Source organism: Drosophila miranda (genome assembly GCF_003369915.1).
Source record: "Drosophila miranda strain MSH22 chromosome Y unlocalized genomic scaffold, D.miranda_PacBio2.1 Contig_Y2_pilon, whole genome shotgun sequence".
In the NCBI taxonomy this organism is placed as follows: domain Eukaryota; kingdom Metazoa; phylum Arthropoda; class Insecta; order Diptera; family Drosophilidae; genus Drosophila; species Drosophila miranda.
The window spans coordinates 16,047,221-16,323,709 of NW_022881614.1; the positions used below are offsets into that span (position 1 = coordinate 16,047,221).

At 44.8% G+C, this 276,489-nt stretch overlaps 13 protein-coding genes, 1 long non-coding RNA gene and 1 pseudogene across 18 annotated transcripts; 9 read left to right on the plus strand and 6 right to left on the minus strand.

Moving 5' to 3' along the window:
* Window positions 1-4,238: 4,238 nt before the first annotated feature.
* On the plus strand, window positions 4,239-15,697 carry LOC117193109 (putative cyclin-dependent serine/threonine-protein kinase DDB_G0272797/DDB_G0274007; the record flags this gene model as incomplete). The annotated part of the gene is made up of 3 exons (XM_033397832.1): window positions 4,239-4,393; window positions 7,045-7,362; window positions 15,655-15,697. Coding segments are annotated over 3 exons (516 nt in total), but the record flags the coding sequence as incomplete, so codon positions are not given.
* On the plus strand, window positions 15,674-16,667 carry LOC117194131. Of its 2 annotated transcripts, none has more exons than XM_033398779.1 (4): window positions 15,674-15,822; window positions 15,914-16,056; window positions 16,137-16,219; window positions 16,301-16,667. In XM_033398779.1, exons 2-4 carry the CDS (start codon window positions 16,048-16,050, stop codon window positions 16,386-16,388), a joined length of 180 nt encoding a protein of 59 aa, XP_033254670.1. In that variant the 5' UTR covers window positions 15,674-15,822; window positions 15,914-16,047; the 3' UTR covers window positions 16,389-16,667. The 2 variants fall into 2 exon arrangements, with proteins under 2 accessions (XP_033254670.1, XP_033254669.1); XM_033398778.1 differs by having other exon boundaries at window positions 15,676-15,822; window positions 15,904-16,056.
* A 205-nt stretch (window positions 16,668-16,872) lies between these two features.
* LOC117194126 (peptidyl-alpha-hydroxyglycine alpha-amidating lyase 2-like) lies at window positions 16,873-19,213 on the plus strand. The gene is made up of 7 exons (XM_033398773.1): window positions 16,873-17,220; window positions 17,288-17,502; window positions 17,599-17,797; window positions 17,857-17,970; window positions 18,030-18,117; window positions 18,172-18,271; window positions 18,334-19,213. The coding sequence occupies exons 1-7, from the start codon at window positions 17,056-17,058 to the stop codon at window positions 18,635-18,637; spliced, it is 1,185 nt and encodes a 394-aa protein (XP_033254664.1). The 5' UTR covers window positions 16,873-17,055; the 3' UTR covers window positions 18,638-19,213.
* An 80-nt stretch (window positions 19,214-19,293) lies between these two features.
* Window positions 19,294-25,181, minus strand: LOC117194124. Its single transcript, XM_033398770.1, has 5 exons — window positions 24,795-25,181; window positions 21,527-22,384; window positions 21,256-21,465; window positions 20,231-21,088; window positions 19,294-20,175 (listed from the first exon to the last, which is right to left on the minus strand). Exons 1-5 carry the CDS (start codon window positions 25,101-25,103, stop codon window positions 19,552-19,554), a joined length of 2,859 nt encoding a protein of 952 aa, XP_033254661.1. The 5' UTR covers window positions 25,104-25,181; the 3' UTR covers window positions 19,294-19,551.
* Window positions 23,593-24,712, plus strand: LOC117194127 (annotated as a pseudogene).
* Window positions 25,122-27,361, minus strand: LOC117194125. Its single transcript, XM_033398771.1, has 3 exons — window positions 27,276-27,361; window positions 26,006-27,215; window positions 25,122-25,797 (listed from the first exon to the last, which is right to left on the minus strand). Exons 1-3 carry the CDS (start codon window positions 27,282-27,284, stop codon window positions 25,145-25,147), a joined length of 1,872 nt encoding a protein of 623 aa, XP_033254662.1. The 5' UTR covers window positions 27,285-27,361; the 3' UTR covers window positions 25,122-25,144.
* Window positions 25,431-29,712, plus strand: LOC117193110 (39S ribosomal protein L43, mitochondrial-like). Its single transcript, XM_033397833.1, is given in 4 exon segments — window positions 25,431-25,568; window positions 28,929-29,068; window positions 29,130-29,235; window positions 29,238-29,712. Coding segments are annotated over 4 exon segments (735 nt in total). The 3' UTR covers window positions 29,589-29,712.
* A 581-nt stretch (window positions 29,713-30,293) lies between these two features.
* LOC108158684 (tumor necrosis factor alpha-induced protein 8-like protein) lies at window positions 30,294-34,072 on the minus strand. 2 transcript variants are annotated; one of them, XM_017291217.2, is made up of 3 exons: window positions 33,826-34,072; window positions 31,094-31,386; window positions 30,294-31,027 (listed from the first exon to the last, which is right to left on the minus strand). In XM_017291217.2, the coding sequence occupies exons 2-3, from the start codon at window positions 31,382-31,384 to the stop codon at window positions 30,752-30,754; spliced, it is 567 nt and encodes a 188-aa protein (XP_017146706.2). In that variant the 5' UTR covers window positions 31,385-31,386; window positions 33,826-34,072; the 3' UTR covers window positions 30,294-30,751. The 2 variants fall into 2 exon arrangements, with proteins under 2 accessions (XP_017146706.2, XP_017146705.2); XM_017291216.2 differs by lacking the exon at window positions 33,826-34,072 and adding an exon at window positions 31,556-31,634.
* Window positions 34,073-35,587: 1,515 nt separating this feature from the next.
* Window positions 35,588-38,525, plus strand: LOC117193035 (protein lethal(2)denticleless-like). The gene is made up of 2 exons (XM_033397769.1): window positions 35,588-35,787; window positions 36,048-38,525. Exons 1-2 carry the CDS (start codon window positions 35,745-35,747, stop codon window positions 38,324-38,326), a joined length of 2,322 nt encoding a protein of 773 aa, XP_033253660.1. The 5' UTR covers window positions 35,588-35,744; the 3' UTR covers window positions 38,327-38,525.
* LOC117193037 (lethal(2)neighbour of tid protein 2-like) lies at window positions 38,514-41,762 on the minus strand. Its single transcript, XM_033397774.1, has 2 exons — window positions 41,411-41,762; window positions 38,514-39,113 (listed from the first exon to the last, which is right to left on the minus strand). The coding sequence occupies exons 1-2, from the start codon at window positions 41,694-41,696 to the stop codon at window positions 39,052-39,054; spliced, it is 348 nt and encodes a 115-aa protein (XP_033253665.1). The 5' UTR covers window positions 41,697-41,762; the 3' UTR covers window positions 38,514-39,051.
* LOC117193036 (protein tumorous imaginal discs, mitochondrial-like) lies at window positions 39,293-41,287 on the plus strand. Of its 3 annotated transcripts, none has more exons than XM_033397770.1 (2): window positions 39,293-40,767; window positions 40,942-41,287. In XM_033397770.1, exons 1-2 carry the CDS (start codon window positions 39,377-39,379, stop codon window positions 41,126-41,128), a joined length of 1,578 nt encoding a protein of 525 aa, XP_033253661.1. In that variant the 5' UTR covers window positions 39,293-39,376; the 3' UTR covers window positions 41,129-41,287. The 3 variants fall into 3 exon arrangements, with proteins under 3 accessions (XP_033253661.1, XP_033253662.1, XP_033253663.1); XM_033397771.1 differs by having other exon boundaries at window positions 39,294-40,754; XM_033397772.1 differs by having other exon boundaries at window positions 39,295-40,767; window positions 40,947-41,013.
* A 5,499-nt stretch (window positions 41,763-47,261) lies between the features above and the next one.
* Window positions 47,262-201,202, plus strand: LOC117193662 (sestrin homolog). The gene is given in 9 exon segments (XM_033398401.1): window positions 47,262-47,490; window positions 55,462-56,261; window positions 195,175-195,354; window positions 199,717-199,899; window positions 199,985-200,084; window positions 200,087-200,531; window positions 200,592-200,775; window positions 200,842-200,952; window positions 201,017-201,202. Coding segments are annotated over 8 exon segments (1,341 nt in total). The 5' UTR covers window positions 47,262-47,490; window positions 55,462-56,210; the 3' UTR covers window positions 201,104-201,202.
* On the minus strand, window positions 53,588-54,694 carry LOC108160231 (purine nucleoside phosphorylase 1). Its single transcript, XM_017294085.2, has one exon. The coding sequence runs from the start codon at window positions 54,612-54,614 to the stop codon at window positions 53,622-53,624; it is 993 nt and encodes a 330-aa protein (XP_017149574.2). The 5' UTR covers window positions 54,615-54,694; the 3' UTR covers window positions 53,588-53,621.
* On the plus strand, window positions 186,848-187,523 carry LOC117193663. Its single transcript, XR_004474650.1, has 2 exons — window positions 186,848-187,117; window positions 187,182-187,523. It is a non-coding gene; the product is annotated as an uncharacterized LOC117193663 (long non-coding RNA).
* Window positions 201,203-242,227: 41,025 nt separating the features above from the next.
* LOC117192819 lies at window positions 242,228-260,078 on the minus strand. The gene is made up of 8 exons (XM_033397584.1): window positions 259,885-260,078; window positions 253,721-254,032; window positions 245,989-246,234; window positions 243,983-245,918; window positions 243,817-243,915; window positions 243,505-243,754; window positions 243,346-243,434; window positions 242,228-243,274 (listed from the first exon to the last, which is right to left on the minus strand). Exons 2-8 carry the CDS (start codon window positions 253,884-253,886, stop codon window positions 243,061-243,063), a joined length of 3,000 nt encoding a protein of 999 aa, XP_033253475.1. The 5' UTR covers window positions 253,887-254,032; window positions 259,885-260,078; the 3' UTR covers window positions 242,228-243,060.
* Window positions 260,079-276,489: the final 16,411 nt, after the last annotated feature.

Consider the following 276,489-nt stretch of genomic DNA (forward strand, 5'->3'; position numbering starts at 1 on the left):
TGGTATCGGAGGTTCGTGCCCGACTCCGCCACCCTCGAGCAGCCCCTGACCGGGCTCCTCAAGAAGAAGACGGAATGGGTCTGGACACAAGAACGGCAAGAAGCGTTCGAGGAGGTGAAAAGACGACTAGTGGCGGACCCCGTGCTGGCGTGCCCCGACTTCTCGAAGAAGTTCATTCTGCAGACAGACGCCAGTGATTACGGGCTGGGTGCGATTCTCACGCAGGAGACGGAAAGGGGCGAACGGGTAATATCATATGCTAGCAGGACGCTAAATGGACCCGAAAGGAACTATTCGGCGACCGAGAAAGAATGTCTGGCCATTGTATGGGCCATCCGCCGGTTGAGGCCATACTTGGAAGGATATCGCTTCAAGGTGGTCACGGACCACATGGCTCTGAAATGGCTAAATAGCATAGAAAGTCCGTCGGGAAGAGTGGCGAGATGGGCATTAGAGCTACAGCAGTACGACTTTGAAGTCGCGTACAGGAAAGGACAGCTCAACGTGGTAGCCGACGCACTCTCCCGACAACCGGTGGAGGAGCGAGGCCGTCGGATAAGAAATGAGGAGGGAACACAACCATTAGGCGAGCCGCCCTGCAAGTGGTTAGAGGGCATGGTAGAAAAGATCAGAAAAGAATCCCGAAGTACCCCGACTATGTGGAGAAGGGGGGAAACTTGTACCGGCACATTCCTCACCGGGCAGGGAGCGAAGAATTCGCCTCGTGGAAGTTATGGGTGCCGAAATATGCCCGAGAAAGGGTTTCAAAGGAAAGCCACTATAGCCCGGAAGCAGGCCACGCCGGCGGAAGGAGAACCGCGGCACGGGTGGCGGCAAGATATTACTGGCCAGGCATGTATAGGGACGTGAGGGCCTACGTGCGGAAGTGCGAACTATGTCTTCGTTTTAAGCCAAGTCAGCTACAAGCGGCAGGAGAAATGTTGACACAGGTGCCGGAAGAACCATGGGCAACGGTATGAGCGGACTTTGTGGGTCCTCTGCCGAGGTCGAAACAAGGGAACTCGATGCTGTTGGTGCTGGTGGATCGATTCTCCAAGTGGACCGAGTTGGTGCCGCTGAGGAAGGCCACAGCAGAGGCACTAATAAAGGCCTGTCGAGAGCGCATAATAGCCCGTTTTGGGGCGCCCAATGTCTTCATTACGGACAATGGGGTTGCAATTTGCCAGCAGGGCATTTACAAGATTCCTGGAGCAGCTAGGAGTTCGCCACCAGTTTACGGCGCCATACACGCCGCAAGAGAATCCGACAGAGCGAACGAACAGAACGGTAAAGATCATGATAGCTCAGTTCACCGAGGGTGATCAAAGGTGTTGGGATGAAAAATGGCCAGAGCTAATGCTGGCCATGAGTTCGGGAGTGTCGGATACAACGGGATATTCACCGGCGTTCGTGGTGCAAGGAAGGGAACCCCGGCTGCCAAAGGCCCTATATGACGAGGAGACGGTAGGCACGGGACAAGGCACAGAGACGCCGGATGAAAAGAGAAGAAGACCGTGGAGACCCAAAGTGGGAGAGGTCGTGTGGGCCAAACAGCACCACCTTTCCAATGCAGCGGAGGGATTCGCCGCGAAGCTGGCACCAAGGTACGATGGGCCATACCAGATAGAGGACTTTATATCCCCGGTTATCTGCAACCTAAGAAAGGAGGGCGACAGGAAGAAGAGAACGGCACACATACGAGATCTGAAACCCCAACCCGAGGAGCGAGAGACACAGGGGTGAAGGAGAATGGCTGTAATAGGTCGCCCTAAAGGGTCACGCAGGACCAGGAACGGAAGAGAGCCACGCAGGACACTGGGGAAGGGTGCCGCGCAGGACACGCACGAGACTCGTCAGCACGCAGGGTGATGGACTTGTGCACTTAGATTTAAAAAAACGAGGGGGAACGTTGTGAGTTGCTGCGGACACCGCAACTCTACAGTTATACCCGATACTAAGTAGGTATGGCTCCCCTCCGGCAGACGCCGCTAATATTACACGACACGACAAAGAGTGCGTGCGAGAGAGACAGAAAATCAGTCTGAGCGTGACGTCGGGGGCTGCGCGGCCACTGCAAATTGATTTCTTGCTTTTGGCTACAAAAATGATCCGCTCTGATCCAGATTCAGCAATCTGATAGATTGGTCATTATCTATGATTCTGCGTTTTTAGTTTTCTCGAATGTGCAATATTGTGGATGCAACAGATTTTCGTCCTTTGTGGGGGCGGAAGGGGGTGGGGCGAAATTTTGAGATATACGTTTTATAGTGAGATCTAACAGGAGTGCGGATACTAAATTTGGTTACTCTACCGTTAATAGTCTGAGATTTGTGAATATCCCCAGATTTTCGTCCTTCACGGGGCGGAAGGGGGTGTGGCGAAATTTTGAAACAAACTCGTCTCGGTCCGATATATTAGGAGTGTGGATACCAAATTTGGTTGCTCTAGCTTTTGTAGTCTCTGAGATCTAGGCGCTAATGTTTTACTCTAAGCAAAGCCGCCTATGCTACGTGTGTGTTAGAGAGAGACAGGGAGAGAAAAAATGAAATTGTTTTCTTGATGCTGGCTATAATAATAACACGATCCAATTCAGATTCTGCAATCTAAGATATGGTCATTCTCTACGATTCTGCGTTTTTGGTTTTCTCATATCTTTAAAATTGTGGATGCCACAGATTTTCGTCCTTTGTGGGGGCGGAAGTGGGCGGGGCGAAGTTTTGAAATATTTTTGTAGCAGTGACATATCACAGAAGTCTGGATCCAAAACATCGTTGCTCTAGCTCTTATAGTCTTTGAGCACTAGGCGATGAAGGGGACGGACAGAAGGACAGACGGACAGACGGACGGACGGACAGACAGACAGGGCTCAATCGACTCGGCTATTGATGCTGATCAAGAATATATATACTTTATGGGTCGGAAACGATTCCTTCTGGACGTTACACACATCCACTTTTACCACAAATCTAATATACTCCTCCGGATAACTAAGGGCCATATTGGCCTATGCGTGGCCCCGCTGAGGGCCGTCCGGGTTAACCTAACCTAACCTAATATACCCCCGAAATCGGATAGAGAGCGGAGAGCGCGACGGCACTCACACAACCAGGGGAAAGATGCCGTTAGAGAGCGCGGCCGGCAGAGAGACGAGGCTGAGGGCCATGAGTACAAACGCAACAACCGTTAGAACCAGGCAAGAGAGACCGAAACACGGAGCACCGGCACCGGTAGAGGGAACGATTGGCAATGCAACGCGTGTATATAGGCGGGTGGAAAACGGAACAGCGAACACTTGAAGGTAATTATCACCAGAAAGAACGCAAGAAAAAATAGCAAGAATAAAAGATGGAGATGAAACGCGGGCTCAACCACGAGGATGGCAGGAAGAAGATGGAGGATATTATGGCCTTCCTGGAGGAGCAACAGGCGATCGTGGGAGAAGGGGGCTATCGCGCCGGTACTTCTCGTCAGCGACGGGCGTCTTTGCTCTCGCGTAGCGACGAGGAGGATGGGTGCGATGGCTCCCAGTTCCTTCAACTGCTGGCCTCGCCGTTGGTGTCACCGGCGCCGTCGGGGCACGACTCGGTGTCGCCGACGGTGTCATCGGATTAGGGCGCCGAGGAGGGCGACGACGAGGTCCTATGCACCGGCGGCCCGCGCGCGCCAACCGCTCAATAGAAGGCCAGGTGGAGACGGCAGCAAGGGGCGGAGCCGGAGACGAGGAATGGAAGGCCGCTGACCCTGCGCGACAAAATCGAGGCGGTGAGGCGGAGGTTTCAGGAGGCGACGCCGGAGGAGAAGTGCCGGATGCACCGAGTGCTGGAGAGGGCGCGGGCGATCAGGCGGCGGAGGGACGAGCGGAAGGAGGCGCGGCGGCGACAGGCGGAAAGAGCCGCCAGTACGGAGGAGCACGGCCAAGAGAGCGACGAGGCGCCGCCACCCCCACCCTGGTGCTGCCGCCGATGCAGCCCCGGACCGACGAGGCGGAGACCGAGGGGGCGCAGCCCCAGGCCACGGGCAAGCAGGCTACGAACCCCGAGGCCGAGTGGCAGCGGCGGCTGCAGCAGGCCGAGGAGGAGGAGGGCGAGCTGTGGCAGCCTACGCCACCGGCCGAGGATGACGAGGGCCCCGAGAGGCGGCAGCCGCAGGCCGAGGAGGAGGAGGGCGAGCTGTGGCAGCCTACGCCACCGGCCGAGGATGACGAGGGCCCCGAGAGGCGGCAGCCGCAGGCCGAGGAGGAGCAGCAGCAGCAGCAGCACCAGCACCAGCAGCACCAGCACCAGCAGCAGCACCAGCAGCAGCAGCACCAGCAGCACCAGCAGCAGCAGCACCAGCAGCACCAGCATCCGCATCACCAGCAGCAGGGGCAGGAGCAGTGGCAGCAGCAACCACAGTGGAGCGGACCGGAGGCGGCCGTAATGGGACCGTACGTATCGCAGGAGGTGCGGACCGCCGTGCGCCAGGGGATGGTGTGGCACCACCAGACCCTGCACATCACGTGGGCCTCGGGGCCCGCCCCGAGCGAAGCCCAGCCAGAGGCCGGCGCCCGGGTGTGGGAGGAGATTCCACGCGGCAGCAACAACAGGGACCCGCGGAGGAGGGACCCCGGACCCGCCCCCACGACCTCAGCGGCAGCAATGGCGACGGCGGAGGCAGCGACGCGGACTGCAGAAGCGGCGAAGGTGACAGCAGAGACGCAGGCCGCGGAAATGGCGACGGCGGCCCAGACGGCGACGGCGGTCCAGACGGCGACGGCCGAGGCAGCGGCAGACACGGCGACGGCGGAGGCGGCGACGCGAACGGCAGAGGCGGCGACGACGGCAGCCGGGACGCAGACCGCGGAAACGTCGACGGCGGTCCAGACAGCGACGGCCGAGGCAGCGGCAGAGGCGGCGACGGCGGCAGCAGGGACGCAGACCGCGGAAACGGCGACGGCGGCCCAGACGGCGACGGCCGAGGCAGCGGCAGAAGCAGAGACGCGGACCGCGGAAACGGCGACGGCGGCCTCGAATGTGCAATATTGTGGATGCAACAGATTTTCGTCCTTTGTGGGGGCGGAAGGGGGTGGGGCGAAATTTTGAGATATACGTTTTATAGTGAGATCTAACAGGGGTGCGGATACTAAATTTGGTTACTCTAGCGTTAATAGTCTGAGATTTGTGAATATCCCCAGATTTTCGTCCTTTACGGGGGCGGAAGGGGGTGTGGCGAAATTTTGAAACAAACTCGTCTCGGTCCGATATATTAGGAGTGTGGATACCAAATTTGGTTGCTCTAGCTTTTGTAGTCTCTGAGATCTAGGCGCTAATGTTTTACTCTAAGCAAAGCCGCCTATGCTACGTGAGTGTTAGAGAGAGACAGGGCGAGAAAAAATGAAATTGTTTTCTTGATGCTGGCTATAATAATAACACGATCCAATTCAGATTCTGCAATCTAAGATATGGTCATTCTCTACGATTCTGCGTTTTTGGTTTTCTCATATCTTTAAAATTGTGGATGCCACAGATTTTCGTCCTTTGTGGGGGCGGAAGTGGGCGGGGCGAAGTTTTGAAATATTTTTGTAGCAGTGACATATCACAGAAGTCTGGATCCAAAACATCGTTGCTCTAGCTCTTATAGTCTTTGAGCACTAGGCGATGAAGGGGACGGACAGAAGGACAGACGGACAGACGGACGGACGGACAGACAGACAGGGCTCAATCGACTCGGCTATTGATGCTGATCAAGAATATATATACTTTATGGGTCGGAAACGATTCCTTCTGGACGTTACACACATCCACTTTTACCACAAATCTAATATACTCCTCCGGATAACTAAGGGCCATATTGGCCTATGCGTGGCCCCGCTGAGGGCCGTCCGGGTTAACCTAACCTAACCTAATATACCCCCGAAATCGGATAGAGAGCGGAGAGCGCGACGGCACTCACACAACCATGGGAAAGATGCCGTTAGAGAGTGCGGCCGGCAAAGAGACGAGGCTGAGGGCCATGAGTACAAACGCAACAACCGTTAGAACCAGGCAAGAGACCGAAACACGGAGCACCGGCACCGGTAGAGGGAACGCTTGGCAAAGCAACGCGTGTATATAGGCGGGTGGAAAACGGAACAGCGAACACTTGAAGGTAATTATCACCAGAAAGAACGCAAGAAAAAGTAGCAAGAATAAAAGATGGAGATGAAACGCGGGCTCAACCACGAGGATGGCAGGAAGAAGATGGAGGATATTATGGCCTTCCTGGAGGAGCAACAGGCGATCGTGGGAGAAGGGGGCTATCGCGCCGGTACTTCTCGTCAGCAACGGGCGTCTTTGCTCTCGCGTAGCGACGAGGAGGATGGGTGCGACGGCTCCCAGTTCCTTCAACTGCTGGCCTCGCCGTTGGTGTCACCGGCGCCGTCGGGGCACGACTCGGTGTCGCCGACGGTGTCATCGGATTAGGGCGCCGAGGAGGGCGACGACGAGGTCCTATGCACCGACGGCCCGCGCGCGCCAACCGCTCAATAGAAGGCCAGGTGGAGACGGCAGCAAGGGGCGGAGCCGGAGACGAGGAATGGAAGTCCGCTGACCCTGCGCGACAAAATCGAGGCGGTGAGGCGGAGGTTTCAGGAGGCGACGCCGGAGGAGAAGCGCCGGATGCACCGAGTGCTGGAGAGGGCGTGGTCGATCAGGCGGCGGAGGGACGAGCGGAAGGAGGCGCGGCGGCGACAGGCGGAAAGAGCCGCCAGTACGGAGGAGCACGGCCAAGAGAGCGACGAGGCGCCGCCACCCCCACCCTGGTGCTGCCGCCGATGCAGCCCCGGACCGACGAGGCGGAGACCGAGGGGGCGCAGCCCCAGGCCACGGGCAAGCAGGCTACGAACCCCGAGGCCGAGTGGCAGCGGCGGCTGCAGCAGGCCGAGGAGGAGGAGGGCGAGCTGTGGCAGCCTACGCCACCGGCCGAGGATGACGAGGGCCCCGAGAGGCGGCAGCCGCAGGCCGAGGAGGAGGAGGGCGAGCTGTGGCAGCCTACGCCACCGGCCGAGGATGACGAGGGCCCCGAGAGGCGGCAGCCGCAGGCCGAGGAGGAGCAGCAGCAGCAGCAGCACCAGCACCAGCAGCACCAGCACCAGCAGCAGCACCAGCAGCAGCAGCACCAGCAGCACCAGCAGCAGCAGCACCAGCAGCACCAGCATCCGCATCACCAGCAGCAGGGGCAGGAGCAGTGGCAGCAGCAACCACAGTGGAGGGGACCGGAGGCGGCCGTAATGGGACCGTACGTATCGCAGGAGGTGCGGACCGCCGTGCGCCAGGGGATGGTGTGGCACCACCAGACCCTGCACATCACGTGGGCCTCGGGGCCCGCCCCGAGCGAAGCCCAGCCAGAGGCCGGCGCCCGGGTGTGGGAGGAGATTCCACGCGGCAGCAACAACAGGGACCCGCGGAGGAGGGACCCCGGACCCGCCCCCACGACCTCAGCGGCAGCAATGGCGACGGCGGAGGCAGCGACGCGGACTGCAGAAGCGGCGAAGGTGACAGCAGAGACGCAGGCCGCGGAAATGGCGACGGCGGCCCAGACGGCGACGGCGGTCCAGACGGCGACGGCCGAGGCAGCGGCAGAGGCGGCGACGGCGGCAGCAGGGACGCAGACCGCGGAAACGTCGACGGCGGTCCAGACAGCGACGGCCGAGGCAGCGGCAGAGGCGGCGACGGCGGCAGCAGGGACGCAGACCGCGGAAACGGCGACGGCGGCCCAGACGGCGACGGCCGAGGCAGCGGCAGAAGCAGAGACGCGGACCGCGGAAACGGCGACGGCGGCCCAGACAGCAACGGCCGAGGCAGCAGCGACGGCGACGACAGCCCCGACGGAGGTGGAACTCGAGGCGTGGGAGCGCGGATCGTGGGTGTGGCCCGCACCGGAGAGGTCGACGGCGGCCGAGCGCCCGGCTCTGAAGCGGCAGGCCTCCTGCCCGGAGCCCTGTGCAGGACCGAAGCGACCGGCCCTGCAACGGCAGAGCTCGGCACCGGCAGCCACGGTCCACTGGACGGCGATCCCGCGGGAGGAGTGGCCGGCGGCGGTGGTCCGCGCGCAGACCCAGATTCGCCTCGTGGGTAGGAGGGTGAAGAAGCTGGTGAGCGAGCGGGGTACCCGGTACCGCATTGCGATGTCGGCCACACGCACGGAGGTGTTCCGCGAACAAAAGTAGGGGGAAAAAAAAGGAAAAGGAAAAAAAGAGCAAAAGGGGTCGAAAAAAAGGGGTGAAAAAACAAGGGCGAAACACGCGGGAAGAAAATGAATAAAGAGAAGACGAAAAAGAGAAAAGTGGAATACTTACTGGGGAGAAATATCGAGTGGATCGCCTAAACGCCCCTACACCTTATCGATAGGCGGGGAGACGACCCAGCCAGAAAATTGCAAGGGCTGGCAGCGCCGCCCGAGCAAAGGCGCCAGGGCGCCCGTGATCCCAGATGTAGTAAGGAGTGCGCGTAAAATGGGGCCGTTTGAATGGGGAAAGCACACTCCGTCGCAAGGTCGCGGAAAACGGGAGTATTCCGCTGCGGGAAGAAAGAGGGGGGTGTGAGGAACCGCGGTTCCCACAGGCCGAATTCGACCAAAGCATAGCCGGATAAAGGCGGTGGGACGGTCGGATAAAGGCTGATGGCTGGCTGGATAAGGCGAAGGTCAGCCCAGATACCCACGGATATCCGGATGCGGCGAAGAGGCCAAGGGCCCCGAGAGGAGAAGTATCCCGCTCTCGGAGCGAGAGAAACGCGAGAGGCAGAGGAGACGGCGGGATCGGGCCGGCAGAGATACGACGCATGACCAAATATGGGCATGGGATCACGCCACCGGCCAGGCCCCGTTACGAAGGCCGTGGAAACCAGGAGACGGCGATGGAAAACTACCAACGCCGAGCCGGGGCCCGTCAAGGGGCTATAAAAGGAGGCTGCGGCGACGAAGCGGGTCTCGTTTTCCGTGGAGAAGGGATCGCGCGCGCACGTTGAAACCCCGCCGAAACGTAAGAGTGATACCCGGTACGGTTCGAAGAAGTGCAGTGAAGTGAATAGCAACAGGAAGACAGGCCCCGCCTGCCCCAGAGTGAGTCTAAGTTAAGAGGTGATCCACAGTTGCCGGCGGAAGCTAAGAGGGGAGTGCGAGACGTGGAGTGCGGATTTGCGTGGCGGGCCAAAGCAATAGCGGATGTCAAACTGGCCCAATCATTAGCCTCAACGCTGCCACACCCGACGAGAGCCCACGCGTGGTGGAGATCCATAGATAAGTTGAATTGTAGCATCTAGCCCTAAGTCCTAATATAATTACGAATAAAGAGAAATTCGATTAAAGAAAAGGAAGGTCTTATCATTTGTCGTTGGGGGCAACAATAACGAGGGGGAACGTTGTGAGTTGCTGCGGACACCGCAACTCTACAGTTATCCCCGATACTAAGTCAGTATGGCTCTCCTCCGGCAGACGCCGCTAATATTGAACCACACGACAAAGAGTGCGTGCGAGAGAGACAGAAAATCAGTCTGAGCGTGACGTCGGGCGCTGCGTAGCCACTGAAAATTGATTTCTTGCTTTTGGCTACAAAAATTATCCGATCTGATCCAGATTTAGCAATCTGATAGATATGGTCATTATCTATGATTCTGCGCTTTTAGTTTTCTCGAATGTGCAATATTGTGGATGCAACAGATTTTCGTCTTTTGTGGGGGCGGAAGGGGGTGGGGCGAAGTTCTGAGATATACGTTTTATAGTGAGATCTAACAGAAGTGCGGATACCAAATTTGGTTACTCTAGCCTTTATAGTCTCTGAGATTTGTGGATGCCACAGATTTTCGTCCTTTGCGGGGGCGGAAGGGGGTGTGGCGAAATTTGGACACAAAACGGTCAAGGTCCGATATCACAGGAGTGTGGATACCAAATTTGGTTGCTCTGGCTCTTATAGGTTCTGAGATCCTTGAACTCATATTTTGCAATTGACAAAACCGACCATGAAACCTGTGTGTTAGAGAGAGACAGAGCGAGAAAGAATGAAATTGTTTTCTTGATTCTGGCTATAATCATTTTACGATCTGGTTCAGATTTTGCACTGTAGAAGATATGGTCATCCTCGCCGATTCTGCGTTTTTGGTTTTATCGTATCTTTAAAAATGTGGATGCCACAGATTTTCGTCCTTTGTGGGGGCGGAAGTGGGCGGGGCGAAGTTTTGAAATATTTTTGTAGCAGTGACATATCACAGAAGTCTGGATCCAAAACATCGTTGCTCTAGCTCTTATAGTCTTTGAGCACTAGGCGCTGAAGGGGACGGACGGACGGACGGACGGACGGACGGACGGACAGACAGGGCTCAATCGACTCGGCTATTGATGCTGATCAAGAATATATATACTTTATGGGTCGGAAACGATTCCTTCTGGACGTTACACACATCCACTTTTACCACAAATCTAATATACTCCTCCGGATAACTAAGGGCCATATTGGCCTATGCGTGGCCCCGCTGAGGGCCGTCCGGGTTAACCTAACCTAACCTAATATACCCCCGAAATCGGATAGAGAGCGGAGAGCGCGACGGCACTCACACAACCAGGGGAAAGATGCCGTTAGAGAGCGCGGCCGGCAGAGAGACGAGGCTGAGGGCCATGAGTACAAACGCAACAACCGTTAGAACCAGGCAAGAGAGACCGAAACACGGAGCACCGGCACCGGTAGAGGGAACGATTGGCAATGCAACGCGTGTATATAGGCGGGTGGAAAACGGAACAGCGAACACTTGAAGGTAATTATCACCAGAAAGAACGCAAGAAAAAGTAGCAAGAATAAAAGATGGAGATGAAACGCGGGCTCAACCACGAGGATGTCAGGAAGAAGATGGAGGATATTATGGCCTTCCTGGAGGAGCAACAGGCGATCGTGGGAGAAGGGGGCTATCGCGCCGGTACTTCTCGTCAGCGACGGGCGTCTTTGCTCTCGCGTAGCGACGAGGAGGATGGGTGCGATGGCTCCCAGTTCCTTCAACTGCTGGCCTCGCCGTTGGTGTCACCGGCGCCGTCGGGGCACGACTCGGTGTCGCCGACGGTGTCATCGGATTAGGGCACCGAGGAGGGCGACGACGAGGTCCTATGCACCGGCGGCCCGCGCGCGCCAACCGCTCAATAGAAGGCCAGGTGGAGACGGCAGCAAGGGGCGGAGCCGGAGACGAGGAATGGAAGGCCGCTGACCCTGCGCGACAAAATCGAGGCGGTGAGGTGGAGGTTTCAGGAGGCGACGCCGGAGGAGAAGCGCCGGATGCACCGAGTGCTGGAGAGGGCGCGGGCGATCAGGCGGCGGAGGGACGAGCGGAAGGAGGCGCGGCGGCGACAGGCGGAAAGAGCCGCCAGTACGGAGGAGCACGGCCAAGAGAGCGACGAGGCGCCGCCACCCCCACCCTGGTGCTGCCGCCGATGCAGCCCCGGACCGACGAGGCGGAGACCGAGGGGGCGCAGCCCCAGGCCACGGGCAAGCAGGCTACGAACCCCGAGGCCGAGTGGCAGCGGCGGCTGCAGCAGGCCGAGGAGGAGGAGGGCGAGCTGTGGCAGCCTACGCCACCGGCCGAGGATGACGAGGGCCCCGAGAGGCGGCAGCCGCAGGCCGAGGAGGAGCAGCAGCAGCAGCAGCACCAGCAGCACCAGCACCAGCAGCAGCACCAGCAGCAGCAGCACCAGCAGCACCAGCAGCAGCAGCACCAGCAGCACCAGCATCCGCATCACCAGCAGCAGGGGCAGGAGCAGTGGCAGCAGCAACCACAGTGGAGGGGACCGGAGGCGGCCGTAATGGGACCGTACGTATCGCAGGAGGTGCGGACCGCCGTGCGCCAGGGGATGGTGTGGCACCACCAGACCCTGCACATCACGTGGGCCTCGGGGCCCGCCCCGAGCGAAGCCCAGCCAGAGGCCGGCGCCCGGGTGTGGGAGGAGATTCCACGCGGCAGCAACAACAGGGACCCGCGGAGGAGGGACCCCGGACCCGCCCCCACGACCTCAGCGGCAGCAATGGCGACGGCGGAGGCAGCGACGCGGACTGCAGAAGCGGCGAAGGTGACAGCAGAGACGCAGGCCGCGGAAATGGCGACGGCGGCCCAGACGGCGACGGCGGCAGCAGGGACGCAGACCGCGGAAACGGCGACGGCGGCCCAGACGGCGGAGGCGGCGACGCGAACGGCAGAGGCGGCGACGACGGCAGCCGGGACGCAGACCGCGGAAACGTCGACGGCGGTCCAGACAGCGACGGCCGAGGCAGCGGCAGAGGCGGCGACGGTGGCAGCAGGGACGCAGACCGCGGAAACGGCGACGGCGGCGCAGACGGCGACGGCCGAGGCAGCGGCAGAAGCAGAGACGCGGACCGCGGAAACGGCGACGGCGGCCCAGACAGCAACGGCCGAGGCAGCAGCGACGGCGGCGACAGCACCGACGGAGGTGGAACTCGAGGCGTGGGAGCGCGGACCGTGGGTGTGGCCCGCACCGGAGAGGTCGACGGCGGCCGAGCGCCCGGCTCTGAAGCGGCAGGCTTCCTGCCCGGAGCCCTGTGCAGGACCGAAGCGACCGGCCCTGCAACGGCAGAGCTCGGCACCGGCAGCCACGGTCCACTGGACGGCGATCCCGCGGGAGGAGTGGCCGGCGGCGGTGGTCCGCGCGCAGACCCAGATTCGCCTCGTGGGTAGGAGGGTGAAGAAGCTGGTGAGCGAGCGGGGTACCCGGTACCGCATTGCGATGTCGGCCACACGCACGGAGGTGTTCCGCGAACAAAAGTAGGGGGAAAAAAAAGAAAAAGGAAAAAAAGAGCAAAAGGGGTCGAAAAAAAGGGGGGAAAAAACAAGGGCGAAACACGCGGGAAGAAAATGAATAAAGCAAAGACGAAAAAGAGAAAAGTGGAATACTTACTGGGGAGAAATATCGAGTGGATCGCCTAAACGCCCCTACACCTTATCGATAGGCGGGGAGTCGACCCAGCCAGAAAATTGCAAGGGCTGGCAGCGCCGCCCGAGCAAAGGCGCCAGGGCGCCCGTGATCCCAGATGTAGTAAGGAGTGCGCGTAAAATGGGGCCGTTTGAATGGGGAAAGCACACTCCGTCGCAAGGTCGCGGAAAACGGGAGTAGTCCGCTGCGGGAAGAAAGAGGGGGGTGTGAGGAACCGCGGTTCCCACAGGCCGAATTCGACCAAAGCATAGCCGGATAAAGGCGGTGGGACGGTCGGATAAAGGCTGATGGCTGGCTGGATAAGGCGAAGGTCAGCCCAGATACCCACGGATATCCGGATGCGGCGAAGAGGCCAAGGGCCCCGAGAGGAGAAGTATCCCGCTCTCGGAGCGAGAGAAACGCGAGAGGCAGAGGAGACGGCGGGATCGGGCCGGCAGCGATACGACGCATGACCAAATATGGGCATGGGATCACGCCACCGGCCAGGCCCCGTTACGAAGGCCGTGGAAACCAGGAGACGGCGATGGAAAACTACCAACGCCGAGCCGGGGCCCGTCAAGGGGCTATAAAAGGAGGCTGCGGCGACGAAGCGGGTCTCGTTTTCCGTGGAGAAGGGGTCGCGCGCGCACGTTGAAACCCCGCCGAAACGTAAGAGTGATACCCGGTACGGTTCGAAGAAGTGCAGTGAAGTGAATAGCAACAGGAAGACAGGCCCCGCCTGCCCCCAGAGTGAGTCTAAGTTAAGAGGTGATCCACAGTTGCCGGCGGAAGCTAAGAGGGGAGTGCGAGACGTGGAGTGCGGATTTGCGTGGCGGGCCAAAGCAATAGCGGATGTCAAACTGCCCCAATCATTAGCCTCAACGCTGCCACACCCGACGAGAGCCCACGCGTGGTGGAGATCCATAGATAAATTGAATTGTAGCATCTAGCCCTAAGTCCTAATATAATTACGAATAAAGAGAAATTCGATTAAAGAAAAGGAAGGTCTTATCATTTGTCGTTGGGGGCAACAATAACGAGGGGAACGTTGTGAGTTGCTGCGGACACCGCAACTCTACAGTTATACCCGATACTAAGTCAGTATGGCTCTCCTCCGGCAGACGCCGCTAATATTGAACCACACGACAAAGAGTGCGTGCGAGAGAGACAGAAAATCAGTCTGAGCGTGACGTCGGGCGCTGCGTAGCCACTGAAAATTGATTTCTTGCTTTTGGCTACAAAAATGATCCGATCTGATCCAGATTCAGCAATCTGATAGATATGGTCATTATCTATGATTCTGCGTTTTTAGTTTTCTCGAATGTGCAATATTGTGGATGCGTCAGATTTTCGTCTTTTGTGGGGGCGGAAGGGGGTGGGGCGAAATTCTGAGATATACGTTTTATAGTGAGATCTAACAGAAGTGCGGATACCAAATTTGGTTACTCTAGCCTTTATAGTCTCTGAGATTTGTGGATGCCACAGATTTTCGGCCTTTGCGGGGGCGGAAGGGGGTGTGGCGAAATTTGGACACGAAACGGTCAAGGTCCGATATCACAGGAGTGTGGATACCAAATTTGGTTGCTCTGGCTCTTATAGGTTCTGAGATCCTTGAACTCATATTTTGCAATTGACAAAACCGACCATGAAACCTGTGTGTTAGAGAGAGACAGAGCGAGAAAGAATGAAATTGTTTTCTTGATTCTGGCTATAATCATTATACGATCTGGTTCAGATTTTGCACTGTAGAAGATATGGTCATCCTCGCCGATTCTGCGTTTTTGGTTTTATCGTATCTTTAAAAATGTGGATGCCACAGATTTTCGTCCTTTGTGGGGGCGGAAGTGGGCGGGGCGAAGTTTTGAAATATTTTTGTAGCAGTGACATATCACAGAAGTCTGGATCCAAAACATCGTTGCTCTAGCTCTTATAGTCTTTGAGCACTAGGCGCTGAAGGGGACGGACGGACGGACGGACGGACGGACGGACGGACGGACGGACGGACGGACAGACGGACAGACAGACAGGGCTCAATCGACTCGGCTATTGATGCTGATCAAGAATATATATACTTTATGGGGTCGGAAACGATTCCTTCTGGACGTTACACACATCCACTTTTACCACAAATCTAATATACCCCAATACTCATTTTGAGTATCGGGTATAAAAATACGTTGCGACGAATCGGCCGACCGCTGAGCGAGCCCAGCAAACTCAAGCGAACCAAGAAGCAGGTTCGTTACAATACATATATATATGTACATGTATATAAAGAGATTTTCATAATTTTCTACCTGTTGAGATGGCTGATTTGACGTGGCCAATATGAAAATACTTTTGGCAGCTGAATGAGCTTTCAAACTATTTAAAGCATCTCTGCCTCGGCGCGTATGCTGAGTCATGTCTCGTGCGAGATGACGTCGGGGAAATGCCGACAAACAAAACAAAAGAATTTGATCAAGAAATGTATTGTGTCAAGATTTCATCAAAGATGCATGCCTATAGGGTGCACACATCCCCATTCCCCATTCATGAATATAAACCGATGGTAATATAATTGCATGTGGCCCCCATGCAGACGAACAGTGGGACAAGAACCCTCCACACACACACGCACACACAGAGGGACTTCTGCATGTGCAAGAGTACATAAATTAGAGTGTACACGTGTGTGCGTGTCTAGAGAAAGCGAAAAGCCGACGACTGGGGTCCCGATTCCATTTCCCGTTGTAGTTGCTTTGCCGAACGCCCAGCCCCAGCAGTTGTTGCCACGTGACACTCGCCACAGGACATGCATGTACCACGTGAGGATGTACAGTGAAAGTTATGAAGAAAAGCCCCCTCTTTAAGTGAAACGTAAAACCAATAACGAAAAATACAAAAACCGAAACGATGCGAAAGGTCAGACCATAATGGAAAAAGGAAAATAATTTGAAAAATATAAAAATATAATTTGATTATTTTATTGCTAATTGTGTTAAGGTGATCACAGGGCTGCCCTTGGCATCGCGGTGGTTGCTTCTGGGCTGCTGCCTGCGACTGTCCCTGCTCCTGGTGCCCGCACCGGCCGATGCACAGGCGCATCTAACGAAGCGCAGCTACTCGGACCAGAGCGTTCACGGCTATATGACAGAGGTCTGTGGTGTGCGGGTGAGTGGAGCTGGAGATTGGCCCAATTAACCCCTCTCCCCTTGGATTGTTTGATCATATTGCAGCGCACCTGCTGGTGGAACGAGGTGTGCAAGGAGGAGTTCCAGAGCCTGTTTCGGTGCAAATGTCCACAGTACTCCTACTGCCGGTGAGTGAGTTACGTGACCATCTTCTCGACGGCGAGTCCGCTGATGCACAGGGGATGCTTGTCTCATTTCACTGTTTACAGCTCCCCGGGACGCTTTTACAATGCTTACTGCTCCATGACGGACACTGGCTATATTTGGACTCAGTCCAACTGGGATTGGGGGTCGTAGAGCACACGTATAGCCCACGTAGAGCCCACGGATTACGGCCCTGCTCCACCCACTGCCCAACACCCGCTGTGACGTCAAAGACACTGACTGCTGATTGTATGCTTCCATCTCCAAAGTGGCCTCCAAACTCCAAATCGATTCTCTGTTCATTGCACCATTAATTGTAAACTTAATCGAGCACGTTGACATCAAAATCGTATCGAATTTCGCCATCGAACTGTTATCGATGGCGTTTGCACCATATAATCGAATCGAATAAAGCCTTACTTTTCGCCGTCACTGTTCTGTCGTATTGGAAAATCAATAAACGCTTTCCAATCTCCAACAGCTTGCGGCAGGGCCACAGTGGGGCAATCAGACGCACATCTGAAAATACCCAGGAATTTCAAACCATTTACCGAGCGGATGGGCTAGGGCCCAGTGTGCTGGGGATCAGCAGGCGCAGGCGCCAAAAATGAAAGCGAAAATCGAAAAGCGTGGGACTATCAGCGTCAGTGCGTGTGGGGGAGTGGAGTGAAGTTCGTGGTCCAAAGGCAGTTAGTCTATTGCCAGCGCAACATATGTACATATAGACACCGCCAACAGATGTTAGCAGAGCAGAAAATCGCGCAAGCAGAGCACAAGTAAACTTCTGCCACTAGAAAAACGCAAGTCAGAGGAGTTCCAAATGTCGTGCATTCATCTTGTGGCGCTGCTGGCGCTGCTGGCGCTCTGCCTGGGAGCAGTGGCCGCGAACAGCAAACACCTGCCAGGGGGGGTGAACCTCAACGAACGGTTCTTCAACCAGGTGAGGGCGCTCATCAAGCGCCGCATGCAGCAGAAGGACCTTCAGGTGAGCTAGTCTCCACCAAAAAACTGTGTCGTTCATATCGTCAGGGGTTGTCCACTGTCCGTTGCAGCCGCCGCAGCTGCCACTGGTGGACGATGAGGTGGCCCTGCAGAACCAGCGCAGCTACGACAATGTACCCATTCCGGCGGCCAGTGTGCCCACTCCTGTGCTCGTGGAGAACTGGCCCACCGAGCAGCACAGCTTCGGCCAGGTCACCGCCGTCTCCGTGGACCCACAGGGCAATCCAGTCATTTTTCATCGCGCTGACCGCTACTGGGACGTAAAGTGGGTCAACAGCTTTCGCAGTTGCATAGTAACAAGTGTCTACTCTCACGTGGGACACGTATACATATCTGATTTGTGTGTCCAATCTGCTTGCAGCACCTTCAACGAAAGCAATATCTACTACCTCATCGAGTACGGGCCGATTAAGGAGAAGACGATCTATGTCCTAGACTCGAAGACGGGTGCGATTAAATCTGGCTGGGGCTCAAATATGTTCTACATGCCCCATGGCATGACCATCGATATTCATGGCAACTACTGGATTACGGACGTGGCTATGCACCAGGCATTCAAGGTACATAGTTTTTATACAGAGTCCTTTATCTAGTCCTATACTATATAGTCCTGGTTTAGTTTAAGCCCTTCGGCAGCAAGCCTCTTCTTACGATTGGCAAACGCTTCCGCCCTGGATCCTCCGTCAAACATCTGTGCAAGCCGACTTCCATAGCTGTGGCCACCACGGGAGAGGTAAGACTCTCAGACCCTTTGACTAGGAAGAATGTTTTCATATATGTATGTATTCACAGTTCTTTATCGCCGATGGCTACTGTAACAGTCGCATCCTGAAGTTCAATGCCGCTGGCAAGCTGCTTCGTACGATTCCACAGCCACCAGGTACGTATATTTAGTGTTTGAGTGTTCATCATAACATTCCAAAATCCCTTCCAGAGTTTCTGTCACTTCAGGTGCCACATGCCATCACCCTGTTGGAGCACTTGGATCTACTGTGTATCGCTGACCGCGAGAATATGCGCGTCGTCTGTCCCAAGTGAGTGGAGTAGCAAAGCAATCCTAAAACGATTCCCAAATTGCAAAATGAAACTCTTGCAGAGCCGGCTTGAAGTCTTCCCATGGCGAGGGTGAGCCTGCAGCCACCATACAGGAGCCAGATCTGGGTCGCGTCTTTGGCGTCGCCAGTTACGGCGATATAGTGTTCGCCGTGAACGGACCCACCTCGATGTTGCCCGTGTGCGGCTTCACCATCGATCCGCGGTCGGAGGCCATTATCGGGCACTGGGGCGACTTCAAAAATCCGCATTCGATGGCCGTCAGTGTTAACGGGTCGGCCCTGTATGTCACTGAGATCGGAACCAATCATCAGACAAATCGCGTCTGGAAGTACGTTCTGGCCTAAGCCCTAAAGATCGCAGAGCCAATACAGACCCCGAACCCCAAATAACTACCGTTATAGACGCTCTCCAGCATGTCCACTTATAACTCGTACAGAAATAGAAATATATGTATACAAAAAATAGATCAGAATCAGATAGTTATCAACAGGATCAGGATCAATACAGATACAGGATACGGGATACAGATACAGAGACTAGTAGGAGAAGACACCAACTATTTAATTGTAATAGTAATTGTTAGAGTAACGTCGTACAATATACTCGTAAGTATGTAAATTTCTTGACACATACCACAACAAACATAACCTCAGACTTTATGTTTTTGCACTGTAATGAGCAAACGCGGACTCAGAACCCGTATTACAAAGCAGCTTATTTGTAATAGTTCATATACTATATTTAGTATAGTATGGGTACTATTCATTAACATAAACTAGGCACACGAGTGCGGGGGCTTTAGAATACCATAATCCACAGAATATCCAAAAGGCACACGGAGCGCATAAAAAAACACATACACTAATGTACCATACTATATAGTAATATATATCCAGTTGACAAAACTTTACATATGCATATATATATATACAATATACCTTAACGAACTATTATAACCGATGTAAATTATGTATGTAATAAACTGTTGTTGTTGTAACGTACACTACCGCCCCATAAACAGGCGATTTAAAGATAGAGACTACGAGTATATTCCCCAGAAAAGGCAGCGATGGCGGAATGTTACCGGAATGGTAAGTCGGTGGATGGGGAGCAAACTCTCCTTTGACCAGCATAAGTAGAACAAATGTTCTCAACATATTTTATCCTATCCCAGAAGGTAGTTTACAATTTAAGACTGCAAAATATAAATAGAAAACATAAACACACACTTAAATTATAGATTAAAATAGTGTATCCCTCAAGGTGCGACCAGCCAACGCTTGGCGAAAGACAGTGATTCGTTCAGATGCAATAGCCATTCGTCTAGCTCCGGCTGAGTGTCGGCTGCAAAAAAGAATCCCAAGGCTGCTTCCTTCTCCCGTAAGAGAAAACACCGGGCACGAGCACACAGCTCTAGCGGCGCCACAGCTATCGAGGCTTGCGGGCATCCCTGCAGCTGCAGTGAGAAAAGGGGCGGCTGCTCACTGAGATCGTCTTCGTGCTGCCACACGGACAGCTGTACACAGTCGAGGGTGCACCAGCGTCGATTCCAGTGGTGCTTCCTCTGCGGATCCTCCACATTCAAGTAGCCAGAGTAATGTGACTTGGGCAAACGAACCTCCACACGCCCCGTCACGGATATTTCGGGCGCCAGATTGGTCGATTTTGTGTGGGTAGTCAATGGTAGCTGCCAGGATCGTGAGCTTCGCAAGCAAATCCGATCACTGGCCTGCGTCTCGCTGGCCAACAGCTCGAATGGAGCCAAATCAATGGCACGCAAACAGAAGGAGGCATGTAGGCGAAACCGGGATACTATTCGCTCACCCGCGGAGCTGCCGGAGCAACTGGATGTGGACGAACACAGATTGCTGGTACCGCGTTTCTGTAAGCGGAGACAATTTTAGCGAGGTCGTGCAAGTCGGACTAGAGCCACTTACCACTGTCTTGGCTGACTCCAGCGACAGCGTGGAGATCTTGCGCAGCCGAAACATAAATATTTGACAGCGCAACTCCATCGCCTCCACCGGGCCGGCGCTGTAGAACTCCAGTCCGCAGTCACGGAACAGGGCAACGCCATTCTGGCACTCCACCGATTGAGTGGAGCAAATGCGTCCCTCGAACTCGTACGTGCAAATGTAATGGTAATTGAAGAACATGTCCTGACTGGCATCTGATCTCACTGGCAGCTTCATGGCATCGATTAGGACGCACTGCGCCTGACGCCTGGCAGCCAGAACGGCATCGCTGGCCTGGCAAGGATCAGCGGGAGAGCTTTGTCGCAGGGTTGAGAATAGCAAAAGGCGCTCTGCCTCCACCATTTCGTTGGAGATCTCCAGCTCGGGCATTTTCCGACAAATGCTGACAGCCTGCGCCAGCTGCTCGCTGGTGGTTAGCGACTCATTGAGCAGGCAGTCGAGATTGAAGCTGGCGTAGTAGGTGCTGCTGTCCAGCTCCCCGTCGGTCTGGTTGGACTGATCGCGGGACATATTAAGGCTGTGGGTCAGTCGATGCTTCTCCGCCAGAAAGAAGTCCTTGCCTTTCCGGTAAGAGCGCCGCAGGGCATCCTTTAGGAGGCGATAGCGGGCCAGAGCGCTCACCGACATCAGCTGGCTGTCAGTGGGGCTGGGTAGCGATTGGGCCACCTCCCCCAGACTGCTGCTGTTGGGGGCCAGCTGGGCGGATGGTTTAGCCGGCTGTTGTAGAGTCGTCGGGCAGCTGTGGCTGAGATTGTGGCCAAATGGACGCGCTTGCGACTGTGTGGCATCGTTGATGTCGATGCTGAGATTGCTCGGTGGCTGGAAAATCAATTATTACGCGTGTTTAGGTAACCAAAGGAAGCAGCTTACATATATTTCGAATGCTTCAGAAGCGCGAGCTGTGTACAGTGTAGTTATGGAACATGGCAATGGCAAGTGAAAGCAGAAAGCCTTAGGCGCTAATAGGAGTCAACAAAAATCTCTACCTTAGTTGTATATCGTTGGCTTTTCTTTTTTGGTGTGCTCTGGTTCTCTGACGGAGGCGGCGGCGGCTCAATCTGGCACGATCCGTAATCGTTGGTGGCAAAGGAACTGCCGGCGCTGGCATCCTCAATGGCGTAATCATCGTACAGTCCCTCGGGCATGTCGTAGGAGACAGCATCCTCATTGCGGGGGCTACTGGCTCTGAGGCAGGTCTGCAAGTAGTTGGACAAGGATAAGTATGCGTTTGGGGTAGTATTTGGTGCGTTTAATCACATTTGGAATATTTTCAAGGCGAGTGTTGACCTGCTCCTCCTGATCGAGTACAAGCTCGCTGCGGCAGAGATTGTCCAGGAAGATCTGGCTGCGCTGCAGGGAGAGCTCGGACCTCGACAGGTTTCGGTTTTTCTTTGGTGGCGAGTTCCTTTCGTTTATATTGTTTAGCGACTGGTGCATGGGTGGGGATGTCGGTTTTGGCTTGCGAATCACCGACGAATCTGTGGTTTGGCTTGTGGACTCAGAGCGGGAACATTCGCTACTAGGCTCATCAGGCAGTGGCATGAACTTAAAGAAGCTGCCACTCTTCAGGGACTCTTGCAGACACTGCCCCAATGCCACCGGCTGGGCACTCAGATTTACTGGAGGCAGACTCGGCTGAGGCTTCTTCTGTGGCTTCTGCACCCTTGCATAGAGTATTGTCAGATCAGCAGGCACACTCAAGTCAGAGACAGCCGCTGTCGACTCACTCCCAGTCGCCGTGGAGCTTGAAGTTTGGGCATCGCTGGGATGCCGTTCCACTGCAGTCCTGACCTCGTACTGCGGACTGCCCCTTATACGCAAGCAATCCTCTTCGATCTCTGAATAAATGGGTTCGCAATCGAGATCACGCTGATGCCGAGTAGGTACTACAAATGTCGTGTCATGTTTGGATTGAGTAGATCTCACAAATGTCGTGTCCCGTGGATATTGCGAGGTTGCTGCAGATGCCGTATCACGTGGACATTGAGTGGTTGCCGCATATGTCGTATCACGTTTATATTGAGTTGTGGCCGATGTTGCGCTCAAGCTATGTGGCCCGTCAATGCAATCGAAGCTCTCCTTTTGACGCTCGATTGCCTCAACGCGTGAAGAATCCTGAGAAGACGAACACAAATATACAGTAATTAATTAATTCAAATCCTGCATCTGCAATTGAAAACCACCGCAAATATTTAAATTTCGATTAGAAACCACCATTATCGATTTCGATTACGCGCGTAAACCCATTCCTGCGAAGAACAGACGAAAGCAACAAGCAAACAGCTGACGAGAGCATAGTTTTTATACCCGATACTCAAAATGAGTATTGGGGTATATTAGATTTGTGGTAAAAGTGTGTGTAACGTCCAGAAGGAATCGTTTCCGACCCCATAAAGTATATATATTCTTGATCAGCATCAATAGCCGAGTCGATTGAGCCATGTCTGTCTGTCCGTCTGTCCCTCCCCTTCAGCGCCTAGTGCTCAAAGACTATAAGAGCTATAGCAACGATGTTTTGGATCCAGACTTCTGTGATATGTCACTGCTACAAGAATATTTCAAAACTTTGCCCCGCCCACTTCCGCCCCCACAAAGAGCGAAAATCTGTGGCATCCACAATTTCGACGATACGAGAAAACTAAAAACGCAGAATCGTAGAAGATGACTATATCTTCTAGAGTGCAAAATCTGAACTAAATCGTATAATTATTATAGCCAGAATCAAGAAAACAATTTCACTCTTTCTCGCTCTGTCTCTCTCTAACACACAGGTTTCATGGTCGGTTTTGCCAATTGCAAAATATGAGTTCAAGGATCTCAGAACCCATAAAATCTAGAGCGGGGCATCCACAAATCTCAGAGACTATTAACGCTAGAGTAACCAAATTTAGTATCCGCACTTCTGTTAGATCTCACTATAAAACGTATATCTCAAAATTTCGCCCCTCCCCCTTCCGCCCACACAAAGGACGAAAATCTGTTGCATCCACAATATTGCAGATTCGAGAAAACTAAAAACGCAGAATCATAGATAACGACCATATCTATCAGATTGCTGAATCTGGATCAGATCAGATCATTTTTATAGCCAAAAGGAACAAATCAATTTGCAGTGGCTACGCAGCGCCCGACGTCACGCTCAGACTGATTTTCTGTCTCTCTCGCACGCACTCTTTGTCGTGTCGTTTAATATTAGCGGCGTCTGCCGGAGGAGAGCCATACTGACTTAGTATCGGGTATAAATGTAGAGTTGCGGGGTCCGCAGCAACTCACAACGTTCCCGCTCGTTTATTCTACCTTTTTGGCTTTTGGCCCATTCGAAATCTGTTGCACTCGATGGGGACGCGCATCGAGTGATATGTACAAATTCCTGCTCCGAACCCTGCCAGGCCAAGCTTCATTCATTCGCACACTCGGGGTCAGCACAGCCAAGCACAGAAGCAGCAGGAGGAACGAGAGTAGTGACCAAATAGACGACGCCATGGATAGATACGACAGAAACCGGCAATGGAGGCGCACAAAAGACGGACATGGACACGGTCACGTAAGCAAGGACTCCAGCTTTAAAGTAGTTTCGTACAACATACTCGCCCAGGACCTGCTGGTAGAACATTTCTATCTATATGGGGAACTCAGAACCGACTGCCTGACCTGGCGACGTCGCCTGCAGAACATCCAGCGTGAAATACTGACACTAGACCCGAACATTCTCCGTCTCCAGGAGATGCAGTACGACCACATATTTGATCTAATGCAGGGACTCCGCATGGGCAATGGCAAGACACTGGAGTACGACTACAAGAAAAAGACTGGCGAGCGCACTGACGGCTGTGCCATCATCTACGACGCATGCAAGTTCCAGTTGCTGGACCAGCGGCCAATCGAGTTTTACGATCAGAATGTGAAGCTGCTGAATCGCGAGAATGTGGCTCTATTCGCCAAAACTCGGAGTGAAAGGTCAGACGGAGAAGGAGTTCATAGTGGCCACCACCCACCTGCTATACAATCCCAAACGCGATGATGTGCGCTGTGCCCAGGTGACCAGGCTGCTTGAAGAGCTAGAGACATTTTCATGCGACCCAAAGAGTGGCCAAGTTACGCCCATAGTATTAACTGGAGACTTCAACAGCGTCCCCAGTTCTCCGCCTTTCGAGATTATCACCGCAGACAGCCCACCCGCAAAGTTGCTCAATTTTAAGGCTGTGGAGATGGGACCGCCAGGACCGCATTGCATCCACACGGCAAGACAATTGGATCACCGTGGACTACATTCTGCGCTCCCTAAGCGATAAAAGCCGGCACCAGCTGCAGGTGACTAGCATTTATGGTCTGCCGACGGACAACGTCTGCTACCGCGTCGGACCCATACCCAATCACTATTTGGGATCTGATCACTACGCTCTGGGCGTTGTATTTAACCTTATCTAGACTATACGCCATAAGCCATGAGCCATAGGCCTAAGGATATTTTGACTCGTCAATAAAGATACGAAATTTGTTTATGAAAGACTCGACCTAGACTCACCCGAAAGGTTCGCACGGCGCGCTCGTCACTCGCCTCCCGCTTGGCCCGAATATTGCTCAACAGGTAGCCCATTTTGGTGATGGTTATATCCTGGTCGAGATCCTTGTGGAAGGAGCGATAGGTGGTGGGTGCTTCGGCCTCAGTATGGAAGTTCAGTTTGCGAGCACGGTTAGTGGCACGTGGCATCTTCTTGGGCGGGTTCGGTGCTTCGATCTTCCGTTCGAAATCAAAGTACGGCTGGTCGCCGCTGCTCTCCTTGTCCGGCTGCTGCCTGGTGGATGTCGTTGTGGCCGATGGCGTCGACAGCATGGGGGAATGATAGCTGCCCGGTGGGGATTGCGACTGCAGATCTAACTGCGATGTGGATGTCTGAGCACCCACAGTGCAGAGTCTAGGAGTAGGAGTGGGCCGTCGTGACGGGTTCTCCGGGTGATTTGTCTTTTGGGCGAGACAAAGCGCAGTATCTTGTTCTTTGAGTTGTTAAGAAAGTTTTTGGACTTGGTTTTGAGTGTAGGCTGCTTGTTGGCTGCCTTCAGCGGCGAAAAGTTGCGCAACTGCTCGCCCCAAATGAACTTATGGCTGCCCTGTCCGCCAGCAGACTTGATGCCTCGTGGATATTTGATGGGAGTGTGCTTGATGTCTATGTTGGAGGCCAGATTCTCGCACATACTGCCGTCGACGGTGTCCAAGGAGGTCTTAGGCACTACAGGCTGTGGTAGCTGCCAGCCAATGGCCACTTGGGGCTCTGCCATAGGAGCCCGGGTCTTGAAATGGGTACGCCGCTTGTTCTCGTAGTTCAACATGTCGTTGATCTTTGGCTCTGTCCAGCCTATCAGGATCTCCTTCATGGGTTTGTCGGCTACGGCATTCTTCCCCTTGCTACTGGCCTGCTGTATATTTCGGGCGTAGTTCGAGCCACGCTTGGACTCCACAACTCGCTCAATGTCGCTCAGCGAGGGACACGTAGGCAGCTGTCTGTTGCGCCGGGGCTTCTCCACTTCGGCTGCAATTTGAAGGGAGTTAAGAGGCGAAATAGAAAAGCAATGGGACCTGGGACCAGGAAATGAAACCGTAACTCAATTGGTAAACAAAATATCTTTTTATTTTGACAACAAATTGAAGTTTTATTTGATTTGGTTTAGCTAAAAGGGATATTGTTTCCAATTTGGTTTGGGTTTCAGTTTCATTCTTTGGCTTCGGCTACCACTTACCCATCGGATAGGACCTGCGCTTGCTGATTTTATCCTTTCGAGGCGAGTTATTATTGCTACTGGGTACCGGGACGCCTCTCTGGCGCAGGAACTCATCCAAAACACGCTCAGCCTCCCGCACTGAAGGCGTTGTCGAGGCCAACGACGACAGTGAGAATTTCCCATCGAGACTCTGGCAGCTACGGCGCGGCGGCTTCGGTGGTGGCTCTTGGAAATCGCGGGTCTTGAAATTCACCAGACCCTGTGACAAACGCTTCTGGAGGAGACGGCCACCTGCACCAGAGCTGCGTCGCGACCGGGAGCTTTGGCGAGCGGACTGCAGACTAGTCGGCAGTTCTGTTTGAGCCATTTGCGGCTCCTCTTCCAGGGCAGAATCCTGCTCGCTGATGTTTGACAAGGCAGTGGGATTGTATGTAATCGGATCGTATGCCTTCACTTTGCAGGTCTTAACAGGCGAAGACCTTGGCTGGCAGCCTGATCCTTGCAGCTTCTGTCGGTTCACGCGCACCTCCGACACAACACAATTGTCGCGCAGCTCCTGAATAATCTGTATGAGCGGAGCATCATCGCCGACGGCACAAATACTGCTTATGGCAGTCAACGGAATATTTGAGGTCTGTTTCACGTTGGGCGGTTCACTGTGACGACGTCCCGCCTGCTGCCTCTGGCTGTCCAAATGGTTCTGGACCAGCGGCTTGGACGCACTAACCGCCTGGACAAGCACACGTATCATGTGGATTGTCTGAAAGGGTTTTAGTACTCGTACCTTAGTGCTTTCGGAACGCCTGCTGCGTCTGGGCTGGCGCACGTGCGACTCTCGTGTCGGTGCCGTGGAGGCACAATCGCCACTGTCGCTGGTGAAGCAATAGCAAAAACCATTCTTGCATGTATTGCCCTTGCGCTCCTGGGCCTTGTTACAGCGATTCTGGTTAATTAAGTCCGCATCGGCGGATGTGCCTCGTACGCGCACGGGCTGGTCCTCACCTGGCATGTTGTGGTTGTTGTCACAGTCGCGGCTTTGGGTGGAGACGCGTCTAATGCGGCGGGCCCGAAACTCGTTTATGCACTCCTGAAGACTGAACGAAGTTGTCGAGCCCGATTCGGCAGAGTCTTCTTCTTCATCGTCGTCATCCTCCTCTTCTTCCTCCTCCTTCTCGACTACATCAGGCACTACGTGCTTTGGGAACTTTGACTTTGACGCCCCAAATACCTATGCAAAAATGCTGTTTACCAAGCTGCAAGTTGCAATAAAAATCATTTGCTTGCTTACTGTGGCCATTTCATGTTTTGAAAATTCACTGATAAGCCACGCGTCGAGGGCAGCTCTCTGTGTGCTCCACTCAACACCACGTTGCACGCTTTTTATACCCGATACTCTAAATGAGTATTGGGGTATATTAGATTTGTGGTAAAAGTGGATGTGTGTAACGTCCAGAAGGAATCGTTTCCGACCCCATAAAGTATATATATTCTTGATCAGCATCAATAGCCGAGTCGATTGAGCCATGTCTGTCTGTCCGTCTGTCCGTCCGTCCGTCTGTCCGTCTGTCCGTCCCTTCAGCGCCTAGTGCTCAAAGACTATAAGAGCTAGAGCAACGATGTTTTGGATCCAGACTTCTGTGATATGTCACTGATCACAAAAATATTTCAAAACTTCGCCCCGCCCACTTCCGCCCCCACAAAGGACGAAAATCTGTGGCATCCACATTTTTAAAGATACGATAAAACCAAAAACGCAGAGTCGTAGAGGATGACTATATGTTCTAGCGTGTAAAATCTCAACCAGATCGTATAATTATTATAGCCAGAATCAAGAAAACAATTTCATTCTTTCTCGCTCTGTCTCTCTCTAACACACAGGTTTCATGGTCGGCTTTGCCAATTGCAAAATATGAGTTCAAGGATCTCAGAACCTATAAGAGCCAGAGCAACCAAATTTGGTATCCACACTCCTGTGATATCGGACCTTGACCGTTTCGTGTCCAAATTTCGCCACCCCCCCTTCCGCCCCCGCAAAGGACGAAAATCTGGGGCATCCACAAATCTCAGAGACTATTAAGGCTAGAGTAACCAAATTTGGTATCCGCACTTCTGTTAGATCTCACTATAAAACGTATATCTCAGAATTTCGCCCAACCCTCTTCCGCCCCCACAAAGGACGAAAATCTGTTGCATCCACAATATTGCAGATTCGAGAAAACTAAAAACGCAGAATCATAGATAATGACCATATCTATCAGACTGCTGAATCTGGATCAGATCGGATCATTTTTATACCCAAAAGGAACAAATCAATTTGCACTGGCTACGCAGCGCCCGACGTCACTCTCAGACTGATTTTCTGTCTCTCTCGCACGCACTCTTTGTCGTGTCGTTTAATATTTGCGGCGTCTGCCGGAGGAGAGCCATACTGACTAAGTATCGGGTATAACTGTAGAGTTGCGGTGTCCGCAGCAACTCACAACGTTCCCCCTCGTTATTTCTATGTCGGGGTATTTTCCAATCAAAAGAAAAACGACGCGACATGCATTTTTGTTGTCTCTTTTGTGCCGCTTCTTCGCCGTTATCAACTGGCGGCGCATATAACAACCCTGAATAGAATCAGAGGTGACAGCTTGGCTCGGAAATTGCTGCCGCTAAGGTTAGCTCAAATCAAGCCAAAATATAGTAGATATATACAAAACCAGAGGAACTCAATCTTTTACAAATTCAAAAAATAGCACAATAAAGTAATAGAATAATTATTCTATATATATATAGGAAGAATGTATGATGTAAGGTTGCTAGGTAGTTTAATCTAACTAATTCTGTCTACTTATGTTTAGAGCTAGATTGGCATCACTGTCTACAGCAGAAACAGCTGGCCGGTTACGTCGATTTTGGATACGAAAATTGAAATAAATTCTGACCAAAGCGGGTTTGAATAGTGTCCAACAGTCATTTGTTTTTAAAGTCTGGCTTCCCAAGGGCCCCCATGCAGAATGGTTTGGGACGCTATGTGTGCCAACTGCAGCGAATCACGCTAAAATTCTGCAAGAACAATGGCTCCAGCAAAGGCATGCGGTAAGAATTGTGTTAAAGTTAAATTAAAATGCCATCCAACCATGTGCAATCCAATCGGTAGGGATTTCATCGAGAACCACCTGGTGGACTTTGCAAAGGAGAACCCCGGAATTGTGGTCTACGTGAAGCCGCGTCGCCACCGCACACCGGTTCTGGTTGGCGAGTATTGTAAGTGGAGTACTAATTTCTCGCAGTGAACGGTGATCGCGAGTGGCTGAGCTGCCGCAACAGCACCCAGGAGGATATAACCAAGTGGGTCGATCTGTTAAGGACACAAAACGGCAGCTCCAGCTCGCTGCGTCTGCGGAAAATGTGGCACACCGATGTACCATCCATCCAGGGGCCCTGGAAGCCTTTCCTGCTACGCTCCCCCGAAACCCATGGTCAGGAATATTCCAGCGTTGAGGCATCTAAGCCCCTGGATGCTCCACAAACTGCCACCGAGAAGCTCATTGAACTGTTCCGGCAGCAGAAACAACTGGGGGATGAGGATGTGTTAAGCCAAAAACGTGCAGAGTGAGCAGAGGACTAGGGAAAGTGTATGATTTAAGAATAAAATATAGTTAACTTTTTGGTATTTGTTGCTTTTATTTTCCTACTCAACATAATTCTGTTGGTAAAACAATAAATATTTAAAATCTAAACAACTAAAATTGTGCTCTCTCAAAATGTACCTAATATCGAACATTGGTTTGTAACTAACAATATTCTGGACAAAGTCATACAAAAATCAATCAACTTATTGTCCGACGTTTCGATATGCCTTGGGTATGGATACATGGAATATCATTGTGTGAACAACCGAAGTGGAATATCATAAATAATGCTTTAGGGTGAGTGACCGACCCATGCCTTTGGCTCTGGGACGGGGGCTTGGAATACATACATAAGATACAAAATACAAATCGATGCGTGACAAAAGGCTCGCAGACAGGTGTGGTGAAGAGGGATAAGCAGGTTCTAGCGTCAGCTTAGCATTAAGAACTAAATATAGACAAGCATTCACAACAAGTAAAATATGTGATTTCTGTGTTTTGTGTGGTGCTGGTCTCTGAAGGGAAAGCAAAGCTTGTTGGTGGAGATCAACAACGATTAATTAATTAAGTACTGTAAGACTGATAGAAGAGAGGACACAGCGAGTATTAAGAGTAACAAAACGGAGTATCCTTCACATACAGATACACATTTCTAAATATATACCATAAATAATTGCTTTTCTGCAGAAATTTTCCACATTTACATAGACACGACTTGCACGCTTTAAGGTACAAAGATACATTCATTCAAACACACAGATACAGATACTAGCATTTTGCTAGAGTTTACAATTTCCGTTTGGTTAATTCCTTTGGCAAAATGCATAAAGTAGTAGTTCTTAATCGTTACAAAATGTTAACATTGTCGTTAAATAAATCAATACAATACGGACGTTTTGTTCACTTTTGATATTTGTTGCTGTCAATGATATATCACTATCCAAAATTGAACTAAACTCTGGCCTAAACATATGTCTTTTCTGTCTGTACTATCCTTAGTTTTGTGTGTTTTGTGTTTTGGTGTTGGTGGGTGGAGCTTACAAGCCAAGCATTTCCAATTTGCAGCTAGTTCTTAGTGTCTCATGCTGTTTTGTGTTGTTTTGGTTTCTTTCGACAAGCAGCCTTTCAGTGAACGCAATGAGAGCCCTCAGATGTCGCCCGTCTCCATGGAGGAGTTGATGTCGGCCACAATCTTGCCCATAACCTCGCGGTAGGGCGAGTCCGGCTTGAAGGCTGTCTCCAAAAGCACGGCATCGCCAAAGAAATCAAACACCTCATCGATGCGACCTAATGACTTGTCCGTCAGATGCGGTTGCACAATCGACTTGAGTGCCACCTGCGATTCCGCTATCGACTTTTGCAGATAGGCCAGGTCGAAGGTGTAGTCTACCTCGTAGAATGATATGATGGACAGTTGGGTGTTCTGCAAGGGAAATCGATTAGAAATGAACGAAGCCGTCAAGCAGAGTGTTTTATGTTTGTAGATTACCTGAAACTTGCGTTTAAAGTTCTCGGCTCTTTGCAGCTCCTCGTCGCTGAACTGGTTATTCCGATGCAGAACTCCAATCTTGATGACTATTTTGATGATATTCTTGATCAGCTTCTCCGCCTTGGCCTTGTTGCCGGTATGCATCTTGCACAGCCTGTATAGGTTATCCAGCAGCGAGGCCGTTGTCCCATCGATGAATGTCTTTGCAATATTTTTCGTTGCCATGCGTGAGAGGATTCTCTTTTGAGCGCGTAGCCCGATATCTTGCGACTTGAACACATTGTCAGCCATGACTAATGGGAGTATGAGAGATATTATTATTATTGTTGCATATTCATCGCGAATCGCGCACTGCATATGTATTGTTAAACAACAGGAATAACGCAAAACAACTGAACGAACAACTGAAAACCAATGGAGAGAAAAGATATGCACAATACCAATTCGAATCCACACTTTTACCTTCCAAGTTCCAGTAGTCTACGCTCCATAGGAGCAGGCACTGTCGTAGACCTGCCACCGACATGTTTGGCTACACACACGTCGATCCAGTTGCAAGCATGATAATTGATAAGGAAAGCACAGAAACAGAGACAGAGACATATGGGTGGGTACATGCACGATTAGGCAATGTTAATAGTCGTCGCATCTTTTGAAAAAGAAACCTACTGCTTCTTCAACTGCGCTGCGGTTTATTATACCAGATACTCAAAATGAGTATTGGGGTATATTAGATTTGTGGTAAAAGTGGATGTGTGTAACGTCCAGAAGGAATCGTTTCCGACCCCATAAAGTATATATATTCTTGATCAGCATCAATAGCCGAGTCGATTGAGCCATGTCTGTCTGTCCGTCTGTCCGTCCCCTTCAGCGCCTAGTGCTCAAAGACTATAAGAGCTAGAGCAACGATGTTTTGGATCCAGACTTCTGTGATATGTCACTGCTACAAAAATATTTCAAAACTTCGCCCCGCCCACTTCCGCCCCCACAAAGGACGAAAATCTGTGGCATCCACAATTTTAAAGATATGAGAAAACCAAAAACGTAGAATTGTAGAGAATGTCCATATCTTTAAGACTGCGGAATCTGAATTGGATCGTATTATTATTATAGCCAGCATCAAGAAAACAATTTCATTTTTTCTCGCCCTGTCTCTCTCTAACACACACGTAGCATAGGCGGCTTTGCTTAGAGTAAAACATTAACGCCTAGATCTCAGAGACTACAAAAGCTAGAGCAACCAAATTTGGTATCCACACTCCTAATATATCGGACCGAGACGAGTTTGTTTCAAAATTTCGCCACACCCCCTTCCGCCCCCGCAAAGGACGAAAATCTGGGGATATTCAAAAATCTCAGAGACTATTAAGGCTAGAGTAACCAAATTTGGTATCCGCACTCCTGTTAGATCTTACTATAAAACGTGTATCTCAAAATTTGGCCCCACCCCCTTCCGCCCACACAAAAGACGAAAATCTGTTGCATCCACAATATTGCACATTCGAGAAAACTAAAAACGCAGAATCATAGATAATGACCATATCTATCAGATTGCTGAATCTGGATCAGATCAGATCATTTTTATAGCCAATAGGAACAAATCAATTTGCAGTGGCTACGCAGCGCCCGACGTCACGCTTAGACTGATTTTCTGTCTCTCTCGCACGCACTCTTTGTCGTGTCGTTTAATATTAGCGGCGTCTGCCGGAGGAGAGCCATACTGACTTAGTATCGGGTATAGCCGTAGAGTTGCGGTGTCCGCAGCAACTCACAACGTTCCCCCTCGTTTTCTTTCTGTCTTTGTGTTTCAATCAAAGAAAGAATAATGGTAGGCCCGTGGCTGTGTGTGTGACTCCATAGGCATGTGTCGACAAGTCAGCGCAAACCAGAATCCACATGGGTTATTCATAAGGCTGTTCTAACGGGTTCGCTGCGACGCGGCACGCGCTATTTGTACGTGTCTATGCCGCAAATGGCTCGTGTGGCAAGTTTTCCCAACTGTCCAAAAAAGGAGCCTTGCCTTGCCTTGCCGCACCTCAACCGTTAGTCAAGACCAGGGTTGGCAGACTCCTCTGGGGAAATTGTAGGGTCAACTTGGGTCATAACGTGTGAATAGATAAACCTCTTCCGTTCCTCCAATTCCCGGAGACTTACCAAGCCAGTGGTCGTCGTTGTTGTCCACCTCTAGCCTTTCATTTAACTAAGTAAATTCTATCTTCTTTCCAGTTCTAGTTCTGAATCTATTTCTAGCTAGCAAACCGTACCATGACGCGGACCGCTCCAAATGGTTAAGGTCACGCGAAATGCAATAATACGGTCCGAAAAACGGACATGGGGAGAGACAGAGCAGAGTTTGTGTTGGTGGAACCCAAGGACAAATGGGCAATGAGCCGCCAAATGACCAACGCGGAAGTGCGCTACTCCTCGAATCTAGAGGAATTTTCTTTCGTTTTGCATTCAACCCACAATCACTGAAGAGTCCACAAAAAGTCTTAGCGAGCGGAATTTCTGGGCCAACTTATCGTCGTTTCCGACGCTGTCGTGTTCATGCATTTGCGTGTTTGATATCATTATTGTTGTTGTTGTTGTTGTTGCTCTTGGGTGTATTGACGATTGTGGATTTGTGCCTTTCCGAGTATTATTGATTGCAACAGGCTCGCCCACCCACACTCGTCCAGGCCGGGAGGGGGGGGGGGGAAGAAGGTCGAGTTTGGCGCTCAGGCAAGGCTCACCTGTGTTTTTGTTGCTGTAGTCCTGTGGCCGAGTATCCTTGAAATTCCGTTTGAGTTCCTTTTGTATGAAGTGGCTCCTGCTAATCTACTGCTGCGTTACATACATAAATTCCGAATAAAAACAGCATTTACATAAATAATAAATAGAGCGATTCTTGGCTGAGTTCATGCGTAGTTCCAATTGTTTAAAAAAAAATCAGCAGCGAGCCACAAAACAAAATATGAATGAGCGCAACAGTTGTGTGACCGCGGACTGAAAATACTGTCTGACCCTCAGAAATATACCGAAATATACCGTCTTATCACTAACCATACAGTATATAGATGTGCCAGTTCATACAACGAAAGCGTCACACACTGGCTAGCGCGTTCAGTACCCCAGAGTGACGTCATCATGAGCGAGAGAGCGCAGAGAGAACATCTTTGCATGTGTTAGTACACACGCAATATGTTTCGACAAAAATATGTGATCAATACAAACTGATTGAGCAGATGATTTCGGTGTACAAAGCACGGATCGGAAAATTTAAACCAGTCTGCATATTTATCAATTTTTGACGTTAAAATTATACATTTTTGGACTATGCTTCTTTTTAAATTGAATTTGTGAGACTTTGTCTCGAAATGCTGATTAAATATATCAAAATAAAATATACGAATGTAATAAACTTTAATATTTATATTAAATATTTATTTTATGCTTTGTACACCGAACAGAGCCAATTTGAGCGGCGACTTTAAGTACATATGTATGTATGTATGTATGTATTTACGTATATATATGTAGTTACATATATGAACATTCTTAAGGCATATCCTCTATTTATAGAAAGAAATATACATATATATTTATGCAAATTTATTTAAGTATATACATATATATTTTTTCTTATATTGTATATTTAGAAACATCATTGCTTTAGTTATAATAAACAAAAAAGTCGAGAACCGACGGCGTTTGCATAATTTTTATAATTTATAATAAACCTGTTTAAAATAAGGAAATAAATGTGTAATTTTATTATTGTAATATTTTATATTTTGTGGTATAAATCAAACAAATAACAGCTTTTATTTCATTTCCCGCGCCCTAGTGTACCATACCCCCACCCCCTGCCCATTCTTCATTTATTTTGTGGCGGTAGGTCAGTCCATCAAAAGACCCAAAACAAGAACCAAACTCAAATTTCAGTTCTAGCGGCCAGCAATACTAAACACCCCCACGCAAAGTACGCGAGAATGCATGTGCACCCATACACTAAAACATGCTGGTGGCAAAACAGAACCAGACCTGAGAGAGTTCAAAAAAATCTGAAAAAGCATACAATCACATATTTTTGTCGAAACATATTGCGTGTGTACTAACACATGCAAAGATGTTCTCTCTGCGCTCTCTCGCTCATGATGACGTCACTCTGGGGTACTGAACGCGCTAGCCAGTGTGTGACGCTTTCGTTGTATGAACTGGCACATCTATATACTGTATGGTTAGTGGTCTTATCTTCCAAACATACCGAAAATATACCGATAAAAACAGAACTTAGCCCACTTAGGCCCCCTTTATTTAAACAAGATAACAACTCGATTTAAGCCGGGGAATATAATACAAATAATAATATTTACTCTTGTTGGTCCATCCTATCCTTCATCTTTGCATAAAAAAGCCCACGATGAAGCATACATCTCAAATTCGCTAACATTTTTCAAGATTCATAATTTTTGTGGCCGACAATGGGCTAACTGTTCTCGATAGCAGCTGCATCGATAACCTTCGCGCCGCCCCATTTTCATCTCTACGGTCCAGCTGCGTCGTTGAAAATATGCTAGCATCGTTTTCTATTGTTTTATTTTGAATAAAATAACAATTAGACTAGTATAATTCGCTCCAAAGGAGCCCTATTCGTATAGCTGGTGTCAAAATGAACATAGACAACAAATTGCGCAGCAGGGAGCACGGGTTCTGTGAGTATTTCGAATGGCGAGAGAATTTCACTTTTGGCGGTCGAATTTCTAGTGGCAATAAGCTAAGCCTGGGCTCAGTCTGTGATCCGTCGCTGTCTCATCCAGGGAAGGGTTCTCCAGATCTCCGGGTCTCTAGCCGAAATTGCAGCGCAAGCGAAAACGTATTGAAAAACTAGACTGCAACATAGACAAAGACGCAGACCATGATGGAGACAATCTGAGAGCTGCACTAATTTCTGGCTTTTTCACTCTCATTGCAGCCAACGAGCGGACCTACGATTTCGGCCTGCGTCGCCTGTGCGTGGCCAAGGAGGACAGTTGGCGGGGAATCGCTCCGGCCAACTACTGCCCGGACTTCAACCCAGAGCCGCCCATATTCTCGGCCAAGTTTGCCAATTGCAACGGCTATAGGCACATTCTGGCCATAGCCAATGAGGATGGCAAGATCACACTGCAGGACAGCACACAGCGCAACCACGAGCCGGAGGAGCAGTCCCTGCCGGGGCCGCAGTGCCATTACAATGCAGTCTTCGACCTGGAGTGGGCCCCGGGGCAGATGCGGTTCGTTTCCGCCTCGGGGGACCACACAGCACGGCTCTGGGAGGTGGCTGGCTCGGGCATTAGGGGACTCAACTCGTATATTGGCCACACACGATCCGTTAAGTCGGCCGCCTTCAAGCGAACAGACCCAGCCGTGTTTGCCACTGGCGGGCGAGACGGAGCCATTTTCATCTGGGACATACGGGCCAATCTCAACATGGATCTGACCTCTCGCGTGGACAACTGCATCTACAGCGGGCACACGGGGGGACCGGGCACGGCCGTCTCGCAGCGAAAGCAGCGCTCACGCACGCCCAAGATGTCGTACAGCGCCACCTCGAGCAGCATCACGGGATTGGCCTTCCAGGACGACAACACCCTGATATCCTGTGGCGCTGGCGACGGCGTGATCAAGGTATGGGATCTGCGACGCAACTATACGGCCTACAGGAAGGAGCCGCTGCCCAGGCACAAGCTGCCGTATGCCGGACACTCCACCTTCCGGGGATTTACCAATCTCATTGTGGATGCGGCAGGGACGCGGCTCTTTGCCAACTGCATGGACAACACGATCTACTGCTACAATCTGGTATCGTACTCCCCCAAGCCGCTGGCCTGCTACAAGGGTCTGCTGAATTCCACCTTCTACATCAAGTCCTGTCTAAGTCCGGATGGAAAGTACCTGTTGAGCGGCAGCAGTGACGAGCGGGCGTACATCTGGAACATAGAACATGCAAAGGAGCCGCTGGTGGCTCTGTCTGGCCACACGGTCGAGGTGACCTGCGTCGCCTGGGGCTCCTCCCACGACTGTCCCATTGTCACCTGCAGTGACGATGCGCGGCATAAGATCTGGCGCATGGGACCCGACCTGGAGGGTCTTAGCGAGGCCGAGAGGGCGGACAAGTATCGCGGCCATGCAAGCTATGTGCGCCAATTCAGCAAAAAGTCCACGGCTCCGGCCACCGGCAACCACAAGTACAACCTGAGGGATCTGGAGTCAACGCCACGCTCGCTGAAGCGCCTGATGGACCAGAACGAACGCCCGCCTGGCTCCGTCGAAAAGGCTCCGTCCATGAAGCGTTCATTTCTGGACATGCTGGGCGTGGTCAGCAGCGAGGCTGATGCCGAGCAAACGCAGAAACGAACCAAGCCCCTGGAATCCCGCGGAAGGCGACTCTTCGGGCCCTCCAGCCAAGAGCCCACTTGCACGCACATTCAGCTGCCGCCGATTGGCGAGGAAGAAGCATCGCCCAGCAAAAAGCAAAAGAAGAACGCAGCCGCCGATAATATTTCCCCGGGGACCAAGCTGCTAAGCCTCAACTCCTCGCCGGTCCACTCGCCGCTCAGCGAGAATGTCAACCACATATACGCCTCACCACCCACTACATCCACAGCTGCAGCTGCAGCAGCGGCGGCGGCAACGGCTGCCTCCGAGGGAGCTGGCCAGCAGCCCCTCTCCTCTGTGATCTACTCGCCCACATCGAACCTGCCCAACTACGTGCTGGACGGGGAGGCACCGCATCTGGCCATAATGTCGCCCAAGCGCAAGGCCAAGGAAAAGGTCGACTGGCTGACGAACATACGCAAGCAGAAGCTGATGAACGGCAGAGCGCACGTCTCGCTCAGCGACAAAATCAACGAGGAGCAGCAGCAGGCCATCTCTGTGGATGTTTTGGCCTCGCCGCGTCTCCAGTGCCTGCGTCAGTCGGAGTACAGTCCCCGCTTAAAGGACACTCCCCGGCGGCGCATCTCGCACACTGATGCTGGAGGTGGTGCGGGCGGATCAAGCGGATCCATACCACAACCGCAGCCACGCACACCCACCTCCAGTCGCCGGAACAGTGAGACGACACTGCTCCGCTTCTTCAGCGTTCAGCGCAACAGCAGTGTGGCACCCGACGAGACGGCGACAGCGTCGGGGCCAAGCGAGATGTCGCCACCTCCATCGGTCACGCCGCTGACTCTGCGAACGCCCTCGACAGCGGTGGGAAGCGATTAAAATGTCGCCTAACAAATGGGAAGAATCGTATCCCCTCGTCGTATTATTGTACCCGTAGTTTTAAGCGGACATTGTTGTAAGCTATTTTATGTAGATCCTAGCTTGAATCTTATTTTCGTTGGGCGAGTTGGTAACCAATTCCCCCGGCACTTTGTACAGCGCCACTACAAAAGACTAAATAAAAGTACATCCATAAATATTTTAAGCTTCATTAAATTTGGTTACAAGTACAGTTTGGATCACTACTGTATGACTAGTTATTGCACTTTCTTCTGCTGTTGCTGCTGCTGCTTGGTCGCCGCATTCAGCCGCATGGTCTGGAAGATCTGACGGGCCACACCAAAAAGCAATACGAGGTGACAGAGATGCATGGCCGAGCTGGACAGATAAGTGCTGGGATAGCTGTTCCAGCTGTACTCGATGATGCCCAGGATGAGATAGCGCACGCCCAGGGTATAGGACGTGGACCAGACCAGATACGGAAGCGAGTGAAAGTACCAAACGTAAAATTGATAGTGCAGCGAGCGGGAGCAGGCCCGCCGATGAAGTTGCACAGGAAGAAGGGCAGCAGGGCCAGTTGCGTGCACCGATCAAAGTGGATGCCATAGCGCTCGGACTCCACCCGAGCGGGAGCGGGAGCTGGTGGAGCCGCTGCCTTGCCGCCCGATGACTTTTGTAGTGTCTTTTCGAAGGCATTCAGAAAGGATTGCTGTTCGGCGCTTAGCTTAGTAGAGAGCCGAGTAAATGTACACAAAAGCCGCCGGATACACCAGGGGACCAGTATCACCTGCAATGTAGACAAAAGAAATAGTTTAATTCACATTTCCCTTGTCTGTGCTTGTCTTGTTCCGTTCCGTTACAGTTCGAATTCTGTTTCGAAGCAGCTGTGTTTTTGGGCGCTCACTGCGAATGGCAAACTCAAAGAAGAGCAACGTCGTCGGGCGACTGTCAAAATGTCAGATGTCACTGTCAGAAAGAGAAGGAAAATTTTTGTTCGAGAAGCATGTTACGGCATGTTTTTAGCTGAGAACTACAACTTTTAATGTAAATATGATTTCGTGTCAAAATTTGTTTGTACTCCGCGGCCAACTGCCGGCGATCCGCGGCTGGCGCCGGTACCAACAGCACTTACGGACAACTCTGAAACACAGCTCCAGCTTCTTGCCTTGGGGCTCCACGGCACCGCCGAGTATATCGCACGCGTCCGCGTCCAAATTGTCATTGCTGGGGCTTAGGACACGCGATGATGGACGACACACAGTACGCAGTTTTCACACCTCTAGCCGCATGCTGGCCAAAGACTACTACACGACACTGGGGGTGGCCAAGAACGCCAATGGGAAGGATATCAAGAAGGCCTACTATCAGCTGGCCAAGAAGTACCATCCGGACACCAACAAGGAGGACCCGGATGCCGGTCGCAAATTCCAGGAGGTCTCCGAGGCCTACGAGGTGCTCAGCGATGATCAGAAGCGGCGTGACTACGACACCTACGGACAGACGGCGGAGAACATGAGTCGTCAGGGTGGCGGATTCGGTGGCGGCGGCGGCGGGGCAGGACCCTTCGGACCCGAGGGCTTCTCACAGAGCTGGCAGTTCCGCTCGACCATCGATCCCGAGGAGCTGTTCCGCAAGATTTTCGGCGAGGGAAACTTCCGCACCAACAGTTTCGACGGCTTCGCCGACTCCAAGTTCGGTTTCGGACAGGCTCAGGAGATAGTCATGGACTTGACCTTCGCCCAGGCAGCTCGCGGCGTCAATAAGGATGTGAATGTCAATGTGGTGGACAAGTGCCCCAAGTGCGCCGGCTCCAAGTGCGAGCCGGGCACAAAGCCGGGCCGCTGCCAGTACTGTAACGGCACAGGTTTCGAGACCATCTCGACGGGACCCTTCGTCATGCGTTCCACGTGCCGCTACTGCCAGGGCACGCGCCAGTACATCAAGTATCCGTGCAGCGAGTGCGAGGGCAAGGGAAAGACTGTGCAGCGCCGCAAGGTGACAGTACCGGTGCCGGCGGGCATCGAGAACGGACAAACGGTGCGCATGCAGGTGGGCAGCAAGGAACTGTTTGTGACCTTCCGAGTGGAACGGAGCGACTACTTCCACCGTGACGGGGCCGACGTACACACAGACGTGGTCATCTCGGTGTCACAGTCCGTCCTGGGCGGCACTGTACGCGTCCAGGGAGTCTACGAGGACCAGTGGATTAACATTGAACCGGGCACCTCCTCCCACCACAAGCACACGTTGCGAGGCAAGGGCCTGAAGCGGGTAAACGCTCACGGCCATGGCGATCACTATGTACACATCAAAATTGATGTCCCGCGGAAGCTGAGCAAGGAGCAGCGCGCACTCATCGAGGCCTTCGCCGAGCTGGAGCTGGACACGCCAGGCAAGATCCACGGCATCACCCAGACAAAAAATGGCAGTAAGAAAGCAACGTAAATACACCCTAGCAGATAGAAACGCAATTTCGAAGTCAATTCTCAATCTCATTGCCCAATGCAGCATCTAATGTAATTGGAGCTTCAATTCGTAGTTCAAATATATGTGGGTTAACAGTCTAAACGAGACTTAATCGTCAATCCCTGTCTTTTGCACTTCTATAATTGCAGCACAGGTGCGAGTGAACAATCCGGAGCTGTTGGAGGCAGAGCAGCCAAAGCAACCAGCAAAGAAAGCACAAGCGAAACCAAGGAACAGCAGGACCAAAAAGAGTCCAAGCCCAGTGGGGGCTCAGGGCAAAGCGAAGGCGGAGGCGGGGGAGGCTTCTTAAACAAGATCAAATCGATGTTCAACTGAAATACAATTGTTTTACGTTAATATTTAAGCAAAAACAATGTTAATGTTGCTCCTAAGATGACGTTTTGTTTTAAGCCTAAGTCTAGGGGTACGAGCAGCAGGACCTATTCCAAGTGGAAGAGACGAATAAACGATGTTCACAGTCACAGTCCAAGCAAAGGACTTCCCATTGCTTCCAGAGGGATGGAGCAGAAACTTTAGATATAGAAGCATTGGAATGGGGGCACATGGCAGCCGCCGCTGGTGTCCAAAAATAAACTCGAGAAAACCTTGAGCACTCACCGCGCAGCAGGGCATAATTGGTGGTACCGTTCAGGAAGCCCTCACACTCCTGCATGTAGGCCACCCAATCGATCTCCGTATATGGCACGCGGCGAATCACAAACACATTGATAGCCGCTTCCGCCAAAACAATCAGAACACTAATTATTGGCAAGGCGGCCGGCTCAAGCACCAGGTACTTGAGAAAGCCCATATTCAGGTATTTGTCCAGCAGTGTCTGCAACAGGTTGCTGGACTTTTTGCGACGTCCAGTCGGACGGTTGTTGTTGGCTTTCGGTGGGGCCATTTATGTGATAATATTCAGAAAATCAACTAAATTAAATGAAAAGAATCCACACAAGACCAGGGCTGCAAAAGCACAAGCACTGACTATTCACTATTCGTTCATACAACGAACGTGTTGCGAGCGAGCTTTCTGCGTACGTTCCCAGGGTCTTCGGCTCTAGCGTTCGGTTCGTCTCGTGCCGGTTGTGGCCACCGTACTTTTTTACACGTGCATCAGTCATATCAGTCATATTTTATGTCAGTGAAGGAACTAAATGTATTCCTTCAAGAAGAATTTACTGAAGAGAGAATTTTTGAAATTTGATGTGGGCATTCTTGAATGCCCATTACATTTAAAAATATGCAAGGAAACCACCACAATAATGAGAAAATTCAAGTTTATTTCTTTTAACACAGCTGTCAATCGATGAGAATTTTTGATTTGGAAGCTTAATACTTTCCAGACGGTAATCTTAAGCTACAAAGTGCTTGGGTCCGATTTATAACTGCATTTATTAGCTTTTCATAATTGCAAAGTTTAATACAACTAGATGTAAGATACTTAAGTTATTTGGAAAAAAGCCCTACCTCTGAAAACACAAAAGAAAAACAAAAAAAATTGTTAAAAAAAATTTGGGTAAATAACCACACATAGAAAAAAAAAATGTATTTAATAACTTGAAAGCCCCAAATCGAAATGTGTAGAAAACACCCGAACGACAGACAATTAATTAAAATGTTGTAGTCCATTTAATGACCAGCGCAATTCGGCTACTCCTTGCTATATTCTGGCCTTATGGGTATTGGAAATTACCTTTCTCGGCATACTCTACCCATAATTGAATGAAGATAATTTAAAGGGAGTTTTACGGAGTTTGTCTTTAGGGCAAATTCAAAAACATGACATAAAAACAGTAAATGAACTAATTATCTTTCATTTATTTGAAATTGGTGAGTGGATGGGGATATGCAAAACTACAGGCAGTGCATGCAACAGACCCAAGTGCAGACGGGGGCAGGGATATGTATAGGGCTGGCAGTGAGTAGGAGAGCAAGTGTTTGGATGGGATGCGCGCAACTGAAAATAAATGATTAATGGTCATCGTTCGTCTCATAGATGGATGGATGCGTGGTGTAAACCTGGAAACAACCGTCCCAGCAGAGGCCACTTCCTCCCCTTCCTGCACATAGCGTGAAAATTGCCCTTAAGCCAAAGGGACATGGGATGGATAATGGTTCTGGTGGTTTAACGCATCATTGAGATCTATTGACGAAGGGGAAATTTTGAAACACGGTCCGGTAAACGGTCGAATGCTCATGCATACATATCTACATATATGGACATGTTGCACATTTACAAAAAACGGACAACTGTTAAAGCTTCTCCCATTCCTCTTCATTCCGCTGATATGCGGCACATGTCATCCTTTGCATGGATGGTCCTTCACTGTCGATTTCTGGGCAATTAATTGCCAACCGGGACATGGTATGCGTTTGATTCAGCCTCAGTCTTCTCTTTACAAGAGAACTTTTCTCGTACCCTTGCAGGGGGTATTACGATTTTAGCATATTAACTCCCTGTATCCTGTATCTGGCTAGGAATATTGATGAAGTCCTTACTCATCCAAGCCTACAGCAACCCGACTTGATTGATTTTTCTGTTACAGATTCGTGTGGAACACTTAAAGGATATATCATCGTTTTTGAATGGAATCTGCCAGGGTATCCAAAATTTCGGTCCTCGAAGATAGGGTTTCCTTATTGTTTGTTGATGCTGTTGCTTGCTACACATTAATTGTGTGCACTGCACCATGTAAATATATTCATTCGTACGCCTCTCAAAAGCGATGAAAAATCCGCCTCCTCGCTCAGAGTGTCAACAGGACTGCAAGGACTGCAATAACGACGGGTAAAAAAACAACTGTGGATGCAAAAAATGGCCATGCTATAACATTTCAAAGGTATCCCACGCTCACGGTGAAACGGGGATTCATTAAAAACAGTTTCAGGTATTTTTGTAACTTGTTGCGTACAGAATTTTATATCGCACGGATTTTTACTAAAATTTTCGACATTTATTTGATTGAGATTCAGGGCCATTCAATCAGAATAATGAAACCTTCCACTCAAATAAAAAAATTCTGTTTAAGTGAGTATTATTTTATTAAATATTGATTCACAGATGTTTATATAGTACGAAAGTACTTGTTGCATTGCAATTTTGGTTAAGGAAGAGCTTTCCCCGCTTCCCCATTCTCCATTCAAAGAAATATTCATAGATATTTCAGGCACAATCATTTGATGTTTGTCGTCTCCACCTTGTGGGTCAATTGTGTCTAATGCTAGCTATCACTTTATGAACTATATAACTAAATCGGTCATTGCTTATCAGTAGCGTCGCCATTGTGTATGTTCCACAGTTCCATATATGTATGTCTGTATGTATAGGCAACGAAGAAGCCTAAGGCTGAGAGCTCTTTACGAGTATTCGTGGTACGAGTGAGAAAATTGTTTATTAATCAATAATAATCTATATAGAAACATATGTACATATGTATGTACATTCATACATATCCGTGCTATTATCATGCTGGTTGGTCTACTCTACTGATAAGAGCAAGCTGTTAAATGCAAATCTCCCAACTTCGCCCTATACTAGTTCCCAACAGAACTTTGCACTCATAATGGGGTTTGTGCTTATTCACTCCTTTGGGATTAATTTTTTTGTGTCACGATTTAGCAGCTATTTATTCTAGAAACGAGGGGGAACGTTGTGAGTTGCTGCGGACACCGCAACTCTTTATTTATACCCGATACTTAGTCAGTATGGCTCTCCTACGGCAGACGCCGCTAATATTAAACGACACGACAAAGAGTGCGTGCGAGAGAGACAGAAAATCAGTCTGAGCGTGACGTCGGGCGCTGCGTAGCCACTGCAAATTGATTTCTTGCTTTTGGCTACACAAATTATGCGATCTGATCCAGACTCAGCAACCGGATAGATATGGTCATTCTCTATGATTCTGCGTTTTTAGTTTTCTCGAATCTGCAATATTGTGGATGCAACAGATTTTCGTCCTTTGTGTGGGCGGAAGGGGGTGGGGCGAAATTCTGAGATATAAGTTTTATAGTGAGATCTAACAGAAGTGCGGATACCAAATTTGGTTACTCTAGCCTTAATAGTCTCTGAGATTTGTGGATGCCCCAGATTTTCGTCCTTTACGCGGGCGGAAGGGGGTGTGGCGAAATTTTGACACAAAACGGTCAAGGTCCGATATCACAGGAGTGTGGATACCAATTTTGGTTGCTCTGGCTCTTATACGTTCTGAGATCATTGAACTCATATTTTGCAATTCGCAAAACCGACCATGAAACCTGTGTGTTAGAGAGAGACAGAGCGAGATAGAATGAAATTGTTTTATTGATTCTGGCTATGATAATTATACGATCTGGTTCAGATTTTACACTTTAGTATATATAGTCATCCTCTACGATTCTGCGATTTTCAGTTTTCTCGTATCTTTGAATTTGTGGATGCCACAGATTTTCGCCCTTTGTGGGGGCGGAAGTGGGCGGGGCGAAGTTTTGAAATATTTTTGTATCAGTGACATATCACAGAAGTCTGGATCCAAAACATCGTTGCTCTAGCTCTTATAGTCTTTGAGCACTAGGCGCTGAAGGGGACGGACAGACGGACGGTCTGACAGACGGACAGACGGACGGACGGACAGACAGACAGGGCTCAATCGACTCGGCTATTGATGCTGATCAAGAATATATATACTTTATGGGGTCGGAAACGATTCCTTCTGGACGTTACACACATCCACTTTTACCACAAATCTAATATACCCCAATACTCACTTTGAGTATCGGGTATAATAATGACGGGACGGATTAATAACCATTTATTGCAAGAAGCGTCTGTTGATACTATAACGTGCTTCAATTGCCATTGCCGTTGCCATTTCCTAGATTGTTTGGTTAGCTCTGAATGGACTTTTTTTGAGCTCTGTGCCTTATGCATCAGTTGTTTTGATAGTCGAGATTGCACCTTGCTGTGACGCCTCTTTTCATATGATGGCTCCAGCCCTGAACGCAAAACAACACTCTCCCACACACACACACGCACATCATTTATGAGCCTTTCTGTTTGTGTTCGCTGGACCAGATGAGAGGCGGGTGCCAAGGGGGCTTCGGCCGTTTAAGAGTTCAATCATATAAAGCGTTGTCGTTGTCACTCATATATACACACACATACATACATACATATGTATGTGTCTGAAAAAAAAACGTACAAAAAAAGAAAAACAACTGTTAACAAAAAAGGAGAAGCATATGAGCGCAGACAAATGCTTATTTGCATGTGCTTGCTGAGCGTCAACAGACAGCCTACCTAGTCACTCCGCTAAGTGTAGGGTACAACAGAACGCATGCAACAGCTGGTCGGAGCAAAGGTGTATTTATATGAGGTGGCGCATAGAAAAAGTGTTTATCAAAAGCCTCATTCTTGATGATTATTAAAACTAGTATTCACAAATTAATTTTAGGTGTACTCCGTACATATGTATGTATATGTATATTACCTCTGACAAAACTGCTGTCGCTTGAGCGCTTATAATTATGCGTCACCTTATAAATGTACTCCCTGGGCGAAGCGTACGATTTTTCATGTGCTGATTGGCCTGGCCCCCTCTCCACTCCTCTGATACTCGTTGCACCAACACTAACAGCTCTGCCTGCCTGCCTGTTGCTACTCCACTCTCACTTCCCCTCCAACGTTTCCACCTAGTTCCTCTATCTTCCCGCTGCCCGCTCGCGTAAGAAGCTTATTGCATGCGAGTGTGTGTGTGTGTGTTGGCATGCTCTTCGTGCTTCGCATGGAATAACTATATCGGGTAGTTTCCTACTCAGAGGGACATACTTCCAGGCATATCTAGTGCCTATGTCGCTCAGACAACGAGATGGATGGCCTTACCTTTGTTTAGTCATACCCTGGTACTAAGAGATAGCTGGTTCATGATGCAATTATACAAGGTGGTCTCGTCGGGAGCCGAAGTTCGTTCGTGTTGTCCCTTATCGTCTGTGCATGCTTGCTTGTTGATGATGAAGGTTGTTCACGGACGAATTTTTTGATATATTCTTAACCCTTATGTCCCGACAACAACAAAATTATAAAAAGCATATAAAAAAATACCACAGAATTAGAAGTAATCTTTATATATTATGTAAAAGAACATTTTAATATAACTGAAAATGTTGAAGAAAAATTATTAATGGCTGCATAAAATTTAAATATTAATATATCAGTAAAATCATTTTATTTTAAAATTTTAAGACCCACGGGCCTGCTAAGGGCTAATCAACATCAACATATACCGTCTCACTAAACCTCACTATACTATGTGCCCTTCACTCGCACTTATTGCTAGCATACGTTAAGGGACTAACTTTTGCCGACGAGACCACCTTGTATAATTGCATCATGAGCTGGTTGGTTCAGCTTTTGGCCGAGTGAAAACGAAACGAGCCGACGGAACGAAGCCGAATGAGCACTCTGTATTTGTTTGTTTGCCTTTTCATCGCGAGATTTCCCCATTTCTGTTTTCGACTTGCCGCGTAACGGTTGTCATTGCTCCCGAGTGCACACAGCGAGGCTCGCACGCAACAACAGCAGCAGCAGCCCGCACCCTCTCTTCACCTCTTTCTGGAAGAGTCAAGTCTAGACTAAGCTTAGTTTACAAGAGAGTGTTCCGAAGAACGGGCAGACGTTTTTCCTTTTTTAGTTTGTTTGATTTGTTCGTTTTGTTAATCTGGTAATTTCCCCAAACTATCCTTACTCTATGTTTAAGTGTGTGTGTGCCTTCGGTGCTGAAATTGGCGTTCTTCGTTCCAGAACTAGTCAAATTTTAAAAGAAACAAGAAAAGTGCGCGCGCTGAAGATAATATGCCGAAAAAAGCAGAGAATCATTGTTATGGCATGGAAAATTACTACAGAAATCAACAACAAGCCAAACCGAAAACACAAATAGAGAATAAAAAAAAAGAGCAGAAAGAGAAACAACAATAACACAGACGAAAGCATAAATAAGGCTGTGAGCCCCATAGACGACGAACCGCATAAACAAATTAAGTGATGCTCCCTGCCTTCCTCCGTGCTCCGCGCCCTCTCCCTGCTACTCACGCCATTTCTTGAATTTAAATTTAAATTTAAACTATTATTGTTATCGGTGGCAGCCTGCTCTTGATTTCTATTTTTTCGCGCCAAGTGCAATCGGCTCTTACATAATTAATATGGTCAAAACCAAAAAAAAAGTTCCAAAATGTATAATTTAAACAACTTGGGCCAAACGAACGCATGTCAAGTCACACCCGCGCAACTTTGCGCCGTTTTCTAGTTCTTGTTGCTTCCATTTCGAAACTGTTTCCGAGATCTCCAAATTATATGTGAACATATATGTATGTACATACATATGTATGTGTATGTATAGATTTCTGATTAACGCATTATATTTATTTATTCCACAGTATTTCTTCCCTCGTTCGTACTGTGTTTCGCGGCTGTGAAAGACATACTGCAATTAGTTACTGTTACTCTCCACCACACCCATCGCGCCCAGAAACTTACTGTATTCGAGTGTGTCTGTTATCACCGAAAAAAGACATACGCTTCACGTACATACACATTTAACTCGTAACGAAATCGACGTGTGTGTGTGTGTGTCGCTTTATCGGAGAAGCCAAAGGCAAGTAAGCGAGACAAAGCAAAAGAGACTCGCGTCCGACAGACCCGATAAAGCAGAATCAACAAGCACCAAACTAACGGCGGTCACGTCACTCTCTTCAACTGCACTTCTCTGCACCAGCAACAATTAACCTGCATTGAGAGTGCCAGAGAGCTGATCACCACACTCGCTTCCCTGCACCGTGGTTCAATTGCGCTCTGCTCTCTCTGTCCATCCACGCTCTCTCAGCAAGGCAAGCAAATGAAGCAAATTAGTTGTTTTGCCGACGCTCTATATGGGTAAGTTTCCTAAGATGAAAATTTAAGTTCAAATTAAACTCGTCCCCGCCTCTACTGAAAACTAGTTTTTCCGAAAAAAAAAAAAAAACTGCAAATGGTCTGCCGTATCGATAGCCGTATCTCACATACATACATATTTCCTCGGTACTCTCGCCAGGGGCACCATTAACAGACACAGACAGATACACAGCAATAGGCTTCCAATGCAGCGCCCTCTTGGCAGGCCCGGCACATGTACATCACTAGAAACCCAACCAGCTTCGGTATTTTGATACCCTATTAGAGAGTAGAGTATGATGATTTACACCAGATGTTTGCAACGAACGCAGAGCCCCAACTTTTATGCATGCAGTTTCTTCCCCGAAGTTGGTTTTTAATATCGAGGGTGTACTTTTGGTTTGTATGTTTGTGTGCCAGACGCATTTCCACAGTCTCGACCCCCATTCTAGGAAATGTGATGAGGTTGTAATGTGCCAGCTTCGAATGAAACCGATAATTTTCTTGCGTTGACCAGGGCCAGTACCTGCAACAGAAATAAAACGAGGGGGAACGTTGTGAGTTGCTGCGGACACCGCAACTCTACAGTTATACCCGATACTAAGTCAGTATGGCTCTCCTCCGGCAGACGCTGCTAATATTAAACGACACGACAAAGAGTGCGTGCGAGAGAGACAGAAAATCAGTCTGAGCGTGACGTCGGGCGCTGCGTAGCCAGTGCAAATTGATTTGTTCCTTTTGGCTATAAAAATCTGATCTGGTCCAGATTCAGCAATCTGATAGATATGGTCGTTATCTATGATTCTGCGTTTTTAGTTTTCTCAAATGTGCAATATTGTGGATGCAACAGATTTTCGTCCTTTGTGTGGGCGGAAGGGGGTGGGGCGAAATTCTGAGATATACGTTTTATAGTGAGATCTAACAGAAGTGCGGATACCAAATTTGGTTACTCTAGCCTTAATAGTCGCTGAGATTTGTGGATGCCCCAGATTTTCGTCCTTTGCGGCGACGGAAGGGGGTGTGGCGAAATTTGAACACGAAACGGTCAAGGTCCGATATCACAGGAGTGTGGATACCAAATTTGGTTGCTCTGGCTCTTATAGGTTCTGAGATCCTTGAACTCATATTTTGCAATTGGCAAAACCGACCATGAAACCTGTGTGTTAAAGAGAGACAGAGCGAGATAGAATGAAATTGTTTTCTTGATTCTGGCTATAATAATTATACGATCTGGTTGAGATTTTACATTCTAAAACATATAGTCATCCTCTACGATTCTGCGTTTTTGGTTTTATCGTATCTTTAAAAATGTGGATGCCACAGATTTCCGTCCTTTGTGGGGGCGGAAGTGGGCGGGGCGAAGTTTTGAAATATTTTTGTAGCAGTGACATATCACAGAAGTCTGGATCCAAAACATCGTTGCTCTAGCTCTTATAGTCTTTGAGCACTAGGCGCTGAAGGGGACGGACAGACGGACGGACGGACAGACGGACAGACAGACATGGCTCAATCGACTCGGCTATTGATGCTGATCAACAATATATATACTTTATGGGGTCGGAAACGATTCCTTCTGGACGTTACCCACATCCACTTTTACCACAAATCTAATATACCCCAATACTCATTTTGAGTATCGGGTATAAAAATTCCACCTTTGAGGGAACCTACTTTTTGAGGCTACAATTCCCAAAAACTAGATCAGGACCCTGTGACCCAGTCCCAATCAAAAGGTCTGTTGATTTGCGGTTTAGCAATTGGAATGACTGGCTGAAGGGAAGCATAATCAGTTTTTAGCCGGAAGGAAAAGGCTGTCGTCGGCCAGAAGGAGAATGTTCTTGTCTCGAATGTGGTCCCATACGAAGCACACAATTCTGAGCTAAGGAAATTGGCACATGACCTGACCTACCGCTTGAAAATCTAAACTAGGCACGTTTTGCGCTCACTCTCCCCCTGTATCGTGTATCTGTCCCTCTCACTCTCACGCTGCTGTTTGTTTTATGTCGTTTTGTTCGAAACATTTCTTAACTTTGTTTGTGTCTGCACGCCATCATTCCATTGATTTGTTCTTCGTTGTGCTCACAACATTTGCATTGTAATTATTCTACTCGATTCTTTCCGTCCTTATGCCAGAAACTGTTTGCAGTCGAAGGAATACCCAAGAATTTCGAGTTATTTGTGGCTATTAAGCCAGCACTAAAATTCTGTTGAATCTTGAAACACTCGCTCACTTATTGCTTCACACACTAATACCTTCAATGCGCTGCACTCTTCAAGCGAACAACTGTTGCTTGCGAGTGTTGCTGTTGCTGTTGTGGTTTGATTCCATTTGTCGCTGTTGCCAGGCGCATTATAGCGGTTATTTCGGTTATGCGAGTGTATGGGAAATCACTCGAACTCTGCTTGAGGTTCGAGTGATTGAGATGTGTGTATTCTCTCTCGTTAAATGTTCCAATAAATTGTAAGCGGCTTTTATGTGGGATCTCCATTTGTCAGAACAGGGGCGCTCCGCAAAGGGTCAGGGTGGGGGTCGGTCTCTGTCTGGAATTTTAGGTCCGAGTCTGAGCTTTCTGGGAGTTTTCGCTTCATTGAATAATGATATCTGCAAACATACATATGTACATACATACGTGTGTATATATCGCACCCACGTCTCCCCGTCACATTCCATTCAATTCCCTTAACGAAATGTAATTGTCATTGAGTATACGACCTGGCGACCAGAGTCGTATGATTTATTCAAAACGGGCCGTTTTCAGCCGTCGTTTGTCGTCGCTTGTGCAATGTATTAGTTAAGCAATTAGCAACAATTGCCAATGTCTGCTACAGAACAACAACAACAACAATAGCAGCAATTACAGTCGTCACTTCTATGGCCGCAAAACGAGGGGTGACTGAACTTCCAACAAAAAAAACTGTAACTGCAACTGCAAGTGCAGCTGCAACTATTAACTTAAAACTATTAAAATATATAGCGGGTATCTGTCGGAAGGGTGCATCGTTTTGGGATATATGTACATATAATCTAAGAAATGCCACATCCATTAATAAGGGGTGGTCTCTTACGCGGTCTCCTTTGACTTTTCAATGGATTTTACTTGTTTACTTTGCCTGAAAGTCTTCCTAATTGAGTAGTGGGGTAGTGGGAAACTGAGAAGGGAAGAAGATTAAGTTCGGCAAGGAAACTTTTAAAATGGGCTCTTAATTGTACAACATTCCAACTGCACACTGTTTTCGTTTATGGCTCTGAACTGTTCTTTGCTGTCTGGAACCCTTGCAGCATGTCCAAGGAGCGAGCGAATCCCAAAACGTGATTCACTTAGCTCCAGATGAAAGCAGATGCCACTGAAAGTGTTTTGTGTGTTTGGTAACCTAATTGTGGACTAATAAAGATTGATTGGCCTGGCTTAAACTCTCTCCTCTCGCTCTCCCCTTTGATGACAAAATCTAATCTAATGATTTCTGGTTTATGGTCCCAAGTGATAAGGCGATCAGATGCAGGGGAGGAGGGTCACGGGCCTAGCAACAGGCTGGTCTAGGAATATACTGTAGTATTGTGTAATATTCTAGAATAAATGTTTTTTTTTTTTTTTTTTTTTTTGGGATTTTTTATTAAGCGTTGAATCCGTACATTGCATATAACGTATCTTAACATCACTGGTAAATAATAATAAATGTTGCACATTTTTACGCTGAATCATTTCGTATACTTTGTTTTGTGTATTGCGTTGGCTGGCATTTGGCATTTGTGGTTGAATGCTTTTATTTGCTTATCAGAAAGCGTAATGAAACGTCGCGACGTCAAAAGACATTCGAATATACTAGCTTGCACATGTAATAATAGACCTTTTATTGATTGCATACATTTTGCTCCTCCTTAAATATTTGCTTGAGATCAAACCACAGATGAACAGAGTTGTCCCCCTTTTCTTTTGGCTGTAGATACAAAAAGTATCTCTTAGATAATTTTGCAAATATGTATTCAGCAGCAGCAACAGAAAACACTATCTGACAATTTGATTACGGCTTACGGCTTACGGAAAAGTATTAAATATTTTAGTTATTTAGTGGCAAATAGTTGATATAGATCCTGTTAGATCTTACTATAAAACGTATATCTCAAAATTTCGCCCCACCCCCTTCCGCCCCCACAAAGGACGAAAATCTGTTGCATCCACAATATTGAGGATATGAGAAAACTAAAAACGCAGAATCATAGATAATGATAGATGTGATCAGATTGCTGAATCTGGATCAGATCAGATCATTTTTAAAGCCAAAAGGAACAAATCAATTTGCAGTGGCTACGCAGCGCCCGACGTCACGCTCAGACTGATTTTCTGTCTCTCTCGCACGCACTCTTTGTCGTGTCGTTCAATATTAGCGGCGTCTGCCGGAGAGAGCCATACTGACTTAGTATCGGGTATAACTGTAGAGTTGCGGTGTCCGCTGCAACTCACAACGTTCCCCCTCGTTTCTGATTGCATATGGTTCTTTTGTAGGTAATTACCATTAAGTGTACGTATATTTATTGTATGTGGATGTAGGGATGCCCACGAGGGAGTAGGGATGCAGCGTATTACGTATACGCCGAGTGGTGGAGGTGGTGGTGTTGGTGGGAGGGGGGCCGTACTCCCAATACAGTTGACAGTTTTATCGCTGTCCATTTGGGCCATTAGACAGCTTGACACCGGGCACACTTGCACCTACCGCTGCCTCCACTCTGCCCCCTTTCCGCTTGCCCCTTTTTGTGTGTTGGTGGGGTGGTGGGGTAGCCAGCAACAGCAGCACCTGTCGCTGCTTCCGCGTTGAGAGCTTTCTTGGCAAAAGAAAGCATTAAAAGCAAAAACAGCAACAAAAACATAAACAGAAACAACGCAATCGAGTGGCTGGCGGTAAGGTAAAGAAATCTATTTTTGGGATATCTCACAGATTGTTGTGGATGCAGTAGATGAGGCGGGAGATCAGATCGGTGCAAGCCTGCAGGCGTTGCATGGGCATCTCCATCTCCTGCGTCTCCTGCGCCTCCGCCACCTCATGCTTCTCGTCGTCCTTGCTGGCGGCCAGCGTAATGATGCCCAGAGAGAAGATCTTCAGGCCGCAGTGGTGGGACACAATCACCTCGTGGACGAGGGACATGCCCACAGCATCGACGCCCATCACACGCAGCATCTCCCCCTCGGCGTTAGTCTCGCAGGTGGGGCCGCACAGGCAACCGAAGATACCCACTTGGAGGCAGTCGTCGAAGCCCAGTTCTCTGCCGATCTGCAGGCTCTTTTCGAGCAGGTGTCTGTCGTAGGCGCGGGTCATTGCCAGCTTGCGAACGCCGAAGCGCGGATCGTGGGCGCCCGTCAGCGGCGTCCTGTCGAACATGCCCAGCATGTTGATGTGGTCCTTGATCAGCATAATGTCGCCCACGGCGTACTGGGGATTCACTGCCGCCGCGGCGCACGTCAGCAGGATGTGCTGGACGCCGCACAGCTTCATGACGCGCACGGGCAGGACGCTGCTGGCCAGCTGGTAGCCCTCGTAGGTGTGGAAGCGGTCCTGCATGGCCATCACGGTGGCCCCCATCACGGTGCCCACCACCAGGTGGTTGCAGGCGCCCTCCAGCGTGGAGCACACCGGGAACTGCGGTATGTCCTCGAAAGGTATGATCACGGGCTCCTCGATAATGTCGACCAGCTGGCGCAGGAAGTGGCCGCATATCAGCCCGATCCTGGGCCGCATTTGGCAGACCTTCATGATGTGCTCGGCCATCGCCTCGATCTCCCCGTACGCGTACAGCTCGCTCTCCGGCGTGCAAATGACGGGCTTGGGCCTTCTCAGGGCCTCTTCCTCCTCCATTCGCTGTTGCCTGATCGACTGCAGCCTCCGGGCAATGGGCGACTTGCCCGAGCAGCAAGTGCGGCTGCACATGGCGCCAGGACAGAGAGCGGCACTCTGCTACTAAATCAACTTTAATTTATCACAAATAAAAACACTTGATTAGTGGGACATGGGTATACCTATGGACCCTTGAATGGATTTGACAAGCCGAGCGTCAAAGGAATTCATTCTTTTGTGACCCGATGTCCGCACAGCAAGACGCCATCCACCGACTGAAGAGGGGAGGGGGTGTGCGGTGCACGCACGGTTTTTGTGCAATTTTTCGATTGTTCCAAACGTCCTTTGCCGGCCACGAAAGCCCCACGTCAATCCGCAAAACAAAAGGCAACAACCGTCGGGGGCTGTTAATTTAATCTGGAATACGCGTGGGAGTCAAAAGAACATTCGTGATGAAAACTATATTGATTTTTGTCGTACTTTCGATCTCGAAAATGTTTCGCTTTTCTAGGAAAAACCAATGGCTATTTGATCAGTTTTCCCCCAAAAGTTAGCAACCAAAATTCGACTGGAACTGACTCGATTCGAAGGAAAGCGTATCTATATCTTCGCTCACCGATGAAATAATCTTTGAATTGGTGTTTTTGGGGATTGTTTTTGGATGTTTGTTTTTTAAAGCAAAAAACCAAAACGAAATGTTGAATATATTGACTGGCATTTGAATGCTAATTGAAGTTGGATATACGATCCTATACGATCATATATGGTATGTACCTCCATGCTGTTGCTGCGGGAAGTTTTTTTTTGGATAAGCGGGCATTTCCGGGGGAAAAGAGGCAAAAGTCAATGATATTATTATTTTCCAAATTAATTGAAAGTTAATCACCAATTGACACATGATTTTATGAGCTTTGATACGAAAAATCTTCCTATATTTTAGTTGCTGATTAAAGCCTCGCCAAGGACTCCCAACGCGAATAAAGGATAAGTGGATGAGTGGGAAAGTGGGAAAACGATTCCTCTTCAAAAGTCGACAAATGAAAACCAACAAAAACAACAGTCAGATCCATCGCTTATGCAACAACCTTTTGAGCCCAGAAGCCGCAAGTGTCGACCAGAGTAGCAATCAGGACAGGAACCGGGGCAATCAGAGCATCTTGCGGATACAAAGCAGCTACACTTACAAGTGTCTCAACCACAATCCGCGACTAGAGGTACTGACCTGACTCCCAGCACCCAGCTCCCAGCTCTCAGCAACGACTCCTCGTGACCTGCTAAGAGAGCCGCATACTGACGAAAGACTTGAATTTGAAGTTGCAGTTGCAGTTGGCGGTGGCTGTGGCATCAGAGAGAGAGAGAGAGAGAGAGAGAGAGAGAGAGAGAGACCCTGAAACTGAATCTGAAATTCGACGATACGCCACGAGCGATCCACAGACGAGCCTCCTTCCAGTGTTTTGGTTGCTGTGCTCCACATTCAGTGGCTCTGGCTCTTGCTCTGGCTCCATCTTTGGCTGTGTCTCTGACTCTGTTTACTGGCACTGGCACTGGCCACTGGCCACTGGATCTGCCCCGATAAAGGCAATAAACAAAAGACGAGAGAGCTGTAGCTGTGGCTGAACCGCAAACTGGTTCTGGTATCTGTTTTATTGTGTGATCTGCAGGCTGCAGCTTGAAGTTGTAGTTGGACTCATGTCTTACGCTGTTGATTATTTCGCGGATATGGGACAGATCTCACAAGATGTAAGTTCACAAAACCCCACTTTCATATACCCACATACTCGTATGTACACGTACATAGCCGTACGGCTAGTCATAATTATAATATTTTTGCCTGTCAGATACACTCAACCTCAACCAATTTTCACTAGATTTAAAGATACTTGTTTGCCGATTCAGTGGGGAAGTTCAGTTGTATTGGAGCCAGACCCTGGCTGCTTTTATTGGTGCATCGACTTATGTATGGTTGCATAGTTTTTAGTTAATTGAGGACATGGGGCACTGGTATTGATTTCCATCAAGGCATCACAAAAATCGTATCGAATATTTAGGGAATTCCATAATTTGTTTGTTTCGGCTGCAGGAAGTCCCAACGATGCCAAAGTTGAAGGATATTCGGCCTCCTTGTTGGTGCATCCTTGCATTGTTGGCAGGCCAACAAAATCCTTGAACACAAAAGGCCAAAAGCACCACAATTTTCCATGCAACTCAATCAGATATTTATTCCCCAGAATTGCAGCAGAGCAGTAAATCATTAGCACTGCGAATAGAGTATTTTCCAGGATATCGTATTACAGGACACAGAATTTTGGAAAATTGTTGAAGCAAACGGCCAGCCACAGCACAGATGTCATGCAACAGAGTAGGCGACGTTGCAAATGAATATTAAATCAAATTAAAGCGAAATCTATTAAAATAAATTATGCAAAGGTCCCTGCCACAGTGGAGCCACACCACTCCACACCACACCGCCCCACACCACACCACACATGTGCAAACAACACATAATTGGGTGCAGTCCGGTGTCCGGAGTCCGGAGTCCTGAGTCCGAAGAAGCATGTTTATTTGTTTCAACAGCCGAGCAGAAATTAAGCAAAATTCAGGAGGTGGAAACCTGTGGAAAAAGCGAGTAAAAGCAGCGAACGCGTATAACTTTTTTGACGAATGTGGAATGCTGTCTGCATTTCACGGAGTTTCCCGTTGTTTCCCCGAGTTGCACAGAGTCGTACTCCCGGTGCTTGTGGGATTGTGGGAGTGTGGGATTGTGTTTATTTAATTAGCAGCATGGCAACTACGAAAATAATAACAAAACTATTACCGTAAAGTCGGGTGCCCCAGGTGCTCTGTGGCTGGGTGTCGCTGGGGCTCTACCCCGATAAGCAACAGCACCCCCACCCCCACCCCCACCCCTTTTGTTGGTTTCCTTCACATTTTGATAAGCAGTCCCTCGTGGAATAGTTTTTGGCACTTCTTTTTCAGGCCAAAGATAACGCAGAAACCTCAGCGATTTTGCATGTGTTTTTATACCCGATACTCAAAATGAGTTTTGGGGTATATTAGATTTGTGGTACAAGTGGATGTGTGTAACGTCCAGAAGGAATCGTTTCCGACCCCATAAAGTATATATATTCTTGATCAGCATCAATAGCCGAGTCGATTGAGCCATGTCTGTCTGTCCGTCTGTCCGTCCCCTTCAGCGCCTAGTGCTCAAAGACTATAAGAGCGAGAGCAACGATGTTTTGGATCCAGACTTCTGTGATATGTCACTGCTACAAGAATATTTCAAAACTTTGCCCCGCCCACTTCCGCCCCCACAAAGAGCGAAAATCTGTGGCATCCACAATTTCGACGATACGAGAAAACTAAAAACGCAGAATCGTAGAAGATGACTATATCTTCTAGAGTGCGAAATCTGAACCAGATCGTATAATGATTATAGCCAGAATCAAGAAAACAATTTCATTCTTTCTCGCTCTGTCTCTCTTTAACACACAGGTTTCATGGTCGGTTTTGCCAATTGCAAAATATGAGTTCAAGGATCTCAGAACCTATAAGAGCCAGAGCAACCAAATTTGGTATCCACACTCCTGTGATATCAGACCTTGACCATTTCTCTAGAACCGTCAATATGGCCTGAGCATACAATTGTGCATGAGTTCCTTCTCAAAAGATTCGAACTCGAATCCAAGAATTATCGAACATGCTCCAAAAAACTGATGTACTATTTTCCCATGCACTATCAGAACGTTCGCAGTTTGCTGGGAATATTACGTCAAATTCATACTAATAGCGCGTCCTTTGATTTCGATGCCATCGCGTTTACCGAAACCTGGCTTAACTCCTCTGTCAATGATCATGAAATTTTCATTGATAGTTACACTATTTATAGAATGGACCGCCCATCTTTTGCAGGTGGCGTTCTGATTGCAGTTAAATCTGTTTTCTCATCTGAGTTATTCCCATTCAATAACATTCATGGAATTGAATTTGCTGCAGTCAAAGTTCGTGTTGGCTCCGCATTTTTCTATTTAACCTGCTCTTACATTCCTCCCAGGTCTGATGCTGAGCGTTACTTACACCACCTCTCAGCAATTAAAACTGTTGTTTCAGCATTAGGGTGCAATGATCGAATTATTGTCATGGGGGACTTTAACCTCCCATTTCTTTCTTGGCTGCCTTGTGAAGACGCTAACCTGTTGTTTCCCAATTGCCATAATGACTTTATCAATGGGCTAACGGATATTTCCCTTGTCCAAATTAATGCCGTTAAAAACATTAGGGACAGACTTCTTGACCTCGTTTATGTTAACGATGGTTCTCTTGCTACGGTATCTAGAGCAAGCCCAATATCTCTCCCTGAAGATCCTTACCATCCAACTTTGTTGATATCACTGGAGTGTACACAATCTGGAGGTGCTGACAGTTCCATGGCTCCTTGTCACATAAAGTGTTTTCGCAAAACAAACTTTATTGATTTAGATCTACATCTCTCGCGTGTTGATTGGTCGTTTCTTTATTCATTACCGAACATAGATGCAACTGTTAACTCGTTTTATAGTTCTATTTACTCCGCCCTTAATACGTTTGTTCCAGATATCACTGTACCTGTATCGTCCAAGCCTCCCTGGTTCTGCAAATATTTGTCATACTTAAAAAATAATAAATCCCGGCTCTATAAAAAGTACCAGAAGTCGGGCCCCACGTTGGCCTTAGCTCTATACTCCTCCGCTCGCTCTCTGTACCTTGCCGTCAATAGTCAGTGTTATAATCATTACCTTTCACAATGTAATAGTAACTTTCGTAGTGATCCTAAAAAATTCTATTCGTTCGTTAACTCTAAGCGCAAGTCAAACGTTTTTCCTCCGTCCCTTCATTACCAGAACAAAACAGAAGCTTCTGCTGTTGGTATTGCAAATTTATTCGCTAACTTTTTCCAAACAACGTACTCGTCTCATATTTACAACGCATCCACTCCGTATCCGTACCAGCTACCTCAAGCTAACAGCATTTTTCTGCCCTTTTTCGAGGAAAGCGTTGTTCTGGAAGGTTTGTCATCTATGGATGGTATCGTTTTCTGCGGGTCCAGACAAGGTACCAAATTGCATCTTAAAACACTGTGCCCAGTCCCTTTGCAAACCCTTGACCTTTCTCTTCAACCTCTCCTTGGAACAGTCTTGTCTCCCAGTAATTTGGAATGAGTCCTACATCATTCCGCTTCACAAAAAAGGTTCAAGATCAAACATTGAAAACTATCGTGGTATCGCAAAGCTTTCCGCCATCCCGAAGCTTCTTGAGTTCCTGGTCACCCGGCAACTGCAACATCTTTGTTGCAGCTTGATATCTCCGTCGCAACACGGTTTTTTCAGACATCGACTAACCTTCTTGAGTTTTCTAACCTAATCCACCGTGGTTTTCAAATTGGTTTGCAGACGGATGTAGTTTTTACGGACTTCAGCAAGGCATTCGATTCTGTGAACCATGCGTGAGTTGGAAGAGCGGCTGGGAGCCGGCACCGGCGCTGGTCACACCCGGTTGCGGATAGGCGGCATACACCATACCCTGGGGCACCGCATAGATGTTGCCGTCGGGCCCCTGCTGATATGTGGTGGCGCAGTAAGGAGTCGCCCCGTTCGGGGTGGTTGTGGTGTGAAAGACCGTGGATCCATCTGGCGCCTGGTAGCTCTGCGTGTACGTCCAGGTGGTCTTTGGCTCCTCGACGGCCACGCCCTGGCTGATGCACTGCAAATGACTGACGGTCTTAGCCTCGCACTGGCTGTAGGGCGTCGAGCTGGGCGACACAGACTGGACATCGCAGTTCATCTGCGCGGCAACGACGACTGGCAACGGTGTCTGACTGCTGCTGGGCGGCATCTCGGCAGTGCCCGAGGACGATGCAGAGGTGGATGGTGCCGGCAGCGGCTCATCCGGCTCCTCCTCCTCGATGGCGGCTGCCTCCATTTCCTTCTCGACGGCGGCACAGCAGGCTGGTATATTCGGACTGGTGGCCTGCTGTTGTGGCAGTTGCTGTGGGATCGTCGGCTGCTGCTGCTGTGGCTGCTGCTGTGCGAGCACCGGCTGTTGTGGCACCAGCGGCTGCTGTGGGATTTGCTGTTGCTGCTGTGGAAGCGACTGCTGTTGCGGCTGCACTGGGAGCTGTTGCTGTTGCTGTGGCAGCGGCTGCTGTTCGCTGACCATGTAACCAGATTCGTAACCCTCGGAGCATTCCATACCCGGCGACTGAACCTCCTCGGCGTAGCTCTCTGTGGAGCTGCAGGAAAGCTCATTTGTGGCATACACCTGCTGCTGCTGCTGTGGAGGTGGCTGTTGCTGCTGCAACTGTTGCTGTGGCGGCTGCTGGTGATGATGCTGCTGCTGCTGTTGGGGTGGCTGAGGCTGGTGTGGCGACGACCTGCGATAGTTGGAGTAGTTGCCGGAGTTGTTGACCGACTGGTACTGGTTGCCCGCATGTTGGAGCGCCTGATTGGGCGGCAAATTGGACGGGTCGTAGTGGTAGATGGAACCACTGCGTGTTTTGTTTTCTAAAGTGTTGTCAAATACTGTTAATGTTACTTAAGGTGTGCCACAGGGAAGTCATCTGGGCCCGCTTCTGTTTATTTTATTTGTGAATGACCTTCCTCAAGTTATAACATACTCTACTACACTAATGTATGCTGATGATGTTAAAATCTGTCTTTCTTACTCTGATTGGTATTTGCACACACGCCTTCAACTTGATCTAAGTGAAGTTCAACTAATCTTCTTTTTCTGAACCTTTCCAAATGCAAACTTATGACATTTTACCGTCGCGCTCCTCATTTTGTCCCATATGTTCTAGGAAATCATGTCCTTGAGCGAATTTCGAGTTCAAATGACCTCGGAGTCCTTTTTGATCATAAGATGTGTTTTAACACCCATATAGCTGCAACTGTAAATAAAGCTAAGGGTGTTTTAGCGTTCATCAAGCGTTGGTCCAAGGAGTTTGACGACCCGTACGTTACGAAACAACTGTACATCTCGTTAGTACGTCCTATATTGGAGTATTGTTCTTGTGTGTGGAGCCCGCAGTATAAAGAGCAGCAGGCTGTTATTGAATCCGTGCAAAAGCAATTTTTAATTTTTGCCCTTCGGAACTTTAACTGGGACTCGGGTAGAATCTTGCCACCCTACCGGTCTAGGCTAAATCTTATTGACCTGCCGTCGTTGCACCATCGCAGAATATGCAATGGCGTAATGTTCGTGCACAAGCTCCTTCTTGGGACTGTTGACTCCCAAACTCTCTTGGGTCAGATTGACTTGGCCGTTCCATCTAGACCTACCCGTACTTTTAGTCCTATCCGTCTACCCATATGTAGGTCTAATTATGCTGATCATGAACCTTTTAGGGTTTTGTCGTGTCGTTTAATATTAGCGGCGTCTGCCGGAGGAGAGCCATACTGACTTAGTATCGGGTATACCTGTAGAGTTGCGGTCTCCGCAGCAACTCACAACGTTCCCCCTCGTTTCATAATAAAATATAATATAAATGCTGCAAGTATCTGGGTCACCTAATCAGCCAAAATGTAGGCAAATTGCGACTTGAATTTAATTAAAATCGAGAGCAGCAGAAACAGAAACAGAAACATAGGCGAAGCATCAGAGCCAACAGGAAATCATGTCCTTGAGCGAATTTCGAGTTCAAATGACCTCGGAGTCCTTTTTGATCATAAGATGTGTTTTAACACCCATATAGCTGCAACTGTAAATAAAGCTAAGGGTGTTTTAGCGTTCATCAAGCGTTGGTCCAAGGAGTTTGACGACCCGTACGTTACGAAACAACTGTACATCTCGTTAGTACGTCCTATATTGGAGTATTGTTCTTGTGTGTGGAGCCCGCAGTATAAAGAGCAGCAGGCTGTTATTGAATCCGTGCAAAAGCAATTTTTAATTTTTGCCCTTCGGAACTTTAACTGGGACTCGGGTAGAATCTTGCCACCCTACCGGTCTAGGCTAAATCTTATTGACCTCCGTCGTTGCACCATCGCAGAATATGCAATGGCGTAATGTTCGTGCACAAGCTCCTTCTTGGGACTGTTGACTCCCAAACTCTCTTGGGTCAGATTGACTTCCATTCCGTTCCATCTAGACCTACCCGTACTTTTAGGCCTATCCGTCTACCCATATGTAGGTCTAATTATGCTGATCATGAACCTTTTAGGGTTTTATGCCATAATTCTAACTCCCTCTGTCAAACCCTATCCCCTGAACTATCTCTTAAACTAATTGCATGCAATATTTATAATCATTTAAATTTAGCTAACTTTTAACTTATCTTTTTCCGCCTTTAGTAACTAAGTACCATTATTAACAGATAATTTGTTAATTTAATAAATAAATAAAAATTTTGTGTCAAAATTTCGCCACAACCCCTTCCGCCCCCGCAAAGGACGAAAATCTGAGGCATCCACAAACGCATTAACGCTTTTGCGGTTTGTCGGGGGACCAACTATAGTACATATATATGTAGTAGTTTAAGTTGCTTGATGGCAACGAGTAACATTTATTTGATAAGTATGTTGGACTTAAAATTATAACAGCTCCAAGTTTTACAAGTATGTTTGTGACTAATTATATGCGTGTACGTCTGATGCGTGGCTGAACTGACAACTGACTGATCTCTCTCTCTTGCTATCGGCTCTCTCAGAGCCGATTACTGGTCTATCCCGACGACACGACGAAAACACGACCGCTTCGTGTCTCTCTCTTTCCTTCGTTTCCTACATTCGGCTGTCCTGACGGACCATTCGCCTCGGATGGGTTAGCCAAGGTTTCATATATTCTGAAACTGTAGAGGTCTTATAGGGACCCTCAGTATCCCCAATCTTCTCGACTTCGTACCTTTTATGATTCTTTACCCTAACCACCTTATACGGCCCTAGATACTTTCCTTTTAGCTTTAATCCAGTACCATACTGAGTACGCTTGATAGCTACTAGCTCATTAGCCTCATACTGTCTATCTAGTTTCCTTTTTAAGTCAAAACTCTTCTTGTTTTCTTGCTGTAACCGTGCAATGTTTTCAACTACTTCCTTTCTAATTTTTTCGCGGTCTTTGTTCAACTCTTCGATAAGTGATTCTTCCAATATTTCTTTTATTTTTGGATCCATTCCTATACGCATGTCTAGCCCAGTCAATATCTTGAAAGGTGTTACCTTGGTACTTCGCGGCTCAACACTGTTGATCATTTGCTGTACTTTTCCTAGATGCTTATACCAACTACCGGAATTACCCTGACACAATTTCGACAACATAGGCACCACTATCTTGTGCATCCTTTCGACTTGACCATTCCCACGTGGAACGCCTGTGGCAATCATTAAATGCTGTATTTTCTCTCTCTCACAATATTCACGAAACAAATTGGACATAAACGCTGCACCCCTATCCGTCACTATTCTGTTCGGATTACCAAAACTAGTGCCCTGAATTTCCAAACAATTAACGACCTCTTCAACACCTGTACTACGTGTAGAATATAACCAAACAAACTTAGAAAATCCATCAACGACAACCAGTATATAATTGTACTGTTTTTTAGTCATTTCCATTGGTCCAACGTGATCAATGTGATACGTTTGTAACGGCCTATCACCCTTGTCTATTGGTTGCAAATAACCCTCACGTTTTCCTGTCTTTTCATAGACAATGATACACTCGACACAACTATTTATTACGCGCCATACTTTGTCTTTTAACTTCGGAATATAATACGACTTTTCAATGATATCTTGTGTCTTTTTAACTGAAAAATGTCCTTGCTTATGTGCTATTGATATAATCTCATTTTCCAACTAAACTGGTACTACGATGAGCTCCTTATCCGGATCCTTAAACAAAATCTGATTCCGAATACACAATACTTTTAACAGCCTTAACCCAATCGTCGGTTAGCTGAGCTTCTTTCAAACGATGAGCTATACTTTCGGTCACCATAAAACAAGATACACGACTCAACGCGTCAACGTGCCTCATCTTCGTTCCTGAGCGATGTTCTATAACATAATTAAAATATTGTAGGTACATGGCCCAACGTGCTACTCTCAAAGGAACGTCTTTCTTTTTGATCGTCATTGTAAATGCATTACAATCTGTGACAATTTTGAACTTTATACCCAAAACGTATACACGCCATTTCGCTAAAGCTTCGATAATTGCCAGAACCTCAAGGTCATAAGCAGGATATTTCTCTTCACATGGCTTAGTCCTACGGCTCATATATTGAACTGGATGGAATTGGCTGTCTTCCAAACTCTTTTGCAGTAACACGGCTCCATACCCCCATTTTGATGCATCAGTATGGATTTCTGTCTCCAACTTCGGGTTGTACATTTCTAAAACAGGTCTACTAATCAATGCTACCTTTAGTTGTTCAAACGCAACCTGATGTATCTCCTTAAATTCAAATTTTACATCCTTCCGCAGCAGATCTGTCAATGGTTTTGCAATAACAGCATAACCCTCAATAAACTTTCGGAAATAAGAAGTCAATCCTATTAAACGCTGCACTGCTTTTTTATCAACTGGCACTGGGAACTTTTCGAAGTGCCCTCGTCTTCTCATCACTTGGTCTTATCGTATTCTTTTCTATTATATACCCCAGAAAATTAACCTTTTGTCGTATCCCAGCTGACATTCTCCAATTTATACGTAGCCCATTCATTTCCGCTATCTTCAATACTTTTCTCAACTTTAACAAACCCTCTTCTATATCTTGACTACAAATAATAACGTCATCCATATAGACTGCTGCTTCATTATTCTTTACCAAATCTCTCAACACAGCCATTATAAATCTGGTAAACACCGCTGGAGAATTTGAAATTCCAAATGGTACATATAAAAATTCGAACTGACCATTCTGAGTCACAAAAGACGTATATTTTTGAGACTCGACTTCTACACGCACATGTAAAAAACCATTCGTTAAATCCAACGTGGTGAAATACTTTGCACCCTGCAGTTTCTCCAACACTGTATCCATATGTGACATTGGAAAGTTATCGCGAACTATTTTCTCATTCAGCTTTCGGTAATCACAGCATAGTCTCTTGCTACCGTTCTTTTTGGGTACCAACACTACTGGTGATGCATACTCCGATGTACTTGGCTTTATAATCTTCTGAGCCAGCCACTCTTCCACTTGCTTGTCCACGATTTCCTGTTCACACAACGGTAATCGTCTCGGATGCTGGAAAACTGGTATCTCATCCACTAATACAATTTTCATTTTTATCGGCGCTTCTACATTTCTCTGAGGTTAGTACTTTCCTACCATACCCCTAACCTCTCTAGCATGTGCTTCACTGAGATGACCAACATCAATTGAAAACTCCTTCTCAACTTCGTCAATACTTGACATGCAAATGCCTTTATATTCATTAAACAATTCCACGCATGAGGACGATGCTACCTGATCAAGTTTCTTATCTTTATCCTCGCCACAAACTCTACGAACAAATCTTGTTCCTGTCTTAGAAACTTGCATGTCCACATGATCCAGAATAGTCGTTCCTAAAATGACTTCAAAACCAATATCCTCGTCTGGAATGACATGAAATTCTACCTCCATTTCAATCTCATCGATTTTCACTGGTAACGAAAAGCTACCAAAAGTTACAACTTGACTATCTCCAATACCTGTTAAACATTTCTCCTGGCCGATCAGTTCAAGATTTACAAATTTCAAAAATATGCTCCTGCGAATTAAACACAAATCTGCTCCAGTATCAATCAAACCTTGGAATACCAAATTCGCGTACTTAATATCCTTTAATTCCAAACCTGATGGAGTGAAAATACCTGACGGCTTATCAACGACTTCCTTATCTCGAATAATGTTCGTATTCGATCTCTTTTCTTGTCTGGTTTCGACCTTGACATTACAGCTTGCAGCACGGTGTCCTGGTTGGCCACATTTGAAACAACAAAAATCATTTTTGGGACAATCTTTCCTCAAATGCGATTTGTCTCCACACTTAAAACATTTCCTAAAATTCTCTGCCATCGACCCTTTCACCGAACTCTCACTTTTATTACTCAGCGGCCAATTCTTACTCATCGGCTTGGATCCGCCTCTAGCTTTCTGGTAAACATCGATCTGAAATTTAAGCTCCTTTAAGTTTCTAGCTTGGTACAGCATTGCCTTACTTGCCCTAGCGTCTGGTATACCATCCACAAAATATTCGATTAAACTCTCATCATCTAGTTTAATTGGCTTGGCTATCTCCATTAACGCATACAAAAACTCATGCAACGACTCTCCTTTTTTCTGCTGGCGCTTTTGCAACATTCTATGTACTTCTACGGACGACAGTTTAACACTAAACTCATCCAACAGAGCTGCCTTCAACGAATTCTAGTTACGAATATCACGCAAACTACGAGCGAAAGATTTTGCTGCACCAACTAACAACTGCTTGGCATAAATGAATAATTGTAATTGACTCCATTGAACAGTAGCTGCGCATTCTTCTAATTCCTCTATCCATTGATTGATGTCGGGGTTATTAGAACCAGAAAATTGTGACACACTACCTTCCACGTCTTTTAGCGTAAACCAAGATTTATACTCTGCCTGTCGCGTACCTGGTTGAACTGCTACGGTATCATCCACTGCTGTTACTACGGACTCATCCTCTGACTCTTCTTCATCCTCAACTGGAAAGCCGTGATGTATTAATAGTCTATCTTGCAAATCGCGCTTTCGTCCCGTCGTCTGCAACGCAAGCTCTCTTAACTTCTCTCGCAAATCTGCGACTCTCAGTGTCATTATCTCTTCAACTTGCATCGTGACGATTTAAATACAAAATAATTGATATTAGCTTATATCTATCTTGCAAATCGCGCTTTCGTCCCGTCATCTGCAACGCAAGCTCTCTTAACTTCTCTCGCAAATCTGCGACTCTCAGTGTCATTATCTCTTCAACTTGCATCGTGACGATTTAAATACAAAATAATTGATATTAGCTTATATCTAAGAAAATGTAATTAAATCAACTTAAACAACCTTATTACTGCTGGCCTGTTAACAATTTTCCAGTTAACATCGACTCCGAAAACGCCTTTAAAGTCGTCACTGTTAACGATCGCTTCTCTGTTAACGCTCACCTTACTATGGGTTTACCCTTGTTAACTCTCGCTTCTGCGTAGAACTTTCCAGACTCCAAATTTGACGCACACACAACACCACATCCAGATCTCGCTTGCCTGTCGATGTCGCTGTTGCCGTCCTCTCTTTGTTGCCTTGCCTTGCTCTCGCTGTTCGCCGTTAACTCGTTGTCGCTTCCCGAATCGTCGCTGCTTCTGCTGTTACAAAATGGTCGTCTCCTTGCTGCTTGTCTCTTCTTGTAGTTGTAGTCTCCGTCCGACGCAGTGCAACACAACAACAATCAATGTTCTTTGATTCTTGCTGTTTGCTGCCGTCGTTTTGTCGCTTCTGCTTCCTTTGGAACGAACGCACTCAGATTGTCGTCTCTGTGCCGCTTGTCTCCTTGTAGCTCTAGCCTCTCAGACGCAATGCACAACAACAACAACGAAGGTTTTGATTCTTGCTGTGTTTGCTGCCGTCTGCCGTCGTTTTGTCGCTTCTTTGGAACGAACGCGCTCAGATTGTCGTCTCTGTGCCGTTTGTCTCCTTGTAGCTCTAGCCTCTCAGACGCAATGCACAACAACAACAACGAAGGTTTTGATTCTTGCTGTGTTTGCTGCCGTCTGCCGTAGTTTTGTCGCTCCAGCTCTCTTGAATGTCTGCTCACACTAATGCGCCTTCTTCGACAAGTGTCTCTCTCGCACTTATAGGCCAGACTGCAATTCAATTTCGCACCGCGACCGATCTCTTGTGTCTCCAGTCTCGTGTTCGCCAAAATTTCCAAATACACGCACAAATCTCACTTGCAAATGTTGTTGTCTTGGGCTTATTCCCGAACGAGCCCCCAGTTTGTAGTAGTTTAAGTTGCTTGATGGCAACGAGTAACATTTATTTGATAAGTATGTTGGACTTAAAATTATAACAGCTCCAAGTTTTACAAGTATGTTTGTGAATAATTATATGCGTGTACGTCTGATGCGTGGCTGAACTGACAACTGACTGATCTCTCTCTCTTGCTATCGGCTCTCTCAGAGCCGACGACACGACGAAAACACGACCGCTTCGTGTCTCTCTCTTTCCTTCGTTTCCTACATATATGCAAATATGAACACTAATTATGTATTGGGGAATGCAATTATTTTCGGCATTTGGCTGGGGTATATCTGTGGTTTTTTGGTGGCTGGTGTTGACTCCTGGGGACAGCGTCATTCCGTCAGTCAGTCATTAAGTCAGGCAGTCAGGCAGTCATTGCGGCCTGAGAGCAGTATCAAAATAAACAGATGTATGCCCGCCCGCCGCTGGCAAGACTCCAAAAAGGCTTTCGCCTTTCGAGTGAGTGACGGCGGAAAACGCACTAACTGATTGAGTGAGTGAATTACAGAGTTAATGAGTGATTGCAGGAGTGAATGAGTGAAGGAGTAACGGAGTGACGGAGTGACGGCTTTCGCCATTGATTGATTGACGCATCCACTAAATGAATTGCAGTGCGAATGCATAATTGAAGATGCGATTGAATGAGTGAATAAGTCAGTTTGATACGCAGTTCCTTACTTATTCCCTCCAGCGAAAAGCTAAAATTTACTCGTATAATATATAATATTTTCATCGTATCTTTCGTTCGAATGGATGGGGTATCGTAATTATATGAGATGTGTGTTCCTTTATACATTTATACTTGCTGCATTCCCATTAATGCAAGTTACTCGAAACGAAACGAGTATAAAGATACAGATACAGATGCAGATACATGGTATACCCATGTACATGTGTAGTTCTAGATAGTTCGTTGACCTTGCGTCGGCTAAATATAGAATTTGTCGGATCACTTGCCATTTGTCCAGCGATTTGCATTGTCCGACATACAGACAGAGAATGAGAGAGTTATCAGTGGGCGGTTATCAGTGGAAGATGACAGTATTTTCTACATATATTTGAAGGGATGTACGTAAGTGCTAGAAAGAAACTTGCCGACATTTGATATGAAAACGTACATACGTACATTACGAGTCGTATGCCTCGTAAATACAATGTCCTACAGAGGCTGGTGATGGAGATGGTCTCTTCTTTTCACCTAATAATTTCTGCGGCACTTTATCAGCAGACACGTGTCGCTCTGAGTGCCAGACAGCTTGAAGTTTGGGTAGAAGAAGACACCCCCCTCCCGCCCAATCACTCACACAGATGGATATTGAGGTGGGTCAATGTGTTGAGTGTTGGAAGGTGGGGTTTGTTTATAGATTTTTGTTAAAGAGCCGCTAAAAAATGATGTGAAAAACAGCTCAAACGTTGGCGAACAGAACAAATATATCTCGTTGTTCAGAGGTTCAGATTAATTAATTAAGGCCAAAGGTGATTCTTTTACTTTCGAAATAATCGCCATTAACCTGTGAAGACAAAGAAGAGCCTTCGCCTTCGATGTAAGTTTAAGGTAAAAGCCATGGAAATAAAAGAGGAATTTCATCAATTTCAATCGTGTAGAAGATGCTATTCACCCTCTTTGAGTCTCGCTGCCTCCCTGATTATCCAATACCATTCCCCCCCATTTCATACAGAAGATAATGGACTGGCGGGAGCCCCAGCCACGGCACCAGCTCTGGGGAGTTGGGTTGTCTGTTTGTCTGTCGCCGTCTGGCCATAAAATGTCAATAAATTAATAAAAACAAAATATGATTTAGCTGCATATCTGAGGAGCAATAAAAGCATTGTTCGGGATTTTTATTGCAAAACATTATATGACAAAAAATGTGCCAATAATTCAGTAATTATATTAACAGCAACGATTGTTTGTGTCAACAATCGGTGCATACACACTTTGTTGTTTGTTATTCACAGAGTAAATACGAGTAGATCTAATTAAATATTCGCCAATGCAATGCAGGGGAAAACTGTAATCGAACTTGTACATACTATGTGGCATGTGGTATGTAAATAGTTATATAGTAGTGATAGTGGTAGTAGTATATGCCTGTAGGAAAAATAGTTCATCACGTCTAGACATGTCTTTATTATTATCTACGCACACACAGGCACACAACACAAACAAAACGCTTGCACAATTTCTGTTTTTTCATACGCGAGTAGAAGCTTTATTTTATTTCGTTTATGTTGCTGTTTTTGTTTCCCGTTGTACTCCCGTAGTATTGGAAAGCGTTTTATTCGGCTGTAAGCCGGGCCTTATTTTATTTATTATTTATTATTTAAATCCCCCTTTCGCTCCTGGGAATACCATACATTTGGTTTACTCTCAATTCTTAGGGTATTCTCCGCTTCGTTGTGCACGGTTTTTGGTTTTTGTTGGTTTTGCTTTCTTGTGTGTGTGTGTGTGTTTTTTGTTTTGTTTTGTTCGCGTCGTTGTTGCCTCTCGTGTGCATTTCTATAACACCTGACGTTTTTTCCACTTTACTTGTTTACCTACTTATTGTTTTTCGTGGCCCCCGCCATCCACCCGCCCCCACTATTCATAAGTCTATCTCCCTGTCTGTCTGCCTATCTATTAGTGTTGGGTAAACATTGCTCATTTTGGTGAACATGTTCACTTGTTCTTTTTTAGTAAGTGAGTCAACTCACTCATATTGCTCACTTGCTCACTTGCTCTCTTAGATTGCTCAGTTACTCACTTGTTCACTTGCTCAGTTGTTCACTTGCTCAGTTGCTCACTTGCTCAGTTGCTCAGTTGCTCAGTTGCTGACCTGCTCAGTTGTTCACTATTCATGCACAGAACCCTAAGCACCACAGACTTTTACACAAATAAAATACGTTACATTTCAATATTAATCAAACATTTATAACTAAAAAAAAAAAAAAAATGTATATAACAAAAAGACAAACTTTTTATTTCCTTTCATAGGCATTCTTATACTAACATAAAAATAAGGAGATCCTTTCATAGGAATTCTTATACTAACATAAAAATAAGGAGATCCTTTCATAGGAATTCTTATACTAACCTAAAAATAAGGAGATCCTTTCATAGGAATTCTTATACTAACATAAAAATAAGGAGATCCTTTCATAGGAATTCTTATACTAACTTAAAAAAAAAGAGATCCTTTCATAGGAATTCTTATACTTTTCGTTTTCTTCATTTTAGCGCTATAAGAGAAAAAAATGTTAATCAAGCAAACAAGCAATTAAGTACAAATTAGGTTGAAATCACTTCCAATTTACATGTTGTTATGCAAAAAATTAAATTTTCAACGGTTGTTGACCTTAAAAGGGAGCGCCTTTTACGTATGGTTTCGCCTGCACTTGAAAATATGCGCTCGCATGGCACTGAGGTGGCGACTAAGCAGAGGCGCTTCAGCATATAGTTATAAAGTAGCGGGTATTGCGCTTTCCGCTGATTCCACCATACCAATGGATCATCTTTTCGGCTGATGTACTCCTCAGCCAGGTACTTATCCATTTCTCTTATGGATGTTGCCGTATTGTTGGTGGGTTGCCTTACTTGCTGAAAGGTGGTATCAAATTCAGCCCATATTGTGTCCTCTTCTTGTTTTTTGTTGCTTATAGCTTCTTGTGGAGGTTCAGGGAGTGACCGTATCGTTTGAGCCAATTTTTTGTTGATATCCGCTACTGACTTTTAAAAGGCCTCCGCAGACTTAAATGCGCGTCCTTTGAACCTGGTATCCAGAACAGTGCTCTCCGCATACAAAATATTAGCCTCGAAATCGTTAAACCTGCCGTCCATCTCGTTTATGATTTCATTGATTACTTCGGCAACTAGGTTATTTTTAACTGTTGGATATATTTGAGCCATTTTTCTTTGAAGTAATCCAGTCAAAGCAATTATTTTTGACAATGTTACGTTTTTTTCAGCTGATATCTCTTCTGTAACTTCATAAAATGGCTTTAATACGGGAAGCACTCCATCACAGACATCCCAGTCTTCTGGTGACAAAATTAAATCTGTCCTTGTTGACAGAGCTGCCACGACTGCCTCCTTCAGGATAGACAGCCGTTCAAACATTTTGTACGTTGAGTTCCAACGTGTTGGCACATCCTGTGTTAGTTTGCGGTCAGCCAACTTAAGCAGCGCTTGCATATCTTTAAGCTTTTTTAAGCCTGATGAGCTGCGATGAAAATATTCGCTTATAGCTTTAGCTTTTCTGCGCACACTGCTCATTTTATCTAGAGCTTTTTGGACAATTAGATTTAGGGTATGAGCAAAACACCGTATATGACTCCAATTGCCGGTTCTAATAGCAAGAGCAATGTTGTGTGCATTATCGGATGCTATTGCTGCGACTTTGTTTTTGAGATCCCATTCAGTCACAATTTTTTCCAAAAAGCTGCACAGATTCGCAGCAGTGTGCGACGCTTCAAAGGCCTGACAAGAAATTGTATAGGAGGTCAGCATCGTTGATTCCTCATCGATAAAAAATGTACTGTGACAGCCAGATAACTTTCGTTGGTTATAGATGTCCAACCGTCTGTAGTTAAGCACACCGCTGTGGCCGCACGTAGTTCTTCTATTATCGTCCCAGTGTACTCGTCACGAATTTTGGGAATCAAGGAGCTGGTTAATGTTTTCCTCGTCGGAAGCTTATAGTTTGGGGCGTGCGACACATCGTGAATAAATTTTTTAAATTCTGGTTCTTCGACCAAGCGCAAGGCGTGATGACTCTTGGCGATCATCCGTACAAGTTGCAGATCAATCTGCTGCGCTTTGCTCGCTGGTACAGGCCTTTCAGCAAAGCTTGTTATTTTTGGTTGCGCACTTTGCACAAAAATCGGGCCATCGGTGTTTTGCCGGATAACGGGCTCCATAGACGCCGGGTGCTTGCTCTTTAAATGGCGGCTTAAGTTGCTTTGAGATTTGCAACTCAAAATAGATTTGCAATACTTGCACTTGGCTTCCTGGCGTCCAACTTCCTCGAAATGGTTCCAAATCTCACTATACTTCCGAATAAGCGACATAGTGAATTTTTCAAAATTGTAAACAGCTTTGCCCGTAATATAAAAAGTGTGAAGTAAACGCAAATATGAGCAAAGCTGCCAGATCGCAAAATGCCCTTTGAGGAGCAAAATTTCGCAAAAAGTGAGTAGAGAACAAGTGAGTAAAAATGAACAAGTGAGTAAAAATGAACAAGTGAACAACAAAGAACAAGTGAACAAAAAAGAACAAGTGATCAACAAAGAACAAGTGAACAAAAAAGAACAAGTGAACAAAAAAGAACAAGTGAACAAAAAAGAACAAGTGAACAACAAAGAACAAGTGAACAAAAAAGAACAACTTGGAAGGAACATGTTCAGTTGCTCACTTAAGTGAACAACTCTTTTTTGTTCACTCACTCATGAGCAACACAACACTACTATCTATCCGTGTCCCCGTCCCTCGCTCTCCGCTTCGCTTCTCTTCTCTTCGCCTCCATCCATGGCATTCTACCATTTATGCTTATTTATTTGCCTGTTTACCAGCTTTTGTTTTAATCTGTTTGTGGGGTTGTGTGTTGACACTGTGTTTGAATAGTATACGTACCGCATAGTGTGCGTGTGTATGAGTGATTGAATATGAGTAGTGTTCAGTGTTCAGTGTTCAAGTGTGTGAGAGAGGAGTATCCAGAGTAGTGTGGATGGAAAACAATGATACATATTTCAGAGCTAAATTACACCACAAAAATGTATTGTCCACGCCGCTCCATTCTGCTCCACGCCGCTCCACTCTGCTCCACTCCGCTCCACTCTGCTCCACTCCGCTCCACTCTGCTTTGCGTTAATTATGTTAATTTATTAATTTGTCTTGGAAAGAGGAAAGGAAATCAAGATTAGCTTACTGAAATTAATTGCCCGCAATTAACATACGTACATAAGCTCCTAGAGCGTAAAGAGCTGCGTTGCATCCGGCGGATAGATAGAAACAGAGAGAGAGAGAGAGATCGAGAGAGTGTAAATGCGCGTATTGTATTGTACACCCAGAGAGAATAAAAGCCCTGAGCCCCGAATAGTTGCACTTGGATCTCAGCATGGCTGTGCTTTCTCTCAGTGCAGCCTGAACGGTGGTAGGACGCTCCTGGAGGTGTGAAATGTTCCAGTTTTCTCCAAATCGTCTGCAGTATACAATTATCTGCACTTGATCTCAATTAACACTTCCCCAAGAGTTTTGTCTGATTTCCTGGGAATCCAAAGGATTTCAGCATTAATTAATAATCATGCACCTGAATGGGTGCATAAAGGTGGCGTTATTCATGTTCTTCTACTCAATTTAATGAGAAGTCTTAAATCCGGATGAGGAGCATTCATGTGCGTGGCTCTGACTGGGTAGTAGATTGAGGTGCAACCGCAACCAGGGATTAATTATCGAACATCATGGACACCACCATTGTGCGCCCTCAGGACCGCGTGCAGCGCTTCCATCTCCTTCGATCATTGTCATTGATTGTTGGTGCATCTAGGGCTACCCAATTACTATGCAGCTAGAATAATTATTTTTTCAAATTTCATTATTAAACATGGCATAAGCCTAAGCCTAAGCCACCCCCCGCCCCCTGCCTGCCGCTGCTGGAACGGGTCTGGGTCTGGGTCTGGGACTGGGACTGGGTCGTGTGTGTGCGCTGTATGCCAGAGGCGAAAACTAGTTTGATTTTCAAAACGGGTTTACCCCATCCCCTAGCCTTGCCCTGCCTTGCCTTGCCTTGAGTCTGTGTGGGTGTCCATTATTTCCATGGCAGAAATTTGACGATGATGATGATGACGATGATGATGATGACGATGATGATGATGACGATGATGATGATGACGATGATGATGATGACGATGATGATGTAAGTCAACAAGTGCAGTCAAAAGTTTAGTATTTAATTAAATTTCAGGGGCAATTACCAGGACTCTCTCTCCCTCCCTCCGTCTGGCTTTCAAGGTATATTAATAATCCGATTTTAAAGATCTTTGCGAATAGTTTTTTGCCCGTAAATCAAATTGATTTATGTACCAGCTCTGGTTTCAATTTTGTTTGGAATTTGTTATATCCGACAGCTCCCATAACGTCTAATCATTCATTCGATTAATTAGTGAACATTCGGTTCGATTAATTATGTATGTGAAAGCCAGGGCACTTTTGTTGTTAGCTGATTTACATTTCTCTCCCTCGCGAGCATCCGATTGTCCGAGTGTCCGAGTGTCGTAAGTGCCGTTTTGTGGATATTAATTTAATTCATTCGATGGAATAATTATGAAATTAGTACTGGCTCTGGCTCTGGAACGTGGGCGCCTCAAACGGGTGTGACTTTGTCGAGTGGGTGGCGGGAGCGGTGGCTAAGGTTAACACTAAACTTGATTATGCAAATATCGGAACTACCATTTTTGGTGGCTACAACTATTCCCTCGAATGGTTCTCTGACTGCAACGAAGCACACAAAAGCATACATACGTACGTGGATCTACTACATATGTACATACATACTATTTACGCACTTGCTTTTTATATGGTGCCGGAGAGATTGTGCTATCAAGAAATTAAAATAGAAATATACGTATGTACTAGAGGCGGAGCCCACTCTCGTTAGGAGTCACTGAACGTTTAATAACATCGTCCCAGTTTGTGGCACCACACCACACACCACAACAACAGGAAAATAAACTAATAAATACTCCATCAGCATTGGATCTTGTATCTTCACTATGTGGTGGGTTTTGTAAAGTGCCCTGTAGCTTTGGGGGAATTCACTCGGGGAATAGGATAGCTTCTCGGCAGACCAAAATTCAGGTACATCTGTGCGTCCTAACAGCACTGGGGGTGGACGAAAAAGGAAAATAAACGCGCCAACTATAGGTCAAGGATCGTATCTGAGGAAAGAGTAATGGAAGTTGACAGTTGAAGGGTCGAGCAGAGAAAGTAGGGTCCGAGTGTCGAGGCAGAATAGCTTTTTTTTTTTCGTCTTGGACACTGAGCCAACTGGTAGCTTCTAGTGAAACTAGTGAAGTAGATTCAGAAAAGTTCGCGAGCTTGCTAGAAAGAGAAAGAAAAGCAGTCAGCAAAGAAATTCCACTGCTAAATTGGGGCAGATCCGCGGGTTTGGCACCCCAGCCTCAGTTAAATCTCAAGGCAAAGAGCACCGCTTCAACATAAATCCACCTGGCGAGGGGAAGGCACAGCAGAGGGGAACCTAGAGCGCAGCAGAGGCGATAATAATTCGGCTAAGGCTGGCCTACCCGAATCTCAGTTTAATCTCAAGGCAAAAAGAGCACCGCTTCAACATAAATGCACCTGGCAAGGGGAATGCAAAGCAGAGGGGAACCATAAACAAGGGGAAGCTAGAGCGAAGCAGAGACGAGAATAATTCGACCAAGGCTGGCCTAACTAGCTGAAGAAAGAGACAGTTGGCGTTGGGAAGCAGCAATTCGTGTATCGCGAGCAGATCAAAAGAAAACGAAAACCAATTTTCGATCAAACTTTTTTTGTAAACGGAAGAACCCTTCGTCTCAGTGCCGCAGTGTCATAGAACTCCAGTGGTTGAACCGAAACCGAAAAGCCAGAGCGAGTTAGCGGAAAGGTAGCGGGATCGGCTCAAATTTTCGGTCGAACGCAGAAGGAGAGAGAGTGCGAGTGGACGGGAAAGGAGAAAAGAATAGGAAGAGGAAGTAGAGCAAATGAGTAAAATAATGAATTTATAATAAGCTAAAGATAAAAAAAAAAACATACCTATTAATTCCACTGCAAAGGGGTAAGGGGGATTTCGTTGTGCTCTCCTAGTTCGAGTGTGAGTGCAAGTGCCAGTTCACACATACAGGTACAACAAAAACATAAATAAATAAAAAACTCTTGATCCCTCCCGAAGATTTATCAGCTGGCATCGAGAAAGCGCTTTCGCCGATGGACCGCAACACAACAAAAGAAACAGTGAGTAAATAAAACCATAAAGCGAAGTCATTTTAATAATCGGTTCTGCCGATGATTGAAAATATTTGGACAGGGTAAACTAAGTGCTAGTAATGTATTTAAATTTTAGCTATTAATGAATAAATTTAGAATGTCTCCTTAAACGTTGATCTTGATTTCCGATACCCAGCCCCTGTAGTAGCGAGACCTAAAAAAAAGGGGTCATAAAGAATAGAGGACGATGGCAGATTATGACGGGCGTGGTCCTTCATTCCAGCTGAGGACGACTTTTGATCCGTTCGTGTCGCGTGCGTGTGCATATGTGTAAGTGAAGTCTAATGGCCAAAAGTTTTGTTTCTCTCCGGATCTGGAATTGTTCTTGTACATGTCGTTAAGTTTCTTGCACGCTCTTTTAATATAAAAACAAATATCGTAGGTCTCAGAATAGACAAATAACGAGGGGGAACGTTGTGAGTTGCTGCGGAGACCGCACCTCTACAGTTATACCCGATACTAAGTCAGTATGGCTCTCCTCCGGCAGACGCCGCTAATATTAAACGACACGACAAAGAGTGCGTGCGAGAGAGACAGAAAATCAGTCTGAGCGTGACGTCGGGCGCTGCGTAGCCAGTGCAAATTGATTTGTTCCTTTTGGCTTTAAAAATGATCTGATCTGATCCAGATTCAGCAATCTGCTAGATATGGGCGTTATCTATGATTCTGCGTTTTTAGTTTTCTCGAATCTGCAATATTGTGGATGCAACAGATTTTCTTCCTTTGTGTGGGCGGAAGGGGGTGGGGCGAAATTTTGAGATACACGTTTTATAGTAAGATCTAACAGGAGTGCGGATACCAAATTTGGTTACTCTAGCCTTAATAATCTCTGAGATTTTTGAATATCCCCAGATTTTCGTCCTTTGCGGGGGCGGAAGGGGGTGTGGCGAAATTTTGAAACAAACTCGTCTCGGTCCGATATATTAGGAGTGGTGGATACCAAATTTGGTTGCTCTAGCTTTTGTAGTCTCTGAGATCTAGGCGCTAATGTTTTACTCTAAGCAAAGCCGCCTATGCTACGTGTGTGTTAGAGAGAGACAGGGCGAGAAAAAATGAAATTGTTTTCTTGATGCTGGCTATAATAATAATACGATCCAATTCAGATTCCGCAGTCTTAAAGATATGGTCATTCTCTACAATTCTACAATTCTCTACAATATTGAGGCTCCTATGTTGTAGAAGGGAGCTTACGGAGGGCGCCGGGGCTCCTACGACGGGGCGGTTCACGGGGTGACGGGGACGGCACTCAGCTTGAGCCGCTGGATGGCGGCGGTGCAGCCAGGTCTGGACGGGCTGGGCGACGAGGGCGGCGTCCGGCGTGGGCCGATGTAGCTGTCGACTGTATTCGCGAGGCTGAGCGGGCTGGACAGCGAGGCGCGGAGATGTGGAGTAGCGTGTGGTGGTTCTTGCCACACACCCCGCACAGCCCGCCACTGAGGCAGTCCTTCCCGGAGTGCTGGTGCGCCAGGCAGTTGGCGCAGTATTTGTTTCTCAGGACGGCTCGGAGCCTCTTCTCAGGGCTCAGGCGCAGAAACACATGGCAGGTCCGTAGCGGGAGTATTCCTGAGCAGACTCGGCAACGGTAGGTGCCTCTACCCCGTGGATGCCGGCTCTGCCCGGTGCGGTTGGCGCGTCAGCGTGGGGCCATGTCTGGATACGATGAACTAGGAGGAAGGAAAGTGGTCGAAGAAGTATTAGTAATGAAACTTGGAGCTTTGGAAGGTACATTCGCGTTATTGTTGGACGGAACTAGGGCGTTCTACTGGGAGGAGAACGACCTTTACAACAGGCCTTTTAAGGACCCCGCGGGCAGTAAGGATATCTACCACACGGACTCTGTCGTCAGCGCCGGGATACACGGACTGGACTCTCCCGAGCCGCCATTCATTGGAGGGCAGGTTGTCTTCTTTGACGACAACCATATCCCCAACCTGGAGGTTTGGCGTCGGCGTCTGCCACTTAGTGCGCTTGTGTTGCTCTTTGAGGTATTCCTCTTTCCACGCTGGCAAAACTGTTGGGTGAGCGCCTTTAAATGCTGCCATCGATTGATTATTGATTTAAGGTCACCCTTTATTTCGGGTTCGGCCGTGAACATCAAGGGTCCCCCGGTAAGGAAGTGCCCGGGAGTAAGGGCCAGCAACTCAGTTGGATCTTCGGACATCGGCGAGAGCGGCCTGGAATTAAGGCATGCTTCGAGAAGCATGGAAAGCTCTTCGAAAGTGTACTTCCGAGTGGACGTGGCTTTGTAAAAGAGAGTTTTGAAACTCTTCACCCCGGCTTCCCACAGACCTCCCATGTGTGGAGCTCCTGGTGGGATAAAACGCCACGAATCCCGGTGATGGCTGTACGCATCAGTTATCGAGCCCTTGAATGCTTCTAGGAAGTCACGGGAAAGAACCTTGGCGGCACCAACGAAAGTTTTGCCATTGTCGGAGTGAATGCGCTGCGGACACCCTCGTCGTGCGACGAAACGAGCGAAGGCTGCAAGAAATTTCTCGGTCGTGAGATCCGACGTGGGCTCCAAAATGATCGCCTTCGTGGAAAAACACACGAACACACACACATACCCCTTGGTTATAAGGCACGCTCTGCCTGTGTAATTCCGTATTTCGAAGGGACCCGCGTAGTCAATTCCGGTGTGCGTGAACGGTCTGGAAAAGGACGTTCGTTCCGTAGGAAGATCACCCATCATTTGGGCTTGCAACTTCTGTCTGTGGATGACGCATACCTGGCAGGAGTTTACCACCCCCTTCAAGAGTTTCTGAACCTTGGGAATCCAGAACTTGGATCGGATAAGTCGCACCATTAGTTGGTTCCCGCCATGAAGAGTTATCCGGTGGGTGAATTGCGCGAGAAGGCGGGATAGCCGGCAGCGGTACGGCAGAATAATGGGATGCCGTTCGTCGTACTTCAGAAAGGTAGAAGTTGCGATACGGCCACATGCTCTTATGAGCCCATGTTGGTCTAGGAACGGGTTCAAATTCAGGATAGAACTTGACCTTGGCACTGGCCGCTTCTCGCTTAGGCAGTGATGCTCCTTGGAGTATTCCCTGCGCTGAGTCTCTAGGATAAGAGTGCGCTCAGCTTCGGTAATGTCTTCGCTTGCAAGGTGGTCCTCTTGTCCGGTGACCAGCTTCCGGCAGCGTTTTGTGAAGCGAAGGACATAAGCACGGACTCGCAGGGCTCTCTCCAGATTGGAGAACCGATCGAGGAAGTCTTCGGATGGGCTCGGTGCAAAATGAACCTTCAGAGCACGTTGCTCGAGGGTTATCACGGGATCGTCCCCGCCTTGGGCTGGCCATTGATGCCGGGGCCCTTGCAACCACGCTGGTCCGTGCCACCAGAGTTGGTTCTCGACGAGCTCCTGTAAGGATACGCCCCTGCTGGCGAGGTCGGCGGGATTTTGTGCGGACGGAACGTGACCCCAATTCTCGACCCCGGTGGCTTGCGAAATTCTGGTCACTCGGTTGGCCACGAAGGTAGTCCAGTGGCAAGCAGGCTTTTTCAGCCAGGACAGGACTATAGCGGAATCTGTCCAGAAGTAACAGGTTGTAGGTGCGCTTGGCATATTTGGCAGGATAGCCGTCGCCATTTCGGACAGCAGCACGGCGCCGCACAGCTCTAACCGGGGGAGCGATACAGTCTTAACGGGTGCGACTCGTGTTTTCGCGGTAAGCAACTGCACCTTGACCAGGTGGTCAGTCTCGATGCGTACGTAGATCGCCGCACCGTACGCCTTTTCGGACGCATCGCAAAATCCGTGATGCTCGACCCTTACAGCTGGTTCGGAGCCAATCCACCTTGGAATGCGGATCTGGTCGAGAGCGGAGTAGCTCCGCAGAAAACTCTGCCAGCGCTGACGCATCTCGGTCGGAAGATCTTCGTCCCATCCCACTTCTTGCAACCAGATCTCTTGCATGAAGATCTTTGACCGGACAATGAAAGGCGCCAACCAGCCCGCAGGGTCGAACAACCTTGCTATCTGGGAAAGCACCGCTCGCTTGGTATTGGATGCCGTAGATGCCAGTTCTGGCGGAACGAAGAAGAAATCGTCTGTTGTCGCCTTCCAGCGAATTCCGAGAGTCTTGCGTTCTGCCTCGAGTTCAAGGAAGTCGGTGTGAAGGAGATGGTCATTCGGAATGGTAGTCAGGATATCCTTGTGGTTGGACGTCCATTTTCTCAGTGGAAACCCGGCAGAACTCAGGGCGGCCTGTAACTCGCGGATAGCTAGTTGAGCCTTAGTGGGAGAGTCTGCTCCCGCTAGGACGTCGTCGACATACATACAGGACCGAATGATGTGACTGGCTCTTGGGAATCGGGACTGGACATCGTCTGCAAGCTGTTGCAACACCCGGATGGCGAGAAAGGGAGCACAATTGACTCCAAAGGTGACAGTTTGCAACTCATAGTCGCGTATCTCGCCCTCCTTGTTGCGAAACAAAATTCGCTGGAAGGGGGTGTGCTTCGGATCTACCCAAATCTGCCGATACATCTTGGTGATGTCAGCATTGAAGACGTACCGGTAGTAGCGCCACTTCAGGATCTGAAGGGTTAAGTCGGACTGGAGAACAGGGCCGGGGTGCATAAGGTCATTCAAGCTGATACCGTTAGTCGACGGGCTGGATGCGTTAAATACAACGCGGACTTTCGTGGTGGTGCTATCAGGCTTGAAGACAGCGTGGTGCGACAGGTAGTAGGTTGAGGACCCATGAGTCGGAAGAACTTCTGTCATGTGTCCAAGCTCTAGGTATTCTTGGATCACGGTGTCGTACTGCTCTTGTAGGGGACTGTTTCTTTTCAAGCGATTTTCGTTTCTTAGGAACTGGGCCAGCGCGGTTGCCCTTGAATACCCCAGATCTGATCCGAGATGATCTGGGTCGCGAAACGGTAACGTGACGACGTATTTCCCGCTTGGCGTTCTTGACGTAGTTCAGAGGAAATTTCTTTCGCAGTACGAATCCGACTCGCTTTATATTTTAGTAGGAATGTCCTCCACCTCCCAAAACTTTGTGAGGAGTTCGTCTAACGGAGTCTCTAGCTCGGTGGAAATTTGCATGGAGAAGGATGCGACCCTGCCTTGTACCGTGTTTGGCACTGGGCCTGTAAGAACCCATCCGAAAATGGTCTCCTGTCCGAGGAGAGATCCACAGATCGTCTGTGAGCCGCTCAAGAGGATGGATGGAAGGATGTCGGCACCAACCAGGACATCTATTTGTGAGCTTGCGTAAAATGTCGGGTCTGCCCATGGCAGGTTCGGCAAGTCTCGCAACGAGTGTTGCGGGATCGGATGGGAGGGAAGGCTGCCTGATAATTCCGGCAGGACATAGGCTGTGGCGTCCAAGTGTAAGCCCGGCTTAGTCGGGGAGCGGATGGAAAAATGGCAGAGCTTCTTGGACTGAGCGGATATGGTCTGATTGAGGCCCGAGACCTGTGCCTGGGCGAGTCGGAATGGCAACTTAATGATCTGGAAGAGACGTTCCGTAATGAACGTCGCCTCGGAGCCCGGGTCGATTAGAGCGCGGGCGCGAAAGTTTGTCCCCAAGTGGCAAATATTAATAATAGCCGTGCCCAGGAGTACCGCCCTCTTGCCGGAGGCGAAATAGTTTTGAACGCTAGGCTGAGCTTCGGCAGGAGTCGGAAGTGGTACGGAGTTGGGCACGGATTGGCTGGAAACTGGAGTGCCACGGTGCAGCAGCGTATGATGCCGGTCTCCACACGTGTTGCAGTTGTGGGCGCTTTGGCATTCACGAACCTGGTGACCTCTTGCGAAACAGTTTAAGCAAAGCATTTTTTGCCTAATATAGCTGGAGCGAGCATCAGGTCTCATCTGAAGGAATTGAGGGCATACCCGGATCGGATGGTTCTCTTTGGAGCAAAGCTCACACGTTCTCCGCTTCGGATCCACAGTTGTTCCGAACGAGTGAACCCGCCTTGCAACGCCTTGCCCTTGGGAACGGAATGGGTTGGGATTGCCCTTTGAACTCTCTGACATGGGTAGACTCGCCCTGGAGTGGGCCTGAGTCTCCATGCCTGGATGGCCATCCTCGGTCACCTCGAGAGACAGGTACCGCTCCGCCAGGAACTTGTCCATAGCGTGCCAGGTGGGAATTTCGGACTTGTGTGTCACGGACTGCTCCCAAAGCTCCAAAGTCGCTTTCGGCAACTTCGCGGATATGAGGTACACTAACACTCCGTCAGCGAAAATGCTGTCTGTGGAGACCTCGGAGTGGTTGAGTGTCGTAAGGCACTTGTGGACGGCCCTCTGAAGCTCTTTTAACGCTGCAGCTGACTCGGTGCGGATTTGGGGCAGACTGAAAAGGATCTCTTGTTTTGGAAACGCTCACGGAGGGCGCTCCATGCTGACGCGAACCCTTCGTTCGTGAGTGGAGCCTGTGCCACTATGTCGTGGGCCTCACCGCTTGTTTTTTTGTTGAGGTGGAACAGTTTTTCTACTGGAGCCAACCTCGGGTTCTCTATATATATGGCGGTGAACAGGTCTCGGAACGTGGGCCACTGCTGGTAGTCCCCACTGAAAACATCAGTGTCACATGGAGGAAGACGGCAATCGCCGGAAGTCGGCACTTGAATGGCCAGTTGAGGCGTGTGAGGGACAGTCGGGGGTTCGAGCTGATCGTTCAGTTCGGCAAGGCATTGCGCGTAGACCGCGTAGCAGTCATCGTACATCCCCTGGACGTCAGCTGCCCCCTCTGGATCTACTTCCGTTATCGCCTCCACACAGGCCTCGAACTCCGCGTCCACCTTCGCCCACAGGCTTCGGGGTTGATCTCGATGGACTTGGGAGAGCGAGCGGGTTGGTGTGCTAGCATCTGGAGCGCTGAGCTTCTGGTCGAAGCGTGTCAGTCTGCTTGCAGCCAAGGCAAACTTAGACCGTGCGGAACTGGCGACCGATTGGGCCATAGTGCTCGGAACCGTGCGAGGGACGACCGAGGGGAGCAACAAGGCCTCAAAGGCATGTGGTGTGTGAGCCCTGGACGTGGTCGGACCTCGCTCAGCTGGGTCCGTCGCAAAGCAGGTGAGCGGAAATGGAGAAGTGGAAGTTGTGAACGACGAACCGTGGTTATGTGGCCTTGGCGGGATTTATCGCGAGTATTTATATAGTAGAAGTCGGGCACCGTGGCCGGAATATATAAATATAAAATACTACGATCAAATAAAAAACAAAGGGCCAACCAAGAGCGACTAATAAGGATGAGCAATGATATGGATGCACAAGGTACCCCTATATAGAGTCGGTTGCAAACGAATGTTGAAAACAATATACCCTCGAAGTGCTGGGTAGCGCTACACTTGGCGTTCCGCTACGGTCAAGCGCGGCACCGAAAAATATTCTCCCACCAACAACAGCGCAAGCAAACGGTGGAGAAGCGAAAGCGAACGGGAAAACGAAACGAATGCACCGCTGCTGCTGCTTGTATGTGTGTGCGTATGGATGTAAGTGCTATGTACCGTGGCTTGGGTTGACGACCCAACTTTTTGGCGAGATGTAAAACAACGGTGAAAACGGTGGATGACCGTTTTATATGCAATATGTATAATTTTAAAATGCGTACGTATGTATGTATATGTAAGATAAATATATATGTGGTGCCGTATGTATGGATCGTGTCTTATTTTTGTTGGCAATATAATTAGTTTATTTATAAATTATTTATATATTATTTATAAAACCGAAAACCGATGGAGCGTTGAGCATGGGAAAAAAAAACAACAAACCAATTGCAAGCATATGAATTTATGATTGTTGTCAGCCGCTTGGATTGCGTTGCGATGTGTACATGTGCTTGTATGCATGTGCATATGTCAGCAAACAAAGCTCAGCTGGTAGCTGGGAGAGGTAGGAATATATACACTGGATCGGAGGTTGACCGCAGGAGCTTGCTCGGATCAAATTAAACCTTTGGAGAAGTAGGTGGCCACAACCGTTGGCAGAACGAAGTATGGTTTAATTTGGAGCTAGAGCTAGAAATGAATACATATGTATGTACATATGTATGCCACGGGTACTCGTACTGGGATGGAAAACTCGCACAAAATCACTGCACTGGTGTTGGGCTTACTTATCTTGAACTTAGAGCGATCCGCCGATGCTGGCTGGGGTAAGCTTCTCCTTATGGGGAAGGCGAAGATCCGGCTCGAAGGACCAATGTTTGTAGGAGGGCGGATCACCGGAGCGCCTTTCCAGCGACGAGTGGGAAAATATCCAAAAGAAGAAGTCAGAGTTGTTCCAATAAATATGTTCCTTGTATTTCGGTATATATGTATGTGGACTGTAGGTGCGCGTATGTGCACGACGACAGCTTGTAGCGGGGTGGGAAACGTAACTAAAACTAGGCCTTACGATCTATGCTCCATGATGGCTTGAGCGCCGGGTGGATCGTAAAGTCTCCCGAGCGCCCCTCCGAGCGCGCGAGAGCGAGTTGAGACCGGAGCGCACGAAGTTGGCACAGTGCGCGGCAATCGTCTGCTGCTGGCCTGAACACTGACCATGAAACCTGTGTGTTAGAGAGAGACAGAGCGAGAAAGAATGAAATTGTTTTCTTGATTCTGGCTATAATAATTATACGATCTGGCTCAAATTTAGCACTCTAGAAGATATAGTCATCTTCTACGATTCTGCGTTTTTGGTTTTCTCGTATCGCCGAAATTGTGCATGCCACAGATTTTCGCCCTTTGTGGGGGCGGAAGTGGGCGGGGCAAAGTTTTGAAATATTCTTGTAGCAGTGACATATCACAGAAGTCTGGATCCAAAACATCGTTACTCTCGCTCTTATAGTCTTTGAGCACTAGGCGCTGAAGGGGACGGACAGACGGTCGGACGGACGGACGGACAGACGGACAGACGGACAGACAGACATGGCTCAATCGACTCGGCTATTGATGCTGATCAAGAATATATATACTTTATGGGGTCGGAAACGATTCCTTCTGGACGTTACACACATCCACTTTACCACAAATCTAATATACCCCAATACTCATTTTGAGTATCGGGTATAAAAAGAACACCACCCTTTTGCCGACGAGACAGTAGCCGGAATGATAGCGTGCTGGTCGACCTCTGAGGAAAACATCAGTCCTACTAACCGTTGTCCACTACAACAATGATAATAATAAACATTTTTATATTTGGCGCCCAACGTGGGGACACAACGTAGATGTACTAACGTACATTATACGAGTGTGGCTCACTTTTCATTACTGATGGCCAACTAATTTCCTTTCATATTTCACGATCAACCTTTCAGATCAAAGAAATCAGTGACGGTTTTGTGCACTGCTTAGTGTCACTAAAGCAGAGTGGCTGAACTTATTCCTTAATTTCCTTCTTATTTCATTCCCTAATCAAGCATTGGACTCCAGGGGGAGGCCTCTTAGTGACTTCTACCTGACCATGACGGATGTGGGTTTGAATGATCTAACTATTTTCAATGAGTTTTGGCAGCTATGTGAAGTGATACGGAAAACAGCGGAATTGGCTCTAAGGAGTTAACCGGTGGCCACATCTATCGTAGTAAAGCTCGAACTCATTTTTCTAACTAATTGTGTAGGATTCGCCCACGGAAGTCCGATATCAAACGCATAGGAAATGCAGCCTAGTCGATTAAATTTGGTACGCCTGACCACGGGTGATGTACAAGTGAGTGAGTCTTGTAAAAGCTAGTACTGATGTGCTTGGGAGGTCAAAATGAGGATGGCATGGATAACAGGCGGAGTGACTTTACAAGTTGCCACTGTCCACTGTTCTTATGAGACAGAATGCCCAAGTATTTCAGTTTGTGTGTGTTTTTTTTTCTCTTTGCTTACACGTGCATGAGAATGACAGAATGGATCAAAAATTAGGCCGCCGCAGGGAGCTAAAATATCGGAAATCAGTAAATTTTATGAGCTATCTTATCGAAAAAAATATATTTTTTGTTATCAATTATCAAATTTAAAACTATATCCTTACATCTTACATCTTTATTATAAAATTACTACGATCTACTTCATTAACCCAACATTGAGAATCTCGACGTCGGTTGTTTATCAACATGGGGTTAGATAGATCAGACGATGAAACGGAGGCTGCGCCTCCAAAGTTCACTTTATGTTTGAAGGAACTAGCTGAAGCGGATAAATATGTGACAAAGTGTTTCACAAGTCCTGTATAAAGACCCATTTTATGGCAATAAACACTTGCCCAACTTGTCAAACTCAGTGCATCGCCACAAAGTCTTTTCAACCCGCAACCCGCAGCAGTCTTTAAACGCAGCGGTTATGAAAATGCAAAACGAACTATTGTCACAGTTGACAGAGAAGATGGCAAACCCAATACCCACAAGCCTCGAATCTCACGTGGGTGCACCACAGCAACCACCGACCCCCCATCTGACTGACAGCGCATCTCTGGATCACCTCTTAGGGCTCTCCGGAGCAAATGAGGATATGGGATCCCCGCAACCACGGCGATCAATAGCTAGGTCCAATGGCACAGACTTGGCTCAAAGGCCAGATAAAGTTGGTCACATTATGAATAATTGGAAACTTCGGTTCAATGGAGCTTCTGATGGTCTAAATGTGGACAGCTTTATTTATCGAGTGGAGGCCCTGACCCATCAAATCCTTGACGGGAATTTCGCCCTGTTATGCGGAAACGCAAACACCTTGTTTGAAGGCAAAGCTTCCGACTTTTACTGGCGGTACCACAAGACCGTCGGTGTGGTGCGATGGAAGGACCTTTGCATGGCTTTGAGAAAGCATTTCAGGGACCCTCGGACAGACGTTGATATTAGACAAATGATAAGAGACAGGAAACAAAAAGAAAAGGATTCGTTTGAGGTATTTCTTGAATCTATCCAGAAGCTTACTGACCGACTAGATCAGCCGCTATCGGACAAGACCTTAATAGAAATTGTTCGACGAAATCTACGGCCGGAGATCCAGCACGAAATTTTGAATATTCCGATAAATTCGATCGAAACGTTGAGGGACATCTGCAGAAAAAGAGAATGTTTCTTGGAAGAGGTGCAACGTACGCACGGATATCAAAAGCTAGGACCTTTCAAAAAGCAAGTCGCGGAGCTCGTAGGGGAAGCGATCAGTGACGATGCAACTGAATTTTCAGAGGGGGAAGCTAATGAGGAAATAGGGGCAATGGCGTTAGTATGCTGGAACTGTAGGAAAGAGGGACATAGATACCAGGACTGTGCAGCGAAGCGGAAGATATTTTGCTACGGTTGTGGTATCCCAAATACTTATAAACCGTCCTGCCAAAGGTGTCAAAAAAACGGGAAGGGGAACCCATCAGACACTCGTCAGCTGACAGGTGTTCCACACCGAAAACCGACGAAGCAGGATTAGAAGCAGAGAATCGTACTGATGGACAGGGAAAGATGCCCGAATTGGCTCAGGTAGCGGAACCTTTGTACTGGCATAGAAGAATAGATAGTTTTAGAAACTTAGTTTTACCTATAAGGTCGCAGAAAATAAGAAGTGTCTCGAGAAGCACGAAGCGTCTTAAGTCATTTTGGGAAGCTTCAAAAGTCATAAACTCCATTAGGAAAAATGGGGACCAACGTCCGTACGCAAAAGTTTGAGGAATCTAGAGTGGGTTTGTTAAACACGGGTGCGGGGATGAGCTGTGTGGGAGGGCAACTAGCCAAGGATTTGATATGTAGCGGAAGACCTTTCAAGAAGATAATGTCAAGCGCAAGTTCAGCAGATGAAAAAGGCAACAGATAGTAGGCAAATTAAGGACTAACATGGAATTTCAGGGAGAATCCAAGGAGATAGAACTATTTATCATTCCCTCTCTAAGTCAAGACTTATACTTGGGGATAGATTTTTGGAAAATCTTCAACCTATTACCATTGCCGTTACAGATAGCAGGAATAGAGGCATCTCAGAATAAACACATCTTGTCACCTGCCCAAGAATTCGCTTTAAAAACAATAGTGGATCAGTTTCCTTCCTTTGCTGTTTCTGGTCTCGGTAAGACATCAATTCTGAGCCACGTGATAGATACGGGGAACGCTAAGCCATCAAACAACGGCATTTTTCGGTTTCACCTGTCATAGAGAAGCTGATCTACGCGGAAGTAGACAGGATGATCAAGCTTGGGGTAATTGAGGAGTCGGAAAGCGCATGGGCCTCGCCTGTTGTCTTAGTCCAAAAACCAGGGAAAGTGAGACTTTGCTTGGAAAGTAGAAAGGGGAATGCAGTAACTGAGAAAGATGCCTATCCGCTTCCTCACATTGATGGCATTCTAAGCAGACTGCCAAGAGCAAATTTTATATCAAGCCTGTAGTTAAAAGACGCTTTCTGGCAAATTCCGCTAGATGTAGGCTCAAGACCCAAGACGGCGTTCACTATACCAGGTAGACCCTTGTATCAATATAAGGTTATGCCATTCGGGCTGTGTAATGCGTCTCAAACGATGTCGAGACTGATGGATAAAGTAATTCCGTTTGCACTTCGCAACGAAGTATTCGTGTACTTGGATGATTTGCTCATAATCTCTGATAGCTTTGCCTCACACATGAAAGTGCCGGAGACGGTTTCTTCGAAAATTCGAAATGCTGGACTGACAATAAACATCGAAAAAAGTCGTTTTTGCATGCAATCGGTTAAGTATCTCGGGCATGTAATAGGTGAAGGGGCATAAGGACCGATCCCGATAAGATTTCGGCCATTACCAACTTCCCTTTGCCAAAAACATTGAGAGCACTAAGAAGCTTTTTAGGCATGGCTGGCTGGTATAGGAAGTTTATTCTCAGTTTTGCTTCAGTTTCAGCTCCATTGACTGATCTGCTGAAACCAAAGCAGAAATTTGTCATGTCTAGTGAGGGAGAAAAAGCTGAAGGCTGAAAGAATTGCTCTGCAGTGCTCCTGTTTTGCGTAGCCCAGACTTCACTAAGCCATTTTACATCCATTGCGATGCAAGCAAATCAGGAGTTGGAGGGGTGCTAGTTCAGAAGACGGACGAGGGAGAGGAATTACCCATCGCTTTTGTGTCAAAAAAATTAAATAGGGCACAGAGAAATTATACCGTTACGGAGCAGGAGTGCTTAGCTGCACTGGTCAGCATAAAGAGATTTAGGGCGTATGTCGAGGGCCACGAGTTTACGGTTATCACGGACCACGCATCATTAAAGTGGCTAATGTCACAAAGCGACCTGCACTCAAGATTAGCTAGATGGGCACTCAAACTCCAAGGCTTCGATTTAAGATTGAGCACAGAAAAGGGAAGTTAAATGTAGTACCTGACGTTTTATCGAGAGTCCATGAAGATGACATAGCGGCTATGGATATGAACCAGGGGCTGTTGGTAGATACAGATTCCCCACACTTTAAATCGGCAGATTATTTAGATCTAGTAGAGCGTGTAGAAGCCAATAGTTCGAAACTGCCAGATGTAAAAGCTGTTGATGGTTTGATCTATCGTCGAGCAGAACACTCAACAGGGGATCTAGTGCATGATTCTTTTGCATGGAAGCTCTGGGTACCGAAAGAGATGATAAAGGAAGTGTTGGAAAGAGCACATGACCATCCCTTGGCCTCCCATGGAGGGATACATAAGACTTTGGAGCGTATCAGGCGCTATTATTATTGGCCGGGTCTGGTGAATGACGTGAAGACACACATAAATGCCTGCAGTCAATGCAAAACATTAAAACCACCCAACACCACATTAAGACCTCCTATTGGAATACCGGCGGAATCACAGAGGGTTTTCCAAAGGCTCTACATCGACTTTCTGGGGCCATATCCAAGATCGCGAAGCGGACATGTTATGATATTTATTGTACTAGATCACTATTCGAAGTTTGTTTTTCTAAAGCCCGTCAAAAAATTAACAGCAGAGGTGGTAATAAGGTATCTCAAGGAGGAACTGTTGCACACGTTTGGCGTACCGGAAACCATTTTCACAGACAATGGCTCCCAGTTTAGAGCAGACGCGTTCCAACATCTATTGAGAACTCACAGAGTAAAGCATACGTTGACGGCCGTGCAAGTTAACGTACCCAATTCTATTGAGCTCTTATACGAGTTGTAAACAATCTTTGGCTTTCCAAAACGAAAACAATTTCAATCTTGGGCCTCCGCCTAATTGATTTCTAAAATGTACATTCACAAGTGCTCCCGCCGCAATCCCAATCTTTGACACTCGCCTAAATGGAAAACCAATGTTTGCCCACACCCGGCTTCTCATAAACAATCTCACTCCCGGCTTTCTGCAGATCCTGCACTTTAGGCATTTATCAGTTCTCTCTTTGGATGACGAAATCCAATACTCGGGATGGCGAAATCAATTGAAATGTTTATAGAAAAACTATTCAACGATCAACGATGCAAAGATCAGAAAGTTCAAGTCAGTCTTGATCCAGAAGCGACACCGCAAAGTCGAGCTAAAAATTAAGATCGCGCAAACCCTTTGCCCGGAATCCTTTGTGACCCTCTACTTAAATCTATATCAGTGAAGTTAGAAGTAAAATAAAAACTTTTTAAAAACACAATCCGCTACCGCAGTTATTTAATTGGCGCCCAACGTGGGGCGACGTTGTATAAAAAGCACCGAATAATAAAAGTGTTGCGTCGTGCCGAAACCCGAAGGACAATTAATTAATGGAATAAATCCTTCAGATATAAAAACGCGGAGTGACTGTGAGATATAAGATAAGAAAAAGTGAGATAAAAAGGAAACAAACCGGAGCTTAGGGTGTGCAAAAATAAATACAATATACAATACAAATACAAATACAAATACAATACAAAATACAAATAAATACAAAAGCTAATCAAGACAATTCAAAAATACAAAAAAAAACCAAAAAAACCAAAGTCTTTAAACAAAACCAACCAAACCAAAACACAAAGAAAGTGAAACTATCAGCTAAACCAAAGAAGGAAGACCCCCAGAAGACCCAGTTAAACAAAGAAATTTAAGAAGGAAGACCCGTTCGACGTCCTGTCAGCCAAATCAAGAAGGAAGCCCCGTTCGAAGATCGGTCAGCCAAACTAAGAAGGACGACCCCTACCGGATAGTTCGTGAGCAAAAGTTGTATTAATAAATATATAAGTTCAATTAGGTTATATTAGATTATAAAAACAAACATATAAGAAAAATTTAAGGTGGATCAACTAACTTTAGATTTTGAAAAACTAAAAATGATTAACTCACAAACAAGGACCGATCTCACTGCAGATCTGGTCAAACAATTGATAGCACTTCAAATTTCACAAGTACAGGAGCAAATTGTAAATTTAAAACAACAAATAGAAACTAAATCCGATCAGGTATCAGATTATCAGGCAGAAGCAATAGACGAGACAATAAAAGATGACACCACATTAAAGGTAATAGAATCCCTACCAATTTTCAATGGTGGATTAAACCAATACGTAGGATGGAGGGAAGCTGCAGAAACTGCAGTGAAGTTATATAAGAAAGGAAGTAAGCAATATTATATTGCCTTAACAATTTTGAGAAACAAAATAACAGGACCAGCACATGACGCACTGACCAACCACGGGACAGTTTTAAATTTTGATGCCATACTTTCACGACTTGACTTTGTTTACAGTGACAAGAGACCAATTTACATAATAGAACAGGAGTTAAGCGTTCTCCGACAAGGCAACCTTTCAATAATAGATTTCTATAACGAGGTTAACAAGAAAATGACCTTGTTAATAAATAAGACAATAATGACTCACGGAAAGGACAGTGAAATCACGAAAGAATCAAATAAGAAAATTAGAGACAATGCCTTACGCATTTTTGTCACTGGCCTAAACGGCGGCATTGCAGAAATCCTATTTTCATTGAATCCCCCAGATTTACCGAATGCCTTGGCAAAGGTACAGGAGTTGCAATCAAATAACATTCGGGCCCAATTTGCCTACCAATTCAGTGGCCCCAGAAATTCAGGGAATAATAACTACAATACATTAAGATTCAACCAACGACAACCAAGGACTAATAGTTCACCATTCGACAAAAAAAGGGATCTTCAGAGGAATAACATGTCATGGGGACAACCCTATTTCTTGGGTAATAGACAACAAAATCAGGCCCCAGAACCAATGGATGTAGACGAATCGATACAAATCAAGAACCGACAGAACAGCAATCAATTCAGGGGAAATAATAATAATAGAAATTATCGGGAGAATACTAACGGTTATTATAGGAGAAATAATAACAATTATAACCAAGCTCAGCATTTTAGGGCAAACGTAGTACCGAATAATCAGTCTAACGAAAATCAGGCGCAGAAACGAAAGACAAACGAAATGTCGGAACAACCGGCTAATAAAGCAATGCGGATAAATAACATTGAGGAGGACCATTTTTTAGATCAGCCCCCGAAGTAGGTCTGCCCTACTTAAAAAGAGTAGATAAAAAAATAAACAGAGAATTAAAAGTTTTGATAGATACGGGAGCAACTTCCTGTTATATAAAAAAGGGAACTTACGAAAATAAAAAAGAATTATCAATTTATAAGAAAGTTGCTACAGTGAATGGGTTTTCAATAATTAAATATTTCCATAATATAACTATTTTCAACACAAAACAAGTGTTTTATGAAATAGATGGAATGGAGGCAGATTAACTAATAGGATTTAACCTATTAAAGAAAATCGGAGCTGTTATTGATACAGGAAAGGGGACTTTAAGTTATAAAGACAATGAGGAGAAACTAATATATGACGAGGTCCTTTCTTTAAACAAATTAACCTTTATAGAAGGAACGAGGGGGAACGTTGTGAGTTGCTGCGTACACCGCAACTCTACAGTTATACCCGATACTAAGTCAGTATGGCTCTCCTGCGTCAGACGCCGCTAATATTGAACCACACGACAAAGAGTGCGTGTGAGAGAGACAGAAAATCAGCCTGAGCGTGACGTCGGGCGCTGCGTGGCCACTGCAAATTGATTTCTTGCTTTTGGCTACAAAAATGATCCGATCTGATCCAGATTCAGCAATCTGATAGATATAGTCATTATCTATGATTCTGCGTTTTTAGTTTTCTCGAATGTGCAATATTGTGGATGCAACAGATTTTCGTCCTTTGTGGGGGCGGAAGGGGGTGTGGCGAAGTTCTGAGATATACGTTTTATAGTGAGATCTAACAGAAGTGCGGATACCAAGTTTGGTTACTCTAGCCTTAATAGTCTCTGAGATTTGTGGATGCCCCAGATTTTCGTCCTTTGCGGGGGCGGAAGGGGGTGTGGCGAAATTTGGACACGAAACGGTCAAGGTCCGATATCACAGGAGTGTGGATACCAAGTTTGGTTGCTCTGGATCTTATAGGTTCTGAGATCCTTGAACTCATATTTTGCAATTGGCAAAGCCGACCATGAAACCTGTGTGTTAGAGAGAGACAGAGCGAGAAAGAATGAAATTGTTTTCTTGATTCTCACTATAATAATTATACGATCTGGTTGAGACTTTACACTCTAGAACATATAGTCATCTTCTACGATTCTGCGTTTTTGGTTTTATCGTATCTTTAAAAATGTGGATGCCACAGATTTTCGTCCTTTGTGGGGGCGGAAGTGGGCGGGGCGAAGTTTTGAAATATTTTTGTAGCAGTGACATATCACAGAAGTCTGGATACAAAACATCGTTGCTCTAGCTCTTATAGTCTTTGAGCACTAGGCGCTGAAGGGGACGGACAGACGGACAGACAGACATGGCTCAATCGACTCGGCTATTGATGCTGATCAAGAATATATATACTTTATGGGGTCGGAAACGATTCCTTCTGGACGTTACACACATCCACTTTTACCACAAATCTAATATACCCCAATATGTAATGTGCCAGAAATTCATATTCGTAGAGGTGTGAGATTGTATGTACGGATGGAGGTTGTACATACTTTTTTTGACGGTCAGACACCAATAGTATAGCAGGATTTCGGAACGTGTACCTCTAGCTATGCTCTAACTAGCTCGCCGGAATGTCGTGGGATCTTTCCTACTCTCCTATCTGCTATACGAACACATTCGCAAAGATGTTTTAGGTACACTTGATTTAATGTTCAAAAGGAACTCTACAAAAGAAATCAAAAAGAAAAGAATGTGAATTTTAACTAACTGTTTAACCGACTACCGACAAATAGTCAGGCTATATTCCGTCGCTCTTGGGGAACTCAGATGACTTTGACCCCTTCTCTACCCTCCCTACCTTTGTATGCCGTTTAATCGACAGCATAACCCTAATCGAGCGCATCTCTATTTGATCATCCGACTTCCTCAGGCTCTACTCAGGACAAACACGAAAGGTTTAATGTTCCATTATTATCTACTAATTATTATTTAATAATTCAAAATTTAAGGGCTTGGACTTCATGGTTTTTCAGACAAGTATAAACTTAGCATAAAGTAATTAAATAAAGAAGGAGGAAATAGTATCCAGTTATACCTAGTTATATGTATATATGTATATAGGACTTATGTGTAGAGAATATGGCGTAAAAGAAATTGAATTGGAAAGAAGAGAAAAATATGATAATTATATAACTAGAAGGCAAACGTGAAAGAAATATTAGTAGCCGATCCGCTTTAAATTATGGCACGGATATGGTTGTTTTATATACCGGAATAGAAGTTTTATAAGACAGATATATATTTCGAAAATACTCGAGAATTCCGTTTAAGGAAGTTTCGTAACTCACTCATACTTTATACGAATTATCCGGCGTGTCCGTTGAGCTCAAGGGGCGACGTAGGAACATATTCTGAGGAAGGGAGAAAAATTATGAATATACAGGTCTTCACTTCTAATTCGGATGAAACACCGATTTTCTTTCCATTTCCATACCCGTACGACGACGATTTGCCACTCAACGGCGGATCTTAAAAAAATGTGGTTTTCATTTGCGCTAATTTCTAATTATGGGTAATTATATACATTATTGGTTTTTTTTTTTTCCTTTTTAAATCTAGACAATACAAAAATAGTTAGTGCATAGCCTAATCTTTAATAAATGGAAAATCTCATGACGAGACTCAAAACTAATACTTTGGTACATTTTCACACGACGACTATTAAACGGCAGTGTGGATCGCCGCAGAATAATGTTTTATTTTCACAGTTTGAGAGCCACTCCACACATTGCGAAGAACTACATGCGAAAGCCTTAGCCGCGCGCTTAATTCATAAGCGAGAAGGGTGACGAAGAAAACTATTCTTCTCGTCTTACTCCAAAATGTACTTCAGCTCAAGTATGCATCCACATAACTTCGGGTTTCACTCTAGTATATCTTTGAACGGCTCTTTCTGGTTTATTTGGTTGTAGTTATCGTTGGTTTATGTAGATGCTGGTTCCTGGGAAATCCGAGGTCTTTCCCAGATCTACTAAGAAATCGATGGACTTTGACGACCTCGTTCTTGGAGGGGGGGTCAATTGGTTTTTCTTTCCCAGTGTCGAACGTAGTAAGATTTCCAGCCCTATGATACGAGACTGTTAAAGCTGTGTCACTATTGTAAGGTCCAAATACCTTTTATTTTTTTTTAATCCAAAAGGAATAATGTAGTCCACCAGAACTTCAATTTACTTGGCACGTGTTTGATTGCACAACGTTTTCAAATTCACTTGGATCTATATATTTGTATAAAAAGACACATCCGAATTCGCACAGCTTCACTATAGCAATGATCTAGCCAGAAGTTCTATTACTTGCATTAGCCCTTACGATCGGAACTTTACCTTCCACAACCAACGGGGTAATCGTACGATTCCAGACAAAGCTTACACCTTGCTTCCCTAGATAACGGAGTAATCGTACGATGCTAAGCAAAGCTTACACATAGCTTCCACGACTAACGGAGTAATCGTATGATTTCTAGTAAAGCTTTAAAACATAACTCCCACAGATCCACGCTGCTTCTCTAAATTAGACATTAAGCTCTTCAATGGAAGCTTTAACTACTGCTCTCTTGTAATTGATCTCTTATCTTGTTTTTTGTAAAGAGCAGAGTTAATGTTATGTTCCCAAGCTGTTCTCTGGAGTTTTAGAGTCACAACTGGCCACTACACCACAGTTGAGGAAGCGCTAGTTTTAACTGGCGAAGCCTAAACGGAAAAAGGACAGTTGCCTAGTGTTTCACTTGTATGTCTTTGAGGTGAAATATTCCTAAGTTTTTACCCTGTTCGTTCTTCAGTTGATAATAGGATGAGCCAACTCGTCTAGATACCACGGCTGAAATAAAAACCGGCGCTAACTTTGCATTGAACTTTTTAATAGCATTGCTTTGGCAGAAATTGCGGGCAAGTACTGGCTCTCCAACCTTAAACTCTACTTTCCGACAGCGTAGATTATATCGCCTAGCATTTTGTTCATGGGACTCTTTCGCCTTTTTCTTTGCCGATTCGCGAATAATTTGTAGTGCTTCCGGATAACTAATGCGGCTATCCTCCGATAAGAGTCTTAAGTGGCGAAGCAACTCATAGTCTTTGCCATTCAGAATCATATTTTGTCCAAAGGTTAGGAAATAGGGCGAGTACCCGGTGCTTTGGTGAATGTTGGATCTGAGAGCAGCACTGATTTCCGGTAATTTGGTATCCCAAGTGGAATGATCCCGGCTTATGTAAGCTCTTATAGCTGCTAACACCGATCTATTGAGTCTCTCACTGGCATTCGCCTGTGGTGAATATATCGCCGTACGAATATGTTGTATCCCAAAGCGGGTTAGAAAAGCCTGAAAGGCTCCAGAAACGAATTGAGATCCGTTATCTGTTAATATCACCTCCGGGACTCCAAATGTACAGAACAAATAATTTTCGAGGTAATCGCACACCCGATTGGAAGTAAACACCCTAAGGGGGCATAGGAAATGAAATTTTGTGAAGTGATCTACAATAATAAGTAAACCAATATGACCTTTCTTGGATCGGGGATATGGACCCAGCAAATCAATATAAAGCTTTTGAAACGGACGATCAGACACCATTGGTTTTCCCATGGGTGGTTTCAACACGGTGTTCGGGTGTTTGGTGTGACGACACACTTCACAATGAGTTACATACTCACGTATTTGCTTGTTCATTTTTGGCCAAAACAAATATCTTTTAATCTTTTCGATGGTTTTCCCTACTCCACTGTGAGCGGCATTGGGCGGATCATGAGCCCGCGAGATTACACCCTGGGTGAGTTCCCTAGGAATCCACAATTTCCAAGATAGATTATCTACACCATTATTTCCCTGATCAGGTTCGGTTCTTTTGTAGACAAAATCATTGAGAATCTTCAAGTCTGGTAATTTGTCTTGCTTAGCGCGAATGTTATCAATTAAGGTCATATATTCTGGTGATTTAAATTCTGCGGCAGACAGATCAACTATCGGACCCTGCTCTTCCATTTCAGAAACAGTAATTTCCTCTTTACGCGATAGGGCATCCGCTACCACGTTTAGTGAGCCCTTCCGGTGCGTTATCTCAAAAGAGAATCCCTGTAGTTTTATGGCCCATCGAGCTAATCTACCAGACAACTCCTTCTGACGCATAAGCCATTGTAATGAGGCATGATCGGTTATCACCTCGAATGCCTGACCTTCTACATAAGCACGAAACTTTTTAATTCCCTTTATCACCGCTAAACATTCTAATTCCGTGACTGAGTAGTTTTTCTGAGCTTTAGATAGCTTCTCGGACATGAATGCTACGGGTAATTCTTCTCCTTCTTCGTTTTTCTGAGCTAACACACAACCAATTCCTACAGTACTAGCATCACATAACAGCAAAAAGGGTTTTGAGAAATCAGGAGTAGACAAAATGGGAGCTGACGTCAAGCACTGTTTAAGTTTTTCAAATGCCTGATTGGCCAAAGGGTTCCACGCATACGCTTTCGGTTTCTTTAATAGTTCTGTGAGGGCGCAACTTACCGTTGCATAATTGTCGACGAAACGACGGTACCACCCAGCAAGACCAAGGAATCGTCGCAATTGTTTCACCGTCTTGGGAACGGGGAATTCTTTAATAGCTTCAATTTTACTCGGATCCGTCTTTACCTGTCCGTATCCAATGATGAACCCCAGATACTTAATCTCACGCATGCAAAAGTGCGACTTGGCAATGTTTATCGTAAGATTAGCCTTTCGTAAGTGTACTGCAACTTCTCTCAGTAACATTAAATGGGATTCGAAATCGTCTGATAAAATTAGTAAGTCATCGAGGTAAACAAACACTCTCGTACGCAAGTTAGCAGGTATTACCTTATCCATTAAACGACAGAGGGTTTGTGAGGCATTGGTTAGACCAAAAGGCATAACTTTGTATTGATACAGCGGTCGGTTAGGTATGGTAAACGCGGTGTATTGGCGTGAAGACTCCTCTAGGGGAATTTGCCAATAAGCATGCTTCATATCGAGTCCCGTTATGTATTTGGCAGGTGGCAATCGACTGAGTATCCCATCTATATGGGGAAGGGGGTATGCATCTTTTCGGGTATATTTGTTGATCTCTCGAGAATCAAGGCATAACCTATTCTTGTTCCCTTTCTTTACTAGGACGCAATTGCTACTCCATGGACTATTTGAAGGTTCTATCACGCCCAGCTTAATCATCTTCTCTACTTCTTCGAACATCACTTTCTCTTTCGCGGGGGAAATGGGCCAATGTCGTTGTTTGACGGGTACTTCGGCATTGATTACCATAGAATGTTGTATTAGGTGTGTACGACCTAGTCCGTCGCATTCATATGACGGGAAGGTTCTTATTACCGCCTCTAATTGGTTTCTTTGTTCTTCATTTAGGGAATGCATTTTAGGCGTTTCCTTCATAATCGTGTCGTCTCTATTCTCCAAACAGCTCACAGTTCCTTCTCGGGTCAATAATTGGGATAGAAGACCGAAGTCTTTCCAAAAGTCAACTCCTAAATAAACATCTTGCTTTAAATCTGGTATGATAAAGAACTCTACTTCCTTAACTATTTTACGGAATTCAATCGGGACCACCAATTTGGACACTACGGTACAAGCTTCGTTGCTGGCAGTGCGTATGGTTCCCAAACACTTCTGAGACTGTGGGTGATGTGCTAAAAAGGTTGCTGCTCTCCCACCCAAACAACTAATGGTTGCTCCTGAATCCAGCAAAGCCTTATAAGTTTGCCCTTCGATCATTACCTCCGTGTACAATCGGTTATCTGAACTCAGAATAACTGCTGAGACTAAACGTTTTCGAACAGATTGGACCTTTTTCCAGAACGCTCGTCTCCGGACCGTTGATCGTTTGGGCTTAACTATCAATTTAAACCACGTATTCACATTTTCTGAATCTAACTCTTTGCTGTGTTTGAGTCGCTACATCTATACCTGTACAAATTTGGTGTAGTATCATATCCGGTTTTACGTCAACTACCCCTTCGGAAAGCCCTCTTAAGGTAGTTGGTTTACTTTCGTTTAGTTGCTGTTCTTGGTCGGATGTACTGACTGGGCTCCGGTCGGTACATCCCGTTTCAAGTTTTTCGCTGGGTTACATTTGACGCATCGAGGTTTATAAATATCCTTAGCACCACACCCATAGCAGAAAATTCGCCTTTCTCCTAAACAATCATCAAAACGATGCCCTTCCTGGTCGCAGTTCCAGCATACTAGTTTCTTACGATAAATCTGCGAAACGTCTTCTTCTTCCATATCTTCATTGTCCGTAAGTATTTCTGCTACATTCGGTTTGCTGAATTTACCTCGTGGAAAAGGGTTATGGTTGTCTTTACAGAAGTTTTCATGCTTGCGAACTTCTTCTCTCAGGCCAGTTCGATCGCTGATTTTGAGATGCAAGAGTTCATATCTGAGGGCCGTTTTTGCGTTACGTTTTAAAATGTCTACTAACTTATTTTCGCTAACCTCGTGTGAGAGCCTGGACACTAATTCTTCGACGGCCGTCTGGTAATCGTCAAACGATTCACCCTCTCTCTGACGGCGTTTTCTAATCAACTCCCACAAGTCGAAATCATCTTTAGCATCATCGAATCGTTGTCTAAATGAGGCAGAAAAAGTTTGCCAAGAAAACTGTGGGTTCTTTCTATGGAAGTTCCAAAACCAATCGCTGGCTTTAGACGAGAAAAGCAGATGCATATTGTCACAGAGTAATTCGTAATCGTTATTTAAAGTGGAGGATGTAAGTGAACGAACCCTGTACAGGAATTCGTCGACGTGCATAGCGTCTTTGGATCCGTCAAACTTTAGTCGCCAACTGGCTAAGATATTAGCGGCCTTCCCAGGAGCTATTGCCCTGTTAGAGACATTTGGATGTGGTAATCCCCTTTCCCTTTCATTTTCTGAAGACAACGAGTTTCCTGTTATATTAGGCTCGTGATTTTGCCTTGTCGCTTGCACAGGCGTGCTATCTGAAGCTATAGTCATCCTACCTAATTGTCCGCGTAGATTTTCTTCGATCAAATTCTTAACGAATGAACTTAGCTCCACCATCATATCTTTCTGCTCCCCTTTTATCAGGGCTTGTATAACCTCAAGGGTTCTTTCCGACATATCTCCTTCGCCCGACCTATGGCTGATGCTGCCCAAAGAATTATCCCGAAATTGTTGAGACTGCAACCTAGTATGCATCCCTCTGCGCGATGTAGTTCCTCGTCCCTGTTTAGGCCTAGCCCCTCTTGACTTTTGAAGTCCTCTCTCTGAAGCGTTTGACTCCGGGTTGGATCCCCCTTCTAACGGCACTATACCCGAACCCATGTCGGGTGGTAATTCGGCTGCTAGAGTATTCTCATCAAACGAAAGTTCCTCCGGATTCAACTCCGCCCTACATACGGGGCAATTTCTGTTATTTTTCACGAATTCTTTCATGCAAGTATCATGATACCTGTGCCCACAAGATGCAGTACATATTAGTTGACTTCTTCTTATGGCTTCTTGACATATACCAGATCTGGGCGTCCACGTCACCCGACGCCTTGCTCCCTGGGGTACGTTGTACTGGTGACATGTTAAGATAACCCAGTAATACGAGCTCTGATCACTAAATGTGGAAATCCCTAATTATAGGACCAAAGCTTCAATAAATTCTACAAAATTTTCCTAAATACCCAATATTTGTCCTTTTCGAGCTTGACTCCGTCCGATATACGCTTTCTCTTGTCGCCGGAATATAACCTCAATGAAATCTAATTTGGTCTATGGTATGTTTATGTGGTCAGTAACCTTGGCAATGGCTAATTTCCAAATCTATATCTAGAAAATTAGACTTCCGAAAGCCATCGATACTCTTCCCTCATAAACTCTTTTGGGGTTATCCTATTATAATTTGGCCGACCTATCCGCCTTTGTGAATAGCTGTCGTATATTCGCAAATTAATTCTGGTAACAAAAAAAAATCAGTTTCCATCCCTTGCTACCTGGCGGATTCTATTTGGTTAGGTATTCCGAAACTCAGAATCTTAAATCCAAAATTCCATCAATATCCTCCGTTACAGTAGTTGGACGGGAAGTATTAATTTTAATGTGGAATTTAAAATTGCAACGAGCAAAGTTTTTGGGGGTTTTAACCAGTAGTAACTCGTACTCTGGCCCCACGTTGGGCGCCAATCTATGTAATGTGCCAGAAATTCATATTCGTAGAGGTGTGAGATTGTATGTACGGATGGAGGTTGTACATACTTTTTTTGACGGTCAGACACCAATAGTATAGCAGGATTTCGGAACGTGTACCTCTAGCTATGCTCTAACTAGCTCGCCGGAATGTCGTGGGATCTTTCCTACTCTCCTATCTGCTATACGAACACATTCGCAAAGATGTTTTAGGTACACTTGATTTAATGTTCAAAAGGAACTCTACAAAAGAAATCAAAAAGAAAAGAATGTGAATTTTAACTAACTGTTTAACCGACTACCGACAAATAGTCAGGCTATATTCCGTCGCTCTTGGGGAACTCAGATGACTTTGACCCCTTCTCTACCCTCCCTACCTTTGTATGCCGTTTAATCGACAGCATAACCCTAATCGAGCGCATCTCTATTTGATCATCCGACTTCCTCAGGCTCTACTCAGGACAAACACGAAAGGTTTAATGTTCCATTATTATCTACTAATTATTATTTAATAATTCAAAATTTAAGGGTTTGGACTTCATGGTTTTCCAGACAAGTATAAACTTAGCATAAAGTAATTAAATAAAGAAGGAGGAAATAGTATCCAGTTATACCTAGTTATATGTATATATGTATATAGGACTTATGTGTAGAGAATATGGCGTAAAAGAAATTGAATTGGAAAGAAGAGAAAAATATGATAATTATATAACTAGAAGGCAAACGTGAAAGAAAAATTAGTAGCCGATCCGCTTTAAATTATGGCACGGATATGGTTGTTTTATATACCGGAATAGAAGTTTTATAAGACAGATATATATTTCGAAAATACTCGAGAATTCCGTTTAAGGAAGTTTCGTAACTCACTCATACTTTATACGAATTATCCGGCGTGTCCGTTGAGCTCAAGGGGCGACGTAGGAACATATTCTGAGGAAGGGAGAAAAATTATGAATATACAGGTCTTCACTTCTAATTCGGATGAAACACCGATTTTCTTTCCATTTCCATACCCGTACGACGACGATTTGCCACTCAACGGCGGATCTTAAAAAAATGTGGTTTTCATTTGCGCTAATTTCTAATTATGGGTAATTATATACATTATTGGTTTTTTTTTTTCCTTTTTAAATCTAGACAATACAAAAATAGTTAGTGCATAGCCTAATCTTTAATAAATGGAAAATCTCATGACGAGACTCAAAACTAATACTTTGGTACATTTTCACACGACGACTATTAAACGGCAGTGTGGATCGCCGCAGAATAATGTTTTATTTTCACAGTTTGAGAGCCACTCCACACATTGCGAAGAACTACATGCGAAAGCCTTAGCCGCGCGCTTAATTCATAAGCGAGAAGGGTGACGAAGAAAACTATTCTTCTCGTCTTACTCCAAAATGTACTTCAGCTCAAGTATGCATCCACATAACTTCGGGTTTCACTCTAGTATATCTTTGAACGGCTCTTTCTGGTTTATTTGGTTGTAGTTATCGTTGGTTTATGTAGATGCTGGTTCCTGGGAAATCCGAGGTCTTTCCCAGATCTACTAAGAAATCGATGGACTTTGACGACCTCGTTCTTGGAGGGGGGGTCAATTGGTTTTTCTTTCCCAGTGTCGAACGTAGTAAGATTTCCAGCCCTATGATACGAGACTGTTAAAGCTGTGTCACTATTGTAAGGTCCAAATACCTTTTATTTTTTTTTAATCCAAAAGGAATAATGTAGTCCACCAGAACTTCAATTTACTTGGCACGTGTTTGATTGCACAACGTTTTCAAATTCACTTGGATCTATATATTTGTATAAAAAGACACATCCGAATTCGCACAGCTTCACTATAGCAATGATCTAGCCAGAAGTTCTATTACTTGCATTAGCCCTTACGATCGGAACTTTACCTTCCACAACCAACGGGGTAATCGTACGATTCCAGACAAAGCTTACACCTTGCTTCCCTAGATAACGGAGTAATCGTACGATGCTAAGCAAAGCTTACACATAGCTTCCACGACTAACGGAGTAATCGTATGATTTCTAGTAAAGCTTTAAAACATAACTCCCACAGATCCACGCTGCTTCTCTAAATTAGACATTAAGCTCTTCAATGGAAGCTTTAACTACTGCTCTCTTGTAATTGATCTCTTATCTTGTTTTTTGTAAAGAGCAGAGTTAATGTTATGTTCCCAAGCTGTTCTCTGGAGTTTTAGAGTCACAACTGGCCACTACAAATACTCATTTTGAGTATCGGGTATAAAAACGAGGGGGAACGTTGTGAGTTGCTGCGAACACCGCAACTCTACGGTTATACCCGATACTAAGTCAGTATGGCTCTCCTCCGGCAGACGCCGCTAATATTAAACGACACGACAAAGAGTGCGTGCGAGAGAGACAGAAAATCAGTCTGAGCGTGACGTCGGGCGCTGCGTAGCCAATGAAAATTGATTTCTTGCTTTTGGCTACAAAAATAAACCGATCTGATCCAGATTCAACAATCTGATAGATATGGTCATTATCTATGATTCTGCGTTTTTAGTTTTCTCGAAGTGCAATATTGTGGATGCAACAGATTTTCGTCCTTTGTGTGGGCGGAAGGGGGTGGGGCGAAATTTTGAGATACACGTTTTATAGTAAGATCTAACAGGAGTGCGGATACCAAATTTGGTTACTCTAGCCTTAATAGTCTCTGAGATTTTTGAATATCCCCAGATTTTTGTCCTTTGCGGGGGCGGAAGGGGGTGTGGCGAAATTTTGAAACAAACTCGTCTCGGTCCGATATATTAGGAGTGTGGATACCAAATTTGGTTGCTCTAGCTTTTATAGTCTCTGAGATCTAGGCGCTAATGTTTTACTCTAAGCAAAGCCGCCTATGCTACGTGTGTGTTAGAGAGAGACAGGGCGAGAAAAAATGAAATTGTTTTCTTGATGCTGGCTATAATAATAATACGATCCAATTCAGATTCCGCTGTCTTAAAGATATGGTCATTCTCTACAATTCTACGTTTTTGGTGTTCTCATATCTTTAAAATTGTGGATGCCACAGATTTTCGTCCTTTGTGGGGGCGGAAGTGGGCGGTGCGAAGTTTTTAAATATTTTTGTAGCAGTGACATATCACAGATGTCTGGATCCAAAACATCAATGCTCTAGCTCTTATAGTCTTTGAGCACTAGGCGCTGAAGGGGACGGACAGACGGACAGACGGACGGACGGACAGACGGACAGACAGACATGGCTCAATCGACTCGGCTATTGATGCTGATCAAGAATATATATACTTTATGGGGTCGGAAACGATTCCTTCTGGACGTTACACACATCCACTTTTACCACAAATCTAATATACCCCAATTCTCATTTTGAGTATCGGGTATAAAAATATTTTGAAGAAGAAGCCGAAATGAAAAGTGATTCAGTAAAGGTAGAAGGAAGTTTATATAGCTTGGGATCAAAAAATCCTGAGCACGCCGACGAAGAATTATCCGTCAATAGTTTGGGATTCAAATATCCTGAACCCGTCGTCGTTGAATTATCCGACATCCAAAGTTTTAATAGTTTGGGATTAAAATATCCTGAGCACGCCGTCGTTGAAATAACCGACACTAAAAGTTCGAATAGTTTGGGATTAAAGAATCCTGAACACGCCGTCGTTGAATTATCCGACAATGAACAATTTAAAAGTTTGGGATGCAAAAATCCTGAACGCGCCGTCGTAGAAATATCCGACATTCAAAATTATGCAAATTCTGAATTGAAAAAAATGAAATTGTATAACACAATAACCTACAAAGAGGACAATTTAGAAAATCTCAGAGAGAAAATGGTATCTATTATCGAAGAAGACCATGCCAATATAAATTTACAGTTACCGTTCAGAACGGATATAAAAAGAGAGATTAACACTGAACATGATAGACCGGTATATGGCAAGCAGTATCCATACGCTTATTCGGTTAACGATTTCGTTAATAACGAAATAAGTAAAATGTTAGATGAAGGTATAATCAGACCTAGTAAAAGCCCATATAATTCACCGGTAATAGTAGTACCAAAGAAGGGAGTAAATGAGGACGGAACTCCTAAACATAGATTAGTAATAGACTTTAAGAAACTTAATGAAAACACCATACCGGATAGATACCCTATGCAAGATCCTTCAGTAATCCTTGCCAATTTAGGTAAGGCAAAGTATTTCTCGGCCATTGATTTAGAGTCAGGTTTCTATCAGATTTTAATGAGGGAATCAGATATTGAAAAAACATCTTTTTCCATAAATAACGGCAAATATGAATTTCTAAGAATGCCTATGGGATTGACGACCGCTCCCAGAATTTTCCAAAGGTCAATGGACGATATACTTAGAGAACAAGCTGGGAAAACTTGTCACGTCTATATGGACGACATAATAATATTTTCAAAAACTATAGAACAACATTATAAAGATCTAATTCATATAATACAGATATTGCAAAACGCTAACATGAAAATTTCCCTAGAAAAGTCTAAATTCTTTCAATTGGAAACCAAATTTCTGGGATACATTGTTTCCCAAAATATCATTAAAACAGATCCAGACAAAATCTCCACAATACAAAACTATCCAATTCTTAAAAATATCAGAGAGCTACGTAGCTTCTTAGGACTAACAGGGTATTACAGAAAATTTGTCCGAAATTACGCTACAATTGCCAAACCATTAACAAAATATCTGAGTGGAGTAAATGGGAAAGTTTCACGAAGGGCATCCAAGAAAACATTAATACAGCTGGATGAACCAGCAATGGGAGCATTTAATAATTTAAAGGACAGTTTAATAGCACATATTGAATTAGTACAACCAGATTACAATAAAAAATTCACATTATCCACAGATGCATCGGACATAGCAGTAGGTGCAGTTTTGTCGCAAGATGGGAATCCCATAACAATTATTTCTAAAACTTTAAGTAAAACCGAGCAATTATATGCTACTAATAAAAAGGAATTATTAGCTATTGTATGGGCATTAAAAAATTTGCGAAATTATTTATACGGAGTGAGTGGAATTGAAATACATACAGATCACCAACCTTTGGCCTTTGCAATGTCGCAAAAAAATCCAAATGTTGAAATGAAACGTTGGTATTACTTCATAGAAAGTTTCACACCAAAAATCATTTATAAGCCAGGCTCAACTAACGTAGTAGCGGACGCTTTATCTCGGATTAAATTAAATCATATGACAGATAGTGATGTCGACCAGACAGAATCAGAATCAGACATAAATACTCAGCATTCAGCAGAGAGTAGTTTTGAAAACGTCATTCAAGAGACTAGCAAGCCTCTAAACCAATTTAAACAGCAGCTCCTATTAGCGCAAGGGAGATTCACAGTTCATGAGTTAGTAAGAGTTTATGAAAATCCCCGACATATTATTGAATTTGATACGGTAGACAATCTGCTAATCATTTTAAAAGAATTTATTCAGCCTCACTTAACCACAGGAATACACTGCACTTTAGAAGATTTATACCTTATCCAAAATAAGCTTAAGGAAAACTTCATAAATAAATTTCTCTTCACGAGAAAGTTCCTCCAAGATGTAGTAAATTCAGAAGATAAAGCTATAATTATAGAAGAAACACATTGCAGAGCCCATAGAGGACTAGACGAAAATTACAAACAAATAACTAAGCTGTATTATTGGCCAAACCTGCACAAAAAATTAAAAGAATATATAAAAAATTTTGAGATCTGTAACAAAAACAACTATCACAGACACCCTGTAAAAATTCCAATTGGGGAAGCTCCCATTCCAGCAAAAGAAGGAGATCAATTACACTTAGACATATACTATGCCCAAAACCTAACATTCATAACTTGTATAGATTCTTATTCCAAATACTTGGTGGTCAAGGAAACTCAAAGTAAATTAAACATTGAAAATAAGGTAATGGAAATTTTCCAACACTTTCCGTTAGCAACATCTTTAATGACTGACAACGAACCAAGCTTTACTTCAGCACAATTTAGATCATTCATACAAAGAAGTAACTTAACTATTTATTATGCTGATCCCAGACACAGCACCTCAAATGGTCAGGTAGAAAGGGTACATTCCACACTAACAGAAATAGCGCGGTGCATCAAGGATGAACTAAATCTAACAGATTATTCAGAAATAATAATAAGGGCGGCACTGAAATATAACCTGACGATACATTCAACGACCAATCAAATGCCATATGACATATTGTATAACAAAATAGAACACAAGCATAATACAATATTACTTAAGGAAGCTCAGACCAAAATGCTTAAGCTACATAACAAAGATAGAGGAGAAAAAGATTATAAAATAGGAGAAGTAGTTTATGAAAAGAAATTCGGGGAAAGAAATAAACTTCAATCCCGATACAAAAAGCAGGTAGTTAAGGAAAATCGACCGAATAAAATTATAATCAACAATAGAAACAGAATTATACATAAAGATAACATCAAATATTAAACATTTTTTTTCCAGAAAATGTATGCGAATATACTAATACTGACTTTTGTTATATTGACGACTTCGGAAGTAATTGACTATACGCATAGTGACTATCTATTGCTCAAAGACGACAGAGACGTTTACACTTATGAAACATACGCTGAACTTTTCCATATTACTAATTTAAGTTTTTATAGAGAGATAATTGATAAAGAATCCAAATATGTCAGCAAATCAATTAATTCAGACGATGAGTGGGAAATATCAATGGACTTAAGTCTATTAAAATTAATGATTTCAGAATTAGTTCCAAAACGGAATGAAAGGGGAATAAATGAATTAGGTACCATTTGGAAATGGATAGCAGGCAGCCCTGATCATGACGACTTTTTGAAAATACAAAATAAAGTAAATGAATTAACTGAAAATAATAATAAACAATTTGTAATAAATTCCAAATTTTTCAAAGAAATTGAATTGCTATCAAATTCATTAAAAAATTTCATCTTCAATGAAGAAACGATACTGAAAAAGCATCGTTTAAAATTAATAACTTTTGACCTACTAAATTTAGTTGATACCATAACCCTCTTAAAAGTAAACATTTTCAATACAAAAATTTTAAATAAAAACGAAATAGAGGACATTTATAAGCATGAAAAACATCCTGTTGAACTGTCTGATCTGCTGGACATTGCAACGGTTAAAATAATTCGAAATGCTGATTTAATAATCATTTACATAAAATATCCTCAAATTAAAGATATTTGCAAGTTTTACCATGCAAGAGCCATCTCACAAAATAATGGAATGTTAGTTATAAGTGAAAAAGTTTGTGAATGTAAGGAGAAATACTATTTAATGAATAATTTTAAAAGTGAAACTTTTAACAATTACGCACAAATAAATTTAAAGAAGACCTGTTTCACCAATTTACTTAATGGCTTTAAAGCCAACTGCACTAAAAAAAGGGTAAAAAACAAAGAAATAGACATCATTCAGGATGGTGCCATATTAGTTTCAGGCAAAAATATCGTAGACAATACTACTTTGTTAGGATCGTATCTCCTTATATTCAACAACACAATTGTAATAAATAATATAACCCACATAAATGATAAGGGTAAAATTCTAAGATATATATCGCATCATAGATATAGCGATTTTGAATTAGTTGATTATATACAATCGAATGATAAGCAATTTTCTTTTGATAATGTTAATATTTTATTTATATATTTATATTTATATTTATTTTACTTCGGCTATAAATTAACCAAATTTTTTACTTATTAAATCAATAACAATACCGTCAGAAGAAATAGTGGAAAGCAACATTTAAATACTGTCAGAAGAAATTAGAGCTCTATCAGAACTTCAAAATGTATCGGGACGAAACATTTAAGAATGGTGGGAGTTAACGTACCCAATTCTATTGAGCTCTTATACGAGTTGTAAACAATCTTTGGCTTTCCAAAACGAAAACAATTTCAATCTTGGGCCTCCGCCTAATTGATTTCTAAGATGTACAATCTCAAGGGCTCCCGCCGCAATCCCAATCTTTGACACTCGCCTAAATGGAAAACCAATGTTTGCCCACACCCGGCTTCTCATAAACAATCTAACTCCCGGCTTTCTGCAGATCCTGCACTTTAGGCATTTTACAGTTCTCTCTTTGGATGACGAAATCCAATACTCGGGATGGCGAAATCAATTGAAATGTTTATAGAAAAACTATTCCCGAAAGGGATCAACGATGCAAAGATCAGAAAGTTCAAGTCAGTCTTGATCCAGAAGCGACACCGCAAAGTCGAGCTAAAAATTAAGATCGCGCAAACCCTTTGCCCAAAATCCTTTGTGACCCTCTACTTAAATCTATATCAGTTTTTTTTTTTTTTTTTTTATTAAGCGTTGAATCCGTACATTGCATATAACGTATCTTAACATCACTGGTAAATAATATTGGGGTAGCCAAACCTAATGCTAAATGCGAGAGGACTTACAAAAAATATAATATTATAATATTGGGAGGGAAACTTAGAGTTGGCCAATGGTTTTGGCAAAACCCAATCTCTTCAACCGCCTCAAAGGCCTGGCAGTTAGTAATCGTCTGTCGAGCATACTATGGTGTCTAATTAGCCTGTCACTGTATCTGCTGGTGTGCCTTCCAATCTGCTCCTCTACTGTATGCAGATTCAAATCCCGATGTAGGGTGGAGCCGCGCACGTACCAAGGGCAGTTCGTTATTTGCCTCATGGCGCGATTCTGCAAGACCTGTATCCGTTTATAGTTCGATTTGGCAGCTATACCCAAATCTGCACACCGTAGAGCCAGATCGGGGCTACACAGTGTACATAAACTGCTCTTTTGGCTCTCAGTGACATGGTGCTTCTTCTGTTAATCAGCCACCGCAATTGCTGCATTCTTTGCCCACATTTACGAGCCGTAGCTTTTAAGTGTGGACCAAAAGTAAGACGCTTATCAAGGGTGATACCGAGATACTTTGCTTGCTCTGGTTGGTCCAAAGTTACGCCTTCAAACTTTATGGGTGGGATGTGGTCTATGAGCGCTTTCAGGGTGAAGCATGGATTGGTGGTCTTCAGTGGGTTGACTTTTAAATTCCATCTTTTGCACCAAGCTGCCAAAGAGTAGAGGTACTCTTGGAGACCATCTGCTGCCTCAAGGCGGCACTTGGAGCTGTAGAGCAGTGCTATATCGTCCGCGTAGGTAGCAAGCAGAGCCTTACGGGGGGCCTCCATATGCTGCTCGCTTGGGGAGGGTAGATCTGCAGTATAGATAGAGTAAAGCAGCGGGCCAAGGACGCTGCCCTGTGGAACTCCAGCTCTCATTTGGCAAGGTGTTGAATGTGTGTTCCTGAACCTGACCATAAACTGACGTCCTTCCAAGTATGATCGTAGGACACCGTAGTATGGTGCTGGGAACAGTTTTTTAATTTTGCTCAGTAGGCCGATATGCCAAACTCTATCGAAGGCTTGCTGCATATCAATGAAGACTGCATTGCAGTATTCTAGATCATCATAGGCCTGTAGGATGTGTCCTGCCAATCTGTGGACTTGCTCCACTGTGCCGTGTCCCTCCCGAAAGCCAAACTGGTGATCCGGCAAGATACGGCATTCCTTGATTATACTACCAAGACGATTGGCAAGAAGCCTCTCCCATACCTTAGATAAGGAAGACAAAAGACTTATTGGCCGATACGACTCAGGGTCATCCTCTGGTTTTCCAGGCTTATGGATCATCAGGATTGTTGCTATCTTCCACTGCTTAGGGAAAAACTGCATCCTTAACATGGCGTTAAAAATGAGCCGAGTAGGCAATGCTTTCAGTGTGGAATTGCACACTCTGTCAATGCCAGGAGCCTTCTTCCTCGGTAGGGACTTGATCACTTCAACAATCTCCTCAGCCCTGGCTGGTTTAATGGGTAAGGCCATTTGTAGAGGTGTTTGCAGACTATCTTTTGTCTCTTTGTACTGCGCCTCCGTGGCGAATTGGTAATGGGTGAACCTGTCCCCTAAATGATGTGCAAACGAATTGGCCTGCTCTTCTTCGTTTCTAGCAAGTTCACCGTTGGGACACCGGATGGGAATCTGTCTGAACGGTTGTCTCTTAAGAGACTTAGTGGTCTTCCAAAGCGAAGATCCAGCATCCACGGTGTAATCCATGGAAGCAAGCTTTTGTTCAAAGAAGTTGCTTCGAAGTTCTCTCAGGGTGTTTCGAAGTTGCTTGGTAGCCCGGTTCCATAGAATTCGGTCCCATGGGTCTTGAGATCGGATTGCGCGTCTGCAAAGTCTCCTTTTTTGTGACAAAAGCTCTCTGGCCTCTCTTGTATGCGAGGATGCGAGGGCGTTGAGGCAGCAGCAGACATGTGTATACTCTCTGTGATGTTATCTACAGCCATCTCGATATCTTCCTCAGAGTTTAGCGTGACGTTCAGTTGAATCGACCTCTCCAAATGTTGCCTAAATGCGAGCAGATCAGTGTGCTTGGTGACTAGATGAGGGCTTGGATTTTCTATAATGCCATCTGTTTTAATGCTGATGACTAAGGCCAGATGGTCGGAGTCCAGATCCCAGCTCTGACTTATTGTTTCTCGAGAATCCGGAATACCATGATGTACTGCGAAGTCTATGCAGGACGGCGTGTGATTGAGTACATATGGGTACCTGGTTGGTGATCCAGTTGCAAGGATCTTAGCGCCAGTAGCAGAGATGGCTTCCGCTAGCACTGCTGACATTTGCATGCTGCGTGTCTCAATGACCCTTTGTGGAAAAGGACAAAGCGAAGTCTTAACTAAAACCGCAACTCCACCAACGCTATTATTATTCCGCGATGGCTTGAAGGCTGGATAGAAGGCATATCCATGTATTTTTACAGCTGCCCCTCTTTTAATTCTGATCTCCGTCAAAAGAAGAATGTCAACGCTATTCTTGTGCGCGAAGAGCTCAACTTCTTTTGCTTTCCCTGAAATGCCGTTAGAATTCCAGATGAGAACCTTTAGTGGATTCATTGAGATGCTGAAAAGTTGTTCTGGAGCTGAAGATTAGATCCAGCCCATTGCTTAATCGTGTTGGCCAATTCAAAAACCATTTTTTCAAGTTTTTCAAAGCGTTGATTGGCTTGACTATTATGCTGCTGCTGTTGTTGTAGCCACATAAGAAACTGCTGCTGCTGCTGCTGTTGGAGCTGTTGTTGCCATTGTTGAAATTTTGTCTGCTGTTGTTGTAGCAGTGCATGAACTTCATATGAATTCTGTTGCTGGTTATTCAATACTTGTGGCTGATGCGCTTGTAGACTATGAAAACGACGCTGAGCAGGTGTAGCAGGTATTGCATTTGAATTACCATTTGCTACGGCAGCATAGGAGGCTCCTGTATTACTTCTAGTGCCTACCAAAGGTTGGTGCTGAACAATATTTCGCTGGTGCTGCTGTATTGTTGGTCTATTAGCCCCCTTTTTGTGACTAGACTGCAAGGTAGGAAACTGTTGCTGGTCTCCAGGAAGTGTGGTAGAGTAAGCATATGCCACTTGATTATTTAAGGGGACATGACCCGTCCTGTTCGTATTAATTGCCTTCTTTGCGGAGCCCATTGATCGGCGTAGAAACTCCTGATACCATTGGCATCCTTTGTAACTGGCCATATGGCTTCCAGAGCAGTGAATGCAGGTTGGCTGTGCATCTAGGGGGCGTGTGCATTGTGAGGTTTGGTGATTTTCACCGCATCTGGCACAGTTGTGATGTCGGCGGCAGTATTTGGCTGTGTGGCCGAAATCCTGGCATCGACGACATTGAGCAATCTCTGTGGATTTTCGCATCCTTTCAATCCTTATTTTTTGGCGGCAAAGGGTCTTGACTTGGTAAATTTCGTTAATTTTTGCACAAGGCTTAATATTAATGAAAAAAATATTAAGTTTTTCGTCCTTGTTAGTCCTTGAGCTTGGATTATGGATGTGAAGGACCTCGAAGCCCAACATTTTAAAATCGGCGGTAATATCATTGTTTAGGGTGCTATGATGTAGGTCTCTTACAACAATTCTATGAGGCTTTTCAGTCTGCAATTGGTATGTGTGGAATTCTATTCCAATGGCATCGAAACAATCCACAATTGCTCTATAGGTATCACTGTCTTTGGGGAGGATTCTGACCGTTTCCCCCTGGTTAGCTTTGACGACAACGTTATTCAAATTTGCAACGTCCTTTATGACATCAAATAAGTCATTTAAGTTGCTAATATTGACAACTATTTGCGGTGGTTTTGGAGGGCCTTTAAGCTGATTACCAGAGCTCGTTGATTCTCCTTGAAGACACTGGTCTGTTTTAACTGCTTCATAAAGGTGTTCATCCTGTTGGTCATTTCCAGCGTCTGCATCTACATTCATCCGAACTTCCTCATTATTACTATCACTTGGGATTTTCGTGTCAAGAATGGAAAATCTGTTGTTGGTGTTTGCCTGTTGGCTTGTAGTGGGGGGCAAGTCCAGGTCCCGGCCGCCGCTCCCTCGTTTAGATTTAGATGACAAAGTCTGATCGTTTTTTCTTTTGCCCGTTCTCCGTTTTTGAGCATCCAGAAGTCGTTCGGCAGCAGTGCGAAGTGTTTTTGCCTCAGTGTCGTCGGGTCATGTGGATATGGAGTTTTCTTGGCTATCAAAGCTTACTGCAGGGCAGATACTGCTTATTGTAGCAGTTGCCATGGTGTAGGTGGTGTTGTTGGTGGCACTAGTGAATGTTACTGTTGTTGTGGTTTCTGTGCATGTAGAGCGTTCAGCCTCTGAACGGTACTCAGAACGAATCTCAGAAGGTAATTTGCCTGATATTAGAAGCATTCTCTCATGATCAGTCCGCTTATTTCTAAGCCGAGAGTCAGATGAACTATTCGCATTCATTATACCGTAGCTGATAAGCGAAGTTTTTATTGCTCCTCTTGTGCGGCTTTGCGCAGACTGAGGGGAATGTCTTGCCCGAAGGGCAGTGAATACAGTTGTAAAAACGTTCACAAATGTGTTTTTTGTTTTTGTCCAATTGCCGACACCGCACAAAGCAGCACCCGAATTTACGATGTATGCTATTTTTAGCACACAAGAGAATGCTCCGCTAAAGCAGAATAAAGAAAACAACTTTGCACAAGCGCGACACAGCCGATCTCTATGAAAGTTGATTCGAGACAAGGAAAAAAGTAAATGAAGTCCTGTCCCTCAGTATTATCCGCGGGTTTATCAAATCTATATCAGTGAAGTTAGAAGTAAAATAAAAACTTTTTAAAAACACAATCCGCTACCGCAGTTATTTAATTTGCATGCGCCGCAAGCAAATGCATCGGAGCGAGTAAATCGCTCGGTTATCGCTGCCAGTAGTTATTATATAGGCACTTTGCTATGGGACAGTGTTCGGTACACAAAGGAGGAATATAAATTATAGAGAAAGTAGAAAGGTTCAAGGGCATCGAAACCGTTTTTCAGGAAACACTTAAAAAATACCTCTAAACTATCACATTGTACTTGTTCTTGTTTTTTTTTTTGCATAAAGTCGGAAGTTTAAATTACATACTTCAAATTTATTACATTTTGTTGTTAAATCATTATATATATCACAACCCTCAAACAGGTAGGTCATCCCTTTGCAATGAATCTAATGTGATAGTTTAGAGGTATTTTTTAAGTGTTTCCTGAAAAACGGTTTCGATGCCCTTGAACCTTTCTACTTTCTCTATAATTTATATTCCTCCTTTGTGTACCTAACACTGTCCCATAGCAAAGTGCCTATATAATAACTACTCACAGCTAACAGCTAGTACATAAACTAGTAATCTTTCAACAACGATGGATGACCTTGAAATCATTTTTATCGATTCCCAACCCTAATCAACCATAAATCTGGACTCTCAGCCGAGCTCCGTAGACCTGTCCTTGATTTTTGGGATTAAGACCCAAACCTATCTCGAGAGCAACTTTACCTGGTTAAGTGACATTAAATGGGATGATGACGACGATGACCCAAGGAATGCAACGTCTAATAATGATAATCCAGCATACAAGTTAACACCCTAAGAGTTCAATACTCTTATTTCCAATTAAAACAGAAAAAAGTATAAAAATTCTTGCCCAATAGTTTATTACCCAATTGTAATAACAATGCGAAAGAATTCTGTCACAATTTACACAAAATGTAAAAACCATTTCCTGCCTAAAACAAGAACCGAAACATTCCACTTCAAGTCAGCACTTCACGAGAAACCATCGCCCCCACCCCGTCTTCGACGTCGCGACTGCGATAATGTCGACAATGCATTTCTGATGACTCCGCTGTTCTTCACCTCCAACATCGACCAGCAACATTGACTTCCTATTGCCTGTCAATAGCTGCAACTCCGCTGTCGCCACTGACGCCGCCGCCTACAATAATTCTGAAGACCCCAACAATTCGGCCTCTGCCGAAGTTCCTCTGCCGCGTTCATCGATAGGTTTCTTTAAGAATTATAATTCTAGATTTAAGCAGTCATATTCTGATATTCAATAAAAGCACTTCGCTAAAGTGAACAGAATCAAAATAATCTTTTATTTTGTCCTTCGAATAAGTATAAAATTAACTGGCGCCCGAGCAGGGACCTGACTAGTGAACAACACAACAAAAAGTTTAGTACGTTCGCGAAAACTGCAAAAACTTGCAGCCGTCGGTCTCAATAATAATTACCGGTGTGACTCACAATATTTCGTAATATTGTCCGGTACAACCCATCGGTGACTCCAATTCCTGAAAGTTCCGTACTCAGGAAAACCAACCAAAAAGGAGCGAAGTCCAGGAACCTCAGTAAGGTGATACCATCATAAAAGGGACCAATTCCGGATCGCCCGTTGGAGGGCGATGTTAACATCCAACATGTTAAGGTAAGTAAAACAAAAACAAAACGACGAAAACCAAAAAAACATTTTTTTCAAGTAAAAATAAAATAAAGTGAAGAAAAAAATTCACAAAAGTGAAAAAAAAAAAAAATAATTTTCGCGCGATACTAAAAATTATAAAACGGGAAACAAAAACCCCAAAAGGAAAAAGAAAATAAAAACCCAAACCTACGAAAGCTAAAACAAACAAAATACCTATTCACATATTTCAAAAACCATATTCATATCTTACAAATACTTAATACTTGCACATAATGGCAAATCCTAATAACCTAATCAGCCCTGCCGTTCTGGTTCAAGACCCCAATGCTGGTACAAATATGAGTAGGCAAGAAATTACATCCTTGGTAACCAATTTAGTGAACACTTTATTCGAACGAGCCTCACCTAACCCTAACACCGACTTCCTCAACGCAGTTGATCAAGAAGTAAACCCTGCACTTCCTCACCATGCGAGTGACTACGACAAAATCCCAGACTTAGTGAAAAGTATTCGGGAATTTTCGGGAAGCTTAAATGAATTTAGTTCCTGGAAAAAGGGAGTAGATAGGATTCTAGGGGACTTTGCAGACATAGTAGGAACCCGAAAGTACGTTGGGATCCTTCAAGTCATTCGAAACAAGATTGTCGGAAATGCCGATACGGCATTAGAATCATACAACATTCCTCTTAATTGGAATGCTATTTCCAAATGTTTAACCCTACACTATGGTGACAAGAGAGACCTGAGTACATTAGAGTACCAGATGACCATGCTAGTGCAGGGAAATCAACAGTCAGTGGAAGATTATCATCAAGTCGTTGATCACCAACTGTCACTGATTCTAAATAAAATAGGTTGCATGGAATTAGGAAGGGAAGCAGAACAATTAATGACCAAACTATACCGCGATAAAGCTTTAGATACTTTTGTCAGAGGACTACGAGGAGATCTTCCTCGACTCCTGGGTATGAAAGAACCAGCGGACCTCCCATCAGCTCTACACCTTTGTTTAAAATTAGAAAACCAGAACTATCGTTCCAATTATGCTAACGCCAAAGCACCCACTATTGGATTTAGGGGATCAAACCAAAAACCAATTCCAGCACCCCGATCAAATATCAACTATAATAACTTTAGGCAACCTCTTCAGTACCACCAGTATAATCAATATAAACCTTCAGTTCCTCCCAGACAAAACTATAATTACCAAACACCTCAAGTTACACAGAGTTATCCCCGTCAACAATTCCCTCAGCATAACATTCCGAATCGTCCGATCGCACCAAAGCCAATGCCAAAACCAGAACCAATGGAGATAGATCCAAGTCTCCATACTAGAAATGTCAACTATATGAATCGTCCGCATTTTCAAGCAGGAAAACGACCCCCAACAACTCAAAATGTAATAGAAACGAGGGGGAACGTTGTGAGTTGCTGCGGACACCGCAACTCTACGGTTATACCCTATACTAAGTCAGTATGGCTCTCCTCCGGCAGACGCCGCAAATATTAAACGACACGACAAAGAGTGCGTGCGAGAGAGACAGAAAATCAGTCTGAGCGTGACGTCGGGCGCTGCGTAGCCACTGCAAATTGATTTGTTCCTATTGGCTATAAAAATGATCTGATCTGATCCAGATTCAGCAATCTCATAGATATGGTCATTATTATACCCGATACTCAAAATGAGTATTGGGGTATATTAGATTTGTCCGTCCGTCCGTCCGTCCGTCCGTCCCCTTCAGCGCCTAGTGCTCAAAGACTATAAGAGCTAGAGCAACGATGTTTTGGATCCAGACTTCTGTGATATGTCACTGCTACAAAAATATTTCAAAACTTCGCCCCGCCCCCTTCCGCCCCCACAAAGGACGAAAATCTGTGGCATCCACATTTTTAAAGATACGATAAAATCAAAAACGCAGAATCGGTGAGACTGACCATATCTTCTACAGTGCAAAATCTGAACCAGATCGTATAATGATTATAGCCAGAATCAAGAAAACAATTTCATTCTTTCTCGCTCTGTCTCTCTCTAACACACAGGTTTCATGGTCGGTTTTGTCAATTGCAAAATATGAGTTCAAGGATCTCAGAACCTATAAGAGCCAGAGCAACCAAATTTGGTAGCCACACTCCTGTGATATCGGACCTTGACCGTTTCGTGTCCAAATTTCGCCACACCCCCTTCCGCCCCCGCAAAGGACGAAAATCTGGGGCATCCACAAATCTCAGAGACTATTAAGGCTAGAGTAACCAAATTTGGAATCCGCACTTCTGTTAGATCTCACTATAAAACGTATACCTCAGAATTTCGCCACACCCCCTTCCGCCCCCACAAAAGACGAAAATCTGTTGCATCCACAATATTGCACATTCGAGAAAACTAAAAACGCAGAATCATAGATAATGACCATATTTATCAGATTGCTGAATCTGGATCAGATCGGATCATTTTTGTAGCCAAAAGCAAGAAATCAATTTTCAGTGGCTACGCAGCGCCCGACGTCACGCTCAGACTGATTTTCTGTCTCTCTCGCACGCACTCTTTGTCGTGTGGTTCAATATTAGCGGCGTCTGCCGCAGGAGAGCCATACCGACTTAGTATCGGGTATAACTGTAGAGTTGCGGTGTCCGCAGCAACTCACAACGTTCCACCTCGTCTATGATTCTGCGTTTTTAGTTTTCTCGAATGTGCAATATTGTGGATGCAACAGATTTTCGTACTTTGTGTGGGCGGAAGGGGGTGGGGCGAAATTTTGAGATACACGTTTTATAGTAAGATCTAACAGGAGTGCGGATACCAAATTTGGTTACTCTAGCCTTAATAGTCTCTGAGATTTTTGAATATCCCCAGATTTTCGTCCTTTGCGGGGGCGCAAGGGGGTGTGGCGAAATTTTGAAACAAACTCGTCTCGGTCCGATATATTAGGAGTGTGGATACCAAATTTGGTTGCTCTAGCTTTTGTAGTCTCTGAGATCTAGGCGCTAATGTTTTCCTCTAAGCAAAGCCGCCTATGCTACGTGTGTGTTAGAGAGAGACAGGGCGAGAAAAAATGAAATTGTTTTCTTGATTCTGGCTATAATAATAATACGATCCAATTCAGATTCCGCAGTCTTAAAGATATGGTCATTCTCTACAACTCTACGTTTTTGGTTTTCTCATATCTGTAAAATTGTGGATGCCACAGATTTTCGTCCTTTGTGGGGGCGGAAGTGGGCGGGGCGAAGTTTTGAAATATTTTTGTAGCAGTGACATATCACAGAAGTCTGGATCCAAAACATCGTTGCTCTAGCTCTTATAGTCTTTGAGCACTATGCGCTGAAGGGGACGGACAATCTCGCGACCATATTCGATACCCTTGAACAAGCCAATATTAAATGCCAACTCGACAAATGCGAGTTCTTTAAAAATAAAGTAGAATTTTTAGGATTTATTATATCCGATAGAGGCATAGAAACCAATCCTGCAAAGGTGGAAGCCATTTCCAAGTATCCTTGTCCGAAAAAATTAAAGGATCTCAGATCCTTCCTAGGATTGTCCGGTTACTATAGAAGATTCATAAAGGACTATGCAATGCTAGCCAAACCACTTACCTCATTATTAAGAGGGGAAGATGGTCGCGTATCTAAAAACAATTCGAGCCAAAAAATCATTCACCTTGACCCAGAGGCAATGGAAGCTTTCAAAAAACTCAAGAACACCCTCATTTCGACAGAAGTCATTTTACAATACCCAGATTTCAATAAAGAGTTTCAACTCACAACAGATGCCTCAAGTTTCGCATTAGGAGCAGTTGTTGCTCAAAATGACAAACCAATATCCTTCATTTCCCGAACCCTTTCGAAAGCCGAAGAAAATTATGCAGCAAACGAAAAAGAAATGCTAGCAATAATATGGTCATTGAAGTCTTTGAGAAATTATCTCTATGGGGGAGCAAAGGTAAAAATTTACACCGACCATCAACCCTTAACCCATTCCATGAGCGATGGGAATGGAAACGCGAGAATAAAACGATTGAGAACATTTTTGGAAGAGTACGACTATCAGCTAATCTACAAACCAGGAAAAGCCAATGTAGTAGCTGACTCTTTGTCCAGAATCAAGGAGATAAACTCCATCACGACACAACATAGTAGCCAAAGTTCCTCCGAAAGGTTAATTCATAGTATGGAAATACCAATAAAAGCTTTTAAAAACCAAATCTTTATTATTCCAGGAAACGAAAATAATTACAAATTTAGTATACCATTTCCAACATTTCATCGACATGAAATTACACAAAACACATTCACCGAAGCTGATTTATTACAAATATTAAAAAAATACCTTAACCCCTCCGTTATTAATGGAATTCAAACAACCGAACATATTATGGGACAAATCCAAAAAATATACCCATCAAATTTCTTCCAATACAAAGTTAGATTCACACAAAGTAGAGTAGAAGATCTAAGTAACGAAAGCCAACAAGAAGAAGAGATCTTAAAAGTTCACAACAGGGCCCACAGGAATGCCGTAGAAAATCAAAAACAACTCATTGAAAAATTATATTTTCCAAAAATGAAACAGAAAAATTCCACTATAGTAAAGCAGTGTAAGATTTGTAAGGAAGTAAAATACGACAGACACCCCACTAATCCCGAAATCGTGGAAACACCAATACCACAATATCCAGGTCACACTATTCACATTGATATTTATTCCACAGAAAGAAATTTAGTTGTGACAGCAATAGACAAATTTTCCAAATTAGCCCAAGGAAGAATCATCAAATCCAAATCCATCGAAGATATAAAACCATCCCTGCATGATATTCTGTTTTATTTCGGCGTACCAAAAAATGTAGTAATTGACAATGAAAAATCCTTAAATTCAGCTTCCATAACGTTTATGATGAAAGACCAATTGGGAATTCAGATATTTACAGCTCCACCCTACAAAAGCTCAGTAAATGGACAGGTAGAAAGATTCCATTCCACCCTCTCAGAAATAATGCGGTGTTTAAAAAGTAAAGGAATCTATAGCACATTTCAAGAATTACTGAATCAGGCCATTTACGAGTACAATTTCTCGATACACTCAGTAACCAACAGAAAACCGTTAGAAGTATTCTTTGGTAGAAACGTAACAACAAATCCTGACCAATACGAAATAAGCCGACAAAATAATATTGACAAACTTAAAAACAAACAGGACTCGGATTTGAAAAATCACAACAAGAAAAAAAAACCGATAATACTATACTCACCAGGTCAAGAAATATTCGTAAAAATAAACACACGGTTAGGATAAAAATTGTCTCCAAGATTTAAAAAAGAAACAGTAAAAGAAGACAATAACACTACAATTAAAACTGTGTCAGGAAAAATTTTTCACAAAAGTAACATAAAAAGTTAATAACTGTCCGATATTCATAGGTCCATGTCCATGTCCGTATTAAAATGACTAAAGGTTATATTATATGAAATAACTACACCCAAAACTAAAAGATTTATCCGATTGCGGGTTCCATCCGATTATAGCACCACGAATCGGAAAATACCCGAAAATACAATTTTTTTACGATATTCTTCATTCTCTTCCAGATTGATAACATCATTACTCCTCCTACAATTAGTAGCTGGATCTATCGAAATAACCAACTATACCGATAGCCATGTTTTAACCATTCATACTAAAACAGGCAAACTAACCTCAGAACATAAAAAACTAATTCATGTCATAGATTTAACACTAATAAAACAAACTCTAGACCAAACTTTTTGGTACATAGAAAAAGACCTAAAAAATAATGATTTTTATAATACCTTGGACCATGAAATAAACCAAACTTACCTTATATTAAATACACTTACACCCACTCGACACAGTAGATCTATAGATATGATCGGCACGGCATGGAAATATATAGCCGGAAGTCGCGATCATGATGACCTAAATATGATCCAAAATAATCTTAATGATATAATTTCAAATTATAATAAGCAAATAGTAATAAATACACAATTTGAGAAACGAATAAACAAACTCACAGAAATAAACAATAGACTCTTGAATACAATAAAAAAAGACAATTAATTCAGCAACGAAATAGCCATTAGTCTACAAATTCAAGCCCGACTTATAAAAGAAAAACTAATCAATGTAAAATATGCAATTCAATGGGCAAAAATAAATATAGTAAACACATTCCTTCTTAACGAAAACGAAATAGAGACAATTAAAGAAAACTTTAAGGAAATACTAACCCCACTCAATTCAATAGAAGAAATGCTTGAGTTTGCAGACGTCTCAATTTTAAATAATAAAAACACATTTCTCTATATTATTAAGATCGCTAAGTTAGAAAAAGAAACCTATAAAGATATCATTATTCGACCGGTCGTCCGAAAAAACCTCATTGTTAATTTACCTTTCCAAGAAATATTTATTAATGAATTGAACACTTACGGAATTAATAAACCATGTAAAGACTACAATAACGTAAAAATTTGCAAAACAAATAATATAATCAACTTAAACCACGATAACTGTATTAGTAGATTATTGATAGGGAAAGATTCCTCGTGTAACTACAGCAATGCAGAACACATCGAACCTATAGAAGAAATAGATTCCGACTCACTCCTCCTAAATAACTTCAACGGAACAATAAAATGGCAAAACGGCTATGAAAAACTAAGGGGCACGTACTTACTAAAGTACTGGAACGATACAATAAACACTAACGAAAAGAAATTTACAAACATTCACAAAACTATAACCAAACCACAAACTCCAATGGTACAAGTAGGCCCATTGCAAGAAAAACGCATAAAAATACTTTCTCTCAAAGCACTCGATGAACTTCACATCAACAATACGAAACACTTAAACTTCCTTCAAACTCACTCCTCAATTAATAGTATGACTCTTATTACGCTATTTACAATTGCAATAATACTGATCATAATATCACATGTGTGTCGAAAACCACAAAAAGTGATACTCAACATTCCTCCAGAAATACCAGACATCAAAATCAAAACCGATACAAAGATACCAACAAACACAAACCAAAATCTTGAATTTAATAACATACCATATTTCTAAAAATTCATTTGCGGACAAATGAAATAAGAGGGGAAGAGTTAACACCCTAAGAGTTCAATACTCTTATTTCCAATTAAAACAGAAAAAAGTATAAAAATTCTTGCCCAATAGTTTATTACCCAATTGTAATAACAATGCGCAAGAATTCTGTCACAATTTACACAAAAAGTAAAAACCATTTCCTAACTAAAACAAGAACCGAAACATTGTATTTCTGGAAGTGCTTATGCGCTCCACTTCAAGTCAGCACTTCACGAGAAACCATCGCCCCCACCCCGTCTTCGACGTCGCGACTGCGATAATGTCGACAATGCATTTCTGATGACTCCGCTGTTCTTCACCTCCAACATCGACCAGCAACATTGACTTCCTATTGCCGGTCAATAACTGCAACTCCGCTGTCGCCACTGACGCCGCCGCCTACAATAATTCTGAAGACCCCAACAATTCGGCCTCTGCCGAAGTTCCTCTGCCGCGTTCATCGATAGGTTTCTTTAAGAATTATAATTCTAGATTTAAGCAGTCACATTCTGATATTCAATAAAAGCACTTCGCTAAAGTGAACAGAATCAAAATAATCTTTTATTTTGTCCTTCGAATAAGGATAAAGTTAACTTACATTTTCCCGGATGATGACAACATTTTCGATTTAGTAGATAATCAGGATGATGATAAAAGATCTCAACTCCAGGAACTACTTCGGGACGAAGATGATGATGACTTAATTGCTGCGGTAAAATTAGCGGAGGCGAAATTTTAATAATACGAATACTTATTTATATAATAAGAATATTTTATGTATTTTTCTAAAAATAATATATACATATGTACATATATAATAAATATAGCACATTTAACCACTATTTATTTTAAATGTTTTCTGTTTTACTTTTGATTGGTTGAATTTCACTTCCTCTTATTACAAGAGAATCATAGGATTCGTTTGAAACAGGTTTCTTCCAAGTGAGGATTACACAAAAAGAATAAGTGGATTTCAGGTAGAATACTGATGCTTTTGAATGAATTTATTGAGTCATTTTCACATCATATTATACTTAGTTGGTAAATTTATGTAAAGGTATTTATATTTAAAATCGCACAGATTATTTCATTTTGAAATAAATATTATATTTTTCGCTTTAATTCCATGTTATGCTTAAATAAAATATGCATATTGAAGTCAATTCTCAACCAAAACAGTTCAGTTCCTGGACATAAGTAACATCGATAAAATGATGATTTTGATTTTGAATAACTAAAGTTGTGGATTTTTAAGGTGTGTTTTTTCAGTTCATTGCGGGAACTAAAAGATGTTTTTAAATAACACAACTCGCAATGAAATGTCCTCATTTCGAAGTGAAAGTGAACTAACCTATCTCAGTAACTTACAGTTCTTATATAGGAAGTGATCAGCATATGAACAAAAATTCTATGCATTTTGTTCTGTTTATATAATTATTTCATGTTGACGGTTATATAAGACCAAAAATGTAAATATAATATTTGAACCAATATACAGCAGTGTATCCATAATTCATCCCTTATTACTCAACCACCAATCAGACTTAAGACATCTGGCCATTACAGCTTTAAAACCATTTACTTATTATCACTCAACTACCAATCTGCTCAGATCACATTTGTATAAAATTGAATTAATGAGAGTATAAAAGATCATGCAATCTTTTAAATAATTTAGTATAAAATCGTTAGTAGGTTGAATAGTTTCTATTACTATAATGGTATGTAAGAATATTTAAATCTCTATATAAAATGATAAGCACTTAATCAAATATATACCTAGGCTTTCCTAGAATTACTTAACGAGACAAAGCCGGCGGTTGGATACACCAAGGTTGAGGACCTGTGCATAGGATTTGAGTACAAGATCAATGGATGTAAAATCAAAAAAACATCATTTGGAAATAAAGTAGTCCCTTATTTAACTGATAAGGACAACGAACCGCTTTGGATATTTTTACGTAAAAGTTATGTGACCAAATTTTCCACAAAAACACCCTTTAAGATGTTGAAGGAGCATGGAATCTCACATCTTATATATAAAGGAAAAGAGATGAATAGATATAGCACTGCCCATTTCCAATTTATATGTAAAGAGTAAATAAAGAGTTCCCATTATATATATGTAAGAGAAGAAGAGACAACTATACATGTAAAGACAAAAATAAAGAAAAAGGTTAAGAATGTATGAATAAGAATGTATGTATATGTAAAAAAGAGATGGCTAGATATAGTACTTATCATTTCCAATACATGGGTAAAGAAAAATATAAGGGAAACAGAGCAAAGACGTGGATATAAAGAGTCTTGCTCTTTGAAACATTATCAGTAATAGATTCAAGAAGTCAGCTGCAAGATGCATGCCAAACAAATAAAACTTTTTTTAATGCAATTCGAGGAGATGATCTTCGAGGAGCACGTACAAATTCTTGAAAATTTGATGAGCATTTTGGAAGATCTGGAGGAAAAGGAGCTTCAGTACTCCAAGTTTGGCTTTCATTATAAGCTATGCCCCTGGAGTGATGACGATGCAACGGACGGACCTGACACATGCCTGTGTCATACCCTACCAAATAAGAAAGCAGAAGCTATAGACCTTATGTTAAAGTACTATAACTTAAATAAAACAATGTATCCCAGCTCAAAAATTCAATAAACATCTTAAATGTCTCTGAAATAATATTGTGTTTTATTTTAAACGAATTTTATTAAACATTTGTATTATTAACTTATCATTATAGTTAAAATCATTTTTCTTAAATTGTTTAAAAAAACAATTTAATAATTTTTTGCTGCTTTTAAATATTCCATATAGGATACAGTAATGACCGCATGTATTTGAAAAATAACCTTGCAGTGGTTGTTTATTAAATGTAAACTTTATGGAATTTTTCCTTAATATTTTTAAAAATTCGTTATTTTGAGGATATTGACCATATGAATCAAAAAATTCGGCTGAATATTTGTTTTCAAAGTAAAAAGCAACCCAATGAGTTCCTGAATGGCTTGAAGAATCGAAATTACTTGAGGCAGCTGATCAGAGGGATAAACTCCTTTAAAAATTGTTTTTGTTTTTGAATGCTTGGAAAGCAACTTATCGATTTGAAATGTATTCATTTTTACAATAGAACACGAATATTTCTATGTTTATCAATATCATATTCACAGTATACCAGACAAGTAACTGCTTCTGTAAGAGGCTCCGAAAATCGTCCTTCAATTCGGATGGCTCCTTGTGATTTTAAATTTGAGCATACAGTTGAATTGTGATGGTCTGCAGTTAGGTCAAATGCTAATATAAAACTATTTTTATCAAACATTTCCTTTGTAATTTGTAAGCCTCGATCATAATGTTTTATTCCACTTGATCTGAATAGCATATTATATCCTCTAGAGCTTTGAGCATTTTCAGAGTTCGAGAAATCAAACTCAAGTGCCTGCGATGGTACTTGTACTCCATTAACCAATAGATTAAAGCGTTGAATTTTAAAATGTTCAAAATGGAAGGGGTTTAATGCCCGATTTCCAGAATATGATCTGTTTTTTACCATGCAAAAAGCCAAAAATTGGGAAGCTGTCCAATAACTGCATTGTCAATTGATAATGTATTATTTCCTGGATATATTGTAAATGATTTTACTTTATCTTTGCTGTATGGATAAATGGCATTTTTAGTTTGTAAAACATGATGATGAGCCAATAAAATGCTCGGATTAATAGTTATGTGGTTCATGAATAGTTGGGCCTCCAATATTTTAAGATTTGATTCAGTTTCAGATTCCATTAAATAAAATGCTGTTTTTTCAATGTTAAAAGTAATCCTCAAATCTACATTATTTATAAGCAGTTTTGGTTGATTAAATATATCTCCATGAACTTTTCCGAATAGTTCAACCTTATTACTGTTTTGAAAAATATATTTGAGCATAATGGATCCATCGGTGTTAACGTATCTACCAGATAATAATTTACCATAATTAGGATAATAACCTTGAGTGGCTAAGTGACTTTCACTGGCATCACTACCATAGTTTAAAATCGTTTGCAAATACGATCTATAATGATAGTTATTATCACTCTGAGAAACCAAAATATTATTTAAATATACGGACGAACTTCTAAACATTGATTGCAAAATATTATTCACTACTCCAACATCGTTTCCTTCAATGTTGGTATTATCACTTTTTCTTAGTTGCACAACAAGTCTTAAGTAAACACTTGATAGGTCTCGATATGTTTCCCCATTTCCTAAGCAAACGAATTCAATTGAAGAAGCACTGTCCAACGAAGCTATGGGGTTATATGAAACTTCTTCTGTTCTCAGAATAGAGCTTTGTGTAGGATGTGGCTCAAAGAGATCCAATTCGCTTTTCATACATTCAATATGGGTGGTCATTTTGATTTAGAAAAAATGTCTCTTATAGTTAATTTCTTTGTTGATTTTTTTTTTTTGGGTCTCGACTGCGTATGTTTGCTTCCTTCTTTAGATGATAAATGAGATAGTTTTTTCCTAGACCTTCTCTTTTTATTCTTTTTACCTGCCCCATTCTGGAATCGGGTTAACTTATTAATGGCTTTATTTGACAGGTTTTGCAAAGCAATTTTACTTTGATCTTGGATAATAGTTCTTAAAGGATTTCGACCAAACTCATTTATTACTGCCTTTCCAGTCTCAGAAGCTTGGTTTTTAATAGCGTTTATCCCCGAAAGGAATAGTGGTTTTATGTAATTAAAAAGACCATTAAAAAAATTCCCAATTCCTCTACCTTGTTGGATAATTCTGGGTAAAACATAAAGACTTCCTATATGATTCAACCCTCGTCCACACTGATTTAAATAATATTGTTGATAAGATTTCGTCATGGTGGTTATTTCTACTCTGAATAAATTTCCATCTTTACAGTATTATTTATAGAATTTCTTTTCGTTTTTTAAAGTGAAGGGTAACAAAAATTGGAATTGCTGAAGATTCAAATGGTACTTTATACCCTTTGGAATCGGTAATTAAGATAGAAATTTCTTTTGGAGACCATATTTCAATGGGATAATATTCAATATTGTTGAATTGTATAAGTTGCTCTTTTCTATTATAATGTAATACTCGAAGACATCGAGGTCTTTTATTTCCAACACACCTTTTTTGATAATGTCAGTGTAAGCAAAAATCAACCCATTTTGAAACTGTTCAGACTCTATTGACTCATTATACCCGATACTCAAAATGAGTATTGGGGTATATTAGATTTGTGGTAAGAGTGGATGTGTGTAACGTCCAGAAGGAAGCGTTTCCGACCCCATAAAGTATATATATTCTGGATCAGCATCAATAGCCGAGTCGATTGAGCCCTGTCTGTCTGTCCGTCTGTCCGTCTGTCCGTCCCCTTCAGCGCCTAGTGCTCAAAGACTATAAGAGCTAGAGCAACGATTTTTTGGATCCAGACTTCTGTGATATGTCACTGCTACAAAAATATTTCAAAACTTCGCCCCGCCCACTTCCGCCCCCACAAAGGACGAAAATCTGTGGCATCCACAATTTTAAAGATATGAGAATACCAAAAACGTAGAGTTGTAGAGAATGACCATATCTTTAAGACTGCGGAATCTGAATTGGATCGTATTATTATTATAGCCAGCATCAAGAAAACAATTTCATTTTTTCTCGCCCTGTCTGTCTCTAACACACACGTAGCATAGGCGGCTTTGCTTAGAGTAAAACATTAGCGCCTAGATCTCAGAGACTTCAAAAGCTAGAGCAACCAAATTTGGTATCCACACTCCTAATATATCGGACCGAGACGAGTTTGTTTCAAAATTTTGCCACACCCCCTTCCGCCCCCGCAAAGGACGAAAATCTGGGGATATTCAAAAATCTCAGAGACTATTAGGGCTAGAGTAACCAAATTTGGTATCCGCACTCCTGTTAGATCTTACTATAAAACGTGTATCTCAAAATTTCGCCGCACCCCCTTCCGCCCACACAAAGGACGAAAATCTGTTGCATCCACAATATTGCACTATCGAGAAAACTAAAAACGCAGAATCATAGATAATGACCATATCTATCAGATTGCTGAATCTGGATCAGATCAGATCATTTTTATAGCCAATAGGAACAAATCAATTTGCAGTGGGTAGCGCCCGACGTCACGCTCAGACTGATTTTCTGTCTCTCTCGCACGCACTCTTTGTCGTGTCGTTTAATATTAGCGGCGTCTGCCGGAGGAGAGCCATACTGACTTAGTATCGGGTATAACCGTAGAGTTGCGGTGTCCGCAGCACCTCACAACGTTCCCCCTCGTTAGTTCTACGTTCTTTGCAGCTTATTAATTATAGGAAAACCAATTAATTTTGTTTTTTCCAATTTGCACGGCCTTACTGTTTCTACAGCCCTCATCAACTTTTCTCGTCCACTTACGTATTTCAAGTCTTGAAATGGATTTGGTTCACTTTTATACCTCTTAAGTTTTACTCTTAGCTTTCGCTGTTTATCAGTAAGCTTCACTTTAGTCAATGCTGATTTTTTTGATGCTTGAGTGTCTAAAAATGAAGTATCCTCAACTTTACGCTTATTAGGTTTTGAGTTGAAAGATTTTTCGGTCAGAAAATCTTCATCATCGATGTCGTTAAGTAAATCAGAGAACTCATTTGTGATAGAGAGTTCCTTTTTTGAGGACCCATTATTTGTATTGTTAAGAATGGTAGTGTTAGGTTTTACATCTAACCAAACTGACTCGTCTTGTGTTTGTATTCCAATGCTTTGAGGTGGTGAAAGTCGTTTGTTCTGCGTAGTTCGAATATCCATTGTCTTATTTCTTTTTTTATTTTGATAGTAACACAATTCTTGACGTATTTTAATCCATTTATTAAAGTCACTAGTTTTTTTTTATCATTTAAAATAGGCAAAAACGTTATATTTATTAAATCGTTTTTCTGGGCATTATTTACCAATTTTTGATATGCATTCGGATGCATTAAAATAACTTTGGTTAATTGATGCTTATTTTTAAGCATTGTTCAATATTTTTCCAAAAATTCCCGAAAGCAATGAACTTATTAAAACCGGTAAAAATCCTCTTTTTTGGATGAGAACTTTTCTCTTAGAATTTATTGACCTTTTTGGACATGAAATAAGACGTAATGCATTTTTATACTTTTTTAGAGCATATAGTTTCTTTTTTGATATCTTATGATTTCCTCGTAGAGTATTCAACACTATCTCCACTAATGCTTTTACTAACTCAATGTCACAATTACTTATAATTGCATTTCGAAGTTTATTATTTGCCCTTTTGAGCACATACAATAAATGTTTGTTCGCTTTCAGTCGATTTAGATTCTTTTTGTAAACCATTTTCATCTGAAAAGCAAACTGTATACTCAGAATTAAAAATATGTGTACGAAATCTAAGGAGATCATTTATTCCCTGAGTAAGATCAATAAGTAAATAACCATGTGGTTCATCTGTCACCTCCTTATATATTCTGAAGAGCTCCTTAGAATTTTCAGAATAAATTTGTCTTGCTAAGCATTGAAATTGTAGCTTATCTCTAGGATTTTTGAACGCAACGATGTATTTTGTGTTTAGTGAAATATCTCGAGTATGTGATGATTTATGAAATATATTTTGTGTAACCACTATTACGGATAAATTCCTGTGGTGTGATCCTTTTGTAAATAGCTCACAGACATTTTTGTTAAATGCACCCATCATTAAGTCATCTAGTATTAAAAGAATAGGCTCATGATTTTAATTTTCAATTGTTTGGGGGACTCCTTTATAGTATTCGATGGTATTAAAATTTGGCTTAGCATGCTCCTCTCCATAACACCAAATTATTCGATTAATTGAAATGCTCAGCAAATCATTCCTTTTGTTTATTAAATTTTCTAAAAATGTTGTCTTACCAGATCCTGAAGGTCTGCAAATAAGCATTGTAAAAGGATGTATAAATTGTTTAAACATTTTTGGGTTATGTGTTATGGGCGGTTTTGGAGAGAGCCGATAGGTATCAGGGCTGGAGAAGAAAGAGACAGCGGCATCTATAGTGGATCCTGGGAAGAGTGGCAGAGTTGCGTGGGAGAAAAGGAAACGGGAGGAGGTAGAAAAAAAAGAAGTTTCCGGCGGAGAATGGCGGAGGCCGCACGTGCCCTGGAAGAAAAAAGGAAACAAAATTGGTGATCGTGGAGACGACGATCCCACCAAGACATCAGCGGCAGGCATTAACATCAGCGGAAGCGGCGGACATCGGCAGCAGCATCCCGGTACTGGCCAGGCCGGAAAACTGTTGCGAGAACCGTCAGCGGAGCACCGGCACCAAGGAACCGTCAGCGGAGCACCGAATGGAGACACGTTTTTGTTTTGTTCAATCCGTCCCCTGGCTTATCGGGTCGAAAACACCCCTGACTTCCCCGTGAGCTAGCTGGGAACGATAGGCCAGGGTGGCAAAGAGGCGGATCATAACAAATGGCGCCCAATGGTAATAGAAGGGATCGATTTTAAACGCGAGTCTTAAAGACCCGTTGTAAAATGGAACCCTGGTAGAACGAAACTCAGCCGGTCCGCGAGCCGGGAATAAATCCTAGCCGTCGTAGCCGCTGAGATGAGTAGAAGAGAGGAAAATGGACATGGTAGTTGTTTGAGATGGCAAGCTTTTTTGGCACCTATGTGTTTCAAAAATGAAAAGAGATTTCGGGTTAAACTTTATAATTCGTATTTAATCTTGGTGGCTTAGCGGAAGCCTATTGCTTGCTATTGCCAGATAAACCTTATGCGAGATCGATATGCAACCAATGCGCAGAGGGGTTAGCATAGAACTAAACTATAGACGACGGCGTTAGATCAAAGTGATTGCCGAAGTGGCGGCAGCAGATCAAAGTAGTTGCCGAAGTGGCGGCGGCAGAGAGCCCCTTTAGCGGGAGAGCGCAGCAGCTCTGCAGAACGTCAACGTTTTACAACATAGGCGGCTCTCTCTGCTCATACAATAATGTTAAAGTTAAGGTTATTCTTCAGCGGCTGGCCCGAACATACTTCCCCCGTTGGGAGCTAGTCTCTCAACAGATTCCTTAAGGGGCAGCAAACATAGCCGAGTGACGGCCCTACTGATTTTTCCTGAGGATGTCTTCAGGTCAGCGACGCGACACACTCCGTCCTTGCCCAAAACGACATCGACCACTCTAGCCAGCGGCCAACGCATTGGAGGAAGATTTTCGTCCTTCACCAGAACGAGGTCGTTCTTGAAGATGCTTTGCGCGGGGGTACGCCACTTCGCGCGCTCTTGCAAAAGAGTGAGATACTCTTCGCGCCAACGGCTCCAAAATATTTGCTGTAGTTGGGTGACCCGCTGCCAGCCATCCAGACGATTGTAGTTCAGCTTCGTTAGGTCAGGCTCGAGGATTTGCTCATGGGGGCCGCCTAAAAGCAGATGAGCAGGAGTCAAAACGTCTAAATCATCAGGATTTTCTGAAAGCGAGAGTTAACAATTGCAGTGATCTGACAGATCAGAGTGCGCAGCTCGTCGAAGCTAAGCACAGATGGTCCAACTGAGCGGTACAGGTGATATTTTGCGGTCTTCACGGCCGCTTCCCACAACCCGCCAAAATGCGGAGAGCGAGGTGGGATGAAACGCCAGTCGATCGAGTCAGCCAAGCAGGATTCGTGGACCTCCTTCATATGCGGTTCGCTCAGACAAAGCTTCTTTAGCTCCAGAAGCTCGTTCTTGGCCCCAACGAAGTTTGTCGCATTGTCCGACCAAATTTGACTTGGCCTTCCTCGAGTGGAAGTAAAACGCTTTAGAAACGCCTAGAAACGATGCGGTGGTCAAATCCTTTACGAGCTCCATGTGTATCGCCTTAGAAGTGAAACAGATGAATACGCTAATGTAGCACTTGATCGGAGGCCTCGTGCGGATTTCTGATCGGTAGAAAAAAGGTCCACAGTAATCTACTCCAGTGACTTCAAAAGCTCGAGATCCTTCCAAACGTTCCTTAGGTAGGTCTCCCATGATGTGTTCGACCATGCGCGGCCTAGTCCTGAAGCATCTCACACATCTGCTGACGACCCTTGACACTGCCTTAACACCTCCAATGGGCCAATATTCCAGCCGAATTTTGGATAGCAAGGCGCGAGGTCCGGCATGGAGGTTTCTTTCATGATAATACCTTATCAGCGCAAAGGTAATGGAATGTCCCTTTGGCAGAATGAGCGTCAAATCCTAGCGATAAGTTGCCAAGACGACCTCCAACTCTAAGTAGTCCAGAATGATCGATGAACGGGTTGAGCGAACTAATAGAACTGGATTTCATGACTTGACCATTGCGCCGAATCTCCTTTATGTCCATCCACAAATTTGCCAGCTGAATGTGTGGAATTAGAAGATGCGTTCCTTGCCGAATATCAGAAACGGTGAGTCCTGGATGCCTAAGACGATGTATAAATTTATGCATGTAGGCGAATGTGCGCTGCATGTGAAAGAATGAATTCGCAAATTTGCATCCGGACGTGAGATCGGCATGTGGAGACGTGATTAGCAATCCTCTCTTGCGAAGCTCCAAAGTTGCTATGTTGTTAGATGGAGATACAGGCCACTTATCCTTGGAGCCTAGCAAAAAGGATGGGCCGTGAAACCATAGCTCTGACTGGATAAGATGGTTGGGAAGCGAGCCTCTCGAGAGAATATCAGCAGGATTTAACGATGTGGGAACATAGCGCCATTCCATGACTGCCGTCAACTCCTGAATTGATGCCACTCGATTTGCCACGAAAACTTGAAATTTAGCTGGCTCGTCCCTAATCCAAGATAATGCTGTTGACGAATCCGACCAGCAATAGAACCGACCTGTAAAGATTCCCATGACCTTTACATTCTGCATGATTTTCGCAAGCAAATGGGCTCCACTTAATTCCAGCTTAGGAATCGATATAGTCTTTAGCGGTGCCACTCGCGACTTTGAGCACAAAACGTGGCTCAAAGACTGGGCTTCCCTGGACACGACATACACGCAAGCGCCATATGCTTCTAAGCTGGCATCACAGAATCCGTGAACTTCTGTAGCCACCCTAGAACGAAGAACCAAGCGAGGAAATGAGATCCGAGAAATGCTTGCCAAACTATTTCTCAAGTCCATCCAAGTTGAATGTAACGCTGAGGGTAGGCTTTCATCCCAATCCAAATTTTCTCTCCAAAGCTGCTGAAGGAAGATTTTGCACCTGACAATGACTGGATTTATCAATCCAAGAGGGTCGTAGAACCGCGCAATCGTAGATAAAACCGACCGCTTTGATGGCTTTGAGTTTGTGTCCAGTGCGGACAAGGCAAAAAGCAGCTGATCCGAAGCAGGGTCCCACGCTAAGCCGAGAGTTTTGGCAATGTCGCTTCCATCATTAAACTTTAGGAACTTCTCTATGTCATCTTCAGGGGTTCCCTCAAGTACTTCCTGGTGACTGGAGCACCATTTCCTAAGTCTAAAATTACCACGGGACAGTAAAGCTGATGTTTGGTGCATCTTGTCCATGACCTGTGCGACCGAATTACCGCCCGAAATAAGGTCATCCACGTAAAACTCCTGCCGCAGAGCAGCTGAGCCAAGAGGGTAGGACTCACCCTCGTCGATGGCCAGCTGGTGCATTGCGCGGACCGCTAAAAGTGATGCAGCCCTCGTCCCGTATGTGACGGTGTCTAATGTGTAGACTTGAACCTCGGACTCGATGGAATCTCGCCATAGGATGCACTGATACACTCGTACGCAGCGGTACATTTTACAAATGTCCCCAGTGAGAGCGACTGGATATGTTCGAAAGCGAATCAATATGTTAAACAATGCAGGCTGAATACACTCGTACGCAGCGGTACATTTTACAAATGTCCCCAGTGAGAGCGACTGGATATGTTCGAAAACGAATCAATATGTTAAACAATGCAGGCCTGTCATCATCACATTATTTAGAGAATATCCAGTTGATGTAACTGCGGATCCATCGAAAACGACACCTCCTTTAGGACACAGTGATGAGGCAAGAAATATTTGCAGAGACTACGGGAATCAGGGTTGACTTGGTGCATATGATGCAAATCAATGTACTCCCTCATAAAGGCGGAATACCGCTCCTTGAGTGTAGGATTACGCTCCAGTTTTCGCTTCAGACTGATGAACCGTCGATAAGCGTGAGCATAAGATTCTCCTAAACGATCAGTATTGTTATTTAGCGGCAGACGAACTGCATACTCCCCGGATGGCAACCGTGAAAGGTGGCTTGCGAAATGTGCTTCACAATCGTCTTCTTCTTTGGTATTCAACCCAGCCTCCACACAATTCTCGACTTCCCAAAACATACGAAGAGTTTTATCCAACCTTGCTTCCATCTCAGCTATCGAATCTGGGCAATTGTGCGTAGCCAAAAGCGCCGAGCTTGATGCCTTCTGTCCACCGCCAGATACGATCCACCCAAGCCGGGTCTTCTGCAGAAGAGGCAGTCCATCGGTGAGTTTGATTTGCTCTACGCAGAGGAGATCATAAAAAACGCTCGCACCAATGAGAAGATCAACCCGTTGAGGATTGAAAAATGCAGGATCAGCGAGCTGAATGTTAGATGGAATACGCCAATCGGATACATTTACTGTCATACTTGGTTGAGAATCGGTAATCGTGGGGGCGATGAGAGCAGTAAGTGTAGTTGTGTAAGCAGAGGTGCGAGAATGCATACAAATGCTTATGGTGGATCCCTCAGTAGAAACGCTGGTATCGCCCAGCCCAGACACAAGTGCAGACGATTGAGTTCTCCTAAGCTGAAGCTGCTGGGCGAACCTGGATGTGACGAGATGCAGCTGCGATCCTGAATCTAAGATGGCACGACAAGGAACTAAAACGCCAGACCGATTCTTTACGAGAACCACGGCTGTAGCCAGAAGCACGACATCAGAGTGAAGACCTTGGGCAGCAAGAGAGGTAGACGAAGGTAGAGACGAGCTGCTAGCAGAATTTTGAGCAACGGAAAGAGTGTCCGGTTGAACGGCCAGATCGGGAGGAGTAATACCTGGGCAGCCTTGTGTTGTGGGCTGTATACTATCGAAGTGCAACAAACTATGATGCCTACCGCCGCATACTCGACATTTTCCACTATTGCATGCGCGGGTCCGGTGCCCCGGCTTTAGGCAATTGAAGCATAGGGAAAGCTTCTTCACTTCTTTGTGGCGCAGCAACGGTGAGAGATTTCCGAATATCTTGCACGAGTATATTCCATGGCCCGCTGAGTGGCAAAAGACGCATACAGACGGGTCGGCGGAAGAGTTGGAAGCTACAAACGTTTTCTTAACCTGCGTATAGGAATGGTTTTTTCCCACCTGATCGCTACTAGCGTGTGTCGCTGTAGCATATTCCAACCGCTCCATTTTCTGGCAGCGTTGCTGCAAGAATTCGAAGAATTCCTCTGCGGTAGCTATAGCATCCGACGATGTGTGCTCCTCCCATTTGGTTTGCGTCTTCGAATCCAACTTCTGCAGCAGCATGTTGATGACCATGAATCCTGAAATCTCCTCAGCAGTTCCCAATGTCTGCAACGCTCGCATGTGTAAATTGACTGCATCCGAAAACTCCCGAAGCCTTTTAGCAGAAGGCGAGTCTACCCTCTTTAGCCCAAGAATCTTCTTGATGTGTGCCTGGAAAACAAGTCTTTTGTTATTAAAGCGTTTATTAAGTATATCCAGAGCCGCACGATAATTGGCACTGGAGAGCTCTAACGATCGAACCGAATCCAAAGCCGCATCAGCGAGGCAAGAGCGAAGGTGCTGGAATTTCTCGATGTCACTGAGATCCGCATCCGCTTCAATCACCGATTTGAACATTGCCATAAAATCCGAGAACTCGACGTATCCACCAGAAAATTTAGGCACCTTCAGCTCAGGAAGTCGCTGATTGTGAGCCATGATGATGGCACTATGTCCGGAATGGCTTGGCAGAGTCGTAGAATGGGCAGCGGCGTTCTACTGGCTTACTTCAACAGCAGCCAGCAACTCAGCTTTCAACGATATGAAAAGAGTATCGAAGATTTCGCGCAGCTCACTCCCAATCTCGTTTTGATCGAGAGCCTCCAACTCATTATGGGCCTTATTAAATTCCTCTCGAATTTCTGCCAACATATCAAGGCGCACCTCGACTTCCGCGGCGGTCAAGCCAAGCCTGTGCAATCGATCATATAATGACTGACTTTTACGCTTATACAGACTCAGTCTGGAATCAGCCACCACAATATTTCCGCCCGCGCCTGTATTCGGATCGTTGTCCATGTTAACCGTTGTGCAATTCAACACAACAACGGAAAATGAAATACCGCTTAAGCGACGATGTATAGACGCGAGAGCGAGAATGCAAGACACGAAAAGTCAAGAACCGCGGCTGCAGCTGCGCAGAGAATGAGAGATTCGACGCTTAAAGTACCGGAATTTGTCTATAAATATTCCAGCCGCACTCTCACTGAATTTGCACTTTAAACTGTTTTTCAACGTGCACCCAAATATATTTGTTGGTAGTTAAACTACCCAACAACAAAATATTGTATAAATAATAAGTGTTTTAACGGAACGCGATTAAGCAATGGTTTTATATCACGTCGGGGGTCACCAATGTTTGAGATGCCAAGCTTTTTTGGCACCTATGTGTTTCAAAAATGAAAAGAGATTTCAGGTTAAACTTTATAATTCGTATTTAATCTTGGTGGCTTAGCGGAAGCCGATTGCTTGCTATTGCCAGATAAACCTTATGCGAGATCGATATGCAACCAATGCGCAGAGGGGTTAGCATAGAACTAAACTATAGACGACGGAGTTAGATCAAAGTGATTGCCGAAGTGGCGGCAGCAGATCAAAGTAGTTGCCGAAGTGGCGGCGGCAGAGAGCCCCTTTAGCGGGAGAGCGCAGCAGCTCTGCAGAACGGCAACGTTTTACAACATAGGCGGCTCTCTCTGCTCATACAATAATAATGTTAAAGTTAAGGTTATTCTTCAGCGGCTGGCCCGAACAGTAGTTATGTATCGGAGGTAGAAGGGAAGGAAGTGTGTGTCCCGAGTTGTGGTCCAGGTATTACCAGGTGGTAGTAGCCTCGTTGTCCGACTCGTGGAGCTCGCTGTCTGGATCTGAAAAGAGGAAGAGGTGCCGGAGGATCTGTCGAGTCGTGGTCCGGGTTATGTCCAGAGGCATTAACGTCGTTGTCCGATTCTGGGGGATCCACGGTGATCTGAGGGAGGAAACAGCAAAGGGAGTTGGCACTTAGAAAAAGTAAGCGAAGGTAAATAGCAAGGGGAAAAGAAGGGAGTCCGCTCACCTGCAAAACAATTAATGCAGTTGTCTCTCGTCCCACCAAACAAATTAAAGGTGAATTTTTTTGTCTGAAGCAGTTTGGGAATTATATGTTTTTTTTGTTAGTAATTTAGCAGACTATTGGAAAGCCGAAGCAAGAAAACACAAAGGGAAATCAGCATTGTTTGGAAGCAATTTTAGAAGTAGGCATTAGGCAAGTCATCGGAAAAAGAGTTTTTGTTTGGGAGAGGAAGTATTTAGTTATTTAGTGTTGCATTTAATTAGGCGATTAATTGTAGATGTAGGTTTTTATTTATTTGATTGAATCAGTTTGGATATTTAGATTTATCAATTTATTGATTTAAATTAACCGATTTATGTATTTAAATTTATTTATTTGGTTATCTAAATTAATTATTCGCTTATTTATTTATTGCACTATTTATTTATTTGTTTTCTCGTAACGATTGAAGGTATTGAGGATTAATTAGCCTGGAACTAGGTGTTTAGTGGAGTAGGGTAGTCAGATAATAAACAATACAATTTATTTATCACCAAGTGTTAATGTGTGTGTGTGTGTGTAGGAAGCTGGGTTGCATACGGTACATAAACCGTCTACAGTTTGGTCGCCGCAACTAGAACTTGAACCAGTTGGACTGCGGAGTGGGTATCCTACGGTGCGCAAGTGAGGATCTGAAGACACGGCGACAGCCTCTGATGATTGCGATGGAAGATGAGTGACAGGCAGCTATGGTACTGTTTCTGATACTGATTTTTATTGAACAAATGCATCTCCTTATATAGCTAGCAGTGGTATTCTTATTCTATGGGAAGGAACGCACAGGCTCCTTGTGAGTGTATTTTTAGATTGGGTACACTTACTCTGTGCGGGGGTTATATTTCAGTGCATTTACTTAGGTACTTGGCGGAAATAAAGTAGATAGTTTATTGCTTGATCCCTTTTGGTGGGTTCGAGTTTACAAGTGCTATTGTCTATTCTTAGTTGCTAATGTATTTTTCGTGTCGTCATATTCAGTTACATGAAATGACATGGACAATTTTATTTATGAGTATTTGTGTATGAGATTGAACTGTATATTCCTAATATTCATTAAATACATGTCTGTGGCTGAACATTCTCCCGGCCGTTGAACTGGTGTTCAACCATCGCTCAAGTCGACGGCAAACCGGCGTGCAGGGGGTATAGGGGGTGATGACATGGCTGGATCGGGATTTGATGGCCTTGGTTTCCATAGTTGATACTTCTCTCGGAAAATGAAGGCAATGATCAATAAAATTAATATTGCTAGGGTTGCGTAAGCAGCGAGTTGATGGTGCTGCACGGTGGTGAGATGGTGTGGCAGCTCGTGATGATTGATGGTTGATAGTTGCTGGCGTAGATCATCAAGTTCTTGAAGAAAGTCTGATGTCTGGTTCTTCAGTTGCCACATTGGTGGCGAGGGTGATGTCTCCGGTGTGCTCACGTCACCAAACCGAGTGTAAGTCGATTTTACTTCGCTGATTGTGGTGCTGAAGGTGCTGATGCTTACTTCAGTATTGCGAGCAGTGCAACCAGGGGACATGGAGAGTAGACCAGTTCCTTCCAGTGTTATGGTTGACGGAACTCCGTTGCTTGAAGTTTAGTTATAGAATGCGTTGCGAAGATCCATTTATTTGGATGCTGAGTTTTTAGCCACACCGTCTCAGCCTTTGTGTGTGTTACCTGACACAGTGTTTCTGTTCTATTGTTGGTGCTGATGAAGTTTAGTTATAGAATGCGTTGCGAAGATCCATTTATTTGGATGCTGAGTTTTTAGCCACATTGTCCACATTGAAGATCGTCTGATGGTCAAAGCAGATGAACTCCTCGCTGTGTACTTTAAGACAACGTCGGAATTCCTCTTGGGTAGTGCCCATGAACTGGTCTCGATGGATGTTCACCGTTATTATGGTGGTTCTGAGGTCAAATAGACTCCAGCTTGTTGAATCCCAACACGGAATTGGGATGATGCTGAAAACTTCGAGCTGGGCTGTTGAAACTAGCGGTAGCGTCAGCTTGAAGATGACGTGTTTTGCAGTCGGGGTTCCTTCGGCTCGCATGATTCTGTATAGTTGAATCACCTCCTTCGTTGTGACCGGCAGCATTTGATCTTGTGGCAAATGATCCCGTATCTGGTCTAGTTGGTCTATTAGTTGCTCGGGAGACACCAGCGTGGAGCTTATTCTCCGATGATGAATACCGATTAGGACATCAGATATATCGGACTGCATTCGTTGGAGAGTTGTTGTGAGCAGGGTTAATTGTGCTATTAGTCCTAAGTACGCTTGAGTCAGATGATCGCTGTGATATGACCCTCTTTCTCGGTTGATAGTAGCCATATGCTGTTCCAAAATTTTTAGGCGATTATCAGTTGTTACTTTGTCTTTTCTGACTACGTTTATTGTCGCGTCGACAATTGATGTTTGGTTTTGGAGCAGATGTAGTAGAAAGTCTTCATTGGTTTTCACTTTCTCAATTACTTGAGTCATCTCTTCTGCGTATTTTGCGTCGAGAACACCAAAAAGACTGCTTGCTACATTTCCTATGATGTCCAGCGGCGATCTGCGTTTTCGAGAGGTTTTCATTAAAACGCTTCCTGCTTGTAGCTCGTTATGCACATGTTGAAAGTGTTGAACTATGGAGTTACATGCCGGAACATTTTTTAATTCAGGGCACATGTATCGTAACTCTGAAATTTCAGCAGACATTAGTTGCATATCCTTCCAATATGGGTACAAGTCATAGTATACGATCATGCACTCAGACGTTGCTATTCTTGATGTTCCAAGTTTCTCATAGAATATTCTAGGCTTGTTTGCGAATTGTGTCACATTTATTGACTGTGACAATGCTAATGGAAGCATGAGCAACAGCACCACTAATGTTGATGTTAATGTAGGTGACAATTTTGTTGTTCGCTGTGTGGGTGCCTCATCAATCTCCGTGGTGTCACTGATCACGTTGTGGGAACGTTTGATTACCACATCTTCTGGAAAGAGCGGCGCTAGACGAGTGATCGGGCGCTTGTATACGCCAGATGCTGTCTTAACGTCAACCACTCGTACGTGGTGGTCCTGTCCAGGATATGTCTTAATGATGCGACCCATTGGCCACTTCATTACAGGAAGGTTGTCCTCCTTAACCAAAACTAATAATCCTTCAGGTACGTTTGGTGAAGCGGTCTTCCATTTATGCCGAGCTTGCAATTCTTGGAGGTATTCTGTAGACCATTGTTTCCAGAATGAATGCTTTAGGCGCGATACCAATTCCCAGCGCTTGACCAATGTTCTTCCTTGATGATCAGTATTGACGTCAGGAGGCGTTGTCAATGGTTCACCAATCAAGAAGTGTCCTGGGGTGAGCGCTGTTGTATCAGTGGGATCATTTGACATTGGAGTGATGGGTCGAGAATTGAGAATTGCTTCAATTTCGATTATCACTGTGTTTAGTTCTTCAAATGTCAATGAGGCTGTGTTGGTGGTTGTTATCAACAGCCTTTTTGCTGATTTTACAGCCGCTTCCCAGAGGCCGCCAAACGATGGAGCCCTGGGAGGAATGAATTTAAAATCCACTTGCTTTTTGTTGCAATGATTCGTGATCAGAGCACTTGCCTTTGAGCTGAATATAGAGTCTTCTAATTCTTTAAGCTGGTTGTTTGCACCCACAAAGTTCGTTGCATTGTCGCAATGAATAGTTTGGCACCTCCCACGTCTGCTTAAGAATCGACGCAGGGCGGCCAAGAATGCATCTGTGGTCAGGTCGCTTACCAGCTCCAGGTGTACTGCCTTTGTGGAAAAGCAGCAGAACACGGCGATGTACGCCTTATCTGGTCTTTTGCCTCGGAGCTTATGGTGGATCGAGATTGGTCCACAGTAGTCGACGCCTGCATTAAGAAACGGGCGTGCTTGTGTGAGTCGTTGTGCTGGGAGATTGCCCATGATCTGGTGCATCAGCTTTGGTCTAGCCTTGGTGCATCTAACACAGCTGTGGATGATGCTTCTAGCCATTGTCTTGTCATTGATAATCCAATATTGTTGTCTTGCGATTGCCCTTAATGCTTGAGCACCACAAATTGGGTCATTGTAAGGCAGCAAAACTGGGTGTTTTGCGTTGTATGGAAGTAGAGCTTCTTCAAGTCTACCACCAACTCGGATGAGCTCATCGTCTCCTAGGAGGGGAGATAACGATATGATCGAGCTCTTTCTATCCACAGTCTTATAGCGTTGGAACTGTTTTAACTCTGCTGTAAACTCGACTTGTTGTATGGTTCGCAGGATTATAGTGCGGGCGTGAGTCAGTTCTTCTGCGCAGAGCGTCGTGGTGTTCGCTCTGTTGGTTTTGTAGCAGAAGCGTAACATATATGCCACAATGCGTTGCAGTTTGTGAAACGAGTTGCTATGTCTGCAAGTATATAATTCATCCCCAAGTGCGCTAGGTGTGATTGGCCAGCTTACATGTTTAGCTTTTCTCTCAAGATTGCTGGGTTCTATGTTGGGTGCCTTCGTCCAGTTGTCTCGAGATCCGTGCAGGAATAATGGTCCATATAACCACAGATTGTGATCTGCCAGTCTGCTTGCTGCGATTCCTCTCGACAGGACATCGGCTGCGTTGTTGGCCGATGACACGTGACGCCATTGTGACTGGTTTGTTAATGCCTGGATTTTGGCTATTCGATTTGCCACAAAGGTATGGTATGTTGATGACGATGCGTTTATCCAGGATAACACAACGGTGGAATCACTCCAAAACCATCCTGAAACCGTGTTAATGTCCATGTGCAGATCCTGTCGGACTCGGTTTGTGAGCTCGGCACCGAGGGCTGCAGCACAAAGTTCTAACCGTGGTAGCGATTGCTTGGCTGTCGGCGCCACACGTGATTTTGAACAGAACAGTCTTACTGACACTTGGTTGTTTTTGTATGTAGCGCGTACATATACTGCTGCGCCATATGCTCGTTCTGATGCATCTACAAATGTATGGAGTTCTTGGGTAACTGGAATTTTACCATCGTAGATATGCCGGGGAATTTGCATTTTGTTCAATGTTTGTAAGTCGTCCCGGTATTCTTTCCATTCGATTTGGTGTTGTAATGGTAATTCGTCATCCCAATCCAGTTTGAGCTCCCAAAGTTGTTGCATGAAGATTTTTGCCTTTACTGGGTCAAAGATTTGGGCCAGTTCGGAACATACCACCCGTTTGGTGATGCGTGTAGCCTGACTTTTCTGTGTTCGTCCACACAATGTATCCTTCTTCGGCATCCAGATGAGACCCAGATTTTTCACGCTGTAGTGCTCTAGTGTCTCTCCTAATTTTACATCGGTTACAATATCCTCTTTGGGGATTCCTTGGAGAAGTTGCTCATTGTTGGAGCACCACTTGCGCAATTTGAATCCGGACGATAGCAATATCTTATTTAGTTCTTGTCGAACATGAATTGCCTCTGGAATCGTGTTTGCTCCAGTTAGACAGTCGTCAACATAGAAATCTGTTTTTAATGTTGTTGATCCTACTGGTAGTCTGTCTTTGTATTGTATTGCCAAATGATCCAGACATTTCGTTGCTAGGAACGGAGCAGCTGTTGTCCCATATGTTACTGTTTTCAGGCGATAGTACCTGATCTCTTCGGATGGATTGTTTCTCCAGACTATCATCTGATGGAATTGATCCTCCGGATTCATCCACACTTGCCGGTACATCTTTTCTATGTCCGCTGTGAATACGTACTTATGAATTCGAAATCGTAGCAGAATGGACATAAGTTCGCTCTGAACGGTGGGTCCAGCCTGCAGAATGTCGTTCAAAGATTTCCCGCTTGTTGATTTGCATGAGGCATCGAATACTACCCGAAGCTTTGTGGTGGTGCTCTCAGGTTTGAGTACACAATGATGTGGAATGAAGTAGTGCCTTTTGGGAACTTTTGATGCTGGCACAATCTTCATATGTCCTAGTCCTTCATACTCTTCCATGAAGTCCACATAACTCTTCCAAGTTTCTGTTGAGCTTCGCCGCTCCAACGCTAGGAATCTTTTTGTTGCGGTTTCCAACGACTCCCCCAGGGCTGAAGGGTGTTCGGAAAATGGGAGCTTTACAATAAAACGGCCGTCTGAAGCTGTCTGAAGATTTTCTATAAAATGAGCTTCACACCGTGCTTCCACTGGAGTGCGTGGTTTGACTTTTCCTGCCACAATCCATCCCAGTTTCGTCTTTTGTAGCAACGGGCCTCCTGTCCTTAGCTGCTGTTGATCTGGTAGCAGCAGCGAGTAGTAATGCTCGGCTCCGATTAGCATGTCGATTTTGCCTGGCTTATGGAAGTTTGGATCTGCCAGTGAGATCTTGCTTGGTATGTTTAAGCTATCTGAATCGAGTGCCTGAGCTGGTTGATCAGCTATTATCTGCGGTAATACGAAAGCTTCAATTCTTTGCGTAAAACCATTGTGAAGGGATTTCATGAGCACATTTACTCGTGCTCTGCTGGTCTTTGATTGACCTCCACTTCCTTCGATCCGTAATGTTGTGTCTTTTAGTTTGAGTGACAACATTGATTCCATTCGTTCAGAGATCAAGTTTATCTGTGATCCTGAATCTAGCAGTGCTCTGAAATTAGCAACCTGCCCGTTGTTGGCTTCTACTGCCACCTTTGCTGTGGCCAGAAGATTGTAACTATTGTTACTTGCTGCACCAACCGTCGGGCCTCTTGATTCTGTAGCTGCGCCTGATGCTGTTTCCAAATGTAGCATCGTGTTGTGCTTCTTGTCACACTTGAAGCAGTTTCGACCAGGGCATGCGTTTGTTTTGTGATTTGTTCTAAAACAATTAACGCACATTTTTTGTTTTTGTACGCAATTTAGTCGTTCTGATGGAGATTTGGAGCGAAATTCTTCGCATCCGTAGAGCCAATGGCTTGCTTTTTTGCAGAATGTGCATAAGGGTGCTCGCGTTCTCCCTGTGTTTGCTGACGCACATGTCGTGCCTTTTGGCTCTCTCCTTGATGCTGGTGGCTTCTTACTGGTTCCTAGAACCCGAATTCTTTGCTCCAAGAACTGAAGCATCGTATCCAGCGCCTGAATGTTCTTTGAGCTTCCCAATGATTGCTCATACAAGGCCTTATTTGTTACATCCAGTTTGTTTCTGATAATGGCAATCAATATCGGATCCCATGTAGATATTTTTATGCCCAATCCCTTTAGTGATGCAAGGGATTCTATGGTTGTTATATACAACTCTTTTAATGACTTGGGATCGTCATTAATTGTTTGGTGATTGAGGAAGCGGTTCAGTACCGTGTTCGAAACATCTCTGGGATTGTTGTATGCGTCAACTAGTATTTCCCAAGCGGCTTCATAATTTTCTTCCTTTAGATCGATATGTCGAATCAATCTTTCTGCCTCGCCGGTAACGGTGGTTTTAAGATACAACATCTTTTTCACCGTAGGCATGTTGGTCTCATGCACCATGCATGAGAACAGATCGAAGAACTGGGTCCATTTTAATAGATCCCCATCAAACTTTGGGATGCTGATGCGTGGAAGATGCACGTTATCCGTGTTTGGTGTGGCTGATTTTGTCAATGCTCTTTGGACCTTACTTTCCAGTGTTAGGTAGGATTCCATGTCATATCCTCCTTCCACTGGGTCCTCGTATTCCTCATGAATTGTGAAGTGGACTTCCTGCGCTTGAGTCCATAGTGATTTTATCAAATCACTTGATGTGCGTCCTTCCGCCTCTGAAAGTTGTTCCAGATTGCGTTTAACGGACTCTACTATGGCCTTTTGTCGGCGACATAGTGAAAGCAGTTTGCTGTAATCCTTCGAGGGCTGCTGGATCAGACCGCTTTCTTTGGGATCTACTGGAGGATTCTCATGCTTTTATTTAAAGATGATTTGACGTTCCCCACGAGCACTAGACGTCTGTGATAGCTTATCCATGCATTCGGTAAAGATCGTAATGTGTTGCTTACATGTTGTACGTAAGTCTTCACGGAATTTTACGTATTCATCCGTTTTGTCTGTATCGCGGAGGTTGGAGTCGTTTTTGTTGAAGCGATTCCACGCATTTTCGAGTGCTGATATTTTGGCTTGAAAATAAGAGGCCGTTTGCTTTCGTTCTTGGGAATCTTTTTTAAAGTTCCGAATGCACCTCGATATTTCCTCACCAATCTCTTGCTGCACATCCATTGCCATTGTAGCGGCAGCTTCTGCCTCCATATGTGTATCCATTCTATCTGTTTGTACTTATTACTTTTGACCCGTTGGGAGTGTTTTATTTGCTTTGCAGCTGGATACGCTCCGAATCGCAACCGTTGTTGGTCAGAAAGGTAATAGTACAGGTGATGTGTTGGATGGAGGGATTTGTGCTGTTTCCAATTTATGGAACGCACGGAACAACAAAAATTGATTGCCTTGGTGGTAATCGAATTCTATAGCTGTTTTTCTGTTGGCTGATAACCTGAATATGTCCGATTTGCCAAAGTGATACTTATTGGTAGGAGATGCTACCGTAAGTGTATGGCCTGATGTCAAATTTTTATTGAAGATGTCCTGTTGACTGCTTCAATCTGATGTCCAGATCGAATCCTTTCACTGTAGCTTGTTAGACAGTTTGAAAGGATGACAAGGTCGGGGTCACCAAATGTTAATGTGTGTGTGTGTGTGTGTAGGAAGCTGGGTTGCATACGGTACATACAGGGGTACAGGGAAGATCACAAAGCACATGAATTGGATGCGAACACTCACGACCCGGAGGAACAGACCGAGGCATTGGATGCTGTCCATAGGACGAGGGAATCCGGAGGCGACCGCACCCAGCTGAAGTGCTGGAATTGCGCTCAGCCATAACCATACCTATTTTGAGTGTGTGTCGGCCGTGCGTAACCCGTTCTGCTACAAGTGCGGGCTGGCCGGGGTTATTCTCCCTAAATGCATTAAATGTCGGCCGGGAAACACGAAAAGGAGCACGACGCAATTGGAGGAGTCGAGTTCCACGTCGCCGCGAAGCAGCCAATAGATAGGTCCTCCAACGTGAAATTAGATACCCCTGAGGAAAGAAGTAGCAATAAGGATGTTTACACTACTATATATAAAGTTAACCAAGCGGTATTACCCGAAGCTAAATGGTCCGAGCGCAAGCCGATAAAGGAAAGGCAGCGTCAGTACGAGCTGGAGACGTTGCAAGGCTCACGTATTGGGGTGTTTCACGCAAAGGATCTGAAGCAGTAGCCCAGGCATCTCAGTCGATGGAGCCAGAGACTCTCAATCTCAGGGTGTGGGCGTTGGCCTACGTTTGGGGCCCCTTAATTGAAAAAGCCCGCCTGCTTGGCACTCCCGTTTCGGCGGAGTAATCCTGGAATTGGTAGTGTGGTGTTATGGGCGGTTTTGGAGAGAGCCGATAGGTATCAGGGCTGGAGAAGAAAGAGACAGCGGCATCTATAGTGGATCCTGGGAAGAGTTGCGTGGGAGAAAAGGAAACGGGAGGAGGAAGAAAAAAAAAGGTTCTCCGGTGGAGAATGGCGGAGGCCGCACGTGCCCTGGAAGAAAAAAGGAAACAAAATTGGTGATCGTGGAGACGACGATCCCACCAAGACATCAGCGGCAGGCATCAACATCAGCGGAAGCGGCGGACATCGGCAGCAGCATCCCGGTACTGGCCAGGCCGGAAAACTGTTGCGAGAACCGTCAGCGGAGCACCGACTGGAGACACGTTTCTGTCCCCACACACCTTTATATAAACCTAGATTATTAATTAATAATGTTCAAGTTAAATAAGAAAATATAATGGATATAAAAATGAAAATTTGAAAAGAGTCATGAGTGAATAGAAAACCTTAGTTGGGTGGGACGAGAGCGAGAAGAAGAGCGGGACCCTGAATATGAAAAGGGAGCGGATTCAAAAGGTGGCGCTCAAGGAAGGGTGGGACCCTGCTAGGGATAACGAAACCAACTATCCCCACTGACGAAAGTGCCAACGAGGACAAGTCTGTCCTATAAATTAGATTTGTTTTTTTTGTATTTTTTTTTGTTTTTTTTGTTTTGTTCAATCCGTCCCCTGGCTTATCGGGTCGGAAACACCCCTGACTTCCCCGTGAGCTAGCAGGGAACGATAGGCCAGGGTGGCAAAGAGGCGGATCATAACATATGTTTTATTTATTAATATTTTATAAATGTTTTCTAACATCTAAGATATTCTAATTACGCGTCTCCTGATCGCGCTTTTTGGGTAAGATTTTTTCTAAGTGAGTATCAGATCCGCAATAATTACAATAAACAACTTGTGTGTATCCGCTTTTGTGAGGATCCTTTTCAAACAAACGCTTAAATGAATCCATTTTAAACAACTAGTTACTACAAGTGCTGAATATAAACTGAAAATCTAAACATATGAGTCACCAATACAGTAGACAGCGTAGTTAGAAGTTTCCAAGATAACAAATAACAAATAAATTATTTAGAGCACATCTAAGAGGAATTTTTTTGTGGATTCTACAGTTTGTAAAAAAATTTGGATAAAATGTGAGACTTTTTCCTATATCGATATCAATAATATTATTTGTTAAATTCTTAGATAAAAACTTTTTTTTAATTTCACCACGTACAATAACGGTGCTAAATCTATTTAGTGGTGAAAGTATTTCACCTAAACTTAAATATGATATTTCACCATCTGACCATTCCAATCCATTTATGGTTTGACGATTAATATTTTGTTGTTTAATCATTTCATTATCCAATTCATTCAGATGATATGGTGGTTTGAAATGAAAGAAGTTTGGTGTTACTGTTCCGGTTTGCATAAACGCCAATTCCTTAATAAAAAGGTATTTATTACTTCCAAAGAGATATTGAAAATCAACTATAACGCTTGAATTCCTGTCGATTGTGTTCATGTTGGTTTGAGATTTTGTAATAAACTGAATGAGTCGTTGATGCCTATCAATTCAGTAAGAGTTCTTAGTTTAACAAAAGCATTCAACCCAAATGGACACGCTTCAATCAAAAAGAATTAGGTTCACTAGAAAGAAGCAGGATCACGAAGTCATTTTCGGTCTCGAATATTATGTAGTACATAATTTAAAACTTAAATGCGGTTTTTCAACTACAAGAAAATTCACTCCAATGATATGGATGCAGCAAAGCAAAAACAATTTCGTCGGTTTAGATAAAGATGAATGGATGCAATTGGTTACATACAAGGAGTATATCCAATTGAGACTTGATCAGTATGATTTTTTGATGCCTGATACAATTATAGACCATCCATTATTGCCCACAATTAAGTGCAATTTTAGATTTCGAAAATCAGATAAGCAGTATGTGTTTATAATAAATCAGTTTGGAAATAAAATTGAATTTGATAGTGAGTCCTGGAGATCGTTTTTAAGATTAGGCATTTTTTTTACCACATTTTTATGTTGGAATACGATACTTAAGCAACAAATTATATACCTCTACTATAATAATATTATTCCTAAGTGTGCAGCCTTACAAAAATTTGATGTTCAACTAGCTGATTTAGACGGTACTTATGATAGAAATGTGCAAATAGATTTAACCCGTTTATGCTTTGAAATTTCCAAAAAAATGTGTAATCAAATAAAACGCGATGTTCTTGAGTATAAGCAAACACTTTTAAATAAGCAAACATTCCAACATAACAATAGAAAATAAAAATTATATTAAAAATGAGTAAGCAACAAGTTGTTAATGAAATACATAAGCCTGCTAGAAGAAATTTTATTCGTCGTAAATTCGTAAAAAAAGGAATTAATGACACGTGGCAAATCGATCTAGTTGAAATGATACCCTTTTATAAGGAAAACAAAGGATATAGGTACGAAGTATGCATATGCAGTTCCCGTTAAGTCTAAAACAGCTTTAGATGTTTTATCAGCATTGAAGAAAATATTAAAAATATCTAAACATAAACCTAAAAATATTCAATCTGATCAAGGAAAGGAGTTTTTTAATGTAGCCTTCGGAGAGTTAATGAAAAAGAATAACATTAACCATTACCATACATATACACACCTTAAGGCATCTATTTGTGAACGTTTTAATAGAACATTAAAAAATCGTATGTGGAAAATCTTTAGTATGCAGGGTAATCATACGTGGATTTATACCTTGCATGACTTACTAAAAGATTATAATAATTCATATCACCGTACTATAAAAATGAGGCCTATAGATGTAAGGAGTGGCCCAGCTGGCCTATTGAGGGGGTAGCGGAGATAAGCAACAGCAGTAATAACAGGAGCACAGGAACAGCTGATTAGCAGCAACAGCAGTAGTAACAGCAGCAGCAACAGCAGTAGTAACAGAAGCAGATCAACAGCGGACAGAGAAGAGGAGGAACCGAGCGAAGCAGTGAAAAGGAGAGAGCAGCAGAAAATCATCAGAAATAAGCCGTAACATTAAGAACTTTTGTAAGCACACATACCAGGCCACCGCGATAATAATACGAATAAACAATACTCTAAATAATATCTTACATTTGGGGGCTCAACCAGTCGCGTACTGCCTGTGTAAAGTGGAAAAAATCAAAAATTGTGTGTCTCATGTCTCAGAAGCCGGCAGCAGACGAAGCGAGACGGAATAGCAAAAATTCGGTGCAAAAAAACTGCGCATTAGACTCTCAGAAGCCGCAAGAAGAGGAAGCGAGACAGCGAGTGGGTGAAAAGAAGAACCGAGAAAAAAGGGTTGTTTCAAGCCGGCTGCCCACAAGAGTATTGCGCAGTAGAATTATAATGGAAAATACAAGTGGACCACCAGCCGGGAATATGCAGCAAAACGCGAACGAGGAAGCGATGAGGTCAACACTCCTAGAAGAAAACACACAGACGCTCCAACAGCTGGTTCAACTGCTCTCGATGAAAATAAATGCTGATGAAATAGACAAGAAAAATGATGCAAAGCTGGTAGTGGAAAATTTTGCCAAAATTATTCCAGAATTCAACGGAGAAAATATGTCGGTACAGCAGTGGTTTATTAACTTCGAGCTAAACGCTGAAGCATACGGACTAAATGACAAATAAAAATACGTGCAAGCCCGAGCAAAAATGACAGGTACAGCCGCTCTTTTTCTCGAGTCCACAGCAGTACGGTATGAGTATGAGTACGGCCAATTGCGTCACCAACTTTTACAGGAGTTTGAGTGTGAGCGTTTATGCAGTGCGCAAACTCACAATCAATTGTCTATGCGAGTGAAGATTGCCGGCGAAAGTTTTCACGAATATATACTACAGATGAAACGCATTGCTGCACGTGGGACAACAGACACGGAGTCGGTGATTCGATACTTCGTCGACGGACTCAATTTAAAAACGGATTATAAGTACACCTTGTATGGATGCAGCTCATACAAGCAGCTGCGAGAGAAGTACGAAATCTACGAAAGAACGCTCGCGGTTGATGGGGGCTTGGCCCCGAAACAAAAAGACTCACAGCCGTTCGGAAAGAAGTCCAATTTCACCAAATATGAAAGGAAGCAACACTGCTACAATTGTGGATCCCAGGAGCATCTACGCAAGGATTGCCGAGCTGCATTAAAGTGTTTCCGCTGCAATCAGACTGGACACATGTCTAAGGATTGCCCGAGTGCTGCTGCCGTAAACGTTGCATATGAGGAAAAACGCCTGAAGTCTCTTAAAATTAACGACGTGCAAGTCAAGGGGCTCATAGACACCGGTACAGATGTTTCCCTATTAAAGATGTCAGTGTTCGGCAAAATGAATGGTATCCATCTGCACGCCAGTTCGTCAACTTTGAGGGGACTTGGAAACAACATCACACGCTCCGCTGGGCAGTTTACGGCAGAAGTGGAGATTGACGGAATGCGACTGGCACACAAATTCCTTGTGGTGGCCGATCATGCCGTCGGATGCGAATTGTTGCTTGGACACGACTTTATATCCAAGTTCACAATGACATCAACGCCAGGAGGATATAAGTTTTCTCCCCTGCCGGGGAAGAAACTGAGGACACCAAACAGATAAGTATTTACAACGTGGTCGAAGCAAATACTGACATAAACATTCCATCGCAGTTCAGAGATGCCGTCCAATCAATGATTCAGGACTTTACTGAAAAGAAGCAGACTGCAGTGTGCCCGATCATGCTGAAGATCGTACCGGACGAGAAAATAGCGCCGTTTCGACATTCGCCAAGTCGAGTGGCCATCAGCGAAGACGACGTTGTCAAGCAGCAGATCGATGAATGGGCCAACGCTGGGATAATACGACGCTCATCATCAAATTTCGCCAGTCGGACTGTAATTGTCAAGAAAAAGGATGGGAGCAGCCGGGTCTGCGTGGACTATCGTCAGTTGAACAAGATGGTCTTGAAAGATTGCTTTCCCGTTCCAATCGTTGAAGAGGGGCTGGAAAAACTGGAAAATGCTAAGGTGTTCACCATCATGGACTTAGAAAATGGGTTTTTCCACGTTCCTGTGGAAGAAAGCAGCAAAAAATATACGGCGTTCATAACGAAGGAAGGCCTCTTTGAGTTCAACCGTGCGCCTTTCGGTTTTTGCAATTCGCCAGCAGTTTTCATCCGTTTTATAAGTTTTGTATTTCAAAACCTTATAAATGAAAACATTCTTGACCTGTACATGGACGATATCGTTATACACGCTGAAACCGCCGACGAATGCCTGGGAAAGCTGAAGAAGGTTTTTGATGCTGCAGCTGAATACGGGCTGAAGATGAAGTGGAAGAAGTGCCGATTTCTGCAGTCGACCATTACATTTTTGGGTCATCAAGTTGGAGGAGGGGAAATCAAGCCTGGATTGGAGAAAACCAAAGCAGTCAGCAAGTTCCCGATGCCGAAAAACATAAAGGCTGTGCAGTCGTTTTTAGGATTAACTGGGTTTTTCCGTAAATTCATAAGAAACTATTCGCTAATCGCCAAACCACTGACCAATCTGCTGCGAAAAGATGTCCCATTTAAAATGAGTCTGGAGGAGCAGCAGGCGTTCGCTACATTAAAGGAAGCATTGGTGAAAGAGCCGGTCTTGAAACTTTATCGCAGGAAAGCAAAAACCGAGATACACACTGATGCGTCAAAGGACGGGTTTGCAGCGGCGTTGTTACAATGGCACGAAGGACAATTGCATCCGATCTTATTCTGGAGTAAGAAAACCTCGGAGTCTGAAGCACGGCAGCATAGCTATATACAGGAAGCCAAAGCAATTTTCCTAGCGTGCAAAAAATTTCGTCAGTACATACTTGGAACCAACTTTAAGCTCGTAACGGATTGCGCTGCTTTCAAGCAAACGTTAAGCAAGAAGGACGTTCCGCGGGAGGTAGCCCAATGGGTCCTGTACTTGCAGGACTACGACTTTGAAGTGGAACACAGAGCAGGAGAACGGCTGAAGCATGTGGATTGCCTGAGTAGGTACCCAATTGATGTCATGATGGTATCTTCGGAAGTCACAGCAAGAATTAAGAAAGCCCAGCAGGAGGATACAATGATCAAAGCAGTTTCCGAAATTTTGAAAAGTAATCCATATGACAACTTTAAGTTGAAAGCTGGTCTCGTATACAAAGTGGTGCAAGGCACGGACTTGCTGGCAATACCGAAGTCATTAGAAAAAGAAATAATAACCGACGCTCACAACGCAGGAAACTTTGCCGCTCAAAAAACAATGCATACCGTACAGCAGAGCTATTGGATTCCACATCTGCAAGGAAAAGTAATGCAGATCATAGGAAACTGTATGAAATGTATAATCTACAACAAAAAGCTTGGCAAAAAAGAGGGATTTCTGCATCAAATTGACAAAGGATCACAGCCGCTGTATACTATACACGTGGATCACCTTGGGCCTATGGATGCTACTTCAAAGCAGTACAAGTACATCTTCGCAATGGTTGATAGCTTCAGTAAGTTCGTATGGATGTATCCCACAAAAACAACAGGAGCAGACGAAGTTCTCAAGAAGTTAAGGGAGTGGTCTGATGTATTTGGTAATCCGGCACGCATAGTAAGCGATCGTGGAGCAGCATTTACATCTTCAAGCTTTGAGTAGTTTGTCAAGGAAAAGAACATCGAACACATATGGAGCACCACAGGGGTACCAAGAGGAAACGGACAAATTGAACGCGTAAACCGATCTATTCTGAGCATCATTTCCAAATTGTCGTCGGAGGAACCTGGAAGATGGTATAAGTTCGTACCGCGAGTTCAGAGGGCTATTAACAGCACTGTTCATGTGTCTACAAAGCGTTGTCCATTTGAGCTGATGATCGGGGTAAAAATGCGTTGTGGACCGGATAGCGACATACTTCAGCTAATAGAAAAAGAGATGGTTGATAATTTTGAAGACGAGAGGCAAAAGATGCGACAAGAGGCAAAAGAAAATATTCAGCAGGCCCAGGACAGATACAAGGAACAATTCGATAAAAAGCGGAAATGCGAATACGGATACAAGGTCGGAGATCTCGTAGCCTTACGTAGAACACAATTTGTAACCGGAAGAAAGATGGCCAGCGAATTCTTAGGACCATACGAAATAACCAACGTGAAACGAGGCGGACGCTATAATGTTCGGAAGGCAGCAGACGTCGAAGGACCAAGCAATACGACCACAAGCAATGATAACATGAAACTATGGAGCTTCTCTGTAGAAAACGAGGACGCATGGTCAGCAGGGACTGATGACTAATCAGGATGACCGAGTGTAAGAAGGAGTTGGCCAGCTGGCGTATTGAGGGGGCAGCGGAGATAAGCAACAGCAGTAATAACAGCAGCAGAGGAACAGCTGATTAGCAGCAACAGCAGTAGTAACAGCAGCAGCAACAGCAGTAGTAACAGAAGCAGATCAACAGCGGACAGAGAAGAAGAGGAACCGAGCGAAGCAGTGAAAAGGAGAGAACAGCAGCATACGGACGCGACTCAAGCAGCAGCAGAAAATCATCAGAAATAAGCCGTAACATTAAGAACTTTTGTAAGCACACATACCAGGCCACCGCGATAATAATACGAATAAGCAATACTCTAAATAATATCTTACATAGATGTAAACAAATAAAATGAAGACTTTATTTTGAAAACAGCTTATAATATTTGTAAGGTATTTCCTAAACACAAGTTTTCCATTGGTGATCCTGTTAGAATAAGTAAATATAAAGCTATTTTTACAAAGGGCTATGATCCAAACTGGACAACCGAAGTTTTTAAAATTTTAAAAGTAAAGTCTACTAATCCTGTAACATATGAACTGGAGGACTATAAGGGGGAAATGATCAAAGGCTCATTTTATGATCAAGAACTCCAAAAAGTTAAAGATGAAAATGCTTTCTTAGTGGAAAAAATACTCAGAAGGAAAAAAGAACAAGTTTTTGTTAAATGGTTAGGTTTCGATGAAACACACAATTCATGGATAGATAAAAAGAGTATATTAAAATAATTAAGCACGCAAAATATTTATCAGATTTAATTTATTTTTGTGTATTTTTTACATTGAAATATAGTTATAATTATACACAAATTAAAAAATAATAATAATATAACTAGCACCTAAAATATTTTTAATTTCATAGTGATTATGAGCTAATGTTGAAATATTATTAGGTAATATAAATCTTTTGTCATCCTTATAATTTAAACTTATCTTATTTACAATTTCAGTATACATTTTATGACCTCTACTTCTAATAACTCTCTGTTGTCCATAATAAGTTTTTTTATGTTTAATGTTATTAGCGAGATTGATACCGAATCTGTTTGAGGCTAGGTAATTGGATGTATCAAAGCGATTAGGATTGAATTTAATTAAATCATAAAAATCTTCTTCTGATGATATAATAAATGAATCTGTATCCATATAGGTTATTTTTGATGATAGACATTTTACAGAATGAAAATTATAGAAATAGTCATACATTAACCATTTTGAAAGTTCTAATACACTAACTCCAATGTATATGGGCTTATCATAAAAAATTCGGCACTTAGTTGATTCAATGGCAGCCAAATTATCTCCAAAGATTTCAACACTGTGGAAATTATGTCTTGCTATGCGTTGTCTAAACCCTGCTGAGTTTTGTCTTGAATCATAATGCTTAACTAATGCAACCTCACGACGTTTTTCTACATTCTCCATTGTTTTGCCGTAAACGGCATTAACCATTAATTTGTAAAAGTTTATCTCAAAGTCATTGCTAGCTAATTTTCTAAGAGATGTATTGAGGTCAATATAAGGTTTCAGCCAACAGGACTGATTAAATGATAAAACTCTAGATATTTTTTCTAAAGTCTTACCTTGCTCTATACATAACTGCTGTAGCTGCTTCAAATGGATTATATAGTTCTTTTTATCAGTTAAGTCAGCTATTAGTTTTGTCTGCTTTCCTCCTGGTGGAATCTTATTTTCGGGGCAAAAAGGTAAACTATTATGCTTATTATGAATATCATCAGGATATCGCATATCTACTTCTAAAATATATCCAACATCACTAGATGCCGATATGCTAAGAACGTTGAAAGATGAAATTTCATCGTTACTTAGAAATTTAAAATAAGAAAATGGAAGGGGTTGACTCATAGCCCATCCATATAAGTTGTTGGCGTCAATATATGACAGGAAATTTATGGGTTCGGTAGGCTTAAATTTATTATTTAAATATTTGTCATTTGCTGTTGCAATCCGTTGAGTACATTGGGTCAACCCTCCACGAACAGCAGTTTTTAAAAAATTATAAATGTCAGGATCACTAACAAGTTCTAATTCTACCCTTGTGTATTTTAACATTGCATCCCATGAAACTGAAGGAGCAGTAACATAATTAATGGGGTCTAACCTGTACCGTCGGGAACAAAGACTCCTAAAATTCTCAAATACATCAGCAAGAATTAAAACATCGCTTTCCAAATATAATTTTTATTGTGAATTGCGCCTTTTGTCATGTATTAAATAGAGAACGACGCGTCTGTGCTCATAAGTGGTTTATTCAGAACTGAAGAGATGACATGTGTACATATGTACTTACATACGAATAGGAGAGACGAGAGATAACAGAAGCTCTCGCTGTTCATGTACATTATGTTAATTAGCGTTGCCAGACAGATCATGGTTACACTTCAAATTTCAACACTTTTGCTTAAGCATAATATTTTGTGATTACAATGTATTAATCAACTAATCCAAGCGATTTTACAAATCTATAATGCTTTTGCTTACATAAACTTTTGGTTAATACATCGGCAACGTTTTTCTGTGTGGATACATATTCAAGTTATATCTCTTTACTTTCTACTTTGTCTCTAACAAAATCATATTTTAAATCTATATGCTTTGTGCGTTTATGGTGAATAGGATTTTTCGCAATATGATGCGCACTGAGGTTGTCACCATAGATAGTCATTGGCCCTTGATTTGAGTATCCAATCTCTTGCAACAGACCTTGTAGATATACTGCTTCTCTAGCGGCTGTTGATAGCGCCACATACTCTGCTTCGGTGCTGCTCATGGCGACGACGCTCTGCTTGGCTGATGCCCACGAAAACGCACTACCAGCTAGGAAGAAAACGTATCCGGAATATGATTTTCGGTCCAGCTTGTCATTTTCCCAATCAGCATCGGCGAACCCTTTTACTGGCTCTCCAGACTTTTGGTAGATGATGCTCATATTCATTGTGCCTCGTAAATAGCGCAACACATGCTTAGCTGCAGTTTCGTGCTCCACATGAGGGTCTTGGTTTCGCTGTGATAGTTTGCTCACAGCATGAAGAATGTCGGGCCGGCTCAAAACTGCTAAGTACATGAGCGAACCAATTAGTGATTGATAGTATGTCTTATTTACCTTTACACATTCTTCATCTTTACAACCAACGTGAAAACCTGGGTCAAGTGGTGTTGCGACTGGACGGCAATCCTGCATACCGAAAGTATTCAAAACGCTTTCAATATACCTCTTCTGGCATAACTTGAGGGCGCCTTGTTTGCCTTCTCGATGAATTTCCATGCCTAGGAAAAAGTTGAGCTGACCTCCATCTTTCATCTCAAATACGGATGCGATATTTTGCTTGATCGCGCTGACGTCCATCTCTTTTGGACAGATGATTATCAGGTCGTCGACATAAACTGCTATATAACTGAAGCCTTGTTGATGCTGTTTGACGTATAGACATGGCTCGTGTTGACTTTTTTTAAAGCCCATGTTAACCAGCACCTCGTTCAATGTGTCATTCCAGACACGTCCAGACTGCTTCAGCCCATAGATAGCCTTTTGAAGTTTGAGTACCTTGTGGGGGTTCTGCTCATCTATAAAGCCTACGGGTTGCTTCATATAGACGACTTCTTGGAGTTTACCGTTGAGATACGCGTTAGAGATATCCACCTGATGCATGTGTAACTGCTTTTCTGCAGCAATCGCAAATAACATTCGGATTGTCTCATAACGTATCACTGGAGAATATGTCTCCCAGTAGTTTACGCCAAACTGCTGGCCACATCCTTGTGCCACAAGTCTCGACTTAAACCTTTCAATGTCACCGTTTTGGTTGCGTTTGATTCTGAAAACCCATTTTGAACCTATAGCCTTTTTTCCGGGCGGAAGATTGACAGGAGTCCATGTATTATTTGACACGAGTGCATCGAATTCCTTTCGCATAGATTTTTTCCATTCTTCTGCATCGTGGCCTTGCAACGCCTCTGCAACGGACCGCGGAGTCTCCATGTCATCGGAGCAGCTAAGATTGTTGAGGACATTGTACTGCTTCTTTTGTCTGCCAGGTTGACCAGTACGAATGATTTTTGGCCTTCCTGGGCCACGTATTTGTGGAATGTCTTCTTCATCTGAGCTGCGGCTCTGTTCTGGATCGCTTGCACTTACGAAGTACTCCTCCTCATCATCATCGCTGTTGTCAATGTTGCTAATCGTTTCGTCTTCGGGCTCAACAACAGTTTGTACCTGCACAGGTTCTTCGTTTGACTCAAAGCGTATGATGATTTTTGCAAGATCCTCAGTCTGATCTCCATTTTTGTAAATATCATTTACTTCCTGACGAACTCACCCTCCACAATTTTGACGTCTCGGCGTTCCACTATCATTCGCTTTTCTTGGTCATATAAACGATATGCTTTTGCTGCAAAAGAGTAGCCAAAAAAAATGTACTCCTTTCCTTTTGCAACGAATTTGCCTTTTTTGGTTTTTTCCAGCGCAAATGCGCGTGAACCAAATATTTTCAGATGGTTTACCGACGGCTTGCGCTTGTTCCAAGCCTCGAAGGGGGTGCGTCCATTTAACGCTCTGGTCGGACATCTATTTCTCAAATATACCGCAGTTTGAACGGCTTCAGCCCACAAAAATTCTTTTAAATTTGCATGAATTAACATACTCCTAGCCATTTCAACGATTGTACGATTTGCGCGCTCAGCAACGCCGTTTTGCTGAGGTGTGTAAGGCACCGTTAGTTTTCTTTTTATTCCGCACGCATTTAAAAAATTTGTAAATTCATTGTTTATGTACTCAGTACCGTTATCGCTTCGCAAGGCTTTGATTGTTTTTTCGGTTTGGCACTCAACATAACTTTTATACATTTTAAATTTCTCAAAAACTTCATTTTTGGCGCGCATAAAATATACGTGAATTTTTCGCGAGTAATCGTCTATAAATGTAACAAAATAACGGTTTCCAGCCAGAGATTTAACATTCATAGGTCCGCATACGTCGGTATGGATCAATTCGAGAACACTTTTCGTAGCACGTTCTGCCTTTTGTGGGAACGGCAATGCACATATTTTAGCCTTATTGCATGTGTCGCAATTTGTGTTTACGGATACGTTTTTAATTTTCATCCCGATTACACGTTCTGTTAAAGTAATTTTATTTGTAAGACAGCAGAAGATCAGTATACAGAATTATATGTGCTTCCGAGTAACATACGCAAGAGACAGACGCCGAAAGAAGAATATCGATATGAGAACATCGATATGCAGCAGGGCACATGCGCAGTGTTGTTAGAGATCAATATCTAATTATCGTGGCGGTCACTTTGAACACTCCTCCTCAACACAACGCATGTTTACAAACTTTAAATATACTTAACTAATATTCAATAACATGTCAAGCACTTATAAACGATCTTTTAAACGAAATGCGAATACAAATTTATGGTGCTTAACCTTGGCTAAGTTCTTTGTGAGGACATCTGCTATCATCTCATCGGTTGGCAGATACGCAATGTTGACTTCACCTCTCTTGAGAACCTCTCGAATATGATGTATCTTGACGTCGATGTGCTTTGTACGTGCATGAAACATGGGGTTTCTAGCAAGCTGCTGTGCTCCAATGTTGTCGCCGTACATCAAGTCAATCAGTAGGCTGCGAAAGTATATCGCCTCTTTTGCTGCAGAAGATAATGCTATGTACTCTGCCTCCGTGGAACTGAGGGCAACCGTCGATTGCTTTCTTGACTCCCAAGAAACCGCTCCTCCTGCCAACATGCATACATAGCCAGTGAATGATTTTCGGTTCGTCATATCACTTGCCCAATCTGCATCAACAAAACCACTCAATTGCCTTTCCTTGCTTTGTGTAGCATATCTCCCAGTCGATAGTTTTTGCCAAATATCGAAGGATGTGCTTGGCTGCCGCTTCATGCTCGGAATGAGGATCCTTGTTACGTTGTGCTAATTTGTTCACCGAATGCGCAATGTCCGGACGAGTCATAACAGCAAGATAAGATAACTCTCCAATTAGCTTTTGGAACGATGTGATGTCGACCCTGCGGCAGTCCTCTTTGTTGCATGCCACCTGGTAACCAGCTTCAAGAGGCGTGGACGTCTGTCGACAATGTTTCAATCGAGCAACTCTCTAATATACTTCCGTTGGCTGATTGAAATCTTACCCGTACTGCCTTCACGTTTCACCTCAATACCTAAAAAGTATTGCATAGGCCCGATGTCAACCACATCAAATTCTGCTGCGATCTTTATCTTGATATCAGATATATCATCTAGGTCCTTACACGCCAAAATAATGTCATCTACGTAGACAGCTATTAGACACATATTTTTACCTGGCTTACAATACAGACAGGGTTCGTTGACAGTCGGTATAAAACCAATGCGTCTCAGCGTTGCATCCAACGCAGAGTTCCACACTCTTCCTGATTGTTTTAGGCCATATATACTTTTGTGAAGCCTCAAAGCGTGACTTGGGTGAACTTCGCTGATGAAGCCCTCAGGTTGTCTCATAAAAACCTCATCTTCCAATTCGCCGTTGAGATACGCCGTGACAACATCCATTTGATGTAGGTGGAGACCATGTTCGACTGCAAGTGCAATTATCAACCTGATAGTTGCGTGGCGTACAACTGGTGCAAATTTTTCCTTGTAGTCGATCCCGTAGCGTTGGCTACAACCTTTCGCCACCAGACGTGATTTGAGCCTGTTCACGCTTCCATCCGGATTGGACTTAACTGCGTAAACCCATCTGCATCCAATGGACTTTTTCCCGCTAGGCAATTTAGTAAGCGACCACGTGCCGTTCTTCACGAGAGATTCGTACTCGTCCTTCATTGATGCTTTCCATATCTCGCCTTCAGTAGACCGTTCAGCTTGTGCGTAGTTTTGTGGAACTTGTACGTCTGCTGCCAGTATCGCATTGAGCATATGATACTGTTTCCTTGGTCGTCCTGGTTTGCCCGTCCGTACTATGGTTGGGCGTCCTGGTCCTCTTATTGGTTCTGGAATTACAAGAATGTCATTACTAGACCTAATCTCCTCCTGATTTTCTGGCTCATTTTCTGGATCTTTAAATTGCTCGCAATCCATTTCTGGTTCAGAGTCCTGGTTTTGTTGAACCTCAATTGATGCCATGTCATTGGAACATGATGCATCTAGTTTGCCCCCTTCAGGTTCTACAAAAATGACATCCCTACTCTCTACGAGTTTCCTGGTTTCTTTACTGACCAAACGGTATGCTTTGGCTGTATCCGAGTAGCCCACCATTATATACTCTAAGCGAACTTTGATTTCTTTGTTTTATCTAGAGCTATCGCTACTGAGCCAAAAACTCTTAAATGCGATACCACTGGCTTTCTACCTGTCCATATTTCAAAAGGTGTCACCCCGCTCAAGCAGCTGCTTGCCACTCTATTTCGCAAATACGTGGCAGTTCGAATCGCTTCTGCCCAATAGCATTCACTTAACCCAGCATGCAGCAGCATACTTCTTGCCATTTCTACCAATGTTCTGTTGGCCCTTTCTGCAACTCCGTTTTGTTGAGGTGTATATGGCACTGTTAAGTTTCGCTTTATTCCATTTTGGTTTAGGTAATTATCAAAAACGTTTGATATGTATTCTCGGCCATTGTCGCTTCGTAAAACCTTGACTTTTCTCCCATTTTGGCACTCAACTTGACTTTTAAATTCTTTAAAAGCCTCGAAAACCTGATCTTTGGTTTTTAGGAAACTTACTGATACATATCTTGAACAATCATCAATAAATGTGGCGATATATCGATTGCCTCCCATTGACTGCTTTTGCATTGGACCGCATACATCAGTATGTATTAAGTCTAGAACGCCCTTTGACCTGGTTGTGCTCGATTGAAATGGTTGCACGAAAATTTTACTTTTTGCGCATGTTGCACACACTTGTTTTGGCTTGTATATGCCCTTGAGACCTATTACCATCTCCTTGTTAACCATTTCCTTTAATGCGTCAAAATGTACATGGCCGAACCTATTGTGCCATTTGAATGCATCTGCCTCAACATTTACAATGTTCATACACTTTTCCTGATTGTCCTGAACCATAAACAATCCATTTTCCAGATGTGCCTTTATAACTATTTTTCCGTTTTCAAAAATCATCGCTTGATTTTTCTCAAACACAACTTTTTTTCCATGTTTTAATAGTTTTGTGACCGATATAAAATTGTACTGCAAATCTGGTACCAAGATAACCTTTTCCAGCGTAACGGATCTATCACCGAACTTTACTTTAACAGTTCCATGCCCTTCAGCAATAAGTGATTTACCGCCGGCTAAAAATACTTTTTGATTATCTTCCGTGAACGACACAAAGCGTTCCTTGTCACAACATAGATGCGCCGTTGCGCCACTGTCTATGCACCATGCATTTAACATCTGGTCATTTGGCTTAGCTAAACTTAGGATTGGTACATATTTTTCTGGTTCCACTTTGGCATATTCGGTTACGCAAAGCATTGTACCCAATCTTTCCCCGCTTTTACTGTTTGCGCCCTTGTTGTTTGCTCCTTCCTGCTTGCTTTTAGCACGGCATTCCGATTTGCCCATTTGGCATTTGCCCTTCTTAAAGTTTTTCTTAAAATTGTTGTTGTCATAACTGACGTGTAGTTCGGCGCTACTTGTAATTTCCTTGCTAATGCTATCTTGCTGCCTATTCGCTTCTTCAGAGATTTTTATTTTTAGCATGCTCAAGCTCGGCAAATCATCTCGCGTCTCAATCGCAACAACAAAACTTTCACACAATTTTTAATATTGTTTAGTTGGGTCGATTTAACACAAAGTAAAATTGACGCCAACGCCTTTTGATCCTTTAGTTCAAAAGCTGCACGTTGCTCATTTGTTGCACTTTCACTAAGTTCAATTTTACCACTGACGATTGGCCACAAATCATTTTGTATGAGAACACTTCTCATCAAAACTTCCCATGTGCTATAATTGTTTTCGTCCAGTTTCTCAATATTGAAATTCATATTTCCACTCATTTTTTATACTTATTGTCCCACAGTGCAAAATTTGGACCTGTCGATCGTCTCATGCACAAAGCAACTACGACGACAATACTGTTGTCCGTGTCTTTCTTTTGTTTTTTCGTTTTCTTTTAAGTATCCCTCCGAGTTTCTATTTACACACACACACTCGCGATTTTGTATGCCTTGGTATACACACTCGCGGTTTTGTGCGGCTTGGCATACGCAATTTTTGGTTTGGACTTTAAACCACGGCAACGGTCCGATTCGCTGCAAAAATCTAATCAAAAAAACACAATGCGAATTTGTTCAACTTGTTCTTTTGCCTTTCTATGTACACACATACACTAATGAGTCTATGCCATTTTTTTAGCACTGCTTTTCACTAAGCACCAAACAATGTTTATTGTTTCTCACTGTTTCTGTTTTATACTGTTTCTGGGTGAATTGGTGTCTGGGCCCATAACCTGTTAAAGTTATTTTATTTGTAAGACAGCAGAAGATCAGTATACAGAATTATATGTGCTTCCGAGTAACATACGCAAGAGACAGACGCCGAAAGAAGAATATCGATATGAGAACATCGATATGCAGCAGGGCACATGCGCAGTGTTGTTAGAGATCAATATCTAAATATCGTGGCGGTCACTTTAGACACGCTCTTTCTCACAAAGATTCTTTAAATTTTGAAATTTAAATGCCCGTAGCGGCTATGCCATTTTTTTGCAAGAGATATATCGGATATCAAATGCACTGCATCAGTGGTTTTTTCCACTCCATACACGTATAAATTGTTTTCTTGTACCGCTCGCAACATTATATGTCAATGTTTATTTCGCACTAAAGCTTCTGAATTTCCGAATGTAGTGACATTCCCGAACTCGGCTGCTTTGCTCACCGACAATAAATTCATTTTTAAATCCGGCACATACAACACGTTTCGCAATTCTATATTTGTTTCATTTGATTTAATTTTTACAGTTCCAATACCTAGGGACTCAATATTTTTTTCTGCAGCCAACATAATGGTTGTGTTTTTCTTATTAAAGGTTTGAAACAAATTTTTTTTACAGCACATATGCGATGTTGCCCCACTGTCGATACACCAAGAATTTTTTCGCTGCTTAACAACGCAGCTGTGCATTAAACAGTTTGATTTTTCATCCCTTACGCACTCTTTCGTATTATCTTTGTTGCTTTTGCACTCGGATGCGCGGTGCCCGCTTTGTTTACATTTGTAGCATTTTCCTCGAAACTCGCGATGCTCGTTGGATTTCTGGCCGTCTCGTATGCTGTCTTTTCGACTGGCGCCGTAATTCTTCGAACGCGCACCGTTTCTTTGAGTCTGTGTGTGTGCGTACACTGCCTGTACAGCAAGCTCACGATCGTCTCTTTCGTCTTTACGTGCTCCTTCTTCAAGTATTTTTACTTTTACCGTTTCGAACGACGGCAGACTGTCGCGTGTTTCTATCGCCACGACGAAATTTTCCCAACCGCTGGGCAAGCTCGACAACAACATTATTACTTTTAGCTCGTCTTGAATGTCGATATTTAGCTCGGCTAACTTTTCAGTAATTTCCACGAAAGAATTTACATGTTGTACCACGTTATCACCGTTTTGCATATTTTTCCGCAAAAGTTTTTGGTATAACTGTACCTTTCGCACTGGTCCCACTGACACATGTACATCGCGTAATTTTTGCCACGCCTGCTTCGACGTTGTGCACGACTTTATGTGCATCAACTGCGTTGCTTTTACATTTAATATAATACATGCCAACGCCTTTTGATCAGCCTTGTCCCACTGTGCCAAGTGTTCCTGTGTTCCTGCTGCTTTCTCCTGTGGCCTTTCGGTTTTACCACTTACATATGTCCACAAATCCGTTGTGATCAATACACTACGCATGGACATAGACCACACATCGTAATTGTCTTCCCCCAATTTTTCAATTTGCAGAGACACACTCATTTTGTTTTAATTGCTACACGCCACTTTCTAACTGGTGCACGATTTATTTGCAATTGCATCAAACAAAATATTAACTTCCAGTTCTACCACGGTTTTTTAATTGTCTTTAATACACGCCCGATCTTTCGGTGATATGGGCCCATAACCTATTGTGAATTGCGCCTTTTGTCATGTATTAAATAGAGAACGACGCGTCTGTGCTCATAAGTGGTTTATTCAGAACTGAAGAGATGACATGTGTAAATATGTACTTACATACGAATAGGAGAGACGAGAGATAACAGAAGCTCTCGCTGTTCATGTACATTATGTTAATTAGCGTTGCCAGACAGAACATGGTTACACTTCAAATTTCAACACTTTTGCTTAAGCATAATATTTTGTGATTACAATGTATTAATCAACTAATCCAAGCGATTTTACAAATCTATAATGCTTTTGCTTACATAAACTTTTGGTTAATACATCGGCAACGTTTTTCTGTGTGGATACATATTCAAGTTATATCTCTTTACTTTCTACTTTGTCTCTAACAAAATCATATTTTAAATCTATATGCTTTGTGCGTTTATGGTGAATAGGATTTTTCGCAATATGATGCGCACTGAGGTTGTCACCATAGATAGTCATTGGCCCTTGATTTGAGTATCCAATCTCTTGCAACAGACCTTGTAGATATACTGCTTCTCTAGCGGCTGTTGATAGCGCCAAATACTCTGCTTCGGTGCTGCTCATGGCGACGACGCTCTGCTTGGCTGATGTCCACGAAAACGCCCTACCAGCTAGGAAGAAAACGTATCCGGAATATGATTTTCGGTCCAGCTTGTCATTTTCCCAATCAGCATCGGCGAACCCTTTTACTGGCTCTCCAGACTTTTGGTAGATGATGCTCATATTCATTGTGCCTCGTAAATAGCGCAACACATGCTTAGCTGCAGTTTCGTGCTCCACATGAGGGTCTTGGTTTCGCTGTGATAGTTTGCTCACAGCATGAAGAATGTCGGGCCGGCTCAAAACTGCTAAGTACATGAGCGAACCAATTAGTGATTGATAGTATGTCTTATTTACCTTTACACATTCTTCATCTTTACAACCAACGTGAAAACCTGGGTCAAGTGGTGTTGCGACTGGACGGCAATCCTGCATACCGAAAGTATTCAAAACGCTTTCAATATACCTCTTCTGGCATAACTTGAGGGCGCCTTGTTTGCCTTCTCGATGAATTTCCATGCCTAGCAAAAGTTGAGCTGACCTCCATCTTTCATCTCAAATACGGATGCGATATTTTGCTTGATCGCGCTGACGTCCATCTCTTTTGGACAGATGATTATCAGGTCGTCGACATAAACTGCTATATAACTGAAGCCTTGTTGATGCTGTTTGACGTATAGACATGGCTCGTGTTGACTTTTTTTAAAGCCCATGTTAACCAGCACCTCGTTCAATGTGTCATTCCAGACACGTCCAGACTGCTTCAGCCCATAGATAGCCTTTTGAAGTTTGAGTACCTTGTGGGGGTTCTGCTCATCTATAAAGCCTACGGGTTGCTTCATATAGACGACTTCTTGGAGTTTACCGTTGAGATACGCGTTAGAGATATCCACCTGATGCATGTGTAACTGCTTTTCTGCAGCAATCGCAAATAACATTCGGATTGTCTCATAACGTATCACTGGAGAATATGTCTCCCAGTAGTTTACGCCAAACTGCTGGCCACATCCTTGTGCCACAAGTCTCGACTTAAACCTTTCAATGTCACCGTTTTGGTTGCGTTTGATTCTGAAAACCCATTTTGAACCTATAGCCTTTTTTCCGGGCGGAAGATTGACAGGAGTCCATGTATTATTTGACACGAGTGCATCGAATTCCTTTCGCATAGATTTTTTCCATTCTTCTGCATCGTGGCCTTGCAACGCCTCTGCAACGGTCCGTGGAGTCTCAATGTCATCGGAGCAGCTAAGATTGTTGAGGACATTGTACTGCTTCTTTTGTCTGCCAGGTTGACCAGTACGAATGATTTTTGGCCTTCCTGGGCCACGTATTTGTGGAATGTCTTCTTCATCTGAGCTGCGGCTCTGTTCTGGATCGCTTGCACTTACGAAGTACTCCTCCTCATCATCATCGCTGTTGTCAATGTTGCTAATCGTTTCGTCTTCGGGCTCAACAACAGTTTGTACCTGCACAGGTTCTTCGTTTGACTCAAAGCGTATGATGATTTTTGCAAGATCCTCAGTCTGATCTCCATTTTCGTAAATATCATTTACTTCCTGACGAACTCACCCTCCACAATTTTGACGTCTCGGCGTTCCACTATCTTTCGCTTTTCTTGGTCATATAAACGATATGCTTTTGCTGCAAAAGAGTAGACAAAAAAAATGTACTCCTTTCCTTTTGCAACGAATTTGCCTTTTTTGGTTTTTTCCAGCGCAAATGCGCGTGAACCAAATATTTTCAGATGGTTTACCGACGGCTTGCGCTTGTTCCAAGCCTCGAAGGGGGTGCGTCCATTTAACGCTCTGGTCGGACATCTATTTCTCAAATATACTGCAGTTCGAACGACTTCAGCCCACAAAAATTCTTTTAAATTTGCATGAATTAACATACTCCTAGCCATTTCAACGATTGTACGATTTGCGCGCTCAGCAACGCCGTTTTGCTGAGGTGTGTAAGGCACCGTTAGTTTTCTTTTTATTCCGCACGCATTTAAAAAATTTGTAAATTCATTGTTTATGTACTCAGTACCGTTATCGCTTCGCAAGGCTTTGATTGTTTTTTCGGTTTGGCACTCAACATAACTTTTATACATTTTAAATTTCTCAAAAACTTCATTTTTGGCGCGCATAAAATATACGTGAATTTTTCGCGAGTAATCGTCTATAAATGTAACAAAATAACGGTTTCCAGCCAGAGATTTAACATTCATAGGTCCGCATACGTCGGTATGGATCAATTCGAGAACACTTTTCGTAGCACGTTCTGCCTTTTGTGGGAACGGCAATGCACATATTTTAGCCTTATTGCATGTGTCGCAATTTGTGTTTACGGATACGTTTTTAATTTTCATCCCGATTACACGTTCTGTTAAAGTAATTTTATTTGTAAGACAGCAGAAGATCAGTATACAGAATTATATGTGCTTCCGAGTAACATACGCAAGAGACAGACGCCGAAAGAAGAATATCGATATGAGAACATCGATATGCAGCAGGGCACATGCGCAGTGTTGTTAGAGATCAATATCTAATTATCGTGGCGGTCACTTTGAACACTCCTCCTCAACACAACGCATGTTTACAAACTTTAAATATACTTAACTAATATTCAATAACATGTCAAGCACTTATAAACGATCTTTTAAACGAAATGCGAATACAAATTTATGGTGCTTAACCTTGGCTAAGTTCTTTGTGAGGACATCTGCTATCATCTCATCGGTTGGCAGATACGCAATGTTGACTTCACCTCTCTTGAGAACCTCTCGAATATGATGTATCTTGACGTCGATGTGCTTTGTACGTGCATGAAACATGGGGTTTCTAGCAAGCTGCTGTGCTCCAATGTTGTCGCCGTACATCAAGTCAATCAGTAGGCTGCGAAAGTATATCGCCTCTTTTGCTGCAGAAGATAATGCTATGTACTCTGCCTCCGTGGAACTGAGGGCAACCGTCGATTGCTTTCTTGACTCCCAAGAAACCGCTCCTCCTGCCAACATGCATACATAGCCAGTGAATGATTTTCGGTTCGTCATATCACTTGCCCAATCTGCATCAACAAAACCACTCAATTGCCTTTCCTTGCTTTGTGTAGCATATCTCCCAGTCGATAGGTTTTGCCAAATATCGAAGGATGTGCTTGGCTGCCGCTTCATGCTCGGAATGAGGATCCTTGTTACGTTGTGCTAATTTGTTCACCGAATGCGCAATGTCCGGACGAGTCATAACAGCAAGATAAGATAACTCTCCAATTAGCTTTTGGAACGATGTGATGTCGACCCTGCGGCAGTCCTCTTTGTTGCATGCCACCTGGTAACCAGCTTCAAGAGGCGTGGACGTCTGTCGACAATGTTTCAATCGAGCAACTCTCTAATATACTTCCGTTGGCTGATTGAAATCTTACCCGTACTGCCTTCACGTTACACCTCAATACCTAAAAAGTATTGCATAGGCCCGATGTCAACCACATCAAATTCTGCTGCGATCTTTATCTTGATATCAGATATATCATCTAGGTCCTTACACGCCAAAATAATGTCATCTACGTAGACAGCTATTAGACACATATTTTTACCTGGCTTACAATACAGACAGGGTTCGTTGACAGTCGGTATAAAACCAATGCGTCTCAGCGTTGCATCCAACGCAGAGTTCCACACTCTTCCTGATTGTTTTAGGCCATATATACTTTTGTGAAGCCTCAAAGCGTGACTTGGGTGAACTTCGCTGATGAAGCCCTCAGGTTGTCTCATAAAATCCTCATCTTCCAACTCGCCGTTGAGATACGCCGTGACCACATCCATTTAATGTAGGTGGAGACCATGTTCGACTGCAAGTGCAATTATCAACCTGATAGTTGCGTGGCGTACAACTGGTGCAAATGTTTCCTTGTAGTCGATCCCGTAGCGTTGGCTACAACCTTTCGCCACCAGACGTGATTTGAGCCTGTTCACGCTTCCATCCGGATTGGACTTAACTGCGTAAACCCATCTGCATCCAATGGACTTTTTCCCGCTAGGCAATTTAGTAAGCGACCACGTGCCGTTCTTCACGAGAGATTCGTACTCGTCCTTCATTGATGCTTTCCATATCTCGCCCTCAGTAGACCGTTCAGCTTGTGCGTAGTTGTGTGGAACTTGTACGTCTGCTGCCAGTATCGCATTGAGCATATGATACTGTTTCCTTGGTCGTCCTGGTTTGCCCGTCCGTACTATGGTTGGGCGTCCTGGTCCTCTTATTGGTTCTGGAATTACAAGAATGTCAATACTAGACCTAATCTCCTCCTGATTTTCTGGCTCATTTTCTGGATCTTTAAATTGCTCGCAATCCATTTCTGGTTCAGAGTCCTGGTTTTGTTGAACCTCAATTGATGCCATGTCATTGGAACATGATGCATCTAGTTTGCCCCCTTCAGGTTCTACAAAAATGACATCCCTACTCTCTACGAGTTTCCTGGTTTCTTTACTGACCAAACGGTATGCTTTGGCTGTATCCGAGTAGCCCACCATTATATACTCTAAGCGAACTTTGATTTCTTTGTTTTATCTAGAGCTATCGCTACTGAGCCAAAAACTCTTAAATGCGATACCACTGGCTTTCTACCTGTCCATATTTCAAAAGGTGTCACCCCGCTCAAGCAGCTGCTTGCCACTCTATTTCGCAAATACGTGGCAGTTCGAATCGCTTCTGCCCAATAGCATTCACTTAACCCAGCATGCAGCAGCATACTTCTTGCCATTTCTACCAATGTTCTGTTGGCCCTTTCTGCAACTCCGTTTTGTTGAGGTGTATATGGCACTGTTAAGTTTCGCTTTATTCCATTTTGGTTTAGGTAATTATCAAAAACGTTTGATATGTATTCTCGGCCATTGTCGCTTCGTAAAACCTTGACTTTTCTCCCATTTTGGCACTCAACTTGACTTTTAAATTCTTTAAAAGCCTCGAAAACCTGATCTTTGGTTTTTAGGAAACTTACTGATACATATCTTGAACAATCATCAATAAATGTGGCGATATATCGATTGCCTCCCATTGACTGCTTTTGCATTGGACCGCATACATCAGTATGTATTAAGTCTAGAACGCCCTTTGACCTGTTTGTGCTCGATTGAAATGGTTGCACGAAAATTTTACTTTTTGCGCATGTTGCACACACTTGTTTTGGCTTGTATATGCCCTTGAGACCTATTACCATCTCCTTGTTAACCATTTCCTTTAATGCGTCAAAATGTACATGGCCGAACCTATTGTGCCATTTGAATGCATCTGCCTCAACATTTACAATGTTCATACACTTTTCCTGATTGTCCTGAACCATAAACAATCCATTTTCCAGATGTGCCTTTATAACTATTTTTCCGTTTTCAAAAATCATCGCTTGATTTTTCTCAAACACAACTTTTTTTCCATGTTTTAATAGTTTTGTGACCGATATAAAATTGTACTGCAAATCTGGTACCAAGATAACCTTTTCCAGCGTAACGGATCTATCACCGAACTTTACTTTAACAGTTCCATGCCCTTCAGCAATAAGTGATTTACCGCCGGCTAAAAATACTTTTTGATTATCTTCCGTGAACGACACAAAGCGTTCCTTGTCACAACATAGATGCGCCGTTGCGCCACTGTCTATGCACCATGCATTTAACATCTGGTCATTTGGCTTAGCTAAACTTAGGATTGGTACATATTTTTCTGGTTCCACTTTGGCATATTCGGTTACGCAAAGCATTGTACCCAATCTTTCCCCGCTTTTACTGTTTGCGCCCTTGTTGTTTGCTCCTTCCTGCTTGCTTTTAGCACGGCATTCCGATTTGCCCATTTGGCATTTGCCCTTCTTAAAGTTTTTCTTAAAATTGTTGTTGTCATAACTGACGTGTAGTTCCGCGCTACTTGTAATTTCCTTGCTAATGCTATCTTCCTGCCTATTCGCTTCTTCAGAAATTTTTATTTTTAGCATGCTCAAGCTCGGCAAATCATCTCGCGTCTCAATCGCAACAACAAAACTTTCACACAATTTTTAATATTGTTTAGTTGGGTCGATTTAACACAAAGTAAAATTGACGCCAACGCCTTTTGATCCTTTAGTTCAAAAGCTGCACGTTGCTCATTTGTTGCACTTTCACTAAGTTCAATTTTACCACTGACGATTGGCCACAAATCATTTTGTATGAGAACACTTCTCATCAAAACTTCCCATGTGCTATAATTGTTTTCGTCCAGTTTCTCAATATTGAAATTCATATTTCCACTCATTTTTTATACTTATTGTCCCACAGTGCAAAATTTGGACCTGTCGATCGTCTCATGCACAAAGCAACTACGACGACAATACTGTTGTCCGTGTCTTTCTTTTGTTTTTTCGTTTTCTTTTAAGTATCCCTCCGAGTTTCTATTTACACACACACACTCGCGATTTTCTATGCCTTGGTATACACACTTTTGGGTATACACACTCGCGGTTTTGTGCGGCTTGGCATACGCACTTTTTGGTATACACACTTGAGTCTCCGTTCGCTTTTGTGTTTCTTGATCCGTTGGGACTGCTTTATTTTGGACTTTAAACCACGGCAACGGTCCGATTCGCTGCAAAAATCTAATCAAAAAAACACAATGCGAATTTGTTCAACTTGTTCTTTTGCCTTTCTATGTACACACATACACTAATGAGTCTATGCCATTTTTTTAGCACTGCTTTTCACTAAGCACCAAACAATGTTTATTGTTTCTCACTGTTTCTGTTTTATACTGTTTCTGGGTGAATTGGTGTCTGGGCCCATAACCTGTTAAAGTTATTTTATTTGTAAGACAGCAGAAGATCAGTATACAGAATTATATGTGCTTCCGAGTAACATACGCAAGAGACAGACGCCGAAAGAAGAATATCGATATGAGAACATCGATATGCAGCAGGGCACATGCGCAGTGTTGTTAGAGATCAATATCTAAATATCGTGGCGGTCACTTTAGACACGCTCTTTCTCACAAAGATTCTTTAAATTTTGAAATTTAAATGCCCGTAGCGGCTATGCCATTTTTTTGCAAGAGATATATCGGATATCAAATGCACTGCATCAGTGGTTTTTTCCACTCCATACACGTATAAATTGTTTTCTTGTACCGCTCGCAACATTATATGTCAATGTTTATTTCGCACTAAAGCTTCTGAATTTCCGAATGTAGTGACATTCCCGAACTCGGCTGCTTTGCTCACCGACAATAAATTCATTTTTAAATCCGGCACATACACCACGTTTCGCAATTCTATATTTGTTTCATTTGATTTAATTTTTACAGTTCCAATACCTAGGGACTCAATATTTTTTTCTGCAGCCAACATAATGGTTGTGTTTTTCTTATTAAAGGTTTGAAACAAATTTTTATTACAACACATATGCGATGTTGCTCCACTGTCGATACACCAAGAATTTTTTCGCTGCTTAACAACGCAGCTGTGCATTAAACAGTTTGATTTTTCATCCCTTACGCACTCTTTCGTATTATCTTTGTTGCTTTTGCACTCGGATGCGCGGTGCCCGCTTTGTTTACATTTGTAGCATTTTCCTCGAAACTCGCGATGCTCGTTGGATTTCTGGCCGTCTCGTTTGCTGTCTTTTCGACTGGCGCCGTAATTCTTCGAACGCGCACCGTTTCTTTGAGTCTGTGTGTGTGCGTACACTGCCTGTACAGCAAGCTCACGATCGTCTCTTTCGTCTTTACGTGCTCCTTCTTCAAGTATTTTTACTTTTACCGTTTCGAACGACGGCAGACTGTCGCGTGTTTCTATCGCCACGACGAAATTTTCCCAACCGCTGGGCAAGCTCGACAACAACATTATTACTTTAAGCTCGTCTTGAATGTCGATATTTAGCTCGGCTAACTTTTCAGTAATTTCCACGAAAGAATTTACATATTGTACCACGTTATCACCGTTTTGCATATTTTTCCGCAAAAGTTTTTGGTATAACTGTACCTTTCGCACTGGTCCCACTGACACATGTACATCGCGTAATTTTTGCCACGCCTGCTTCGACGTTGTGCACGACTTTATGTGCATCAACTGCGTTGCTTTTACATTTAATATAATACATGCCAACGCCTTTTGATCAGCGTTGTCCCACTGTGCCAAGTGTTCCTGTGTTCCTGCTGCTTTCTCCTGTGGCCTTTCGGTTTTACCACTTACATATGTCCACAAATCCGTTGTGATCAATACACTACGCATGGACATAGACCACACATCGTAATTGTCTTCCCCCAATTTTTCAATTTGCAGAGACACACTCATTTTGTTTTAATTGCTACACGCCACTTTCTAACTGGTGCACGATTTATTTGCAATTGCATCAAACAAAATATTAACTTCCAGTTCTACCACGGTTTTTTAATTGTCTTTAATACACGCCCGATCTTTCGGTGATATGGGCCCATAACCTATTGTGAATTGCGCCTTTTGTCATGTATTAAATAGAGAACGACGCGTCTGTGCTCATAAGTGGTTTATTCAGAACTGAAGAGATGACATGTGTAGATATGTACTTACATACGAATAGGAGAGACGAGAGATAACAGAGGCTCTCGCTGTTCATGTACATTATGTTAATTAGCGTTGCCAGACAGATCATATTATTGTTACACTTCAAATTTCAACAATTTTAAATAATCTCTAATAGATTTGCAATTAAATGCGCTCCAAACCTTCTGAGCAAAGTTGTAGTCTTCAACACTACATTCCTCATCATTCAGTGAATTATAAAAATTATCTCGCGAAGGAAGCAGGGATTCATCAAATTTTTCAAAACTATCCAAATAATCATAGGGAAGAACTCCCTTTCGTCGTAGCATATCAAATTTTTCACCTTGATATTTAGTTTTCAAAATTTTAAAATTCGCTATGTTCATATAACTAGCGAGTTTTTCTAAGCTTGAATTTAAAAATCTATTTGAATTTATATATCTAATTTTATATTGATGAAGATAAGATTCATCGAGCTTACAAATTTGAGTTAACGCAATATATAACTCTTTATTGCAAGGAATGGGTCTTAGTTCAGTTCATCTTTTATTGACGTAACAAATAAGTGTATATCATAACGAAACAAGTTATGAAAAACTACCGGGAAAAAGGGATCGCTTAATCTAAATGTCTGTTTAGACAGCTTATGAATAGGACCTACATATTGTCCTGTAAACTGATCAAAGAATTTTTCTCGATCATCATCAGAAATTTGTTTCTCGCAGGCATAGCAAACACCGTGTTCCTGGTAATCTTCATCCCAAATGTTAAACTGATAGATTGGTTTTTTATAGGACTTCCAGTACTTCTCATAAAGTCAATCGGTTTTCATCCTAAGTGCTTGACAAAATTTTTGGATACAATCCGGTCCTGAAATAACGAAATCATATTGTTTATGAGTTTATTGCCTTTGCTGGAATGTTAAAATATTTACCTTCGTATGTCCACATCTCATTTAGATGTTCATTGTATTTATGTACAATATAAAATGATGCTGCACATGCTGTATGTCTCTGTGTAGTTGATGATTTTGATGGATCATTAAGATTTATATGGTAATTTTCCAAAACTGCTTCGATGTCAGCATAAATTACTACTGGTGGAGATAGTTTTTTAGAAAAACTTTTGAATACAGTTTTGGTATTAGGTTCAGGATACAAAGCAGCAACTTTTCCACACTCTTTAGTGTCATGTATAGTATTTGTTGTACTATAAAATTGCAAGCAGTTCTCGCAAAAATATGCAGTATTATGGGATTTACTATGTTGTGAATAACATAATTTTCTCATGCACGTTATGTATGCATAATGCATCATTTGCATATTATCACTATTAATTCCAAGCAAGTTTATGTGGTGAGTCCGAATTTTCTTAGTCCTCACTGTGGGTCCCACAACGTTTTTTCCATTCTCATCGACTTCATAAACATTGATCCTAACATCCTCATTTGCTGATTCGAATCGCTTGATTCCTTTGCTTGTTATTGGAAATTCAATTCCGGAAAAATTTAATCTTACTCCTTCATAATAAATGATGTCTTGCCGTATGTTTCCGCATCGATAGGATGATGGTATTGTTAACTTATCTCGGGAATTTTTTTTTAATGCTGCTGTTTGATATATAGTTTTAAGGTGTTTTCCATAGGCTAATGATGCTAAAACACACCACTTGAAACAAAAATCATCGTCATTTTTAACATTTATGAGTGCATTTCGTGACTTAATTTTTTTGGGAGCTTGTATGAACCTGTTTGCAGCGATATGCTCTAGTTTTATCATGGTAAGTTCAAAATATTTAAAACACTTTATTGCCCAACCTGAATCCTTCTCCTGGAATTCACTGCTGAGAGTTATCAAATTTTCTATGGTATCATTTAGATGATCATCAATCAGCTCGTTTTCATATATTGGTTTGTATGGAGTAATGAAATGCTTCATTGTTTCTGAATGTAAGTGTGCATCATATTGCTATGTTATTACGTGATCATGTTAAATAAATACTTATAAGATATTTTATTAACATTGAATTGGGAAACAATTTCTGCTATGTTATTAACTGGTCAAGTTAAATAAATACTTATAGGATATTTTATATACATTGAATTGGGAAAACAAATGTGTGAAGTTTCTGAAATTTACATCCTATAGAAAACATAGGTTGGAAAACTGGGTTTCTAGATGTCCGTATAGAGGGTTGAATGGTAAGAGAACACAAATTAATGGAGATATATATAGGAGCACACAAAGAATAAAATTATAATATGAAGACATAAAAATTAATTAATGCTACTTATAGTAAATATACGGCCGTCCCTTATCCTTACTACTTGGTGGCGCCACCTATCGGTGATAATGTGAACTAACTTCGATCTCAATCCTGTTTCTCAACAATGTAAAATCCTCTCAAATCGATCCTTCGCTCATTTATATTCTCTCTCCTCCCTCTTACTGTCAATGAACCTGTTTTTACGATTGGTCCCGTGTTGCGATTCAAACAACCCTCAAACAGGTAGGTCATCCCTTTGTAATGAATCTAATGTGATAGTTTAGAGGTATTTTTTAAGTGTTTCCTGAAAAACGGTTTCGATGCCCTTGAACCTTTCTACTTTCTCTATAATTTATATTCCTCCTTTGTGTACCTAACACTGTCCCATAGCAAAATGCCTATATAATAACTACTCAAAGCTAACAGCTAGTACATAAACTAGTAATCTTTCAACAACGATGGATGACCTTGAAATCATTTTTATCGATTCCCAACCCTAATCAACCATAAATCTGGACTCTCAGCCGAGCTCCGTAGACCTGTCCTTGATTTTTGGGATTAAGACCCAAACCTATCTCGAGAACAACTTGACCTGGTTAAGTGACATTAAATGGGATGATGCCGACGATGACCCAAGGAATACAACGTCTAATAATGATAATCCAGCATACATTTTCCCGGATGATGACAACATTTTCGATTTAGTAGATAATCAGGATGATGATAAAAGATCTCAACTCCAGGAACTACTTCGGGACTAAGATGATGATGACTTAATTGCTGCGGTAAAATTAGCTGAGGCGAAATTTTAATAATACGAATACATATTTATATAATAAGAATATTTTATGTATTTTTCTAAAAATAATATATACATATGTACATATATAATAAATATAACACATTTAACCACTATTTATTTTAAATGTTTTCTGTTTTACTTTTGATTGGTTGAATTTCACTTCCTCTTATTACAAGAGAATCATAGGATTCGTTTGAAACAGGTTTCTTCCAAGTGAGGATTACACAAAAAGAATAAGTGGATTTCAGGTAGAATAGAGGTTGTAACCTTTCCCTCATATTATTAGATTGACCCAGTAGGAATCGTTTGAAACAGGTTTGTGGGCAGGTACTGTTTGTTTTGGATATAAAAGATTAAGAAGGTGTTTGGGGGGCCTAAAAAGATACCATTTAAAAAGGAAACCCTTAGTCCTATTTCAATAGTGAAAGTGGTTAGTTCGATACAAAAAAAATAAATAAATAAAACTTAAAATGGCATCAAAAGTTAAGTGCAACATGTGTGATAAGTCCGTTGACTTTTTTTTTTTCAAAGTGTGGACGTTGACATGCAATGACTGCATCTTTCAAGAGGCGATGCAGTTACAGCACCGTCAAGTGGCCCGTGTGACACCAGCAGAAGGCTGTTACGCGCGGATCCCAGGCAAAACGCAGCCCTCCTCCCGCCCAACCGACCGAGGGGCGCTGCCGCATGACGCGCGGTGCGTAGCCGAACCAAACGCGAACATGCAAGAAAGATAGCTATTAGACTAACATTCGAGGAAAATTAGTACTAAACTTACTAAGAAACTAAGCATGCAATCAAAGTACAAATACCACTACAGTTACTAATTAATAGAAAGGTGTGTAAGGATTAATAATTTAATAAGAGGAAGAGAATTAGTGGTGGATATAATATGGTAGAGGGAATTATAATCCGAGCATAAGACCCTAAACGGTTCATGCAAGGAATAATTCGATCTACAAAGTGGAAGGAACAACGGTATAAAATTTCTAGTCAGTCTAATAGGAATCGTGAAGTTTATGCGGCTCAACAGATCAGGGCTGTCTATGTCACCCCTGATCAAGTTGTGCATAAATATCACACCAAGCATTTTTCTACGGTTAACTAAGGATGGGAGGTTTACTAATAGTAGTCTACTAGAGTAAGATGGGAATCTTACACCCGCATCCCAGTTAAGGCCCCGCAGAGCAAAGAGTAAAAAGTTTTTCTGTACTGATTCTATACGGTCCTGGTGTACTTTGTACTGAGGGCACCATACACAGGAGCCGTATTCTAAGATCGGACGAACAAGCGAGGTATAGAGAGTCTTTGTTATATAGGGGTCGTCAAATTCCTTTGACCACCTCTTTATAAACCCAAGCACGCTCATGGCCTTATTTACCATGGTAGAAATGTGTTCGGAAAACTTTAACTTGGGGTCTAACATAACACCCAGATCATCCACCAGGGTAATTCTCTCAAGAGAACCACCAAATAGGGTGTAAGGAGCCAACAAAGGGCTAGAACGATGAAATGTCATAACTTTGCATTTCGAGGCATTAAGGTGTAACAAGTTTGCACAACACCATGACTGAAAGTTATTGAGATCGGATTGCAAGCGAGAATGAAATGAAATGTCCTTGTACTGGACACAGAGTTTAACATCATCCGCATACATAAGTACTCGAGAGTATGTTAATACTGAAGGTAAGTCATTAATAAAGAGTGTGAAGAGTAAGGGGCCTAGATGGCTGCCTTGTGGTACTCCCGAAGAAACCTTTACTGGGAAAGAGAGGGAGTTTTTGAAGAGGACTCTTTGAGACCTAGAACAAAGATAGCTAGAAATCCATCTCAGGAGGTTGGGCGGAAACCCTAAAAGGTCAAGTTTATGCGCTAAAAGGGAATGGTTTACAGAGTCGAATGCTTTACTAAAGTCGGTGTAAATAACATCCGTCTGTAAGTTACCTTGAAAGCCTTTAATAATGAAAGAGGTAAACTCTAACAAGTTCGTGGTGGTTGATAGCCGCCTTATAAATCCATGCTGAGTTGGAGATATAAGTGACTTGCAGAGATGTTGCAAGTGCGGAGTTAAAACCCTCTCAAACATTTTAGGAATAGCGGATAACTTTGCTATACCTCTATAATTTTTTGCATCAGACTTGCTACCTTTTTTATGGAGAGGAATTATAAACGATTCCTTCCAGATCGGGGGGAAGCAAGAAGAATCAATGGATAGGGTGAATAGTTTAAGCAAAGGTCCACACAGAGCCTCGGCGCAGTACCTGAGTACACAACCTGGAACCCCGTCTGGACCCGGTGAAAACACCGGCTTAACTAGTCGAAGATCATGAAGTAGGGAACATTCATTTAACAAGGGACTGAAAATGCCGTTCGACCTCGGTAAACCGTATGGGTACGGATGACCAGAGTAGCTTTCCTCAGAATAGGTGGTTTGGAAGAATTGGGCAAAAAGATCGGCAATTGCCTGATCATTATTTGCCGCCGTATTACAAAATGATAGCGAGGATGGGTGTGCGGACGTTCTACGCTTACTGTTTACGAAGCTGTAAAACTGTTTAGGGTCCTGAGAAAAACGTATCCTGCATCGAGATAGGTAGTTCTTATAGCATTGAGCATTAAGAACTGAAAAGTTTGACCAAGCTAATACATAGCGAGAGTGAGAAGTAGGAGAACCCATTTCTTGAAATTTTTTATAAAGTCTTGATTTTAAGTTTTTTAGACTGGATAACTCTTTGGTAAACCAAGGGGGTTTTCCAGATCTAGTCGGACAAGAAAGCGGGACACAAGAATCGAAAAATGTGCCAAGAGCATTGTAAAAAATGTTTGTGCCTTTTATGATATCAGTGCACAAGTACAAAGCGGACCAATCAAAATCCCTAATGAGGGTATTAAGCTTCGCAAACTCGGCTTTACGAAAGCAGCGGACACGTTCGGGCAGCCTACTCGACCGATCCAATACAGTTGGTCCTATATCTAGCGACACCTCGAAAGTAGGGTGGTAGGCGTCTTCAGGTATAGTGAGCGGAAGGGCTCGGGTTAACAACACTATGGTCGGATCCGATACAAAGCACAGATCAAGCAATCGACCCAAGGAATTATTCACATGGTTGACTTGAGACAGGGATAGGTCAAGCAATCCGTCAACAAAGTCATGTCGTGACATGGGCACTAGGATACTAGACTCGTTTACCGAAGACCAAACAGTTCCTGGCAAGTTGAAGTCACCAAGAACTATCATACGATCTTTATCAGATAGCGAGGAAGAAACAGCGGTTAAAGCGGACAAGTGCTGCTCATAAATTGAAATATCCGAAGAAGGTGGGATATACGAGCAAGTAATGAATATAGCGAAAGCGGGAAGAATCAGTTTTACACACAGGAATTCCAGTTCCTGTTGAACTTGGACTGTGAAGTGTTCCGACGTGAAGTAAGAGTCCACTGCAATTAGAACCCCCCCTGCCCGTCGAGACGAACGGTCCTTTCTAAAAGTTGTGTACCGACCTGCCAAAACCTCGGAACTAAGAATGTCCGGCTTTAACCAGGTTTCAGTAAACACAATAACGTGGGAAGCAAATGCAACACTATCCCGGAAAAGAATGCTGAGCTTACTACGCAAGCCTCTTACATTCTGATAGGTTACTAAAAGAGAAGTTAGTTTTTTGGAAAGGTGGAAGCAAGACGGGAAGTTGAGGAAGAGGAAGTTGAGGTTGAGGTTGAGGGTGGCACACTGGAAAGGTTTGGAAGGGATATGGGGGGCCTATTCTTCTTCTTAGCCTTAAACTCCTTCACCACCAAATGCTCCGGCCAAAATTTGGCGGAGCAAATGGTGTCAAATTGAGTTGGGGAGATGCTTATCTTAAACGAGGCTATCTCCCTGGCATAAGAGAAGTTAAATTTCTCCACCTTTAAACCCACGGCTTTTATTTTGCTTTGAATAAAAGCAATTACATCATTAGATGTGAGGTCTGGGGCCAGCCGTGAAACAAAAACTTGTCGTTTTGGTGGGACTCCCACCAGTGGTTTAGTCACCACAGGCCTAGTACCTGTGGTGGCAATATCCGGAGGTCCGGAACGTCTATTTACTGGTGGGATCGGTATAGACGGGACAACTAGCGAACTTGCGGACACCACGGACACGGACGCTGCAGACGTACTTGGCTGCACATTCTCCGAGGCGATGAATTCGGCTACCGAATCTGCGTCGCCAGCAGCTGTCGTTGCCCTTGGAGTGGCAAACGAGATCAACTGCTGCACACTTGGAGTGGTCGGAGTCAGTTTTTCGGCGGCGCACGTCTGAGTGACGGTTGGCAATTGCAGATCCCGCGGAGTGACCTTTTTGCGCCTCGGAGACTCATTCAGCAGTTTTAAACCGCTAAACTGAGCCTCCATGGCTAGGAGCCGATCGTATTGGTTTTTAAAACCAACGGTCAGCTCCTTAAAGCCACTCCGCGTCTGCCTCATGAAAGCCACCATGTCTTTCTCCACCGCACGGCATGCCTCGCAACTGTAATGCAAGCCATTACGTTTGGCTATAGCATCACTCACGAGGCCAGAAAATCCAGCGCATTTTGCGTGCACTACGCTGTCGCAGAGCCAGCAGGGGACATTCGGCTGATCGTGGGTGATCTGCTTCTTACAGCTTTTTTTGGCACAGACCACAGCGTATTCCATATTATTTTATTATTTATTTATATATATACTATTATTTGCAAAACAAATTGGTATCAGACCAATGTGCCAGACAACGCTCAAAGCGGAATTGGTAAAAAAAAGAGAGCAGAGTGGAGAGCGGTTATAGCGAGAGCTACTAAGCAGAGAGCGCTATTGCTCAGAAAGTTTAAAGAGCGAGAGAGAAAGAACAGTTATTGAAGTTGAGGTGATAGCGAGAGAGTGATAAAACAACAAAAGCTACCAGACGAGAGCGGACTGCAATGCAATGTAATGCGTACTCACTCACTGCAACAACACAAACACAAGCACAAGCACAAGCCGACGCCGAAAAATAAAAAGTTAAATAATGTTTTAACACAAATCAAAAGACATGCACTCGCGTAATGGAATAGGTTTCCAGATTGTTGTCTGGTTAGGAAGTAAATTTAGAATTTAGTTAGGAAAACACCGGCTGTTTATTCAAAACAAAAGGAAAAAATGCGGAGCGCAAAACAAAAACACGTCTGATCACTACGAAAGATACGAAAGAGACCGTGAGTTTTTTCAGAGTTTCAATCTCATTATGAGAGATGCTCTGATTCTCGTAATAATGTGGCGTGTGACCTTTGCTCTAAGCCCATCGACTTAATAGAGTTTGATAGTCATTATGAAGCATGCTTGGGACCTAGGAATGCTTTTGAGATTCTTATGAGCAAAGGATCTAATTCAAGTGATCTTCAAGGTCCTTCAACGTCAGGAGCTTCAAAACAGCCTCGATTGGATACTCCGATGGAACTAAGGATTATTGACTGTTCAATTTGCGGTGAAAGTTACCCTTCGTCTAGGGAAAGACGCCATATGATGTCGGACAAACATAAGAATGCAAGAGCAGCTCAACTAGAGGAAAATGAAAACGTTATTTTAATTTCAACGGAGTCGCGATTTCCCTTAAAATCATATCGTGTTCACTCAAATAAAAGTGAACAGATTGATTTAAAACAGTTTTTTCATGATTGCAAAAATGATATTATCAATTTATTGCGTCACTGCATGAGTGAGTACAGATCCATAAAATACAATTTAAAAGTATATGGATTATACTTTAAATACATTGATGATGAAAGCTTAACAGAAACAATGAAGCATTTCATTACTCCATACAAACCAATATATGAAAACAAGCTGATTGATGATCATCTAAATGATACCATAGAAAATTTGATAACTCTCAGCAGTGAATTCCAGGAGAAGGATTCAGGTTGGGCAATAAAGTGTTTTAAATATTTTGAACTTACCATGATAAAACTAGAGCATATCCCTGCAAACAGGTTTATCCAAGCTCGCAAAAAAATTAATTCACGAAATGCACTCATAAATGTTAAAAATGATGATGATTTTTGTTTCAAGTGGTGTGTTTTAGCATCATTAGCCTATGGAAAACACCTTAAAACTATATATCAAACAGCAGCATTAAACAAAATTTCCCGAGATAAGATAACAATACCATCATCCTATCGATGCGGAAACATACGGCAAGACATCATTTATTATGAAGGAGTAAGATTAAATTTTTCCGGAATTGAGTTTCCAATAACAAGCAAAGGAATCAAGCGATTCGAATCAGCAAATGAGGATGTTAGGATCAATGTTTATGAAGTCGATGAGAATGGAAAAAACGTTGTGGGACCCACAGTGAGGACTAAGAAAATTCGGACTCACCACATAAACTTGCTTGGAATTAATAGTGATAATATGCAAATGATGCATTATGCATATATAACGTGCATGAGAAAATTATGCTATTCACAACATAGTAAATCCCATAATACTGCATATTTTTGCGAGAACTGCTTGCAATTTTATAGTACAACAAATACTATACATGACACTAAAGAGTGTGGAAAAGATGCTGCTTTGTATCCTGAACCTAATACCAAAACTGTATTCAAAAGTTTTTCTAAAAAACTATCTCCACCAGTAGTAATTTATGCTGTCATCGAAGCAGTTTTGGAAAATTACCATATAAATCTTAATGATCCATCAAAATCATCAACTACTATGGCACAGAGGCATACAGCATGTGCAGCATCATTTTACATTGTACATAAATACAATGATCATCTAAATGAGATGTGGACATACGAAGGTAAATATTTTAACATTCCAGCAAAGGCAATAAACTCATAAACATTATGATTTCGTTATTTCAGGACCGGATTGTATCCAAAAATTTTGTCAAGCACTTAGGATGAAAACCGATGGACTTTATGAGAAGTACTGGAAGTCCTATAAAAAACCAATCTATCAGTTTAACATTTGGGATGAGGATTACCAGGAACACGGTGTTTGCTATGCCTGCGAGAAACAAATTTCTGATGATGATCGAGAAAAATTCTTTGAACAGTTTACAGGACAATATGTAGGTCCTATTCATAAGCTGTGTAAACAGACATTTAGATTAAGCGATCCCTTTTTCCCGGTAGTTTTTCATAACTTGTCTCGTTATGATATACATTTATTTGTTACGTCAATAAAAGATGAACTAAGACCCATTCCTTGCAATAAAGAGTTAATCTTAAGCTCGATGAATCTTATCTAAAATTTTGAAAACTAAATATCAAGGTGAAAAATTTGATATGCTACGACGAAAGGGAGTATTTCCCTATGATTATTTGGATAGTTTTGAAAAATTTGATGAATCCCTCTTCGCGAGATAATTTGTGTAATTCACTGAATGATGAGGAATGTAGTGTTGAAGACTATAACTTTGCTCAGAAGGTTTGGAGCGCATTTAATTGCAAATCTATTAGAGATTATTTAAAATTATATTTGGATAGCGATGTTTTAATTCTTGCTGATGTATTTGAGAATTTTAGGAGTCTTTGTTCCCGAGTGTACAGGTTAGACCCCATTAATTATGTTACTGCTCCTTCAGTTTCATGGGATGCAATGTTAAAATACACAAGGGTAGAATTAGAACTTGTTAGTGATCCTGACATTTATAATTTTTTAAAAACTGCTGTTCGTGGAGGGTTGACCCAATGTACTCAACGGATTGCAACAGCAAATAACAAATATTTAAATAATAAATTTAAGCCTACCGAACCCATAAATTTCCTGTCATATATTGACGCCAACAACTTATATGGATAGGCTATGAGTCAACCCCTTCCATTTTCTAATTTTAAATTTCTAAGTAACGATGAAATTTCATCTTTCTACGTTCTTAGCATATCGGCATCTAGTGATGTTGGATATATTTTAGAAGTAGATATGCGATATCCTGATGATATTCATAATAAGCATAATAGTTTACCTTTTTGCCCCGAAAATAAGATTCCACCAGGAGGAAAGCAGACAAAACTAATAGCTGACTTAACTGATAAAAAGAACTATATAATCCATTTGAAGCAGCTACAGTTATGTATAGAGCAAGGTATGATTTTAGAAAAAATATTTTATCAGAGTTTTATCATTTAATCAGTCCTGTTGGCTGAAACCTCAAAACATCTCTTAGAAAATTAGCTAGCAATGACTTTGAGATAAACTTTTACAAATTAATGGTTAATGCCGTTTACGGCAAAACAATGGAGAATGTAGAAAAAAGTCGTGAGGTTGCATTAGTTAAGCATTATGATTCAAGACAAAACTCAGCAGGGTTTAGACAACGCATAGCAAGACATAATTTCCACAGTGTTGAAATCTTTGGAGATAATTTGGCTGCCATTGAATCAACTAAGTTCCGAATTTTTTATGATAAGCCCATATACATTGGAGTTAGTGTATTAGAACTTTCAAAATGGTTAATGTATGACAAATTCTATAATTTTCATTCTGTAAAATGTCCATCATCAAAAATACTCTATATGGATACAGATTCATTTATTATATCATCAGAAGAAGATTTTTATGATTTAATTAAATTCAATCCTAATCGCTTTGATACATCCAATTACCTAGCCTCAAACAGATTCGGTATCAATCTCGCTAATAACAAAGAGATAGGATTAATGAAAGACGAAAATGCAGGAAAAATAATGACGTCGTTTGCAGGATTAAAAGCGAAAGCATACTCATATTTAATTGCTTAAGATGATAACACTGACTATAACGTAAACGAGGGGGAACGTTGTGAGTTGCTGCGGACACCGCAACTCTACAGTTATACCCGATACTTAGTCAGTATGGCTCTCCTCCGGCAGACGCTGCTAATATTAAACGACACGACAAAGAGTGCGTGCGAGAGAGACAGAAAATCAGTCTGAGCGTGACGTCGGGCGCTGCGAAGCCAGTGCAAATTGATTTGTTCCTTTTGGCTATAAAAATTATCTGATCTGGTCCAGATTCAGCAATCTGATAGATATGGTCATTATCTATGATTCTGCGTTTTTAGTTTTCTCAAATGTGCAATATTGTGGATGCAACAGATTTTCGTCCTTTGTGGGGGCGGAAGGGGGTGTGGCGAAATTTGGACACGAAACGGTCAAGGTCCGATATCACAGGAGTGTGGATACCAAATTTGGTGGCTCTGGCTCTTATAGGTTCTGAGATCCTTGAACTCATATTTTGCAATTGGCAAAACCGACCATGAAACCTGTGTGTTAGAGAGAGACAGAGCGAGAAAGAATGAAATTGTTTTCTTGATTCTGGCTATAATAATTATACGATCTGGTTGAGATCTTACATTCTAAAACATATAGTCATCCTCTACGATTCTGCGTTTTTGGTTTTATCGTATCTTTAAAAATGTGGATGCCACAGATTTTCGTCCTTTGTGGGGGCGGAAGTGGGCGGGACGAAGTTTTGAAATATTTTTGTAGCAGTGACATATCACAGAAGTCTGGATCCAAACCATCGTTGCTCTAGCTTTTATAGTCTTTGAGCACTAGGCGCTGAAGGGGACGGACAGACGGACGGACGGACAGACGGACAGACGGACAGACAGACATGGCTCAATCGACTCGGCTATTGATGCTGATCAAGAATATATATACTTTATGGGGTCGGAAACGATTCTTTCTGGACGTTACACACATCCACTTTTACCACAAATCTAATATACCCCAATACTCATTTTGAGTATCGGGAATAACGAGGTGGAACGTTGTGAGTTGCTGCGGACACCGCAACTCTACAGTTATACCCGATACTAAGTCAGTATGGCTCTCTCCGGCAGACGCCGCTTATATTAAACGACACGACAAACAGTGCGTGCGAGAGAGACAGAAAATCAGTCTGAGCGTGACGTCGGTCGCTGCGTAGCCACTGCAAATTGATTTGTTCCTTTTGGGTATAAAAATGATCCGATCTGATTCAGATTCAGCAGTCTGATAGATATGGTCATTATCTATGATTCTGCGTTTTTAGTTTTCTCGAATGTGCAATATTGTGGATGCAACAGATTTTCGTCTTTTGTGGCGGCGGAAGGGGGTGGGGCGAAATTCTGAGATATACGTTTTATAGTGAGATTTTACAGAAGTGCGGATACCAAATTTGGTTACTCTAGCCTTAATAGTCTCTGAGATTTGTGGATGCCCCAGATTTTCGTCCTTTGCGTGGGCGGAAGGGGGTGTGGCGAAATTTGGACACGAAACGGTCAAGGTCCAATATCACAGGAGTGTGGATTTCAAATTTGGTTGCTCTGGCTCTTATAGGTTCTGAGATCCTTGAACTCATATTTTGCAATTGGCAAAACCGACCATGAAACCTGTGTGTTAGAGAGAGACAGAGCGAGAAAGAATGAAACTGTTTTCTTGATTCTGGCTCTAATAATTATACGATCTGGTTGAGATCTTACATTCTAAAACATATAGTCATCCTCTACGATTCTGCGTTTTTGGTTTTATCGTATCTTTAAAAAAGTGGATGCCACAGATTTTCGTCCTTTGTGGGGGCGGAAGTGGGCGGGGCGAAGTTTTGAAATATTTTTGTAGCAGTGACATATCACAGAAGTCTGGATACAAAACATCGTTGCTCTAGCTCTTATAGTCTTTGAGCACTAGGCGCTGAAGGGGACGGACAGACTGACGGACGGACAGACGGACAGACAGACATGGCTCAATCGACTCGGCTATTGATGCTGATCAAGAATATATATACTTTATGGGGTCGGAAACGATTCCTTCTGGACGTTACACACATCCACTTTTACCACAAATCTAATATACCCCAATACTCATTTTGAGTATCGGGTATAACAAATATCGTAGGTCTCAGAATAGACAAATAACGAGGGGGAACGTTGTGAGTTTCTGCGGATACCGCAACTCTACAGTAATACCCGATACTTAGTCAGTATGGCTCTCTTCCGGCAGATGCCGCTTATATTAAACGACACGACAAAGAGTGCGTGCGAGAAACACAGAAAATCAGTCTGGGCGTGACGTCGGGCGCTGCGTAGCCAGGGCAAATTGATTTGTTCCTTTTGGCTATAAAAATGATCCGATCTGATCCAGATTCAGCAGTCTGATAGATATAGTCATTATCTATGATTTTGCATTTTTAGTTTTCTCTATTCTGCAATATTGTGGATGCAACAGATTTTCGTTTTTTGTGGGGGCGGAAGGGGGTGGGGCGAAATTCTGAGATATACGTTTTATAGTGAGATTTTACAGAAGTGCGGATACCAAATTTGGTTACTCTAGCCTTAATAGTCTCTGAGATTTGTGGATGCCCCAGATTTTCGTCCTTTGCGTGGGCGGAAGGGGGTGTGGCGAAATTTGGACACGAAACGGTCAAGGTCCAATATCACAGGAGTGTGGATTTTAAATTTGGTTGCTCTGGCTCTTATAGGTTCTGAGATCCTTGAACTCATATTTTGCAATTGGCAAAACCGACCATGAAACCTGTGTGTTAGAGAGAGACAGAGCGAGAAAGAATGAAACTGTTTTCTTGATTCTGGCTATAATAATTATACGATCTGGTTGAGATCTTACATTCTAAAACATATAGTCATCCTCTACGATTCTGCGTTTTTGGTTTTATCGTATCTTTAAAAAAGTGGATGCCACAGATTTTCGTCCTTTGTGGGGGCGGAAGTGGGGGGGGGGGAGTTTTGAAATATTTTTGTAGCAGTGACATATCACAGAAGTCTGGATACAAAACATCGTTGCTCTAGCTCTTATAGTCTTTGAGCACTAGGCGCTGAAGGGGACGGACAGACGGACAGACTGACGGACGGACAGACGGACAGACAGACATGGCTCAATCGACTCGGCTATTGATGCTGATCAAGAATATATATACTTTATGGGGTCGGAAACGATTGCTGCTGGACGTTAAACACATCAACTTTTACCACAAATCTAATATACCCCAATACTCATTTTGAGTATCGGGTATAACAAATATCGTAGGTCTCAGAATAGACAAATAACGAGGGGGAACGTTGTGAGTTTCTGCGGATACCGCAACTCTACAGTAATACCCGATACTTAGTCAGTATGGCTCTCCTCCGGCAGATGCCGCTTATATTAAACGACACGACAAAGAGTGCGTGCGAGAAACACAGAAAATCAGTCTGGGCGTGACGTCGGGCGCTGCGTAGCCAGGGCAAATTGATTTGTTCCTTTTGGCTATAAAAATGATCCGATCTGATCCAGATTCAGCAGTCTGATAGATATAGTCATTATCTATGATTTTGCATTTTTAGTTTTCTCGATTCTGCAATATTGTGGATGCAACAGATTTTCGTCTTTTGTGGGGGCGGAAGGGGGTGGGGCGAAATTCTGAGATATACGTTTTATAGTGAGATTTTACAGAAGTGCGGATACCAAATTTGGTTACTCTAGCCTTAATAGTCTCTGAGATTTGTGGATGCCCCAGATTTTCGTCCTTTGCGTGGGCGGAAGGGGGTGTGGCGAAATTTGGACACGAAACGGTCAAGGTCCAATATCACAGGAGTGTGGATTTCAAATTTGGTTGCTCTGGCTCTTATAGGTTCTGAGATCCTTGAACTCATATTTTGCAATTGGCAAAACCGACCATGAAACCTGTGTGTTAGAGAGAGACAGAGCGAGAAAGAATGAAACTGTTTTCTTGATTCTGGCTATAATAATTATACGATCTGGTTGAGATCTTACATTCTAAAACATATAGTCATCCTCTACGATTCTGCGTTTTTGGTTTTATCGTATCTTTAAAAAAGTGGATGCCACAGATTTTCGTCCTTTGTGGGGGCGGAAGTGGGCGGGGCGAAGTTTTGAAATATTTTTGTAGCAGTGACATATCACAGAAGTCTGGATACAAAACATCGTTGCTCTAGCTCTTATAGTCTTTGAGCACTAGGCGCTGAAGGGGACGGACAGACGGACAGACTGACGGACGGACAGACGGACAGACAGACATGGCTCAATCGACTCGGCTATTGATGCTGATCAAGAATATATATACTTTATGGGGTCGGAAACGATTCCTTCTGGACGTTACACACATCCACTTTTACCACAAATCTAATATACCCCAATACTCATTTTGAGTATCGGGTATAACAAATATCGTAGGTCTCAGAATAGACAAATAACGAGGGGGAACGTTGTGAGTTTCTGCGGATACCGCAACTCTACAGTAATACCCGATACTTAGTCAGTATGGCTCTCCTCCGGCAGATGCCGCTTATATTAAACGACACGACAAAGAGTGCGTGCGAGAAACACAGAAAATCAGTCTGGGCGTGACGTCGGGCGCTGCGTAGCCAGGGCAAATTGATTTGTTCCTTTTGGCTATAAAAATGATCCGATCTGATCCAGATTCAGCAGTCTGATAGATATAGTCATTATCTATGATTTTGCATTTTTTGTTTTCTCGATTCTGCAATATTGTGGATGCAACAGATTTTCGTCTTTTGTGGCGGCGGAAGGGGGTGGGGCGAAATTCTGAGATATTCGTTTTATAGTGAGATTTTACAGAAGTGCGGATACCAAATTTGGTTACTCTAGCCTTAATAGTCTCTGAGATTTGTGGATGCCCCAGATTTTCGTCCTTTGCGTGGGCGGAAGGGGGTGTGGCGAAATTTGGACACGAAACGGTCAAGGTCCAATATCACAGGAGTGTGGATTTTAAATTTGGTTGCTCTGGCTCTTATAGGTTCTGAGATCCTTGAACTCATATTTTGCAATTGGCAAAACCGACCATGAAACCTGTGTGTTAGAGAGAGACAGAGCGAGAAAGAATGAAATTGTTTTCTTGATTCTGGCTATAATAATTATACGATCTGGTTGAGATCTTACATTCTAAAACATATAGTCATCCTCTACGATTCTGCGTTTTTGGTTTTATCGTATCTTTAAAAATGTGGATGCCACAGATTTTCGTCTTTTGTGGGGGCGGAAGTTGGCGGGGCGAAGTTTTGAAATATTTTTGTAGCAGTGACATATCACAGAAGTCTGGATACAAAACATCGTTGCTCTAGCTTTCTCGACGTTTGAGCACTAGGCGCTGAAGGGGACGGACAGACGGACAGACGGACGGACAGACAGACAGGGCTCAATCGACTCGGCTATTGATGCTGATCAAGAATATATATACTTTATGGGGTCGGAAACGATTCCTTCTGGACGTTACACACATCCACTTTTACCACAAATCTAATATAACCCAATATGACTATCGGGTATAAAAAGAACACCACCCTTTTGCCGACGAGACAGTAGCCGGATTGATAGCGTGCTGGTCGACCTCTGAGGAAAACATCAGTCCTACTAACCGTTGTCCACTACAGTTTCCCCAAGGACTGTCTTCAATCTCGTGCTGTGTGCCCTTTTAACGGTTTTTTTTTTTCTGGAAAACGGCGGAATGCAATACAAATCGGACCCTTCGCGAGGAGGCTGTGAGGCGAACAGAATTTCTATGGCAACGGCTTATTGATTCCAGCCATAGAGTGGGCCATGAATAGGTGCAATGCAATTCTATTTAAGCCTTCGAAGTCTGCTTTCATCGGAAGAGCTTAAGGGACGGTGGGGTGGGGGATGTCTCGAATATCAAATTAGTGTGGCAAAAGTTTTCATTCATTTGTGGCAGGCAGCCACAGGTCGTGTGTATGCTGCGGCAAGCCTAATTGCAACCGATATCTGCAAGAAGACTCTCAGCTGACTTTTGAGAAAAAGTTTAGCCTGTTTTTGCGTGCTCTTCCCCCGCACTTCCGCCGCACTCCTTCGGTAAGTTTTCAACTAATTTTCCAATAATGACTCTCGATTCCATCCACAGTGTTCCTCAGCAGCCGCAAGCACAGACTTTGACATGGATGATGTCGACGATTTGGATCAAGTGACGCAGGTGATCGGCTACCATCCGCACTTTCACGATCACTTTCTCCGCACCCAGAACTTCATCATGAAGGGCGACGGACCCCTGCCCAACGACTACAGATACTATCTGGCCATAATTGTGAGTGTCTACTCTTTATTCATATGGCACGCGTGCCAATGATTTAATTAACATTACCAGTTCGGAAATTGGGAAAACAATCGCGTTTGATTGTATCTCCAGTGCACGCAAATGCCACGCTATGGCTGTGTTCTGGCTGCGGCTTAAGTGTCCAGAACCATCCAGTCCTTGGCTCGATGAGAGAGAGAAAGGCGCTATTGCTATTGCACGCCTATTGTTTGCCATATCTGTTGTTTTTTTCTGCCCGGCGGCTCATTCGAGGCATCCCTATCCATTCGTGGCACGTACACGGCAGCCGCTGTCAGATCAAAACCGTATGCATTGATTGAATAGGATACTGACACGAGAACGGGAACTGCCTGTTAAAATTGCCTGGAAATTTTAAGTCCCTTAGCTGCTGCTTCTGTCAGCAGAGCAGATTTGCAACGGCTGGACGGACGGACAAGTAGGACCACTGCATCGAGTGGCCGTCCGCCCATCAGAAGGACACCTAGTTATAATTCCTGGCGATAGGGTGGCGACAGGGGAGAGTGCACAAAAGCTCTAAACTTTCACATTCGATAGGGGGGTTTCAGGGGGAAAAGATCAACTCATCATATCGGGCTCCCGCTAATTGTGTTTGTCTATCAGAAGCTTACTGGTTGTACATATACATACATACATATGTATGTATACTGCGCGAACGGAGAGCTCTCGTAATCGCTTAAGAGAGGCTGTTCTCTCGCCCACATGCCCACACGCACAAATGCTCGTATTCGCTGCGCTTTAGAACTGCACTTCATTGCTCTCTCGGGAACAAGGCGCGAAAGGGAAGATGAGAGGACGAGGCTGTTCGCTCCGACTCTTTCTTTCTTCGTTTCTTTCTGCCTATGATCGTGCGCTTTACCGAAAGACCTGCCGCTGGCTTTGAACAGTTAAACATTCGCTCTTTTTATACCCGATACTCAAAATGAGTATTGGGGTATATAAGATTTGTGGTAAAAGTGGATGTGTGTAACGTCCCGACCCCATAAATTATATATATTCTTGATCAGCATCAAAAGCCGAGTCGATTGAGCCCTGTCTGTCTGTCCGTCTGTCCGTCCCCTTCAGCGCCTAGTGCTCAAAGACTATAAGAGATAGAGCAACGATGTTTTGGATCCAGACTTCTGTGATATGTTACTGCTACAAAAATATTTCAAAACTTCGCCCCGCCCACTTCCGCCCCCACTAAGCACGAAAATCTGTGGCATCCACATTTTTAAAGATACGATAAAACCAAAAACGCATAATAGTAGAGGATGACTATATGTTCTAGAATGTAAAAATTCAACCAGATCGTATAATTATTATAGCCAGAATCAAGAAAACAATTTCATTCTTTCTCGCTCTGTCTCTCTCTAACACACAGGTTTCTTGGTAGGTTTTGCCAATTGCAAAATATGAGTTCAAGGATCTCAGAACCTATAAGAGCCAGAGCAACCAAATTTGGAATCCACACTCCTGTGATATCGGACCTTGACCGTTTCGTCTCCAAATTTCGCCACACCCCCTTCCGCCCCCACAAAGGACGAAAATCTGTTGCATCCACAATATTGCACATTTGAGAAAGCTAAAAGCGCAGAATCATAGATAATGACCATATCTATCAGATTGCTGAATCTGGATCATATCGGATCGTTTTTGTAGCCAAAAGCAAGAAATCAATTTGCAGTGGCTACGCAGCGCCCGACGTCACGCTCAGACTGATTTTCTGTCTCTCTCGCACGCACTCTTTGTCGTGTCGTTCAATATTAGCGGCGTCTGCCGGAGGAGAGCCATACTGACTAAGTATCGGGTATAACTGTAGAGTTGCGGTGTCCGCAGCAACTCACAACGTTCCCCCTCGTTTTTGCTGTTCTTTTGCCTTTAGCTCTATTTACATATTTATCATATAAGTGTGTGCTGCATATTTTTAGCTATTAATTATCAATACCATCGGTTTTTTATTGCCCCTGCCTTGTTCTATCGAATGGAATTATACATTAATAGTGTTTAGCATGTATTTGTGCTATTTTGCCTCTACTTTGATGCACCCTAATGACTTCCCTTCTTACGTGGGCGCTGGGGACCTATTCAATTCCCCGACTGCCGCTTCACCCTCCACCAGCACAGTACGCTGGTGAATTAAATTTAAATATTGAAAAGCTGAAAAGTTACAAAAGGAAAACTCGGACAATAGAAACTCTCTTCCATCGATCATCGACAAATTATTATTGAATCATTTCCAATCGAAACAAAAAAAAAAATCATGCTGCTGCTGTAATAAAAGTCTTTTTGGCCGACCGAAAACGAAATAAACCTCGAATTAGTAAAAGAAATGCGTAATTAAAATTGATATATCTTATGTATATTTGAACCCCACCCCCGAATTCCGAACCGAATACATTTTCCGTCCGTCCCGCGGAAAATCGAAAGCAAAATAAAAAAATACCATTACAGATTATAGAAAAATGCATTTAGCAATTATTTGGCCAATTTTGTTGGTACATAAAAGGTTAACGTTCTCTGAACGGATCTAAATGTACTGAGAGATTTGTAATTTATTATTTTAGCTGTGCGTACGCCTATAAAAATAAACATAAATTCGATAACTTATGTACATATCTACGAATATGTATGTACATAAATACATATCATATATGTCGTATCAGAGGAGGGGGAGGTGACGGGATCCACAGAGCGGGTAAAATTATTTAAGATTTACGATCCCATGTCGCGGGGCACTGTGCCATGATTAGGCTTCTGCGCTCCACACCAGCATTAATGACAACAACAACAACCACAACAACAACAACAACAGCATCAGCAGATAGATCGTAATAGATCGTAAGGAAAAACAAAACAAAAACGAGGGGGAACGTAGTGAGTTGCTGCGTACACCGCAACTCTACAGTTATACCCGATACTAAGTCAGTATGGCTCTCCTGCGGCAGACGCCGCTAATATTGAACCACACGACAGAGTGCGTGCGAGAGAGACAGAAAATCAGTCTGAGCGTGACGTCGGGCAGCGCCCACTGCAAATTGATTTCTTGCTTTTGGCTACAAAACTGATCCGATCTGATCCAGATTCAGCAATCTGATAGATATGATCATTATCTATGACTCTGCGTTTTTAGTTTTCTCGAATGTACAATATTGTGGATGCAACAGATTTTCGTCCTTTGTGGGGGCGGAAGGGGGTGGGCGAAATTCTGGGATATACGTTTTATAGTGAGATCTAACAGAAGTGCGGATAAAAAATTTGGTTACTCTAGCCTTAATAGTCTCTGCGATTTGTGAATGCCCCAGATTTTCGTCCTTTGCGAGGGCGGAAGGGGGTGTGGCGAAATTTGGACACGAAACGGTCAAGGTCCGATATCACAGGAGTGTGGATACCAAATTTGGTTGCTCTGGATCTTATAGCTTATGAGATCCTTGAACTCATATTTTGCAATTGGAAAAACCGACCATGAAACCTGTGTGTTAGAGAGAGACAGAGCGAGAAAGAATGAAATTGTTTTCTTGATTCTGGCTATAATAATTATACGATCTGCTTGAGATTTTACACTCTAGAACATATAGTCATCCTCTACGATTCTGCGTTCTTTTCGTCCTTTGTAGGGGCGGAGGTGGGCGGGGCGAAGTTTTGAAATATTTTTGTAGCAGTGACATATCACAGAAGTCTGGATCCAAAACATCGTTGCTCTAGCTCTTATAGTCTTTGAGCACTAGGCGCTGAAGGGGACGGACAGACGGACGGACGGACGGACGGGCGGACGGACAGACGGACAGACAGACAGACAGGGCTCAATCGACTCGGCTATTGATGCTGATCAAGAATATATATACTTTATGGGGTCGGAAACGATTCCTTCTGGACGTTACACACATCCACTTTTACCACAAATCTAATATACCCCAATACTCATTTTGAGTATCGGGTATAACAACAAGAATAGAGCACAACAATGGACTACGGGGCCTACGCTCTGAATGTTTGAATATTTTGTCTCATTTTGTGTCACAGCAGCAACACACACACACACGCACACACACACAAAAGCCAGAAGGCTCAAAATATTTTTAGCACATTCAGGTGTTCAACATGACGATGACGATGATGATGATCTCTCCCAGGTCCGCACCCTGGGAGACCTTTGATTGTGGGTCACTTGGATTGTTTTTCGGTGTTTCTGTTGGTTTAGGTCTCAGCATGGATCGTGGTGGGAAGGGGGCCAAATCTGAGGCCAAGGCTACCGAAAGATATCAAAAGAAATGACGTATTGCGCCGAGAAATTTTACCTGAATACAGAGCTCTGAATAGACCTGTGATCCTCTGCTCTGATCTGTATATTTTCAGGCTGCTGCCCGACACCAGTGTCCGTATTTGGTGAAGCGCTACGAGAAGGAGTTCATCAATCAGGGCGGGAGCAGAGAGTGGCTGCGCGGGCTGGACCACATCCCCTACAAACTACGTGCCATATACGATATAAATAAAATATTAGCCCATCGTCCCTGGCTGTTGCGCAAGGAGCACATTGAGGTAAAGACATGAAGACAGCTCGCAGTCCAACGAAATATTAAATGAGTATCCTTCCTCCGTTGTCGATAATTCTTGCTGCACACAGCTTTTGACAAAGTGAATAAATAGCTGGTCCCTGTCGGAGGTGGTGCACGCGATGGTCCTGCTATCGCATTTCCATTCACTGTCTTCATTTGTGTTCTCCTGCGCCTCACACAAAAGCTAGATGGCCTGTCTAGTCCCAAACTGAAAAGTGCTCCTGCCACGTTGGGTGAGCAATTAACGGCCAATGGCTGCCTCCCACTCAGTGGAAACTAATCCGCTTGAATTGCAGCAACGGCCCAGCAACTGCCCTAGCAGCACGGCATCAGTGTGGAGGCCCTGATGGAGCGAATGAAGGTGCTCTCCCAGAACCAGGACGAGTGCAGCGAGGCGGAGCTGAGCAGCCGATTCAAGAACGTGGAGATGCAGACCGCCGAACTGGCGGCCGTGACGCCGGGCTTGGCGGTGGCCTTGCCCCACAATTTCTCTCACTATGTGGACGATGCTAATTTCATTTACCAGGACTTTGCCCGTCGCGGAGCGGAGAATGTGAACACGTTTCGCATACGGGACTACTCCTGGGAGGATCACGGCTACTCGCTTGTGGATGGGTATGTGGTCGGGCTAACGTCACTCATTCAGACCTGACTTTCGTCCTCTCTACTCCATAGGTTGTACAACGACGTGGGCACTTATTTGGATGAGAAGTTCCGCTCGGCCTACAACCTCACGTACTGCACCATGGGTGGGATCAAGAATGTGGACACCTCAAAGTTCCGACGGGCCATCTGGAACTATATACAGTGCATATACGGCATCCGTCACGACGACTACGACTATGGGGAAGTGAATCAGGTAAGATTTTGGCTGGCTTTTCACTATTACTCGATTATACTCATTGATGAAGCTGCTTGTCGCTAGCTGCTTGTCCGACCGCTGAAAATGTTCATAAAGACAGCCTGTTGCTTTCCCGAGCGTATTACCACCAAGGATTATGATAGTGTGCTTGTCGAGCTGCAGGACAGTGAAAAGGTTTGTGATCCGCACATTAGGGATGATTTATCAACTAATTGTTTCGCTATCTACCTCTCAACAGGTTCATGTGAATCTAATGATAATGGAAGCCCGCAATCAGGCCGAGTTACTCTATTCTCTGCGCGAGATAATGCGCTATATGACTTGATCTCATTAAAAGAATAACTCTATATACGTATATTACACCCACACACACACACACACGCACAAACAAATGAAAACATGAAACATTTTGAAAGTGCATAAACAAATGCAGGGAAAGGAACAGGAAGCAGCACCAGAAGTAGGAACCAGAACCCGAACCAGAAACAGAATCAGAACCAGTAGCACCGATGCGGGAAAAACTCGTAGTCGAAGGAGAACACAATGATTTGTGCAATAAAAAATCAAATTCCAACCATTATCGTGTCCATGCAATACATATGTATACTATACTCGATGTATACTGAAATTTGAAATGTTCGTTCCATCTCGTGCCAACGAGAGTAGTCTACAGTGTCTATGGTTAGCCAGCAGTGATCTCTCCATATGAGACACAGCATACACTCCTCGTACATACAATATTCAGAAAAACCAAAAACAAAACGAGGGGGAACGTTGTGAGTTGCTGCGGACACCGCAACTCTACAGTTATACCCGATACTTAGTCAGTATGGCTCTCCTCCGGCAAACGCCGCAAATATTAAACGACACGACAAAGAGTGCGTGCGAGAGAGACAGAAAATCAGACTGAGCGTGACGTCGGGCGCTGCGTAGCCAGTGCAAATTGATTTGTTCCTTTTGGGTATAAAAATGATCCGATCTGATTCAGCAGTCTGATAGATATGGTCATTATCTATGATTCTGCGTTTTTAGTTTTCTCGAATGTGCAATATTGTGGATGCAACAGATTTTCGTCTTTTGTGGGGGCGGAAAGGGGTGGGGCGAAATTCTGAGATATACGTTTTATAGTGAGATCTAACAGAAGTGCGGATACCAAATTTGGTTACTCTAGCCTTAATAGTCTCTGAGATTTGTGGATGCCCCAGATTTTCGTCCTTTGCGGGGGCGGAAGGGGGTGTGGCGAAATTTTGACACGAAATGGTCAAGGTCCGATATCACAGGAGTGTGGATACCAAATTTGGTTGCTCTGGCTCTTACAGGTTCTGAGATCCTTGAACTCATATTTTGCAATTGACAAAACCGACCATGAAACCTGTGTGTTAGAGAGAGACAGAGCGAGAAAGAATGAAATTGTTTTCTTGATTCTGGCTATAATCATTATACGATCTGGTTCAGATTTTGCACTGTAGAAGATATGGTCATCCTCACCGATTCTGCGTTTTTGGTTTTATCGTATCTTTAAAAATTTGGATGCCACAGATTTTCGTCCTTTGTGGGGGCGGAAGTGGGCGGTGCGAAATTTTGAAATATTTTTGTAGCAGTGACATATCACAGAAGTCTGGATCCAAAACATCGTTGCTCTAGCTCTTATAGTCTTTGAGCACTAGGCGCTGAAGGGGACGGACGGACGGACGGACGGACGGACAGACAGACAGGGCTCAATCGACTCGGCTATTGATGCTGATCAAGAATATATATACTTTATGGGGTCGGAAACGATTCCTTCTGGACGTTACACACATCCACTTTTACCACAAATCTAATATACCCCAATACTCATTTTGAGTATCGGGTATAAAAACTCAGAGCTCAAGAGCTTTCTGTCTGTCTTGTTTCCCCTTTCGTGCATGTGCAAGCAATAATCACTGTACATATGTATTATGTTTTGTTTAGTTATTTTAGTGAAATAAATACAATTTTTATTTTAATTATGCGAATATTGTTTTCTTTTACACAACTATTGATCCACCTTTGCGTCGAACCGTAACCTTGACTGATTTACTCTTAGTTTTAGTTCCATCCAAAGACAGAAACTAATTGGTGAAACCATTTTACACGTAAGAGCTTTTCTTGTAAGGATAGTAAATACATATATTATATGTATATATGTCTATTTTTATGTATCTTTTTTATACCTTATACCTTACTTGAAGGGGCATTCAATGTCTATGATATACATAAACGAAATGTGACTAATATGTGTATGTGTAAATGAACGTTTCCTTTCCAAATTTAGCGAGTTCATTACATTGATGTACACTCAACACAACATGATTATCTAGATTAAGTGATATTTAAACTGTATTGACGATACCTCTGACACTAAGGATCCGCTTGAAGTCTATATTTGCCCATGTCCAGGCTGACAGCTTTTTCTGCTTTCTGATCTATTGGGTTGTAAAAATTCGAACATTGGCATTCCCTTCATAATTCTGTTTCACTATTCTGGCCTGAACTCTCTTTGTTCAATCTCCTAAGCTAATATTCAGTGCGTTCTGTGCAATAAGTACTCACTCTATACACATAACGTTGCAACCAGCGAATAATCACTGGGTTCGATCATACATAAGTATACAAGTTATACAAAAATCGTCTTGATGAGTACCTATTTGCATTTATGGACATTCGACTCCATATGCAGGTTTCGCAGGAAATCCTTACGAATTAGTATAGTCTAGAATTATAAGGTTCAGAGAAAATATCCAAAAGGAGAAAGGCGGGAAATGTAAAGTCTGGAAAGTCCTGCGATAAAAGTCGCTGGCGAGTCGCAACACTAAAATTTGCTGAAAGATAAGAATTGGATAGATTTAATCATCGTTCGATGGAAAAGAAATAAACAGAAAATTGAAATTGAATTTTTGTAGAATAAGTACACACATACCTAAACCGAAAAGTAAACCGCGAAATAAGAAACCTAGTAATGGACACTTCACCAGACGACACCAAGCAGACAGCCCAATAAAGCGAGTTAGAACCAAATTGTACATATATGTATCTAACGAGCTATGGAGAGATTCAAAGATGTGATCAAAGCAAATATATATAGAAGAAAAATGTATTCCTTTGCACATAAACAAGTACATGAAATGAGTATATATATTTGCGATAGCTAATAGTTTATTGCCTATATGGCATCTCTAGTATAAGATTTGTTGTGCGTGTTTCAATACATTTATTGAACCTGGTATTCGTAGTGGATGCATAAATATCGGGCAGAAAGAACAGATTCCGACTCTGATTCCGATTCAATATGCATACAATAAACACTTGTATTCTTTTGTCCGTTTTTCTGTCTGATATCTGATATTGGGTGATTTTGGTCCAATCCAGTGTGCGAACCAATTACCGTCTCACTGTCTCCGCGATCCTTTGCCATTTCAATCGCTATAAGCCACACAATCTTTATACAACAGAACAATAAGTCCGAGTACTGGGTATTTAATAGTCGGAAAACTCGACTATACCTCTTTATTTGTTGTAGTTTTCATGAATGGAACGACAGTGCAACTGAATGGTGAATTATTATACATATATTCTAATTTCTACACAACAATTCTGTATACACATATACACTCTTTTATCAAGCTCAAAAGAAGGCTGTAATCGGTAGTCACACAAGAGATGAAGTTACTCGAATTTAATAGAAGCGCAATAAAGCGACTGCAAGGCAATTGCAAAATAAGCTGGAACGAGTCCAAAAGTAAAGTACACTTCAAGTTAAAACCTTAAAGTGTATTTTATCTTGCTAGAGGTAAGAATATTTAACAAATTGATGGTTGGAACCGGTTTAAACATGGTTGCTGTTTTCAGAATCAATTGATTAAAACCAGTACATTATAGAACATATACGAGTACATACGTGTACACATGTGAATTTTTCGATGTCTATTAATGCCATTTTATGAGTTTTTTATCAGCATCGATTGGGTTCATTGTTATGGAGAGCACCTCTCGCTTGAATCTAGATGATTGACAAATAAAATATAACAAAACTAGATTTTAATTGGGAAAACTCCCTATACTATACGAATAATCAATAAGAATTCAAATGAAAGAATCAGACATACTTATCCCAACATAAACTGAACACAAACATAAATGTATTGTGTTGGACCTATTTCAGGCTGAGGTAAGCTCAGTCCCGTCCAGGGGTCAATCCACAAGAAATTTGTAGAAATGTGATGGAACCTTAAGGGTGGCGTCAGGGGGCGGCCTGTCGTAGAGAGGTGGATCGGGGCTAGGATGGGCGTCGCTCGTCGTGTATACGAAACGGCTGCGTAGACTCGGGGTGGGGTGGCGTCGGTGCCTCGACTAATTGGGGTGAACTTACGCTATCGGGGGTTTTTACTTTGATAATTCGACACTTTATTGTAATTCTTAGCGGTTTAAATGAACTTATTTTAATTGGTCGCCGATGTCTTCTTGTGAGTTCCGGGTACCGCGTCTGTACTCCGGACCGGGTCTCTGCGTAAGTTTTGGTATCACGACCGTACTGTGAGCCGCATCTCTGCGTAAGTCTTGGTACCACGACCGTACTGTGAGCCGGATCACTGCGTAAGTCGCCCTTTGGTTCTCGTCGCCGTTTTTTTATAGGCCCGTATTGCTGGGTCGGCGGGTTTGACAAATGCACTTCCGCGTCGGGGCGCACTTTGCCGTTCTTGGTGATCGTTGCAGATTTTGGCGGCGCCGACTTTCCTCCGTCGATGAACCCGGAAGACCGAACTTGGCCGATGGCTTGGCCTGGAGTGGGGAAAGTTCGCGTGACCTGATGTCTTTGGTCATCGTTATGGAGTTGGCGCGTGTTGATCGGTGGTTGCTTGTGAAGGGGGGCGTTGGTTGCGGGGTGTGGTGCGATGCTCTCATTATAAGTCGGGAGACGGATTGTATCGAAACCGTTTAGGTTCGTTACACCCTCCCCTTTCTTCCCCGGCGAGAGTTACGAGGACTCGCGGGTCGGGCTCTTGTGGTTTCTTCTGCGGTCTGCGTTGGGGTTTCCTCGTTCTCTTCGCTTCGTCGGCGGATTTGTGGGGCGCGCGGTCGTGAGCGTTACGTTACTTCTCTCGCTGGCGTCAGCGCTGTTTGATTAATTGGTGGTCGCGCGGTTCGCTGCGCTTGCATTCTCGGCGGTATTATGCCATCGGGCTCGTTTTTTTGCCGGTGTTGTCTTTTGGCCGGGTGTCCCGGGTTTTGCTGAATCAGCGGTGCCGTGGTTGGGGCGTCGGGTTGAGGTCTCGTTGCTTTCTTCGTCGATGTCAGCATTCTCGAGTAGGTCAGTGGGTTCTTCGGACTCGTGATCGTGGAACTCTCTCAGATCGTTGATATTTGCGGTTTTGTGTTTCCGGCTTTCGCAGTGTTGTAATTTGGCGATGTTTGGCGATGGAAAACTCTTGACCCGGTAGGGGCCGTCGAACTTCGGGGCTAGCTTTGCCGCAAAGCCCTCGGCGGCGTTTGAGAGATGGTGTTGGCGTAGTAGTACCAGTGATCCGATGGCGGGGCGCCATAGTCGCCGGCGGAGGTTGTAATGTCTCCCTTGTTCTTGACTGGCTCTCTGGATGTTGTTCCGGACGATGACGAATACTTCTTTCAGCCTCGTCGCTTTGCTGGTGGCCGTCTCTGGCGTACTTCCTGTCCCGGGCGTGACTTCGTCGTAGAGGGCGCCGGGGAGTCGGGGCTCTCTTCCTTGCAGGTGGAAGGCGGGGCTGAATCCGGTCGTCTCGGAGACGCTGGAGTTGATCGCCAATGTCATCTCGGGTGGGAGCTCGTCCCATGTATTCTGGTGGTCGTCGACGAACTGGCCGATCATCGTTTTCACAGTCCGATTGGCTCTCTCCGTCGGGTTTTCTTGGGGGCAATACGGGGCTGTGTGTTGCAGCTCCACGCCTGCGCTTCGCATGAATGTTCTGAACGATCGGCTGGTGAACTGGGTTCCGTTGTCGCAGACGAATAGTTTCGGCACGCCGAAGCTGCTCAGTATTCGTTCTCTGAAGGCTCGTTCGAGTTTCGCCGATGTCGCTTTCTTGAGGGGTACCAGTTCGACCCACTTGGAGAAAGTGTCAAAGAATACCAGTAAGATGGTGTTCCCGTGCTTGGACCGTGGTAATGGTCCGGCGAAGTCGGCACACAGGGTGGCGAAGGGTTCTTCGGCTTTACGTGTGAGCATTCTGCCCACGGCCTTGCGCTGCGTGGCTTTGAACTTCTGACGGCTTACGCAGCCCTGCACGTACCGTCGCACGTCTCGGTGTAGTCCTGGCCAGTAGTAGTAGTAGTGCAATGACCCGCTCTTTCCCTTCGATCTCTTGGGTGAGGACCGCGCCTACTCCAAGGTTGCTTGCGTCCGTCTGCAGGGAAAATTTGACGTTGAAGTCTGGGCAGGCGAGTACCGGTGCGGTGGTGAGCAGTGTTTTCAGCTCGTCGAAGGCGTCTTGTTATACCCGATACTCAAAATGAGTATTGGGGTATATTAGATTTGTGGTAAAAGTGGATGTGTGTAACGTCCAGAAGGAATCGTTTCCGACCCCATAAAGTATATATATTCTTGATCAGCATCAATAGCCGAGTCGATTGAGCCCTGTCTGTCTGTCCGTCTGTCCGTCCGTCCGTCTGTCCGTCTGTCCGTCCCCTTCACCGCCTAGTGCTCAAAGACTATAAGAGCTAGAGCAACGATGTTTTGGATCCAGACTTCTGTGATATGTCACTGCTACAAAAATATTTCAAAACTTCGCCCCGCCCACTTCCGCCCCCACAAAGGACGAAAATCTGTGGCATCCACATTTTTAAAGATACGATAAAACCAAAAACGCAGAATCGTAGAAGATGACTATATGTTCTAGAGTGTAAGATCTCAACCAGATCGTATAATTATTATAGCCAGCATCAAGAAAACAATTTCATTTATTCTCGCCCTGTCTTTCTCTAACACACACGTAGCATAGGCGGCTTTGCTTAGAGTAAAACATTTGCGCCTAGATCTCAGAGACTACAAAAGCTAGAGCAACCAAATTTGGTATCCACACTCCTAATACATCGGACCGAGACGAGTTTGTTTCAAAATTTCGCCACACCCCCTTCCGCCCCCGCAAAGGACGAAAATCTGGGGATATTCAAAACTCTCAGAGACTATTAGGGCTAGAGTAACCAAATTTGGTATCCGCACTCCTGTTAGATCTTACTATAAGACGTGTATCTTAAAATTTCGCCCCACCCCCTTCCGCCCACACAAAGGACGAAAATCTGTTGCATCCACAATATTGCACATTCGAGAAAACTAAAAACGCAGAATCATAGATAATGACCATATCTATCAGATTGCTGAATCTGGATCAGATCAGATCATTTTTATAGCCAATAGGAACAAATCAATTTGCAGTGGCTACGCAGCGCCCGACGTCATGCTCAGACTGATTTTCTGTCTCTCTCGCACGCACTCTTTGTCGTGTCGTTTAATATTAGCGGGGTCTGCCGGAGGAGAGCCATACTGACTTAGTATCGGGTATAACCGTAGAGTTGCGGTGTCCGCAGCAACTCACAACGTTCCCCCTCGTTGTTCTTGGCCCCATGTCCATGCTTTCCCTTTCTTCAGCAGCAGTGACATTGGTTGGACTACGGTGGCAAAGTTTGGGACAAATCTGCGGTACCACCCGGCCATGCCTACGCATTGTCGTAGCTCCTTCAGGTTGGTCGGCGGTCTCAGATCCTTTACGGCTGCGATTTTGTCGGGGTCAGTGTGGATACCTTCTTCGCTGATCATGTGGCCCAGGTATTTTATCCGGCGTTGGAAGAAGGCACACTTGTCCGTGTTGACCCGTAGGTTTGCCTTCCGCAGTCGTCCGAAAACTTCTTTCCCGTTGTTTAGGTGTTCCTGGAAGCTTTTCCCGACGATGACGATGTCGTCGAGATATGCGAACGCGAATGGTTCCATGTCTGCGCCGATAACGGCGTCGAGGGTCCGTTGAAACGTGGCTCCCGCGGAGTGTAAACCGAAAGGCATTACTTTCCATTGGTATAATCCTCGCCCATGTATCGTGAATGCCGTGGCTTCCCGGCTGTCGCGGGCCATTGGTATCTGCCAATACCCGTTTTTATACCCGATACTCAAAATGAGTATTGGGGTATATTAGATTTGTGGTGAAAGTGGATGTGTGTAACGTCCAGAAGGAATCGTTTCCGACCCCATAAAGTATATATATTCTTGATCAGCATCAATAGCCGAGTCGATTGAGCCCTGTCTGTCTGTCCGTCCGTCCGTCTGTCCGTCTGTCGGTCCCCTTCAGCGCCTAGTGCTCAAAGACTATAAGAGCTAGAGCAACGATGTTTTGGATCCAGACTTCTGTGATATGTCACTGCTACAAAAATATTTCAAAACTTCGCCCCGCCCACTTCCGCCCCCACAAGGGACGAAAATCTGTGGCATCCACATTTTTAAAGATACGATAAAACCAAAAACGCAGAATCGTAGAAGATGACTATATGTTCTAGAGTGTAAGATCTCAACCAGATCGTATAATTATTATAGCCAGCATCAAGAAAACAATTTCATTTTTTCTCGCCCTGTCTTTCTCTAACACACACGTAGCATAGGCGGCTTTGCTTAGAGTAAAACATTTGCGCCTAGATCTCAGAGACTACAAAAGCTAGAGCAACCAAATTTGGTATCCACCACTCCTAATATATCGGACCGAGACGAGTTTGTTTCAAAATTTCGCCACACCCCCTTCCGCCCCCGCAAAGGATGCAAATCTGGGGATATTCACAAATCTCAGAGACTATTAAGGCTAGAGTAACCAAATTTAGTATCCGCACTCCTGTCAGATCTAAAAATTTCGCCCCACCCCCTTCCGCCCCCACAAAGGACGAAAATTTGTGGCATCCACAATTTTGAAGATACGAGAAAACTAAAAACGTAGAATCATAGATAATGATCATATCTATTAGGTTGCTGAATCTGGATCAGATCAGATCATTTTTATTGCCAAAAGGAACAAATCAATTTGCACTGGCTACGCAGCGCCCGACGTCACGCTCAGACTGATTTTCTGTCTCTCTCGCACGCACTCTTTGTCGTGTCGTTCAATATTAGCGGCGTCCGCCGGAGCAGAGCCATACTGACTTAGTATCGGGTATAAATGTAGAGTTGCGGTGTCCGCAGCAACTCACAACGTTCCCCCTCGTTCAGGTCTAGGGTCGTGATGAAGTGGGCATTTCGGAGTCGCTCTAGTATGTAGTTGATCCTGGGTAGCGGGTACGCGTCCGGGATGGAACGCTCGTTTAGCTGCCGATAATCTACACTCATGCGCCATCTCCCGTCCTTTTTGCGGACCAGGACGATTGGCGCGCTGTGGGGGCTCCGGGATGGTTAGATTAGGTCCTCAGCTATCAGTTGGTCGACCTGTTCATCGATGATCCGCCGCATGGCTGGATTTTTCGGGTAGTACCGTAGTTTTATGGGTCGGTTGTCCCTCATGACGATGGTGTGTTTCGTTAGGCCCGTCGTCCCTCGGATGCCTGCGAGTGTTGGCAGTTCCTCGTCTAGGAATTTCCGTATTTTCGGCGCGATGTCGGGAGGCCATGGGTCGGAGATTCGTTCCGAATCGTCCTCGGGTGGGTCGTCGATTCCTGGGTCGCAAGTGTGGTCGGGGTTCTCGGGGAGGATTGTTGTGTCGAATGCGCTTGGTGGTTCGCCTTCGCGAGTGTATTCGCTTATGCTGGCGACGATGGCGGGTGCCTCGATCATGAGTAGGGGGCTCGTGTGTGTCCTGGGGGGTGCTTGCGCGACGTTGTACTCAGCGTGATGTACGAACGTGTGGGTCTCGATGGCGATCGTAGCGTTTGACCGACGGCTAGTTTGGGCGGTGAGGTTCACCGACATGGCTCCAGGCGTGGTGTTGGGCCGCATGCCGGCGCCGTACGAGGTATTGCCCGGGAGGCGTTCCATGATGTCGGGATTATATCCAAGGATTATATCCAATTTCTATGAGTATGATTGTTTACTTAGGATCTTAGGTATGTTTAATTAGTTCTGAGTCTAATATTGCTAGGGAAAGGTGTTATATCTAGACTAGCGAACAGCGTCTGCTTCAGTCATTGTTGTAGAGCTGTCAGGTTTCATCACACAGTGATGTGGAATAAAATAACGTGATCGTTATTACTACTAGACTCTCTAACACCATTCATGGATCAGGAGGGAATCTTACGAGTAGGTGGTCGACTGGAAGCAGCAAACATTTCATTTGACGCCAAACACCCAATGCTCCTGCCCTACAACGATCCAATTGTGAAGTTGATCATTGGTAAGATACACAAGGAAAACATGCATTGCGGCCCCCAGGCATTGCTGACAGCATCACGACAACAGTACTGGATACTCAAAGGAAAAAACATGGCCAGAAGTATTGTGCAGAACTGCGTGAAATGCACTAGAGCCAAGCCTAAACTACTAGAACAAATCATGATCATCTGGTTAAAAGGTGGTACACAACAAGACTCCCTTCTCAGCAGAGACATACACTTAGCTCATCAGCTAGTGAAGAAAACGCACCAAGGCATCCGTTCACAATCAATATTGATGATGGTTGAGCATACTATGTTCAACGGCCGGGAGGATGTACGATTTCAACTAAAGTACAAAATCGTATGATTAGACCTAGACAAATAGCTAGCCATAAAAAGGTTAAGATTTCCCAGCCACCTAAAGAAATAAATTTATACCTCCTCGCGCACTACACTTCGGCGGCTTATGGGAAGCTGCAGTAAAATCTGCCAAACATCTCCTCTTAAAAAATGTGACGACGGCAAATCTAACTTTTGAGGAGTTAGAAACGGTTATAGTCGAAATAGAGGCCATACTAAACTCTCGACCATTAACACCGATATCTGACAACCCAAACGACGTAACAGCACTAACGCCAGGGCATTTCCTGATAGGAGAGCCGTTAACCGCAGAAGCTGACAGTGAGCCATCCCAGCAGCCAAAGACGGTAGGAAATCGATGGCAAGCAGTTTCAAAGTTGAAGCACTCATTCTGGACACAATGGTCCAATGAATATCTTCAGCAGTTGCAACAGCGTCAAAAGTGGAGGAAGTCTTCGGCTAACATTAAGGAAGGAACATTAGTAATACTAAAGGAAGACAATACACCAGTATTACAATGGCCACTAGGAAGAATCATTCGATTGTTTCATGGCAAGGACAATTTTGTAAGAGTGGTGGAAGAAAAAACGGCAAAGGGGATTTTCAAACGAGAGATCCAACATGTAGCTCCACTATTCAACGAAGAGGAACCCACACATAAACATCCGATAGATGATCCATCAGAAAACGAAGAATCATCCGAGGACAGACAGCCTAGGAAAAGGACACAGCCGAATAAATTGTCGTTAACCATGACAATGCTTGTAATGTTGTTGCTGGTACCGTTAGCGAGGGCACAGTCAATCAACATAACCCAGTTTGGATCAAAACCGGGTATATACTTTGAAAGAGTAGGAACCAGCCCACTTGCGACAACTGACTGGACCATCATTGTCTACTACAATTTAAAGCCCTATTGGAAAGACATGAACACATTCACCATGGGGACTACAAAAATTGGACATCTATGCACACAACTTTAACTAGTAGACGCATGCACCAGTATGTATCAGCACTTCAAACATATAGAAGAGGACCTGCAAGCTGAAAATACACTAATAGCAAGAACACGGAGGCAAAGGGCACCGCTGGACATCATTGGAAACATCGCAAGCAGTCTATTTGGCGTATTAGATTCAACATATGCCCGAGAAATGTCGGAAACTATAGCAAAGGTTAAGGATAACGAAGATCACCTATTAACCTTGCTTAAAAATCAAACATCATTGATTGACTCTACAATCAATGTGATAAAACGGGATGAAATCTCAAATTCCAAACGATTAAGTCGAATTGAGGATTTTATCACCGAGTCAAAGGGAAGGGCTGATCATTTTAGTGCCTTTCAATGGTACACTACGTTGTCTACTCAGTTGACTCTATTATCTGCAATCTTCAACGAATGCAAGCAGAAATCATCAATGTCTTGACAGATATCCGACACAATACAATTAGCCCTATGCTAATATCCCCCCGAAAACATAAGGAACAACTGGAGCAGATACGGGATCATTTAAGGCCAGGACAAGCACTTCCAGTAACTCCCGACAATATGCTCATGGTGTACCAGATGATGAAAGCAGAAGGCACTATAATAGAGGATCATGCAATTATCAAGGTTACATTTCCATTAGTCTCAGTAAACGAACTGGAAATATACAAATTGACAGCGATTCCGGTGCCAAATAAAAATGGGATAAGCATGTTTGAAATAAAAACACCATATATGGCAATCAATAGTCACCGAGACGAATTCGTTGAACTATCAGAGACTGAATTTAAAAACTGACATCAAAGAGCAAACAATGACTTTGTTTGCTATAATAAACAAAAAATGTTCTCAGCCGAAACAAGTTGTGAATTACAAATGTTTCACAATAAAACGGACTCATCATGTCACCTAGTCAACACAAAAAAATCATTTTTATGGTTGAGCATGCATAAAAGAAATCGATGGATTTTTGCAACAAAGTCATCATTAAAGCTATCAGCGGTATGTGCAGATGGCATTTCGGATATTAAGCTACAACACTCAGGAATATTGATCGCCGAACCTGGATGCATCATTCGGAATTCGCTAATGACTGTCACAAGTCAGAGCACATTGGAAACTACTCTGCAGTTATCATACGCTCGTTTCGGAGATAGTGACCTCAACGAAACATCAACTGAACGGTCTACAAATAAAGTTTCAAGGAACGATGAAAAGCTGAACTACGAGGAGCTGTATCAAATGGAAACGAATCTGCTACCACCTAAAAATTTCAAGTTACCCCACAATCTTGAAACCATTGATCATCATCATATTGCCATATACATTGCACTGCTCTTCATCATGATCATTGTAATGATTCATCTGGTTAAAAGGTGGTACACAACAAGACTCCCTTCTCAGCAGAGACATACACTTAGCTCATCAGCTAGTGAAGAAAACGCACCAAGGCATCCGTTCACAATCAATATTGATGATGGTTGAGCATACTATGTTCAACGGCCGGGAGGATGTACGATTTCAACTAAAGTACAAAATCGTATGATTAGACCTAGACAAATAGCTAGCCATAAAAAGGTTAAGATTTCCCAGCCACCTAAAGAAATAAACGATAATATGCTCTAAATATAAATATGTGACATGCACTACTGACCTAAATAAATATACAACGGACAGCTGCATGCATTTGTGTACATACACTGTTAAGATATTTACGGCACTATCATAAAACACATTCTGGATGACCTGCATGTGGTCAAATCTCACACCATCTGCATGATAACCATTGTGACCTTGGAATATTCCACTGTTGGATTTGTAGTAATTGCTTAGTCCTAAATAGATATAACACATTTCCCTAGCAATATTATACTCAGAACTAATTAAACATACCTAACATACCTAAGTAAACAATCATACTCATAGAAATTGTATATAAACCTTGCATTTTACCAAATAAAATCAGTACGAAAGGAAACTCTGACGTGTTTACATCTCAGAAGCCCAATTTGTTCAAGTACCGATTGCGGCGACCATTTGTTACTGGTACATGAACCGGTAGCATACAAATTTACATTTTCAGCATACGATTGTCATATTGACAATCACCAGAATCAAGTGAATCTACATCAACAGATTCATTTGATTTGTTCATTTGGTGACCCCCGACTTTTTGGACACTTAACCGTTCATCTGGATTGTTGTTCCCGATTTGGAACTTGGATTTAGTTGGAAAATCCTACATAATTGGTCAACTTGGCGACCAATTTACATACATACAACAACACTCACAGTTGTGATTTAAAACCTTCGGTGAAGGAAAACGTAATTGGAGTTATTTGGATCTAACTCAACCATCACAGTCAACTTGGCGACTAAGGTTGAATTGGAAATAAGAATTCCAGTGTCATAAATATTTATTGAGATACTTTGACCATTTTCGTGGTTGTGAGTATCGGGTCAAAGTATTAAAATAAATAAAATAAAATGGCATCATCAAGCATTAATGTTATGCTAGACAGGCAGCTTGCCACAGGGGAGAAGATTCAGAGCCTGGTACGAAATTATAAAAAGGATTCTGCTGAAAGGAAGCAGAAACCAGAATATTTTAAATCCCGCATTGAGAACCTATCAAAGCTCTGGGACGCATTTTCAAAGGAGGAATGTAACATCAAAAAATAAACTCAAAACTCAAAAATTGAGCACAGTTATTTCTCTAACGAATATTTCAAACACACAAAAGAGTTGGTCGTCAGATACAAAGCAGTTAGCTGCACTAGAAATGGATATACATACAGGATCCATTACATCTATGGAGAGTGAGCCTGAAATAGAGCCCATGATCCGAGAACAAAAGGTGCTGCTTGAAAGTCTAGAGCGCATCATGAACAGAATGACGAATGAGACGCGAAAGGACTTCAAACCAATAATAATCAAATATTGGGATGAGATTAGAGCGATCCACGTTAAAATTTATAAAAAATGCATTGATCCTGTGAAAATGGGATATAACATTAACAGTTACATTGCAGCTGAAGATGCAGTATTAACAGTCCAAACAATGACTGAAGCAGACGCTGTTCAACAAATTATCGCTGCTCCACATATGCATAATGTATTGCCCCTGCCTAAGGTTGCTATCCCTAAATTTGATGGTGACTACTTAAAATGGCAACAATTTCATGACATTTTTAAACAAATGATTCATGAAGCATCGGTACCCGTCATTCAGAAGATGTGGTATTTAAAAACCAATGTTACGGGAGAAGCGGAAAATTTAATCCGCCACCTTTCGCTAACAGAAAATAAGTACACAACGGCATGGAACATGCTTCAAGAGCGTTTCAGCAACAAAAGAGTGCTTAGTAACGCATTAATTCAAAAATTATTGGATCAACCAAGCACTTCCAATGATGCAAAGTCCATTAAGGCTTTGCACGATAATGTAAAGGAAACATTATCAGCACTCAATAACATAAATATAGAGACAGCTGGATGGGATCCGATTCTTCTATGTGTTTTGACAAAAAAGTTAGATCGTCAGACTCACACTTTGTATGAACAATCCATACAAAGTACAAAGAAATTACAGCCTTTGAGCGAATTAATGAAATTTCTCGAACAAAGGTTCCTTACCTTGGAAGCCATTGGATGAGAAAAAACAAAGAAACCCATCACATGTGCCTCAGCAGGAACTGAAAGTCAGTATGTCTGCTATTTTTGTGAAAAGCCAAATCACGCTATTTACAAATGCACGCAGTTTTAAAAAAAAACTGTCGCAGAGAGGTTAAATTGGGTTCAAAAGAACCAACTTTGCGTCAAATGTTTCAAACGCACTGCAAAGAATTGCCAAAGAAGAGATTGTGTTAAGTGCAATAAAGGACACAACACTCTACTACATTTGGAAATCAAGTCTGAGGACAAAACTGCAGCATCAGCAAATAGTAGTCAAAACACTTATGTATTACTAGCTACTGCTCTTGTTACAATAAAAGGCAACAATGGACAAATGGGTGAATTTAGAGCCCTACTTGATTCAGGCTCTCAAGTCAATGTGATTTCTGAAAGAGCATTGAAAATATTAGATCTGAAAGTCACAAAATCAGAACTACAAATAAATGGAATTGGCGGACGAACACAAACGTCAAAAGCAAGAGTCAATGTTATGCTTACTTCACAAGATAACAAGTTTAATACAAGACTAGAAGCAATAGGATTGACACACATAGTGGCAGATCTCGGGATTGAGTTTGAGTTTCCAAGTGCGGTCGTGTTTGCAAGCGAGCTCCGAGTTTTTCTACAAACAAAATCCGTATCACGCCTGGAATCAAAACAGAAGACGGCTCAAGTCAGGCTTTCAGCGTCCCGTACTCACTGCGCATGGTGGCTGGCGGCGGAGACTTCCCAGTTGGTTGCAGGGGCAAACGCAGACGTGCAGATAGGCCAGGGGGGGGTGATCGTTGGTTTTGGCGCATTTCTCTATCCATCGTGTTGGTGGTAGGAAAATAAAAACAACTCTCACTCAAATCGCTTCACTTGCCTCGATTTATATTCACGGATCAGCTGATCGAGCAGAGGTGCTTACAGCACGGAGTTGCCGGACAGCGTAGGAGAGTCATAGGGTTGCCAGATAGGGCCAACCAGTTTGAAAGTTGAGCGCCAAGCGGAAAATCGCGCGGGCCCCAAATTTCAAATTTTAAATTTTAAATTTTAAATTTCTAATTTCAAAATCGTATTTGGCAGTTACAAACAGGAAGAATGGAGGAGGAGGAAAAGCGGGTCTTTGAGAGGAGAACTAGCCTGCAGCGTTCCCCACCACAGTGGCAGACGCCCCGAGGCATTTGGCCCAGGGAGCAGGCAGTTGAGAAGCCGGCCCAGCTAAGCCTTGGTACCGGAACTCCACTTAAGGCGCCCCTTAGAGTGCTGCCAGCACTGACTGTGTCTGCACCAGCAGAAGTCCCTGTCAATCCCTTTGACTTCAGCAGTGCTTCCACAGACAAAAGCGGTACAGGACCAAAGGCCGACGGAGATCTGCGGTCGATCCTGGCTTCGCTGGTAGAAAAGTCAACGGAATTGGCGAAGATGCTGAGGGACGCCCGTTATCTCAACAAGGAGATGAAAGAGTTGGCGCAGAACGTGGTGAGGATGCAAAAGTCCGCGCTTCACAGCTTCGACGCAAAGTTTCAGAGGAAGGAGAGGGTGGAGCGGCGTGATCAGGAGACGCAGTGCTCCCCTCAACGCGATGCGCCGAAAAGGAAGCTGGACAAGCCGACGAGGAGCTCGCCGAAGAGGAGAAACAACATGAGTGGCCATCCCACGTTACAGTCCCGCGAACAACCGGCAAGGAAGACCGAATCAGCTGCACCTACCGAAGGTGAATGGGAGAAGGTGAAGAGCAGAGCGCACGCCCGGAAGCCAAGGCCCCGTCCGGATGTTATTATCATCGAGCCAAAAGGGGAAATGACTTACGCGGAGATCCTTAACCTCGTCACCCGCAACCAGAGCGAGAAGATGAAGAAGGTCGGCGAGAGTGTGAGCAGAGTGAAGCGAACAGCCAAAGGTGCTCTTCTATTGGATCTCAAAGACGCCTCGAAGGAGACCGCGCAGCTGCTTCGCGAGGACATAGGCACTGTCCTAGGAGGCAAGGCGGAGGCGCGAGCACTCACCCAGCAGACGAGGCTAGAGATGCTCGACTTGGATGAGATGGCTACCTCGGAGGACGTGAGGAAGGCCTTCAGCGAGCAAATGGGGATTACACTCGATGTGGACGCCATTAAGAGTTTGCGCCCAGGCTTTGGTGGTACCCAGCGGGCTATTATTTGCCTGCCGGCGACCCTTGCGACGAAGGCGCTATCCGTTGGTAAGGTTAAAGTGGCATGGTCCGTCTGCCGCATACGGGAGCGAAATCTGCCGTTAAAGTGCTTCAGGTGCCTTGAGATCGGCCACGTTGCACTTAATTGCAAAAGCTCTGTAGACCTCTGTAAACCTAAACCATTGCGAGGCTGCCACAGATCTGTTCTCTCAGTCGGTGCGTGAAATGAGATCGGACGTTGCAATAATTAGCGAACCATACATTTCCCCCGAGGATGGATTCTGGGTCCAAAGCTCCTCAGGAAAAGCAGCAATATGGGCTTGTGGTAAGCCTCCTCTGCGGCCCTCAGTGTGCGCTGAGTTCCGACATTTCGTCAGGGCAAAACTGGGGAACTTATGGATTTACAGCTGCTATCTCCCCCCAAGCTTGAGCCGTCATAGCTTCGCTGCGGCGATGGACGAATTGGCCGACGACGCCAGGCACCACAAACCAAATGTGATTGCTGGCGACTTCAATGCTTGGGCCCAGGAGTGGGGCAGTGACATCTCCAGAAGCAGCAGCTCGGACGCCATATACAAGGGACACGTACTGCTTGAGGCCTTCGCTGCGTTGGACGTAGCATTGCTGAATCAGGGGACCGCGAATACCTTCAACAGGGGTGGCTCTGGGTCAGTCATCGACCTTACATTCGCCTCTAGCAGCCTTTCCCCTCTGTCCACCTGGCGCCTGGGGAACCACTATACGGCCAGCGACCACGAGGCAGTGGTGTTCTCGATAGGCGGAGAAGGTGGTTGCAGACTGACCAGGTCAACGCAGACAAACCGGAGAGCAGCCTACAATCCCGAATCAATGCGGATTCCAAGGTTCTTGGAGGCGCTGAGGAATATGGAGGTCGGAGGCTCAGCTCAACAGATGGTCAACCAGCTTCTGGAGTCCCTACTGCTCGCATGCGATGCCAGTATGAGTCGCAAGAGGCCATTCAAGGGTAAGCAATCGCCGACCTATTGGTGGAATGACGAGATCCAGGAGGCCAGACGCACTTGCCTGTCAGCTAGAAGGCGATATCAACGGGCTCGCAGAAGGAGTGGCACTAGCTGGCCAAGGCTACAGGCGGAGTACTGCGGAGCTAGAAAAGCCCTAAAGAACGCCATCAAGGAGAGCAAGAGGGAGTGCTTCCTGCAGCTTTGCGACTCAGCCGAGAAGGATCCGTGGGGACGTGCCTACAAGACGGTAATGAAGCGAATTCATGGCAGCAACGCGGGGTCGCCGTCTGACCCAGACCAGTTGCGGACGATTGTTGAGGCATTGTTCCCATCCGGGGCTCACGGTCTTGCCAGCAGTGCCGTCGCACACCAGCCTGCATACTCGGTCGAACCGGTCACGGAGGACGAAATCGTCGCCCTGGCCCAAAGCTTAAAGGCCAAGAAGGCTCCAGGCCCTGATGGAATCCCCAACCGTGCGGTAAAACTGGCGATGGCATACAACCCGCACGAGTTTGCTAAGGCATTCACGCAGTGCCTGCGGGAAGGACTATTTCCGCCGCAGTGGAAGTTGCAACACCTGGTGCTCTTGCCAAAGCCAGGAAAGCCGCCGGACGATCCCTCCTCGTTTCGACCGATTTGCTTAATCGACTCGCTGGGGAAGACTCTGGAACAGATAATCCGTAGAAGACTAGACAACGCCGTCGAGGATGCTGGGGGACTTTCACCAAACCAATACGGCTTCAGGAGTGGGAGGTCAACGGTGGACGCCATAGGCAGGGGAGTTGACATAGCCTCCAAGGCAGTGGAGGGAACTCGATGGAAGGGCGGCAAGAAGGAATACTGCCTGATTGTCACCCTAGACATCAGGAACGCCTTCAATACGGTGAAGTGGGAGTGCATCCTGGACTCACTTAACCGGCGCGGTGTACCCCAATACCTTCAGGCAATCGTAAGGAGCTACTTCGCGGGAAGACTGCTGGAGTATAATACGGAGGCCGGCGCGCAGACTCACGGCATAACGGCAGGAGTTCCCCAAGGATCAGTGATGGGTCCCCTATTATGGAACATTGCCTACGATGGAGTCATGAGATTAGCTCTTCCAGGCGGATGTCAGCTAACCTGCTACGCAGATGATGTCGCCCTGACGGTGGTGGCCAAGCACCTGGACGTCGTCGAAGCAAATTGTGACACCGCAATCCAGCTGATTGCAGACTGGCTCCGCTCTGCGGGACTAGAGATAGCCGCTCATAAAACCGAGGCAGTATTGGTGAGCACCCGTTCGACTGTGGAGACCACTCACATCAGGGTTGGCGACCAGAGACGCTGTTCAACAAATTATCGCTGCTCCACATATGCATAATGTATTGCCCCTGCCTAAGGTTGCTATCCCTAAATTTGATGGTGACTACTTAAAATGGCAACAATTTCATGACATTTTTAAACAAATGATTCATGAAGCATCGGTACCCGTCATTCAGAAGATGTGGTATTTAAAAACCAATGTTACGGGAGAAGCGGAAAATTTAATACGCCACCTTTCGCTAACAGAAAATAAGTACACAACGGCATGGAACATGCTTCAAGAGCGTTTCAGCAACAAAAGAGTGCTTAGTAACGCATTAATTCAAAAATTATTGGATCAACCAAGCACTTCCAATGATGCAAAGTCCATTAAGGCTTTGCACGATAATGTAAAGGAAACATTATCAGCACTCAATAACATAAATATAGAGACAGCTGGATGGGATCCGATTCTTCTATGTGTTTTGACAAAAAAGTTAGATCGTCAGACTCACACTTTGTATGAACAATCCATACAAAGTACAAAGAAATTACAGCCTTTGAGCGAATTAATGAAATTTCTCGAACAAAGGTTCCTTACCTTGGAAGCCATTGGATGAGAAAAAACAAAGAAACCCATCACATGTGCCTCAGCAGGAACTGAAAGTCAGTATGTCTGCTATTTTTGTGAAAAGCCAAATCACGCTATTTACAAATGCACGCAGTTTTAAAAAAAAACTGTCGCAGAGAGGTTAAATTGGGTTCAAAAGAACCAACTTTGCGTCAAATGTTTCAAACGCGATCACACTGCAAAGAATTGCCAAAGAAGAGATTGTGTTAAGTGCAATAAAGGACACAACACTCTACTACATTTGGAAATCAAGTCTGAGGACAAAACTGCAGCATCAGCAAATAGTAGTCAAAACACTTATGTATTACTAGCTACTGCTCTTGTTACAATAAAAGGCAACAATGGACAAATGGGTGAATTTAGAGCCCTACTTGATTCAGGCTCTCAAGTCAATGTGATTTCTGAAAGAGCATTGAAAATATTAGATCTGAAAGTCACAAAATCAGAACTACAAATAAATGGAATTGGCGGACGAACACAAACGTCAAAAGCAAGAGTCAATGTTATGCTTACTTCACAAGATAACAAGTTTAATACAAGACTAGAAGCAATAGGATTGACACACATAGTGGCAGATCTCGGGATTGAGTTTGAGTTTCCAAGTGCGGTCGTGTTTGCAAGCGAGCTCCGAGTTTTTCTACAAACAAAATCCGTATCACGCCTGGAATCAAAACAGAAGACGGCTCAAGTCAGGCTTTCAGCGTCCCGTACTCACTGCGCATGGTGGCTGGCGGCGGAGACTTCCCAGTTGGTTGCAGGGGCAAACGCAGACGTGCAGATAGGCCAGGGGGGGGTGATCGTTGGTTTTGGCGCATTTCTCTATCCATCGTGTTGGTGGTAGGAAAATAAAAACAACTCTCACTCAAATCGCTTCACTTGCCTCGATTTATATTCACGGATCAGCTGATCGAGCAGAGGTGCTTACAGCACGGAGTTGCCGGACAGCGTAGGAGAGTCATAGGGTTGCCAGATAGGGCCAACCAGTTTGAAAGTTGAGCGCCAAGCGGAAAATCGCGCGGGCCCCAAATTTCAAATTTTAAATTTTAAATTTTAAATTTCTAATTTCAAAATCGTATTTGGCAGTTACAAACAGGAAGAATGGAGGAGGAGGAAAAGCGGGTCTTTGAGAGGAGAACTAGCCTGCAGCGTTCCCCACCACAGTGGCAGACGCCCCGAGGCATTTGGCCCAGGGAGCAGGCAGTTGAGAAGCCGGCCCAGCTAAGCCTTGGTACCGGAACTCCACTTAAGGCGCCCCTTAGAGTGCTGCCAGCACTGACTGTGTCTGCACCAGCAGAAGTCCCTGTCAATCCCTTTGACTTCAGCAGTGCTTCCACAGACAAAAGCGGTACAGGACCAAAGGCCGACGGAGATCTGCGGTCGATCCTGGCTTCGCTGGTAGAAAAGTCAACGGAATTGGCGAAGATGCTGAGGGACGCCCGTTATCTCAACAAGGAGATGAAAGAGTTGGCGCAGAACGTGGTGAGGATGCAAAAGTCCGCGCTTCACAGCTTCGACGCAAAGTTTCAGAGGAAGGAGAGGGTGGAGCGGCGTGATCAGGAGACGCAGTGCTCCCCTCAACGCGATGCGCCGAAAAGGAAGCTGGACAAGCCGACGAGGAGCTCGCCGAAGAGGAGAAACAACATGAGTGGCCATCCCACGTTACAGTCCCGCGAACAACCGGCAAGGAAGACCGAATCAGCTGCACCTACCGAAGGTGAATGGGAGAAGGTGAAGAGCAGAGCGCACGCCCGGAAGCCAAGGCCCCGTCCGGATGTTATTATCATCGAGCCAAAAGGGGAAATGACTTACGCGGAGATCCTTAACCTCGTCACCCGCAACCAGAGCGAGAAGATGAAGAAGGTCGGCGAGAGTGTGAGCAGAGTGAAGCGAACAGCCAAAGGTGCTCTTCTATTGGAGCTCAAAGACGCCTCGAAGGAGACCGCGCAGCTGCTTCGCGAGGACATAGGCACTGTCCTAGGAGGCAAGGCGGAGGCGCGAGCACTCACCCAGCAGACGAGGCTAGAGATGCTCGACTTGGATGAGATGGCTACCTCGGAGGACGTGAGGAAGGCCTTCAGCGAGCAAATGGGGATTACACTCGATGTGGACGCCATTAAGAGTTTGCGCCCAGGCTTTGGTGGTACCCAGCGGGCTATTATTTGCCTGCCGGCGACCCTTGCGACGAAGGCGCTATCCGTTGGTAAGGTTAAAGTGGCATGGTCCGTCTGCCGCATACGGGAGCGAAATCTGCCGTTAAAGTGCTTCAGGTGCCTTGAGATCGGCCACGTTGCACTTAATTGCAAAAGCTCTGTAGACAGAAGCGGGTGGTGCTTCCGCTGTGGGTCTGAGGAGCACAAGATAAGCGACTGCCACAATGAGGCAAAATGCTTCCTCTGTGTCGGAAAGGGCAAGCCCCACTCACACGTAGCTGGTAGCCACAGGTGCCCCATGGCACCCAAAGAGAAGGCAAGTCAAAACGCTGGACATGGTTAGGTTTTACCAAATAAACCTAAACCATTGCGAGGCTGCCACAGATCTGCTCTCTCAGTCGGTGCGTGAAATGAGATCGGACGTTGCAATAATTAGCGAACCATACATTTCCCCGAGGATGGATTCTGGGTCCAAAGCTCCTCAGGAAAAGCAGCAATATGGGCTTGTGGTAAGCCTCCTCTGCGGCCCTCAGTGTGCGCTGAGTTCCGACATTTCGTCAGGGCAAAACTGGGGAACTTATGGATTTACAGCTGCTATCTCCCCCCAAGCTTGAGCCGTCATAGCTTCGCTGCGGCGATGGACGAATTGGCCGACGACGCCAGGCACCACAAACCAAATGTGATTGCTGGCGACTTCAATGCTTGGGCCCAGGAGTGGGGCAGTGACATCTCCAGAAGCAGCAGCTCGGACGCCATATACAAGGGACACGTACTGCTTGAGGCCTTCGCTGCGTTGGACGTAGCATTGCTGAATCAGGGGACCGCGAATACCTTCATCAGCGGTGGCTCTGGGTCAGTCATCGACCTTACATTCGCCTCTAGCAGCCTTTCCCCTCTGTCCACCTGGCGCCTGGGGAACCACTATACGGCCAGCGACCACGAGGCAGTGGTGTTCTCGATAGGCGGAGAAGGTGGTTGCAGACTGACCAGGGCAACGCAGACAAACCGGAGAGCAGCCTACAATCCCGAATCAATGCGGATTCCAAGGTTCTTGGAGGCGCTGAGGAATATGGAGGTCGGAGGCTCAGCTCAACAGATGGTCAACCAGCTTCTGGAGTCCCTACTGCTCGCATGCGATGCCAGTATGAGTCGCAAGAGGCCATTCAAGGGTAAGCAATCGCCGACCTATTGGTGGAATGACGAGATCCAGGAGGCCAGACGCACTTGCCTGTCAGCTAGAAGGCGATATCAACGGGCTCGCAGAAGGAGTGGCACTAGCTGGCCAAGGCTACAGGCGGAGTACTGCGGAGCTAGAAAAGCCCTAAAGAACGCCATCAAGGAGAGCAAGAGGGAGTGCTTCCTGCAGCTTTGCGACTCAGCCGAGAAGGATCCGTGGGGACGTGCCTACAAGACGGTAATGAAGCGAATTCATGGCAGCAACGCGGGGTCGCCGTCTGACCCAGACCAGTTGCGGACGATTGTTGAGGCCAGCAGTGCCGTCGCACACCAGCCTGCATACTCGGTCGAACCGGTCACGGAGGACGAAATCGTCGCCCTGGCCCAAAGCTTAAAGGCCAAGAAGGCTCCAGGCCCTGATGGAATCCCCAACCGTGCGGTAAAACTGGCGATGGCATACAACCCGCACGAGTTTGCTAAGGCATTCACGCAGTGCCTGCGGGAAGGACTATTTCCGCCGCAGTGGAAGTTGCAACACCTGGTGCTCTTGCCAAAGCCAGGAAAGCCGCCGGACGATCCCTCCTCGTTTCGACCGATTTGCTTAATCGACTCGCTGGGGAAGACTCTGGAACAGATAATCCGTAGAAGACTAGACAACGCCGTCGAGGATGCTGGGGGACTTTCACCAAACCAATACGGCTTCAGGAGTGGGAGGTCAACGGTGGACGCCATAGGCAGGGTAGTTGACATAGCCTCCAAGGCAGTGGAGGGAACTCGATGGAAGGGCGGCAAGAAGGAATACTGCCTGATTGTCACCCTAGACATCAGGAACGCCTTCAATACGGTGAAGTGGGAGTGCATCCTGGACTCACTTAACCGGCGCGGTGTACCCCAATACCTTCAGGCAATCGTAAGGAGCTACTTCGCGGGAAGACTGCTGGAGTATAATACGGAGGCCGGCGCGCAGACTCACGGCATAACGGCAGGAGTTCCCCAAGGATCAGTGATGGGTCCCCTATTATGGAACATTGCCTACGATGGAGTCATGAGATTAGCTCTTCCAGGCGGATGTCAGCTAACCTGCTACGCAGATGATGTCGCCCTGACGGTGGTGGCCAAGCACCTGGACGTCGTCGAAGCAAATTGTGACACCGCAATCCAGCTGATTGCAGACTCATAAAACCGAGGCAGTATTGGTGAGCACCCGTTCGACTGTGGAGACCGCTCACATCAGGGTTGGCGACCAGAGACTATCGTCGAAACGAGCCATTCGGTATCTGGGCGTGATGATCGACACCAGGCTCAGTTTCCGTGAACACCTAAGCTACGTCCAGGAGAAAGCGGCAAACACGAGTCGGGCGCTGTTCCGAATACTGCTGAACACCCGTGGCCCGAAGCAGGAGAGGAGGATTCTGCTGACCAGTGTAGTCCGCTCAGCCATGACCTATGCAGCAGACGTATGGGCGGATGGAATTAAAGTTGCCAGCTACGCTAGGGGCGTAAAAGCCACTCATCGCCTCTGCGCGCTCCGGATCTGCTGCGGCTTTCGGACCATATCCGACGACGCTGCCCTAGTCCTGGCGGGTGTCCTTCCAATTGACCTTCTGGTGCTTGAGGAGAGGGCCGTGGCCGAGGCCATCCGGGCCGGCGCGGCAAGGAGAGACGCGCGCAAGCAGGCCCGTGAAGGAAGCCTCAGAGCATGGCAAAGCCGCTGGGACGGCTCTGATAAAGGACGGTGGACACACCGCCTGATTCCGGATGTCCGATATTGGATCGGCAGGCGACACGGTGTGGTCAATTTCCATTCCACACAGCTTCTGAGCGGACACGGCTGCTTCAGCCATTACCTTTGGAGGTTCGGCCACGAGAACTCGCCGAACTGCTCGTGGTGCGGCGACGCCACTGAAGACGCTGAGCACATCATTTTTCAATGCGGGCGCTTCTCACTTATTAGGGAGGAGTTGTGGCGAGCCGCCGGCGGGCAGCTCACGCCGAACAACCTGATCGAGAAGATTGTGGAAGACCCCATGGTATGGCCGGCCTGGAGCAACTTTGCAGCCGGCGCCATGAAGGAGCTGCGTAGGTGCGAGCGCCGTAGGAACGAGAGTGGCTAGGAGGAACCATGGTCCCTGCGAAGCAATGCTTTGCGGCCGTCCCGCAGAGACCCGGAACTTCCTGCCGGTCTCTCCAACTCAATACAGCTCCCTGTCTAGCTTTAGTTAAGTCCCAGGCTTATAAAATTTAATAAAATTAAGAGTTAATACAGAAAAAAAAAAAAAAAAAAAAAAAACATAGTGGCAGATCAACCAGCACAGTCAATTGATACGTCTCGTTGGAAGCTTCCGAAAAATATCACTTTGGCGGATCCCAACTTTGACAAGACTGGAAGAATAGACATACTGTTGGGAGCAGAACATTACTTCGAAATCATGCAAGACAAGCATGTATCAATTGGAAAAGGATTGCCCAGGCTACAGGAAACGAAACTAGGCTGGATAGTGGCTGGCAAGTTAAGACAGGAGTCAAAGAGCCAAAGCACGTGTGCAGTTTTGACTGAGGAGGACAAGGTGGATCAGCAAATCTCCAAGTTTTGGGAATTGGATTCATTCCCGAGCAACACCCCATGCTTATCCCCTCTAGAGAAGCGATGTGAGCAATATTTTGTTCAAAATATTCAAATGGCATGTGACAAGAAATTCATTGTCAGACTCCCATTTTTGGAAGATGCTTCTTCCCTAGGGGAGAGCCGTGATTTGGCTACACGTCGACTTTTTTGCCTGGAAAAACGACTGACACGAGATCCGGAAACCAAGGCAAGCTATGTGCAATTCATTAAAGAATATGAGGCACTTGGGCATATGAAGGAAATGCACACTAAGGAAATAGCACGATCACGTTATTTTATTCCACATCACTGTGTGATGAAACCTGACAGCTCTACAACAAAATTGAGAGTTGTCTTTGATGCTTCTGCTGTTACGTCGTCCGGCAAATCACTCAACGATTTGATGCAAAGTTCGATATTTTCAATATTGCTTCGATTCCGGATGCACAAATATGTATTTACGGCAGACATCGAAAAAATGTATCGTCAGATCTGGGTCAATCCTGAGGACCAGTACTATCAAACAATTGTATGGCGAAATGATCCATCAGAAGATCTGAGATATTACAGACTCAAAACTGTAACATACGGAACTAAGGCAGCTCCATATTTAGCCACAAAATGCCTACAATATCTTGCTCAAAAGGGCAAGAGAGAATACCCGGCTGGAGCTGATGCACTAGAAAAGGATTTCTATGTGGATGATTGCTTAACAGGAGCAGATTCCATACCAGAGGCCCTCCACAAACAGAAGGAACTTAACCAACTCCTACAAAATTCTGGATTTAAGCTGAGAAAATGGTGCACAAACAACGTGCACATACTACATAACATTCCGAAGGAAGACATGATTCCAAATGTTCAACTGGAGGATACCACTTATGAAGACTGCAGCGTCAAGACCCTGGGAATAACGTGGATGCCTAAATCCGACCATTTCTGTGGAAAAACGGAGATTGCCACTAAGGAAACGATATCCAGAAGATATGTCGTATCCGAAATTTTTAGGATCTTCGATCCGCTTGGATTGTTTTCACCCGTTGTTATGAAAGCAAAAATCTTTATGCAGCATCTCACAAAGGAAGGTTTTGACTACAAAGAAGCGCTTCCAGTTCATCTCCAGGAGGAATGGAAAAGGTACAGGGAGGAGTTAAAATTATTAAACTCCATACAAGTACCACGTGATATATATTCCAAGGACAAATTCCGATATCATCGGAGATACATACCTTTGTTGACGCATCGGTGGAAGCATTTGGAGCTGCAGTATATATCCGAGCAATACACAAGGATAAGCGGGCAACGATTCAATTGCTATGTGCCAAATCACATTTAGCGCCCATCAATGCATTAACATTACCCCGTTTGGAACTAAAAGCGGCGGTGTTAGGTGCTCAATTGACAGCAAAAGTAAAGGAAGAGTTAACAATGGAAGATGCATAAACCTTCTTTTGGTCTGACTCAAGGATCGTATTGTCATGGATTAACTGCTCGTCATCCATCCGAGACAAATTCGTAGCTACAAGAATAGCTACGGTTCAAGAATTGACGATACAAAGACAGTGGAGGCATGTCTCATCCGAAAATAATGCAGCAGATGTACTCTCCAGAGGAATGACGGCGACGAAGTTCATAAAACATAGCATGTGGTTTTATGGACCACTATTTTTACACGGCCCAACATCTACATGGCCACCACCATTTGTGGCTACAAAAGAGGATTTAATCAGTGCAAATCCCCAAAAGATTGGTCAGTCATCAATTATGACTATCACTCAGGAGGACGACCTAATCTACAAAATAAAGCACAACAACTCATACAACAAGCTATTGAGAATAGTAGCTTACATGATGCGTTTTCGAGGAAAGAAAACGCACACAAGCAAGACTGTCCAATTCAATGAGATGAAAGAAGCTCAGAAAATTGTCATTCGTTACATACAACAGAATGACTTCAAAGAAGACATACGTCACTTAACAAAGCATAAGGAAACACAAAAGGGAAGTTCGATTAACTCTCTAACACCATTCATGGATCAGGAGGGAATCTTACGAGTAGGTGGTCGACTGGAAGCGGCAAACATTTCATTTGACGCCAAACACCCAATGCTCCTGCCCTACAACGATCCAATTGTGAAGTTGATCCTTGGTAAGAAACACAAGGAAAACATGCATTGCGGCCCCCAGGCATTGCTGACAGCATCACGACAACAGTACTGGATACTCAAAGGAAAAAACATGGCCAGAAGTGTTGTGCAGAAATGCGTGAAATGCACTAGAGCCAAGCCTAAACTACTAGAACAAATCATGATCATTGTAATGATTCATCTGGTTAAAAGGTGGTACACAACAAGACTCCCTTCTCAGCAGACACATACACTTAGCTCATCAGCTAGTGAAGAAAACGCACCAAGGCATCCGTTCACAATCAATATTGATGATGGTTGAGCATACTATGTTCAACGGCCGGGAGGATGTACGATTTCAACTAAAGTACAAAATCGTATGATTAGACCTAGACAAATAGCTAGCCAGAAAAAGGTTAAGATTTCCCAGCCACCTAAAGAAATAAACGATAATATGCTCTAAATATAAATATGTGACATGCACTACTGACCTAAATAAATATACAACGGACAGCTGCATGCATTTGTGTACATACACTGTTAAGATATTTACGGCACTATCATAACACACATTCTGGATGACCTGCATGTGGTCAAATCTCACACCATCTGCATCAGTCCTAAATAGATATAACACATTTCCCTAGCAATATTATACTCAGAACTAATTAAACATACCTAAGATCCTAAGTAAACAATCATACTCATAGAAATTGTATATAAACCTTGCATTTTACCAAATAAAATCAGTACGAAAGAAAACTCTGACGTATTCACATCTCCGAAGCCCAATTTGTTCAAGTACCGATTGCGGCGACCATTTGTTACTGGTACATGAACCGGTAGCATACAAATTTACATTTTCAGCATACGATTGTCATATTGACAATCACACAAAATCAAGTGAATCTACATCAACAGATTCATTTGATTTGTTCAGATGGGTGGGTGCAGTCGCGAGAAACATGTCCAGCTTCTCCGCAGCGTCGACAGGCTGCGCGTGGGTTGGCGATGGGGGTGGTGATCATTCTATGTGCCGTTTCCTGTGCTGGAGCGCCGGCCTGGTGCGGCTTCCTTGCGGGTTCCGAGGTGTTCCAGTGAGGCCTTCGGAATTGGGCCCGATTCGTCCCGCTTTCGTTTTGTTGTGCCGTTGGCCGCGTGTACCTGGGTGGTTGTCGAGGGGGGACGAGGGTCGCTGGTACGTTTCGTTCCTGGATACTCTCGAACTCTGTGGCCAACATTGTTAATTGCGTCAGACTTCTCAGTTCGTGCCTTCGCACGTACAGCTGGTACGCCGGGAGGGTGTTGTCATAGATTCGGCTAAGTTCCTTGGCTTCGTCGTACCCGGCGTGGTGCATGAGCAACCGGAGCTCGATGACGAAGTCCTTGAACGGTTCGCCCACCGCTTGTTTGCGGTCCCTGATCTGGTCTTCCAATTGCTCGAAGAACCGGGGAGGCAGGAAAAAGGCTAGGAATTCCTGGCGGAAATCGGCCCAAGAGGCGCTCTGGAGTCGGCTGGTGCGGAACCAACGGTTGGCTCGGTCGGTGAGGAGCTCTGCCATGGCTCGCGGCACGTAGTTCATGTCTACCCCGTACGAGAGGGCACGCTCTTCCAGTAGTTCGACGAACGACAGTGGGTCGTCCCGCCCGTCGAACTGGATTCCCTACTTTCGGATCCGTTCCGCCATCTGTGCGTCGTGACTGTAGTAATGACCGTCCGTGGGGCCATTTCCTCCTGCTGCCGGCAAGACCCTTCTCATGGGCGAAGGCCTTGGCTCCGGGGGCGGGGGCTTCGGTAGATCTTCGACGGTTATCGATGTCGGTGAGGTGCTGGCTTTGCCCTCCATGACTCCTGGAACTTGTAGGCTGAGTTTGGGGTCCGTCTTTCGCTTCTCTGTTAGTGCTGAGATGCTGCTGCGATCTGGCGTACTGCCGCTCGAGCTCTGCCAACCTGACCCAGGCATCGTGTTCGAGGGGCCCGGCGACTAGTTCGGCGAAATTTCTCCGCAAATCTTCCACGTTACCCTCGCGGCTGAATCCGAATTCCTCCGCGAAGGACTCCAGCTCCTCTCGGCGGCGTTTGTGTATCCAGCCGGTACTCACCCCTGGGTTGGCGACGAATTCTCCAGGGTAATACCCACTGGGCTGTTCCTCTGTATGGGATTCCATCGCTTCGATTGTTACTCGAGTTGGCTGTTTTGCTGGGCTAGCGCTTTTCCTTCACTAGGGCACTGTGTCGAGCTTCGCGGCTGACGCTTCGAATTTCTTCTCGGGGTGACGGCACTGTTCCCGTTTCTCTGTCGCTGTGTCGCGCTTTCGTCTGCTCGTTGCGCAACTCTTGCCGTTGGTATTGTGCGAGGTCGGGGTTTTCTTCGGGTCGTTTTCTTGTGTTCTTCTCTAGTGGCCGTGTATACGAAACGGCTGCGTAGACTCGGGGTGGGGTGGCGTCGGTGCCTCGACTAATTGGGGTGAACTTACGCTATCGGGGGTTTTTACTTTGATAATTCGACACTTTATTGTAATTCTTAGCGGTTTAAATGAACTTATTTTAATTGGTCGCCGATGTCTTCTTGTGAGTTCCGGGTACCGCGTCTGTACTCCGGACCGGGTCTCTGCGTAAGTTTTGGTATCACGACCGTACTGTGAGCCGGATCTCTGCGTAAGTCTTGGTACCACGACTGTACTGTGAGCCGGATCACTGCGTAAGTCACCCTTTGGTTCTCGTCGCCGTTTTTTTATAGGTCCGTATTGCACAAATGCACTTCCGCGTCGGGGCGCACTTTGCCGTTCTTGGACCGTTCAAGTAACAATAACAAGTTTAATACAAGACTAGAAGCAAAAGGATTGACACACATAGTGGCAGATCAACCAGCACAGTCAATTGATACGTCTCGTTTGATGCAAAGTTCGATATTTTCAATATTGCTTCGATTCCGGATGCACAAATATGTATTTACGGCAGACATCGAAAAAATGTATCGTCAGATCTGGGTCAATCCTGAGGACCAGTACTATCAAACAATTGTATGGCGAAATGATCCATCAGAAGATCTGAGATATTACAGACTCAAAACTGTAACATACGGAACTAAGGCAGCTCCATATTTAGCCACAAAATGCCTACAATATCTTGCTCAAAAGGGCAAGAGAGAATACCCGGCTGGAGCTGATGCACTAGAAAAGGATTTCTATGTGGATGATTGCTTAACAGGAGCAGATTGAAAGCAAGAGGCCCTCCACAAACAGAAGGAACTTAACCAACTCCTACAAAATTCTGGATTTAAGCTGAGAAAATGGTGCACAAACAACGTGCACATACTACATAACATTCCGAAGGAAGACATGATTCCAAATGTTCAACTGGAGGATACCACTTATGAAGACTGCAGCGTCAAGACCCTGGGAATAACGTGGATGCCTAAATCCGACCATTTCTGTGGAAAAACGGAGATTGCCACTAAGGAAACAATATCCAGAAGATATGTCGTATCCGAAATTTTTAGGATCTTCGATCCGCTTGGATTGTTTTCACCCGTTGTTATGAAAGCAAAAATCTTTATGAAGCCTCTCACAAAGGAAGGTTTTGACTACAAAGAAGCGCTTCCAGTTCATCTCCAGGAGGAATGGAAAAGGTACAGGGAGGAGTTAAAATTATTAAACTCCATACAAGTACCACGTGATATATATTCCAAGGACAAATTCCGATATCATCGGAGATACATACCTTTGTTGACGCATCGGTGGAAGCATTTGGAGCTGCAGTATATATCCGAGCAATACACAAGGATAAGCGGGCAACGATTCAATTGCTATGTGCCAAATCACATTTAGCGCCCATCAATGCATTAACATTACCCCGTTTGGAACTAAAAGCGGCGGTGTTAGGGGCTCAATTGACAGCAAAAGTAAAGGAAGAGTTAACAATGGAAGATGCATAAACCTTCTTTTGGTCTGACTCAAGGATCGTATTGTCATGGATTAACTGCTCGTCATCCATCCGAGACAAATTCGTAGCTACAAGAATAGCTACGATTCAAGAATTGACGATACAAAGACAGTGGAGGCATGTCTCATCCGAAAATAATGCAGCAGATGTACTCTCCAGAGGAATGACGGCGACGAAGTTCATAAAACATAGCATGTGGTTTTATGGACCACTATTTTTACACGGCCCAACATCTACATGGCCACCACCATTTGTGGCTACAAAAGAGGATTTAATCAGTGCAAATCCCCAAAAGATTGGTCAGTCATCAATTATGACTATCACTCAGGAGGACGACCTAATCTACAAAATAAAGCACAACAACTCATACAACAAGCTATTGAGAATAGTAGCTTACATGATGCGTTTTCGAGGAAAGAAAACGCACACAAGCAAGACTGTCCAATTCAATGAGATGAAAGAAGCTCAGAAAATTGTCATTCGTTACATACAACAGAATGACTTCAAAGAAGACATACGTCACTTAACAAAGCATAAGGAAACACAAAAGGGAAGTTCGATTAACTCTCTAACACCATTCATGGATCAGGAGGGAATCTTACGAGTAGGTGGTCGACTGGAAGCGGCAAACATTTCATTTGACGCCAAACACCCAATGCTCCTGCCCTACAACGATCCAATTGTGAAGTTGATCCTTGGTAAGAAACACAAGGAAAACATGCATTGCGGCCCCCAGGCATTGCTGACAGCATCACGACAACAGTACTGGATACTCAAAGGAAAAAACATGGCCAGAAGTGTTGTGCAGAAATGCGTGAAATGCACTAGAGCCAAGCCTAAACTACTAGAACAAATCATGATCATTGTAATGATTCATCTGGTTAAAAGGTGGTACACAACAAGACTCCCTTCTCAGCAGACACATACACTTAGCTCATCAGCTAGTGAAGAAAACGCACCAAGGCATCCGTTCACAATCAATATTGATGATGGTTGAGCATACTATGTTCAACGGCCGGGAGGATGTACGATTTCAACTAAAGTACAAAATCGTATGATTAGACCTAGACAAATAGCTAGCCATAAAAAGGTTAAGATTTCCCAGCCACCTAAAGAAATAAACGATAATATGCTCTAAATATAAATATGTGACATGCACTACTGACCTAAATAAATATACAACGGACAGCTGCATGCATTTGTGTACATACACTGTTAAGATATTTACGGCACTATCATAACACACATTCTGGATGACCTGCATGTGGTCAAATCTCACACCATCTGCATCAGTCCTAAATAGATATAACACATTTCCCTAGCAATATTATACTCAGAACTAATTAAACATACCTAAGATCCTAAGTAAACAATCATACTCATAGAAATTGTATATAAACCTTGCATTTTACCAAATAAAATCAGTACGAAAGGAAACTCTGACGTATTCACATCTCCGAAGCCCAATTTGTTCAAGTACCGATTGCGGCGACCATTTGTTACTGGTACATGAACCGGTAGCATACAAATTTACATTTTCAGCATACGATTGTCATATTGACAATCACACAAAATCAAGTGAATCTACATCAACAGATTCATTTGATTTGTTCAGATGGGTTGGTGCAGTCGCGAGAAACATGTCTAGCTTCTCCGCAGCGTCGACAGGCTGCGCGTGGGTTGGCGATGGGGGTGGTGATCATTCTATGTGCCGTTTCCTGTGCTGGAGCGCCGGCCTGGTGCGGCTTCCTTGCGGGTTCCGAGGGGTGCCAGTGAGGCCTTCGGAATTGGGCCCGATTCGTCCCGCTTTCGTTTTGTTGTGCCGTTGGCCGCGTGTACCTGGGTGGTTGTCGAGGGGGACGAGGGTCGCTGGTACGTTTCGTTCCTGGATACTCTCGAACTCTGTGGCCAACATTGTTAATTGCGTCAGACTTCTCAGTTCGTGCCTTCGCACGTACAGCTGGTACGCCGGGAGGGTGTTGTCATAGATTCGGCTAAGTTCCTTGGCTTCGTCGTACCCGGCGTGGTGCATGAGCAACCGGAGCTCGATGACGAAGTCCTTGAACGGTTCGCCCACCGCTTGTTTGCGGTCCCTGATCTGGTCTTCCAATTGCTCGAAGTACCGGGGAGGCAGGAAAAAGGCTAGGAATTCCTGGCGGAAATCGGCCCAAGAGGCGCTCTGGAGTCGGCTGGTGCGGAACCAACGGTTGGCTCGGTCGGTGAGGAGCTCTGCCATGGCTCGCGGCACGTAGTTCATGTCTACCCCGTACGAGAGGGCACGCTCTTCCAGTAGTTCGACGAACGACAGTGGGTCGTCCCGCCCGTCGAACTGGATTCCCCACTTTCGGATCCGTTCCGCCATCTGTGCGTCGTGACTGTAGTAATGACCGTCCGTGGGGCCATTTCCTCCTGCTGCCGGCAAGATCCTTCTCATGGGCGAAGGCCTTGGCTCCGGGGGCGGGGGCTTCGGTAGATCTTCGACGGTTATCGATGTCGGTGAGGTGCTGGCTTTGCCCTCCATGACTCCTGGAACTTGTAGGCTGAGTTAGGGGTCCGTCTTTCGCTTCTCTGTTAGTGCTGAGATGCTGCTGCGATCTGGCGTACTGCCGCTCGAGCTCTGCCAACCTGACCCAGGCATCGTGTTCGAGGGGCCCGGCGACTAGTTCGGCGAAATTTCTCCGCAAATCTTCCACGTTACCCTCGCGGCTGAATCCGAATTCCTCCGCGAAGGACTCCAGCTCCTCTCGGCGGCGTTTGTGTATCCAGCCGGTACTCACCCCTGGGTTGGCGACGAATTCTCCAGGGTAATACCCACTGGGCTGTTCCTCTGTATGGGATTCCATCGCTTCGATTGTTACTCGAGTTGGCTGTTTTGCTGGGCTAGCGCTTTTCCTTCACTAGGGCACTGTGTCGAGCTTCGCGGCTGACGCTTCGAATTTCTTCTCGGGGTGACGGCACTGTTCCCGTTTCTCTGTCGCTGTGTCGCGCTTTCGTCTGCTCGTTGCGCAACTCTTGCCGTTGGTATTGTGCGAGGTCGGGGTTTTCTTCGGGTCGTTTTCTTGTGTTCTTCTCTAGTGGCCGTGTATACGAAAAGGCTGCGTAGACTCGGGGTGGGGTGGCGTCGGTGCCTCGACTAATTGGGGTGAACTTCCGCTTTCGGGGGTTTTTACTTTGATAATTCGACACTTTATTGTAATTCTTAGCGGTTTAAATGAACTTATTTTAATTGGTCGCCGATGTCTTCTTGTGAGTTCCGGGTACCGCGTCTGTACTCCGGACCGGGTCTCTGCGTAAGTTTTGGTATCACGACCGTACTGTGAGCCGGATCTCTGCGTAAGTCTTGGTACCACGACTGTACTGTGAGCCGGATCACTGCGTAAGTCGCCCTTTGGTTCTCGTCGCCGTTTTTTTATAGGCCCGTATTGCACAAATGCACTTCCGCGTCGGGGCGCACTTTGCCGTTCTTGGACCGTTCAAGTAACAATAACAAGTTTAATACAAGACTAGAAGCAATAGGATTGACACACATAGTGGCAGATCAACCAGCACAGTCAATTGATACGTCTCGTTGGAAGCTTCCGAAAAATATCACTTTGGCGGATCCCAACTTTGACAAGACTGGAAGAATAGACATACTGTTGTGAGCAGAACATTACTTCGAAATCATGCAAGACAAGCATGTATCAATTGGAAAAGGATTGCCAAGGCTACAGGAAACGAAACTAGGCTGGATAGTGGCTGGGGAGTTAAGACAGGAGGCAAAGAGCCAAAGCACGTGTGCAGTTTTGACTGAGGAGGACAAGGTGGATCAGCAAATCTCCAAGTTTTGGGAATTGGATTCATTCCCGAGCAACACACCATGCTTATCCCCTCTAGAGAAGCGATGTGAGCAATATTTTGTTCAAAATATTCAAATGGCATGTGACAAGAAATTCATTGTCAGACTCCCATTTTTGGAAGATGCTTCTTCCCTAGGGGAGAGCCGTGATTTGGCTACACGTCGACTTTTTTGCCTGGAAAAACGACTGTCACGAGATCCGGAAACCAAGGCAAGCTATGTGCAATTCATGAAAGAATATGAGGCACTTGGGCATATGAAGGAAATGCACACTAAGGAAATAGCACGATCACGTTATTTTATTCCACATCACTGTGTGATGAAACCTGACAGCTCTACAACAAAATTGAGAGTTGTCTTTGATGCTTCTGCTGTTACATCGACCGGCAAATCACTCAACGATTTGATGCATAAAGGTCCGACTGTGCAAAGTTCGATATTTTCAATATTGCTTCGATTCCGGATGCACCAATATGTATTTACGGCAGACATCGAAAAAATGTATCGTCAGATCTGGGTCAATCCTGAGGACCAGTACTATCAAACAATTGTATGGCGAAATGATCCATCAGAAGATCTGAGATATTACAGACTCAAAACTGTAACATACGGAACTAAGGCAGCTCCATATTTAGCCACAAAATGCCTACAATATCTTGCTCAAAACGGCAAGAGAGAATACCCGGCTGGAGCTGATGCACTAGAAAAGGATTTCATTGTGGATGATTGCTTAACAGGAGCAGATTCCATACCAGAGGCCCTCCAGAAACAGAAGGAACTTAACCAACTCCTACAAAATTCTGGATTTAAGCTGAGAAAATGGTGCACAAACAACGAGCACATACTACAGAACATTCCGAAGGAAGACATGATTCCAAATGTACAACTGGAGGATACCACTTATGAAGACTGCAGCGTGAAGACCCTGGGAATAACGTGGATGCCTAAATCCGACCATTTCTGTGGAAAAACGGAGATTGCCACTAAGGAAACAATATCCAGAAGATATGTCGTATCCGAAATTTTTAGGATCTTCGATCCGCTTGGATTGTTTTCACCCGTTGTTATGAAAGCAAAAATCTTTATGCAGCATCTCACAAAGGAAGGTTTTGACTACAAAGAAGCGCTTCCAGTTCATCTCCAGGAGAAATAGAAAAGGTACAGGGAGGAGTTAAAATTATTAAACTCCATACAAGTACCACGTGATATATATTCCAAGGACAAATTCCGATATCATCGGAGATACATACCTTTGTTGACGCATCGGAGAAAGCATTTGGAGCTGCAGTATATATCCGAGCAATACATAAGGATAAGTGGGCAACGATTCAATTGCTATGTGCCAAATCACATTTAGCGCCCATCAATGCATTAACATTACCCCGTTTGGAAGTATAAGCGGCGGTGTTAGGTGCTCAATTGACAGCAAAAGTAAAGGAAGAGTTATCAATGGAAGATGCATCAACCTTCTTTTGGTCTGACTCAAGGATCGTATTGTCATGGATTAACTGCTCGTCATCAATCCGAGACAAATTCGTAGCTACAAGAATAGCGACGATTCAAGAATTGACGATACAAAGACAGTGGAGGCATGTCTCATCCGAAAATAATGCAGCAGATGTACTCTCCAGAGGAATGACGGCGACGAAGTTCATAAAACATAGCATGTGGTTTTATGGACCACTATTTTTACACGGCCCAACATCTACATGGCCACCACCATTTGTGGCTACAAAAGAGGATTTGATCAGTGCAAATCCCCAAAAGATTGGTCAGTCATCAATTATGACTATCACTCAGGAGGATGACCTAATCTACAAAATAAAGCACAACAACTCATACAACAAGCTATTGAGAATAGTAGCTTACATGATGCGTTTTCGAGGAAAGAAAACGCACACAAGCAAGACTGTCCAATTCAATGAGATGAAAGAAGCTCAGAAAATTGTCATTCGTTACATACAACAGAATGACTTCAAAGAAGACATACGTCACTTAACAAAGCATAAGGAAACACAAAAGGGAAGTTCGATTAACTCTCTAACACCATTCATGGATCAGGAGGGAATCTTACGAGTAGGTGGTCGACTGGAAGTGGCAAACATTTCATTTGACGCCAAACACCCAATGCTCCTGCCCTACAACGATCCAATTGTGAAGTTGATCCTTGGTAAGATACACAAGGAAAACATGCATTGCGGCCCCCAGGCATTGCTGACAGCATCACGACAACAGTACTGGATACTCAAAGGAAAAAACATGGCCAGAAGTATTGTGCAGAACTGCGTGAAATGCACTAGAGCCAGCAGAGACATACACTTAGCTCATCAGCTAGTGAAGAAAACGCACCAAGGCATCCGTTCACAATCAATATTGATGATGGTTGAGCATACTATGTTCAACGGCCGGGAGGATGTACGATTTCAACTAAAGTACAAAATCGTATGATTAGACCTAGACAAATAGCTAGCCATAAAAAGGTTAAGATTTCCCAGCCACCTTAAGAAATAAACGATAATATGCTCTAAATATAAATATGTGACATGCACTACTGACCTAAATAAATATACAACGGACAGCTGCATGCATTTGTGTACATACACTGTTAAGATATTTACGGCACTATCATAAAACACATTCTGGATGACCTGCATGTGGTCAAATCTCACACCATCTGCATGATAACCATTGTGACCGTCATAAATATGATCCTTGGAATATTCCACTGTTGGATTTGTAGTAATTGCTTAGTCCTAAATAGATATAACACATTTCCCTAGCAATATTATACTCAGAACTAATTATACATACCTAAGATCCTAAGTAAACAATCATACTCATAGAAATTGTATATAAACCTTGCATTTTACCAAATAAAATCAGTACGAAAGAAAACTCTGACGTATTCACATCTCCGAAGCCCAATTTGTTCAAGTACCGATTGCGGCGACCATTTGTTACTGGTACATGAACCGGTAGCATACAAATTTACATTTTCAGCATACGATTGTCATATTGACAATCACACAAAATCAAGTGAATCTACATCAACAGATTCATTTGATTTGTTCAGATGGGTTGGTGCAGTCGCGAGAAACATGTCCAGCTTCTCCGCAGCGTCGACAGGCTGCGCGTGGGTTGGCGATGGGGGTGGTGATCATTCTATGTGCCGTTTCCTGTGCTGGAGCGCCGGCCTGGTGCGGCTTCCTTGCGGGTTCCGAGGTGTTCCAGTGAGGCCTTCGGAATTGGGCCCGATTCGTCCCGCTTTCGTTTTGTTGTGCCGTTGGCCGCGTGTACCTGGGTGGTTGTCGAGGGGGGATGAGGGTCGCTGGTACGTTTCGTTTCTGGATACTTTCGAACTCTGTGGCCAACATTGTTAATTGCGTCAGACTTCTCAGTTCGTGCCTTCGCACGTACAGCTGGTACGCCGGGTCGGCAAGATCCTTCTCATGGGCGAAGGCCTTGGCTCCGGGGGCGGGGGCTTCGGTAGATCTTCGACGGTTATCGATGTCGGTGAGGTGCTGGCTTTGCCCTCCATGACTCCTGGAATTTGTAGGCTGAGTTTGGGGTCCGTCTTTCGCTTCTCTGTTAGTGCTGAGATGCTGCTGCGATCCAGGCCTGACCCAGGCATCGTGTTCGAGGGGCCCGGCGACTAGTTCGGCGAAATTTCTCCGCAAATCTTCCACGTTACCCTCGCGGCTGAATCCGAATTCCTCCGCGAAGGACTCCAGCTCCTCTCGGCGGCGTTTGTGTATCCAGCCGGTACTCACCCCTGGGTTGGCGACGAATTCTCCAGGGTAATACCCACTGGGCTGTTCCTCTGTATGGGATTCCATCGCTTCGATTGTTACTCGAGTTGGCTGTTTTGCTGGGCTAGCGCTTTTCCTTCACTAGGGCACTGTGTCGAGCTTCGCGGCTGACGCTTCGAATTTCTTCTCGGGGTGACGGCACTGTTCCCGTTTCTCTGTCGCTGTGTCGCGCTTTCGTCTACTCGTTGCGCAACTCTTGCCGTTGAAATTGTGCGAGGTCGGGGTTTTCTTCGGGTCGTTTTCTTGTGTTCTTCTCTAGTGGCCGTGGGGTTTTATTCCACAAACCCTCGCTGACGTTCCCTTGGGTCCCTGCTCGGGCGCCACTTGTGATGGAACTATTTCAGGCTGAGGTAAGCTCAGTCCCGTCCAGGGGTCAATCCACAAGAAATTTGTAGAAATGTGATGGAACCTTAAGGGCGGCGTCAAGGGGGCGGCCTGTCGTAGAGAGGTGGATCGGGGCTAGGATGGGCGTCGCTCGTCGTGTATACGAAACGGCTGCGTAGACTCGGGGTGGGGTGGCGTCGGTGCCTCGACTAATTGGGGTGAACTTACGCTATCGGGGGTTTTTACTTTGATAATTCGACACTTTATTGTAATTCTTAGCGGTTTAAATGAACTTATTTTAATTGGTCGCCGATGTCTTCTTGTGAGTTCCGGGTACCGCGTCTGTACTCCGGACCGGGTCTCTGCGTAAGTTTTGGTATCACGACCGTACTGTGAGCCGGATCTCTGCGTAAGTCTTGGTACCACGACCGTACTGTGAGCCGGATCACTGCGTAAGTCGCCCTTTGGTTCTCGTCGCCGTCTTTTTATAGGCCCGTATTGCTGGGTCGGCGGGTTTGACAAATGCACTTCCGCGTCGGGGCGCACTTTGCCGTTCTTGGTGATCGTTGCAGATTTTGGCGGCACCGACTTTCCTCCGTCGATGAACCCGGAAGACCGAACTTGGCCGATGGCTTGGCCTGGAGTGGGGAAAGTTCGCATGACCTGATGTCTTTGGTCATCGTTATGGAGTTGGCGCGTGTTGATCGGTGATTGCTTGTGGATGGGGGCGTTGGTTGCGGGGTGTGGTGAGAAGCTCTCATTATAAGCCGGGGGACGGATTGTATCGAAACCGTTTAGGTTCGTTACAGTATTTACACAAACAACACACAAATTTCAATATCTATACATGTATATACTTATATATCAATATTCAATAATCAATGTTTAAAACCTCTTGATGTCGTTGAATAAAAAACCCCTCCCTCGCCCCACCCAACCAATTTTCTTGTGTAAATTCACTGAGTAGCTCCGTGGTGCGTTGTGGTGGAAATTGAATAATATTTCTGTATATGACTTCGGTCGTATGATTTCGTTAAATATTATTTTGTATATACACATTTTATTCAATTAGAAATATCATTTATAATCGTACAATTTCAATATGTTTTCCTTTACAATTAACTCTCATTTATGTATGTACTTAGATTGATTACAGAATTGCTTTTTGTTAATTAATTAATAAGATTGTTTGGTTAAACTAAAATTGAGTTGAATAAACGTTTAGTTTAGTCTGGGTTTATAAAGAATTAATTATGGTTAAAATACAATAAGTTTACTTCTGATATGGCGACAAAGATACATATTAGGAAACCTCTACAAAGCTGCATTTGAATTATTTCATCTCGATTTAATACACATTGGTCCAACGCAGATTATAATAATCAATAATCATTTCGCTAATACATCGCAAAGCTTTCTATGTCACATTTACACATACATTTTCAATGATTGTTTGGCGCTGATTTAGGATCATAATGAACAAAAACAAAACAATCTGAGGCCCACCCATCTATCCACCTTTCATCTGTCTCATCGAATGCAACACGGATTCTCAGACCTCAGACCCCACTCCGCTCTGGAATGGGATGGGGTCACCGCTGAGAAGTGCGATTCGTAGAGTAGCTCGTTTGGGAGGCCATTAATTTACAATTGGTAAATCATACTCGTATATATTATTGTTATTGCAATGTTCAACATTTAGGCACAAAATATATTGCTTCTCAATTGGATATACCCATAATAGTTATTATTGCATAATCGATAGTCGATAGTGGGTGCTCGGGACACCGCCTTTTGTCTTTGTCTTTCTCTTCGTCTTCTCCTCGAGTCTCGCAACAGTTAAAAACAGAAAAATATTAATACGTAATATGTCTGCGCTTTGCTTTGCTTGTTAGGAATCATGGTTCGAAGATTGACACGTTGTTTATGTTGATGCCACACGCTTCGTGGGCGAGCTGCTAAGCATTGCCGTCTCCTTGGCCCGCTCATGCTCGTCCTGGAAGAATATCTTGGTGATGACGACGTCGCCGGTGCTCAGCGTCTGCGATTCGGCATCCACCAGCTTCACCACCCGCCTGTCCGTCGTTCTCAGAATGGGCGTGACACTGCGCTCTCCTTGGCAATTGCAATTCCTATTGCTGTTGAGATAGAGTTCAAGAGAATTAGAGTTTGTGAATTAGCCTGATGTTCTCCGCTAAGAGACACTCACTTTCTGGACTTTTCGCGTATGATTTGCAAATTATCTGTGGTCGCAATACTCGAACCCAACTGTTCCTGAATTGAATTGGAAGCCAGTATCTGTATGAAAGAAATTAGAAATGTTTTAAATTAGTTTACAAATACGATGGGAGCTGTGATGGATCCTCACCTGATCGCATGGCAGCGAGGTGGCTGTCGTCAGTATGGCCTCTAGCTTATCGATGCGCGCAATGCGATCCATTGACTTGTTCTGCAGTATTTCCTCCAGCATCTGCATGGATTCCGTCAGGCTGGGTGGCTCAGAGCTGAAGCGCGTCGAAAAGGTGCCCGAGAAGGAATTGTCCGATGGTACAGAGTCCAAGCTGGGAAACATTTCGTTTTCATTGGGTTCCGCCTCGTCTTCAGAGTCACTTTGATCCCTGCAGGATTCAACAAGGTTCGGTTTGGTTTGGTGTACTTTTATAACTATTTCGGCACTCACTTGCTGGGATTGCCGGCAGATTCCATTTTCTCCAGCTTCTTGGCCACCTTGTAGTAGCCCTTGAGGCGCTCCTTTTCATTCTCCGTCAGATCCATGTAACTGTTTATGATGTATACCACGATTAGCTTTCGATCGATTGATTGATTGAGACAGAAGGATTACTCACCGCAGCAGACGTATCTCACGGTTCGAGAGCACAATGCTCTTGCTGGTCTGCGCCAATTTCAGCTTCAGATCGGACACCTCGGTGCTAACCTTGCGCTGCTTCTTGCGAATCTTCACCTCGTTCGGCTTGATCTGCAGAAGGATTTGCTCCGTGCACAGCTCGGAGAAAAGCTGCCTGTTCTCTGGCCTGATCTGCCGCGCCAGACTGCCAAAGAGCTGATCGTGGATGAGCACCAGCACATCGCCAGCCGCGTACAGCATCATTTCGCGGGTGAGCGGCCGCTTGGCCCAGAACTTCTGGTCCCGCCTGTATATCTGTTTCAGCTGGTCCTTGATTGGATTGCAGGGTGCATTGTACTGCTCGCACAGCGAGTTGAGCGATATGTATTTGGCCTTGTAGACCTGCTTGCCGTTCTCCTGGTACTTCAGGATCGCATGCGCCGCCTGTGTGTCGAACACGTTGCGCAGCAGGATACCAAACTGCAGATACAGATTGGCCGCATCGTTGCGACAGTCGTGGATGACCTTGATGACCTGCTCGTGCTCCAGCACGGTCTTCAGGCCACCATCCGTGACCATGGCAGGGCAGGACTGCACATCGAAGAGGAACGCCTCGCCCCGGGCCGTTCCGATTTCAATCAACGTGATTTCGCCCTTCAGCCCGAGATTGATGCCTTCGCAGTCGAGGGAGACCACAATGCCCTCGTTCTTGGCCGCGTACTTGAGAACGATGTCGGTGACGAACACAGACTGCTTCACACTGGCTATTACCGTCGTGTTCTGCAGGACCTTGATCTTCCACGTGTCGCCGACAAAGTAGCTATGACTAGGTGATTGATTGGCGTTGGTGGGTGGGTTGGAGCTGGAGTTTGAGTTGGAGATGGTATTGGGATTGTTCGCTGTGCTCGCATTGGCACTGCTGGAGTTGGAATTGGAGTTGGGCTGGGAGTTGCTGGAATGCAAGGGACTGGCATGCGGAGAAATTTGGTTGGCCAGCGACTGTTTGTCCTTCTCGAGGTTCTCCGCCAGCGTGCGTATGACCAGAGTATTTATGCGTTGCTTCAGCGTTTGGTTGACGCTGTTCACTCGCTCCGAGGAAGGATTCGTTGAGGCAGGCACCGGCACCGTCAACGGCTGCTGCTGTTGGATGGGTCCTCCTCCGATGGGGCCATAGCATACATTCCCACCGGGATAGTTGTTCTCGCAGAGATTCTCCAGCTTCATTTCCGACATGGGCACATAGCTGTCGAAGCCAGAGCTCGGCTCCGACTTGGGCTGCACCTGCCCCCCAATTACATTCGACACGGGTGCGTTCAGTTTGAAATTGGGCGATGCTATACTATTGTTGTTGTTGATGCTACTGCTGGAACATCCATTGCTGCGCAAAGCCGGAGACTGCAATCGCTGTTGCACGGAGCTCAAGGCACCTCCACCTACACCGGCACCCACATCCACCCTGCGGCTTGAATTTGAATTGCTGCCATTGTTGATGTTGTTGTTGTTGTTGAGGGCGTTGAACTGCTCCCTGGTCTGGGCCTGGGCCTGCTGGATGTGCGTGTCACTGAGCTTGGGCTTCTGCAGCAGCGTGACTAGATTGGCCTGAATGTGAAAGCAGTCGCCGAAGAGCTTTAGGAAGGAGCTCAGGTCGCCGGGCGTCTTGAACATGCGCAGCCACTGATCCTGCGGAAAGTTGGTGGTCAGCAAATGGAACAGCTGGTCCACCAGCAGCGGCCCCTTGATCTCGATGCACTGCGCGAAGAAGTCGAGCATCTGCTGGGTGCCGCGCGTATCGATGTTCGACTGCGGCAGATGGAGACGATCCCTGGCCGGCAGATCAGTCATATTCTCGCAGCCCACCAGCATCACAAAGTCATCGATCACCTTGAACGTGTCCGTGTGCTTGGTGAGAAAGTCCGTGAACTCCTTGATATGTTGACCTTCAAAAAACAAAAAGGAAAAGAGTGAAAAGTGGAGGCAGACGAACGACTTCTTGAATATCCAACATACCCGATATGTGACGCACTTGCGGCGAGGCCTGCGACCGATGGCCGAGCAGACTCCGCACCGGCACCTCTGCAGCGGCCCCGTACTGCAGCATCTTGTTCTTGAAGTAGTCTTTAGCCTCTTGAATGTAGTCGCGCTTGCCGCCGCCACCACCGTCGTCCGCGTTGTTGTGCTGGTAGGCATTCACCTGCACATAGTCCCCGTCCACCAGGAATATTGATGGGTATTGGGCGAGAAATTTCTTCAGACCTGACGAAAGGCAAAGGGAGATGTCAAGTATGTCTGAGTATAATATTGCTAGGGAAATGTGTTATATATATTTAGGACTAAGCAATTACTACAAATCCGACAGTGGAATATTCCAAGGGTCAGATTTATGACGGTCACAATGGTTATCATGCAGATGGTGAGAGATTTGACCACATTCAGGTCATCCAGAATGTGTTTAATGATAGTGCTGTAAATATCTTAACAGTGTATGTACACAAATGCATGCAGCTGTCCGTTGTATATTTATTTAGGTCAGTAGTGCATGTCACATATTTATATTTAGAGCATATTATCGTTTATTTATTTAGGTGGCTGGGAAATCTTAACCTTTTATGGCTAGCTATTTGTCTAGGTCTAATCATACGATTTTGTATTTTAATTGAAATCGTACATCCTCCCGGCCGTTGAACATAGTATGCTCAACCATCATCAATATTGATTGTGAACGGATGCCTTGGTGCGGTTTCTTCACTAGCTGATGAGCTAAGTGTATGTCTCTGCTGAGAAGGGAGTCTTGTTGTGTACCACCTTTTAACCAGATGAATCATTACAATGATAATGAAAAAAAGCAGTGCAATGTATATGGCAATATGATGATGATCAATGGTTTCAAGATTGTGGGGTAACTTGAAACTTTTAGGTGGTAGCAGACTCGTTTCCATTTGATATAGCTCCTTGTAGTTCAGCTTTTCATCGTTCCTTGAAACTTTATTTGTAGAACGTTCAGTTGATATTTCGTTGAGGTCACTATCTCCGAAACGAGCGTATGATACCTGCAGAGTAGTTTCCAATGTGCTCTGACTTGTGACAGTCATTAGCGAATTCCGAATGATGCATCCAGGTTCGGCGATCAATATTCCTGAGTGTTGTAGCTTGATATCCGAAATGCCATCTGCACATACCGCTGACAGCTTTAATGATGACTGCAAAAATTGTTGCAAAAATCCATCGATTTCTTTTATGCATGCTCAACCATAAAAATGATTTTTTTGAGTTGACTAGGTGACATGATGAGTCCGTTTTATTGTGAAACATTTGTAATTCACAACTTGTTTCGGCTGAGAACATTGTTTGTTTATTATAGCAAACAAAGTCATTGTTTGCTCTTTGATGTCAGTTTTTAAATTCAGTCTCTGATAGTTCAACAAATTCGTCACGGTGACTATTGATTGCCATATATGGTGTTTTTATTTCAAACATGCTTATCCCATTTTTATTTGGCACCGGAATCGCTGTCAATTTGTATATTTCCAGTTCGTTTGCTGAGACTAATGGAAATGTCACCTTGATAATTGCATGATCCTCTATTATAGTGCCTTCAGCTTTCATCATCTGGTACACCATGAGCATATTGTCGGGAGTTACTGGAAGTGATTGTCCTGGCCTTAAATGATCCCGTATCTGTTCCAGTTGTTCCTTGAGTTGTCGGGGTGATATTAGCATAGGGCTAATTGTATTGTGTCGGATATCTGTCAAGACATTGATGATTTCCGCTTGCATTCGTTGAAGATTTGCAGCTAATAGAGTCAACTGAGTAGACAATGTAATGTACCACTGAAAGGCGCTAAAATGATCAGCCCTTCCCTTTGACTCGGTGATGAAATCCTCAATTCGACTTAATCGTTTGGAATTTGAGATTTCATCCCGTTTTATTACATTGATTGTAGAGTCAATCAATGATGTTTGATTTTTAAGCAAGGTTAATAGGTGATCCTCGTTATCCTTAACCTTTGCTATAGTTTCCGACATTTCACGGGTTGAGTCTAATACGCCAAATAGACTTCTTGCGATGTTTCCAATGATGTCCAGCGGTGCCCTTTGCCTCCGTGTTCTTGCTATTAATGTAATTTCAGCTTGCAGGTCCTCTTCTATATGTTTGAAGTGCTGATACATACTGGTGCATGCGTCTACTAGTTGAAGTTGTGTGCATAGATGTCCAATTTTTGTAGTCCCCATGGTGAATGTGTTCATGTCTTTCCAATAGGGCTTTAAATTGTAGTAGACAATGATGGTCCAGTCAGTTGTCGCCAGTTGGCTGGTTCCAACTCTTTCAAAGTATATACCCGGTTTTGATCCAAACTGGGTTATGTTGATTGACTGTGCCATTGCTAACGGTACCAGCAACAACATTACAAGCATTGTCATGGTTAACGACAACTTATTGGGCTGTGTCCTTTTGCTAGGTTGTCTGTCCTCGGATGATTCTTCGTTTTCTGATGGATCATCTATCGGATGTTTATGTGTGGGTTCCTCTTCGTTAAATAGTGGAGCTACATGTTGGATCTCTCGTTTGAAAATCCCCTTTGCCGTTTTTACTTTCACCACTCGTACAAAATTGTCCTTGCCATGAAACAATCGAATGATTCTTCCTAGTGGCCATTGTAATACTGGTGTATTGTCTTCCTTTAGTATTACTAATGTTCCTTCCTTAATGTTAGCCGAAAACTTCCTCCACTTTTGACGCTGTTGCAACTGCTGAAGGTATTCATTGGACCATTGTGTCCAGAATGAGTGCTTCAATTTTGAAACTGCTTGCCATCGATTTCCTAGCGTCTTTGGTTGCTGGGATGGCTCACCGTCAGCTTGTGCGGTTAACGGCTCTCCTATCAGGAAATGCCCTGGCGTTAATGCTGTTACGTCGTTTGGGTTGTCAGATATTGGTGTTAATGGTCGAGAGTTTAGTATGGCCTCTATTTCGACTATAACCGTTTCTAACTCCTCATAGGTTAAATTTGCCGTCGTCACATTTTTTAAGAGGAGATGTTTGGCAGATTTTACTGCAGCTTCCCATAAACCCGCGAAGTGCGCGAGGAGGTATAAATTTAAATTGTACCCCTTTGCTGTTGCACTCTCGTACAATGTGTTCCTTTGCCTTTTCCGAGAATATGGCTTCTTCTAACTCTTGAAGTTTGTTCCTGGCTCCTACGAAGTTCCTAGCATTGTCGCAATGGAGCACTTGACATTTTCCTCGACGAGAGATGAACCGCCGAAGTGCCGCTAAAAATGCTTCTGTGGTCAGATCACTGACAAGCTCTAGATGTACTTCTTTAGTCGCGAAACAACAAAATATAGCTATGTACGCTGTATTAGGCTTCTTTCCTCGAATTTTATAGTGGATTTTGAATGGTCCACAGTAGTCAACACCAGAATTGAGGAATGGCGGTGCTTGGGTGACTCGAAGAGGTGGCAGATTTCCCATGATTTGTTCTAGTAGTTTGGGCTTGGCTCTAGTGCATTTCACGCAGTTCTGCACAATACTTCTGGCCATGTTTTTCCCTTTGAGTATCCAGTACTGTTGTCGTGATGCTGTCAGCAATGCCTGGGGACCGCAATGCATGTTTTCCTTGTGTATCTTACCAAGGATCAACTTCACAATTGGATCGTTGTAGGGCAGGAGCATTGGGTGTTTGGCGTCAAATGAAATGTTTGCCGCTTCCAGTCGACCACCTACTCGTAAGATTCCCTCCTGATCCATGAATGGTGTTAGAGAGTTTATTGAACTTGTGACGGCGCTTCGGCCGGGGTATGCTCGTCGCGCCGGGTTCCACAGAAATTTGTTTGATCTCTGGGTGTGGTAGCTGGAAGAGAGTCTCGTGGTTCAAGAATAAGGCGGGCTTTGAGCGGTAATAAAAGAGATAGAGTTATTTTTATTGTTCTTAAAGGTACAAAGTTTGGTAGTGGCGCGAGTTTTTCTGCCGGCTCTTCCTTCGGGGTCGTCCTTCGGGTTGGCCGCACGTGGCGAATGGTTGCGTGCGGGTCCTGGTAGTCTTCTGGTCGGTGTCTGTTGAGGTCGCGGAGGTCTAATGCGCTCCGAGGGGAAGAATGTTGCGGAGGGTGAATGCGCTCCGAGGAGAAATAATGTTGCGGAGGGTTAATGCGCTCCGAGGAGGAATAATGTTGCGGAGTGTTAATGCGCTCCGAGGAGAAATAATGTTGCGGAGGGTGAATGCGCTCCGAGGAGAAATAATGTTGCGGAGGGTGAATGCGCTCCGAGGAGAAATAATGTTTTTTTTTTTTTTCATGGGGAAAATTTGTATTTTTTTGTAAACAAGTTTACTGCTACCTTTCGTGGCAACTTAATCTAGTTTTACATTTAAGGGGAAAAACAATTGATCACAGGAGATACATACTTAAACTTAATGTTACATATATGGAGTAGGTACATACATTATTTAGAATATTTACAAAAAGTTAATGAGATGTTATAGGAGGGATCTAGTAGGGAGATCCAGTGGATGACTCCTTTTGAGTCTTCTTTTCCTTGGCGGGTTAATTAGACGTCTGGCTAGCGCATTAGGGTGACCACCAAGTCGTTGCAAGTACCTTGCTGCATGTAATTGTATAACATCGCCCACTTTGGGAACCTTTAGGTCCCTCTCGATGTCGCTGTTTCGTATGTACCATGGAGCATTGCATATTCGTCGTAGAATTTTTGACTGAGCAACTCTAATTTTATTTAAGTTGGTTTTTGACGCGATGCCGTAAACTTGAAGTGCGTATTTCCATATGGGGCTGAGGATGGACTTGTATATCGTGACTTTGCTGTACAGCGATAGCTTATTTCTTGGTGCAAGTAGCCACGCCATCTTTCCCGCTTTCGCCATCACAGACTGTCGAACCATGGTAGTATGGGTTTTGAAATTTAGTGACCTGTCGAGTACAACACCCAGGTATTTGTACGAGCTCTTGTGCGTAAGTGTGGAGCCCAGCATATTAATGCCTCCGCAAGAAAGTGTTCTCGTAGCAAAAGTAACATTAGCACATTTGCTGCTGTTGATGCCTATGTTCCATTTCTGAGCCCAGACCTCAAAGCTGCTCACATATTGTTGCAGAGCTTCCGTAGCTAGATTTATGCTTGGACTTCTGGTCAGCACTGCAGTGTCATCCGCGTAGGTTGCTCTCAACACATCGTCCTCGTCCAACCCAGTTATTACCCTTGAGGAAGGCATATCGGCTGTATATAGGGTATATAACGTTGGTCCAAGAACGCTGCCTTGTGGGACGCCTGCACAGATTGGGCGCTTCGATGATTTTGCTCCATTTACAACAACTCTAAAACTTCTGTCCATTAGAAAGCTACTCACCAGCTGGAATAGCTGCGGCGGCAATATGTTTCTCAGCTTAAAGAGGAGGCCATCATGCCACACCCTGTCAAACGCTTGTTGAATGTCCATAAACACAGCTACCGAATACATTTTTTGCTCCATTGCATCAAGCGCGAAGTTGACCACTCGATGAAGTTGTTCTGGCGTGCCGTGACCTTGTCTAAATCCAAACAGCCACTTTGGAATTCTTTTCTTTACAGGTTCAAGCTGCATGATGCGGTTCAGTATCATTCTTTCCGCCATCTTCCCTAGCGCTGAGAGCAGGCTAATTGGTCTGTAGCCATCGACTTCTGTGTGTTGTTTTTCTGGCTTAGGTACCATGGAGATTAGCGCCATCTTCCAGCAGGTAGGAAAGTGTCCTATCCTAAGAATGCTGTTGAGGAGCAGCACTATAAATAGCAGGGCTTTTTTAGGCAGAAGTTTTAAAGTCCTGTTGTCCAGCAGGTCCTCACCAGGGGATTTTTTGGCCTTCAGCTTCTTAATTTGCTGCACCACCTCTTGAAATGTGACTGGGCTTGCTGGCAAGGACATTTGAAATAGAAATAATGTTGCGAAGGGTGAATGCGCTCCGAGGAGAAATAATGTTGCGGAGGGTTAATGCGCTCCGAGGAGAAATAATGTTGCGGAGGGTTAATGCGCTCCGAGGAGAAATACTGTTGCTGAGGGTGAATGCGCTCCGAGGAGAAATAATGTTGCGGAGGGTGAATGCGCTCCGAGGAGAAATAATGTTGCGGAGGGTGAATGCGCTCCGGGGAGAAATAATGTTGCGGAGGGTTAATGCGCTCCGTGGAGAAGTAATGTTGCGGAGGGTTAATGCGCTCCGAGGAGAAATAATGTTGCGGAGGGTAATACTGATATTGTACTGATACAGTACAATACTGAGCGTGTCAGACTGATTTTATGTCTCTCTCGCACGCACTCTTTGTCGTGTCGTTCAATATTAGCGGCGTCTGCCGGAGGAGAGCCATACTGACTAAGTATGGGGTATAAATGTAGAGTTGCGGTGTCCGCAGAAACTCACAACGTTCCCCCTCGTTTTTCACTGAATTCAACTAAAATTCACAAACATTTCAGAGCTCCAAAGCTCATAATCCGAACAGATTCTCGAGCCAAGGGACAGACAACATAATTTCTCCCTTAAATTCCTACTCGTATTATGGCACGTATTATGTATTCCTCTTCAGGTCTCAACTTGTTTACAAGGGATTATACGATCAATGTAAACAATTGTTTGCCATTTCGTGTTACCACTCCATCAATAATACATAGATCTTTGGAGTGCCCACACAAATATCTGAGAGCAAAGGGAAAGTGCTTTGCACCTTTTCTTTAAGAAACTTGCCTCAAGTGGCACGGCACCTATCTTTAGAAATCGAAAGTTGTTTGTTGTGTCTATTCTTGGAAATTCTCTTCGCAGAAGCACGCATTTTGATAAATATCATGAAGAGCAGGCCGCGAGGCTCTTCACGTGTTGACTTGTCAATGGAATAGAATGTGGAGAGTGTGGAGTACATGTGTATGTATTGGTTTTTGGGAGAATACCCAGTACTCGTGGAGTTCAAGGGCATATTAAACGATCTTCCATCACTCCGAAAAGTCCACTCTGCTATCGACACTTTCAAAGTAAGTCGAATGAAATCCAAATCTCTTATGACTAGCGGGTATCGTTTAGTCGGAATATCGACTACTACAGTATAGTAGTTTTCTTTGGGCCTCCAAAGCACGCGGGCCCTTGAGAGCATTTGTAAAATAAAACACACAGCGCGTATAGTAGAGAAAGAGGAGGGAGGAGACAGGCACAACGCAAGGGGGGAAATGGAATAGAGAGACAAAACCGACAAACAACACGTGCATTATCGATTGCAGTTTCGCGTCTGCGATAAAAAGCTGAAACTGAAAAATCATTGGCATGTTTTTGCGGTTTCGTGCATTGGCGCAGCGCAGCGCAGCTTCAGTCGAGTCGAGTCGAGAGATGGAAAATGAGGCACGGAGACACTGCCTCCCCTCTGGCAGTGGCAATGACATGTGCACTTGGCCGCCAACAACAACAAAAGCAATCATTGGCAATGACAAACATTGGCCCGCAGGTGCATCGAATGTGTATTGTATTAGATCGAATGTTCGTATAGCCGTAGAAATGTGACATGTCCAGTATTAGTTTTCAGCAAACAAGTTTCATGTTTCATGTTGGGACCTGCACTGGTCAAGGGGATAGAGGGGCAGCGAAGAAATGCATATCTTCCGATCATGGGTCTAGTCGCAAACTATGTTTTTGAAGCGAATATCCCAATATGAATGATATGCAATAAACTCCACTTTAGCTGAGTTCTACTGTTGTTTGTTGTGGGGTCTGCACTCACCCGATTGACTGCCGCCGGCGATTCGCCGCATCTCCTTGGTGAACTCCTTGTTGCCGAACTGACACGAGAGATCGTGCACGGTGCGGGGCTCCCCCTTGTCGAGGAGGCGCTCCAGGAAGAACAGCAGCGTCATATTGCGTGCCATCTCGTACTCCATGGACTCCATTGTCGTCGGTCGTCGGTCGCCTGTTGCCTTGGGCCTGTCGCTCGGTGGTCGCTAGTCGGTGGTTCAGTGCTCTGTGGCTATCTCCTGAATTAGTGATAAGCAAATATAGTACGTCACGTAGCGCTGAGTAGAGTTGAGTTGCTTATCTGCAATTGAGTAAAGGAAAGGTAAGGGTAAAGAGCGTAAGAAAGGGGCAGAGAAAACACTTATGCAATGCGCCAAGAAAACGGACCAACAACAATAGGATAGGAGACAGATAGAAGACAAGAAAGAAGGAAAGAGCAACCACAACAACAACCGCAGACACATATTAGACTTTTGAGACTTTTTTATACCCGATACTCAAAATGAGTATTGGGGTATATTAGATTTGTGGTAAAAGTGGATGTGTGTAACGTCAAGAAGGAATCGTTTCCGACCCCATAAAGTATATATATTCTTGATCAGCATCAATAGCCGAGTCGATTGAGCCATGTCTGTCTGTCCGTCTGTCCGTCCGTCCGTCCGTCCGTCTGTCCGTCCCCTTCAGCGCCTAATGCTCAAAGACTATAAGAGGTAGAGCAACGATGTTTTGGATCCAGACTTCTGTGATATGTCACTGCTACAAAAATATTTCAAAACTTCGCCCCGCCCACTTCCGCCCCCACAAAAGACGAAAATCTGTGGCATCCACATTTCTAAAGATACGATAAAACCAAAAACGCAGAATCGTAGAAGATGACTATATCTTCTAGAGTGCAAAATCTGAACCAGATCGTATAATGATTATAGCCAGAATCAAGAAAACAACTTCATTCTTTCTCGCTCTGTCTCTCTCTAACACACAGGTTTAATGGTCGGTTTTGCCAATTGCAAAATATGAGTTCAAGGATCTCAGAACCTATAAGAGCCAGAGCAACCAAATTTGGTATCCACACTCCTGTGATATCGGACCTTGACCGTTTCGTGTACAAATTTCGCCACACCCCCTTCCGCTCCCGCAAAGGACGAAAATCTGGGGCATCCACAAATCTCAGAGACTATTAAGGCTAGAGTAACCAAATTTGGTATCCGCACTTCTGTTAGATCTCACTATAAAACGTATGACTCAGAATTTCGCCTCACCCCCTTCCGCCCCCACAAAGGACGAAAATCTGTTGCATCCACAATATTGCACATTCGAGAAAACTAAAAACGCAGAATCATAGATAACGACCATATCTATCAGATTGCTGAATCTGGTTTAGATCAGATAATTTTTATAGCCAAAAGGAACAAATCAATTGTCAGTGGCTACGCAGCGCCCGACGTCACGCTCAGACTGATTTTCTGTCTCTCTCACACGCACTCTTTGTCGTGTCGTTTAATATTAGCGGCGTCTGCCGGAGGAGAGCCATACTGACTTAGTATCGGGTATAACTGTAGAGTTGCGGTGTCCACAGCAACTCACAACGCTCCCCCTCGTTTTTATACCCGATACTCAAAATGAGTATTGGGGTATATTAGATTTGTGGTAAAAGTGGATGTGTCTAACGTCCAGAAGGAATCGTTTCCGACCCCATAAAGTATATATATTCTTGATCAGCATCAATAGCCGAGTCGATTGAGCCCTGTCTGTCTGTCCGTCTGTCCGTCCGTCCGTCCGTCCGTCCGTCCGTCCGTCCCCTTCAGCGCCTAGTGCTCAAAGACTATAAGAGCTAGAGCAACGATATTTTGGATCCAGACTTCTGTGATATGTCACTGCTAAAAAAATATTTCAAAACTTCGCCCCGCCCACTTCCGCCCCCACAAAGGACGAAAATCTGTGGCATCTACATTTTTAAAGATAGTATAAAACTAAAAACTCAGAATCGTAGAAGATGACTATATCTTCTAGAGTGCAAAATCTGAACCAGATCGTATAATTATTATAGCCAGAATCAAGAAAACAAGTTCATTCTTTCTCGCTCTGTCTCTCTCTAACACACAGGTTTCATGGTCGGTTTTGCCAATTGCAAAATATGAGTTCAAGGATCTCAGAACCTATAAGAGCCAGAGCAACCAAATTTGGTATCCACACTCCTGTGATATCGGACCTTGACCGTTTCGTGTCCAAATTTCGCCACACCCCCTTCCGCCCACGCAAAGGACGAAAATCTGGGGCATCCACAAATCTCAGAGACTATTAAGGCTAGAGTAACCAAATTTGGTATCCGCACTTCTGTTAGATCTCACTATAAAACGTATATCTCAGAATTTCGCTCCACCCCCTTCCGCCCCCACAAAAGACGAAAATCTGTTGCATCCACAATATTGCACATTCGAGAAAACTAAAAACGCAGAATCATAGATAATGACCATATCTATCAGATTGCTGAATCTGGATCAGATCGGATCATTTTTGTAGCCAAAAGGAACAAATCAATTTGCAGTGGCTACGCAGCCCCCGACGTCACGCTCAGACTGATTTTCTGTCTCTCTCGCACGCACTCTTTGTCGTGTCGTTCAATATTAGCGGCGTCTGCCGGAGAGAGCCATACTGACTTAGTATCGGGTATAACTGTAGAGTTGCGGTGTTCGCAGCAACTCACAACGTTCCACCTCGTTTTTTATACCCGATACTCAAAATGAGTATTGGGGTATATTAGATATGTGGTAAAAGTGGATGTGTGTAACGTCCAGAAGGAATCGTTTCCGACCCCATAAAGTATATATATTCTTGATCAGCATCAATAGCCGAGTCGATTGAGCCCTGTCTGTCTGTCCGTCTGTCCGTCCGTCCGTCCGTCCGTCCGTCCGTCCGTCCGTCCGTCCGTCCGTCCGTTCGTCCGTCCCCTTCAGCGCCTAGTGCTCAAAGACTATAAAAGCGAGAGCAACGATGTTTTGGATCCAGACTTCTGTGATATGTCACTGCTACAAGAATATTTCAAAACTTTGCCCCGCCCACTTCCGCCCCCACAAAGGGCGAAAATCTGTGGCATCCACAATTTCGACGATACGAGAAAACTAAAAACGCAGAATCGTAGAAGATGACTATATGTTCTAGATCGTAAAATCTCAATCAGATCGTATAATTATTATAGCCAGAATCAAGAAAACAATTTCATACTTTCTCGCTCTGTCTCTCTCTAACACACAGGTTTCATGGTCGGTTTTGCCAATTGCAAAATATGAGTTCAAGGATCTCAGAACCTATAAGAGCCAGAGCAACCAAATTTGGTATCCACACTCCTGTGATATCGGACCTTGACCATTTTGTGTCCAAATTTCGCCACACCCCCTTCCGCCCCCGCAAAGGACGAAAATCTGAGGCATCCACAAATCTCAGAGACTATTAAGGCTAGAGTAACCAAATTTGGTACACACACTCCTTTGAGATGTCACTATAAAACGTATATCTCAAAATTTCGCCCCACGCTCTTCCGCCCCCACAAAGGACGATAATCTGTTGCATCCACAATATTGCAGATTCGAGAAAACTAAAAACGCAGAATCATAGATAATGACCATATCTATCAGACTGCTGAATCTGGATCAGATCAGATCATTTGTATAGCCAAAAGGAACAAATCAATTTTCAGTTGCTACGGAGCGCCCGACGTCACGCTCAGACTGATTTTCTGTCTCTCTCGCACGCACTCTTTGTCGTGTGGTTCAATATTAGCGGCGTCTGCCGCAGGAGAGCCATACTGACTTAGTATCGGGTATAACTGTAGAGTTGCGGTGTCCGCAGCAACTCACAACGTTCCACCTCGTTTTTTTTTTATTTTCTTTGCGTCTTTTATTTATTTAATACATTCGCACTTTGCCACTTGAGCTCTCTCCCTCTCTCTCTCTCTCTTTAACTCCCTCCCTTTCCACATGCTATTGCTCACCGCATTTTATGTTATTGCCTTGCAGCGGCAGCGGCCTCCTTTTTTCCTTGCGCACCGCTCGAAGTTCCACAAACAAATGACGGCAGCGCTGCTCGCGTCTCTGCTGGGAGCGTAGCCAACATAAACACAGGCGATTTCGAGCAGCTGTTTGGAGCATGGCAAGGGGAGCAGGCGCGGCGAATTCAATCAGTGTTCTGTTGGCTGCATTGCACCGCTACTTTAAGGCTGTCTGCCTAGCTTGGATTAGCGGAATTCCGATGAGAATTTCTATGGGAACTTAGCGTTGGCATCTCTGCCAGCAATATCATGTTTTTCTCCATTTGTTGCTGGCCAACGCGAGGCATGCGAAAAAGTGCCAGCGCTGCAGAACAGGTGATTGATACAGAAATTGTGCAGCGGAAATGGAAAATGACATGCAACCGCCACTCTCTCAAGAGGCATTCCCCAGCTCTTCTCTTTCTCTCTTTTAATAATCCCAATCATAACCTGCTGCCTATTGTCTGTGCCTGTGTGAGTATTCTATTGATAAGCCAAAACCGTTGACAACGATATGTATTGGGAACACAAAGCAGCAACAACATTCCAAAGCATTCAGGTAGGTATGCGTGTGTGTCAGGTAGCTAGGCTGTGAGCATGTGTGTGTGCGTGTTCAATGGTCGCTCTGTGGTGTTGGTGGCCAAACAAGAAACTTCAGACTCTTATTAGACCGAAGCTCTAGCCGCTCTTATTGGTGAAAAGAGATTGTTGCTTGCTTGTTTGCTTAAGTGCACTTGTAATCTATATTTAACGAGGGGGAACGTTGTGAGTTGCTGCGTAGACCGCAACTCTACAGTTATACCCGATACTAAGTCAGTATGGCTCTCCTCCGGCAGACGCCGCTAATATTAAACGACACGACAAAGAGTGCGTGCGAGAGAGACAGAAAATCAGTCTGAGCGTGACGTCCTGGGCTGCGTAGCCAGTGCAAATTGATTTGTTCCTTTTGGCTATAAAAATGATCTGATCTGATCCAGATTCAGCAATCTGATATATATGATCATTATCTATGATTCTGCGTTTTTAGTTTTCTCGTATCCTCAATATTGTGGATGCAACAGATTTTCGTCTTTTGTGGGGGCGGAAGGGGGTGGGGCGAAATTTTGAGATATACGTTTTATAGTGAGATTTAACAGGAGTGCGGATACCAAATTTGGTTACTCTAGCCTTAATAGTCTCTGAGATTTGTGAATATCCCCAGATTTTCATCCTTTGCGGGGGCGGAAGGGGGTGTGGCGAAATTTTGAAACAAACTCGTCTCGGTCCGATATATTAGGAGTGTGGATACCAAATTTGGTTGCTCTAGCTTTTATAGTCTCTGAGATCTAGGCGCTAATGTTTTACTCTAAGCAAAGCCGCCTATGCTACGTGTGTGTTAGAGAGAGAAAAAATGAAATTGTTTTCTTGATTCTTGCTATAATAATTATACGATCTGGTTCAGATTTTGCACTCTAGAAGATATAGTCATCTTCTACGGTTCTGCGTTTTTAGTTTTCTCGTATCGTCGAAATTGTGGATGCCACAGATTTTCGCCTTTTGTGGGGGCGGAAGTGGGCGGGGCAAAGTTTTGAAATATTCTTGTAGCAGTGACATATCACAGAAGTCTGGATCCAAAACATCGTTGCTCTCGCTCTTATAGTCTTTGAGCACTAGGCGCTGAAGGGGACGGACAGACGGACTGACGGACAGACGGACAGACAGACATGGCCCAATCGACTCAGCTATTGATGCTGATCAAGAATATATATACTTTATGGGGTCGGAAACGATTCCTTCTGGACGTTACACACATCCACTTTTACCACAAATCTAATATACCCCAATACTCATTTTGAGTATCGGGTATAAAAACCAGACTTATGGGTTATACGCGATACAGATCCTCGCGTTGGGGATTTTCTCAAAGATCTGATCAGATCTCTATCTCTAGCACCGTCTCGCTCACGCGCACTCTTTTGCTCCACTCGCAGGGGTTTCGTTAATTAAATTAAGCATTAATTAACATTTTTGGCGTAATTAACAGACACTCTCTCGGAAACTGCGACGAAAGCAGCAACTTGTTGTTGTTGTTTCACACAAACGCACACACACGATTATTTGGGCAGGTAGAATTATATTGGTGTAAGTACGTTGTCGGTGTAAGGCACTGGGGAACGTTTTAATCGTGTTTATCCACTTGTTGCACTTCTTTAAGGTACTGCCAACAGCCGACACCACTGTCACCGGAGTTTGGCCAACTCCTCGCGAATTTTAGGCAAAAAACAAACGTTTGCGTGGTCAAAAGAGGCACAATTCGGTTTGGGCCTTTTTTGGAGCAGCAGCGATGATGACATCGACAGCGCGAACGCGGAGGTGGAGCTCAGTATTTACCGATTAATATACCGACCCTCAGAAAGATACCGTCTCATTTCTTAAATATACCAAAAATAAACCGATGACACTTAACCCACTTAGCACCACTTTAATAACCACTGGTCGACGATGATCAGAAATCAAATTTCCTGATTTGGATATTCGGTTTGATATTACTAGCTAACTAGGACCGTCAGACCTGAACACAAAATTTAATCCGATTGACAAATCTAATTTTCATAATGGGGTGATTTTAAGGACTCCCTTTATTGGATTGCTTATAAAATATGGCTTAAACAAAAAAAGGTCGAAGCACAAAATGTATGTGCTTATGGAAGAAACTGCTATCGATACTATCGACTGGATAATCACTAGAGCTGCGTATAGAAGTTGTATGAAATATGAAATTTAATAGATATATGAAAACTGCCATTATAAGCAGATATACCGCAAATATACATTCAATATATAGAAAAGTAGATGTTTGTTCCAGTCCCACCTGAACGATAGGTGGCCAGGGCTGAGGGCAACGCGCCATCTAGCGGAAGTCCAGGGAGGCTCGATGGTGTATGGTGACATCGGGAGGAGCTGGAGCCGTACTGGGGATATAAGGAATAGAATAGGATTAGTTATATGTATTAGTAAGGGAAAAAGGGATAAATAGGTGTGAAAATATTAGAAAACGTGGATTGGATTATGGAAATCGTGGAGCGTGGACGGAAGAGTAACGTCGAAATTTGAAATTTTGTGCTTGAAACAGAAAGTTTGAAGTGAGTACAGAAAAGCGGGCGAGAAAATAGGTTGTAATGCAGAAAATTTTACTATAGCCACCAGAACCGGGCCAGAAGGTTTCCTGGAGAGGAACACTGGAGTTCGAGAAAGTCGACTGCAGAGAAGAAGACTGTCCAACGTGAACCTGAGTGAGTTCGTTCCAGTTGCGCGTGTGTGAGCCAAGAAGCGCGAGACGCGTGAAGGAGGGGGGGGGGGGGGGGGGGGGGGGGTGAAAGAGGACGACGCAGCTGCCAGGGCGATTCTAGCCACATCGCACGATCGTTGCATCGCCTTCCAGTGCGTGCCACACGTTTGTTCTCATTCACCACGTAAAAACCCCGAAACCCTATATAAACCCTTATAACATTATAAATTTAGGGCTGACCGGCCACGGCCAGCGACCGCCCACGTCGTTTGAACTTAAACGAGGGGGAACGTTGTGAGTTGCAGCGGACACCGCAACTCTACAGTTATACCCGATACTAAGTCAGTATGGCTCTCCTCCGGCAGACGCCGCTAATATTAAACGACACGACAAACAGTGCGTGCGAGAGAGACAGAAAATCAGTCTGAGCGTGACGTCCTGGGCTGCGTAGCCAGTGCAAATTGATTTGTTACTTTTGGCTATAAAAATGATCTGATCTGATCCAGATTCAGCAATCTGATATATATGATCATTATCTATGATTCTGCGTTTTTAGTTTTCTCGTATCCTCAATATTGTGGATGCAACAGATTTTCGTTCTTTGTGGGGGCGGAAGGGGGTGGCGCAAAATTTTGAGATATACGTTTTATAGTGAGATTTAACAGGAGTGCGGATACCAAATTTGGTTACTCTAGCCTTAATAGTCTCTGAGATTTGTGAATATCCCCAGATTTTCATCCTTTGCGGGGGCGGAAGGGGGTGTGGCGAAATTTTGAAACAAACTCGTCTCGGTCCGATATATTAGGAGTGTGGATACCAAATTTGGTTGCTCTAGCTTTTATAGTCTCTGAGATCTAGGCGCTAATGTTTTACTCTAAGCAAAGCCGCCTATGCTACGTGTGTGTTAGAGAGAGAAAAAATGAAATTGTTTTCTTGATTCTTGCTATAATAATTATACGATCTGGTTCAGATTTTGCACTCTAGAAGATATAGTCATCTTCTACGGTTCTGCGTTTTTAGTTTTCTCGTATCGTCGAAATTGTGGATGCCACAGATTTTCGCCTTTTGTGGGGCGGAAGTGGGCGGGGCAAAGTTTTGAAATATTCTTGTAGCAGTGACATATCACAGAAGTCTGGATCCAAAACATCGTTGCTCTCGCTTTTATAGTCTTTGAGCACTAGGCGCTGAAGGGACGGACGAACGGACGGACGGACGGACGGACGGACAGACGAACAGACAGACAGGGCTCAATCGACTCGGCTATTGATGCTGATCAAGAATATATATACTTTATGGGGTCGGAAACGATTCCTTCTGGACGTTACACACATCCACTTTTACCACAAATCTAATATACCCCAATACTCATTTTGAGTATCGGGTATAAAAAACGAGGTGGAACGTTGTGAGTTGCTGCGAACACCGCAACTCTACAGTTATACCCGATACTAAGTCAGTATGGCTCTCCTCCGGCAGACGCCGCTAATATTGAACGACACGACAAAGAGTGCGTGCGAAAGAGACAGAAAATTAGTCTGAGCGTGTTGATTTGTTCCTTTTGGCTATAAAAATGATCTGATCTGATCCAGATTCAGCAACCTGATAGATATCATCATTATCTATGATTCTGCGTTTTTAGTTTTCTCGTATCCTCAATATTGTGGATGCAACAGATTTTCATCCTTTGTGTGGTCGGAAGGGGGTGGCGCAAAATTTTGAGATATACATACGTTTTAAAGTGAGATCTAACAGGAGTGCGGATACCAAATTTGGTTACTCTAGCCTTAATAGTCTCTGAGATTTGTGAATATACCCAGATTTTCATCCTTTGCTGGGGCGGAAGGGGGTGTGGCGAAATTTTGAAACAAACTCGTCTCGGTCCGATATATAAGGAGTGTGGATACCAAATTTGGTTGCTCTAGCTTTTATAGTCTCTGAGATCTAGGCGCTAATGTTTTACTCTAAGCAAAGCCGGCTATGCTACGTGTGTGTTAGAGAGAAACAGGGCGAGAAAAAATGAAATTGTTTTCTTGATGCTGGCTATAATAATAATACGATCTTATTCAAATTCTGCAGTCTATGATATAGGATATAAGATGATAGATATAAGATATGGTCATTCTCTACGATTCTGCGTTTTTGGTTTTCTCGTATCTTTAAAATTGTGGATGCCACAGATTTTAGTCCTTTGTGGGGGCGGAAGTGGGCGGGGCGAAGTTTTGAAATATTTCTGTGACATATCACAGAAGTCTGGATCCAAAACATCGTTGCTCTAGCTCTTATAGTCTTTGAGCACTAGGCGCTAATAGGGACGGACAGACGGACAGACGGACGGACGGACAGACGGACAGACAGACATGGCTCAATCGACTCGGCTATTGATGCTGATCAAGAATATATATACTTTATGGGGTCGGAAACAATTCCGTCTGGACGTTACACACATCCACTTTTACCACAAATCTAATATACCCCAATACTCATTTTGAGTATCGGGTATAAAAAAAAAAACATAATCCGCACTCCAAACACCGTTTCACATTAAATGTTATTTTATTCCGTGTGTTGTCCTTTATTTAGTATTTAGTATTTTACGAATTACAGTTGAACATTTTGTCGATATTCGATGTCGCAAGTGAACGTAAGTCACTGTCGTTCAACAAAAAAATGGACAGGGAGTTTGCGACGGACACATTGCCTGGTGGACTGTGATATCGAATAAATCTGTGATGGAATGTGATATTGGAATAAGTTAGAGTAAGTCATGTAGGTAAATGTTCATTGTAGTTTCGCACCTGCTTGTTTAAAACAAAGCCGCTTTCGTGTTTTTGAACCTGTTGTCTGTCTGCCGAGAGGTGGTGAGGAGTAGGTGGCCCGGGAGTCGTAAAGACAACCCGCGATGCATCTGTTGTCATGGCAGATCGGTATGATGGATGACAGGAACAAATCACAAGCAAAGTGAGCTCATACACCGTGAGGCTTCTCGTTTATCGGCCATCGCTTAGAGCGATGACTAGAGTAGATGACAGGCCACACAAAGGTGGTGTTCGTAATTGTAAGATATCCGTAGGGCGACTGTCAAGTGTAGCGCAGAAACTGGAGCGGTTAATGAATCTTGTAAGAAGAAGAAGAACTGTTAGGAATTTTTGTTGTTAGGTTTTGGGTTGTGTTGAATGTATTTGAAGTTTGAGTGTCTTAGGTGTCGACCGAATATACACGTATGTTATTATTTATTTATTTATTCAAATATTTAATTGCATATATCTCGTTAACGGCGCTAGTTGGCGCAATATTTATATCGGTATTTATTTATTTATTTATCGGAGTATTTATTGGTCCGAAGCGTGGTGTTATTTATTCTTGCTACATAGTTATTTCTTTGGTTATTTATTTCTTTATTTATATATATTATCTAGTTTAGGAGTTTCACTTTTTTTTGTAATATTGGTGTGGCTCGGTGTAGATGCCACAAGAAGGGGGTAGTCGACAGTATAATACGCGATCACGCGTAAACAAAACAGTGGACTAGATAGGAGAAGTGTCAGGGGCGATGTTTGATCAAGATCGGGAGGAACTTGGAGCTGTGGGTGGGTTGCCGAGAGCACCGGTCCAGGCCAGGTCAGAAGAATGGCCAATGTCCGATCCTACACCCACGCTTGCTTCCGAACTGGCATCAGCAGTCAACGTATCGTTGGCTCAGGCTCATGCGACACACAGGGCAGCGAACACTGACTCGATTAGTCGGGTGTTACAGGAGGAGTTGCGTAAGGGGTTTATCGAGATGATGCACCAACTCAACGAGGTACTCCAGCCGGTTAGACAGCTGCAGCAGCAGAAGGAACCGCAGCGGGAGGAGGTTCACCACGAGCAGGAGTATCGAGGAGCAATCCCGAAAAGTAAGCCGTCTAGCACGACTGATGCGCCGATTCCGCCACCAAAACCATTTTTGGCTCGCTCGGGGCGAGGTGGTATTGGTCCGGAACCGTCTTCAGGAGTAGGACCGACCGCATCCAGTGAGGAGCATCAACGGGGTGGGCATCAAGCGCGAAATTGGCGAAACCCGATAGCACTCAGATACTCGGGTCAGGGTCGTGGCGAGAGTAGGAGAGCTGGTGGGATTCCTCGAGAAGATCCGCATCCAAATCCCCCGGGTTATAGACCTTGGCCACGGTGGGGCCGAGTCAAAAAATGGGACGTGACGTTCGACGGAGACAGCAACAAAATGACAGTCGAGGATTTTGTGTTCCGAATTGAATTCCTACAAGCCCAAAGCCGCTGTCCGTGGGATGAAGTTCTAAAGGGATTTCATCACCTGGTTACAGGAAACGCGCTGGAATTGTACTGGCAGTACATCCGTGATCATGGCGGTGGTGTTTGGCAGGAACTAAGGGGCGACTTAATTGCACGTTTCCGAGGCACGGCGTCCGAGTTCGACCGCATGAGAGAACTGCGAGAAAGAATGCAGCGGTCAAACGAGAGTGTGGAAGACTTTTTCCATGTCATGAGAAAGCTCGCGTCGAGGTTGGAGATGCCACCACCTGAAAAGGAGATGGTAAAAATCGTCAAAAAGGCACTCACAGATGAGATAGCGAGTTTCGTCTACGGCTTACGGGTTTATTCCTTAGACCAACTGCGGGATGAGTGCGTGGAAATAGAGGCACATCTGAAGAGGAAGGCTCGATCTTCGTGGCGAGGAGCACCAAAAGCCACAAACTATGGTCGCGGGGCGAATGCGAACGTCAGCGAGGTCGCGCAGGATCGGTCGATTAGCGATGAAGAGGCAGAGGTCATTGAGGAAGCGCAAGTGACACAGCGGGTTCCACAGAAGTTGATTTGCTGGAACTGCGGGCAGACCGATCATGGCTTTAGGGACTGTATGGCATCGGAGAGGCGAATTTTCTGCTATCGGTGTGGAAAGCCCGATGCATATTGTCCAACCTGTCCGAATTGCGCGGGAAACGTGAAGAGGGCTGCGATCCAAGCAGGCGAATCACGCTCACAGAAGGGGCCTGCGCAGAGAAAGTAGCAGAAAATAAAAATGAATTAGATAGACGTAATTTGCATGCTAGGTTAAGGAACTTATCATATGAAGAGTGCTTAAGAAATTATTTAGAAGCCCGAAATAGAATATTTTCTGAACTACGAGTGGATGGTATGCGAGCACTGTTGGTGCGGGTGAGAAAGGCGAGATCCCGGTTTAAGCAAAGGAGAGCTATGAGGAGGCAGGTGATTGCTTCAGTAAAGCGTTGTTGCAAGAAAGACCCGAGAGTTTTCGCAGAAATCTCTATAATGGTCGAGTCCGTGCGAGGCCTGTTAGATTCAGGCGCTACACACAGCATGCTAGAGTGTAATGGGCAGGAATTCCTGGAGAAGCTGGGCGTGGAGGCTCGTCGATATTCTTCGATAGTGATGGTAGCGAATGGGGAAGATCGCGCAATCGTTGGCCGAGTAGAATTTTGGCGGGTATTCTCATTGGCTCCTGAGGTGATGGGAGAAGGTCCAGTAGGGGCATCTCACAGGTTAGTGGAAGAAGTGCTGGCTGATCAAGTCGCTCACTATGTGGAAGGCCCGGAGAAGGAGATAGTGCAGGAAGAATGGGAGTTGTCAGAAGAGCAAAAGGCAGCATTGGATCAGGTAGCCGTAGGCCTGGGGAGGACGTCGAGAGAGACTCACAAAATTCAGTTGGTGGAGAAGGCCGAGCCTGTGAAGGATCTACATTACCCGCTGTCGCCAGCGATGCAGCGATGTGGTGTGTGGTGAGGTGGACAAAATGTTGGCTTTTGGAGTCATCGAGTACAGTGATAGTCCGTGGAGCAACCGTACCACCGTGGTGCGAAGGCCGGGCAAAAATCGTTTCTGTCTCGATGCCCGAAAGCTCAACAAAGTAACCATCAAGGACGCTTACCCACTTCCTAGCATCGAGGGGATTTTGTCGCGTCTCGATCAGACGATATATATCTCCAGCGTCGACTTAAAATTCGCTTTTTGGCAAATCGAGCTGGACGAGCAGAGTCGACCATATACGGCGTCCACGGTGCCAGGACGGCCTCTGTACCAGTTCCGTATGATGCCCTTTGGCCTCTGCAACGCCGCACAACGCCTATGTAGACTGGTCGATAAGGTGATTCCGGTGGAGATGCGTTCAAACGTCTATGCGTATCTCGACGACTTGCTGATTATAGCTGAGGACTTCCAAACGCACGTGAAGATTCTGCGACATGTTGCCGAGCGTCTACGAGAAGCAAATTTAACGATATGGCTGAGAAAATCTCATTTTTGCTATAAAAACATTAAATACCTGGGATTTATAGTGGGAGAAGGAGCACTGAAGATGGATCCGGATCGTGTGTCGGCCATTTTGCGCATTCCCGAGCCGCGATCTGTTCGAGAATTGCGTAGTTTCCTGGGAACTGCGGGCTGGTACCGGCGCTTTATGAAAAACTATGCTGAGATGGCCGGTCCGCTCACAGACGCCCTGAAAAAGTCGGGAAATGGAAAGTTTAAATTGACGGAGGAGGCAAAACGAGCCATGGGGGAGCTAAAAGCTGCACTCACCTCGGCAACAGTCCTGGTACACGCGGATTTCAAGCGGCACTTCTACTTACAGTGCGACGCCTCACATTATGGGGTAGGAGCCGTACTCTTCCAACGGGATGACGAGCAGAACGAGAGGCTTATAGCGTTTTTCTCTGCCAAACTGAATTGCCACCAAAAAAACTACTCGGTGACAGAGAAGGAGTGTCTGGCAGCCCTCTTGGCGATCCTTAAGTTCCGTCCGTACGTAGAGCTTATGCCGTTTACAGTCATAACTGACCACGCCAGTCTCAAATGGCTCATGACCATGAAGAACATGGATGGTCGCTTAGCTCGTTGGTCCCTTCAACTGCAGGCCTTCGATTTCGGCATAGAACAGATACATTGTCGCGCAGTATTGAAGAGCTGGAAGTGGATCCGAGTAGTATCCTGGGTTTTGAAACGGTGGAGTTTGAATCTGGAGAATATCAGGAGTTAAGGAAGGAAATAACAGAGAACCAAGACCGCTTACCTGATCTCCAGATTGTTGACGGCATGATATTCAAGCGCATGCGCTTTGAACGATTGGATGATCAACTGGAGGGCGCCGTCTGGAAATTGTGGTTTCCGAGTTCGCTGACGGCCGCGTTGATAGACAAAGCACATTCGGAAGAGAAGACAGCGCACGGAGGAATCGCGAAAACCTTGCACTTATTGCGTAGGCAGTTTTACTGGACGAACATGGCAATAGAGGTGCGGGATTATATCCGACGGTGCACCGTGTGCAAGGAGTCGAAAGCGCCGAATTATCGGATGCAGGTCGGGATGGGGCAAGAAGTGGTCACTGAGCGCCCGTTCCAAAAACTTTATATTGATTTTTTGGGCAAATATCCGCGGTCAAAGAACGGTCAGGCGTGGATATTTATTGTAGTTGACCAGTTCTCTAAGTGCACATTCCTAAAGACCATGACCAAGGCCACAGCAAAGGAAGTGTTAAGATTCCTCGTTCACGAGGTGTTTTACAAGTTTGGAGTGCCGGAGATGATTCACTCGGACAATGGGGCTCAGTTCGTCTCGAAAACTTTTAAGGAGATGACCGATGCATTCGGAGTCACTCATATGAGGACGCCAGTGTATTCTCCGCAGAGTAACGCAGCCGAACGCGTGAATCGCACAGTACTCAGCGCGATTCGGGCGTATCTGGAAGACGATCACCGGGACTGGGATGTGCATCTGCCGGAGATAGAACTGGCTATTAGGAACTCGGTTCACGAGGCGACAGGCGTAACACCGTTCTTTGCAGTCTTCGGGCAGCAAATGTATTTGCATGGGTCATGCTAGAAGCTGGCAAAGCGACTGCGGTCAATCGGCGAGCATGACAAATCGCTGCTGGAGGGTCAGGACAAGCGAAAACTCATCCAAGAGAGGATTCGAGCTGGTTTACATCAGGCATACGAGCGTAGTAGGGTAAGGTACAACCAGCGAGCTCGGGTGTTCTACGCGAGGCCGGGACAAGAGGTATTCCGCCGAAATTTTGTCCTTAGTGACTTCGGAAAAGGCTTTAATGCCAAGTCCGCGCGCAAATTCATCCGATGCCGGGTAGAGAAGCCAGTAGGAGAGAACGCGTATGCTCTGGAGGACCTTAACGGCCGTCCCATAGGAGTGTACCACGCCAAAGACCTGAGAATGTAGTCAGGTGTGGGTGTGGCGTACGTTGGGCGCGGCAGAAGAATGCAGGGCACGCCGGCGTGTGCTCAATAGTGTTCCGGAATCCGGTGGGCATGCCCACGCGTATGTTGTCCCTCCTGGGACTGACGACATACTCGTGGTGGTGTTCCAGTCCCACCTGAACGATAGGTGGCCCAGGGCCAGGGCGACGCGCCATCTAGCGGAAGTCCAGGGAGGCTCGATGGTGTATGGGGACATCGGGGGGAGCTGGAGCCGTACTGGGGATATGAAGAATAGAATAGGATTAGTTATATGTATTAGTAAGGGAAAAAGGGATAAATTGGAGTGAAAATATTAGAAAACGTGGATTGGATTATGGAAATCGTGGAGCGTGGACGGAAGAGTAACGTCGAAATTTGAAATTTCGTGCTTAAAACAGAAATTTTGAAGTGAGTACAGAAAAAGCGGGCGAGAAAATAGGTTGTAATGCAGAAAATTTTACTCACAGCCGGCAAGGAATATAGCCACCAGAACCGGGCCAGAAGGTTTCCTGGAGAGGAACACTGGAGTTCGAGAAAGTCGACTGCAGAGAAGAAGACTGTCCAACGTGAACCTGAGTGAGTTCGTTCCAGTTGCGCGTGTGTGAGCCAAGAAGCGCGAGACGCGTGAAGGGTTGGGTGGGGGGGGGGGGGGGGTCTATATAAATTTACGTCGTTTGAACTTAAAAAAAAACGAGGGTGAACGTTGTGGGGTGTGGGGTGGGACGAAATTTTGAGATATACGTTTTATAGTGAGATCTAACAGGAGTGCGGATACTAAATTTGGTTGCTCTAGCTCTTATGGGTTCTGAGATCCTTGAACTCATATTTTGCAATTGGCAAAACCGACCATGAAACCTGTGTGTTAGAGAGAGACAGAGCGAGAAAGAATGAAATTGTTTTCTTGATTCTGGCTATAATAATTATACGATCTGGTTCAGAATTTGCTCTCTAGAAGATATAGTCACCTTCTACGATTCTGCGTTTTTGGTTTCGTATCGTCGAAATTGTGTATGCCACAGATTTTCGCCCTTTGTGTGAGCGGAAATGGGCGGGGCAAAGTTTTGAAATTTTCTTGTAGCAGTGACATATCACAGAAGTCTGCATCCAAAACATCGTTGCTATAGCTCTTATAGTCTTTGAGCACTAGGCGCTAATAGGGACGGACAGACGGACAGACGGACGGACGGACAGACGGACAGACGGACAGACAGACATGGCTCAATTGACTCGGCTATTGATGCTGATCAAGAATATATATACTTTATGGGGTCGGAAACGATTCCGTCTGGACGTTACACACATTCACTTTTACCACAAATCTAATATACCCTGTAACGGACCTGCTTCTTGGTTCGCTTGAGTTTGCTGGGCTCGCTCAGCGGTCGGCCGATTCGTCGCAACGTATTTTTATTGTTGCCCCCAACGACAAATGATTAGACCTTCCTTTTCTTTAATCGAATCTCTCTTTATTCGTACTTATATTAGGACTTAGGGCTAGATGCTACAATTCAGCTTATCTATGGATCTCCACCACGCGTGGGCTCTCGTCGGGTGTGGCAGCGTTGAGGCTGTTGATTGGGGCAGTTTGACCTCCGCTATTGCTTTGGCCCGCCACGCAAATCCGCACTCTACGTCTCGCACTCCCCTCTTAGCTTCCGCCGTCAACTGTGGATCACCTCTTAACTTAGACTCACTCTGGGGGCAGGCGGGGCCTGTCTTCCTGTTGTTATGCACTTCACTGCACTTCTTCGAACCGTACCGGGTGTTACTCTCACGTTTCGGCGGGGTTTCAACGTGCGCGCGCGATCACTTCTCCACGGAAAAAGAGAGCCGCTTCGTTGCCGCAGCCTCCTTTTATAGCCCCTAGACGGGCCCTTTTCTCTCTTTCTTCTCTCTTTATTCATTTTCTTCCCGCGTGTTTCGCCCCTGATTTTTCTTTCTTTTTTTTTCTTTTGCTCTTTTTTTTCCTTTCCCCTTTTTTTCCTTACTTGTGCTCGCGGAACACCTCCGTGCGTGTGGCCGACATCGCAATGCGGTACCGGGTACCCCGCTCGCTCACCAGCTTCTTCACCCTCCTACCCACGAGGCGAATCTGGGTCTGCGCGCGGACCACCGCCGCCGGCCACTCCTCCCGCGGGATCACCGTCCAGTGGACCGTGGCTGCTGGTGCCGAGCTCTGCCGTTGCAGGGCCGGTCGCTTCGGTCCTGCACAGGGCTCCGGGCAGGAGGCCTGCCGCTTCAGAGCCGGCCGCCGTCGACCTCTCCGGTGCGGGCCACACCCACGGTCCGCGCTCCCACGCCTCGAGTTCCACCTCCGTCGGTGCTGTCGCCGCCGTCGCCGTTTCCGCGGCCCGCGTCTCGGCTTCTGCCGCTGCCTCGGCCGTCGCCGTCTGGGCCGCCGTCGCCGTTTCCGCGGTCTGCGTCTCTGCTGCCGCCGTCGCCGCCTCTGCCGCTGTCTCGGCCGTCGCTGTCTGGACCGCCGTCGCCGTTTCCGCGGTATGCGTCCCTGCTGCCGTCGTCGCCACCACTGCCGTTCGCATCGCCGCCTCCGCCGTCGCCGCGGCTGCCGCTGCTTCGGCCGTCGCCGTCGGGACCGCCGTCGCCGGCTGGGCCGCCGTCGCCATTTCCGCGGCCTGCGTCTCTGCTGTCACCTTCGCCGCTTCTGCAGTCCGCATCGCTGCCTCCGCCGTCGCCATTGCTGCCGCTGAGGTCGTGGGGGCGGGTCCGGGGTCCCTCCCCCGTGGGTCCCTGCTGTTGCTGCCGCGTGGACTCTCCTCCCACACCCGGGCGCCGGCCTCTGGCTGGGCTTCGCTCGGGGCGGGCCCCGAGGCCCACGTGATGTGCAGGGTCTGGTGGTGCCACACCATCCCCTGGCGCACGGCGGTCCGCACCTCCTGCGATACATACGGACCCATTACGGCCGCCTCCGGTCCCCTCCACTGTGGTTGCTGCTGCCACTGCTCCTGCCCCTGCTGCTGGTGATGCGGCTGCTGGTGCTGCTGGTGCTGCTGGTGCTGCTGCTGCTGGTGCTGCTGTTGCTGCTGCTGGTGCTGCTGCTGCTGGTGCTGCTGCTGATGGTGCTGCCGTTGCTGCTGCTGCTGGTGCTGCTGCTGCTGGTGCTGCTGCTGCCGGTGCTGCTGGTGCTGCTGGTGCTGCTGCTGCTGCTGCTGGTGCTGGTGCTGGTGCTGCTGGTGCTGCTCCTCCTCGGCCTGCGGCTGCCGCCTCTCGGAGCCCTCGTCATCCTCGGCCGATGGCGTAGGTTGCCACAGCTCGCCTTCCTCCTCCTCGGCCTGCTGCAGCCGCCGCTGCCACTCGGCCTCTGGGTTCGTATCCTGCTTGCCCGTGGCCTGGGGCGGCGTTCCCTCGGTCTCCGCCTCGTCGGTCCGGGGCTGCATCGGCGGCAGCACCACCCGGAATGGTGGGGGTGGCGGCGCCTCGTCGCTCTCTTGGCCGTGCTCCTCCGTACTGGCGGCTCTTTCCGCCTGTCGCCGCCGCGCCTCCATCCGCTCGTCCCTCCGCCGCCTGATCGCCCGCGCCCTCTCCAGCACTTGGTGCATCCGGCGCTTCTCCTCCGGCGTCGCCTCCTGAAACCTCCGCCTCACCGCCTCAATTTTGTCGCGCAGGGTCAGCGGCCTTCCATTCCTCGTCTCCGGCTCCGCCCTTTGCTGCCGTCTCCATCTGGCCTTCTCCTGAGCGGTTGGCGCGCGCGGGCCGTCGGTGCATATGACCTCGTCGTCTTCCTCCTCCTCCTCATCCGATGACACCGTCGGCGACACCGAGTCGTGCCCCGATGGCGCCGGTGACACCAACGGCGAGGCCAGCAGTTGAAGGAACTGGGAGCCATCGCACCAATCCTCCTCGTCGCTACGCGAGAGCAGAGACGCCCGTCGCTGACGAGAAGTACCGGCGCGATAGCCCCCTCCTCCCACGATCGCCTGTTGCTCCTCCAGGAAGGGCCTCATATCATCCATCTTCTTCCTGCCATCCTCGTGGTTGAGCCCGCGTTTCATCTCCATTTTTTTTCTTGCTGCTTTTCTTGCGTTCTTTCTGGTGATAATTACCTTCAAGTGTTCGCTGCTCCGTTTTCCACCCGCCAATATACACGCGTTGCATTGCCAATCGTTCCCTCTACAGGTGCCGGTGCTCCGTGTCTCGGTCTCTCCCGCCTGGTTCTAACGGTTGTTGCGTTTGTACTCATGGCCCTCAGCCTCGTCTCTCTGCCGGCCGCGCTCTCTAACGGCATCTTTCCCCTGGTTGTGCGAGTGCCGTCGCGCTCTCCGCTCTCTATCCGATTTCGCCTTATCCCTTCTTTTTTTTGGATACTGTTGTGTTCTCGCCGCGTTTCTCTGTTGGCTCATGGATAAAACTTTTCCATCTTTGATGGACCCACCCCCTTCCCGTTCATGATTATTTTGCTTTTTATTCCCCCATTTTATTTTTGCTTATTCACAACTTTTATTTAGCCCTTTATTCTTGTTTATTTTAATTGCTATTTAATGGATTGATGGATTGCTAATTATTTACTTTTAATTGTTATAAAAAAAATTGCTATTTATTCTTACATGCCACCGCCGACCTGTCTTCTTCATCCCGTGCTGCTCGGACCCTCCTTGGCCTGGGTGAGTTCTCCCGACCCGGATGACTTTTACTCCATCCTTTCTCCCTTTCCAGCTCGCCCTCTGCCCTCAATGCGGGCCGCTTGCCGCGATTCCGCTCGTGAACAATGGGTCATCCGACCCTCCGCCCGGGCTGGAATCTTGGGCTCACATCCCAGGGCAACTCCTATGCGCCACCGGCCGGACTCTTTTGACAGGTGTCTCCCTCACACAGTGGCTCGGACCCGAGGATCATCCGACTCCTCGCCCGGTAGTCCACGCATGAGCGGCACCCGTCGTTCCGGCCCGACGCTCGTAGTTGCCCCGTGAGTCCGCGTTGAGGCGTGAACCTGGCCCCTGGGTTTTTCCTGGTCATCCGCTGTCTGAGATTACACTCCCCGACCCTGGATTCGCCTCCCAGCTTTGGGTGACGCGTTTCCTGTTCAGGTTTGCTGAGCTTTTCCTCTTCTCGTTTTATTTTCCTTTCTTTTTACTAATTTTCGCTTTTTTCAGATTTCTCCAACCACAGTCTTCCTGTTCGCCTTTTTTTTTTTTAATCTAAGTGCACAAGTCCATCACCCTGCGTGCTGACGAGTCTCGTGCGTGTCCTGCGCGGCACCCTTCCCCAGTGTCCTGCGTGGCACTCTACCGTTCCTGGTCCTGCGTGACCCTTTAGGGCGACCTATTACAGCCATTCTCCTTCACCCCTGTGTCTCTCGCTCCTCGGGTTGGGGTTTCAGATCTCGTATGTGTGCCGTTTTCTTCTTCCTGTCGCCCTCCTTTCTTAGGTTGCAGATAACCGGGGATATAAAGTCCTCTATCTGGTATGGCCCATCGTACCTTGGTGCCAGCTTCGCGGCGAATCCCTCCGCTGCATTGGAAAGGTGGTGCTGTTTGGCCCACACGACCTCTCCCACTTTGGGTCTCCACGGTCTTCTTCTCAGGTTGTAATGCCTGGCCTGATCCTGGGCTGCCCTTTCCAAGTTGCGTCGAACCAACTGAAACAGCTCCTTTAATTTCTTCGCATTTTCATCCGGCGTCTCTGTGCCTTGTCCCGTGCCTACCGTCTCCTCGTCATATAGGGCCTTTGGCAGCCGGGGTTCCCTTCCTTGCACCACGAACGCCGGTGAATATCCCGTTGTATCCGACACTCCCGAATTCATGGCCAGCATCAGCTCCGGCCATTTTTCATCCCAACACCTTTGATCACCCTCGGTAAACTGAGCTATCATGGTCTTTACCGTTCTGTTCGTTCGCTCTGTCGGATTCTCTTGCGGCGTGTATGGCGCCGTAAACTGGTGACGAACTCCTAGCTGCTCCAGGAATCTTGTAAATGCCCTGCTTGCAAACTGCACCCCATTGTCCGTAATGAAGACTTTGGGCGTGCCAAAACGGGCTATTATGCGCTCCCGACAGGACTTTATTAGTGCCTCTGCTATGGCCTTCCTCAGCGGCATCAACTCGGTCCACTTGGAGAATCGATCCACCAGCACCAACAACATCGAGATCCCATGTTTCGACCTCGGCAGAGGACCCACAAAGTCCGCGCATACCGTTGCCCATGGTTCTTCCGGCACCTGTGTCAACATTTCTCCTGCCGCTTGTAGCTGACTTGGCTTATAGCGAAGACATAGTTCGCACTTCCGCACGTAGGCCCTCACGTCCCTGTACATCCCTGGCCAGTAATATCTTGCCGCCACCCGTGCCGCGGTTCTCCTTCCGCCGGCGTGGCCTGCTTCCGGACTATCGTGGCTTTCCTTTAAGACCCTTTCTCGGGCATATTTCGGCACACATAACTTCCACGAGGCGACTTCTTCGCTCCCTGCCCGGTGAGGAATGTGCCGGTACAAGTTTCCCCCCTTCTCCACATAGTCGGGGTACTTCGGGGATTCTTTTCTGATCTTTTCTACCATCCCCTTTAACCACTTGCAGGGCGGCTCGCCTACTGGTTGTGTTCCCTCCTCACTTCTTATCCGACGGCCTCGCTCCTCCACCGGTTGTCGGGAGAGTGCGTCGGCTACCACGTTGAGCTGTCCTTTCCTGTACGCGACTTCAAAGTCGTACTGCTGTAGCTCTAATGCCCATCTCGCCACTCTTCCCGACGGACTTTCTATGCTATTTAGCCATTTCAGAGCCATGTGGTCCGTGACCACCTTGAAGCGATATCCTTCCAAGTATGGCCTCAACCGGCGGATGGCCCACACAATGGCCAGACATTCTTTCTCGGTCGCCGAATAGTTCCTTTCGGGTCCATTTAGCGTCCTGCTAGCATATGATATTACCCGTTCGCCCCTTTCCGTCTCCTGCGTGAGAATCGCACCCAGCCCGTAATCACTGGCGTCTGTCTGCAGAATGAACTTCTTCGAGAAGTCGGGGCACGCCAGCACGGGGTCCGCCACTAGTCGTCTTTTCACCTCCTCGAACGCTTCTTGCCGTTCTTGTGTCCAGACCCATTCCGTCTTCTTCTTGAGGAGCCCGGACAGGGGCTGCACGAGGGTGGCGAAGTCGGGCACGAACCTCCGGTACCATGAGGCCACTCCCAAGTACTGTCTCAGCTCCTTGACATTTGTCGGCGGTTTCAATTCGGCTATGGCTGCGACTTTCTCGGGGTCTGTACATATCCCCTCACCGGTCACCTTGTGGCCTAGA

Bases quoted from the DNA above. Each gene is read 5' to 3' on its own strand.
- LOC117194131 (XM_033398778.1), top strand. The intron at 16,057-16,136 runs GTCTGTGGTGTG...ATCATATTGCAG, and splicing joins TTCACGGCTATATGACAGAG to CGCACCTGCTGGTGGAACGA. The intron at 16,220-16,300 runs GTGAGTGAGTTA...CACTGTTTACAG, and splicing joins CCACAGTACTCCTACTGCCG to CTCCCCGGGACGCTTTTACA.
- LOC117194126 (XM_033398773.1), top strand. From the start codon at position 17,056: ATGTCGTGCATTCATCTTGTGGCGCTGCTGGCGCTGCTGGCGCTCTGC. The intron at 17,221-17,287 runs GTGAGCTAGTCT...TGTCCGTTGCAG, and splicing joins TGCAGCAGAAGGACCTTCAG to CCGCCGCAGCTGCCACTGGT. The intron at 17,503-17,598 runs GTGGGTCAACAG...ATCTGCTTGCAG, and splicing joins GACCGCTACTGGGACGTAAA to CACCTTCAACGAAAGCAATA.
- LOC117194124 (XM_033398770.1), bottom strand. From the start codon at position 25,103: ATGCTGTCGACGCCATCGGCCACAACGACATCCACCAGGCAGCAGCCG. The intron at 21,466-21,526 runs GTGATTAAACGC...AACTACTTGCAG, and splicing joins GCCTTGAAAATATTCCAAAT to ACCTGCCTCAGAGCCAGTAG. The intron at 21,089-21,255 runs GTAGAGATTTTT...TTGATTTTCCAG, and splicing joins GCCAACGATATACAACTAAG to CCACCGAGCAATCTCAGCAT.
- LOC117194125 (XM_033398771.1), bottom strand. The intron at 25,798-26,005 runs GTAAGTGGTAGC...TTCAAATTGCAG, and splicing joins GCGCAGGTCCTATCCGATGG to CCGAAGTGGAGAAGCCCCGG.
- LOC108158684 (XM_017291216.2), bottom strand. From the start codon at position 31,619: ATGTCGGTGGCAGGTCTACGACAGTGCCTGCTCCTATGGAGCGTAGAC. The intron at 31,387-31,555 runs GTAAAAGTGTGG...TACTCCCATTAG, and splicing joins AGACTACTGGAACTTGGAAG to TCATGGCTGACAATGTGTTC. The intron at 31,028-31,093 runs GTAATCTACAAA...TTTCCCTTGCAG, and splicing joins ACTTTAAACGCAAGTTTCAG to AACACCCAACTGTCCATCAT.
- LOC117193035 (XM_033397769.1), top strand. From the start codon at position 35,745: ATGAACATAGACAACAAATTGCGCAGCAGGGAGCACGGGTTCT. The intron at 35,788-36,047 runs GTGAGTATTTCG...CTCTCATTGCAG, and splicing joins CAGCAGGGAGCACGGGTTCT to CCAACGAGCGGACCTACGAT.
- LOC117193036 (XM_033397770.1), top strand. From the start codon at position 39,377: ATGATTTCGTGTCAAAATTTGTTTGTACTCCGCGGCCAACTGCCGGCG. The intron at 40,768-40,941 runs GTAAATACACCC...CTATAATTGCAG, and splicing joins AATGGCAGTAAGAAAGCAAC to CACAGGTGCGAGTGAACAAT.
- LOC117193037 (XM_033397774.1), bottom strand. From the start codon at position 41,696: ATGGCCCCACCGAAAGCCAACAACAACCGTCCGACTGGACGTCGCAAA. The intron at 39,114-41,410 runs GTGAGTGCTCAA...TCTACATTGCAG, and splicing joins CAATTATGCCCTGCTGCGCG to GTGATACTGGTCCCCTGGTG.
- LOC108160231 (XM_017294085.2), bottom strand. From the start codon at position 54,614: ATGTGCAGCCGCACTTGCTGCTCGGGCAAGTCGCCCATTGCCCGGAGG.
- LOC117192819 (XM_033397584.1), bottom strand. From the start codon at position 253,886: ATGGAGTCCATGGAGTACGAGATGGCACGCAATATGACGCTGCTGTTC. The intron at 246,235-253,720 runs GTGAGTGCAGAC...GCCTTTCGTCAG, and splicing joins CGCCGGCGGCAGTCAATCGG to GTCTGAAGAAATTTCTCGCC. The intron at 243,435-243,504 runs GTGAGGATCCAT...TCTTTCATACAG, and splicing joins CCTCGCTGCCATGCGATCAG to ATACTGGCTTCCAATTCAAT.